The 253,495-nt window shown below is 34.5% G+C and overlaps 1 protein-coding gene across 2 annotated transcripts; it reads right to left on the bottom strand.

The window, feature by feature from the left end:
- Nucleotides 1-10,471: 10,471 nt before the first annotated feature.
- On the bottom strand, nt 10,472-146,327 carry LOC118184477 (heterogeneous nuclear ribonucleoprotein H-like). 2 transcript variants are annotated; one of them, XM_035354151.2, is made up of 11 exons: nt 146,203-146,327; nt 111,336-111,466; nt 107,981-108,136; nt 94,756-94,899; nt 70,077-70,215; nt 62,649-62,821; nt 38,844-38,936; nt 33,279-33,427; nt 30,468-30,609; nt 26,694-26,783; nt 10,472-11,546 (listed from the first exon to the last, which is right to left on the bottom strand). In XM_035354151.2, exons 2-11 carry the CDS (start codon nt 111,427-111,429, stop codon nt 11,461-11,463), a joined length of 1,266 nt encoding a protein of 421 aa, XP_035210042.1. In that variant the 5' UTR covers nt 111,430-111,466; nt 146,203-146,327; the 3' UTR covers nt 10,472-11,460. The 2 variants fall into 2 exon arrangements, with proteins under 2 accessions (XP_035210042.1, XP_035210043.1); XM_035354152.2 differs by lacking the exon at nt 10,472-11,546 and adding an exon at nt 11,575-13,133.
- Nucleotides 146,328-253,495: the final 107,168 nt, after the last annotated feature.

Here is a 253,495-nt window from a genome sequence, read left to right as displayed (position 1 = left end):
AAAAAAAAAAGGATAAGTGGATATTTTAAGAGCTTCTCCATTCATATAAAGTTAATGTTTTTGCATTGCATAGAAATGAGAACTAGGTTCATTTCTGACTGGAATGAAGTTTGAAGATGATTATGAAGTTTAACAGGAGCAGCACAAGTGGTTAAGTATCCACAAGAAACAATTCATTTCCTGCCTAAGTTCAGTTGTTGAAGCAAGAAAACAACTGTTCACACATCATAAAGAATTATCTCCTGCTATATCAATATGTTTGCCAAATGCTGCAGTAATATACTGAACTAGAAATTTTTCAGTGTTTGCAAAAAACATTCTGCTAACCAATAGTTTGCTATTGAATGGCAAACTAACAGCAAGCTGGATCATCTTCATCATATTTATTTTTAAATTCTTTATGCACAACTTGGCTTTTCAACTATCAGTCTCTATTTGGCAACCCGGTTTTGAAACATGCATTAAGTTAACACCTTCTGTAGAATTATTATTTGCAATGCAATTAAAATCAGGGCAAATGTAGAGGTGATCATCAGCTATATCAGCCATGCCACATAACAAACTCATTGGCAAGCTTACCAGACCCATACAAAGTCATGGCCAGTTTCAAGACCCAAATTTGCTATACCTACAGTTTTTAGAAACTCTTCTTCAGCTAGTTTTTCAAAAACATTTCACTGATATAGATTGACGCTGGATTTAATGTCTATTAATGACAAAAAATCAATAAGACAATGTGGCTGAGGTAGTCAGACCCATTCTTGATCACACCATCCATCAGTCCTTTTCCAATAATGCCATAATAGCTCACAATGTAATGCATCATCTGCTTTCCAAAAGAATGTGAAGAATACTTTGCCAATCACAAAACAGTAAGGGAGTCAATAAAGATAATAACAACTTCATTCTCCTATCAACTTCCTCAGCTACAGAAACAAGTCACTTTGCTATTAGCAGAATTTACCAACAGCTTTGCTGAGGTGAAAATGTTTTGAGTACCCCAAAGCTCTAAAGTTTTTAATGGAATAGAAGAACTGTGTAAAATGCAGAAAATCTGCAGTAGAGTACCTTTGTTCAGTTGCAACAAAAGCAGGCAACACAGTCTGTATCTGCAGAAAATTTCTTGCTAATGGGGAAATATCAAATCTAAATTGACTGAAATGTTTCAACAAATGGTTGGTTTAATCAGAAGATATCTATTTAGGAGAAGCACATCAAATTTGTCTGCTAATTGTTTTGGTAAGTCCAAGTAGGTTTTCTGAGAGTTTAATTGGTTGGGACAAGTACAGCCTCTGAACATTGAACAGTTTTAAATTTTTTCTTGTTGGTTTTGGATGCGGTAATCAATAGTTTAGCTCAAGAGCATGTCTGATACATGTCTTAAAATTGGTGCAAAGCAAGTTTATGTGAAGCATTCCATTTCTTCCTTCTCAATCTCTTTAACAGTTTTACTTACTTGGTACAGTTCATATAAAAATAAAACATTTTAAAGTTTTGTACTTATGATTAAATATGATAACTGGTCTTCCATTTTCTCGTCTCATACGAGTCAATACACTACGTAAATAATGATATAAAGTTATGAAGTACACAATTAATTAATAACAATAGTTTTAATACTCATTATATGTATGCACATTATTAGCAACCAATTTTCACTATCACACACAGTGAAATATCTGAGCCACAACCTCTGAAAATGATCAATATTTCTTAACACAAAAAAAGGAGCACTTCTTCAAGCAATCACTTCCCAGAAGATAAAAATTATCTGAAACTGCAGATGATGGTTGTCTTACAGATGTTTCACCGTACATTTATATCTCTGCATGTGTTTTCAGTACCTGTAATTTATAGTGTGATTTCTAGCCAAAAAATATTAATTCCAAAATGTATGCCAAATGATAGAGATGCAACAGTTGTTCACATTCACTACTAATACCCAACAGTAATCACAGGCATAAGCATTTCTTGCTTGTTTTTAATCAATGTAAGTATACACAGAGAGAGAGTGAGAACAAAACCAGAGGTGAAAACCGACACTCCAGAACTTTAAATTCTCAAACACTCGGATTCAGACACTTTTTCTTATATACTGCTTATTGATAAATTAGAAGTTCAAGGATATGAGACGTTAGAAAATACTCTACTGATCTTTGTACATTGATTACATTTCTCTGATCAAATATTGCCATCAAATATTCCCCCATTCTGCTTCACCTCCCCCTTCTAAGCAGTAAAATATAATCGTGTTTATTAGTCCAAAAGGGCTTTATCCCTGAAGGACTATTATTTTCGTTTTGCGTTGAAAACATTAGAAGGATGTACCATTTTTCAAATTGTTGCCACCAAATATTATTGCCCTGTATTATATTTGAAGAAATTAAATAATGAATAATCTGCATAAATGTATGCATGCTTCTTGCACTGTTATAAAACAATGGTACCTACAGCCATGCAATTTTGAAGGACGTAATCCTACTGTGAATATGGGCATCTGAAAGCCCAAATGTGAAATTTGTTTTATTATCGATTTCATATTTTGTAAAACTTTAACGAATTTTTGATTAACAAACTCAATGATTTAAAAGCAAGCAATGGCAACACTGTGTGTGTGGGGGGGGGGACCTTTTTATCTTCAGCGTACGGAACTGTGTATTGGAAATTCTAAAGATATGCTCATTTTAAAATTATTCTGAAACACTGCTGTTGATCTGAATTTTATGGTTTAAGTGCAAAGAACATGATATTTAATAAATAAAGGTACCACCAAAACGTTAAAAAACACTTTTTTGGAAATCTGAAAACTTTCAGAATTTTTCCCTGTGATTTATTTTTTTTTTTTCTTTTTATTGTTTTGCAAAACATTTTTAAAATTTCAGTTATCCCTGAAATAGTAAATTACATTGCACAGTACAGAAACAGTATTTCTCATTCACACTTTGTTATGCCAGAGTCCCATTTTCATATTTTAATGTTTGTAACGTGTTATGATGCCCACTTTATTAATTAAAAACTTGAATCTATTTACACGTTACACAAATATCCTATCTTTTATTATTTTCACAACTACCCACAATAAGTTTTCAAGCATATTACCTATGGATAGAGAAGCATTATTATATTTGCTAGCAGATTTAAGTTTTGCCATTTGGTTACAGTAATACAGAGTGATCAGCGAATAAGCCCTAATTTCAAAATTAAATATCTCTACAACAAAGATCGATAGAATTATGCGGTAAACTGTACGTTTATTAGCAAAACTGTAAAAATGGTATACAAAAGTTTAGTACATTTAGTTACGAAAATCGTTAACAGATGGCGCTCTATGCTGAAAACTCTTTCTCTGAAAGGAGTCTAAAAAAAATAAATAAAATAAAGTGAAGCAGCCTTTGCAATCAAAATAAAATTTTTTCAAAATGTTCACCGTTCGAAACAATGAGGTGGCATAAACGATTAATGAAATTTGGCATCACGTCTTGCAATGTCTCAACGGAAATGGAATCACATGCAACACCAATCAACAATTCAAGCTCATCTAGAGTAGAGGGATTGTTTCAATAGAAGGTGTCTTTCAATGCATCCCACAGAAAGAAGTCACAAGGACTCAGATCAGGAGAATATAGAGGCCAAGCTATTCCAGTGTCAGTAAATTGCGGATATTCTAACGCAATTACTCTATTCCCAAAATATTCCCGAAGAAAGCGAAAAACTTCATCTGTTCGATGTGGTCGAGCCCCATCTTGCATGAACCAGCCGATACCTGGTCGATCCTCCAATGCCAGTTGAGTGCTGACAAATTGTTCCAAAATTGGAACGTAACGTTCAGTAGTTAGCGTTTCTCATACGAAAAAGGGTTCGATAATGCCTCTGGCGCATACGGCCGCCCATGCAGTAACTTTAGGCAAATGCAGTGCTTTCTCTTCATATAAATGAGGATTTTCAGAACCTAAAATCTTCAGTTTTGTTTATTAACGATTCCATTCAAATGAAAATGTGCCTCATCTGTGAACCAGATGCAGCTCACATCAAATCTGTTGTAGTCGATCATTGTTAGAATCTGATTCGCAGAGTCAACCCTTTGTTGCACAGCTTTCATGGGTATGGCCTGATGATTTTGGATTTTGTATGGAAACAGCCGTAGGCTACTTTTTAATATTTTTTGCATGCTCATGTACTTCAAACCTGTCTCAGATGCAATCCTTCGGATGCTTTTCCTAGGATTTTGCTGAACAATTCCAGAAACTTTGACTGCATTTTCAAGAGTGATTACAGTTTTGCCTAGGCCCAACATTTCCCTTTCGATCATCAGCCACGCTGCCAGTCCTTTCGAATTTCGTGAAGAGCATGCGAATGGTTTTCGCATCGGGCAAGACTGGAACATTTAATCGGTTTTGAAAACTGCAACGTTTTGCAGTAGGACTGTGCTCTAATCGGTGAAATTCCAGAACAAAAAAAAACACGTTGTTCAAAGGAATACATTATTTCATTTTCTACTCTAGCCTCTTTTCACTAGCCAACAGTTGTACTGGTCTCTTTCGACTTTGAAGCGCATTTTAAATACATTGATTGATAGGTCATTGCGATTAGAGCGCCATCTGTTAAAGATTTTCGTAACTAAATTTTCTAAACTTTTGTACACCATTTTTACAGTTTTGCTAATAAACGTAGAGTTTACCGCATAATTCTATTGATCTTTGCTGTAGAGATATTTAATTTTGAAATCAGGGCTTATTCGGTGATCACCCTGTACATACAGAATGTTGTTTCATTTAAATACTATTCCTCAGGGGGCTCACTTTTGTGAGTACGGGTGTGGTAATCCCGAGGTACCCTAGCCCTTCAGGGGGTCATCTTCTTGGTGAGACAGGTGTCACGATCCTGGAGCCCCAGTGATCTATCCTCTTTTCCGTCTCCTCTCCTCTTGGCTGGAACTTTTTACCTTCCCTTCTCCCTTGTGGTTTCTCTCAATGGAGTTTGGGGCTCGTCGCGAGAGACTGGAACAGACCTTGTCTCTAGTTTTCGAGTGGCGAGAAAACTGCCCACGTGTTTGCCGTGCGTGGAGACCCATGTCGATGGAAAGGAGAGTCCTGTAGTTGAGGGGCGAGGTACTGTCCCCAACACACTGCTTTGGCCTCTGCTTCAGCTAAACGGGAGGCACCTTAGTCGTCCTCACGGGTGTCAATCGGCTGGTCACTAGTCCTTGTGTCAGTGGCTTGGGGTCAAGCTATCGGGAGTACCTGGTTTTGGGAAAGCCGACTGTGGGGCTTCAGTTTGCGTATAGGTCCGGCTAGCCCTAACACAGGAATCTGTGTTCCCTTGTTGGGCTCCGTGGTGGGCGGGACCGTCGGACCCGAATCTTATATTTTTCAATCATGGCTTCCTTATTCATTCTAAAAAAACCTGACTCAAAAGACACCAACCAAGATATTGAAATTGTTGATAAATCAATTTAACAAGAAGACCCGTACCGATGAAAATGACAAAGATACTGAAATTATTGACAAATCCAGTACCAAGAAGATCCGAACCGACGCAAATGCCAAAGAATCTACTGATAGTCCGCGCTTCCTTGTTATCTCTAGTCCTTCTGGCGAACTGCAAAAGATGTCTCCTTTTCTCGTAAACAAATATATACATTCATGTATAGGTGAGCCAAGGAACATAAAGCGTCTCCGATCAGGAGACCTGCTTATTGATACCATGTCGGCCACCCAGTCTGCTTCTCTTTCCCGACAAGCCAAATTTGGAGAAATATCTATAACTGTGTCAGCGCACAAAACACTTAATTTTTGTAGAGGTGTGATCTCAGAGATCGACCTTCTGTGTGTTTCAGAAGAAGAGTTCGTCTCCGAGTTAGCTGACCAAAATGTCTATGGTGCTAGGCGAATCAAGATGCGAAAGGAAGGTAAGTTGATCGATACAAAACACGTTATCCTTACCTTCAACACGCCTGATCTGCCTAAGAATATTAAGGCAGGATATCTAAATCTTCTTGTAAGACCTTATATTCCTAACCCTATGCGATGTTTCCAGTGCCAGTGTTTCGGCCATTCTAAGATGACTTGTCGTGGCAGCCTCACCCGATGCTCACAGATTGGCCACGATTCTGAAAATTGTACCGCTGCGCCTTTGTGTATAAATTGCAAGGGTCAGCACCCAGCATTTTCACGCCTGTGCCCAAAATGCAAATCCGAAAAAGAAGTGCAGACTGCAAAAGTTACCAGGAACATCTCGTATGCTGAAGCCAGAAAACTAGTTCAAAGCACACAGCTCCAATCAAACAAATCTTATGCCAGTGCAGTTAAAACAACACGTAGCATTGTCACCCAAACATCAATAGGCACGCAGACTGTACCAAATAAAACCCAACCGACTACATCCACCAAGAAAAAGGAAAATACAACTCATTTAATACACACACACAAAAAAAAAAAAAAAAAAAAAAAAGAAACAGTCATTCAAAGTAAACCTAAAACTGAAAGTCACAAAATAATTAATAAAAATAGAAGTCCTAGCAATAGCTCTCTTGACGATATGATTTCTGAATCTGCAGATTCAGACAATATGGAAGTAGAAGAGGGTCTAGAAGTTCCCAGGCATATACTTCCACGAAAAACAAAAACCATTCATAATGGCCACCCTCATCTCATGGAACTGTCGCGGTTTCCACCGAAATTTGCTTGACATCAAATCTATCATAAATGCGTATCATCCTGTGTGCTTAGCAATACAGGAAACAAATCTGAAACCAGAACAGCATGCAAAACTTTGGAGGTTTTCTTTCGTCAGGAAGGATAACCTTGCAGGTGAACGTGCCAGTGGAAATGTAGGTCTCCTCACCTCCTCAAATGTACTTTCTTTGACGACATCCCTCCAAGTTGTCGCTACTCAAATAAATTTTGATATTGTTGTTTCATTTGTTTCTTTGTATTTGCCTCCAAATGAGCACATTTATCAGCAAGATTTAAATAATCTTATAAAGCAGCTGCCTGAGCCTTTTATCATAATAGGAGATTTTAACGGCCATAGTGAGCTCTGGGGTAGTAAAGATACAAATTCTCGAGGAAGACAAATTGAGCAGATGATCGAAGATCATAGCCTTTGTCTCCTGAATAATGGGCAGGATACTTACTTCCATGAGCCTTCAAGGACATTCCACGCTCTCGACCTTGCCATCTGTTCACCATCTCTGTTGCCATTTTGCACCTTTAGTGTCGGAAATGATCTGTACAACAGCGATCATTATCCCATTTTTGTGTCTCTTGCACGAAGACGAGCAAACCCCATGTCGAGACTCCCTCGGTTTATACTGGACAGGGCAGACTGGGAACTTTTCTCTTCCGTTGCAGAGCTCACAGAGAAAATGGTAGAAGATGTGCATATCGATTACGCTGTTAAAGCTGTTACTAATACTATTATTCAGGCAGCTATGCTTTCGATTCCTAGAACATCAGGAAAAATACTAAAATATTCGAAACTGTGACTGTCATGAAGCACTGAGAAAACAGAAAAAAGTATGGGGTATTTTTCGTAGATATCCTACTCTGCGAAACCTCATAGCATTTAAAAGAGCCAGAGCAAATGCACGAAAAGTAAGAAGGCAGAGCCAAAGGAATTCTTGGATTTCATATGTGTCGTCAATAACATCCTCTACGCCTAGTAAGCGGGTTTGGGAAAGAGTTCGAAAAGCATGCGGAATATATAAAGACCACTCACTTTCCTTTTTGGAAAAAGATGGCCGAGTGATTAGCTCCATAGAAGAAATTGCAAATACTATTGGTGAGACATTTGCTGTTGTTTCTTCCAGCAGAAACTATTCACCTGCATTTCTCTCTATCAAACAGCACTCTGAAATAAATCCCATCGCATTCAACTCTTCCAAATCTGAGCCTTATAATAAAGACTTTACAATTTTTGAATTAAGGAGAGCTTTGTTGCAGACACATAGGTCTTCTCCAGGTCCTGATGGCGTGTATTATGAAATGCTGTAGCATCTGTCCTATAAGTCACTGACTGCCCTTCTCACTCTTTACAATAGGGTGTGGAAGGAGCGTACCTTTCCCAGTGCATGGAGGAGAGTTGTTGTCATTCCTATTGCTAAGCCAGGGAAAGATCCAAGGAATCCCTCAAACTATTGACCAATTGCCCTTACCAGTTGTGTTTGCAAACTGTTTGAAAAGAATAATATTATATCGCCTTATCAAAGCGGTTTTCGAAAGGGAAGAACGACTGTAGATAATATGCTTCTTTTAGAGACATCTATTCGAAAAGCCTTTGTCAGAAGAAGTCACCTTGTCTCAATATTCTTTGACATTGAGAAAGCTTACGATAAGGCGTGGAGATACGGCATACTTCGGGATCTTCACCAGAGTGGCTTGCGCGGCAACCTACCAATTTTCATTCAGAATTTCTTGAACGCTAGAACTTTTCAAGTAAGAATTGGCTCTGTTTTGTCAGATGTTTTTGAACAGGAAGAGGGTGTGTCTCAAGGCTGTGTGCTTAGTGTAACTCTGTTCAGCCTAAAAATAAATTCTGTATTAAAACAACTAAATCCCACCATTTCAGGATCTTTATATGTTGATGATCTACAAATTAGCTGTCGGGGTGCGGATATGAGACATGTAGAGAGGCAGCACCAGATCGCTTTGAACAGGATCCAGGAATGGGCAAAAAGACAAGGATTTAAGTTTTCAAAACAGAAGACTGTGTGCGTGCATTTTTGTAAAAAGTGAGGTCTCCATCCTGAGCCTGAATTATACCTCAATGGGTCTGTAATTCCAGTTGCACATGAAGTAAAATTTTTAGGGGTGATGTTTGACCGAAAATTGACTTTTCTTCCTCATGTCTTTAACTTGAGAAAAAAATGTACCAAAGTTTTAAATATTCTAAAAGCCCTGGCGAACACCTCCTGGGGTGCAGAGCACCGCTCCATGCTTCGCATTTACAGAGCTCTAATTCGCTCTAGACTGGACTATGGCTCAGTTGTTTATGGATCCGCCCGGTCATCAGTATTGTTAAATCTGGATCCCGTTCATCATCAAGCTCTGCGGATCTGTTCAGGAGCTTTCAAGACTTCTCCTGTCCAGAGCCTGTATGTTGACTCTAATGAACCATCACTTTATCTGAGGCGTGAACAATTGTCCCTTTTGCAAGATTTTAATATTCTATCCCAACCTGAACATCCCAATAAGCTGTGCTTACTTGATGATGTGTGTAACGCGTTATTTGAAACACGTCCATCCTGTGTTCCTACTTTTCCTTTAAGAGTTCGCCCTGTCATTGAGGAACTTTCCCTCTCTGATATGCACCCCCAAGCAGTACAGAATTTTGAAATCCTACCTTGGGAAAATGCAGCTTCTTGATGTTTTTAAGTATCATGTGAAGGCAAGCACTAACGAGATTATTTACAGACAACTCTTCGCTGAGCACAGGGACAAATACAGCAGTTATCTTCCAGTCTATACAGATGGATCCAAGTCAAAAGATCATGTCGGGATGGCATTTGTAATTGAAGACCACATGGAGGGCAGACGCTCGCACCATGCTTTCTCTGTCTTAACATCCGAACTAACTGCGATATATTATAGTCTTTTGTATATCTCAAGGCTCTGCTACAAAAAGTTTATAGTTTATACAGATTCACATAGTGCTCTTAAATCATTAGAAGCTTTTCCTAATACTCAAAATCCAGTAATAGTGGATATTCTCAAATTACATATAAACTTAATGAATCGTGGATATGAAATCCTGTACTGCTGGGTTCCCGGGCATGTGGGAATAAAAGGGAATGAGCTGGCAGATATCACAGCAAAATGTGCTGTTGAACTGTCCAGTCGTCTCATCCCTTTTGCAGACATCTGTTGTGTTGTGAAACAGAAGATTCGAAAAAAAAATGGCAGCAACTTTGGGATATTCAGCTTCAAAATACATTAAGACATGTAAAACCTAGAATTGAGCACTGGGAATTAACCAAAAATCGTAAGGAGGAAGTTCTTTTGACTCGCCTCAGAATTGGTCACACTAGAGTGACACATAGGTACCTTTTAAAAGCTGAAAATGAGCCTGTTTGTTTTAACTGTAATGTTTGTTTATCTGTTCGTCATATTTTAATTGAGTGTCCATGTTTTAATAGGCTTCGCCAGAAATATTTTAATAGCTGTGACTTGCCTCTCGACCGTTTAATCGGAAGAGAGGCCAACTGTGGTTTGTTTTATTATTTGAAAGAGACTGGCTTTTATTACCAAATGTAATTTGTTTTGAAGACTGTGTCTTGAATTTTAATATGTCCTTTTAATTTGTTATTATATGAATTCATCCTCTGGATTTGGTACATTTGTCTACTTGTTTATTTATTGAATTTTAATGTCATCAACTGTAATCATCCCATCTTGTGTTTGGCGCACTATAATCATCTTTGGTTTTTGCACCATAATCTCTCACTCACTCACTCATTTAAATACTAAAAATAGACAGCTTTGTAATATTTTTATTGATGAATACATAAAACTGACAAATAAATTTTAAACTAAATTCACAGGGAGAAAAAATTTCTTAAACTAAAAATTAACTTGTATTACAATACAGAAAATGACTTTTTTTTAATAAAGAATAAAAACTAATAACATACTGAGAGTAAATAAGTATTCAGGATAATAATTCTCAAACACTCGGCTTCAACTAACTGAAAAACACACAAACGGCACATTTACATAGCCTCATAATTCATTTGCAAACTACTCACAAGTTCATTGCCAAAAAAAAAAATTATTCATTTGAAATCAAAAAGAATTTTTTACCAAGTATCAAAAGAAAATTGTTATAGATCATGAGTTTTTGAAAAACTGCTATAAAAATCTTAAATAATTAGATAGGCACTGCAAATTAAGCACTGCAATAACTGAACAGTCCTTGAGTAATCAGAGCATAACAACATTAATCCAGTTTAATACAGTAGCTATACAACATATTTCGTTATACAAAAAATTCCTTTTGAAAAACAGATTAACTGCTTTTTGAAAAATGATTATCCATATTTAGAATATAAATAACATAAACTTTAAGCAGAGTTTGCTATATTTAAATAATAAAAAAAAATATTTACACATTGAATGTTTGTTCTCAACAATAAAAGATTACCTTTATCAAATATCAGTTATTTCCATTAATAATTAACACAGACTATAGCAATCCAAATAATAAACCTCATAAAAATATGAGTTTTTAATAAATACGTCTGACTTAAAATTTGTCAGGATAACATCTTGCATTAAAAAAGCAATAACAAGTGAAAATTCTATAAAGAATACCAAACAAAATATGCCATTAAAATTCATTCAAATAAATGAATTACATGCTATGAAGGATACGAAAGCTACAACAACATTAAATTCTTAATGGAATGTACATAGGTATTAGTGTACAAATGGAATTAACAACATAGCACAAATTAGTTATGTCTTAAAATGCAGAGTAATTGCTACCACCAATCATGCTATTCATTCCATGGCTCTGATAACCACCATTTCCAGCTCCACTATAGAAACCTAATAAAAAATACAGTAAAATCACATACGAAAAGTAAAGAGCTTTAATTAAAATTTATGGAGAAACATATAAAAATTTATTGTCCTTCATATTATTAGTTTAATCTAAGTGCATTCATTTACTTAACATTTTATGGACTATGAAGTTAGAAGGTGAGTTCAAAAAAATTCATTAATATTTAGTAACTGTTAGAGTAATTTTATTTCTGGACTCATTCTTAATGTCAAAATATAGGGTTGGCAACTAAGTAACTGTGGATTTTATTTTTAGAAAATCAAAGACAATTTTTTCAAGGAACTAAATAACTTTATTCTGTAATGTATTGCCCATTTTGATCAATGACCTTTTGCCATCTTTCAGGCAGCATCATAATCCCACGTTCATAAAACTTCTGGTTTTTATTAGCAAAAAACTGAATCAGGTACGATTTGACATCATCATCATTATTGAAATTTTTACTATTCAAGGAGTTTTGTAAAGATCGAAACAAAAAGTAATCAGATGGTGCAAGGTAAGGACTATATGGTGGATGTGGCAAAACATCCCAACCAAGCTCCAATATTTTTTGCCTAATGACCAAAGATGTGTGCGACCTTGTATTGTCATGATAGAATACAATACCTTTCCGATTTGTCAATTCGAGCCACTTTTCTTCAACTGCATTGTTTAATTTCGTTAGTTGTTCACAGAATTGATCATTCGGTTGGGTGGTAAGAGATCAAAGTAGACAATTCCTTTGTAATCCCAACAAACTGATAATAAAACCTTCTTTTGATGAATATCAGCTGGTTCACCTAGCCTGCTCCACGATCTTTTCCGCTTGATATTGTTGTAAACAACCCATTTTTCATCACTAGTTATCAGTCGTTTTAAAAATAGATCATTTTCATTACGTTTCTTTAGCAAATCGCAGTTGTTAATGCGTTGTGTTAAATGGATTTCGTTCAGTTCGTGAGGAACCCACGTATCGAGTTTTTGAACACAGCCAAGTTGTTTTAAGTGATTTTCAATGCATGTATGTGATATCTCACGTGTTGTACTGTGACGATCCGAATCGATTATTGCTTTGATTAGGTCGCCATCAACTTTAACTGGACGACCAGAGCGTTTTTCATCTTTGAGTGAAAAATCACCAGAACGAAATTTGGCAAACCAATTTTGACACTGCCATTCTTTTTAAGGCTTCATCACCATAAACAGCACATAACTTTTTATGAGCTTGCAATGCGTTTTTCCCTTTGCGGAAATAAAAAACAAAATATGACAAAAATGTTCCTTTTGATTTTCCATTTTTCAACAAACGCCAAACGAAAACTACGCAACCGAGCAAAAAAACTTTTTTTACTGATTGACAGCTGAATTGCCAACTATTAAACAACAAAATGTGTTTTACATTTGTACTACGTCTGCTACCCTAAAAATTCAACTGAAGCCATCTATGACTGAAATCCGCAATTACTTAGTTGCCAACAGAAAACTCACAAAATGCTAAACACAAGATAAGTGAAAATTCCAGACAGCTGAACATACAAGAAATGCAATTCATGGTAGAAGAGCCAAAGGAATGGAAAGAAGAAATTTTCAGTCTAAAATTATAAAAACAATCAATCATCTTAATTGTTATCAGCTTGAATAAAATAGTACATAAAATTAAAAAAAAAAAAAAAAAAAAAAAAGTATAGTTCAAAAGGAATGTAAGAAGAAATTTTCAGTCTAAAATTATAAAAACAATCAATCATCTTAATTGTTATCAGCTTGAATAAAATAGTACATAAAATTAAAAAAAAAAAAAAAAAAAAAAAAAAGTATAGTTCAGACTTTGGTTTTCACATTTTTGTAGGCCTTAAATGTATGAAAGTAAAACACATCCAATTATGAAATCTCGTACAGTTGGTAGAGACTGCACCAATCAACCCAGCAAATTTTGAAACAACTAATAATTCTTCATTTAATTAGATGCTGAAGAGATACAATTTACGGATACAGCATATAAAAAATTTAAATCACTTGTCATAATTTTCATAATGCATTGCCACTGTGTTATTGCTAACATACACCCACCCACCTGATCACGAAGTGATCTTATGATCAAAAAGGGGTAAAACATTGCCACTGTATCTGTTTACAAAAAGTTGCATATTGAGTCCATTAATGCACACTTTTTTAGATGCCAGAATACTGTAATTTTCAAAATACTTCATGCTGTTTTCCAGGCAGCACGTCACAAATTTTGATCCATTTTTCAAAATGCAAGGGAAAACAGATAGATAGCTGTTAACTTACATCCTCAGTTACAAAAACTTTTCCAGCTTATTAAGAACTGATCAGGCTTACCAAAGGCAAAGATCAAGAGAGATTGAGTGGTGATATCAAGCTTTAATAGATTATCAGCTCTAAATGACAAAGTTTGGAGACATACTATATATGCTTTTTAATCTTTATTTACCAACTTTTTTGGATGTGTGTGTGTGTGGGGGGGGTTAAAATTTTAATCTTCCTTACTTGAGCTTTCCCATTAGTTGAATGGCAGATAGTTCTGAGCTTTTAGAATATTTATAAAAGATAAAATTAATTTTTGGTACTTTTCCATTTTGCCTGCGCAAATCTCGCCAAGCAGACTTTATTGTCGACATGATACAGTATACACATAAAAAATGTTAACAAATGTTAGTTCTAAAAATTGTTTATTTTGAGGGCATAGACATTTTAATATCGTTTACAATTTTATAAAAAAGCCAATAAATTTGTAAAAAGACATTAATTTAAGAATTTACTATGCTTTCATGGTTCAACATCCTGATTCGTCGGTTCGTATCACGTGACCCTAAGTGATCTCATCTCACGTAAACTACGCTACAAAAATCTAATTCTCTCAGTAATTATCTGCATTAATTTGAAGTTAAATCTTAATTTGTAATACAAGTTTAAAATGCAAGAATTATTTCAATTTGTATGAATAGCTTACTCAGAAATTATGTAAAACCACAGTGCTTTACTTCGCTAGTGCATTTTCATTAGAATTGATGAATTTAACCCCTGACTTTGCCTTTTCCATATGTTCGCCTTCAAATGAGCGGTATGATTTGTAACAGCTTTAAATAGTATTAAAATCTTGTAGTTTAAATAATTTAAATAGATGAACATTAAGTTATTTGTGAATGGCAATATTTGAAACCAGACTCAAGTGCCACGTGCGACTCTCGCACGAAGAATGTAATTTATTTTTAAATGTTAGAATATGTTTTCTCTTCTTGTTTGTATGTCGCCATTTTTGAGTGTTAAATAAAAGTTATTGCTGTGTTCCATCATTGGAGTTGCTTATTATCGCCAAAGAAGCATCACAGTCATAATTATTTTGGAGGCACCGACCAAGATCGAATAATCGTGCGTATTTTTATTTTATTAGTTCATCACTGAACATAATACTAGTGATACCAGATTATTACTTAATGTTTATATAGAATTGCTTTATTAGTTCATCACTGAACGCAATATTAGTGATACCAGATTATTACTTTTCCTGTTAATAATAAATTGTCTTATTTTATTACCGCATTTGATATTATATTTAATATTCATTTTAGTTGTGCAGACGGTAGATATATATATTGCTCCATGTTATTATTCTTATTTTAATCACAATTAATGTGGTAGAGAGAATGAACTTCATATAATTTAAATATTTCATTTTTGAGGTATACGTACTTAACAAAGTGCATTTAATTTCGTGATTCCTGACTGCATTAATTAATTAAAGTAATTGAATTGAGCTATTTTGAGGAAATATAAAGAAAACAGTGTTCGTTAATTTTAAACATAGAAACAATGTCTTACTTAGGAAGAGCTCGTAAGGAAGATTTGCAAAATCTCGCGGCTGAACTGGGAGTTCATGTGACTGCAGATTTGAAAATAGTCGATTTAAAACAGAAAATTGTTGAAAGTAGAGATTATGATGAAGTATTCGTCAAAGGAGTCTTAGACACAATAATAGAAGAACGGAAAGTGAGGGAGGAAAGGGAAGAACGGAAAGAGAGGGAGGAAAGAGAAGAACGGAAAGAGAGGGAGGAAAGGGAAAGAGAAGAACGTAGGAGACAGGAAGAAGCGGAAGAGCGGAGAAGGAGAGAACAGTATGAATTAGAGAGATTAAGACTTGAAGCAGAGACAAAGTCTCAAAATACCGGACAGATCCGGCCGAAAACGGAGCTGCGTCACCTTATGCAGAAATTCGATGACAAGAAAGGAGATATCAGTCTATATTTGCTATTGTTTGAAAGGCAAGCAGAATGGGCTAAAATTGATAAAGAAGAATTTGTATCTCATTTACTAGGACTACTTCCTTACGAAGTAACCCAGTTAATAGCTAGAGAACCCTCCGATAAAGCTAAAGACTATGAACACGTGAAGAATTTATTGTTAAGACGGTTTAAACTAAGCCCGGAAAAGTTTAGGCAGAAATTTATGAAACATCAAAAGAGTACCGAATCCACATGGGTGGATTTCAATTATGAAATAGAAAATTATTGCAAGGAATGGGTGACTGGTCTAGGAGTTAAGACTTTTGATCAGTTGCTAGATTTGATGGTGATTGACCAACTTAAGCGTCGAGTTCCTCCTGAAATTCGAGATCATTTTCTTGATGAGTGGGTAGAGATGATTTCATCTAAAAAATTAGCTGAAAAACTTGATGCCTATGAAAACGTTTGCGGAAACTTTAAAAAAAAGCCTGTAGTGGATAGGCAGAAAGAAAGATACAATGTACTAACTCAAGGTAAATTGAGTTCAGATAATAAAAATAAAACTGAAAACAAAATGTCATCAGGATTTAATACGCAAAGCTTGTTTCATAGACCTAGAAGTCCACGTCCAGATGATAAATATGAAAAACGAAAGACGCCACAATGCTATCAGTGTGGGTCCTATGAACATTTAAGGCCCCAATGTCCAAAACTTAAGAATAGTACTGAATCTCCTGCTAATCTTAACAGAATTAGTGCAAAACCAGAGGATAAATTTCTATTACCTTATACTAGTATGGGTTACGTAAATGGTCATAAAATTCCTATATTAAGGGATTCAGGTGCTGGTGAGCCTTCAAGTGAGCGGTATGATTTGTAACAGCTTTAAATAGTATTAAAATCTTGTAGTTTAAATAATTTAAATAGATGAACATTAAGTTATTTGTGAATGGCAATATTTGAAACCAGACTCGAGTGCCACGTGCGACTCTCGCACGAAGAATGTAATTTATTTTTAAATGTTAGAATATGTTTTCTCTTCTTGTTTGTATGTCGCCATTTTTGAGTGTTAAATAAAAGTTATTGCTGTGTTCCATCATTGGAGTTGCTTATTATCGCCAAAGAAGCATCACAGTCATAATTATTTTGGAGGCACCGACCAAGATCGAATAATCGTGCGTATTTTTATTTTATTAGTTCATCACTGAACATAATATTAGTGATACCAGATTATTACTTAATGTTTATATAGAATTGCTTTATTATTGATATAGTTTGTCGCAAATACATCACGCCGGAAATGCTGACAGGTGAAAATGTGTGGGTGCAACAGCCATTAGACTTGAATCCAACCTGTTTACCATTGGCTGAGATCGAACTAAATTGCGATCTTGGCTGAGTAATAACTAAGGCTGCCATTATTAGAAATGAACTCGACAAAGGAAGGTATTTATTAGGCAATCGAACTTTTGCACTGTTGAATAAACAAGGAAAGGAGCCTGATAGTTGTCCTCACCAGGTTAATGCTGTCTCTACTAGAGCTCAAAGGAAAAGAGAAATAGCTGAAGAGAAGCTCTTGGAACCGATGAAGGAAGAAAATAAAGCATCCAGAGATGTTTTTGAAGAAGAAGATAATTTACCGGAACTAAATACGGAAGATGAAGCTCTCATGAAACTGGTAAAAATTGACTCAGAAGAAATTGCACAACTTCAGCTTGCTGATAAGGAACTGTCTAAAATCATCCAAGAAGTTAAAGAAGGTACATGCAAAAATGAGAACTATAGTCTGACAGGAAAAGAACTTTTAGTTAAAAAAACGACGGATAAAATGGGCTTTGAAAGACAGCTTGTCGTTATACCTGAAAAACTCAAGCCGTCAATTATAAAGATGTGCCACGAAGGAACTTCTGGTCATTTGGGTGTCAAAAAGACCAAAGACAGACTTGCTAGATATTTTTACTGGACGAGGTGTTACAAAGAAACTGAAGATTTTGTAAGAGCCTGTGATGCTTGTCAGCGCGCTGGAAAAGGAAATGACAAAAAGAAGGCTCCAATGACATTAGGACCAGTAATTTCTGAAATATTCACTAAAATAAATGCCGATGCCGTTGGTCCGCTACCTATTTCGAAGACTAAAAAAAAAAAAAATATTATTACAGCTCTATGTATGTCGTCCAAATATCCAGATGCTGTAGCGGTGACAGACATTTCTTCGCCATCTGTGATTGATGCTTTCTTACAGATTTTCAGTCGTATGGGTTTCCCAAAAGTGATCCAAACAGATCAGGGGACCTCTTTGGTCAGTGCTTTGACAGAGGAATTTTTGGAGCGTTTCGGCATTAAACATGTAAGAAGCTCTGTGTATCATCCGCAGAGTAATCCCGTTGAGCGATTCCATAGAACGCTAAAAAGGGTGTTAAGAGTCGTATGTATAGGAGCGACTTCGGATTGGGAGAATTATCTACCATCAGTTCTTTTTGCTCTCAGAACAGTCACACACGAAAGCACTGGTTTTACACCAGCAGAATTAGTTCATGGCAAAAACCTACGAACGCCAGTCACTTTACTTTATGAGCAGTGGCTAGAACCGATTGAAGAAAGTAATAATGTTGTCAGTTACGTTTTCGAACTTATTAATCAAATGAAGAAATGCCAAGAACTTGTCGTGGAAAACATGAAAGAAGCTCAATAACGGAGGAAAACATGGTACGATCGAAACGCAGTGAAAAGAGAATTTGCTAGAGGAGATTTAGTTCTTGTTTTATCAACGAATCGTCAAAATAAACTAGAAGTACAGTGGAAAGGACCTGGAAAAATAGAGCAGAAAATTTCAGAAACCAATTATATTGTAAGTTTCGAGGAACAAAATGAGCCAAATCAAGTATATCACATTAACATGCTTAAACCATATTACAAAAGACCAGAAATGATTAATATGATAACTGAAGTGGAAGGAGACTTAGAAATGGACATTCCTCGATTACCTTCCAATCCAAGTATATTAAATTTCTCGGACATCATAGAGGAGAATGAACTCGAGAAAAGGTTGAAATCCGAGCAAATAGAAGATTTACGAAAGATTTTATGGAAATATTCTGGTTGTTTTTCAAATAATCCTGGACTAACAAACTTAGTTTGTCACGATATTGAGCTATTAAATAACGAACCAATACAAATAAAGCCATACAGACTGTCACCCCGACAGACTGAAATTCTCAAAAAGGAAATACAGAAAATGCTCGATCTTAAAATTATAGAGCCGGGAGAATCGGACTATACATCTCCCATGATTTTGATAGAATCTTCATCAAAGGATCCTCGGCCTTGTATTGATTATCGTAAACTCAATGCTGTTACTAAAACTGAATACTATCCTTTGCCTAATATTGAAGAACGTATCGAAACTGTAGCAAAAGCAAAATATATTACCCTATTAGATTTATCTAGAGGCTACTGGCAAATTCCGTTAACAGAAAGAGCCCAAAGATATGCAACATTTGTAACTAGTTTTGGAAGTTACAGGCCTCTACGTTTACCCTTTGGATTAAAAAATGCCCCATATTTTTTTAGCAAAGTTATGACTAAAGTCCTGGTGAATGCGAAGGTTTCGCTGTACCATACCTGGATGACATTGCCATTTACTCAAACTGGGAAGAGCACCTTAAAAACTTAACTTCTGTTCTAGAAAGAATACAGAAAGCAAATTTACGACTAAAACCATCAAAATGTAAATTTGCACAAGATCAAGTGATATACCTAGGCCATGTTGTGGGACAAGGACAACGAACCCCGGATGAAGTAAAGATCCTGGCTGTAAAGGAGTATCCTACACCTAAAACCAAAACAGAAGTACGTGCTTTCTTAGGACTGGTAGGGTATTATCGCCAGTACATACCGAGATTTTCAGAAATTGCTTCACCCCTCACGGACGCTTTGAAGGGGGTAACAAAAAAAAAAAAAAAAAAAAAAAAAAAGGAAATATACAATGGTCTGAAATATGTGACAGAGCTTTTAAAAATTTAAAAGAGTTGCTATGCAAGAAACCAATTCTGTATGCTCCCGATTTTGATGAAAGGTTTATTATACAAACCGATGCCTCAGACAATGGCATGGGTATAGTACTATGCCAATTAGATGATGAACAACGTGAACATCCTATCTTGTATATAAGGAAAAAATTTAGTAAGTTTGAAAAGAATTATTGTACTACTGAAAAGGAGTGCGCTGCTATCATCTACGCTATCAAGAAACTGCATTTTTATCTGGATGGTCAGCAAGAATTCTTGATTCAAACTGATCATAATCCTTTGGTCTGGCTACAATCCAACGCCAAATGTAACTCTAGATTGATGCGCTGGGCACTCTCATTACAACCTTATAATTTTAAGGTCATTCATCGCAAAGGATCTTTGCACAAGAACGTAGATGTTCTGAGTAGAATTAAGTAATGTAACTCTTAGTGTATGTAACCACGTTTAGAATTAATTTTATTGTTTAATGTATGCTCAACTAATGTATTTGAACGTTCTCCATTTCTTTCTTTTTAAATGTAGTGTAAAAGTATTGTTTAAAACTTAAAATTTTTTGGCCTGAAATTTAGAAATTTATAAGAGAAATAACCTTTGCTCTTTAAGCAAATGAGCAAGCCGAGCTTATTAAACTGTCAAATTTTACAGAACTTTTCCCTTCGGAAAAAGTCTCTCCGTTGGGGGAGAGGTTGTAACAGCTTTAAATAGTATTAAAATCTTGTAGTTTAAATAATTTAAATAGATGAACATTAAGTTATTTGTTAATGGCAATATTTGAAACCAGACTCGAGTGCCACATGCGACTCTCGCACGAAGAATGTAATTTATTTTTAAATGTTAGAATATGTTTTCTCTTCTTGTTTGTATGTCGCCATTTTTGAGTGTTAAATAAAAGTTATTGCTGTGTTCCATCATTGGAGTTGCTTATTATCGCCAAAGAAGCATCACAGATTGCATCCTAAGTGACTTAATTACCACGAATGGCCTTAGAGCATAAAACTGAGCTATTTGGTAAAACTTCTATGTAATTTTATGTACATTAGAACCTATTAGAAAAGTACCTATTATTTTATTTTCGTTTTTTGCATACAAATTTTGCCAGAATTAAGAAATCCTTAATTTGCTTCAGATATCACAATGATCCTTTCAGTGTGCACAAAATTTTTACTTTTATGGATGATCTTATCAAGGAACTCATTTATTATCACATAAAATCTAAAAATGACACATTTAAGATATTTGTTTTTATGTTATTATTCATGCTCCTTAGATAAAACGGTAGTTTTCCGTTTTGCCGGCACAAATGGCCTTATACAATATTTAATACTAATGGCATAAAATTGAGCTATCTGGTAAAAATTCTATGTATTTTATGCCAGAATTGAAAGAAACAATCAATCTGATAAGAAATGGCTACGACGTGTTTTGAAAATGAGGCGTAAAAGGTTACCAGAGAGGTTATTCCATTTGGCATCAGTTGTACCACTATTGGCGACTTTATCGCCTGCGCCAGCAAAACGGAAAAGTACCTAATTTTTTTTTTGTACTTGTTTGCTAGGCAGGTACAAATGGTCTTCAGATCTGTTACTAATGGTGAGAGATCAAAAGCCTGAAAAACAACGTGAAAACTCAAAATACAGTAGAGAAGACTAGAATAATTACACGTGTGCAACCTATGCTAAATCATTTAAAAAAAAATTTTTTTTAACAATAAAAAGAATGGTCTAAATTAAATTTTAAGTTAGATGAAAGCTTGTTCACTAAACTTATACACTCTTTTGGAGGAAAAAAAAAAAAAAAAAAAAAAAAAAAAATTGAAGCACCATGAAGGAAGTGGTTGTTTTTGATGAAATTGAATAGCTGATACACATATAATAAAATGATTAAAAAATCTAGGTCATAGTACCTGTTCACGGCTTACAATCACCCACTGAGTGAGTGTTCAAATTAGTAGCTGGTCAAACTGCCCCTGGTGGCAATGCATGCTTGAATTCGTCGAAGCAAGGAGTGGTAGAGGTTCCTAATGTCATCCTGCGACACATTCTGCCACGCATTCATCAGTTGCCGCTCCAGATCTGCAATATTTTGTGCCCAAATCTGGCGGCATACCATGTCTCAGACATGCTCAATTGATGAAAGGTATTAACCACACGGAGACAATCCAGAGATATGTGAGTGGTATGTGGCCTGGCATTATCCTGGTGGAAAATGGCCCCAGGATGACCTGCCATGAAGGGTGATGCAACCGGCAGCATGATGGTATCAACATACTGTTGAGCTGTTGAAGATGAACACACGATGACTAAAGATGACTTGCTGTCATAGGAAATAGAGCCCCACACTATCACACCAGAGGTTATGGCTGTATGCCTTTGTAAAACAAAGGCTGATTGGGATCACTGGCCCCGTCCTCTCCAGACACGAACACGGTGGTCATCTGCTTCAAGAGTGAAGCGGAATCCATCACTGAACACTATATGATGCCAGTCTGTTCGCAACCATGATGATTGGCTGCAACACCACTCCAGACGATTTCACCAATGTTGTGGGTTCAAAGGCAATGTCTTGAAGTCCTCTGTGAGAGTAACACTGCCTCAGACAAATGCAGTGAGATGTTGGACGGTACCACGGGAGGTATAGATGGGTCTATAGTGCGTTGAATAGTCGACAATGATACCTTTTGAGGTGGTTCGGGCCTGGCAAACAATCCTCTTATCTTGCCTCACATTTGTGCTCCTTGGCCTTCCAGAGCCTTCATTTCGTCGGCAATTTCCTTGCAGCAACCATTGCTGCCAACTTCTTTGCACAGCAGTGTCCATATGCTGCAGGTGGCGGCCTATTGCTCGGTATGAGCAACCAGCTTCACGCAACACACAGCTACAATGCGACCATGTTTGAAATCTTTTAGTTGTGTGCAAGGTCTTTGATATCGTCGTAATGGCATCTTTAGTTGTTTCTTTACGGAATTACAATGGCAGCAACAAAAGAAGATAAATTTTCTGCCTCTGTTACTGGTTTTATAGTTTGGGAATTGCGTACTAGAAATGCGTGCTATGATTGCAATTCCTGTTCATTTGCCTTGAAACTTTGATCATTTGCATGTTCAATCAAGATGTTTTTGCATACCAAATGTCGTCACAATCGCAAAAGTCCTTCTTGGTGCTTCGTTTTTTTGCAAAAGAGTGTATTAAGCTAGTTTTGTTCTTCAGCAAAAATAGATATTCATTGATATCCTCTAAATCATGGAACAATTCACACAGTCTTCTGCCTTGATACTTAATAGTTTAAATGACATATCCACAATATACTTAGATTCTTGGAAACTGGCCAATGAAGTTACAGTCAGCCATATTCAGAGACCACCCACTTACCAAGAGCAATTTTATCCATCTTCTTCTCTTAAACATAATAAATAAATAAATATTGAATGCAGCTAAGACTAAGGACTCCTTTTCTTTAAAGGTGATTAATGATAAGAATGTTCAATGAAGTAAATAATTTTGTTTGCATTTTTGTAATTGAGTTTCCAAGTACTACAAAAATGCGCTTTTAACTGAAAGTTTAAAGTTATTTGTCCATAAAAGAGGCCACACTATATGTTTAAACTTAAAAAAAAAAAAAAAAAAAAAAAAAAAAAAAAAAAAAAAACTCAGCACAGAGAAGGTTATCCTATAGCTTTGTTTAAAAGTACAGCATAGATATGACTAGTTCTATTTCATGAATTTAGTAGTCCCTTCTAATAGGTTTCAAAGCAATGCAAGTATTTTGAATTTGCAAAATGGTATGATTTCATTATGGAATCATTTTCAAAGTAATTTATAACTCATTATCTATAGAAAGTAAATCAGATCATATGCTCAGAGTGCACGTCTACTGCAAGACTTTCGATTGAAGTATAATCTACAAAATTCCTCTTTTCAGTATTAAGGAATTTATTTTATGTTGTATAATTTTGTATAACTGGCTAACACATTTAAGATTTCCAACTTGATAAATGTTGCTCATATAACAGGAACATACTAATCTATGTATCTATGTATACAATCATTAAGAATGACAATCTAAGGATCATTATATTTAAACACTTGGCAATTTAACATTAAGACTTTTGACAATTGGAACTGAAATCATCTGAAGCCAATTTTTTAGAGTAAATGATATATCATTTTGGAGAGAATTTTACAAAACACACACGAACACATACATATACCCCCCAAAAAGGAGGCCAGCGTAACTTTAAAAGTTATGCCATTTTAAAATTTTGTTATAAAACACAGCATTAATTTAAGCTGTATATTTGGAGACACTATTTATAAGAAAATAATTATCAATATTATGACTATTTATGTCGGGTTAAAATTGTATTACAAGCATTACAGCCCGCTTAAAAAAAAAAAAAAAAAAAAAAATACTATTCTAGAAGATACAATAAGCGAATGAATGAATGACAAGACATGAACTCCCAAAAGAAAAAGAAAATCAAAAAACAATTTTAGGACATCAGATTATAATCTAAAAGCTTAAGGAGAGTTTCCAATTAATAATTTAAAAAGTATTCACACTTTAAAAATTGTAAAATTTAAAAAAAAAAATTGTTAAACTACAACAGCATGTGGGAAATATATTTATATTTTTGCAAAATCACAATTGTTGCCAAGGGTAGCTTTTAAGATCCTATAATTTCATCCATCAGTTTTAAAGGCAGCATCATGTCTCTGAATTGGACAGAACAATACAGAGGTCACTCTGAAATTTTTTAGATACATGCAGATGATAAATGGAAGAAAAAAAAAATAATGGTTAGATTTGAAAATATGAACTGCTTCTAGCTCAACAGACATTTTTTTATTGGCCAACTGCATGTAATTTAGAGTAAAATAAGTTTTAGGCAGAAGAAAAACTGGAGTTGACACAAGAACATTATCAAGCTATGATTTTAAAGTGGGATTAAATCAAGAAGAATGTGTTTAATGTCTACAATTAGCATTTGGAAATGAAAGCTCATCTTGTGCTACTGTATTAAGATGGTTTACAGAATTTCATAGAGATTGCAACTCTCTTCAGGATGAAGAACACACAGACCTAGTCAGCAGTAATACCGGAAAATGTGTTTGCCATATGATAAATATTAATCGATGATAATCACTGCACCTACCAAATGATACAGAAGCAACTTATCACTGGATCTATCGTGACACGTAAACTTACTCATGAAGAATTGTATATGAAAAAACTAGTTTGCCGTTGGGTTTCCCATAATGTAACATAAAAAGAGGACCATGTCAGAATCAATGAAGAACCCCTTAAATTACTTAAAAATGGTGGTCATCGCATTATTTCTAAAATCATAACCGGTGAAAAAACGTATATACCACTTTATGTTCCAACATGTCAAGAAAGTAAAGTATGAGTCTTTGAATATAACCCCCCACCCACAATGGTGAAAGGCAATATGCCATGAAAATAGTAATTTAATGTATGCCATTTTCTTCAGAAGTACAGAAAGCCATCAAGCTGAAGGACAGCAGACAGTCACTGTCACCTAGTACACCACTAAATGTCTTCCAGAAATTGTTAAAGAAGTGAATGTTAGAGAATTCATGCTTCACCATGACAATGCATCTTCTCATTCAGCAAGATTAAAAATTGAGTTTCTTGAACAAAAACACATCAATGGGATAGAACATCCACCCTATTCACCTGATTTAGCTATTTTTTTTTTTTTTTTATCTAAACAAGAACCTACATGGATGTCGTTTTTATTCTGAAGATGAGATTGATAAAACCAAAAATGCACTTTTTTCATTGATTCCAAGAAATGAATGGCTTGAGGCACTTAATCTTTGGAAAATTCTCCTACAGAAGTGTATTGATGCTGGAGGAGACTACTTTGAACACTCTTAAAATTTCATAACTTTATAACCTAAGTGTATCTCAAAAATTTCAGAGTGACCCTCGTACTTTATATGTTAAGTGAAAACACTGCACTTCTTTCAAAGCACAATAAGAAAAGAGAAGACTGTTGAAAAATCACATTAATCTAGAAATCAATGTCAGTTAACTTAAGAATATTTTATTCTTTTTTAAGACACAGCTTTTATTTCAAAATTACACAAAAAAACTATATATAAACAACAATAATTTTTGAATAGAATCAGAAACTGAGTTTATCGCATTTATATTTCTTCTATGTAGCAGTGCTCAAGTTTAAGCAAGCCTATAACCTCAAAGATTATTTAACTTCAATTATCTAATTGAAAAAATAATAGATTTGTTTAATGAATAAAATTTTGATAAATTTCTCTATTACAATTTATACTTTGTTTTCATATTGCCATTTTTCAAAACTTATCAGTTTAAGATGACTATTTGCTCATAAAGAATGGGTAGCATATATAAAGAAATGCTAACAAAAAATCATTAAACAAAATTGCAATTTTATGCAAACACATGAACGAATGAAGTGAATTCTCATGTGTTTAATGCTTTTAAATCATACTGTTGACAATTCCTATCATTTCTTATGAAACAATTATGGGAATACACATTATTAAAATATGATAGATATATACAATAAGAAAATTCTGATAAAAATGCAGAAAACTTTAAAGGGGATTTTGCTTGTCATTTAAAGAAACAAATTTCAGCTACAGAAAAAGATAGCTAATGATAAGTTTGGAACTTTTTCTTTTCAGACCAGAGTTTTATGTTCTCAATATGAAAAAGAGAAGTTCATTGATTTAATAAATAAGTTATAGTGAAAAAAGAAATTGTAAACTCATTTAGGATAGTTTTTTAAATGAACAAAAAGGATCTAAAACAAATCTATCAATAAATATGAGAGTCTTTAACATTAAAGATTAGAAAAATAAAGATGGAATACCTCCATAACGATTATTTCCTCCATATGGTGCAGGTCCAGCTCCCATTGGCTTAGACGAAGAATTCAAAAAAAGTTCAATATATCTGTGCTCTGTAATTAATAACTGGATTTTAATAGATATTAAAATACACGAGAATAAAATAATTAAAATAAAAATTTTAAATTTACACTTCTAGTTCATACAGTAAAACCCTTGCCAAATGCACTTTAACTCCTGCATTTGGCAAGGGTTTCATTAACACATCGTGTATGCGGCAAAATGGCAACAAAGTTAACTTTCTATGGGAAAAAAAAAAAAAAAAAAAATAGCTTAGGTAGAGTTAAGATTACAAAAATATGTATCATTTGTACAAAATTAAGCAGAATTGTAATTAAAAAGGAAAAATTAAACAGACATTAAATGAAACGCTATCAAATACTATTTAATAATTAGGTATATGATACAATTATTATTTTTTTAAATAGCTGGTGAATTTTATTTGGGACAATGTCTGATGCAACTCATTAGATGTTTCACTGTAAGGAGTGCAAAGTGTTCAATACCCCTCATAAAGTGTTGTTCTCATCTTTCTTAATTTAGGTCAATCTCCATTACAAATTCTGACTGTTTCTGTGCCAGCCTCTTTTTTTTTTTTTTTTTTTTTAAACAATTTTTTTTTAAATTTTTGCGCATTAAGGCTCTTTATCTTCTTCACTATTGTTGTTTTCATAGTCTGATAATGTTATAAGATCGACCAATTGTTATTTCATAATCATCATTCTCGAATCATTTTTTGATTTCTCCTTCCATACCTGAAAATCCTTTGCTGCCTATTGCTTTTGTGATTTGTGCAATTTCCTTGGTCTCATTTTTAATTGATAGAAATCCTTTAAAAGTGTTGACAATTTCCGGCCAGAGTTAATGCTAACAAGTATTTACAGTTGAGGAATAATTCATATGTTCTCATGCAACATATTTTCTTTGCAATCTCTTAAGATGAAATGTTTCCAAAATACCATTAGTGTGTTGTGCTTTCCTCCGTGGTTCAGAAATGTATAAATATGCCTGACATAATTTTAATGACTTTATGATTTCTTGATCTATTGTTTCGATAAAGAAGTGATGATGTTCGACTCCGCATTTGGATGCAATATTTGTAAGGGCTTTAGCACCACATTTTGAAGCATTATCAAGAATTAAGAGCATTTTAAAATTCAGATTTTTCTGTTCTAAGCAAAATTTGACTACTGCAACAACATAGCTGATGTTCTACAGCGCATTGCATGTATTTGAAATTCCATGTTAGATAAATTAAATGGAGACAATTAAGATAACACATAACAAATCTTTCCACAAATCTGCATTTAGCATGGGTTTACTGTATATGACATGTTTCTTATCTTAATTTTATAAAACGACTTCTTTGAAAAAGTAATTAGCATTCCTAAATTAAATGCCTCCTTATAATTAACTTTGAATTTTAAAGGTTCAAGAGATATGCAAATATTGCATCTTAACACACTCACTGCCATCTCTGACATGAGTGATGGCCTAGTGGCCAATCAAAAAAAAATATCTTGCTTGTGTTATGTATATACACTGCTCGACATTGAAAATGCAACACCAAGAAGGGGTGGTCAGAAATTTATGCAAATTTTGGAATAGACGCACGTCACTGAGTTATGCAAATGATGTGAAATGCGCAGCTCTCCGACGCATGTTAAGTAAGATATAAGGGAAGGAACGTGCAGAATGGGCAATATTCATGTCGTTATTTCTGCCAGATGAATTATGAAAGAAAGTTGGTTTTTGTCCCGGAGGATACGTGCAATTGGAGAGAATGCCAGGCCGCCATCAACGAAGGCACTTCCAGCCAGATTTTACAAGGGGTATGGTGATTGGACTGAGAAGGGCGGGTTGGTCCTTACGTCAAATCGCAGGTGATACCCACATGGATGCGAGCACGGCGCATCGGCTATGGCGAACATGGTTGGAACAAGGAAATGTGGGAAGAAGAAGGGGTGCAGGTGCAGCCAGAGTGACGGTAGCACGCATGGATCAACGCATCCTCTGACAAGCTGTGGGGATCCCGCAAGTCACTTGTACCACGATTCTGCAGCACGCGTAAGATACCTTGGATATTCCCGTGTTGACCAGAACCATTTCCCGTCGATTAGTTGAACGTAACCTGCACTCATGGCTTCTGTTAAGAAGACTGCCATTGACCCTACAGTATAGACGGGAACATTTAGAATGGTGTTGGACTGGAGCGATGTAGATGACAGAACGGTGAAATGTTGTGTTCTCAGATAAGTCACGCTTCTGTTTATCCAGTGACAGTCGCCACGTATGTATGTGGCGTGGACGTGGAGACGGATCTAATCCGGCAGTAACTGTGGAACGCCTCACTGCGCGACAACGTGCCATAATGGTTTGGAGTGCTATTGCCTATGATTCCAGGTAACCTCTAGTTCACATTCAGGGCACTATGATGGCCCAATGATACTTGGATAATGTACTGTGGCCGGTGGCAATCCCCTACCTTCAGGGGCTGCCTAATGCAAATTTTCAGCTGGATAACGCCCGACCACACAGTGCTCGCATCTGCCAATATGCTCGGCAAGGTATACAGATGCTTCCCAGGCCACCATACTCTCCTGACCTATCACCAATCAAACATGTGTGGGATGTGATTGGACACCGTTTGCAGACTCTGCCCCTGCCTCATTCAGAAGACGAACTGTGGCAAATGGTTGAAAGGGAATGGAGAGCCATCCCTCAGGATACCATTCGCACTCTTAATGACTCTATGCCTAGACGTGTTTCTTCGTGCATCGCTGTCCGCGGTGTCCTATATCCTACTGAACCGGCGTCTTTCTCGCTCTGTATTCTGATTATCATTTTGAAATAAAGATCGCTTATTGCTGCTTTCTCTGTCTTTTTTCCGAATTTCATCACTTTCTGATCACTCCTTCTTGGTGTTGCATTTTCAATGTCGAGCAGTGTATTTTATGACAACACATTTTCATTAATTTTTGTACAATCTGTGGGCTTAATGATAAACTATTATCAAGGAAAAAAAAATGTGGCCCTGATCAGAGTTGGCAGAATTGATAGCAACATTTTATAATTTTCTGTTGCTAGGATGCACCTACTACTCTTATGTTGTTCAGTTGCAGTTTTTTTATTATTATTATTTTCTGATATAATTCATTAAGTTTTTAAGTATGTTTTCATAAATATATTAAATGATGAAAACATTATTTATCACATGAAAGTTCATAAAGGAAATGAAAAGCTTTATGAGAAAATGAAAAGAAGTACAAATAATGGTTATTGCTTTAAAATAAAGTTGTCAAAACATTCTACACACAGTCCTAAGTTTATCTAATTTTTCATAATTAAATTTGTAACATATATCTAAAAGTACATAAGTAGAATGTAATTCTAAACTACAATTATAAAATATCATGAAATATAATTAGATGCCACACCAAAGTGTGCGTGCATGGGGGGAGGGGGGGAATTGCTTTTCATCAACTTTTTTAACACACTCAATCATTTAAAAAATGAAAGAAACTAGCTCTAAATGAAGCCAACAGCACATGTGGTCAATACTACTCACTATGATGGAAGTTGACTGTGAACACAATAAAAAGTTGAATGTTATAAATGTTTGATGCACTTAATTAATTACAACCAAATATACGAGGGTTCTCTGACTATGGTATGATTATTTGAGCACACTTGTGATTAATTTGCCCAAATAACTGACACTTCATTAGATTACTTACGCATATTTGCTTTGTCTCTTGTCATAGCTTTAACAGCATCTTCATGAGTGGCAAACTCAACATCGGCTTCTCCTGATGGACGGCCACTTCTGTCATTACGTAGACGGACACTCACAGGCGAAATATTTAAAGGCCTAAAAAACTGACATAAAAAGGTTTAAATTAAAAAGTGGTAATAATGTGAAAAAATCAACAAGCATATAGTTACTGAATATAATTGAACTATCATGTTTAAAGGCAGGTAGGAAGGCAAGATATAACAACAAAGTACACAAAAGTTTGTTACATTGGGAAGAATATCTTTGTGAAAGACTTTCTAAGGAGGATTAGCTTATATTTTTATTACACTCCTATTATTAATCATAATTAATCACTAATTAGTACATACTGCAACAAGGGTGAATTTAGAAATATAGTGAAAGCCAAATATATATTGAAAAAGAAATCAGTTATTTCATAACATACACAGTAGAATGACCACTTAATATGTGAATATCTATAATCCCCATTAAATTTTTTTTATTAACCCACCAAATGTAAAGGTAATTTTTTTATACGTACAGGTACTTTTAATAAAAATATACTACATTAATAAAATCTGATTGTAAAATTGAATGTCTATTTTATTTATTATGAAATTATTTAGCATTTTCTGTGCTTGTTCCATACTCTCTTTTCATAATAATCAGGGAATTATGAATCCCGACAATTTCTGTTCCTTTTAAATAATCCCTACTTTTGATGCCTATTCTGTTACCTTTCAATATTAATCTTGAATTTATGTCCATAATTAATTTTAAAACTAGCGGGCAAGGCCGGTATAGAAACATTTCAGTAGATATCAAATGTAAAGAAATATTTCAGTACGAATAATACCAGTTCATTCTTTCCAAGCAACAACCACTTCGTAAATAATTTTTTTATTATCAAATCACAGGTTAATATGTAGGACGTCAAAATTAAAATTTAATGTAATATAACAACATTTTCTCAAAGTCAATAAAAGAATTAATGTGTCATTAATATATCGTGTCAATTATACTAACCTGAAACAAAAAAAAGTTCAAACAGCAGCTATTTATTTAAAATGCTGATATTAATGAAAAATTTTGACATACAATGGCGTCATATGCAATTATGTGCTTTTTTTTCAGTGTGCTTTAACAGCTTGTCTGGTGCTTTCAAGCAATAACCCAAAACAGAAAATTAAAAGATCTGAAATGCTACAATTTTAATTTCACAATAAAATTTCACAAAAGGATGAAAAACATTATCGTAGTTCATAATACACTTTTATGAATTATGGAATAAATATTACTAAAAAGAAAATGTATTAAAAATAAATTACAGTTGCAAAAGCTTAAATGCAAGAGTTGTAAAAAAAATAATTTCCACAATGATCATAAATCATTCAAAAGGCTAGAGTATTTTCATGCCATACTAGGTGAATAAAAAATAAAATAATTCAAAATAACATGCAATAAAATTATGCATACAAAATTTTTATTCTTTTAACACATGATAATAACTACCTTTGACATACTACGCATGCACGAAAATGCTCTGAAATTCGCCTTCCAGAAAGGCAAAATCGAATTGGGTACCACATTTGACACACTTATCAATTTCGTATAAAGCGCCAAACACAACGCGCCAAATAAGTGGGTGATTCTGCACTTTAGCCAAACTGTTTGACTAAGTTGTGCTTGCTAAGGAGTATTTTGCAGTCAAATTGGGAACAGTGGAAGCAAGAAGAGTCTACTAAAAATGTGATTTCTTCAAGTGAAGAAAAATGAGTCAGGCTGTTTGATAACTTCAAGGAGAATCACATAGCAGTCCCCAATCTGAAAAAGATTGTTGAGTATGTCTTCTGCTTACCTGGGACATTAGCACCAGTTGCGAGAGCATTTTCTTTGATGAACAATGCAAAATAATTCAAAATAATATGCAATAAAATTATGTATACAAAAGTTTATTCTTTTAACACGATATAACTGCCTTTGCTAGAGATATTGAATTCATAACCTTGCTTGCAGCCTTTCCTTAAGAATTCGAACTAGTATGAACTAAAAACTTGTAATAAATAATCACATTTCCCTGCAGATGCAAATGTGCTGTAAATGGTTAGTACATTCAGCAAGTAACTGAAAGATCTGCAGTCCAAAGTCTGCCAAAGATGCAGTTGAATTTTTATTCATCTGGATAAAAAAATAAAAAATTTTATAGCCTTAAACTACAATTCTGGAGTTCTAACTAAAAATTTAATAGACAATAACTCATCACTATCTAGATGTACAGAACTGGTAACTTTTCTGCTGTTTAATTCGCTATTCATGTAACTGTTTCGATAAAGGAGGAAGAATGGAAGGAATTATTTAGTAAGTTTTTTAAACTTTATGCAAAATACAATGGTAGGGGAAAAAAAGTACTCAATGAAGTATTTAAAATTAAAAATTTAAATACTTAATAAAAGCATTCAGTTAAGTGAAAATAAAATGTCATTTCAGGAAATGTTCAAGAGAAAAAGATTTAGATACTTTTGACTAATGGTTAAGTTATTTAAAATTTTATATTTCATACTTTATATCTTACAATTCAAAATTACTTTACATTTTATAACAAGCTTCACATGCACCATTAAAGCATGGGTGTATTCATAAAAATTCTATAAATTATTAAACACTTTTCTTTATATTAGTTTTTTAATTAAACTTTTAATACCCAGTTTCAGACATGAAAAGCAAATTAAAAGAACTTGAGTACAGAATGTGAAGTAAACAACAATATAGATATAAAAATGTAGCTACATACATCATATATATCTTGTTCAATAGCTCTAAAAGGTAGTCCCCGCATATGAACACAATGCCCAGTACCACCAAAAGATCTCCCACCAACTGGTCCAAATCCACCTCCAAAACGTCCATTCATAGGACTATTCATGCATCCTCCATAGCCATCTGATAAATAAAAATACAAATTTATTCATTTCAAATTCATCAAAAAACAACAAATAAAACTTGAATATTTTTGACAAACAGAATAAAAAATCACATTTTTAAACAAAACATAAATCCATACTGACCGGCACTTGACTTGGCTACAGTGCTATGGGTGCCACCGGGACGCGATCAATAATAAAATATATAATTAGACTAAATACTGATACTAATAAATTTTTAAAAAGTTCCATTGTTACTATAATGGTTTGAAGAATAAAAAATCATAAAAATTTAAATTATCGCAAAAATGGTCTACAGATGTTTGGGTGTTGCCGGTGACCCCCAGCATGAAAAATGCATTAAGCATGATTATATAACTCACATTATCTTCTGTAGATAATATATCAACATAATATACACCGCATAATAAAAATTTCAAGTTGACGTCATGGGCAAACCACGTCAAATGCGTGCAGCAGTCAACGTGTTAAAATACCACAATCAAGAAAGCATTCGACAAACCCAAAATCTGCATATATACAATATGCAATACAGCACATAGGCATGCCATGGAAACGAGTAATAATATTTAACATAAAAAGGCTATCCATTTCTTAAGTCCCTCCATGAAGCTATCTACTAAGAGGAAACTGCCCAATTAAAACCCAACACACAATGTACAACATTTGCTCAATAGATAAGATACTCTATTTCCACCTTTGCCAGCACATAATGAACAAATTTGGCCCTTGGTCACAAATTGACACAAAACCAATATTAGTAGCTATAACAAATGAATTTTGGCAAAAATGGAAATCTCATAGACTGAAACAACCGAAGCTGCCATCCACAGGTTATTTCACTCAATGTTTGGTCACACAGCAACAGTAATTGATACTTATGGTCATTACATGTGTTACCGAGCTCTAAACAATCTGTGTATCCTAGCTACTAAAAATTTCAATCATTTGATCATCCTCATAACTGTAAAATAAATATGCTTTTATTATTATCTGTCTTCTTTGATGTGAAAACTTTAATGGCCAGCAGTTTATATAACACAGTAGAATCTTAGAATTCAGGAAATGTATTAACCTGTGATAACAAAAGCATACAGTTACACTGCACAAAATGCACTCCGTTACCCCTCCTCTCTATTTATCCACCATCTGCAACCCTTTCATCTATCTTAAATGTATGTATCTTCTTCATGATCTTCCATCAACTGAGTTTTAAGATCACAGAGTTTCTTGCCTAAAATAGTACTTAAGTCCTAGCCTACTCAACTAAAAGCCTCTTTCTACTGATAAAACAAAATCTAGGCATTTTTCACTTTTGTCAACACTTTATCGACCGCTAGCGGTTCAACAGCATTCCAAACGGTTGCTCAGCTGCAGATTCTCGCTGCCATCACCACTATCACTTCCTGAATAACTACCTGTCAGGACAATCTGATAAATCGTCTAAATAAAACTCTCTTGTACCATTTTTTTCGCTCATCGTGAACGGTTAATTTTTTAAAAATGGTGAGAAAATGTGGGACAGGGTTGCCCCTCAAATAGGAGAATGAAATTCCCTGACATTTCTAGGTGTGTTTTAAGAGAATTCCAGTCTATCTGCATAATAGACATTGGCTGTGCTAAGAAGTAAATTAATTATGGTACCGCTTGAAAACACAAAAATTTGCTAATGACATATGACTTATATATATTTTTATATAATACCCAAAGCATTACTATTATAACTATAATAGGAGTTCTCCACTGAAGACTGAGATTAGAATCTGCTTAATCTGGATTAATTTTTTTTTTTTTTTTTTGCAGACATTTTGCAGCTAAACAAAAGAAAAATCTATTTAAAGATATTTTTTAATAAATTCAGGTACTTTGCATTTATTTATTCGCATACATAAGCAATAAATATGTGTGCATTAAATTTTATGATGGTATGACATCACACTGCTAGAATTAATTTCAGGATTATGGCAGAGAAAATTTCCTGAAATCTGAAAGTATTATTTAATAATAATAAATAAATTTAGAGGGAAGAAGCAACATTAAATGATATGAATAACATTAAAATAAAGATAATTATTTAAAAATTGAATTAGAATAATAAACGACATTTTGGCGACTATAGTTATATTAAATGGTTAGCCTAGGTAACTCATTACTATTTTTTTATTTTACTGCAAAATGGCAAATAAGGTATTTATTAAAAAAAGGGGGGGTTACAAGATTTAGCAGTAAAATCCTAGTATACGGCTACTGCCTCGGCACGACTTTGAAAATTGTCAGCAACACTAAAATGACCCGTTTATTGCTGATCATAATGTCTCCAATTCCCATGTATACGATACATGGAGGTTAGAATAGAATACGTGAAAACTATTCTAACCTCCATAGTATCCTATACTAGGATTAAACCGATTTTATTTTATATGAGAATATATATTTTCCTTAGTTCAACATGCACTGCATATGCGCATGCGCATCTCTTGATTCTCGAGGTTACTGGAAACTTGCTTTGCCTTTCTAAAACACGATCTAATTGGAGCTGCAAAAATTGCCTCTATGTCAGTTGGGCGAATGACGTTCACGGGTACAAAATTCGCCAAAAAACTGATCGCTTCCAACATCAGCACAAAACTTGCTTTTTGGGGGGGGGGGATCACCGTATGAAACTTCCTGATTTATCCAGATTTGGGCTAAAATATTTAAATTCCTTGACTTTTCCCTGAATTTTTTGGCCAATTTTCGAATTTCCTGACTTTTTCTGATTTTCCAGGTAGCGTGGCAACCCTGTGGAAGTTTACGAAGCAACACACTTAACGCAAGTGAGCAATGTATCTCAAACTAAAAATAAAATGCAGATGATATAGCAAATGGCAATTGTTTATTGCCATGGCTACTGATTGATAGGCTATTTTTAGGGAGCCCCGAGAAAAAGGCAATTACTAGGCTAGTTGGTTGGCATTGGCGAAAAAAGCCGATTAATAGGCTATCGGTCGGTAGGCGTTGGTGAAAAAAAGCTGATTATTAGGCTATCAGTTTATAGGCATTGCCGAAAAAAAGCCTATTAATAGGCTATCGGTCGGTAAGCATTGGTGAAAAAAGTCGATTAATAAGCTATCAGTCGGTAGGCAATTGAGTAAAAAGCCAGTTAATAGGCTATCGGTCGGTAGGCATCGGCGATAAAAGGCCAATTAATAGACAATTGGCGGATAAAGTGTTAGGTAAAAACAGCACTAAAGGTGCATTACAGATGATCACAAAAGTAGTTTGTAGCAACACTCTCAGTAGCTAGGCAAAGATTGAAAAAATATATCATCACCCAAGGGAATTATTTTTTAAACAAATGTACACAGCATTTTAAACAATTAATGGTATAGAACTATATGGTATGTCCCAGAACTCTGAGATTCCGCTATTATATATGTGAAGAAATATTTAATTTGATAGTGTGAAATGTCTTTCAAATGAGATGGTTTGGAAAGAAATACTATATGTAAAAATTAACTGACTTTATATGAAAAAATAACTGTTATTATATATGTCTCATTTAGAGGATTTTGAAGTCACTTAAAGCTCAATTTTTTTATTAAAGGAAATTTTTTATTTTCAATTATATAAATATAAACCAGTGCTCCGCAACCTTTTCTCACCTGCGACGCACAAAAAATCTTTCTGGAATTTCGTGGCACACCAAAGAGTTCCGAGTTATCAAGGAAGTGCCGAAAAAATTCAAATGCTGACACACTTACAATCACACACACAACCACACAACAGTGAAATATATAAAAACATTTAAAATAGATATTATTAAGGAAAAAAATTGTCACTGTGTATTAAATACATGATAAAAAATTGCAAAATGTCAAATACATGTATTTGATTGCGGCACACCTATATCCTACTCATGGCACACCAGTTGCGGAGCACTGATATAAACAACGCCCGTATAAAACTTTTTTTCCCTATTTAGTGCATAATTTCAGAGAAAAATAATTAATTTATGATAATTAAAAATCCTGTAGTGAATGACAATACCCATGACTTCTTGAGAGTAAATACTACAGCAGAAATTTCTAAAAGCAGTGATTTTATAATATTGAAATGATATACATTTCATCATTCAATGTGACATCATATTGAGAATCACATGGTGATGATTCTGGTGATGGAATGATAGTTAACAAGATGCAAAACCAGAATTCAGAATAACTATGACTTGGAGATTCAGTACATTGGCAAACTCAATCTGCTGATTTTACATCCTTAAATATTTAGTATGGCATGGACTCAAAAGGCAAGTTTAAATTTACTGATGACTCAGAAAACATGTACCAGCTTGTGCAAAAGTATAGTTTGACCGTCTTGATTGCAACATTGGCTGACATTTTGCCAAAACACACAGAATTGTCCAAAAGAGCAGAGCGTTAATTATCTGCTGCAAGGTGAGAGGTCACGTGAAAATTCTCTCTTGGCCGGAAAAAGGGAATTTATATGACCCAGGGAGGGAAGTCCCCACTGAACCAAGAGAAGGAATCCTCCAAATTCGGATAATGCTGTTGTCATTTGTCTTTTGCACCTTTGTTCCCCCCTTTTTTTAAATATTTACAGAATGCTAAGATTTGCATTGGTTTGCAGCCCAGAAACCAAGAATGTTGAAAGTTTTCATAACTTATGAATTTTATATGAACAATCTGTATTTAATCGAATATTTTCAAAGATAAGATCACTAAAAATCATGGAACTATATTTTTTAGTCGAAGTATTCTTTTTGCAGGGAAAAAAGAAAACCAGTCAATAGGTTTCCAGCATATCAGCATAGATTTCTTAAAAGTAATTTTGTCTCCTAATGTTTGCGCCCTCTAACACCACAGAAATAAAAAGGGAAAAAATAAGAATGGAAAAAGTCTCTACAACATGATTCCACCCTGATTCCTATTTTGAGAATAAATTGGTCCAAATGGCGCATGCGTGTGTTGCAAAGGTGGTCGAACTATATGTGTTATTAGAGAGAGAATTAACTTTATGTGCACACCATACTTTTCTTTAAAAAAAATAAAAAAAAAAAGAGAGAGAAAAGTTCATTGAAACAGGCATCACATTCAGCATTTATAAAAAAAATATAAAAACTCTATTAGTTGCTTATAAAATAACATGACTTGCTATTATCAATATTTATTTTTAAAATATCTGTAAAACTGTTTTCTAAATAAATAAGAAAGGCTTTCAAAAATCAGATCTTTTAAAATGTCTTTCATAAATAACTTACATAACAATCATCTCCCCTCTTAAAGTTGATTTACTTTTTGTAATATTTCTTATTGAAACATCTCATTTAAGATATTTCACATTATAAACTTATATGGCCTCCCTATTCTGATATGTTATAATTATTATCTTGATAACGGAAAAAGCAAACATACCCATATTACCAAATCCTCCACCACTAAAACCATATCCACCATAGCCATTACCATAATTACCAGCAAAGCCATTATATTCATCGTCCATGAAACCTGGAAAAATAAAAATATTATGTGATCAACATAACGGACTTTTTAACATAATTTAAAAAACACATCATGAATAAATTTCCCAATAAATTATTCCTGTTGATTTGAACAACAATTTCAACAGTTATAAATCTTTAGTACAGTTTAGCAACAAGGCTCTTCAGAATAATTTATTACTCATAGTTTTATTTTCAGAATGCTTTCATAACATTTATTTTTAGACGATACTTTCAAATTTCATTACAAAGGTTGCTTTTGCAAGTTAGAAATTGATCTTTATAAGAATGCCACCTTTATGCCAGGGCACCCTTATGAAGGTCAGTCTTTTCAAATTGCAACTCGCCTGTATTTAAAGAGCATTTGAAAAAAAAAAAAAAAAAAAAAAATATAATAATAATAATAATTAAAAAGCTGCATTCTGAATGCATATCTTATCAATCAAAGCTGGCATGGCAAACCAGCAACAATATATACAGACTTAATTAGGCATTATCAAGGTGCTGAAATGCAACCTGATTTAAAACGTTGTTAGAACCTCAAAATAATAAATTTAAAAAAAAAAAAGGGAGAGAACTGTTACAAATAATACTTCTAATGAAAATTAACAACTATTTCATTAAATATGATGCCTTTTATGTTTAATATTTGCCATCACTGAGCAGGGTCAACATTACTATACAAAATTATTTAGCTTACTTTAAAAATTTAAATAGCAAGCAATTAGGATAGTTACATAAAAACTACATCCCGTTTTTATAGTTCTTTTTGTAAACTAAAACAATGAGACAACAAATCAAATTTTTATTATTAAAAATAAGGAGAATTCATCCAAAAACTTTGGAAACAATATAAAATCAGCATAAACTGTAGTTCAGTAATTTCAGTTACTTATACACAATACCTTCTGACTGGATATGAATAATATGAGAATAATCTGTACTACATCAGAAAATTAATTTTCAGATACATTTTTTCTATCACTATTACAATAAAAGTACTAAATATAATGCAATATTCACATACTATTACAGCAATTTTTTCTATCACTATTGCAATGAAAATCAAATCCTTCTGACATTTCTTAAAATATGAAACTATCAAAACAAAATCCCTAAACTTTTTGATTAACTGCTAATACTTAAGAGCTGTAGATTTTATAAAATTAAATATTAATATTAGAGATTATTATACAACATTCAATTATAGAATATATTAAGCATTTATATAAGCTTTCTGGGGCCATGTCCTTTTTCTGCTAAAATCTGTTTAGAAGTCAAATGTATCTTCATGCTTTATGAGACTTCTTGACAAATCTCTCAACAGCCATGTAGATGTGCCTGGCCTGAGTTTTCAGCGAGATAGTAGACCATTCAAAAATTCTTTTATAAAACACAACTTTTTTGGCCTATTTATTATTATTTCAAATATGTGCATTTCATGCATTTGAAATTTTTATAGTAACGCATTCTCCTTTTGTTTAAATTTTCATCTGCAAGTTCATTTACACATTTTTTACATGTTTTGTGCTTTTTATTGATTTGATACTTGTGTATTGTTCTAATGTTTTTGCATTTTTAAATGAATGTTTTAAATTCATTTAATCATGTAGGGAATTCTTGACATGTATATGGATTAGCTAAATTTGGATAATGAAATTTAATAGAAATTTTTAAATTACATATGCATGACAAGGATGAAACATGATGCCCGAGCAGTTGTGAAGGGGGTGAAATAAACTAATTCCTCCTGATGAGTCAGCATTATTTCACAACTTTTCAATTGTTCATTTTTCTTTAAATTTTCATTTACTGGCATTCAATTGAATTTGCTTTTAAACAACTATTAGCTAGTGCTTGAAAGGCAATATTTTTCTTGGGCAATGTTTAAAAAGCCTTTGCAAAAAATTATTTCCTATTTGATCTTTTGGCTTTTAATTTAAATTTTTGCTTTCTTTATTTTCTTATTATGACTTAGTTGATTGGAATTAATGTTGACTTCAAATTGTATTTCCTAGCATTGACTGAATTGGCATTATTGATAGGAATGTTCTCATTTCATTCACTTACATATATATATATATATATGTAAGATATAATAAAATACTATACCTATGTTAAGAAATAATTGGCAACCTCAAAATTAACTATTCTAATTTTGGTGTTTTCCCAAATTTGAGATCTTTTCAAATTACATACCACTGCTTAAAAAAGGTAACTAAAATTAAAATTAACCAATCACGACTTAACTTTACTTATGCACCTACATACTATAAATATTGCTTCATGACAATTATGCCTCCCTTTTTTCCTGACTCCTGACATGCAAACAACTGTGTGCAACTATACTTCCCTGCCTAAAATGATGTCGTATCTTTTTGCTTGTTACATTAAAATTTATTGCATTTGGCAATGATTGAAAGTAATTTGTTTGCCAAAGAGATAATTTGAAATGTGGGAAAAAAAAAAAAAAAAAAAAAAAAAGGTAACTTGCTGAAATTAGCACATTTAAAGAGAGTTGGTAGGATATGTACCTGTGATTCCCTGAAGTGTTGTCATCGAAATTGTGCCTATGATTGTGAAGGAGAATTAGTTAATGTTTTTATGTGCTAATCTTCAAGACATCTACAGCTCAGTCAATCTATGTGAACCATCTGAAATTAGCAAGTCAACTGCACCAAATCATGCCCAAACAAGCGTAGTGTGTTACAGATTTTAAATGTTTATTCTTCTAAATTTCATCCAGCATATGCAGTGATTTAATAAGTGCAATTTAATTCAACAGTACTATGAAAATGTGAAGAAGGAAAAAAAAATCGAATCATAGATTTGCTGCAAGTGCTTAAAAATGAAATATAGTGAAATACAGCCGTTCAAAATTAATCCAGTGTTTGTTTACTGTAAAATGATGAGTATTTTCAGAAGGCCAACGTTTCAAATCATTCCAGCGCTTTGAAAGTCAATGAACTGCATATCTTGATACTGCTCTTATGCGAATAAATTAGTATCTTCTTTTGCCAATTACAGGATTAAAATTACACTTGAAGTAGGTGCCAGAAAATTATTTTCACTTCTGCTTTTGCATAATTGAATCCACATTGGGAACTGATATGTTTCTTAATAAATCAGATATTAAAAATGTAGCACTGTGATATGAAAAAATATTATTTAATGATATTAAAAATTTGAATTGTAATAATTTAGTAAAGTATTTAAGACTTGTTAGATTTTTAACTATTTTGAGGGAAGGTATTAAGATAAATAATTATATTTTTGAATTAGTGTAGAAAATTTTTAATAAGAATTTTGTAATTATTCTCAAAATGAAGTGGATATAAAAAATAAGTGAAATTAGTACAAATAAGTAATATGAAATTATGATAAATGCATGTTAAAATTTATGGTGTAACAGCTTAATATTGTTATTAAAATGTTATATTTTCAAATAAATAAACTTTAATGCAATGTTAACGGCAATGTTTGTAACGCAGGCTCGAGAGCCCCACGATGAACCTTTTTTTTTTTTTTTTTTATGTTAGATTACGTTTTCTTTTCTGGTTTGTATGTCGCTATTTTGAGTATTAAATAAAAATATTTTTTCTGTGTTCCATCAATGGAGTTTGTTTCATATTGCGAAAGAAGTATAGTCATAATTATTTTGGAAGCACCGGCGAGATCGAACAATCGTGCGTATTTTTATTTTTATAAGTTCATCACTGAATGTAATAATTAGTAATACCAGATTATTACTTTCTGTTAATATTGAATTGTCTTTTATTACTGTATTGTATATTATTCTTAATATTTATTTTAGCTGTCTAAATTAATTAAAGTGTTTGATTTGAGCTATTTTGAGGAAGTATAAAGAACACTATTCATTAATTTTAAACATAGAAACAATGTCTTACTTAGGAAGAGATTGTAAGGAAGATTTGCAAAATCTTGTGGCTGAACTGGCAGTTCATGTGACTGCAGATTTGAAAATAGTCGATTTAAAACAGAAAATTGTTGAAAGCAGTTATTATGATGAAGTATTCGTCAAAGAAGTCTTAGACTTATTAATAATAGACTTATTAATAATAGAAGAACGGAAAGAGAGGGAGGAAAGGGACAGAGAAGAACGGAAAGAGAAGAACGAAAAAGAAAGGGAGGAAAGGGAAAAAAGGCAGGAAGAAGCAGAAGAGCGGAGAAGGAAAGAACATTATGACTTGGAGAGATTAAGACTTGAAGCAAAGATAAAGTTTCAAACTAAACAAAGTTGCATCACCTTATGCAGAAATTCAATGATAAGAAAGGAGATATCAGTCTATATTTGCTATTGTTTGAAAGGCAAGCAGAATGGACTCAAATTGATAAAGAAGAATTTGTGTCTCATTTACTAGGACTATTTCCTTATGAAGTAACACAGTTAACAACTAGAGAACCCTCCGATAAAGCTAAAAACTATGAACACGCGAAGAATTTATTGTTAAGACGGTTTAAGCTAAGACTGGAAAAGTTTAGGCAGAAATTTATGAACATCAAAAGAGTAACGAATCCACATGGGTTGATTTCAATTATGAAATAGAAAATTACTGCAAAGAATGGGTAACTGGTCTAGGAGTTGAGACTTTTGATCAGTTGCTAGATTTGATGGTGCTTGACCAACTTAAACGTCGAGTTCCTCCTGAAATTCGAGATCATTTTCTTGATGAGTGAATAGAGATGATTTCATCTAAAAAATTAGCTGAAAAACTTGATGCCTATGAAAACATTTGCAGAAACTTTCAAAAAAGGCCTGTCATGGATCAGCAAAAAGAGATACAATGCACTAACTCAAAGTATAGTAGTTCAGATAATAAAAAAAATAAAACTGGAAAAAAAAAAAAAAAAAAAAAAAATACCATTGGGATTTAATTCACAAAGCTGGTTCCATACACATAGAAATCCATGTCCAGATGATAAATATGAAACATGGAAGACGCCACAATGTTATCAGTATGGATCCTATCAACATTTAAGATCCAAATGTCCAAAACTTAAGAATAGTACTGAATCTCCTGCTAATCTTAACAGAATTAGTGCAAAACCAGAGGATAAATTTCTGTTGCCTTATTTCGGTATGGGTCCTTAATCCTATATTAAGGGATTCAGGTGCTAGTATTGATATAGTTTGTCACAAATACATCCCCCCGAAAATGCTGACAAGTGAAAATATGTGTGTGCAACAACCATTAGATTTGAATCCAATCTGTTTACCATTGGCTGAGATTGAACTAAATTGCGATCTTGGGCGAGTAATAACTAAGGCTGCCATTATTAGAAATGAACTCAAGGAAGGTATTTATTAGGCAATCAAACGTTTGCGCTGTTGAATAAACAAGAAAAGGAACCTGATAGTTATCCTCACCAGGTTAATGCTGTCTATACTAAAGTTCAAAGGAAAATAGAAATAGCTGAAGAGAAGATCCTGGACCGATGAAGGAAGAAAATAAAGCATCCAGAGATGTCTTTGAAGAAAAAGTTAAATTAACGGAACTAAATACGGAAGATGATGCTCTCGTGGAATTGGTAAGCTTTGACTCAAAAGAAGTTGCACAACTTCAGAGTACTGATAAGGAAATCATCCAAGAAGTTACATGCAAGAAGTTAAAATCATCCAAGAAGTAAGAAGGTACATGCAAAAATGAGAACTATAATTTGACAAGAAGAGCTTTTAGTTAAAAAAAAAAAAAAGACACATAAAATGGGCTTGTAGACAGCTTGTAGTTATACCTGAAAAACTCAAGCTGTCAATTATAAAGATGTGCCACAAAGGAACTTCTGGTCATTTGGGTGTTAAAAAGACCAAAAACAGTCTTGCTGAGGTTGAAACAAGTATTTTTGATGAATTGAGTTATTCAAATGTTTGTCAACGAGCACATTTCATTGACAGTTTTATGAAACTTTTAACATCAGTTGGAGAAAATTGTAATATTAGAAAATCTCATAGTGAGCCATCACACTCTGCTAACAAAGTCAGTGATGAACTCAATACTTTGCAAATCCTGTCCACGCACCCTAACTTTCTTCAAAGGAGTTTCAAATGCCGAAGAAGGAGCCATTACAAAATCAGAGAACACTAATCCTGATATATCAAATTCAATATTGTTAAATAATGAAGATCCAAATTTAGATACTAGCTCTAAAGAAAGTAAGGATTGTATAAGGAAGCATATAAGAAGAAATTCCTATACTTTAGAATATCCATCTACAGCTTTAATTAAAGCCCATGCTGGTAGTGAGTGTAATCTTAATGCTAGTAAATGTGAATACTCTCATTGTACTTTAGTGAATCAAAAAGAACTTGAGCCAAATCCTGCTTTTAAAGAAGAGAAAATTACCAAAATTCTTTCTTTGCCTGCAAACAGTAGTCTTCCATATTCCAAGCACTGAAACTATCTCTACAGGAAATAATGTCATTGAGACTACAGCTCCATGCTCAAATGCAGTATTTTCAAATTTAGAAGAAAGAGCTAAAATAGTTCTCAGTTCAGTTGATGAATCCAGCCATTCTTAGACAATGAAGAAGACTTTCAAAGTGATACTTTTATATTTCAAGACAGTCAACCAGAAAAAGTTTGTAAAAATACAAATGCGAATATAGAAAATAATCATGATTCACAGCCAGTTGATGTAGAAAATGATTTACAGTTGATTTGCAAAAAGTTGAAAAGCAACCTCCTGATTCACCTGCTTTAAAAAATAATGCAAGCAAAGAAATTTTAGTAACAATATATCAGGAACTGCATGAAAGACATAAAATGAGGGTAAAGGAGTTACTAGAAGAGCAAAGAGACAATGGCTAAAGCTCCAAGAAGAATTTAAACTGCAAGAAAAGATGCTGACTGAAAAACTTAATAATCTTGAATTTTCAGATGCTGTTGCTGAAGGTTTTAGTGCATTATCTGATATTGGTTCTTTTGATGATGAACAACATGAACACCCTATCTTGTATATAAGCAAACAAATTACTAAATTTGAAAAGAATTATTGTATTACTGAAAAGGAGTGCGCTGCCATCATTTATGCTATCAAGAAGCTGTATTTATCTGGATGGTCAGCAAGAATTCTTGATTCAAACTGATCATAACCCTTTGGTCTGGCTACAATCCAACGTCAAATGTATAGATTGATGTGTTGGGCACTCTCATTACAACCTTATAATTTTAAGGTCATTCATCGCAAAGGATCTTTGCAGAAGAACGTAGATGTTCTGAGTACAATTAACTTTGTATGTAACCAAATTTAAAATTTATTTTATTATTTAATGTATACTCAACTGATGCATTTGAATGTTTTCCATTTTCTTTCTATTTAAATGTGGTGTAATGGTTCCATAAATGGAGTTTGCTTCATATTGCGAAAGAAGTATCACAATGGGTGAAGTATAGTATGTGTTGGGCACTCTCATTACAACCTTATAATTTTAAGGTCATTCATCGCAAAGGATCTTTGCAGAAGAACGTAGATGTTCTGAGTACAATTAACTTTGTATGTAACCAAATTTAAAATTTATTTTATTATTTAATGTATACTCAACTGATGCATTTGAATGTTTTCCATTTTCTTTCTATTTAAATGTGGTGTAAAAGTATTTGTTTAAAACTTAAAATTTTTGACCTGAAGTTTGAAAACTTTAGAGAGAAGTCACCTTTTCTCTTTAAGTTTAAGTTCTTTCTATTTAAATGTGGTGTAAAAGTATTTGTTTAAAACTTAAAATTTTTGACCTGAAGTTTGAAAACTTTAGAGAGAAGTCACCTTTTCTCTTTAAGTTAAAAAACTTTTGAATTTTACAGAACTTTCTCCTTCGATAAAAGTCTCTCCGTTGGGGAAGAGGTTGTACAGCTTAATATTGTTATTAAAATATTGTAATTTAAAATAAATAAGCTTTAATGTATTGTTAATAGCATGTCTGTAACGCATGCTCGAGAGCCTCGTATGGCATTCGCTCGATGAATGCATTTCTTTCTCTCTCTCTCTCTCTCTTTTTTTTTTTTTTTTTTAATGTTAGATTATGTTTTCTCTTCTGTTTTGTATGTCACTATTTTGAGTGTTAAATAAAAACATTTTTTCTGTGTTCCATAAATGGAGTTTGCTTCATATTGCGAAAGAAGTATCACAATGGGTGAAGTATAGTATGTGTTGGGCACTCTCATTACAACCTTATAATTTTAAGGTCATTCATCGCAAAGGATCTTTGCAGAAGAACGTAGATGTTCTGAGTACAATTAACTTTGTATGTAACCAAATTTAAAATTTATTTTATTATTTAATGTATACTCAACTGATGCATTTGAATGTTTTCCATTTTCTTTCTATTTAAATGTGGTGTAAAAGTATTTGTTTAAAACTTAAAATTTTTGACCTGAAGTTTGAAAACTTTAGAGAGAAGTCACCTTTTCTCTTTAAGTTAAAAAACTTTTGAATTTTACAGAACTTTCTCCTTCGATAAAAGTCTCTCCGTTGGGGAAGAGGTTGTACAGCTTAATATTGTTATTAAAATATTGTACTTTAAAATAAATAAGCTTTAATGTATTGTTAATAGCATGTCTGTAACGCATGCTCGAGAGCCTCGTATGGCATTCGCTCGATGAATGCATTTCTTTCTCTCTCTCTCTCTCTCTTTTTTTTTTTTTTTAATGTTAGATTATGTTTTCTCTTCTGTTTTGTATGTCACTATTTTGAGTGTTAAATAAAAACATTTTTTCTGTGTTCCATAAATGGAGTTTGCTTCATATTGCAAAAGAAGTATCACAATGGGTGAAGTATAGAGTATTATAAAGGAGTACTGGTTCTGAAACAGAAGCCTGTTATTACCTCCATACAGTTGTTCCTTTTACCCTCTTCATATAAGATAATGTTGGAAGCTCTCATTTTATGATTGAGTATAATTTTTTTACATAATATTACTACTATACTTTTTTCAAATTATGGAATGTATTAATGTAGCTCACAAAGCCCAGTTACTTTATGCAAGGAACGGAGGCCTTTTCAAGTAAATGCCTAGGGCATCCCCAAGCCACAAGTGCAGAACACACTGGTTATCTCAAGAGGATAGCCCTATTAATAGAAATGTTTGTTTAAAAGTACTGCAAAGCCTTCCAACTTGCTAAAATCAGGAATTGCAAATGAAAGATAATAATGACAAAACCATAATTTCTAATGTTACTCCTATTATATTTACGGTGTTAAAATATAATTTACCAATATGCAAATTAGTATCATGAATATTTATGTGCGTTAAATTTAATTATAAGTAATTATTATGCAAAAGTTTTTATTTGTGATACTCTGTAATAACCTTGACTGAAGAATTATGATTATATGAACTCTCAAACACTAAGACTTTTGGACTGAAATGCTGAAAAATTTATAATACGATTTATAATAAATAATTAAATTTATTTTTAAAAACTAATATTTAAAATTTATACTTTGTAGTTATTAATTAATTATGTTGATCAAAATGTTATGATTTGCGTTTTTCTTCATTCACTATGGCTTTAATGCTTTTTCCTTAAAAAGGCTTTTCTGTCGCTCTACCTTTTTCTCCTTAAAGGAGGGGGGGGGTGGCGGATATGTAAGATATAATAAAATACTATGGCTATATGTTAAGAAATAACTGACAACCTCAAACTTAACTATTCTAAATCTGGTGTTTTCTCCTTAAATTCATCAATTCTCCCAAATTTGAGATCTTTCCAAATTAAATAACACTGCTAGAAAATAACTAAAACCAAAATTAACTAATCACAGCTTAGCACCTATGTAGTATAAATACTGCTTCGTGACAATTGCACCTCCCTTTTTTCCCGACTTCTGCCATGCAAACAACTGTGTGCCGCTACGCTTCCCTGACTGAAATGACAACGTATCTTTTTTCCTGTTGCATAAAAAATTATTGTATTTGATGATGACTGAAAAGTAATTTGTTTGCCAAAGAAATTATTTGAAATGTGTAAAAATAAAGATGGCGATTTGCCAAAACTAGTTTTGTTAACATCTTCATGCCTTCACCTACGTCTTGAATGATCACACATATATATAATCTATAACTGGACATTTATACAATCATTTACAGATAACATACTGTAAACATTAAGGATAATATAAAATATTGGCCATTTAAAATGCAACACGATAAAGAAAGCAGCCAAACAGCATGAAACTTGCATCATGAGTACACTGCGGTGATTACAATTACAATTTCTGCTTATGTCCACATCATGGGTGATTGCAGTCTGCCTTACAATTCATACATAAAGAGAAAAAAGGATTGCCATTCTGAATAATGTGAATAGTTTTCTCATGAGATTTTTTGTGTGTAGCTAGAGTTTGCCATGTAGAGAAACAAGAAACATTGTTGTAGAGGACATTTTTCAGTTCTACAAAGGCAGAATCATTGCATAGAGTGATTGTGGATTATCCTTCTGGGAAATCAGTCACTGCGTTGGGCACAGTTGAGCTACATTCATGCAAATACGGAATTGGTAGATGAGGAGGAAATGACTGACGGAAAGGAACAATTCAACGGTGTTTACAGCACAATGAAGTGTCCATCACAAACCATTGCTTTGCTTACCTTTATGTTTAAACGACAGGTATTTGCATTTGCAATAATGCACTGAACGGTGGAGATGGACACCTGAATGGCATGACATTATGTTTTTGGACGAATCCAACATCTGCCTGCAATACCATGATAGTCGGGTTGGAATTTGGAGAGAGGTTGCTCGATGTCACGCATCATTGTACTGGTTCTTCCTCTAGTGTTATGGTGCAGGGGGATATTGGATTCCACTTTTGCACCTTAGCATGCATTATCAGTACACTTACTAGCCAACACTGTATCTCTGAGGTTTTGCAGCCTGTTTCTTATCTTGCTTTCATGGATTGCTTGTAACCACCTTTCAACAGGACAATGCACGACCACACATTGTACACAATTTTCAAGCTTTCTTCTTAGCCCACCAAGTTGCAGCGTTACCCTGACCTGCCTATTCTCCAAAATCTTATCACCCATTGAACATGTCTGTTGTGCAAAGCCAGCGAACTATTAAAAATATCATTACCCTCTTTGTGAATGGCATCACTTACGTTTTTGTATTTATAAATGTCTTTTTGCTTGTTCTATATTTCATGTTTATGTTAGGAAATAAGTATAAAATACTATCTCCTAATATCTGGTGCCGAAAAAACCATTTACGAAACAGGACCTTGAACTTATACTTCCTACTGTTGGATTATTCTTGCTGAATTATTTTACTTCCAACATTAAAACTTGTTTTTGTTTCTGTTCTTTCTACTACTCGGGCAATGGCGCCGACTGGTGAAGCTGTAGACAAAATGACGCAACTGAAACGAAAGTGGAAAGCCGTGCGAAGTAATGTTTCTCGCTTTTCTACTGAAATTGATAATTTGAACGATGATTTCTCAATTGAGAAAGTTGAATATATTTGTAATTGCTTAACAACTGCTTTAAATGACATGAAACTAATAGATAACAAAATTCACAACTTCCTTTCTGACAATGAATATAAAAGTGATAATTTGCAGTGTGAAAACTACATAGATACTGGTGAATCCGCGATTTTCAAAGCACGAAAAATTTTTCAAAATAAATTATCGCCAACTGCAAATAATGTTACTGCTTCGGATATGGATACCAATGATTTAGTGATGACATTTGGCGACCCTCCTACTACAGTGCCTATGACTCAACCATATACAGTTAAATTGCCTACAATTAAACCAGTCATTTACAGGAGAAATTGAACAGTGGCAATGTTTTTGGAAACAGTTTAAATCTTCTATAGATGCCAATCCACATCTTTTTGTTATTGATAAATATGTTTTCCTCAGAGGTTATTTAGATGGTGAAGCTAAACACCTTGTTGATGGAATTAGTGTAACAGGAGACACCTATGAAACAACAAAAAAAATTGTTGGAGGAAAGATACGGAAATAAAGATCGAATTATCCAATCACACTTAGATTACTTAGAACATTTAAATGTTATTCAAGACCCATATCCTACGCATCTAAATGATCTTTACATAGAATGTAACAGAAGAATTCAAGCTTTAACTGCTCTGGGTGAAAATATTGAAGCATACGGTAGAATCCTAGTGCCAAAAATTATTCGTGCATTCCCCAATGATATTTGTTGCCGCTGGATTATCTATGCCAAGCGTGAAAAACTAAACGAAGGTAATATTACTAGATTGATGCAGTTCTTGGCAGAAGAAGTGGAAGGTGTAGTTGCAGCACAAAGAGTTAAAGGTACGTCTTTTTCTGATCACACTGTAAAGTGCACTGTAGAAAATTTTAATATCAATTCTAAAACAGTAAACAAACGTAAGAAAATTTCACCATTTTGATCATTTTGTGATACTACAGGACATTGGCCTCAATTTTGTGAAACGGTTACAGACTATGATACTCGTGTTCAGAAACTTAAAACTTCAAATCGCTGCTTTCTGTGTACTACTAAACGTGGTCATAGAGTTTCAAACTTCCCAAGAAAAAATACTGCACGGTGCACTAAATGCAAGAAAAGGCATCATGTTTCTATTTGTCCTCCTGTTGAAAACAATCAACTGCGGATAACTAACAGTGCTGTAAATCACATAACCTTTCCTAAAACAATTTTCACACATTTGCAAACTGCTCGAGTGTATGTTACTGGCCCCACACACATTACTAAATTAACACGCTGCATTTTAGATGGTGGTAGCCAAGCAAGTTTTGTTCACACAAACCTCATTGAAAACCTTAAGCTTAAAGTTGTCAGTTCTGCCTCACTTTCAGTCCACACATTTGAATCTTTTACTTCACAAGAACAACGTAGATGTGTTCAACTGTCACTTTCAAGTGTGTGGAGCAACCAAGCATTTTTTATCTCCGCATTTGAAAGCTCCAATTCCTATACTACCCATCCTACTGCTCCACCAGAAATAGTTCACTTTGCTTAGAAGAAAAGATTGAGAATTGCTGATCCGCCGCATGACTCTTCACTGCCCATAGAAATACTTATTGGTGGTGATCATTATTGGCAAATTGTTTCCGCAGAGGCTCCAATCAAGCTTTCAGAATCTTTTGTTATGGTACCATCAGTGTTTGGCTGGGTTCTTAGTGGAACAAGAACACATACTACAATCGCTGAGAAGACTTCTGTCCATCAAGTTTGTGTGCAAGTTAAAACTGATTGTTTAAATGATCAGGTACGTCGCTTCTGGGAATTAGACTCCCTAGGGATACAAGATGCGCAGAAACGAAGAATGACTACTCGAGATGGAGAAATTTTATCAGAATTTCACAAAACTTACAGCACTAAAGACAATTGAAGAATTGTGTCTCTGCCTGGAAAACCATTGGTCACACCTTTGCCTACAAACAAAATTATAGTGGAAAACAGATTGCATTCTCTTTAAAAAAAGACTTGCATCTAGTGATGTGTTAAAGACATAATATGACAAATGCATGCTGAATTACATTGAACAAAGGCATGTTGAAGTTTGTTCCATAGATGAATCCAATGAGAAGCCAGTATATTACCTTCCTCATCATGCTGTAAGAAAGAAAACACAATCTGAAACCAAGTGGAGAATTGTGTTTGATGCTTCCTCGCATGCTCCAAGAATGATTTCACTGAACGATACCTTGGAAGCTGGCCCGAATCTTCTTCCTGAATCTATTGGTTGTCTACTAAGATTTCGATTGCATGAATTCGCTGTTACATGTGATGGTAAGCAAGCTTTTTTACAGTTGTCACTACATAAAGAAGATAGGGACGTCACAAAATTTTTCTGGTACAAATTAAAATCTGATTCACCTCAACCTACTACTTTTACAGATGAAATAACTGTTTACAGATTTACTCGTTTACCATTTGGCCTTACTTGCAGTCCGTTTTTACTCTGTGCTGCGACAAGAATTGGCTGCAAAACATATTGCAGAATTTCGAATTGCTGCACCAATGATAGATAAACATCTCTATATGGATCTTTCTTGCTAGTATGGAAATTGAATCACGCATTATAATGCTATATCACGAGATCAAGAATTTAATGGCTCTAATAAAATTGCCTATGGAAAAATGGCCTACAAACTCTTTGAAACTCAAAGATGTACTACAAACACATGAAGAATCTCACAAAACGGAAACAACTGTCTTAGGTATTGGCTGGAATACAATTTCTGATACTTTAAAGCATGCATTCAAGACTTCCCTCTGTGTTTCTACAGACAAACCACTTACAAAGAGATGGTTACTCCGCTGCATTGCTAGTTTTTATGATCCCTTAGGCCTTTTTTCACCGTTTACTATTCTTGGGAAAATCTTATTCCAAGATGCATGGATTCTTGGAATCAAGTGGGATGAATTACTACCTGCTAATTTATCAACTTTATGGTATGCAGCTGTGAAAGAATTTGATGACATTTGCTCCCTTCAAATTCCTCGATGCATAGGGATTTCATCACATATTCCTTTTGCTATTCATGTGTTTTGTGACGCATCTGAACGTGCCTATGGTTCAGTTCTGTACATTGTTACCTTTAAGGGTGACCAATCGAATGTGAATTTAGTGCGTAGTCGCAACAAACTAGCTCCTATAAAGGAAGTTACCTTACCTCGTTTGGAGCTCTTGGCGGCACTGATGGGAGCACGATTGTTACAATATTTCTGTGCTGAAACAAACATTTGTTCGTCAAATGCAACATTGTGGAGTGATTCTCAAGTTGTCTTAGGGTGGATACGCAGTGACCCCAACAAATGGAAAACTTTTGTCAGCAACATAGTAACAGAAATTATTTCCTATACCAATCCTTCACAATGGAGACATTGCCCTGGCAAAGACAATCCAGCTGACAAACTTTCTCGAGGGTTTCACCATCAACACTAAAAAACCTGGAAATTTGGTGGAACAGCCCTCCATGGTTAGTCAAATCTCTAGAATACTGGCCTCATTCTGATACTATTTCTAAAGATTACAGTCATAACTTCGAGGCAAAGAAAGAAAAAGTTCAGACCCTTCACATCATATCTACTCAACCAATCATAAAGGCTGGAAACTACAGTTCTTACGTTCGGTTGTTGCGTGTAACATCTTGGATTCTTCGCTTTATTCACAACTGTAGGAAACAAGAAAAGTTAGTGGGGGGGGGTTACATGACACAGAACTGAATCAAGCTCGTATTTATTGGATACAGACCGTTCAGAAAGAATTCTTTCCTTCAGAATATGAAGCTCTGTTGACAAGAAAATCACTCCCTAAGAAATCAAGGATAAAACAATGAACAATATTATACTTCTTGGTGGTCGACTACAATTTTCTGATTTTATCTCATGCTCAAAAACATCCCATATTATTGGAAGGTTCTCGTCCTTTTACAAGCCTACTGATACGCCAAACACATTTACGAATGCATCATCTCTGTGTTCGGATTGTACTTTCTCAGCTTCGTTCAGAATATTGGATATTAAGAGCAAGACAAGCCATTAAAAAGTGATAAAGACTTGCCTTCCATGTAAAGTACTGAAACAAAAGAGAAGTGAACAGATAGAAGCTCCATTACCAGCTGAGCGAATTCAAAATTCATCTCCTTTCGAAACAACCGGAATTGATTTTGCTGAACCACTCTACGTAAAAAATAATAACTCTGTTACAAAAGCTTACATTGTCATCTTCACATGTGCTATAACTCGAGCTATCCACTTAGAATTAGTTTCCGATCTGCGTACTGACATCTTCCTACTTGCATTACAACGTTTTGTCTCTAGACGTTCACTTCCTCATACAGTGTACACTGATAATGCCACAACTTTCTACGCTGCGGACAAAGAGCTGAAGTTACTGTGGGATACTATATCCTCTGCCAAGGCACAACAGTTTTATGCCCATCACAACATCAAATGGAAATTCATCGCCCCCCGAGCGGCTTGGTGGGGTGGATGTTGGGAAAGAATGATAGGCTCAATAAAGCGATGCTTTTGGAAAACATTAGGTAAGGCTCTTTTGGATGACGCTGGTTTGATCACTGTATTATGTGATATTGAAGCCGCTCTTAACAGTAGACCGATTGTACACGAATATGGAATAAAAGATGACTCTGAGGAAGCTTGAACACTCTCGCATTTCCTCATAGGAAAGAAATTAACCACTATTTCTTCCAGCCCCACAAATCCTGAAACAAATTTAAATCATATGTGGAAAAATCGTCAACATTTGATCGACTCCTTTTGAAAAAGATGGCAAAAGGAATATTTGATGGACTTGCGTACATTTCATCAAGTGCGGAATCCATCTAAAACAAATAAAATATGGAAAGGGGACATTGTCCTACTACACGAAGATGTTAGACCTCACCACACCTGGAAAAAGGCCCGTGTTGAGGAGCTAATCCTTGGCTGCGACAAGAAAGTCTGTACTCGTGTTCTGCGCACCAATGGACATACCATTACCCGACCTGTGCAGCTGGTCATCCCCCTGGAGGTTGACTAGGGTGGAGAGGATGCTGTGGCAAAGCCAGCAAACTATTAAAAATAACATTACCCTTTTGTGAATGGCATCACTTACGTTTTTGTATTTATAAATGTCTTTTTGCTTGTTCTATACTTCATGTTTATGTTAGGAAATAAATAAGTATAAAATACTATCTCCTAATAATGTCTGATCAATGATAGGAGAATGCCTAACACATTTGATGAAATTTGGCTACACGGGAAGGCAGTATGGACTGCCATTCCCCAACAATGCATCTAAAGCCCCTTTTACTTAATGCCATGGCATGTAGAAGGGGTTATTAAGAAATGTTGAGGCAACACTCATCACTTTTTTCCTCGTCTTCCTCATCTCAAAGAAGGCTGAATTTCAAATAAATTAATACTGATACTATGTGCAATTTCTGAAATAAATTTTGCTTTGATATCTCTCGCCCTTTGGGTTTCATTTCGGATGGTCAGCAGTTTACACGTGATAGTAATTACATAACTGCATTTCATTAGTAAAAGTAATGAGAGTTAACTACATATGTATGTAATATTTTTGTCTGTATGTCAATTGGTTGGCTATTTGGCTAAAGAAGATGAAAACAGACATGTTTTAGTCATGACAGAGATGGTTGCATGAGAGATATAGCTTGAAGCTTCTGCATAAGAGAAGAAATGATCGAGTTGCAAACAGATATAAAGAGTTCAACACATAATATATTCTTGGACACTCTTGAAATATCTTTTCAATTACATGACATATCCTTGAATGGTAGGGTACAATTAGGATGCAAACTGCACACCACAATTTATTAGTGAAGCAAGAGAAGTGACTTATTCAGGCACCAGAAGGAGAAAAGAAGAAATATATTAATCACTTGCTCATACTTTTAGATACATAGATGATATTATAACTTTCAATAATAATTCTAATTTTGAGAAATTCAAAATTTACCCAAATAGTTTAACACTTAAATAAACGAATCGAATCAAGATACTACTGAATTCCTAGACCTGCAAATTATTAAACACAACAAAATTAAATTATTTGATAAAAGAAGGAATTTCCATTTTCCTACTATTAAACTAATTAATTGGAACTCTAATATCTCTAGAAAAGTAATAGAAAACACATTTCATAGCCAAATTATCAAAATAAAAAATATATGTACTGAAAATGACGAGTTAAAGGAAGAAATCATAAAACTAATTAATGTACAAGTTGATTACCAAGTACCACCAAAATTTATTAATTGATATATTAAAAAGGCAGGACTTTATAATTTTTAGGCTCTTTTGGATATGATAACATTACCTTAAACCTTAACTGGAGGGTAATGAAGGATATAAAAGAGTAGAGAAATTATTGTAAATTTTTATTGTAAATATTTTGTAAATATATATATATTTAATTAATACTGGATTCTTTCCTTTTACTAATAAAGGGCCAACTCTTTTCAAAAGTCTCAATTATAGCCCGAATTGAGTGAAGATTTTAATCTTCTTCTAATTTTTTATGCTTTAGCCAGTATTTAGTTAAGTTTTGATATACCAATTAAATCAAGTTCATTAAACTTTTAATATTTTCTTTCATCAAATTTAAGTTTTATTTAACTTCCTAAAGGAATTTTTGAGAAATTTCTGGGAATTTTTAGAGGTTTTTTTAAGGACTTCATTTCAAAAAAATTTTGGGAAATTTTACTTTAAAACTTTAATATTAAAACATTTCAGTTTTTCTTACTTTATTTTTTGCAATTTTCACAAAAAATATCTTTCACTTAAATTTTTTTAACAATTTTCACAATTTTTCAACAGAACACACATTTCAAATTACAGTTTACATTTTTTTCACATACCACTTCACTTTAATTTCCTTCAAGCAAACATACATCTCTTGATTAGCTCAGTTACTTAACTCCCTAAATAATTATATTATTACCTTTAGGATTTTTAATTTAATTTAATTTATTAATATTAATATTTACAAAAATTTTTTTACTATAACAAGGATAGCAGCTTGACACTCAACTTTACCTACATAAGCACCATCTATATAATTTGAAGAACACACTTACTTCTCTTTCACAACACTTTTGCAGACCCCAACACTCATATAGTAGGTAAGTTAGAATTAAAACTTACTATTTACTTGCTTTAAGTATTTAATTTTTTATGTAGTATCTAAGTATTTTCTAAATATAAAATTATATTTTTAAATATATATTTATTTTAAAAATTGTGAATTAGTTCTTTTTGTTTCTTATTTCTTATTGGTTTATATGGATTATATATAGTTCTTTTATAGTTTCTTTTTATTCATATGCATATTCGTGTAGGGGAAGTTTCTGTAGACAAGGATTTCTAAAATACATTGGTTTCTAGATTTTTTTATTATTTTATAAAAAAATTTTAAAAAATTTAATTTTTTAAGAAAAAGTTTAATTCTTGACTTTACTTGCTTGTTTCTCAAAAGACTTCATTAGTATTTTCCTTTTTGAACTTTAATTCTTAAATGTTAATACTTGAATGTAAATTTCTAAGGATACCACTTTATTGGAATTACTTTTGGTTTTGACTTTTACCTTTGCCTGCATGAATGACGAAACACAAATTGAATGATTGGAGAGTTAGGTTTAGAGGCAACTTCCCCTTGATAAGTCTGTCTCCTGCCTACTCTACGGTCATTCACATATGCATTTTTTAAAAAAATTGTTTAATTTAATTTTAATTTATTAAATTAGTAGATTTATTTTCATGGATAGATTTTGCACTTGATTTGCTTATGCTTCTGAATTTAAATGATATTGTAGATTAGTTCGAGAATTAAATCTTTTACATGTTTGCATATTTTTAAATTATTTTAAATTATTTTGGCTTTTTTCCTTTTTTTAGAATTTAAATTTGCTTTTCTACTTTTTTACTTTTCTATGCATTTGTTTAGAATTTAAATTTGTTTAAATATATATATATAACTGTATAAATATATTAACAGATGCAGTATATATATATTTATACCCTTTTTAAATCGATCCCACCAGCGGTCGGTAAAATCGCTGAACACTAAAAGTTCGGTCCAAGGTTGGAATCTCGCGAACGGGCTGGTTGCATGGACGTTTTCATGGTTTTCCCCATGTGTTACGTGTATACGAGCTAGTTTTCCTTAGAATGTCCTCCACAAAGGCAACCCTCACTTTAGGTAGATAGCCCTCGAGGCTTTGCCGTAATTAATTTCAAAAAATGGTGAAATTTTGATGTTTTTTGGTAGCTGTCAAACTTGCTGTTATCACAGTGCTATAAGTCTTAATGTAAGGATTGGAACATGAGAAACACACACATACAGTATAAAAGTGATAAAAATAAAACTTGCAATTTTTAAATTAGTTATTGCTCATGCAAAAAGCTCAAACAGAATTTTTTATAAAAAGAGCAATATTTCATAATTTTTGTTACAAACCTTAAACAGTGATGATAATTACCAAGGATGCAGAACCAGCAGGAAGTGCTTCGCAAGTTTTTGGACAGACCAAAAATAGTCCTGCCGGTTTAAAAAATGGAGTCGAACAATACTGTTTGACTTTATTTTTTAAACCGGAGGTTTGGTTTAGTTTATTATGGCAAATCACGCTAGGACTATCTGCCAATGGGAGGGATGCCTTTGTAGAGGACTTTTTAAGGGGAACTAGCTCATGTGCATACATGATGAAAACCCCAAAAATTTTCTTGCAGACAGCTTGTTCGCCTGAATTCCAACCCACGTTGGAAGATCACCGCAGTAGGCTCTACCGTCTTCTACACTTCAATGAACTACAGTTACATACCTATTTCATCACTTAGATGGTGTAATTGCAGGGCCCAAATCCTTCAGTGGATAAATGGGGAAAAAAATTCACTGGCTGTAAAAAACTTCCATTTACTGGTTAGCTTTGAACGTGCTGAATGCTCCATTTCTCAATCTGATAGAAAAATGCTGAGCAAGGATTAATTATATTTAACATGATATTTCTGCTGCCATAAAGTGAGGAACAATTTTAATAGATTTAGCAACACCAACCAAGATGGTTGACAAAACTAAGTCGAATTCTCAGGCCATACGTGAGCTTACAAAAGCCTACTTATAAAATTAGACAGTTGATATATTTTATTTTGAATTATTCTTTTCTCTGGTTTAAAATCAAAACCAGCAAAAATTTCACAGACATTACGAAGATAGTTTTTAAAGCCCTCAGTCATTCCGAAAATTTGGTCCTTGCAATGACTGCATATGAAAGAAAATCAGAGAACTAGGGCTGTGCCAATTGTTGAAAGCTTGATCACTTTTCAAGACAAAGATTATTCAAAACTTCATTATGGTAAAACTCAACTTCAATGCAACAGATTGCATCAACGTGATTTGATGGGATAGTTGCAATACCTCTATTAAGGAACATTATGAATGAGGAAATTAAAAATCTTAAAGACTGACCCTATTGAGGAACATCATATATTCTCTGCTGTTAAGGAACATTATGGATGAGGACATCAAAAAATCTATTAAATACTGCCACATCACTGCAACCAGATTTCCAAGCCTTCTCTTGGTACACCTAGGCCACAGAACAACATGTGAAACTTGTGACCAATGCATCTAAAAAGGTATATGGTGCTGATGCAAGAGATGGCTTGAAATTTTCCTCAAACAATTAACTTTAAAGTGAACTCTCTTGAATAACAAAATTTTAAATGATAAATATATTCAACATTTCTTAATTAAAAACAAATACCTCATGTGGACACCTAGACTTCCTAGTACGACTTATTAAATTACATGCATTTTTTGCTGCCTTTGATTTAGTTATTTCCATGCATTTAATTAGAAATATGTTTTTCATTCAATCCACTCAGTTCTCAATTTGCCACAAGGCAAAAAATACATAAAAACTTAAAACATCTCCATTAAAATTATAAAATACAAAAAAACCTAACAGCAAATACAGTTAAAAAGAGTTACTCCACCAAACAAGCAATTTGGCCAGTGGGCAGGAAGATAAAATTTTGGTGTACAAAACTTAAAGTTAGCTTTTGGTCCCACTGGGCAAAATGACACTGCAGTTGGTGCACCAACTGACATAATTCACTTTCCTACTAAGAGTTTCAGATGTAAACAAATATTGGCCTCGTTAGGCCTGTGACACTTAAGCTTTTAAATTATTGATAATTCTTACAACTACTACATGCAGATTAACTATAGGCATAAAAACCTTAACCAGAACATAAAAACAGCATAATTCAATCACTTTTAAAGCAAAAAATGCACAATTTACCGCCATGTAAGAATGTAATAACTGAGCTCACCGAACCAGGTAAAAGATATATCTAGTTGTAACGAAAGTTTTCTGCCAAAAACATTCTTAATAAAATTAGAGGGAGGGGGGAAATGAAAACAGTACCTTTAGTGCAGGTAGTAATCACTATCCAAATCTACGATTTTCTGCAACCTCTTTTCGGTAGTTTTTGAAAGCCCAGAAACTTGATAGCCTCGAGTTCAAAAACAGATCAACCTCATTTCAGATGTCCAGTGCAGAATGGGAGATAGCACCAGCAAGGTGTAGCTGCAGGTGTGAAAAAAGGTAACAGCCCGAAGGAGCGATGTCAAGGCTATATGATGGGTGTGGCCAAAGATCCCATTTGAGTTCATACTGAGTCCAGCCGGTGAACGCAGATACATGTGGTTTTGCATTATCTTGATGGAACATTACCTTTTTGCACCAGAACTCAGTTCAACATTTTCCCTTAAAAGAAGTGTCAACACAGACTTGCATCTCGCTGCACACCTTACTGTTGAGGGTTTTACCTTTCTCCAAATACTCTTTCTGGATAACACCATAGTAATCCTGCTAGATGCAATCTTTTTGTTAGGTCAGGCTGCGCTTTGCAATGCTGCCAATGGACTCACCAGGTACAGACCAACCTCTATCATATCATCACATATATATATATAATTAGTGCAGCCAATTGCAATAAAAAAGAGAAGTGCACAATTAGATGTTCCATGTACAAAACTTCAATGTTTTATCGCTTCTTGTTTTCGAGTGCGAGATACATAAGTGAATGTACGTACAAATGTCATGAACAAAATTTCTTCTGAATCCATTTTACAATCTGTTTTGGGAGAAAAAGTCCTTTCTTCATTCTGCCTGTATATACAGATGTCAGTGAAAAAAGAAAATCAATCAAATAGATTGAAAGAGTGGTCAAAATGGGTATTTTCATTGAACTAATAATTACAAAATGTTACAATTTTTACAAAAAAAGTGGGGAAGAAAAAAAAAAAGAGCTTTTTTTTAGCTTTTTGTGCAATGAAAAAATAATTTGAAATTAGAGGTTTTAATCTTGCTTTTGTGTTTCACAAACTCCAAAATTCACATTAGGAATGACTGCATTTTGTTAGTATGGAGTTTAGTAACTATAAAAAATTGAAAATAGTAAAACTTTACTATTTTTCAAAACTCTGTGTGCAAGCGAAGATATATGCCCCCTCCCCCCATTTTGCATAGCAAGCCGACAGGCAACTTTTCTGACATACAAAGACGGGCGAGGGGGTTGGTGTTTTTTCAGTCTATCCTAATAAGTCAAAGAATTGCCCTGTTACAAATGATTATAATAAATAATATATCTGACAATACTTATTTGTGATACATCAAATTAAATTTTCACTATCCAAATTTCATGTTACATATTATTATGTATTATTACAGATGCTTTATGCAAAATCCTTTTATGGCCTTTTATCACACTTCCATCTCATAACCCATACACACTGAAGATATTCAAATAGATTCGCAGATTCCGAGTTTATCAGAGTATAAGTGCAAACATTTCACACACCCTCAAAAAGAGAAGCAAAACAATCCTACCAAATTTTGTGGCCAGGTGAGGAAAACATTGAAATTTGCTACTTTGGATTGGATATGCGTTGCATGACAATAGGACCTTGCATATCATTTATTATTATTAACATGTGGCAAGAAATTTGCCTAATTAAAAGTTAGTGTATCAAAGGTATATGCAAACTGTATTTTTAGCATTGTAAATAACTATAAATTAAATAAAAAAAAAGCTTCAATTAAATTACTATAGTAACTCTTAATTAAATAAAAAATCCTACTTGAATATTTAAAACTAAAATTAATGCATAGTTTTTGACATATATTCTGAAAAACAACATACCTCTAAAATTACGACCACCTCTTCCCATTCCATACCTGTTGATCATACCACCAAAACGATCAGTTCGGTCATATGGACCTGGGCGGTTAGGTATTAAAGGACGCATTTTAGAACCAGATAAGCCAATGGCAACTCTTATTTCTTGAAGACTACTCTTAAATATCTCGATGTATCTACAAAATTAGGAATAAATATTATGACATATAATTAAGAAAGGCAAAATAAAAAATCACAGAACATGGCAAAACTCAAATCATTTTTTATTTTCCAAATTTAAGAAAATCATACAGTAAAAATGTATTACTCATTTCACAACCACTGCCATCAATGCCTTCAGACAAATATTTTCAAGATGATGATGCATAGTAAATTCAAATACCTTAAAAAAGATTTTTACTGCACATAGCAAAAAACAAAATGCTTTTTATTTTTTACCTGCACTGCTAATAGATAATAATAATAACAGAATGTTAATACAAACAGTGTGGAAATTATTAATGATATCAATATCACTGGTGGTCAACATTAGATTTTTAAAAGTAGACCGGTAGATAATTCTTATTTTAAAGGAAGAGAAAAAATAAATTGATCAGTATCCAAAATTAAATAAAGATTAAAGTTAATAAAAGTCTTGCAAAAGATATATTTAAAAGAATTCTAGCTTATAATTCCTCTTTTTTTAAGAAAAATTATATTCTGTAAACTATATAAAAAATATACTCCCTATTCTATATAAAAATGAAAAGTTACCAAAATTCAGTTTTAGATCTATTAAAAATTTGACAAAAAAATTTAATGCTTATGACCAATAAGCCAATATACACTATGCTACTCCCATACTCCTTCCTCCCATGCATTAATAGATCTATGTTTTTTACAGTTATTATTGCTATAAATTCAGCTCTTAGCTTTATTTTTGGAATGTAAAAGAATATCATTAAGAAAATTTCCATCTAAGAAATCAAAAATCTACAGACAGAAATCTTATGTTAAAGTTGCTGATATAAACACTTGAAATGTGGATAAGCAGTTATTTCAAAGCATCAGACAGCCATATTCTTTTCATAGCTAATATTTTCAGTATTTTTGCAATTATCTGCTGGTCTACTCACAATAAACAGCAAAAATTGCCAAAACGTTATATATCAATATAGATCACAAATATTTTTATAATAGATTCTATGGAACAGTAAAGCACATATATTTATTTTTTAAAAAAAATATATAATAAACAGTTGACATATCCATTTAACTTCTGATGGAATGAAATGTAAGTATATAAAATATGTACTTACTAATTGATACTTAATGAGATAATCCTCTAAAGCATTTATTAGGTTTCTAATAAGCTTTGTGAACACACCAAATCCAATTTCTATTAGTTTTTAAAGTAACATAATTGATAGAGAAAATTTCCAGAAGAGGACAATATAATTCTTTCAAAGCATATTATAATGCAAAAAACATCAATTAGGTAACAAGAGATAATATCTAAATATTAAATTATTTAAAGGAAGTATAAATGATTATTTATTAAAATATGAATGATAAATTATTAAAATTATTACTGTCATTTTATTTAGAAAGATAAAACGCCTTTTTGTAAACTATGCTATTTGATTTACTTCTGACAGCAACATAACAAAAAATATTAAAAGTTTCATGGAAATCAATTTTAAAATGATATATTTCTCACCTTAAAAAAGGGGGGGGACATGTAAATACATCGAATCCTACAATACAAGTCAATCCTATACTGTAAAAAATATAAGTCATGACAGCAGTGGTTGTTAGATCAAGCTATTAAAAAAATGGCACTTTATTACAAAATTATGAAAACCAATTTTCTGTTCAACTTCTACCAAATTACAGTTTCAGCAAATTTTGATCAATACATTTAAAAACAATTTTCTTTTTCCCTCTAAATATCAAAATTTGCTTCAACTCCAGAAAATTAATATACATTTTAAACATAAAAATATGCAACAGAATTTTATAATGATCATCATATACAAGTATTCTAATTTTCTAAATTTTTTATTTCTAAATAAAAATTCTTTCAAAAGATAATTTCATGAAATTTAACAATAAAAAAAAAGTTTAAATATACACATGAAATACATGATCTCAAACTTAACCTTGAGATTTTAGGTTTTTAAACCTCAAATTGAGCCTTAAAAACCTGAAATACACAGTAGCTGAAAAGGCAAAAATTGTTAAATACTCATAACTAAACATGCACAGGATGCATATAAGTTATTGACCTGATTTATATGAGGGAGAAGAGTATATTATAATATACAAACTTTTGTATCTGAATGTATAAATGAAGTTTCATATTCATATGCTTTATCTTTATTATGTAGCACAATAAAAGTACTTCACATGTAAATTTTTTTAGGAACAAGAGCAAAAGAATTTCACAGCTCAAGAAATTTCATGATGAACCATATGTACAATGCACAAAAAAAAGGGGGGAGACAGTTCTACAAACTACTAGGCCTATTGATGAAATTAAACTTGCGTTTTTCATGTCTTGAAAGTGCGACTTAAGATATATATTAGATTTATATACAGCTTTGTTCTAATATAGATATTTTGACAGAAAATAATACTTTTTCTGAAGTGGCATGCCAATTTTTTTTTTTTTTTTCATATTTCAATTCTACGATTCAAATGATGCCAAACCACCAAGTTTTCTAAAAATCACACGATTACTTTTCTAAAAATTAGCTCTCAAAATTTTAGCTCCTCAATATTAATTGAATTTGATATATATTTATTAATATCTCTTTTTTAGTAAATTTACTTGATTTTTTCTTCTAGAATTCGAAATTTAAGCTTAATCCAAATATAATTCACATATCTTTTATTATTTATTTCAAAAATTTGTATTTTAAAATATTTTTTATAAATTTTTCGAAACAATTTTTTTATTATAACATATAAAATTTCTAACATCATCTGAAAGTAGATGTATTTCTAAGCATATCTGCAAAAAATTAGAGTTTCATTCAAAACTTCTTAAGATATACATGAATTTACATTTTGGCAAGTTTAATATAAGTGATAACAACGAAAATGTGGTTTGTGCACTTTGTTAAAATAATAAATAGGTTGCTATAAATTAAGAAGTTCGCCAAGTGAATTATTCTTGGCGCAAACTGAAAAAAAAATAGAGCAAGATAAAATTTTGAATTTCTCCATAAATTTCGCATAAAATTTTACAAAATTTAATATTTAGGCATAATTTGAATCATAGAATTGAAATATGGGAAAAAATTGGCATGTCATTTCAGATAAAGTTCCAATTGTGTGTCAAAATACCTATCTTAGAACAATGCTGAATATAAATCTAATATATATTCTAAGTCGGGCTTTCAAGACATAAAAAATGAAATTTGAATTTTGTCAATTGGCCCAGTAGAACAGAAGAAATAGAACCATCCCTCTTTCTTTTTTCCATACTATACAGTTTCAGGGATAGCTTATGAACTTCCGAAAGAAATATTTGGCCATTTGTTTACTAATTATCAATCATGCAGAAAATGCCGTAATAGATGTGAGTACTAAAATTTCATGGTGTCTCTATTCCATTAAAAGCAAACATACTGCAAAATTCTTGCCACTTACAGATGGCATACATTTTCCAATAAGTTATTGAACATTAGCTATAATTCTTCAGAAAAATTAAATAACCTCTAATCTTAAACTAGTACAAAACATACTCATAATATATTGATAAGCAACAGAGTGGATGATTTCGCAGAAATGGTAGACTGCACTTCTTGAAAATTTCAAAATAACATGCATCCTTTTATAGGGCAGCACACAGCCCTGTAAATAAGTTAAAGAGAAGCAGACAATAAATTAATTGCAATCCTCAGCTACAAAACACAGCCTATGTTTAGCTGTAAAATAGTAAATATCATTTGAGATCAGTTAACATTAAATATCTAGATAACCATATACATAAAAATGGCTCTTGGTCCAATGATTTCCTTAAGAACATGTCTCCTCAAAGTTTTCCAACTTTTTCCCCCAATTGAAACTGAACAGAGCACTTGAAAATAATATCAGCAGTCGTGTTCTATTTAAAACACTTTCAATTTTCACACATTGAAAAAGTAATTATACTGAGTCTAGAGCTGTTCTAAAATCTCTTTGGCAGACAACATTCTCAGGAGGAATTTTTGTATGTCAAACATTTATTTAGCAACATACCATAAAGCAGTGGTCTCAAACTCAAATTGCATGGGAGTCAAATGCTAACAGAAAAAAAGTTGTCATTGATAATAAAACAAAAGAAAAAAAATTCAAATTTATATTTATGTTCTATCTGAAGTCCATATTTGAAAGAAATTTCTGTTGCTTATAACCTGTTATTCAAAAGTACTGCCAGCTAAATACAGTACAAAGTCCGAGATCCAGACTCACTGGGATTTTGGCGATTCCGGATTTGGGATTTTTCCGCAAATTAGATCATCAGTTTAAATCTAGTAAGATGGCTTGTAGAAATTATAAAATAAAAATTATGAAATCGTGACTTGATGAAAAAATGAAGCATTTACGATCTAGAGGATAACAAAATTTAAAAAAAAAAGGGGGGCTTAATATTTATTTGTTTACTTTATTAAACATTTCTTTCAATGTAAGTTGTTTAAGTTGCTTTTTGGGGCTAATATTTTCTTTTTAATTCTGTAGACAGATCCAATTTCTTATTCAGTTACAAAGTTCCATTGTTTAAGTCATGTAATTGCTGTGTTGAGAAGTCGAACTATCTTGGAAATCACAACTTTTTCGTTTTCAATAATCTCTTTGTCACTTTCTTCACTATCAGAAGCGGTATTTTCTATATCTAGAACCATACTACAGATTTCACTGTCCCTTGATTGATTCATGATTGGGGTATTGTCATCACAATGAAAAACTTCTGTTATATCATCTTCATTTACTACAGCTTCTCCACAGTTCTTTACAAAATCAACTAATTAAAAAATTTCACCTTTGGTCTGCGATATCTGAAAACCTTCAAATTCACAGCTATTATCTTTGTCATCCTTGCCATGAAATATGGCAGCTGGCCATAATTATGCCACGAATTTTTTAGAGTACCTGGAGACACATTCTACCATGATCTTGCGATGCTCCACACAGCAGATTTTATGTTGTTGTGTTACCTATGCTTACTTGTCTGGCATATAGTCAGCCCAAGCCCACAAAATTCCTTGTGGCAAAGACTGCAAGATTATGCCATCGTTGGCAACAACCTTGACCACCTTACAGGTGACAGTGCGATTTAGCTCCCCCAATTTTGAAGAACAACAATATGAGGGATTGAGGGTCTCTCATCCCCTCTCCTTCCACCAAACCCCACAAGAAAGATTTTGGTAGCCACGCATTTAGAGTGCCGCTATGCCGCACTGACACCATACATTTAGAAACATCCACGCCTTCTCCGGGAGTCAAACCCGAGCCCTTCAAGGTCTTCTATCTTTTCTGATTATGAAATGTTTACACTTGTGCAGTCCTGCAGCATTTGCACATGCTAAAATTCTTAGTCTCATTTTGGAAGCATGGCAGTCAGCGACGCTAACCACTATACCAGTTGGGTGGCATATAAGGTAAGTTTTTATTGTTAATGAGTTCAATGAATTCATCTGCAAATACTTCAGTCTGAAATTTTTTATTGCCTTGTACCATGGCGATTTTTAAACTTAGTTAACCAACCTATCAAATACGTGCATCATTTTTTAAATCCATTTCTTCATGTAATATTTTGGCTTGAGCCATTAGCATTGGACCCATCAATGGCATGCTCTCACTTCGACACTTTTCTGTTTTCTTATGTCATATACAGTTGACTTTCCAATGTCATACTCCTCACACAATTTTGAGATGGATATAATCTTTATTCATTTTTTTCCAGCAGTTCCCCTTTTTATTTAATGGACATCGAAACATGCTTTTGCTTTATAGATTCTGTTGCAGCTCCAGAATTAGAAACTCTTTTCGGCATGATTGAAAGGTTCAAACTTAAAACTTTAATTTTCATAAAATTGCTCTAATAATAATAGCCTGTAAAAAATATTAAGCTGGATCAAATCAAAAATTTAAAGAATAGTGCAATCTGCTACATTAATTGAAATTCCTTGGAATCAATAAAGTATGATTTTAGCCAAGCTTAATAGTATGCATTGGCTATGTTTCATGAGATTGGCAACAAAAGACAAGTTATTCTAAATTTTGTCTTGCTTCTATCGCACACTGGCAATTAAGTCTGAATTGTATTAGTTATTTATTATACTTACGTTCATTTCTTGCACATGTTTAAGGCTTATCTGAATCCTTAATAAATAAATTCCCACATATATTTAAGGTTTATTGAGGGCTGGTGCTTACCGCCTGATGCAGTCTCTACAGGTCCTAAATTCCACTACCAAGCTCTTTCCTAAGCTCTAAATTTTTGCCACCCCTAAATTTTGTGTTCCAGTGCTTTTCCTAGATTCCAAATTCATTCCTTAATTTTGCTGCTTGGTGCTTCTCTAAATTCCGAAAATTTTGTCTTCCTTACATTCTGCCGCCTGGTGCAGCCATACGAGTTCTGGTGCAGGTTCTAGGTTTATGTGAATAACTAATCAGTTATTCTTAATTAAAATAGCATCAAATGTAATCTTTTGGCCTATGAGTGTCATTAACAAAATCTATTTTTAACATATGAGAAAATTTTTTTGTTAAATTTCTCCTCGTCAACATTTCTTAGTGCATTTAACTTAAATTTGTAACTAACAATGTCTGATTTCTGTAACACAGAAGCTGTGATGTTCATCCAATTCAAAATGGCCATAATCATCTTGCCATTTATTTTGAGTTAGAATTTTATCATATTTTTTACTGTCTGCTTTCAGAAAAGAATAAAATAATGGCCAGATGGCATTTTATGCCGATTCTGAAGTTTATATACTAATCAGAATCTAAAAGGTCCCCTCAGAAATCATACTTAAGTTTTTCTCGTAAAATATATAAACAGTTCACAAGCAAATGTTGAAATATGTATTTGTTAACACAAGTACAGAAATAAAAGTACTTTTATGAGAAAAAGTGTTTTCTGAAGTTTAAATACTTCATATATCTCAAAATATACTTTTATATCAAATAAATTATGAATGGATGTGAAGTTTAACATTTCTACTAACATTTTCAATCAGATCAATAAATTATACAAACCTGTAATAAAAAAAAATCCTTCTCCTCCAAAATCATAAAGTTCATGCACTGATTAAAAAAGACAGTTACATTAAAAAAGTGTGATAAAAGCTGAACAGATAACAGGTTTATCAACTCATATACACAAAGAAAATTATGGAATAAGAAATAACAGGCCCAGAGAACGGAGTCAGACCGCAAAGGGTAGCCCGTGGTGCCCACCTGTGCCCAATTTTTTCCTTGTGTTTCCCCATCGCCTTTTCAGCTATTTCCCTTGATGAAAACTGCACGTAAGCCTCCCCTGTGCTCCTCCCCTGGTAGTCGGTAGGTAGAGAAATACCATTGGGAAGAATCTCCAACCCTTCAATTGAAATCCAACCCATTTCACACATCATCAAAATATAGTAAAAGCAATATACTACTATACATATATACATGATAAACATTACAACAGAACTTCATTAAACAAAATATACTCTAATAATCTCTCATTTTAAAAAAAAAAAGTCACATAGGAAATGCAGTGTTTTCTCTACTTACAGCTACTATAATGAAAATCCTAATAAAAATAATTATAATCGGAATCATTTCATAACTTTAAAAACAAATAGACAGAGAATTTGTAACTGAAAAAAAAAAAAAAAAAAAAAAAAAAAAAAAAAAAAAAGCATTTCTAGTGCAAATATAATGATTTATCTCATAAATTTAGTATTGATCTATCAATTAGGATCCAACTGTATTCCCACCATGCATTTTCTACCATGAAGCTTGCTGGTAAATTGACCCTAACCAGCTTCCCAGATCTTAAATTAGCAACACTAAGAATTAAATTTAGTGTTAACGTATTAATCAAAAAAACTGAGTATACATCTTCATGCATTTACAGCTACAAAGTTAACTTGTAAATTGACACTAAACTAGGCTTACTGATCTTTAGCAACAATACTAAAATATTAATAAAATGGCACAGCAATAAATGCTAGGCCAAATATGACACTGGTCTTAAAAATAATTTTTCATATATAAATGAACATAAATTGCACTAGAAAAATCCTAAAAAATACCATAATGAGGTTTGATGTGTTAAGTTGGTAGCACTGTGAAGTAACAAAGGTTTGTCTCCACAGGGCAATTTTTTGAATACCATAATAAGGAATATTTTCCAGAAAATCTGTGATCTACATGTCTATATATATTTATCTTCATCTTTTCTGTTAGCACTGTTAACACAATTTTCCCACACTTCACAAAAATACAGCATTCTTATAAATTTTTTTGTAAACTGAAATGGCATAAAGCATAGAATTTATCAATAGTAAATATAAGATATTACTTCTAGTGTTTAAAGAGTGAAGAAGGAAAAATGAAGACACATAAAATTTTAAATATTGCTAAAGAAGCAAAATAACTTGATAAATACACAATCTAATTAAATTATAATAATACGGAGTGTAGTTTTACATTCCAAGAGTGGGAAGATAATGATCTTACAAGCTACAAAGACAGAAGAACTGACAAAGATACATTCAAATCAAGTCTTTATGCTATGAGTAGAGATATATGAGACTCTGGGGTACAATTGAAAGCATGATATCATATATTACTATCTCATTATCATATTTACCCATCAATTGATGATATCAATAATTGTGTTGAAACACAATGTTCACATTCTGGTCTATAATTAAAAAGAATGTCAGTCTAAGCAATCAAAACTTAGACTGAAGTGTTTTCCTATTCCTGAACTGCATTCTGCAAAACTATACTAATCCTGCATACTCTTTTACAATTAAAAACCTACTTTTCTTTAAAGACTACAAAAAACAAATACTGGACATTTTTATTTTTCATCTTTATCTATTAAAAAATAATATTTGTATATTTTAACTAGACTTTCCATGACTTACAGGAAACGTTTCTTACACAAGGGTTAAAAAAAAAAAAAGGTTATGCTGTACATGGAGGAGGGGGCACTTATTCCAGAAGCACATGGCTTTGTTTAAAAAAATTTACAAAATCAACAAATAAAGATGCATTGATTTTTTAATCAGAAATAAGGGAATGCAACGTTGGACAAAATGCAAAGCTGCACATGCAAACATTCGATTAATCTGTTTTTTTTTTTTTTTTTTTTTTTGTTAAGCTGGCAAATTTTATTGCCAAAATAGTCACCAACTTAAGGTGTAAATATTACAGATAAATTGTTTAAATATAAAGAGGGAGACGACATGAATACCAAGAGAGATTGTGAGTAGTTTTGCTACAACTGAACTGGTTATAACACAGGATTCTCAAGCCATCAGCAAAAGATGCCTCGGTAGACCATCTTCTCGAAGTTATTGATTCACATTTACATCATTATTTTATGGCTTCATATTTATATTTATGTTTGCTAATAGTTTCATAAATATACAAAATAATTTTATTTCAAATCATGTGTTGTTTAATCTTAAAAAAATAATAAAAATTAACTACAGTAGAAGTCCAGAAATCAGCAAAGCTTGGGACCAGAGGTTGTGCGGATTTTAGGATTTTAAGGATTTCAGGACAGAAAAGATATATCATAATATTCAGACTAAAAGTTCAAAATAAATAAGGTGTATGAGATACATTTAATTAAATTATTATATACATTATTGCTATAACTTATATGCATTAAATTATGATTACATATATAAATTGATTATATTATTCATTGTATTATATATACACAACATCGAGGTTTGCCGATTTCGCCTTATGCAAAGATTTCCAGTTTTGGATTCTGGTGTTAGAATCACTGTTGCTATAAAATTTCAACAACTTTTCTTTATTTTTTCGTATATCATACACAATCGTATCACAATTTCATACAACGAAAAATGCACCTATCTCCATCTTTTGCAGAATTTGCACTTTTTGCATTACCTTCAATGCAATACGTTTACGTTTTTCAACGTTGCAAGCAGTAAAATCACGAGTGTGTTTCTTATCTGTAATTGCATTAAAAATAGCTGAAATTTAAAATATTCTTAATTTATCCACAAAATATCCGCATAAAAAAGGGCAGCACTAACTAAATAATCTCATGAAATAACAAAGCTCAGAAAATACAACAACGTGAATCGTGAACTTGAAAGAAGAGTTGAGTGAATCGTCTGCTTTCCTACCTTGATGCAGATTAGAGGAGAAAAAACTTTTATCATGATGTCAATAATTTGGTATTTCCATTATAACTCATTATTATTCTGTAATTATGACGTCATTATTCGATAAGTATTTTTTCTTCGATATTTCGTACTCAATTTTGCGGTTTCCGGAACCTATAAACTGAATGTTTATATTTTGTGAGGCAACACAAATTTCAGAAATTGGCAGATTTTTGGTATTTGACTGTACTTCCTATTAAAAGCTATTGTTAAGTCACAGCATTTTTTACATGTAATCAGTTCATAGAATTTCAAAATAATTTTGTAAAAGCAAATGAAATTATGAAAATAATTGCAACACAATTCTTTTTCATGCTTTTATTATTTAATGCTTAGATTGCCATGTCAACTAATGATTTATATTTAAAACATGTTTACAAAAATTCCAAGTTTCCAAATGAAAGTGCAATTCCAGATAAAACTAAAGCAAGAATTAACTCAAATTTCTTGCGAAACATTAACCGAACATTCATTTACTGATTAAAAAAATACATTTCAGCAATTCTTTTATTTATTTACATATTTATTTTTTTAAGATATCCAATTCCCTCTTTCTCAATTCACTTTAAATATAACTGTGAAAAAATTTAAACAATATTTAAAGAGATACTCCTAAAAATACCAATAACATATGCTTCAAAAGTACAAATATGATTATCAAAATAGTTTCTATAAGTAGAGAAAAAATATTTATTATATATATATGTGTGTGTGTATTAGTCAAACAAGGCATTATTAATATTATCAGAGTACACTTTCAAATATACATATAAAATAAATAACAAAAAACATAATAAACGTAAATGAACTGTAAAATAAAAATTAATTCATAAAACAGTACAAATGAATAACATGTAAACTTTTTCCATTATAAAACTATATAACACAATTTAAATACATTTTACAAATAAATCCATAAAATTTAGAAATAAATACAAATAAATAAAATAATCTACAATAAAACAAAATAATGTTATTACTGAAGAACAGATAAATTTTAAATTTTTAAAGCAAATTAAATATATAAACCGTTTATTAGATTATAAATTTTTATTACTTTAAATAAGATTAATAGAACAAAAATATTTAAAAAATTAAGTAAACAAAGAAAAATGCAATTAGGAGCAGGGCATTCAGTAAAATAAATTACATACACTCATTATTAATTCACTAAATGTTTTCATTACATTCATTTACACACATATATCTTAGTAATTAAAAATTATTCCATTCTGTGATGCATACTAATGAGATATTGTTAAAACTACATAAATACTCATATTTAATAGCAGCAAGAAGAAATTATGAATAGATATAATAAGTGTTTATAATTCAGCTTAGACATACTTTTTTCATATTTTTTAATGTATAGCAAAACAATGGTTTATCCAATTTTTCACAGTAGTCTAAAATTCTGATATAAACTAGAAAAACCCTATATAAAACTATTAATAAAGATCTCAAGTATATTTGTGTATAAAAAAGAGCTTCAATATCAGTAAGAAAAAGATTTCTAACTTCCATACTTTCACATTCATAACACAGATAGAAAATTGTTTTTGCTAAACACTAAGTTGCTAAATATTGTCTCAAATAAGAACTTTTATTATTCAAAGCATGCATGCACAAAGTGTGTTTGCTAATCCTGAGAATAATTTATTATTATTTTTTCTACATACAAGGTGATGTATGATTAACTTGATTTCAAAACACTGTTTTTTTAAAAGGGTTATATACACAATTATTATTTATACATACAAAGTACTAGAAACTCAGTTTCTGTCATGCAATATAAATGTTCTATGTGTACCCCATCCATCATGATACATACATAAGAGGTAACAAGATTTGATCTACACCTTTTGCAGCACATACTATTCAAGACTCCTAATCTAATGTCATGTGACTTTTTTATGAGGTATGTTAAAGTCTATGCTTTTTTACATCCTACCTATTAACAATACTATAGTCTGTTTCTTTAAAATAGGCATTTGAAGGCCATTTCCAATCGCAACATGCGTCATCATCACCATACACTCATTATTAAGATCTCAGATGGAGTAAAGTTGTTTCCTTTACTCCATTTGAGACTGTAATTCAAGCCAGTCTTCATTTGCATGCTTTTCATAAAATGAAACACACAAAACAGAAACGAAGCAGAACAGAAAAATTAGGTAACTGGAGCGATCTGCTGCAGCTGTCTTTCCCATGGATACCAAGCAATCTGAATGGTAGAAAATAATCCTGTGTATATTAAAGTAAACATAATTTTGCATCAGAGAAGAAATTGCACTTGCACTATTCATGCACTTGGAATTTATTAGAAACATTACTAATGCGATAAAAAAAGTGTCAAGGATTGGATTGGATTATTCAATTACGGCAAAGCACACGAGGGTTATCTGCCTAAAGAGAGGGATGCCTTCGTGGAGGACATTCTAAGGGAAACTGGCTCGTATACACGTTACACATGGGGAAAACCACGAAAACGCCAATGCAGCCAGCCCGTTCACGGGATTCGAACCTTGGACCGAACTACCAGTGTTCAGTGTCTTTACCGCTCGGCCGCCTGTCCAAAACTGTCAAGAATGATTTATTTAAAATATGCATTTCTAAGAAACTGTTTGCTATGTTTTTTGAGAAGTTGTAGCTACTCTCATCAGCATATGACAACAAACTATATTTTCATTCATTTAATCATTTGTATATAAGTTTGTTTTAATCAGGATAGAATTTTTTTCAAAGTTATTTTCAAAAAATGACTAATATAAGTGAACACAGAAAATGCACTATATTTTGCTTCCACAAAGTAACTGCTGTAATAAAAATATTCAGAAAGTTGAAAAAGCCTTTGAGGATCATATATTATGACAAACAAGAGTTTCTGAACCTTATAAGATGTTTAGGGAAGGCACATATGTGCCAAAGATGAGCTGGTAGATCATCCACTCCAATTAATGAACAGCACATCGATCAAGATAAAAAATTTGGCACTTGGTGATTATTGCTTAACAATTATAGATATTACTGAAAAATTCCTGTAGCATTTAAATCCTGTCAATCAATTTTTTAAATTAATTTGGGCTTCCAGTGGATTGTTTTTTGAGTTGCTCCAAAGACATCAACTTGGTTCAAGTAGCCCAGGAGATGCTTTCCCGAGAAAAATTTTATTAAAACACATTACTACCAATAATAAAACATGAATCCTCTATTAAAAATAGCTTCACTTTCATAATAATGACATTAAAAAAGTGATGCATGATAGAAAAACATCAAAAAATGGTCAAAAATCAAAGTAATGAAGCAATCTGAAGTGATCTGAAAATGTAGAACCTGAATTGTGGTAAGGTAACTCAAGCACTTTGACCATAATAATGCATCTGCTAACAATTCTCATTCTGTTCATCAGGAATTTTTGGTCAAAAATACAATAAATACAGCTTCACTAGCTCTATATTTACCTGCTTGAATTTTTTTTTTTATTTCTTTGTTTAAAATTACTGCTTTGTGATTATGTGAGGGAAACTGAGGATCTAACTGTGCAAGATGCGAATGAAAGATTGTTTATGAAAATAAAGCGCCATCACAATAATTTTATTAGCAGAAAAAAAAAAAAAAATGGGGTTTCTTGCACAGATATAGATGACAAAACAATCTATTTTCAAAAGGAATACAACTACCTTAACATTAGCAAAATGAAGGACATATAATAGATAACACAACTGTATTAATAAATGATATGTATACAAATTACAGATTTCGGAAATAATTAAAATCAAACATTACATTATCTATCATGAATATACGTTTGCAGATATGACTACCAGAATGCACAAATAGAATACTGTAAGAATACCATTTTTATAGAACAAACATAAGAAACACAGCAGCTCTACATGGTAAAATTATTACTTAGCTTAATTTATGTTGTAGACATATGCTATTATTAAAAAAAAATTAACAATTAACAAATTCAACTCGCTTTTAAGTTTAGTTACAAAGATATGACCTCCTCAGATCCCAAATGTGCAAATGTTCTTCCTACATAATAAGTCTTTAAAAGACAACAAAATGTTTAACAACCAGTTCATCATGCTCTGTAAATATGACTTTTACAGACTGCCTACATTTTAATTTTGACTATATATTTGACTGCCTACATTTTAATTATTAATTTTAGAAACTTTTAGGTATAAATATTATAAATAAAACACCGTGCAAATTTAATGTATTCAAAATATATAAATCCTCCTGAAATCTATATATATGTAAAGAGAAAAGCATTTATCAGAGTTGCTACTCAAAGAGGAGAATGAAATTCCCTGACTTTTCTAGTTTTCCCAAGTATATTTTAAGATAATATCAATCTATCCGCATAGTGCACATTGGCTGTGCTGAGAGGTAAATTAATTCTAGTACCACTTGGAAACACAAAAATTTGCCAATTACATATGACATATATATATATAAACCCCAAAGCATTACTATCATAACTATAATAGAAGTCATTTTCTCCACTGAGGATTGAGATTAGAATCTGCCCAATCTGGATTAAAAAATTTTTTTCCCAGACATTTTGCAATTAAACGAAAGAAATCTATTTAATAACATTTTTAAATAAATTCAGGTATTTTATATTTATTTAGCAGCATACATAAGCAAAAAATATGTGTACTAAATTTCGCAATGGTATGCCATCATACTGCTACAATTAGTTTCAGGAGTATGTCAGAGAAAATTGCCTGAAATTTTAAAGTATTATTAACTAATAATAAATAAACTCAGAAAGAAGAAGATACATTAAATGACACAAAGATTAAAAACTGAATTTTGGCAAATATAATTATATTAAATGGTTAGCCTAGATAATTGATTACTATATTTTATTTTAATGAATAACGACAAATAAGGTATTTATTCAAAATGAGAAAAAACTAGTTTAAAAGATTTTGTGGTAAAATCCTAACACACGCTATGGTCTTGGCACGGTCTTGAAAATTGTCGCCAACACCAAAATGACCCATACACTGCTCATATCATGTTGCCAAATCCCGTGTGTACCATATGATTACAAAAATTTTGTTTTATACAAGAATGGGAAGGTATTTTCTTTGTTTAACATGCACTGCATATGTGCATATGAATCTCTCAATTCTCAAGGTTGCTGGAACTTTGCTTTGCCTTTTTAAATAACAATTTGATTATAGCTGCAAAAATTGGCTCTATGCCAGCTGCCTGAATGGTGCTTATGCAATACATAATTCGGCAAGCAAGTGATCGCTTCTGACGCTGGCATAAAAATCGCTTTGGGAGTTGCCGTATGAAATTCCCTGACTTTTCCAGATTTTGACTAAAATATTTAAATTGCCTGACTTTTTGAGTCAATCTTCAAATTCCCTGACTTTTCCCAGGTAGCATGGCTACCCAGATTTATATATCTGAAAGCTGTAATGCATATTCACATGTACATTTGTTTAGCAATTCCAGTTACCATTGACAAAGCAAATCACTGATCATTTCACTGGAATTCCATTTAATAAAAACAGAAAATATACATTAAAATGTATACTGTATTTTAATGTAATTATTTTTCATATTGCCTATAAAATTTCCTTATGTTTATTTCAGTATTTTTTCACTGTAAAAAATTCGAAATAGTGTTATGTTAAAAAGCCTTTTCTTGAAAGATCACAAAGAATAACTTCAAAATACCTTTTTAATTTAATGTGCTGTTATTCTCTTTTTATACTTGAATGGTATTTACAAAATGACTAACAGAGATGGAAAAAATTACAGATGGTAATTTGATTTAAAATATGAATCTTACTGTTTAATTCGAATCAAAAAGGCTAGTTTAATGGGCCTGCTGTTTGAAGTTTAAAATGAGAGCTACATCCAACATAGCTTGTCCACTATGAGATGAGGCTTGACTACAGTGTCGGACAATCTTACTACCTTACTTTAAGTAAAGCAGCACTAATAGCACATGCTCTATAACTACGGAATATGGATTTACTCGTCTGCAACCTTGGATGGGATCTCTATGTCTTTCCCTGCAGTAAAATTAACTTTCTTCATACATGAAAGATCGAGTCTCATCTTGTGATGGGCAAACTATTGTCAGTGCCTTTCTGCAACAAAGACTGCAGGGTAAAATGTTAATCTCAATATGTACAGAGATGAACCTCCCATCATCTCTATTAAAAAGCTTTAACGTTGGCTTTCCCAATTTTTGCCTTCTTTGTTATTAATTTACAAATGTACTCTTTAGAAATGATACACACACAAACTTATTTTGTAGATAGAAAATCATGTATCCTCCTCCCTAAAAGGTGTCAGCATAAGATATAAGAAACCACATATTTTTAACCAGTTTAAAGATTTTAATGTTTGTTTCAAAAAAAGTCAACTAATGAATTTTTTTAAATTTAAATATTTAACTTAACTAATAATAACTAATAATCAAACTTTTATTCTTGCGTACAATTTTTTTCCCAAAAATAGCAATTCCCCCTACAAAATTATTTCATTTTGACTAAACATAGAACTCACAAAAATATTTCATAATTTTTCAAATTTGGCAACATATTCTGAAAGTATGGGAATTTTTTTTTCCTTATCTACTTTCAAAGCAGTGCTTTTCAATAGATCAAATAAAAAAATATTTTTAATCAATTATTTTCTTCTTCATATACATTCATTTGCTAGGTATGTGTTTTCAGAATCTAAATACAGTGATATATTAAAAAAAAAAAAAAAAAAAAGGAGGAAGAGAAGAAGAAAAGGGGGGGGGGAGTGTGTGAGAGAAAAAACTTGCAGTTGTCATGATACAGAGATATGTCTCAAAGCCATAAGTGTAGAATTATGTTTTTTCTTAAAATCAGATAACTTATTTTCTGGGGACACACTGAAATACATGAGATACATATAGATATACTTCTGAAAGAATTCTTGGACATGAAGAATACTCAATAAATTTAGTTTTCCATTCATATGACAACTAAAGTTGCATTATATGAAGGTTGATCCAAAAAAAAGTTTACAAGCAGAAGCATTTGAAACGTAATAATTTTCGAACGAATATTTCCACCCACGGTGGTTGACAGACGGCGCTAGTTGTCCTACAGAGGTTCGAGTAAGTAGCGTCAGTACGCACACACTTAAGAGCGACAGTAATGGCACGATGTCTAGATAAGTGGTCTCGCATAGAGGTGCGAGCCGTAATTCGATTCTTATGCGCCACGAATGTGGCCACATCCGAAATTCACAGACAAATCATTGAGGTATTTGGGGACAACGCAATGAGTAGACAACAGGTAGCTAAATGGTGTTGTTCTTATCAAGCGGGCAGGAAGCATGTGGAAAACCGCATATGGAAGCGAGCGGCAAGTTCTTCAAGGACGGATATCAACATGGCACATGTTGAAGAAATCATTCAAAGGGATCGATGAGTAACAGTGCAGACCTGAGTTATGGTAATGTTCAGCATACCGTAACCGATGAGTTGCGATATTCCAAAGTTTGTGCCCGCTGGGTTCCACATGCGTTGTCCGCGGAGCATAAGGCCACTCGAATGATGTGCAGCCTCACATTTCTTCAGCGATACCATTCAGATGGCCAACACTTCATTGATTGCATTGTTACCGGTGATGAAACATGGCTTCATCACTTCACCCCCACATCCAAAAGAGCCACGATGGAGTGGAAACATGCTGGATCACCGACGAGAAAGAAGTTTAAGGTGTTTAAGCACACCCTCTGCCGATAGAGTGATGGCAACCGTTTTCTGGGATACGGCTGGTGTTATCCTAATCGAGTATTTGGAGCGTGGCCATACCATTAAGGCCGATCGTTATTGTGCCACCTTAACGAAATTGCGTAAAGCCATCCGACGCAAACGGCCTGGATTACTGAACAAAGGCGTCATTCTTCTGCATGACAATACCAGGCCCCATACAGCTTGCCACACTCAGGAATTACTGCAAAGGTTCAAGTGGGAGGTCTGAAATCATCCCCCATGCAGCCCTGATTGGGCTCCAAGTGACTATTTCATTTTTCCGGCGTTGAAGCGATACTTATCGGGAACACGGTTTACCTCAGACGATGCAGTGAAAACAGCTACCGAGAAATGGCTCAATGAGCAAGGGCCCTGATTACTACCAAGACGGGATAAACAAGTGGGTCGAACATTCTGACAACTGCCTAAACAGGTTTGGCGACTATGTGGAAAAGTGAAGGTCAGATGTGTCTCTTGATTCCCATTTGTATCTTGTTTCTATTGTTAATAAATACTTTTTCATTTGCCTTGTAAACTTTTTTTGGATCACCCCTCGTATAACAATACCTAGTACTAAAGAGAGTTTTTTTTAAATTTTGAATATTTCTTTAAAATTCTGTTTTGATTATTATTTATTTAGCATGAAATAATACAAAAATATGTCTCTCCTTCCAATAATTTTTCTACATAAATTTGATTTGACAAGTTTTACAACAACTCAAAAAACATTAGTAACACTGAATATGTCAGTGCTTCTGTCATACTGTTACGAATTTGGCATTTAAATAATTAACGCTAGTTGAATTGTAAATTAAATGGTTTTATTTCCCGCGCAGTGCAGTGCGTGACGAATATTAAAAGAAAGCTAAGCCGGAAAATTGAAAATACAACAGCTCGTGCATTTAACATTTAATAAATATCAAGAAACTTTTTGATTTCGAGAAAGTTCCAGAAAGTTCTCGCGCATGATTTAAAAATCTTATAAAAAGGAGGAAAACCTCTCAATTCTGTCAATCAGTTATTTTAGTTAGTTTGTTGTTGTTTTAAGAGTTTGTTTAGAAAACTGCTCTTGTTGACTGTAGTGAATTCGTGGATTAGCTTTCTCTAGCTGTTTTGAATTAAGTTCTATTGAACGTTCGAGTAGTTAAAAGATAACTACTGTGAGACATTGTAATACTGCATGATAATTTGAGGAAAATTAAGCATATTTGTTGTGATAATAATAAATTTTGTTCATTTTTCATCGGACTTGTGCATTCATTTCGTGACAAACCCATACACACGCAACAATTTTTGGTGTCAGGAGTGGGGTTTGAATGCCAATAACAAGAGCGATGGAAGAACAATTAAGCAGCTCATCAGTGCTTTTGCTGCGTTCCAAGAAAAGATGGAAGCTGGTCAAACATCTTTTAAAGAAGAAATTAAAAAGGAGATGAAATCTGGTCAGAAAAAGATGGAAGCTGGCCAAGCTGCATTTAAAGAAGAAATTAAATTGGGCCAAGATGCAGTCAAAGAAAAGATTGAAACAGGTCAAGAAAAGATTGAAGCAGAACAGGAAGAGATGAAAAGGGAAATTGCCCGCATAATAGAAAATAATTTTGAGGCTATGGAAGGCAGAATGGACGCCGTTGAAAATAAAGTTGGAAACAGTGAAGAAAAGTTTCTTCAGTAAAAGAATAAACAGAAGAGACAGTTTCTGCCATGGAACAACAAATTAATGATAGAGTTTCAGTGGTCACCAAAGAAGTTGATGATTTAAAGAAATTCGTAGCGACGGCAGGGAGCAATCCGGATGGTTTTACATTTCTACCGATGTCTGCTCATCCATCTCTGAAGCTATCCACATATGATGGGAAGACATCCTGGCAAGTGTATAAGAAACAATTTTCTATAGTTGTGGATGCGAATGGGTGGGATTCCCAAGCTAAGGCCTGTCATCTCGCCGCTTCCCTGAGAGCAGACGCAGCGGATATCCTGCAGACTCTTCCCGAAAACCAGAGATTAGAAGCTCTATCTGGTGCATTGGAGCTGCGCTTCAGAGAAAAGTGTTTAAAAGACTACAGCAGGCTTCAACTAAAATCCCGTCAGCAGAAGCCCACCGAAACACTTCATGAGCTCGCCACGGATGTTAAAAGGCTGTCCCATCTCGCCTTTTCAGAGTGCCCGACAGAAACGAGGGAAATCCTGCCCCTACAATACTTTGTCAACAGCATCCGGGATCCTGAAATACAGAAAGCTCTGCGAATGGCGGATGTTAAAAGATTTGAAAAGCGCTATGTTGTACGGCGTGAAATGCGAGGCAGCCCAGCAAGCAACTCATAGAGATCACTACCCAGTCAGAGCTGTGCGAGTCCACGGGCCAGTAGGTCCATTGATGGCTCGTTTAGATGATTTATCCAGACAAGTCGACACTTTGATAAGGAGTAGCAGTGAGAACAAAGTGACTCTAAGGTGTTGGAGATGTGGTTCTGAAGGTCACCTACGACGGAATTGCAGAATACCCCAGCATACAGGAAATAAAACAGATGATTTTACCAGATAAGTGAGTGGCTTGAGACAGAACAGAAGTGAAGAGAAATCAATCCTAAAGTACTGGAACTGTGGTGTTGAAGACCACATACGAAGGAACTGCAGAACACCTCAGAGCACGGAAAATAAGACTTGTGCATTCATTTCGTGACGAACCCATACGCATGCAACAATACTAATGAAGTTAACAATTCTTTTTCCTCTCCTTTAGTTCAATAATTTTATTTGCTCTGCATAGATACCTGTTTTACTCATTATGATCACAGCAAAAATAATAGATATAAACTTAAATACATTTAAAAAGATTCCTTTAATAAATGCATTTTTTTCCAACACTAACATTACAATCATACAGTAATAAGTTGTGAGCAAATAAGATTTTCGAAAAATGTTCAGAATAAAGTTTGAATATTTTTTGTTTCAAGATATATTTGTTGCTTTTTTTTTGGGGGGGGGAGGGTTAAAAACTTTTCCTTACAAAATGTATATCTGTTATAGTAAAGCAGAAAATCTGCAGTCATATTAATATAATTTAATGTGTTTGCTGACAATCCCGTACTAACATCGGAAAAGCAACATCTCATTGTTTATTCTCCAGTTCAACCAACTTATGTTTCAAGTAAATATGTTGGTGTTGGCATGGATTGAAGGTTAGAAGCTATTGTACATGCATGTGGTTTTGAATTAAAGCAAAGTTTTGTTTTGTGCAAAGATTATGCATGAATAACATTCTGAAATAATAATACCATTGTAATAAATTCATTTGTAATATATATATATGCATGATAAAATCAAACTCAGAAGTAATGATCAGTACGAATTTTAATGGCATAGAAGTTTTGATCAATAATGAATACAGAGGCAATTAATTTTTTTATTTTAGTAAACATGTTACTGCCACAATCAAGTAGGCACATTAATTGTGCCTATTCCAAAAAGCTTACATTTTTGTTAGATTTGCAGTAAAAAAGAAGGAGCAGACAGACTGTAGCCCAGCTAGGCCAAAGTGTAGACAGCAAGTGTGTTATGTTCAGAAATATGTCTCAAAGCCATAAGTGTAGTATAACTCAGTCTGAATAAATCTAATTTCAGACCGAGTTAGTTTTGGTCCTCAATGCATTTTGATTGGATATTGCTGTAAAATTATTATTGGTTGTTTTAGTTCCATTTACATCATCAGAATTACGTAAGAATCATATGACATAAATTAGCCTCGAAACGACGCAGTGCAAATAGAAGTTACTATTTTTAGAATAGAGAAGGGAAATTGATTTACGCTGCTAATTTAATATTTTACATATTCTTTATTTTTCTTACACACACACACACACATATATATGTATAAAATATATATATGTGTAAGAAAAATAATACAGACTGTCACTTATTTTTCTTATTTTGATTTTTTTTTTTTTTTTTAAATGGCACACACCAGTGTGTAATGTGGCATAAGGAAAACCATTTTACCTGTAGTGTCAATTACACATTAGCACACAGTCATAAAATTCTTATAATATAAGGCTCAGCAATCAGTATGATAGACATACTCATTTTATTACCTTTTTAAATCACATTTGTTATAGTTATTAAGTCGGCATATGGGTACAATCTACTTCTACGTCAGGGCAATAACTATCAACACAACTTCACATTACTGGCAGCAAACGTGATAAATATCATAATAATCAAACAACTAATATTCTAAAAATTATAATAAATTAATAATATATTTAGTTTAAAACTTAAATTATATTACTGATATTTAGAAATATAAACTTTAAAAAATTCAAAATGCATGCGAGATATAAATGTTTATAAGATATACCTGACATTTAACTTTTTTTTTTTTTTTTAAATCACTTACAGGCTTCAATGCCAAACAAAAATTTTAGCAAGAATATTTCAAAGAAATTACTAAATTAATGGAACAGTAGAGAGGATTGAACTGAACCTATGCATATTTATAATTACAAAGTATGTGAGATACAACTATGCAAATTTTTCACTAGATTTATCTCAATAACTAGTTTCATGTTATGCTAGAAAACCAATCACATCATAATAATAAATAACACCAAAATTGATGTACAATAAAGAAAATAAGAAAATGTTTCTCCCAAGTATCTTGCACAAGATTCTATGATAAATCTCCTAACACTAAAAACTTTAACAGCCATAATAATTTTCTTAATATTATACAATACTTAAAAGAGTACCTATAAAATAATTCAGGACATGAATTAAATCTAATTCCATACAACATTACAATTACTTTTTAAAATACAATTTGATTAAACATATCAGGAGTAAGAAAAAGCTTAAATTTTTATTAAACATATCAGGAGTAAGAAAAAGCTTAAATTTTTATTAAACATATCAGAAGTAAGAAAAAGCTTAAATTTTTATAAAAAATTAATTTTCATCCATGTAGAATTTACCCCTGAATGGTTATAATTATCCTTAGCAAAAGTGAAAAAATTTGTTTTACATTACAGCAAATCAGATGCATAAGTTCATAAATAAGAGAAGAATTAGAATCAGTTACAGTGAATTTAATTTCAAAATTTATCAGCTAATATCAGCAGAGTACTCATGAATTTCAGGTGCAGGTGAACCAACCACAAGTGAAAAATTTACATAAAGACTTTCATAATTCCCCATACTTGCCCTTTAAGTGAAAAAAAAATTGTACATGGAATTATCATTCTCTCCTATGTGGATTTTTGTAGTGTAAATGGTTAGCATATCCAACTAGTAAACAGAAGACCTATCGTTAAAATTCTGGTAGGGCAGGCTGACATATCCTGCATTAAAAAAAAATCTAATAGTCACTATACACTAATGTTATGTGAATGTGTCTCTATACACTAATGTTCTGTTCTCTATACACTATAAGTCCTACGAATTTAACACTGCTACATAGAATAGTCAAGACTGAATGTGACAATCTCAAAAACTACTGAAAACACTACTATAATTTACAGAGCTTATAGTGAAAAAATAGGACAGTGTTTTTTAAAACTGTTTTTGTTTGAAAACTGGATAGTGTTTTCTATCCAGTTTCAATTCTGGAAAGTATTTTATAGATGCTTTAGCATTCACAAGAACACAACTAAAAAAACATACCACCTAGATACTCAACACTGTCAGATGAAAGTTTAAATTAAATCTTTACATAAAATTTTTAATCTCATAATGGACTTAATATTTAATTGCAATACTTTATTACAAGAAGTAGTCAATGATTTTACGTTTTCACAAAATGAACAAAAGGCAAATACAATTATTATTATTCAATCCAATTTAACTAAGCTGTTTCTGAAATGCAAATAATGACAAGATATCATCCAAAGGCTGATGAGAGCTTTAGATGCACTACCATGGTTTTGGATGGTATAATATTTATTATACTGGTCATTAAAATTAAAGGATAAGAAAAAATATGCGAAGTTAATGTTGCAAGCAATGCCCACTGCTGTAATTATTTATGTTAGTAAAATACAACTGAATACGAAATTGCACTTTTGCACATACCTTAGCAGCAGAAATTAGTGATTGACACTAATTTCCGCTGCCAAGGTATGTGCGACACACCGCTATCACCAATTTTAAAAATTACTGATTGTGGTGTGCATTGGACCATGTTTTCAGTCTGTAGTGTTGTTTAAAGTTAATGTGGTTTCTGACAATGATCAGTATTCAGTAGTTATGGCTCAAAGGCATCATTTAAGTGAAGGTCAAAAGTGGAAAATAATTGGTAGACTAGAGGGAGGTCAAACACAAAGAGAGGTAGCTAAAGATTTTAAACATCCCTCAAAGTGTCATATCAAGAGTTTGGAGCCACTTTTTAAGCCTGGGTCAGTTGATACACAGCTTGGTCAATGGACTGGCCTTATTACTGACATACTTGAACCTGAGTGAGCATGTGTGGAATGCTTCAGCATGCCAAATTCTGCCTGGACCTTCCAAAAGCTGAAAAGTGCACTTTTAGAAGTGGCATGAAATTCCACAAGACTTGATAAGCACTTTGTTAAAATCTATGAAATTAAGATGTGAGGTATGCATATTTGCCCAAGGTGACCATACACCATATTAAAGAAAACATTTTCAACAAGTGATAACTCATTTTTTTCCATCAATTGGATTGGATTATTCAATTATGGCAAAGCAAACGAGGACTATCTACCTAAAGGGAGAGATGCCTTCGTAGAGGACTTTCTAAGGAAAACTGGCTCGTATACATGTTACACATGGGAAAAACCACGAAAATGCCCATGCAACCAGCCTGTTCGCAGGATTCGATTCTCAGACCGAACTACTAGTGTTCAGCGTCTTTACTGCTCGGTGGCTGGTGGGCCTTTTTCCATCAATTACCAATCTCCATAAATTTGGTTTTAATTTCAATATTTTGTGAATAATGAATTGCCAAACATTGTAATTTACATTAACTAATGTTTTGTATAATTTTCTGTTAATAATTTTTCATTAAATACCAGTTTCCATTTCATTTCTGTCATTATCCTTTAATTTTAATGACCAGTGTATGTTTCTGCAATTAAATTTAATTTCAGTGCTATAAAACCAAAATAACTTTTATGATAACGAATTATCATTTGGAAGAGTTTTCTGTGTATCAGAAAACAGTCAATGTTTAGAAGAAAAGAAGACAATTATGCAAGTAGCAAGTTGGCTAAATTAAGAGGCCTGCAAGTTTCTGCAAGTTGCTGAGTTTAGAAGCCTGCAACCATCCTAATAACTTTTACTCTGAAAAACTACATAAAGGGAGCTTAACAAAAAAGATCTTTATGTCTGGAAGTCAATGATTTGTATTTCAGTGATCTCACAATAAAGATAGTCTGCTTGATGCAGGAAACATTACATTTGGAATCATAACAATAGGTTTGTGTTTCCTTTAACAACAACTCTGTAGGGTTTTCCATATTTTGCAAAACAAATTTATTTTAAGTTTGATTTCCTGTTCTAAACTTCTCAACTTCTCCTCACATTCTCTCGTCAGGATGTAAATTAAAATTAAGTGAAGTGCTATTTATATGTGTGAATATCTCATTTTCAGAGCATGTTTCGCTAGCCAAGCACACGTTTCATTGTTATTTCGTGATCACGCTAGTAAGCCTCTTGACCTTATCAGATTAGTATCCTGCCAGCTAGATTTCTGTGAATCCACCTCTTAGGCATAAATACAAATGCTTTCTTGCACTACTTATTTCAGGTTTGACTTGTATTATAATCTACGTTTTAATTTTCCTCGCAAGTGGAAGGTGTTTTTGTAACACTCAAAGTCCGTGCCTTTCTGTTAAATTAATTTGAATTAATAAAGGGTTATTTTTCACAATTTCTTCTGCCCTGATAATTTATTCATGCCTGTGCGATAATTCGCCAGGTTCATTGTAGGATCTAATTTAGTTTATGTGGAATAATAGAGATAGGTCTTACAACTCAAATTCAATTTAAGATTTCAACTCACTTAGATAAGGGGAAAAAAAAAAAAAAAAAAAAAAAAGGAGGTCCATTTACATTAGGGAAAATGGTATTAAAAATTGTACAAATATTATGGTTTGAGAAAAATAATGATCAATGAGCATATTCCTCTTCATGTTTTCAACAGACGGCCTGTCTGTACCCAGATACACCTAGATGAAGCCTTAAATCCTTGAATTATTATTTTTTTCCCTCTTTAACCCCTTCAAGCCGGGTAGCTAAAACGCGTGCTTATCGCGGAGGCCGGCAGTGTCTTCCGCGAGCGTCTCTCCAGGGCCGGGGCTTTTTTGCTACTAAGCCAAGATCCATGAAATTTCCGAAGTATCAACGCATTGTTTAATAATGCTCTATAGAGTATTTAAACGGCTTATGCTTTATAGATATTTATATATACACTGGTGTGCAAAAATTAAGGATGAAGTCGAAAAATTAGCATATCAGCTGAACGAAGAGGCAGAGCGGACAGAAAGACCAATCAGGAGATTAAGTAAGGTGATGTACGGTAGCACATGCGCAGATATGCAGGTAGACGTAATGGGGGAGTGTCTGAGTAGTATAAAGCATGTTGTCGGTGTAAGATCAGTATTTCTGGCAAAGAGATTGCACGCCGTATAGCAGTTAAAATCACACCGAGTTGCTGCCTCAGCGAGAAATGGCGAATAATCAATCTGTAAGACGACATCTGGATGCTTTTACCCGAGGTCGAATCATTGGGAAGTTGGAGGAAGGCCGCAGTGTGACAAGTGTGGCTGCAGAGTTCGGAATTGCTCACAGCATCGTTTCACGACTTTGGAGACAATTTCAAACTACAGGAACAGCTATCCGGGGGTTTAGTAGTGGTCGTCCACGAGGAACCACAACCATAGATGACCGGTATATTGCCTTACAGGCCAGAAGAAACAGGCGGCAGACAGCGGGAGAAATCGCTAGACACACGACACAGGCGACTGGACGACCGATATCGCGTTTTACCGTGGCCAGAAGACTGCACGGTGGTGGTCTGTTTGCACGACGCCCTGTACGGTGTGTACCTCTAACGCCTGCCCATCGGAGAAGGCGTTCTCTGTGGACCGGAATTGGAGAGACAATGAATGGGGACGAGTACTCTTTACAGATGAGAGCAGATTCAGTCTGAGTAGCGATTCTCATCGCATACTCATCTGGAGAGAGCGGTGAAGCCGCAATCATCCCTCGAACATCATTGAAAGGGACAGGTATGGAGGTGGCGGTGTTCTCGTTTGGGGAGGCATCATGCTTGGTAGTCGGACAGACCTTCACATCTTCGACGCAGGTTCAGTCAACGTGACCCGTTATTGTAACGAGATTCTTCTTCCATATGTGCGTCTTTTTAGAAGCGCTATGGGTCCGCAGTTCCTTTTCATGGACGACAATGCACCATGTTATCGCACATTAGCTGCCGAACAGCTCTTAGAAAGTGAGGATATTGAACGTATGGATTGACCGGCACGATCTCCGGATCTCAATTCCATCGAGCATGTATGGAATTTTCTAGGCAGACGCTTGGCAGCTCGTACCTTACCACCAGTAATGATTCCGGAGCTTCGATTGGCGCTGCAAGACGAATGGGTAGCAATGCCTCAACAACTCATTGACACCCTCATTCTCAGCATGGGCAGATGCTGTTAAACCTGCCTAGCAGTCAGGGGAGATCATATCCCCTATTAAAGACTGGAGGTTTCTTGCTGGACACCCATCACAGGGATGTTTCGGCCTTCAGTCGCATTGCGCTCCATGCTACGTTTTCAATGAAGCTTCTTTTTATCCCTCTGATTTCTCTTTTAGTAAGTGTTGCTTACATTACTCATGTCCTTACGTATCGGGGATCTTATGGTATTAAATGTGTTGATTTGGAAAGCTTTTGTACAAAGTTATATTGAAAAAACCGTCTCGTCCTTAATTTTTGCACACCAGTGTACATATACTTTAATTACCTTATTTCTTGTTTAAATGCATATTTTACACATTTTATTTTAATTACTCACCATTTTATGACTTTTTACATTATACATCTGAAAACTAAATATATTACTTAAAATTCTCTTTTCGTATGAAAAATTTGAAAACAGGGATCTACACACAGTCCTATGTTACACTTCTTGAACTCGTAATAACTCATTTGCCGTTTTGGAGGATTTTTCCGGGAATGTGAATAAACGAAGCATCATCATCTCATTTTCTTATCAGTCTCTTCTGAACAAAGTTTTGGAAAATGTCTTTCAGTTAATCTTTCAGAATCAATATCAGAATATCAGAATTTCAGAATCAATATCTGAAATATTTTGCATCATTTCTGTTATTTCATGCTCTGTTAAACATTTTCGACGCTTCGACATTGAAACGGTAAAAACAGAAAGAATTTACGTCTAACAAGATCTAATTATTTTCTAAAAACTGAACTGTAAACCGAAATACTCAACGCTTTAGCGCATATAAAACTTCTACTTACAATAAACAACTACCACGTGCGAATAAAGTGCGATTTAAAGAGACGTCATAAATCACGCCATTCAGAAACATTTAGTTCCCCGTTTGTTTATATAATCAAAAACATGTGTATGTGAGTCATGCTTCTCTCATTTCGAGTAGAAGGTCTAATGTACATGTATCTGAAACCATATGGACATAGAGTGCCATCTTGTGGCAGAAATTATAGTTTGAAAAACGTTCCAAGGTACTGGCACAAATACGTGACAGTCGGTAGTAAACGCAACAATGCTCTGGCACGCCTGCGTGTCGGCCGGTAGATAAGTATAATCGTTGCTGGCACGTATACGTGACAGTTGGCACGAAGGGGTTAAAGGAATTAGCAGAAAATTCTTTTTAATTTTGTAGTCCAAAGGGGCTTTGTCCCTGAGAGATTATGTGATTCTGCATCAAATCACTCTGAATGCTCGTTTCACTTTTCAAACTGTTGCCACCAAATATTATTGCACTATATTATACTTGAAGAAATTAAATAATGAAGAATCTGCATAAATGTATGTATGTTTCTCATATTGTGATAAAACAATGGTACTTACAACCATCAAATTTTGAATGAGACAATCCTACTGCGAATATGGGCATGTGGAAGCTCATATTTGAAATTTGGAATTTTTTATTATCTATTTCATATTTTGTAAAACTTTAATGAATTTCTGTTTAACAAACTTGAGAATTTCAAAGCGAGCAATGGCAACATTGTACAGAAAAAATATTTTTATCTCCAGCGTGTGAGACTGTGTATCAGAAATTCTAAAGATATGCTCAATTTAAAATTATTTAATTTATTTATTATTTAAATTTATTACTGGGAGTGATTCTAAAACTCATCCACATGAGTTGATGAATTTCTTGAAATTAAAGACAATAAGTGAATCTATCTCATTCTCACATAGAACTTATAGATTAAATCAGAATTATTTGGATTATGGCACAGTGTGCAAGACCTATCTAACACAAGAATTTATACGATACCTTTAAGAGAACTTTTCATGGCAAAATTCTTTTTCGAGAGATCTGAGTCCTTAAGAGCCATACTGATGACAGAAACAAACAAACAAACAAAAACATATTCTTCCAAATTCTTACTAGCCATCCAATTAAATGCTATGAAGGTCACATTGCCTATTAAGGTTGGTATTTATTTCCACAACATCCATGTTTCCCTAAACTTTTAGCATTGTATTCAGTTTTATTGTCTCATAATAAAATTTTCTGTTATTTGCATTCATATCAAATTTTTCAACCTGTATTTCCCCTAAAATTCTAGTACCATATTATTTCAGTTCATTGTTTCGTAATAAAATCTTGTGTCGTGCATTCAATTTTTCAGACTGCATTTATATATTATGCATCATGGCTGGTCTAACTTAATTCAACAGTTTAGAAAAAACAGAGTTTTTATGCCCATTAAGATTATTCTGCCATCAAGTGTTTAAATATAGCAAAAGTATTTAAATTAAAATTTGATTAACAATTAAATCTGATACCTTCGATACTTCACTCATTTTTTAGTGCTGTTATTTATGAAGTGAATATAAAAAATTATTTAAACAAAAATCCAGATTTTTTTTTTCCCCCATTTTACTTATGTAAACATATAAAAACGAGTCAAAAATCCAGGCTCTTTGAAGAAATACACTAAACATTCAGACTTAAATTAAAATTTTTAGAAATTTTAATAAATACACCTGAAACATATTTTATAAAAAAATTTCATATATAAAAAAAAATATGTGCTTCACACACACACTCACTCACACACAAAAAGACACTGAGTATTTTTATTGTATTATCTCACAAAAAAAAAAAAAAAAAAAAAAAAGAGAGAGAATTTTCAACAAATCAACTTTCAAACATTAAAAGACTGCAACACACCGCAAGCCTATATTAACAAACTAATGAAAAACTGATCAACAACTTAAAATCAAATATTTTCACTAATTATTATTATACATTAATTAAAATTTCAAACATTTAAAAAAAGCAAAGAAATATCAGTTAACATACATAGGACAATCAAATATGAATGAGCCTTTATTGGCTGAATATCATGAACAGTAGTTGTCTGATTAGAAAGTTGAGATTGTTAAATACAGTTGTGTAAAGTAATGAAACCAAACCACATGGCTTGTCCGAGTTTTTGTTTAATAGTCCCTACATTGAGCGAGAAATGTGTATGTGTCTCTATTGAGCAATGCAAAAAGTGCCACACCCATGAAAATCTGAAACCAGGAAAAATGTATTTACCTCTTCATGGTCAAAAATGAAGATTTGGAGCAAAAATTCAAGCAAAGCCATCAATGTATTGAAAATCAAGCTCATTCACATTGTTCTTGTTGAATAATATTAAAAAAGTTGCTCATGTTTGCATTTCTCAATAGTTTCAAATTCATTTTTCAGAAGAAAGGGGAGCTTTTTTGCATAAAATTATCACCCATGATGAGACAAGGGTGTATCATTACACAAAGAATCAAATCATGAATCAAAGTATGGCATGGAGAAGAAAACCATGTGAAAGAGAAAACTTGACTGTCTGTGGGGGCAATGTTGGCCATAGTGTCTTGAGAATGGATTTTCACATGTTTGGACCTCCTCAAAGAAGCACTCAGGGGTGATCAACTTGAAATGAATGATCAAATGGTAACTGTTACCTATCCAGCTTTATTCTATGGTAACAATATGAAAAAACATTGGCAAAACATATCATAAAAGAAGAAGGCTATAATTTGCAGAAATATGGATCTTTCTATAATATAAATTTTACTTTTTTTTGGGGGGGGGAAGGCTTGTTTATATTTGATTTACCCTCATAAATTAATTAGCAAAGTATTTTCTTTTAAAAAAGGGTGTTATGATAACAGCCCAAATCATATAATCCTATTAAAAGTGGGCACCAGTAAGATAAAATTAGTTGCCAGTATTTAGCAATTAGTGTGTTTAAAGCAAAATTAATTTTACTATTACCAACAATAGCCTTGGAATTAAATTGTTCTTTACAAATTAATATTTGTGTTACGCTTGTTTTTGTTTCATGATTTTAATTAATTTAACTCTCTTCTTGTACTTCCAATTTAGTTTTATTAGTTAATATTTATTACCTTTATGTTTTCAACAAAAATTAATTTTAAACTATTTATTGAAATGCACAAAAAGTATTATACAATTTAGATCTAATATTGGTATTTTTACTAAACAATATTTTAATTTCAAAAATACTATTTTACTATATAATTTTATTTGAAACTATACACTAATATATTAATTAGTAAACTTCAGACAAAAATTATGTTATTTGCACTGACAAATTACAACTAATTATTTTTTAAACTGGTGCACACAATAATAAATAACATTATTAGCTTATTTTTTAGAACAGCCATAAAATAGGAGAAAATATGTTCACCTGAAAAGAACTGAGATATTTCCTCTTTTGAACACCCAAAGGGTAATCCTCGAAGACGTACACACCCATCATTAAGAGAGTCTTCTTGATGAGCACCACTACGCTTAATAACCCATTCCATTTCACTTCTTTTTGATTTAAAGACTATAAAAGGATACATGTTTATATGATTAATATTTTATATTAATATATGAAATACAATAACATGACGTAGAATTTTATAAAATGTAATAATTAGTAAAAAGGTGACTGAAATTGTGAAATTTGATAAGCATATAAATGCCCCATTTTTAACACTAATATATTTACAAAACGTATACTGTAACTGGTACCTGCTAATACATTGCCAAAGATACTACTGGTCACTTTCACAAGCATTCAGAAATCTTTGAAGCTGTTCCAAATTTCCAAATTCTTCTACAAAGATGAGATTGTTTTTTTAAAAAATATTTATTTACTAATTTTTTAAATTTCAATGTCAACTTTGATTTTGAGACTGGCATACACAAAAAGAAGGGGGGGGGTAAATTCATGTGGGGTTACCAAAAAAAAAATTTGGAAAGAAAAAGCAGCAATGTGATACAACCTGCCAAACAGTTCCCAATGGAAATTATATATATATGTATATTGTTACAACTTTTTCTTGGTCTTAGCAAGACCCACTTAGTTTGTTATCATCTTAATTTTCTTTTATTTTAATTACAGATTTTCATTACAGATTTCTAAAATATATAAAATTGTTAATCTTTAAGCTTGCAGGCCCAGCCCGTATGTTTTTTGTATATTTAGGACTAATAGCAGACCGCTATTTATTTTTGTTTTTATTTTTATTTTGATTTTAGTCTAGATTTAAGATGTTTCGGTATAGTTTAACATATTTTAACACCTTAATGTGTCATTTTGTGCGGACGCATCGGGAAATTGGAACAGAGAATTGAGACTATTAAAATTTTCCAAGACACTTTGTCTAAATTAAAAAAAATTTTTGTAGCGAAAAAGTTTCAATTGCCAGTTTCGGCGAAACGCGTAATGGGGTTAGCTTGATTCGACGTTCAAACAAATAAAATTTCCCTTGAAAAGCCAGTTTGGAAGTCGAGTTGGGCTAATTTACCATTTTCCGCTTACTTTTTTTATCTGATTCTCTTTTTTTAATGTTTTACATGTTTAATGGTTTGATTTTCATATGTATTAATTTTTAAAACGTGTTGAACTTTTTGGAGCAACAGCTCCTGGTAACTTTTAGGCGAACTTACTACAATTTTTATATTTTACTTATTTTGCAGCATATTGCGCAAGATGTTTTCTAGACCAAATTGGTTTATCAAAATTGTAATTACTACCTTGCTTGATATCTTATATATATATATATATAAGCAATGTATCAACAAATACCAGATAATGAACAAGCATTATTTAATAACCTACATAATTAATAACTGTAACTAAATATGAAATATTAGCAACTTTAATCGCTTAGGTTATAAAAAGGTTTTTTTTTTTTTTTTTTCCCTTTAAGACTTCTGTTCTATCCACAATTTTTTAACTAACAATTTTTAGTGTATAACTAGGGCATACACATTTAGTTTTCTGTTACCATTTTGGTTTTCTAAAGCTTTATATAACACTAAAAATGCTTGAGAAGCAACTGATTTTTAATCAAACAAATTTTACAAAATGATGATAAACGGTTGTACACTGCTTACATGCCCTAATATTAAAGTTACAGATTCTCTAATACTGCCAAGCAGGTGTTTTATTTTAAAATTTACTACTTCTATAGCAGTTCATCTCATCACATGACATTTCCAGATGGTCTAACTACATTTCACATTGGTTTTTGGATTAGAATTTCTGGATTAAAACTTATAAAAAAAAATTCCATCTTCATATAAATCACCACAGTAAAATAATTCTAACAGTAAGAACACATATTAAATGTTTCACTGATTATGATGGAAAATAAGAACAGGAAAACCTCCCGCCATATTACTTACGCGCTCAAAAATCAATGAATAAAAATATTTAACAGGATCTGGAAATGTTAGGGGAATGAAATTCCCTAACTTTTCCAAGTGTATTTTAAGAAATTTCCAGTCTATCTGCATAATGTGTGTTGGCTGTGCTGAAGGATAAATTAATTACGGTACCACATTACGGTAACACAAATATTTGACAATTACATATGACAAAATTGCTTTCCGAAAACATTACTATTATACACTCATGTCCATAAATTAAGGATAATGCAAAATCGGGCAAAGGAAGAGTTAGAAGCAAAACAAATTTGACTTATTTGTAAAGCTTATTTATTAAACAAAAGGTAAAGAGGAAAAAAAAAAAAAAAAAAAAAAAAAAAAAAAAGATGCTATATGTTTGATATTATTAAAATAATTAGCGATTTTTTCTCCATGGAGCAAATTATAAAAGAAACCTATTTACAAAAAAAAAAAAAAAAAAAAAAAAAAAAAACATAGTTGGTATAATTGTTAATGCATTGTATGTCTCCCAGACGATGCAATACAGTCTGTGCAACGTCTAGGCATGGTGAATATCAAATTATCGATCTGATCTTGGGGGATATTACACCACTAAAAAAGCAATGCTCTCCGAAGTTCCGGTAGACACGTAGGAAGAGGTTGACGGGCTGAAACTCATCGGCCAAGCATGTCCCACACATGCTCTACTGGATTGAAGTCCGGTGAGAATGCTGGCCAGTCCATACGGGTGATAACCTCCGATTGAAGGCATTCGCTTACGATGTTTGCACGGTGAGGACGGGCGTTGTCATCCATAAAGACAAATTGTGTGCCAATGGCGCCCCGAAACAAACATACATGTTGTTCCAGAATGACGTCCCGATAGATTTGGCTTGCCATGGTTCCAATTTGAACATGCAGATCAGTTCTGGAACCCAGAATAATTCCACCCCAAACGAGCACTCCTGCACCACCGTAACGGTGTCGTTCAATGATGTTTTCTTGGTGGTAACGGCTACCTGGAGCTCTCCATATGAAAGTCCGGCGAGAATCAGACTGCAAGCTAAACCTGGACTTACCGGAAAACATCACACAAGCCCAGGCTAACCGCAGGCGACAGTGAGTTGCAGTAAGTGGAACGCATCTGACAGGTCTACGAGCATGTAGACCAATCTGCCCTAAGCGTCCGTACACGGTCTGCCTTAAAATTGTAGTACCACTGGCTGAAGAGAGCTGATGAGACAGGTCTGAGGCTGTGCTCCACCTGTTTCTTTTGGCAGTAACTTCCAAATACCGGTCCTCATTCGGCATTGTAACTCTGGGGCGACCTGTGCTGTAACGTCTACTCACATTACCATCATTTTGGAATCATTGCCAAAGCCTGGAGATGACACTCTGGGCAATTCCAAGTTCGTCTGATACTTCCAGTTGGGTACGCCCACATTCCAGACGGCCGATAATTCTACCACGTAAAAAATCACCCAAATGCGTCCTTTGTGTCATAACTATTCGGTTATTGCACTGAAATGCTTATAAAACGCCTGCGAACAATTTTACTTCTTTGCCTGTATTCCTTATATATCACTCTCTTACACTCTCGTCAATGTGACGTACCATCAGTGTCATCTGGTTACTTCCTGAAATTTGCATATGATTCTTGAAGATGTGTGTAGGGATTTTACAGGTGATATATTTATTTTAGAGTTCGATTTACGCGTGACTCCGAATTATCCTTAATTTATGGACATGAGTGTAACTAAAATAGCAGTTGTTTTCTCCACTGAAGATTGAGATTAAAATCTACCCAATCTAGATTAAAAAATGTCTTTTTTGAGATATTTTGCAGCTAAACGAAAGAAAGAAATCTATTTAATGATATTTTAAAATAAATTCAGGTATTTTATATTTATTTAGTAGCATACATAAACAAAAAATATGTGCATTAAATTTTGTGATGGTATGTCATCATACTGTTAGAATTAGTTGCAGGAGTATGTTAAAGAAAATTGCCTGCAATTTCAAAGTATTATTAACTAATAATAAATAAATTTAGAGGGAAGAAGCAACATTAAATTATATGAAAATATTAAAATAAATTACTTAAATATTGAATTACAATAACCAACAATATTTTAGAGAATATATTTAGTTATATTAAATGGTTAGCCTAGAACAACAGTCACCAACAGGTGGTCCATAAAAAGATTTTGATGGTCCGCAGAAAATAGGGATATAATTTATATTTTTATGAAGATTCAGTTTAAAAAATGACGAGTAACAAAACCTATTATGGAATATGGATTATACTTTTTGTTTTAATTTTAGCTACTACTTTTAACGAAATTCCTTCTGAATTTAGCGACTTTTTAGCTATTTTTGTATGTGTATCTAGCGACATTTGAAAATGAGAGTTGGCATCCATGGATATGCTGCTGTTATCAATAATAGCACAAAATGGAATTCTCTTTCCTTTTCAATTACAGACTATGCTACTGTAGTCATTCATAACACAGTTTTTTTCCGTGTCAACAGGCAACTTGATAGATTTTTATGAGAACCATCTGCATTCTTGTTTATAATTGCATCATTAGAAGTTTAAATTTTTGTTTTGTCTAACTGTTGATCGATGGCCCCATTGCTGAGTATGCAATGATTATTGTTTACAATAATTAAAAATTAGGGGCATAACACTTTCAGTTTATTGATATTGCTTTGTGTTTGCTGGTTTGTTCTTGCTTTTCGTGAAGTTCCTTTTCGATGGTATAGAAATGTGAAGCTTTCTGTACAAGAAGGCAAGATTTTTGTACTCTTCATGTAATTTTTCAATGTGATCTAAATATGTGTATCAGTGAGATGTTAATAGTGTTTTAATTGTTACTTATAATCAGGGGGGTAGCCTGAACTTTCATAAAGGCATGCTGCTGAACAGCAAATGTTTCGAAAATTATATTAACAAATGAAAATTAGAATTACATGTATTGGAAAGTTGAATATTGTTTTTGCATATTAATATTTTGTTTTTAAGGTCTGATTTGAGTTTTTTTTAATTCATATTAGTGATCTGCCAAATATAAAATGATATATGTAGTGGTGTCCGTGAAGTTCTAAGGGTTGACGACCACTGGCCTAGATGACCAATTACTACTTTTTTATTTTACTGTAAAATGGCAAATAAGGCATTTGTTAAAAAGGGAAAAAAAAAAAAAAAGGGTTTAAAATATTTTGTGGTAAAATCACACGATTTTGAAAACTGTCACCAACACCTAAATAACCCGGTTACTCATAACCCGGTCATGTCATCATAAATGTCCAGTTTACTGCTCATTATAATGTTGCCAAATCCTGTGTGTACTGTATACTGGGATTGAACCGACTTTGTTTTATATGAGAATGGAAAGGTATTTTCTTTAATTCAACATGCAGTGTACATACATGTGCATGCGAATCTCTCGATTCTCGAGATTACTGGAAACCAAAGTTGTTGAAAACTTGCTTTGCCTTTCTAAAAGACAATCTAATTGGAGCTGCGAAAACTGGCTCTACACCAGCTGCCTGAATGACGCTTATGCGATACATAATTCGTAAGAAAAGTGACTGCTTCCAACATTGGTATAAAAATCGCTTTTGGGGGAATGTTATACAAAATTCCCTGACTTTTCCAGATTTTGACTAAAATATTTAAATTCCCTGACTTTTTCCGGTTTTTCAAGTTTTCCAGGTAGCGTGGCAACCCTGTTTAAAAAAAAAAAAAAAAAAAAAAAAAAAACTTAAAAGGGGGGGGGGACCTCAGATTACTAAGTCAGGCTTATTTTCAGCACCAGTACTGAGTTATCAGATAAACATCAAATTATAAAATCAAATTAGCTTCAAAGATGAAAATTATATCTTATTTCCTTGCATGATGAAATATAAAAAAAGAAATAATAATGAGCCATAAAAATAGAGTACCAAATCATAGGATTAACTAAGCTTTATACCTGAATGAAATGAAAGTATTCACTTGCACAATCATTTAATGGTTATGGATAAATCTGATTCTGGAAAACATGCAAACTAACAAAATGCAGAATGTTCTGCCATATGAAATGCTTCCTTTCAGAGAAATAGTATGTGTACTATTCTATTCACATTCCACCCTCTTTGACATACAAATTTAGTCTTAAACAACTTTTTTACCTCTTCTGTCTCGCAAAATGATCAAGCTAAAAACTTAATCAGAACAACAACAGGATTACTGAACTAAGATTGTTTTCATGAAAGGAGTGCTGTCTATTTTCTCTTTAATATCATCTTCCCTATTTACTAATTATAAAACTGGACAGATTCTTAATATGTCCAAATTAGAATGCTTAAGGGCTTAATATATACTATATCTGAATTTTTCAATAATTCATCCATCCCTTATTAATACGAACACATAACGTTTTCAAAGTTTTATGTTTGACATGGAAGATGATGATGGCAAAGCAGTTTCACACAATAAAAATTAAGCCACAATTGGTTGATGCAATTCTTTTTTATGGCACACCATTATCAACTTTAACATATACAGCTTAACTGCCACAAGAGCAGAGTCAATTAATTCCATTATTACAAGTGTACATGTTAGATGTTCACATTACAACTGGTGATGAAGAGAAGTGACAGATTGCATATTAACTAAGAAGCAAACTGGGATACAAAAAGATTGCATTGTTTATGTTAGATTTAAAATTGGAAAATTACTTTATTCAGGGTTCATAGCCCCATTTTAGTTAAAAAAATACGCACCTATAAGCACTTTTCAAGCACATTTTAAGGAAAAAATAAGCACCTGTCTAATTACATTATACACAACTGCATAAACTTAAAAGAAAAATTAGACTTGTAATTTAAGATATGAGCAATGCAATATTTATTAAGAGAATGAACATTACCTCAACAATGAAAAACAATTAATTTTTTTTTTTATTTTAAATGACAGTTCAATTTACAGAATTAGTTTACAATGAGAGGGAAAAAAAAAAACTATGCAGAACTAAACTATATTACAAAATTTAATGATGATATTTCAGTTGAAAATATAGAAAATAAATAATAATAAGCCATATTAATTGTATTCATTTGGCACCTAATAATAAATACAATTTATTTTCCCACTCATACTAATATTTAAATAATTTAACTTAAATCAAAATTCTGAACATTTTCTAAATTTTCATTGCATAACAGTTTTCCCTTAACATATATCCCAAGCAAAGTAATTTAAGTAAAAAAGAGGCATATTTCTGAAATCAGAAGACGGGAAATTGCTTCATTCAGTCATCCTTTAACAGTAAAATCTTAACTAACCTGCATACTCGGAAATTCCCGAATATTCCAGACAGTAACTGGGAAAAGAGGAGTGGGAGAGATTGTAGCTGTTCTTTAGATTTAAATTTAAGCTAAATAAATGATTCTGACATTTCGATATGTGCATCATATAAAAACCAACGGAACTGAGAAATATTCTGCTTAGAAAGCACAGTAAAACTCTTTTAAGTGTGCATAAACAAATCTCAGACTGAACATCAAAATTAATTATCAATGCGAAATACCGCAAATGTTATTGCGCAATACATGCGGCGTAATTCTTCCATATATGATATTACGCAATCGGAATCAACACCTGCTGGTATTAGGAGAATAGGAGAAAAAATAACTAAATAAAGGAAAAAAAAGAGACTTACTAATCTGGGGTGTTTCTGATTCTAATTTTCAACAGACTGTATTAAATTTCCGGATAAAATCAATCTTCGCTTGGGTTGGGTAGACCGCAAAAACTTTTAGTCCTATACAATCCAGATTGGACAGTGACAAAAAAAAAAAACGTCCGCTGCTTCAATATTAGAGATTTTGCTGAGAAACTCCCAACCTCCGTACTGTATAATGTATTGGCAAAGAAAATGAAATTATTTTGACTATTCGATTACTTTCCTTTTATTTAAGCCATTCTGAATATTATTCCTTAGAAAGCTAATCTGTGTAAAAACACACCCATTTTTGGAAGTTTATCTATACTTCAGCAGTTACTGCAACTATATTATTATAAATATTCATACATATGCTCATAATATAAGCATAACGATCATAATAAACACAAATATGAACTGACACGCGGAACGAGAATGCAAATTATTAAAATCTTGATAGAAATTCAAACGTGTGTAGTATTTGGGTGGGAGGAAAAAAATACCGAATGTACCGGAATTTTCTACGTTTTCACAATTCTTTGGCCAATAGAATGACGTGCACCTGTCTGTACTCTCGCGCGCATCATAGGTTACATTAATGCAGAGGAAGGGGGGGAAAGCAATTTTCGGGAGTATGATTCACCATCTGATGTTGCATATAAGAAAGAAAAGTTGTTTATTTGGTTTTGGCTTTGGTACGGGGAAAAATGCATGTTCATTAAAAACAAAGGATTAAAAAAAAAAGCTCTAAAAGCAAAAAATAAGCACTAAAAACAAAAAAATAAGGGCTTTAAAGAAAAAGTAAGCACCTATAAGGGCCTTTATATTTTATTTTCAAATATAAGGACTTATAAGCACTTGTAAGGACCGCTAGGAACCCTGTTATTCCTTAGCAGAACACAATATTGTGTTATTATTATTGGCCTATAAAAGCCTTTCACTTATTATTAATGGGAAAACTTCATCTTACTGTTACATAACTATGTGCATTATATAAGAATCATATGATAGAAATTATAAGTATTTTACTATTTTTACACACCAGCAAGCAGAAATAACCAAATTAAAAAGACTAAGCTAGCTATCACAAATTAAAAAATTTTTGTCTTGCATACTGCTTGATCAAAAAGTTCCAAAATCATAAGATTTCAATATATCAGTCAATATTTATTCTATCCCCTTCAAAGTAATCTCTTTCAACATCAATGGCCACATTTTTTCTCAATTAATGAAATATATTTCAAAGGCTTTACTGTACAAGCTGTGCAAGACTTGCAATTAATTTTCTTTCACTCTTTATATTGTAACGTATTTGTGTTGCTACGCTACCAATATAATACAAGAAAACCTTGCACATAGAATATTCATGCCGGAAGATGAACATGCTTAAAAATGTTTTTCAATTATTCTCTAAGTTTGACTAATAAAGAGTTGTTCGATGAAAAAATGGTGAGATTTCTTTAAAATTTCATTACAGACATATAAAAGAATAAATATCTTGGTGGTAGTCACTGGGATAGAAAGGTGAAACCAGTGTTTATTAGAAAGGTGAAACCAGTGTTTATTTAAAAACAAAAGAAATACAGTATGTGCGAGTATAAATTTTTATGAATACTGTGCCATTTTATATGAAAATGTTTCAACTTATTATTGGATTCAACTAATATTCTAAGCTTTTGGATTAAAGCATCAACATATTTAACCTGATTATGATGTTCTGTTAAAATTTGAGCTCTTGTATTAGAGTGGCAAATTTATTGTGTTAATAGTATTAGAATATTTGTATTATAAAAATTGAGCTCTTGCATTAGAGTAGCGAATTTATTACGTTAATATTATAATATTCCTATTCTTAAATTTGAGCTTTTGTATTAGAGTCCCAAATCAAGAATTTTGTTGTGTGAATCAAGTTAGAGGCTTGAATTTGTTTTTTTTTTTTTATTATTTATTTACTTCAGTATAATTTATTAAGAGCAAGCTTCACAGATTTTTGTTTATCGGAAAGCACATACGTTTTATGCATTAAATGTTTTAGGGGGAAAAAATACGTTGTGTCATACTTGAATTTCTAATAAAAAAAAAAAGGCTAGATTGAGCAGGTTAATTTGAATTTTTGAATATTGGCTAAACGCCTTTTAAAATTAATTTTCAAATGCTGTCAAAGAGTTTTTCTATTTCTAAAAATGTCATTTCTTGCCAAGGGTAGAAAACAAGATTTAATAGAAGTAGCCAAAGAATTAGGTGAGGAAGTGCTGCTAACTAGTAAGGTCACAGAAATTAAAAAAATAATCAGTCAGTTTAGTTAGTTTTACAATGAGGAAGAAGTTAAATTACTTCTAAACTGAATAACTGCTGAATGTCTGGCTCAAGAAGGGAGAGAATGCCTGGCTCAGGAAGTGGGACGAACTTACTTGATTTCCAAATTCAAGCCGCTTTATCAATGCGAGCTAGAGAATAAACAAAGAATATAGTAGAATCAAGCAACAAAATCCAGGTATCACAAATTACTCCAAAATTTGACAAAAAAATGGATGAAATGGGACTATATTTGATAAATTTTGAAAGAAAAGCTGAAATGGCAGAGGTTCCTAAGAAAGATTGGATGGCTTATCTTTTGGGTGTTTTACCAACTGAAATCTCCAATATGTTAGCCAGAGAACCATCTGAAGATGCAACTAAGTATGAACATGTGAAAAATCGAATCTTAAGATATAAACGTTTGACAGTGAAAAGATAAAACAGTGCTTTAAACAACATCAAAAGACTCCTGAAAAATCTTGGTGAAATTACGCTCAAGAACTTATAGTTACTTTTTGGAGTGGATTGCAGATTTAGAAATTAAGAAATTTGAGAATCTGAAAGATTTAATAGTTACCGAGCAAATTAAATATAGGGTACCCATGGAATTTAAGGATCATTTTCTCGACCAATGGATGAAATTAAAAACTCCATATGAGCTAGCAGAAAAATTAGATGAGTATGAGAGTATTAAACAGAATTTTAAGAGGGTAAATCCTACAAAACAAGGTTTAAAACTTCAAAAATGTCATCAAAACATGAAAAAATGCAAAGTGGTTATCATAATAGACATAATCCTAAAGAAATCTCGAAAGATTTTAATCCTAAGCCAGACAGAACGTACTAAAAAAATTCATGAAATGGAATTTGAGAAATGGAGACAACCTAGTTGTTATGGGTCGCATCTTTGATCTCAGTATGATAAACTCAAGAAGAATTTACCAGCCTAGGTAAAGCAAATGGCTATAAAATGCCCATACTTAGAGATACCGGTGCAACTTCGGATTTAATTTGCCAAAAGTATGTACAGCTTTCCGTGTATACAGGTGACACCATGTGGATACGAACACCACTGGAAGAACATCCAGTGTACTTACCTTAGGCTGAGGCAGAGTTTGAATGTGATCTTGGTCATATAACAGCAAAGGCTGCAGTCTTAAAAAATTAATTTGATCAAGGAAGGTTTCTTCTAGGTAACAAAATCGCTGCATTATTTGAAAAGCAAATCTAGATAAAGAAGTTCAAAGTTATATGATAAACACTGTACAAACTCATGCTCAACAGCGACGACTAAAAGAAACGGAAAATCTGGTCTCAACAGATGGGTAAATTCTGAAATTGAATAACAAAGACACCCCGACTGAAAATTAAAGTTTACCTTCTGTGAAATATGAACTTTCAGAATTAGATCTGATAAAGGCCTTTCCAGAAATATATATACAACAGAAGGAGAGCGTCGAATTGAAGCCGCTTTATGAAATAGCTAAAATAAAATCTTCTAAAAGTACGAGGTACATGTTGAAAGGCCAAATGCGCTTTTTCAAAAAAGAAGATTGTGATGGAACACAAAGACCATTGATTGTTGTCCTGAAAAATATCGAAAACAGCTGATGACTATTTGTCATGAAGAAATAGCAGCCCATCTTGGTGCAACAAAGACCAAAGATACATTATTCAAAAAGTTTTATTGGCCAAATTGTTAGAAAGATGTCATGAATTTTGTTAAAACTTGTGTCAAATGCCAGAGAATTGGAAAGCCGCAAGACAAAAAGAGCGCATCTTTGAAAATTGCCCGTTATCACAAAAATGTTTTCAAAAATAAATGTTGATGCACATAGGCCTCTGCCCATGACACCTTCAGGAAATAAGTATATTATAACTGCAGTCTGCATGTCTTCAAAATATCCGGATGCAGTTCCTGTCGCAAATCTTTGTTCAACCACGATTGTTGATGTTTTCCTTTTTTTAATTGAATGGGATTTCGAAAGGAGGTGCAAGACACATCTTTTACAAGTGTGCTGACATCAAATTTCCTAGAAAAATTTGGAATTAAAGTTTTACAAAGTTCTGTTTACCACCCACAAAGCAATCCTGTAGAGAGGAAGCACAGAACTTTAAAAAGAATTCTTTGAGTCCTATGACTAGTATCTGGTCTGGACTGAGATAAAATCTTACCTCAGGCTTTATTTGCTCTTCGAACCACTATTTACAACAGTACCGGTTTCTCGCCCCAAAGAATTAGTTCACGGCAGAAACTTAAGAACTCCAATTTTATGAAAAATTATCTGGTAAAGAAGAGTAATATACAGTAGTGGACTATATTTTTTAACTAATGAATCGAATGAGGAGATGTCAAGAACTCACTGTCCAGCATATGGAAGAAGCAAAAAAAAAAGCAAAAACTCTTGTATAATCACAAAGCCGTAGAGCGTAAATTTCAAGAAAGAGACTTAGTTCTATTTGTAGCTCCATCGAAGCCCAAACTATCAGTTAAATAGGTAGGTCCTGGAAAAATAGTTCAACAATTATTATAAACAAATTAGTAGTCAGATTTTTCGAGAAAATTAAAACTCAGGTGTACTACATTAATATGCTGAAACCATATTGACAAAATTTCTTTAAAACTTCATTATAATATCAGTAAACACACTAACAAGTGTTTATATTGATTTAATTTTTAATTAATAAAATTGTGGAAACTAGGAAAAGTCACACATTGCCATATTTAGATGAGTATGGACATACCAGAGCCATATTTGCTGAATTTTTTATCAAACATTCATGAACAAAAATCGCAATGTGGAAACATTACTACAATGCTTCACATGAATGCATCTAAGAATATTTATAAAACAAGAATAACAAATTCTTTTTTGTTCTCTAAATTAGCAACTACGAAACCTTAAAAAGATATATATGTGAAATTATGCAAACATTAAAATGGTTGAAAATAAATAAAATTTAAATTACAGAATATATTTTATTAAATTAATACATATTAGCTGAAAACACATACTTTGATTACTTAAAATATGCAACTTATTTAATGTAGGTTGTTAATACGTAAAATTCTTAGAATCCCAGCTAGCAGTCTTTATCATCATACAAATCATCATCATAGTTACCAAATCATATGATACCATATTCCAAATATCAGCTGTTTTTGCTATACACATAGCCCAATGTAGCAGCTGCACTTACTACTTTGCTTCAATAATAATGATGATGATGAGAAATTACCTTCAATATATCGATGACCCATATGATCATTATGCTTTTCTAATGCTTTAGTTAAATCCTCTTCTGTTTCAACCTCCACATATGCTTCTCCACTTGGTCTTCCTTCTCTAGAAAGTGTCATATGGATACCATCTACACCATTCTTAATATTAACACCTGCATGGAAGCGAAACAAAAAGGGGAAAAAAAAAAAAAAAATTAATCATGTACTTATTTTTAAAATATAAATTAATTTCTTGGGATCTTTAAGAAAAATACAATGAAATAAACAGTAAAGAACGTGGTAATACACAACAAAGGAAATTATATTTTCCAAGGTTCAAATATTCTGTTTGTTTGAGTTTTGGCACACAATCTGAATGAATATTTGGGCCAGATGTGTGACAGATATTTCTAAATACAAGTTTAAAACCAGATATAAAATGAGATAGGGATAAAAGGTAATATAACAATGAGATGATTACAGATGTAAAGATGGTGTATATTAAAATCCAATGTTAAAATATAGAGGAATATTCTAAAACATGATTCAGATTAAATGATAAAAACCCCAACTCTTGCAGGTAATGAAATAAGTGTGTGTTGACCTCTTTTCCAATTATTTGGTGAATAGGTAAGTCACAGCAGTTAAAATGCTTCATACGAAGTCTGTTATGATTAGGGTACTGAGTTAAAAGTGATGAACGGTTAAAACAGTATTACAATTGGGATAGATAAATTCGCTTTCGTCTTTTAAAAGATGATTATGAGTAATACGACAATGACCAATTCTAAGGTGAGTTAAATTTACCTCCTCCCTCCGGTTTCCAGCAGCCTAACAATATTCAACTTTACCCTTGATGCTTAGTCACTTGTTTTGCTGCCGTTTATTTATGATCTTGTTTTTGATGGCCATGTGGATGTCTCTAACTGGAACAAACCTAGTGGAGAAACTCACAGCAGATTTTGCAGTAGCGTCTGCCAGTTCATTTCACTTATTATCTATGTGTGTAGTAAAGAATCTGATATCCGCTAATAGTTAAATTCAAATGCAATTTTAAAATTTCTACAGAGAATTCCGGGTATCAGTAAATGCTTCCAGAGCTTTTAGTGCACTATACGAGTCAGAATAAATAATGAACTTTTTCTGACTTCGCTTTGATATGTATGAAAGGGCATAGTACACTGCAGTCAACTCCGCAGTAAGCATCGAGCAAGCCTCATGCAATGCTTTCCTTCTTTACGAGTTACCATTACAAAAGAGGTTCCAATATGATTGGCTGCTTTTGAGCTATTGGTGTATATGGGAATGAAGCTGCTGTATTTATGTCTATGATCATTAAAAAGTTGTTTATATATGATGTCGCTCATATTGCTTTTATTCAAATGATGGAAAACATTAAGGAGCCAGATTTGTGCATTTTCCAAGGTGCAATGCCAAAATGCTTTATTGTTTGGGCCTTCAAGTTAGAAGATTTCTTCAAATCAGTGGCAGGACTCTTAATAGGAAGGAAGGCACGCAAGATAATCGTGCTTCAAGCAAGCGAACAAACAAGTCCCCATACGAAATGGTGTTGCCAGGATGTCCCGGCTGCGATAATACATTAAAATAATGACTAAGAGACAACTGCTCATGCCTTAACTGGAGAGATGGTTCAAATAAGGCAACATATAGACTCTGAACAGGAGACGTCCTAAATGCCCCAGAACATATCCGGAGAGCCTGGTGGTGAACAGGATCAAGTTTCAATAATGTAGAAGGCCATGCCGAGCCATAAACCACTGACCCATAGTCCATTGTTAATTTGTTTAGGTATGTGGAATAACAACAGACTTCTGAGATGAGTTTAATTTCTGTGTAGTTAAATAAAATAAATGGTACTTCGGTACTAGGCATATACTGCTGATACAATCCCCTGCTGTCTTTTGATGGCGAAACATAATTTCAAGATCGATAACTTGATGAAATGGTTTTTTTCGGTTTCTAGCATGTGCTGCTTTTCAATCACATTCAAGTATTAAATTACACAACTGTCTCGTTAAATAAGAAAGCAAGTAACTTCTTTAAAAAAAAACTGCCAGTTCTTATTCTAACACTTTAACAAATCAATTATTGTTGTCATGATATTGCCATTGTAAATTGTCTGTTATGTACAGTTTCACTGTATGAGAACTGGAACGCTCACTACTTTTTCATAAAATATCACATGCCTAAAAAAGATGGATTGCATCTGCTTTATTTCTTGCAAACTTTAATAAATGCATGATGCAAAATAAAGTAAAAGTTAACATGAGATTAACAAAACCATGTTGAGAACTTTTCTTCAGAAAAGGATTACCCCAAAAAATAGGAGGAAATGCAGATATGCACCTGCTTTAAATGGTCTGAAGTTGATGTTGAAATAAAAGAAAGCAATTCCATTTTCCTTTTACCTGCCTGCACCCCCCCCCCGAAAAAAAAGAGAAAGAGAAAACATAAACAAAACTTGAAAAACAATAAAAAATATTCTTCTAGAAGAAATCTGGAACAATTTCCAGGGTTGCCAAACCCCTCAAGCAATAACAGTTAGGGTGTATTTCTGCCAGTGTACTGGCCAGCTAATACATAAACATTAAAAAACTCTAGAAAGATTAAAAATTGGCAAGGATTATATTTCATAAATGTGCTCAAGCATAAAAGCACAGGCATCACACTTGACAGTATACTGATTAAAGAGAAAAATATTAATGCATTTAAGTTTTTAAAAAACAGACTTGCTCACAAGAAAAACTAATATGTACAGCTATTACTAAAGGAATTACAGATTCAGTAAATAATAAAAAATATTAGCGTGAAAAATTTGATATGTAAATCCAAGAAAATTTTCTGATACATACAGCACAAAAAAATAAAATTAAAATCTAATGAAACTGATATAAATAGAAAGTGATTTTCATGCATAAAAATGGTAGATAAAAAATGTATAAAAATATAACAATAAAAACTGCAAGTAAGATGCTAGTATGTTATAATATTCATTAAAGTTATCGTCACTTTGAATATAACATTCTCAACATGAATAGATAATTTTTCAACTGTTTTGTAAAATTTCATTCTCTGTTTCCATTTTAATGAAATAAATACTTATGAAAATGTTACAGAATGAATTTAGTTTTATTAAGAACCTTCCTCAAAGACTGTAACAAAAATTAAGAGATTTAATTGTTGATATCTAATTGATATCAGTGATTGTTCTAAAGTTAAATTAAGTCTGTTAGTATAAATGGTTAAACATGCTCAATTACTTACAATATGTGATCATTTTGAATTTAGTTGAAAATACACCCACATTTAAGTATCAAATTCTTTATGACAAAAGTTTTGCTTTCTACCTACCATTAAAAAACTTTTGTATTTCCTCCTTGGTAGCAGACCATGGCAATCCACGCACACGAACCACAAATCCTTCATCTTCGTTTTCACCAGACATTTTTTGTTTTTTTTTAAGTCTGATAAATATAATTGGTCTGGGGGAAAGAAAAAAAATATTTATTCCAAAAGGGGGGAAAATCAGGAAATATAACTTTTTTTGCAACAGTACTGCATATATAATTATAAATATGGCTACAATTCAAATATATCATATTGTTGAATTTGCACCATCAAAGTTTAATATGAATGTTAATGCAGATGCAAACACACAAAAAAAAAAAAAAAAAAAAGCCTAAAAGGGCATTTTTTAAAATGTTTTCTGTGTTACTGATAATTTCCAATACGCAGTCTGGCATGCTGGAGATAAAAATGTTCCCCCCCGCACATTGTTGCCATTCCTCACTTTGAAATCATTCAGTTTCTTAAACAAAAACTCATAATTGCTTTACAAAATAACAAATAGATAATAAAACAAATTTTTTAATTTGGACTTCCAGATGCCCATATTCGGGTGGAAGGCGGTGGCGTTTTTTTCATAGCGCAATTATTCAAACTTTGATGGCTCTAGATACCGTTGTTTTATCACAATGCAAAAAGCATACATACATTTATGCAGATTTACCATTACTTAATTTCTTTAAATATAATGCAGGGAGATAATATTTGGTGGCAACAAATTCAAAAGTTATTTGCTGTTTATAGTGAATCGACACAAGATGTCAAAACAAAATTAATAGCCCTTCTGAGGTAATGCTCCTTTGAGCTAAAAATATTTTTATTCAACATTCACTGTCAGTGCATGGTGAATGTTGATACTTGCCAGTGCGAGTGAGAAATAAGGATATTTAACCCTCTCACCATTATGGATGGAAAATTCCGTATAGAAGGGTGGCTTTTGTATTCATTATTTATTAAACACGAAAATTTCTGCCAGATTTTAATATATCTGATTTCAGGTTGGATGTATGATGGAAGAAAAGGAGTCAAGGTAAAAAGTGAGAGAATTGTTTTTTAATTATAAACAAGATTTATTTGAAATACCCATTATTCATGACATTTTTAGGAAGTTTAAAATTTCAGGGCTAAACACGTAATGCTCGGAGGGTTAACAAACATTTCAAACATACACCAAGCGACTATGTGATAGTTGACATTCACCGGAGAACGTCAACTTTCTCCAGATTTTGGTATTTCACATTAATACATACACAATATAATAGCATGGCATGATTTTTAGCTCTATTTTGCTGAATTAATATGGTGGCAGTTTAAGGGCTGAGAAAACTGTATTGAAGCTATTCTCGTGACAACAGCAGAATTATGGCTGACAAAAATTTTTTGTGCTTAGAGTGGTGCTCTTAAGTCATATTTTGGCAAACTAGTTGCCACAAGATCTAAAAAACTACCCTCCCCCAAAAATTTAAAATGCATAAAATACAATTTCACATTATTACATACTCGATGGCTAACAAGTGATATAATTAAACTTTTAAATCTGAAGCACTCTTATGCATACTTGGCAACCTATTACACTCAACAATACAACAAAACAGGTAATAAATCATTGATTAAAAAACATGAATTAATGGAATTCTGCTTTGCAGAACTGTGCTAAGAACATCGAATGATGGCAAAATGAATTGTACAAAAAGGCTTTGTTAAGGTATGAAGATAAAAATACAAATATTCATTCTTCACAAGATAAACTTACAGTAATTGGAAAACGTTTCCCTTTTTGAGCAATTTTTTTATTTTGAGAGAAATTTGTATCAGCTTTAACACTTACATTTTGCAATATTATTTTGAGAACTGCCAATTAAATTGTTCACTGGTGCAGAAATTACTTTTTTCTAAACCAACTCAATTCTTTAAACAGTGAAAGAAGTAACTATACCTCCATTTACTTTAGGTATTCTATAACTTTCAATACAGCCTTTTATCTTAACATTTGAAGCATTTGCCTCTTTAAAAAAATGCAAGAAGTGGGTTCCATTGATCGAGGATTCAAGATAAGCATTTCTTGAAAGATAGCCAGCTTTGTATCTTACATGTTTCAAAATTTTTCTTACTTTAGAATTATGCAGCTGTTGGAATTGTTTCAATTTTTCTTTCCTTTTGGAATTCTTTCAAAAAACAATAAATATGAACAATGTGTTCATCCATACTTATTGTCCTTTTTTCAGCTGCTAAATTTAAGAGGTGACAGGTGCACCTTTTAATTTGCAAATCTGGATTTTCCTTTTTTATGATACCTGCAACATCAGTCTTCAAGCCTACCATTAATGGTGCATTATCAGCGCCAAGTGCTAAGCAACTACCCAGAGGAATTGCATTTTCTTTTTAAAGTTTTAATAATTAGCTGTGCTATATTAAAGCCTGTGTAATGTCCTTTTAAAGTGGGGACAGAAAGTAAACTACACTCAATTTCTAAAGGCAGTGGGTTAAAAAAAGAAGCAGCAATTGGATATAGTTTTGAATCAGTATTATTGCTTCCATTCACAGAGCGGCAAAATAGAACTATTTTAACGCAATCAATTACTGAATATTTATTTATCATACCCATTTCTTTAACCCCTTAACTGCCGCGGGCGTATATATACGCCTTGCTCAGCCGATGCGTTAACTGCCCCCCAGATGCGCAGCCGATGCTTTAACTTTGCAAATAATTTTAGGTGTAGCAGCACAAAGCAAATGAAAGCAGTTTGGAAGGACGTATATATATGCCTGGGGCAGTTAACGCATCGGCTGAGCAAGGAGTATATATACGCCCGCGGCAGTTAAGGGGTTAACAACTCCAAGATGAACGAAATAACAACCGAGACTTTGCTTTGTGATCATTGGCTAATATAAGCTAGATGATGAGCAATTGCACTCAATGCTCACTGGAAAACTGGAACATGACATTTTTAGACACATGTGTTCTCACTCCCAAAGAAGAGCACCAGAATTTCTCTCTAATGAAACTACTTTGTTTTTCTTTTATATGTAATCTAGAGGAAAACCAAGTGCTTTCAGATTGCCAAAATCACTTTTTTTGGGAGGGGGGGGGGCAAATGGCAAAATATTAAGCTACATAAAAGTCATGAGAAATTTTAAGAATAAAAAAAAAGTCAGCTATATGTTGTAAGGGTTGGTGGGAGAACAGCTGGAATTTGGGAATCTCCTACCTAAATTGGGTGAGTTGGCAACACTGTTAATGGATAAAATGGCTATATGTTATGTAATATCCTGTCGGATGAGGAAAACTGTAGATAAAAGAATTATTAATATATTTTAATAAGGGGAAAAACAGAATACATTTTTATAAAATGTGTAATTCACTCTAGTTGATTATCTTATAAATATCAACCCTTTCATGCTGACTCTCATGCGAATGTGCCAGCAAGCAATATGTGTGTTTACTTTCTGGCTGGCATGTCAGTGTGACAGTGCGTTTCCACAATTACCCCCGCTGGTGACGCGTGTATCAGAGCTTTAGAGCAGCGGCCGTCAACCCTTAGAACTTCACGGACCACTACATACATAATTTTATATTTAGTGAACCACTAATATGAATTCAAAATGGTAAATACATTTATACAATAATAATCAGCAAACTACACATATTTCTTTTACATTGAAAAATTACATGAAAAGTACAAAAAACTTACCTTCTTGTACAGAAAGCTTCACATTTCCATATCACTGAAATGAAACTTCATGAAAAGCAAAAGCAAAGCAATATCAATAAACTGATAGGGTTATGTTGCCAATTTTTAATTATTGTAATCATAATAACCATCGCTTACTCAGCAATGGTGCCATCGATCACCAGTTGAACAAAACAAAAACGGAAACTTCCAGTGATGCAATTACAAACAAGAATGCAAATGGTTCTCATAAAAAAATCAATCAAGCTGCCTATTGACACGGAGAAAAACTGTGTTATTAATGTCTAGAATAGCATATGCTTGTAATTCAAAAGGAAAGAGAATTCCAGTTTGTGCTAATATTGTTAACAGCAACATATCCATGGATGCCAACTCTTCACTGGCAACTCTCAGTCAGTGTTGCTAGATACACCTGAAAAAGCAGCTAAAAAGTTGCTAAATTCAGAAGAAATTTCACTAAAAGTAGTAACTAAAATAAAAAATAAAAAAAAGTATAATCCATATTTCATAATAGGTTTTGTTACTTGTCATTTTTTAAACTGAATCTTCATAAAAATATAAATAATGTCCCAATTTTTCTGCAGACCAGTAAAAAGTTATCACAGACCACCACCATTGGTTGGTGACTGCAGCTTTAGAGCATTTTAGAAGCTAACAATTTTGGCACAAGCTGGAATTATATGTTCACTGAATTTGAGATACATTCAGATTTAATCTTCAATGTGTATCTTCTACTTGAAATGAGACAAAAATGGCTCACATGCAGTGGAATTATATAAACATAAGGCAAAAGGTTAATTCACAGGGTTCCTTATGGTTCTTTAAACACATCTATGGTATTTATTAATGAATGTTATGGGAGCTTTTTTTTTTTTTTTTTCTTTTCGCTTGAGGTTTGGATGTCTCTTTAAACTTGCATGTGATATTTAATATTATAATTATTTTATTTTTTGGTAGGGTGTTTGTTGTTTGGGTTTGCAGCTCAGTTTCTAATTGAGAATTTTACCTTGTGTATGCAAAATGTTTCTGTACTTCTCTCTTTCTTCTTCTTTGAGCGTTACAACATGGAAAATCTTCAACAAATTACAAGAATCTAAATTAGGTTGTATCTGTAACTTTTTTAGTAAAATGTTTATTGTCAGCATAGTAAAATGTTTATTGTATTTATGCTGATTGTTATAATGTCAAAAGTCACTAACTGGGAAATAAATACTGAAAACAATGTGCAAAATCAAAATATTTAAACAAACAAAACAAAAAAATATATGAAGAATGTAAATAAAAAATATATACAAAGCATACACTGCAGAACATTATTAAACAACATGTTCATCTTTCTGTAATTTTATGGATTTAGGCTTAGTAGCAAAAATCCCTCTGGCCCAAGACAGACGATTGTGAAAGAAACAGACAGACAGAGAGAAGTACAGGGGGCACCAAAACATCGCCATGGGTAAAACTGGTATCGCCCCACTGCACTAACCATCTATAGAAGTGTATTCTGACCGGGCACGCTAACACCATGCTCAGGAATTAGTTTATATTGCAGCATTCATAATACACAGTTATATATTAATGGTGCATAATTTGCATTGCAGACAATATTGTCTCAGATATACTTTACATGGGTACTTTGCAGTTGGATGGATAGATACAATAATTACAATGGATAATTACAATAAATTATTTAAAAGATGTATGTATATACATATTTCTTTTGTGTTTCGGTTTGGAGCTTTGTTGGCAGGGGGAAGTGTTTATGGTATGTGGTTCATTGTTTGTTTGGTTTTTTTGTTACACAACTCACAGTTTATAAGTTCATTCATAGTGCAGTTCATAGTACAGCATACAGTTTATGAATTCATTTCATGGTACATAGTGTTGAGTACGTAGTACTGGTGCATCTGTCACACATTGCACAGTATGAAGTAGTTCACAGTTCATAATTTGAGTAGTATGACAAAAGTTATGGTTGTCTCAATAAATGGAGATATTTAAGTGTCTAGAAGAGAAACACGCTAATGTGACAATCAAAACCGTAAAAAACAACCTTATATTTAGCGTAGGTATAATGAAACACTCAATCGATTTCGAGGGCAGCTAAAGGTCCCTCCTCATCAGGAGAAAGAAATACATAGAAAGAAGAAAATAGGAATCACAGAAACACGTGGTGCTTATCAGCACTGCATGTGGTTATAACTAGATTTTTAATCAGAGTTGCACTGGCCGCCTACTTTTACTGAGCCAGGCTGTCTGATCAAGCATAAAGAAATATTAGCGAAGTTAAAATAGGGAGCGAGGGGCAAATGCACATTACGCTCAAAATCTGAACTTCAAATAATGGAAAGCAACCACTGAACGGATTTTTATACCCTCTGGTAGTACCAAGTGCGAGGAGGTAACGCCATCTATCGGCAAAAATAATTGAATTAAGACAGTAGAATTTTAAAGGCATTAGGCACCTTTAAAATAATAAAGGCATGTGCATTTGCCCCTCGCTCCCTATTTTAACTTCGCTAATATTTCTTTATGCTTGATCAGACAGCCTGGCTCAGTAAAAGTAGGCGGCCAGTGCAACTCTGATTAAAAATCTAGTTATAACCACATGCAGTGCTGATAAGCACCACGTGTTTCTGTGATTCCTATTTTCTTCTTTCTATGTATTTCTTTCTCCTGATGAGGAGGGACCTTTAGCTGCCCTCGAAATCGATTGAGTGTTTCATTATACCTACACTAAATATAAGGTTGTTTTTTATGGTTTTGATATTTAAGTGTGTTTTCGAAAGGCGCTCCTGTATAGTATGAGGGTGAGAGTCTAGTAGTAAATGTGCATGCATTTGCACCTTTCTTACTGAAAGGGTAAATGAATATAAGGTACTTCCTTTTCAAATGGCCACAGCATATGCTTTTGACAACATCATATATTTGTATGATGCTGCTGACCATTTTTTATGTTACCATACAGTAAAATTTATTACTAGTAATGGATAAGTATAATATTGTCAATTAACTGTTATTGTCATTCATTTTGAAAATAAAATTTAACTGCTATTTCTCTGCTTTTTTTTTTCATTCATTTTTAAAACTTTTTTTTTTTATTTGGCATTTGCCTTCTACAGAACAGTTAAGGGAGGAGTATTTTCAAAGTTGTGCAACTGATTATATTGATGAACATATATAAAGCATTAAAAGACTGCAAAGTTCATCAAACTGGCACAATAAAAAACATGGAAGAGCAGAATGATATAGACTCATGTTTAAATGAATTTATGGCATCAAGTTCATAAAGGTGACACTTTGCTGTAATTTCACACTTCATTAAGCACATTTTTTTTGGGGGGGGGGAGGTATTTTACATTTCATTGGAGTGCCTGATGCTAGTTTTAATGAATTTCTTTGTCAAAAAACTTCAAAGGTTGAGCTGATAATTATTTAAGAGTACACCCAACTCTTTTTTTACACTGTAGACACGTTCCTTAGAAAACCGTGTAAAAAAATACATGCAACATATGGTAAATTTGGGATATGTTCCACAACTTAAAAAAAATCATGTAAGATGAAAAAACTGTAAATATTTTCCGAAAAAATGCAAAAAATTAATAATGAAATCCATATTACATATTTATAAAACAAAAACAATTCATTTTTATTACAAAAAAAATTATGTCCACTGAAAATTTAGTTCATAAGTACATACAAAAATTTTAATTGAAATCAGGAATAAAAATTCCCAAATATTCATCACTATTTGATAACAAGCACATGTGTTTATTACAAACTGGATCAAAAATGCTATCATCAGTAGATATGTCTAACACAACTGTTGGGTTTGATTCAAATGAAGAATTTTGTTCGTTATTAACGGCCTCTGTCAGTTATTTTGTTGACTGTCTGTTATTAGTGACTGAGGGCCCACCAGCTGCCAAGTGGTAAAGTTGCTGAACACTGGTAGTTTGGTCAGATGTTCGAATCCCACAAACAGGCTAGCTGCATGAGCATTTTTTTTTGGTTTTCCCCATGTGCAACAGGTATATGAGCAAGTTTCCAGTGTGGTTTGCGGCAATTTCAATAAACCAAGCCAAACTATTAGCGACTGTTTTCTTTTGGTTTCTCAAGTTGCTTATACAGTCAAATACTGAAAATCCGCCGACCTGAAATGCGTGTTGCCTCTCAAAATATAAACATTGAGTTTATAGGTTCCGGAAACCACAACATGGAGTACGAAATATCGAAGAAAAAATACTTACCGAATAATGACATCATAATTACCGAACAATAATGACTCATAATTGAAAGACCAAATTATTGACATCATGATATAAGAGTTTCTTCCCTCCACTCGAGGAAAAAAATTCTTTCAAGTGATATTCCACTTTGTGTTTATAAAAAAATTCACCATCAAAGATTGCATTTATTTGTTAGCTGAATCATGGAATTCTGTTTCCCAAACAACATTAGTAAATGCCTGGCACAATGTATGGCCATCTTCTCTGTTTATTGAAACTGAGAGTGATGACAGTGATTTTTCTGGTTTTAGGGTCAGTGCAGAAAGGGTTAAAGCAAGAGAATTCCTTTTATATTCGAAAGAAAAATAAATGAGAAGGGTTTGCAAAAAGAAGATATTGTTGAATGGATGATGTGTTCAGATAAGCCAACGTTGGCATATCAGATGACTGATGATGAAATCATTGGATCTGTTTTGAACTCGCCACAGCAAGAAGACAATTCTGCTTCAAATCAAATTCACTATCTGTGTCGTGACACAGATAGTGATTTTGATAGAAGTGAGAAAATATCTTTTAATGAGAGTCTGCAACTTGGTGAAAAGTACCTAAAATTTTTAGAACAACAAAGTTGTGTCACAGAGCAAGAGTTTATGACTATACATAATTTACAAAAAAAAAAAAAAAAAAAACTTACTGTGGAGCACCCTGAAGTTTTAAAACAAACCTCCATTAGACAAATGTTTGAAACATGTAGAAAAAAATGAAATATTTTATGCTTTATTAATATTCCTTATTTTTATGTCTATTGAATACATCCCTAATGCTTTTCAATATCCTTGTAAGCACTAATGTAAATGAATACTAATATAATATAATCAAATTATATATGTAATAATAATTTAATGCATATAATAAATTATTGTAAAAAGTGGAAATTCTGCAAAAGATGGAGACAGGTGCTACTCCTCGTTTTGTAGCAGAATTGTATAGAATAACGACACGGACTGTGTATGATATACGGAAAAATTAGGAAAATCTGTTGAAATTTTACAGCAACAGTGCTTCTAACACCGGAATCCGAAAACTGAAATCTTTGCACAAGGCGAAATCGGCGAACCTTGATGCTGTCTCATACGAGTGGTTCCGGCATCGGCGGAGTGATGGGATACCAATTTCAGGAGCGTTCCTGAGAGAAAAGGGGACGCAAATTCATGCTGATTTAAAAATAGAGGAGCCATGCAATTTCAGCAATGGTTGACTAAACAGATTTAAACAGAGACACTGTATACGTTATCTGAAAGCATGTGGGGAAAAACTATGTAAAAGCATGTAGGGAACAGATTTAAACAGAGACAGGGTATATACGTTATCTGAAAGCATGTGGGCATAATAATAAAATTAAATGTATCTAATATGCCTTATTTATTTTGCACTTTTAGTCTGAATATTATGATTTATCTTTTCTGTTCTGAAATTCGCAAAATCCTAAAATCCGTACAATTGATCCCAAGCTTTGCAGATTTCTGGACTTCTACAGTATAGTTCTTGAGACCTAGCTACACAAAACTTAAAAAATAAAAAGTATTTTTTGCTCTGAAAATCACATTAGTTCTTACAGAGGATGCAAAGTTTATTAGCAATGTTTTCAAACTTAAACCAACCAAATACTAAACCAGCTTTTCCTAAACAGATTTCCCTACTCTTATTTCCCCTAGCAATTCTGAAAAACCTACGAACTAGAACTAGAACTTCAGGAAGAAAATATAACAATGCCCTCAATAAAAATATTACTACAGAAGATCACATTACAGACATACTACAAATAGTCCAAAAACCTTCTTCCAATTAATTAATGACATCACCTGTCTTGCAGAAAATATCATAAATACCAAATCCACTACTGCGAAAATGTTAATTGCTTTTAAAATAGCTGAAGTTATGCTAAAATTTGCCAAAAATGTATATTTGCCATATTTTCACAGTGCACGTCATAGCTGAACGTACCAGGCCTGACTCTCAAATGTGTCATCGTGGGTTTGGCTCCGGCTTGACTCGCACACTTTTTCTCCTACTTGTACCATTTTGGCTTTGCCAAACTAGATTTTATGCTTTTGTTTCTAGGGAGAATAATAAAATATGAAAGTAAAGGCTACTAGATCGAAAACTTTTGATCAAGTTTTAGATTTAAGATCCCTACTTAAAACTTAAGATTACATTGAAAATTTAATGAATCATGAGTAAGAAAATGTTTCATAGTATCAAATTTCAAGCCCTCGTGAATTAAATCAGCCGTTAATAGCAGAACTTCACCTTCAACTTTGTCATTATTGACTTCTTTATTATTGCAAACTTTCATAAATTCAATCAAATCGTCCTCATCCAAAGGGTTTTCTCACATCCAATCTTCGATGTCAGCCGTCTGCATGTTGTTAAAACATTCACCAAATTCTTTGATGAAGTAGTCAAATACCTGTGCTGTGTGCATAAACCGACCGACTCCTGATCACATTGTCAAAATTAGAATTTAAACAATTCTTTTTTATGATTCATTACAACAAAAATTTGTGTAAAAAAGAGTTGGGTGTACTTCTTTATTATTACAGACCCCATTTAGTAAATGACGCTACGAATATGGATAAATCACCAATGCGAACTGTCTTCAATGGTCGGCAGTCCAAATGACAATCATTTATGGCTTGCCTGTAATGAGAATAAAGCACCCAATAAACCACATATTACTACACTGTCTTCCCCCATACAAATGTTAACAATTGCTGATTACTCATTCTTCTCTCACTGAGAATCTCCACATTAGCATTTTTTCTTTTAAAAAAAATAATTACCAAAGAGATGAAGAAGCTAGCTAAATTTCTTTCACAAAGATGCATTTTATCTTACATTTAAATATTTGAAACTGCTCATTAAATAAAATTACATATCATTGGAAAAGCGCACATTTTGAGAGCTGGTTCACTAATTTCAGAATACTGTTTGTAACAGTGCAGTGATCTACTTATTGTTAAGTAAATCACAGCTACAGTTCCTGTACTTCGAGTACAGGAACTGATGCTGATTAAGGCATAGGATAAGCAACTCAATCTTTATGAAAATACAATTTCTGACTGGAACAGTTTTATCAGAGAGGTGTTTCTCACCATTTAATCTGAAACCAAATAAGTGAATAAGTAGACCTGAAAAAATTATGGACATAAATGGAAGTTTAATAGTATGGGAAATAGTCAGCAGGATTCTTCCACAATAAAGGATATTTGGCAGGTTATGCTGAGAAACTAGTAAATTCTTTTAGGAAAAATACATTTCAGTGTCCCCCTTGGCGAAAATTTAGCGCCATTCCTGTTTACAAGTAACTCTCTCCCAAGTAAAATGGTGTCCACAGCATAATGCAATAAAACATTATTAAAACATAAAAAAATTATAATCTCAACAAACTACAATTTAAATCAAAACACAACAAATAAATAACATAAAAATAGAAATACATGTTATCTAATCCGTGCAGTATAAAAAGGAAATATCGACTTACCTTATTTAGAAATTTGTGTCTTCCGTGTGTAACACATAGAATTCCTTAACAGCATACAGACTGTAAAATTATCTGAACTACAATTTGTATACAGTTATCACGTAAATTCACAAAAATAAGAATCAGAAATATCCTCCGCAATGCCAGACTGTCAGTGACATTTCGTCCCAAAATTCCTTTTTATTACACCCCACATACTTTTAACAGTGTTGATATGAGCTCCGGTTTCTGAATCCTTAAATCACCGAGTAATTTACTGAGAGGTGAATGAAGCCATTACCAGAAAGACAATCGTACAACTTCCAACAATCAGATATGATTGTTTTTCTAGTTAAGATATTCCACTGAATTACGATTAAACCTTCATTTACACACCATTCAATTAATGCTTTCTTTTCCATTTGTTTCAAATAATACAGAAACAGCTGGTTGTATATTTATCACTGGCAGCCATTTTACAGTATAAAGCACAAAATAAGCAGCATACTTCCTGACATCCAACGCAAAAATAAGACCTGAGAAATATTTTCCCAACAATCAAATTCAACGCGATCATGCATTACAACCCATCACGTCATGATAGGGTCTCTAAAACATATATCGTAAAATACTCAGGCTACCATAACTGAAACAACAACTTGGCGATAAATGAAACAAAACTTGCCAATAATCCAAAGCATACCCCAAAATACAGACTACCCAGTCTTTCTTGGTCAGTTTCCAAATAGAAAGGCAATCACACTCATGGGAAAAAACAATGACCATATACAAGAGGAATTGATAAATTATTCAGACTGTTAGTAAGCATATAAAACAAAGGAACTAGAAAATGCAGATTAGAGACATTTTACTTTGACTATACAAGTTATTTTGTTGATCCAACCCTGCTGCTTTACCCATAAAATGTTGAAAGACCAGTGCATCATTAAGCACTGAATAAAAATCAACTACTCACAATTAAGCATCATCACTGAGCCTTATTTTGTGAAGCTCATACAAAGAAAGTTCTCAGGATAAGAAAATGTAACAGTGCCATATGTGAGAAGCAAACATGAAATTGGCGATAATCTTAGTGCCAACTTGCTCTTAAAAATAGGAGATGTAACAACATGCAATTTAAGTTTTTATATGCTATTTTGTAACTTGCATCTATTGATTATCCAATTAAATAAAGAATGATCTGCTATTATCTAGTCAGAGTTGCCAACTGTCCCGATTTGGTTGCAGACTCTCGATTTCTGACCGTTCTCTCCCCAACCCGATTTAAATATATTTCTGCTGACTTTCTCTTAAAATTTCTCACAATTTTTATGTAGTCTGTCTTAATACTTCGTTATTTCCATTTAAAAAAAAAAAAGTGATTTTAAGCATCTGAAAGCATTTGGTTTTCTTTAGATAACATAAAAAATCAAAGTCATTTTATGAGGGAGAAATTATGGCACACTTCCGCTTTGTGAGTGAGAGCACGTGTGCCCGAAAACATCAAGTTGCAGTTCTCCAATGAGCATTGAGTGCCACTGCGTTTCATCTGGCATACATTAGCCAATGAGCACAAAGCAAGATCAAGGTTATTTCATTCATCTTGTTTCTTTACCAATAAGTGTGGATGAACACATTGTTGACATTTATTATTATATTGAAAGGACTTCTTAACGGAAAAAAAAATTGAAACAATTCTAAAAGCTGCATAATACTGAAACATGAAAAATTTTGAAATGTGGCTATCTTTAAAGAAATGTTTATCTAGAATTCTCAACCAATGGAACCCACTTCTTGCTTTTTTTAAAGAAGTAAATATTTCTAGAGTTAATATAAAAGGCTCTATTGAAAGTTATAAATACCTAAAGTAAAGGGAGATGAAGTTAACTACTTCTACTGTTAAAAATAGGTTTGAGAAAAATAAATTTCTGGGCCAGTGAGAATTTAATTGGCCGTTCCCAAAATAATACTATTAAATGTAAGTGCAAAACTGATACAAATTTCTTCCAAAATAAAAAAAAATTGCTCAAGGGAAACATTTTCCAATTACTGTAAGTTTATCTTAGGAAGAACAAATGTTTTTATCTTCGGAGCTTAACAAAACATTTTGCTTTTTTGTCCAATTCATTTTGTCATCATTCAATGTCCTTAACCCGTTCAGTACGGGCATGTCACATGTGCATCAGCAGCGAACATTACCTCATGGCCGGATGTGTCATATTTGAATCGCCATTTAATTCACTCTATGGCCGGGCGTACCACATTTGACTTTTTAGATAGAATGTTTAATTAAAATTATTTGTTGCCGCTAGATGTAGCTGTATGTCTGTTATGGGGAAATATATCGAAAGTTAAGTATGTGTACCTTCATTTCTATGAAATGTTTTTAATTTTTGGTACAGTCAAAAATCGTTAATTCGGACACCCATAATCCGGAATGATCTATAATCCGAACATCAAAGCTACAAACTTTCTGCGCATGCGTCAACGCGCATTTAATGTATAACGGACGGTATAAACTAAGCTAAAATTATCTAATTCAGTTAATGCTGCAGATTGCGTTGTTCCTTAATCTTTGAATTGGATCTGGCTTATTATTTTTTGCAGACTGTTAAAGCAATTTTATAAAAGTAAGCTTGAACTTTCGATTATGTCAAACAGAATTTCTGATATATATTTACTAATATTTAAAGGATCTACAAAGCGAAAGTATGTTTCGAAGTCCATTAAACAAAAAGTGGAATTGCTGAAAAAAAAAATGAATAAAGGCATATCCTTTGTTTATCTAACCATTCCGAAATCTGTTTATAAATTTCACGCTGCTCTGAGGCGGGAGGCCTCAGCGCGCGATGAATTGGAAGTTGATCTGTCAGCACTATCCTGATCTTCAGGGCAGATGCTTTTTTTTTATTTGGCTTATAATTCCTTACTAAATGTAGTATTTCATTTCGATGTACTCCGTCTTTCATATGAGTTAAATCAAATTCCTTGTCATTATAATTCGCTTCCGATAGCGAAGAAAGTGACACAGATGTTACTGAAAACGAAAAAATTTTGATTGACAAATTAGTCGGTATTCTCGACACAGCAATTATAGGACTTGAACAGCGGAACTTCGTAACTGAACAAGAAATTATGTCTGTTTATAAAATTAAAGAGAAAGTATTATCACATAAAAAACGAAGCAACTTAACTTACATTGTAAGAAATGTTTAATAAAGTAAACAAATAAATATTAAGCTTTTTTTTTGTAAATTTTGATACCCTATAGATCATAATTGTTCTTTATTTCATAAATTACGGTTTCATATTTTTAAGTTTATAATTTCTGCATGCCATCTTACCAGATTTAAACTGATGATCTATAATCCGGAATCGCCGAAGTCCCGACAAATCCGGATTAACGACTTTTGACTGTATTTAGTTTCGGAATGAGAGGGAGATTCATGGGTGGGTGTTGAGTAATATAATATCTATTTAACTACATCATTTGATATAAACAAATGCACCTGTTCTCGATGTTTTGAGGAACTTTTTTTTTTTATTTTTGCGATATAGGTATCTGAATGTAGAAGAATATACACAAATGCTAATTCTTTAGTGTTGAGTAATGTGATGGCTCTTACTGGGTCATTTCATATAAACAAATGAACATGTTCTCGATGCTCTGGAATACATTTTAATTGAATTTATTTATTTTATTTTTATTATCACTGTATAGTGGAGTAGATGTCTATCATTAGAGACTTTTTAGTTACTCTTAGATTTTTCCGACATTGGGACGAATATTTTGTATGGCTTAGTGAAAGTTTTTTTTTTATTATTATTATTTTATGTTCTATTGCTAGTGTTCTATTTCTTTAATGGCAAAACGAAAGTGCTTTCTGACCCTAGAAGATACACAAATGCTAAATCTGTGACATTTGCAATGTTGGACTTTGCCTACACCCATGTTTCAAAGAATATCATACACTGTTTCTTTTTTGAAATATTGCTTCCTTTTCGTTGTTTGCACATTGAATTTTTATGAAAGACAGTTTTAATATTTTTTAATTTTAATTATGTGTTGTGTTAACTAAAATCTGCAATTGTTTGGATATTTTTCCATATATAGTCAAAAGTCTTTAATCCGGACTTCCATAATCCAGAATGATCTATAATCTGGACCTCAAAGCTACAAACTTTCTGTGCATGAGTCAACGCATTATACCTTAACGCATGCTCATAATACTTTTACGCATGTTCATATGCGTCTACGCATGCGCATAATACGTTTACTCATGCACGTTTAATGTATAACAGATGGTATAAGCTAAGCTAAAATTATCTATTTCAGTTAATGTTGCAGACTGCGTTGTTCCTTAATCTTCTAATTGGATCCAGCTTATTATTTTTTGCAGACTGTTAGAGCAATTTTATAAAAGTAACCTTGAACTTTCGATTATGTCAAAAAGAATTTCCGATTCTGTAGCTACCAAAGGATCTACAAAGTGAAAGCATGTTTCAAACAAAATGTGAAATTCCTGCAAAAAATGGATAAAGACATATCCTTTGATTCTCTAATCATTCCGAAATACGTTTATCAATTTCACGCTGCTCTGCAGGAGGGAGAACATTGCAGCGCGCAATGAACTGGAAGTTGATCTGTCAGCACTATCCTTATCTTCAGGGCAGATGTTTTTATTTTATTCGGCTTATAATTCCCAAGTAAATGCAGTATTTCATCTCGATGTACTCCATCTTTGATATGATTTAAATCAAATTCCTCATCATTATAAATATCACGAATACACATCAAATATTTTTTTCTGGTTGATATTTTCTAATTTCGACTATGCGTAATGTATGCTTTACGCATGCACGCATTAAAGAAATGTTTAATAAAGTAAACAAATAAATATAAAGCTTTTTTTTTTTTTTTTTGTAAATTTTGATATCCTTTAGATCATAATTGCTCTTTATTTCATAAATTACAGTTTCATATTTTTAATTTTTAAATTTCTGCATGACATTTTACCAGATTTAAACTGATGATCTATAATCCGGAATTGCCGAAGTCCCGACAAGTCCGGATTAAAGACTTTTGACTGTATATTTAATTGTGGGATAAAGGAAAAATTATATTATTCTAGAATGAGAATTTAATAAAATTTTTAAGGAAATTATAACAATAAAGGTTTAAAATTAATTCTCACAAATACCTGAATGTTCTTCTCATAATGTACCAAAAATTGGAGCAATTGGATGACAAATGTACCTTACATGAATTTTTTTCAAAGTTAGGCTTAGCACCACGAATTGCTCGTCCCCACAAGACGACGTATCAAATTAATGCGCCGTACCAAGAGAATGCTTCAGTAACAGAGGTGCCCACCGTGAACGGGTTAACACAGTTCGACAAAGCAGAATTTCATTAATTCATATTTTGCAATCATTGATTTATGATCTCTTTAAAGACATTTTATCAAAGTTTGTAAAACCAATATTTCTTTTGCCTCCTAATTCTATATATGATGTGATTTATGGTGAAACGGAAAGTTAGAAGAAAAGTGAAGATTTGGGATTAGGGGCTGCAACTAACAACATAAGCCCCGTTCACAAGAGCAGATTCGACCGGTAGCGAAAACCGGTTCTTCCAACATGTCCCGTTCACATGGGACAAGCATTAACTGCCTCGCCGAATTAGAGGTAAAACTTGGTTGAATGTTCCTTACCTCTCGGGAGCAGAGTAAATGGGGAGATTTCCCATACTATACTGCGCGGTTCACTAATTTTAGTTACTGCTCGCTGGACTGTCAGTGAAACAATCGCGCTGATAGATGTCACCCCCCAAAATTAGATAGAACTGTACAAGATACGGAAATTATAGACAAATGCAGACAAGGTTATCTGATGCTAGGTATTCCAGAAATATCGTTCAAATTAAAACTAAAGTTAACACAAGTGCATATCGGCTTCAATGCGACAAGGAACTCGGTACCTTTTGAATGATTTTAAAAAAAAAATTAAGCATTTTTATCTACGTTTTATGAATATTATTAAATGGCTTTGTGAGACAAAATAATTTTAAGCTGAAAAAAAGTTTTTGCTAGTAATTTTTTTAATTAAAATTTTTGAAGAAAAATTTTATAATTAAAATGTTTTCTTCTCATACAATTTTCAATGTCTCCACGCCCAGGCTTTTTTTTTTTTTTTTTTTGTATTTATTAGTGTTTTTAATAACTTCAAGGAATGATTTTGAAATTAATGAATTAGTTTCTGAGAAAAAATAAAAATACACTTTTATCTAAAATCTTTAAAACAAATATGATCTCAGTGACATTTTCATTCCAAATAATTTTTCCTTTCAGTATTTTGCAAAACCCATCCTTGTTTCTATAAAGTACAGTCAAAAGTCGTTAATCCGGATTCGTCGGGACTTCGGCGATTCCGGATTATAGATCATCAGTTTAAATCTGGTAAGATGGCATGCAGAAATTAGAAAATTAAAAATATGAAATTGTAATTTATGAAATAAAGAACAATTATGATCTAAAGGGTATCAAAATTTACCAAAAAAAAAAAAAAAGTTAATATTTATTTGTTTAGTTTATTAAACACTTCTTTCAATGTAAGTTGTTTAAGTTGCTTCTTTTTTATGTGATAATACATTCTCTTTAATTCTATAAACAGACATAATTTCTTGTTCAGTTACAAAGTTCCACTGTTCAAGTCCTATTATTGCTGTGTCGAGAATACCGACTAATTTGTCAATCGAAATTGCTGTGTCGAGAATACACAGAGAATTTTGTTTTGTAAAACACGTTCAAAACAATACATTTATTAATTATAATATTGTTGTGTGCGTACGGGTTTGTAAGAGATTGATAATAGTTCGTAAATGATTGTCATTGCACTCAAATCCGATGATAGCTTAATTAAATTTATTTTATCAACATAAACACTTCAAAGTTCTGAAATTTTCCTCAGAAATACTCGTACAAGTGTTTAGAATATCACTAAGTATAATCAATAGTTATGCTTCAATCTAATAAGAACGTTAAACACAACGGAATGCAAAGCGCATCTTAAGAAAAAGTTAACTCAGAAATATCTCCAATCTCACACTGAACTAACAACTAGCAACTATAACAACTTATACAGCATAAATAATGTCATAAAAATAGTGTGGTATAATGAGATTATTACTTTGAAACCGATGTTTCGAATTGATGCCCAAGAAGAAACAATATTTCCCATTCTGCTTCATTGCATATCTTTCAAAAAAGTAAAAAAATCGTCCAATTAATTTCCTTTATCATTTTTTTTAAATGCGAAAAGTTTGTTTCATAAGCTGTGAAAATGTCAAAAGTTTGTAACCAATATATTTTTAGATATGAAATTTTAAAATTAATGGGCGTCAAAAAGTCTAAAAATATGAACGATTTTTAAAAATTTTCCCAAAATATTTTTTAAAAAAATTACGCTAAAAATTTCAGTTAATTTTTTTTTTTCTCCAGTGTGTTATGGTGCAAACTATAATATTCTGAGATTCTCAGTTTATTTGTTAATATTTGCAAAAAGTCGTTTCAACTTTAAATTTGAAAAAAATCTAATCCTCTAAAAATCAAAAGCGTGACACCACATCCACAAGCAGTGTATGTACAAAGTGCGAGTTCTATATCGTATCGGGAAGCAGTTTAAAAATCCATTACCATCTTTTAACCATAGCGACAAGCACCAAGATAACAGCTTATAAAATAATAATAATAATAATTAAAAAGCATATATTTTCCAGGAACCATTACGAAAGTTCAGGTACCAATTGCGAAAGTACAGATTACAAAATTAACAACAATAAACAACATTAAATAAAATGTGTAAACAGTATTAGAAATCTGCCAATTCGGAGACGTGATTGTTCACAGAGGCTTAGGTGTAAAGGGGAAGGCAGAGGGTGTTCTTCCGAACGGGTCCTAAAGACGAAACTCTTTCATGTCTCCTTTTTCTCCTCTTGTGAATGGCAGCTGTGCGAAGGAGCGTTGCATATGAACGGGGCTATAGTGAAAGAAATTTCAGAGGAAGACAAATGTTTTATTTCTATGTTAAAAGTTTTTTCTATCGAGTATGCCATTACATTCTATATAAATTCCCAATCAACGATGAAGTAATTTTTAGATGTTAAAATTCAAGATGTTTCTGCTCTAGCAAATGCATATTTTTCTGATATATCTTTTTAATAGATTTCCGGTTTTACTTCACTTAGTCATGAAAAGCAGTGATACTGATGTTGCTACTGATAAATTGCAGTCACAATTTTGCAGTTTACAATTTGAAAATTCGTAAAAAGTTATAAAACCAGCTAGGATTCATACCCAATGGAGTTTAATTCGAAAACTGAAAGATGCTGATGGAATTTTAAAGTATAGTGAAATGTCAGGAATAAAGTTGGGAAACTACTCTTATATGCGCCCTCAGGTCGTCAAATGTAGCAACAAATTTCTTGCCAAAAATCCACGCCGCCATATTACTACCTAAATTTTTTGTGTACATTTCAAATTTTTTGGTACTTTTCCGTTTTGCCGGCGCAAGCGATAAAGTTGCCAATAATGGTACAACTGATGCCAAACGGAATATTCTCGCTGGTAACCTTTTACGCATCATTTTCAAAACAAGTCGCAGCTTTTTCTTATCAGACTGGTTGTTTCTTACAATACTGGCATATAGAATACATAGAATTTTTATCAGATAGTTCAGTTTATGTCTAAGGCCATTTTCGGTAATTAAGTCAATTGGGATGCAATCACAGCGCTTATCCGAAGCCGAAAATATAGAAAAGGTAAAGTCGAGGGTTAAATTCATCCATTCTAATGAGAATGCATTAGCGAAGTAAAGCACTGCAGTTTTACATAATTTCTGAGTAAGCTATTCGTACGAATTGAAATATTTCTTGCATTTAAACTTGTGTTCCAAATTAAGATTTAACTTGAAATGAATGTAGATAATTACTGAGAGCATTAGATTTTTGTAGAGTAGTTTACGTGAGATGAGATCGCTTGGGGTAACGTGATATGAACCGGCGAATCAGGATGTTGAACCATGAAAACATAGTAAATTCTTAAATTAATGTCTTTTTACAAATTTATTGTCTTTATTTATTGGCTTTTTATAAAATTTTAAGCGATATTAAAATGTTTATGCCTTCTTTTTTTAAAAGAATTCTTAGAACTAATATTTTTTTAATATTTTTTATGTGTATACTGTATGTTGTCGCCAATAAAGTCTGCTTGGCGAGATTTGCGCCGGCGAAACGGAAAAGTACCCAAATTTTTAGTCTAAAATGTCCGCAAAAACGCAATTTTTGCACGTGCAAAAACCACATTTTGAACACACAATAAGCTAAAAATCTGAAAAAAAAAAAAAAAAAAAAAAAAAAAATTTAGATAGCAAAAACATAAAGTTTCTAACCAAAAATATTTGACAAGAATTCATGTACACAGTGATATGTTTTAACTTAAAAAAAAATCACAGAATTGCACAATCTATGCAGCGAAGGAATCTATGAACTACGCACACCTAGCTTAAATAAATTAGCATAAGAACAATAAATTTCAAAAAATACCATATACACAGCTTTCTGTTTAAACTTAAAAAAACATCTACGAATTGCACAATCTAGGCAACGAAGGAATCTATGAACTAGGCACACCTCGCTTTAATAAATTAATAAATTTAATAAATTAGGGCCCACCAGCGGCCGAGCAGTAAAGTCGCTGAACACTGGTAGTTCGGTCCGAGGTTCGAATCCCGCGAACGGGCTGGCTGCATGGACGTTTTCGTGGTTTTCCCCATGTGTAACGTGTATACGAGCCAGTTTCCCTTAGAAAGTCCTCCACGAAGGCATCCCTCCTCTTAGGCAGATAGCCCTCGAGGCTTTGCCATGATCGCACACACACACACTTTAATAAATTAACATAACAATAATAAATTTCAAGAATACCAGTGTACACAGCTTTCTGTTTAAACTTTAAAACCCATCTACAAATTGCACAATCTAGTGCACTAATCAACAAAATAAACTAACTAAAATAAATTTAAAACAATTAAAAAAAACAATAACGACAGAAATTCATACTAAAAAAACAACGAACATAACATTCTACTAAATAAGAACAAGAATAAAACAAAATGCACTTACCATAAATAAATGCTTCTTCGAACAGCAGAAATCCCAATTTCAAATATCATCAAAACAATTTCACCACAAATTTGTTAAGCATCTTCTCTCATTTCAGAACAAGGATGGAAAAATATATAAACCACCAAATAAAACTCAAAATTGCATTTCCGATTACAAGTCGGCAACGTCGCTTTAAAACGTCGCCGCGGAATCTTTATCGTATTTATATGACAGCCACTCACTTTCCACAAAATTGATACTATCTTTGACAAATAAATGTTCAAAACCTTCTTCTCCTAGCCAAAAACAGCGCTCAACACATATCCTGCATTTGGCAACCTTAGGGTGATATAAGATATATATAACCTTAGAACCAAAGTTGGCCATCCTGAATATTCCCAATAACGATACAGACTGCATGAGGATTTTTCAGTATCGTTGTGAAAACAAGAACGAAATTTAGATCTATTATTAATAATGACACATTAAAAAAACTTTTATTGGCAAAAGCAGCCCTATGTTGCAATTGCTATGAATAAAATTATGAAGTTTCTTTCTTAATGAAAGCAAAATCTGCCATTGTTCATGCCATTTGTGCGAAAACGGATTAAAGTATTATTTTTTTTCTTAAAAGAAGCAAATAATAAGTGTTTTTTTTTTTTTTTCATGTAAGTATTTTTGTACTTTTTGCATTTCAGAATTAGTAACTGTCATATATTAATCAGCAAATATTTAATTCATTAATTTTTAAAAAAAATATTTTTGTCATTCAGAAAAATGTCCTGATTTCTAAAAAACACCCGATTTTTTAATATTGTAGGTTGGCAAGTCTAGCTATATAAAGAACAATCTATCTCCCTTCAAACTTCCATCGGAACCACTGTCACAGTTTTAATGGACAAAATTATCATGATCAATGGGAAAAAATATATGCAACTTTTACTAATGTTTCTGTGACGCCCAAATTCGCACAACTCCACATATGGCATAGTGATTCATCATTTGAGAAGCCTTGTTTTAAATCATGTCTTTATTGGGGGAAGAGGAGAGGGAAAATGAGACAAAGAGAAAAGCCTAAACATTTTTACTGATTTTACTTCAAACCTTAATTGGTAGTTATGTATTATGGCAACCACCTTACTCGCAATCGCCAAACCTTCAGGATACACAAACTCTGGTTAACATGAGCATACTCAGTTTCCAATGTCGCTATTTTTTTTATGTTTCTTTTTATTTTATTTCAAGTTCCAATGTTTGTTAAAACTTAGAATAAAGTTTTATAGAAAAATTATGATCATGTTTCGTTTTAAATTTGATTTTAAAATTTGTGCTTCTAGGATTTTCCTATAAGAGAGGTGACATTTCTGAAGAAATACATTATTTTGTCATAAAATCGCTAAAGGAACAATAATTCAGATTCTTTCTCAGAGTAATTGTATGAAATTTCCAACACAACAAAAACAAAAGCCTTTTCATAACTACGTTTACTAGTTATCTTTTAGAATAAACATATAATTGAAACATAGAATATGTTTATATATAATACACAATTTTTTACAGCATAAGTAACTGTTCTTTTTTTTTCCTTAAAATTCGACAAGCTGCACCAAGGTTATTGCAATAATACGTAAGTACTCCGAGAGATAAGACCAAAATAATGCAATTAAACTATTAATGAATTGAATATAATATCACAAACTTATGGACATATATGTGGTGATCATATAACAGATACAGGATATCCAAGTTAGCATTAGTTTAAAAACTGAAGTTTTACTAAACGATATCAATCATCAAAATGTACAATAGTGTAATGATTTATTTTTGAAGAAAAGCCATAACTTCCCCACAAAATTTTAAATTTATTCCTGTTTTCAATTTACTTTATACTCATACTGATTTGATATTCATGACATTATTGTCTATTTATTCATTAATAAAGGTTTTGATTTAAAGCACAGTAGTTACTTATTTTTTCTGAAACATGGTTATTATTTCAAGATTTAAATGCACAAATAGGAGTGCCAAAAAGTGAAATTTAAAAATAAATAAATAAACTAAAAAAAGAAGTAATCTATGAACTCAATGCACAAAAGAAAAGCATTTTTTTTTTAAATTTATTTTCCTGCAAACTAAATTTAGCAAAAAATCAAAATCACGCGGCATCATCCGTAAATCAATACGCAACTCCCGGAGCAGGGAATTCCAAAGGCAATATGAATTTCTCGTCGTTTGACCCAATTTCTGGTCCAAACGCATTTTTTTCCGCTTCTGTAGCAGTAGCTAAGTGTAAAATTGTAGCTGTATCTATAGTAGCAATTTAAAATAGTCATCCATTATTTTGACTATTTGACAACACCGTAAGCTTTGTTTACAAATTGTAGACAGTGTGACGCTGTAGAGGGCGGGAACACTTCCTTTCATAGTGATTGGCTGAGTGAATTCCTGTACTAACGAGAAAATCATTCCATGTGGACAGGCGAGCTATCTCAGATATTGTCGGCCAGATAAGTCGGCCGAGAAAATCGCTACATGTAGATGAACCTTTATACATGCCCTCAGATGTATGGCGTCGCCAAATGTCGCAATATGTGTTCTGTGCTGGATTTTGGCACAATTGTGTATTCTGTAATGGTTTTGGGCACGATGTTGTTTGTATGGCAATCATTTTGGCATTGAAGCTTAATTTTGGAGCGTTTTTATTTGCTGGTTGGTTGGTTTGGTAGGGATTTTGAAATGGCTTATGTTGCAATGAAAGATGTGGTGGCAAAATTTCAGTCGTGTATTTTGGATTATGTGCAAGGTAAAATCATTACTTTCGAAATTTTGAATCACAGAAGGATGTGCAATATATCAAAATCGTGGCACTTTTGTTCATAGACGTGGGTGTGACTGGAGAAATTGGGTAGAGTAGACTTTAAAGTATCCCTTGTATTATGGCGAAGTTGTTGTTTGATTTATCGCCAAGTTGTTGTTTCATTAATGCTAGCCTGACTAGTTGAATGTTATGGAAACCCTACTTTGACGTAATCGGGTGCATGATTCTGGGAAATTTTGAATCATGGGATGTTTTGTAAGTGTTTTTGTGGTATGTGTTAAAACCGTTTAGATGGATTTGAATGGGTTTGTAGGAAGAAAGGTTCAGATGTCACTATGTGAAGCGTTCGATCAGAAAGAGTACCTGGTTTGAAAAAAGTCACTTGAGTATGATTCATATTTTGATTTTTACGTGGCTCTGGTGCACGAAGCAAACTCGAAAATCATGGTAAGTGAATATTTGTTTTTGGTAGTGCTTAAATGTATAACATGTTTTTCGTTTTTTATGTTATTTTGTTGTTTGGTTTAAAATGTATTTTATTGAGATTATGTATTTTTTGTTTGCCTATATTGTAGACTTTGGCGCTCATTTTACTTTTTAAATGAAAATATATCGATGTGTACATGGACAAAGTAAAGGGAGTGAGCAATGCAAGTTTGTGCAATTCTGGGATTTTTTTTAAGTGAAAATAGGTTGATGTGTACATGGATAAAGTTAAAAGAGTGCGCAATGCCATTTTTGTGCAATTCGAGGATTTTTTTTTAAGTGAAAATAGGTCGAAGTGTACATGGATAAATTCAAAGGAGTGCGCAATGCCAATTTTGTGCAATTCAGAGGGTTTTTTTTTAAGTGAAAATAAGTTGATGTGTACATGGATACCGAGTTTGCGCAATTGTTTGTCTTGTTATTTTGGCTTTGTGTAGAGCCTCTTCGCAAGCCAGAATAACAAGTAAAAGAATTGCACAAAATCGGTATCTACGTACCGCCAATAATCGCCAAGGGGTACCCTAAACTATACTTTTACCGAGAAATTTTATTCACAAATGTATGCTCTGTGTCTCAGAAGATAGGGGGCAAGGATAAAGTGGTAGAAATAGATGAGTTTTGTCGATGTTTGAAATTCATATTTCTGCTGTTTGAAGAAGCATTCACAACGGTAAGTGCATTTTATTTTGTTGTTGTTCTTATTTTGTAGATTGTTATGTTCATTGGTTATTTTTTTGCTATGAATTTCTGACGTTATTATTGTTTTTTGAATTGTTTGTTATTTATTTTAATTTATTTTAGTTTATTTTGTTGATTTGTGTGCAATGCCTAGACTGTGCAATGCGCTGATGTTTTTTTAAGTTAAAACAGAACACTGTGTACATGGTATTGTTTGAAATTTATTGTTATGTTAGTTTATTTTAGAGGTGTGCGTAATTCCTAGATTCCTATGCTGCACAGATTGTGCAATTCTCTGATTTTTTGTTAAAACAGATAAATCTGTACATAGATTCTCGTCAAATATTTTTGGCTAGAAACTTTATGTTTTTGCTAGATATTTATTTTTGTTTCGGGTTTTGGGCATAAAGTGTGTGTTAAAAATGTGGTTTTTGCACACATTTTAGGCTTAAAGTTCGAAATGTAGACAAAAAATTTTGATAGTAATATAGCGCCATGGAGTTTCTCATCGAAAATGTTTAGCAAGAAATTTGTTGCTAACCGATGGCATGTATAAGAGTAGTTACCTTTTTTTGGGTAGAGTAGACTTTAAGGTACCCCTTGTATTATAGCGAAGTTGTTTGTTTTATCTCCAAGTTGTTGTTTCATTTATGGTAGCCTGACTAGTTGAATGTTATGGAAACCCTATGGTGACTTAATTGGGTGCATGATTCTGCGAAATTTTAAATCATGGGATGTTTTGTAAGTGTTTTTGTGGTGTGTGTTAAAACCGTTTAGATGGATTTGAATGGGTTTCTAGGAAGAAAGGTTCAGATGTCACTATGTGAAGCATTCGATCAGAAAGAGTACCTGGTTTGAAAAAAGTCACTTAAGTATGATTCATATTTTGATTTTTACATGGTTCTAGTGTACGAAGCGAAATCGAAAATCATGGTAAGTGAATATTTGCTTTTGGTAGTGCTTAAATGTATAACATGTTTTTCCTTTCTTATGTTATTTTATTGTTTGGTTTAAAATGTATTTTATTGAGATTATGTATTTTAATGAGATTATGTATTTTTTGTTTACCTATATTGTAGACTTTGATGCTTCTTTGACTTTTTAAGTGAAAATATATCGATGTGTACATGGACAAAGTAAAGGGAGTGCGCAATGAAAGTTTGTGCAATTACGGGATTTTTTTTTAAGTGAAAATAGGCCAACGTGTACATGGCTAAAGTTAAAAGAGTGCGCAATGCCATTTTTGTGCAATTCGAGGATTTTTTTTTAAGTGAAAATAGGTCGACGTGTACATGGATAAAGTCAAAGGAGTGTGCAATGCCATTTTTGTGCAATTAGAGGATTTTTTTTTTAAGTGAAAATAAGTCGATGTGTACATGGATACCAAGTTTGTCCAATTGTTTGAACTTGTTACGAGTCAAAGAATAGCACAAAATCAGTATCCATGTACTGCCAAAAATCGCCAAGGGGTACCCTAAACTATACTTTTACTCTTTTTTTGTGTTTTAATAAGGGATGTTTGAAAGCTTTAATTTTAAAATTTAACACCAAATTAAAATATATAAATGAGTTTCAAATTTAAAATGTCATAAAATGAGAATTTCATATATAAAAGGAAAACCTGTATTAGTTACTGATATATTTTACTATTCTTTTGATTCAAACTCTTAATTTATGCACCTCCACTTAAATTCATTAAAAAATATTTCTAAATTGCATTTTAAAGCTTTTATTAATTTTAAAATTTTAAATATAATACAACTACAAAATAAAGTTCATAACATTTCATTCGTAAAATATTATTTGACATTACTTTAAGATTCCGGCTAATCTTTGGAATATGGTAACAGGTAGTTTGGCGACATTTTGGAGGCGATAAAGGTTACTACCTAGGACTTTGGGAATAATGTGAGAAGTACTCAGTTTCAATTACGCATTATTTTGTGTGAGGGAAATGAGAGATCATGAGATATGTCATGTGACATTAATGGACGAATCACTGTTCTTTAATTGGAAAAGGGGGTAAATTTGTAAAAATATCTGCTGTACTTTATAGCAGTAGTTTCATTCTATGTTCTGTGAAACAGTGTTGTTTAATATTTGGATCGCATGGCCCTATATAAAGTAAATCCGAAATTTTTATTGCGTTTATGTGTAATTGAAAAGAATTGCTTAATTGTCCAACATGTGGGAATGAAATGAGATTGTGTGAAAGGAAGGATATTACAGATAAGTTTGAATGGCGGTGCAAGAAATCTGGTGAAAATAGACATTTTGTGATCCGACATGCACTCAAGATTCTGTAGAAGATTAAGTAAGTTAGTATTTTTAATTATTTGAGGATATTATTTTTATGCATTGTTCTAAATGTGAGGAGTAAATAAATTAATATGGTATTATTGGAAAATTGTTATTAGCAATGATTTAGTTTAAAGTAATGTATGTGCTTATTTATATTTTAAGTAGTGTTTTTTAATTTAATGATCGTGATTTTGAAAGTTATATGTTTGTAGTATTTTGGAATACGTTTGAGTAGAAGTAAATGTGCATGGAAAGAATTTAAGTATTTGACACTAAGTATTTGGAACCATTTTTAATGTTGCATTATAAATTGGCAGGTGAGGTTTATAATAGATAATTTAGAGAGAAAAGTTTTTGGATATTTTATTTATTTTATACGTGCAAATGTTCATCCTTGGAAAGGGTATACAGTCAAAAGTCGTTAATCCGGACTCGTCGGGACTTCGGCAATTCCGGATTATAGATCATCAGTTTAAATCTGGTAAAATGGCATGCAGAAATTATAAAATTAAAAATATGAAACCGTAATTTACGAAATAAAGAACAATTATGATCTAAAGGGTATCAAAATTTACAAAAAAAAAAAAGCTTAATATTTATTTGTTTACTTTATTAAACATTTCTTTCAATGTAAGTTGTTTAAGTTGCTTCGTTTTTTATGTTATAATAAATTCTCTTTAATTCTAAAAGCAGACATAATTTCTTGTTCTGTTACAAAGTTCCGCTGTTCAAGTCCTATAATTGCTGTGTCGAGAATACCGACTAATTTGTCAATCGAAATTTTTTCGTTTTCAATAACCTCTGTTACTTTCTTCTCTATCAGAAGCGAATTATAATGACGAGGCATTTGATTTAAATCATATCAAAGACCAGATGAAATACTACATTGAGTAAGCAATTATAAGCCAAATAAAATAAAAACATCTGCCCTTAAGATAAGGATAGTGCTGACAGATCAACTTCTAATTCAATGCACGCTGCTGCGGCGTTAAAGATAAACAAAGTTTAGATAAACAAACGTTAAAGTTTAGATAAACAAAGGATATGGCCTTTATTCATTTTTTGCAGCAATTCCACTTTTTGTTTAATGGACTCCGAAAGATACTTTCGCTTTGTATATCCTTTACATATTAGTAAATATATATCGGAAATTCTGTTTGACATAATCGAAAGTTCAAGCTTACTTTTATAAAATTGCTCTAACAGTCTGCAAAAAATAATAATCCGGATCCAATTCGAAGATTAAGGAAAAACGCAATCTGCAACATTAACTGAAATAGATAATTAGATAATTTTAGCTTAGCTTATCCCGTCCGTTATACATTAAACGCGCATTCGTAAACGTATTTTGCAGACGCGCACACGCAAATTCTTATAGGGTAAAGGCAGCGGTAAAGGTCTTATGCGCATGCGTCAACGCGACGCATGCGCAGAAAATTTGTAGCTTTGAGGTCCGGATTATAGATCATTCCGGATTATGGGTGTCCGAATTAACGACTTTTGACTGTATACTTTTTCGTGATCAGGTAATTTCATATATGTCCTTTTTATCAAATTTAAAGATTCACAAAATTTTCATGCATGTTCGTGAAATTTTTCTGGTTGATCTTTAGATTATGGTAACTTGACAATTTTTTGGCGAAAATTTGGCGACCAACTCTCCTACAGCAACACTCTATTTTTTTCTTCCCCGCCGCCATTTTGTCTTCACGAAGTAAAGACATGTTTCTTTTCTTTTTATCTACTGAACACTTCTTCCAACAATCTACTAGTTGAATTACACTTATGCTAGAAATTTTATCAAACAAAACTGCTTAATCATGACAAATATTCACTGCAAAATTGGGAAAAAGTGCACAATACCATACTCCTTACGCGTTTTTCAAAATAACACATACACATAAACCATGTACACGCCGACTTATTTTTACTTAAAAAAACATCCCAGAATTGCACAAAAATGGCATTGCGCACACTCTTCACTTATATCCATGTACACTGCTTTTTTCTCATAAATTAGAAAAATTTCATGAAAATACATGACAATTTTCTCAATCTTTAAACCCGGTAAAAAGAACATATATGAAATTACCTGATCGCAAAAAAGTATTTACCCTTTCCAAATATGAACATTTCCACATATAAAATAAATAAAATATCCAAAAACTTTTACCTCTAAATCATCTATTATATTATAAACGTCACCAACGAATTCATACCGCAAACATTACAAATACTTAGTGTCAAATATTTAAATTATTTCCATGCACGTTTCCTTCAACTAAAACGTATACCAAATTCCTACAAACATAAAATTCACAAAATAACTATCATTTAATTAAACACTACTTAAGTACTAATACTACTTAAACATCAAAAACACTACTTAAAATATAAATAAGCACATACATTAAATTAATAAAAATTAGCTTACAATCCTAATTACTTTAAACTAAATCATTGCTAATAACAATTTTCCCAATAATACCAAATTACTTTACTTCCACCTTACATTTAGAACAATGCATAAAAATAATATCCTCAAATAATTAAAAATACTATTTTACCTAATTTTCTTCAGAATCTTGCTTACATGGTGGATACACTTTTATTATGGATTCAATAAAATTATTGAACGATTTTTTCTGCGAATTTTTCCTCCACACTTCCTCCGTTAAATAAAAAGCAAAATTCTCTTTATCACAATGCCTCGGAATGGCACTTTTTATAGCACTCCACCCTCTATTGTATTGGTATGTGCACCTGTTTCCGGATCTTTAAAATAATATTTGTGGTTCACAGCAAGATGTTTAAAACCTTCATCTTCCAAACATTCATACGATTTCCAGCAATCTGAAATAATTATAGTACCCGGTAGAATATATTCTTTTATAAAACTTAATAAACAATCTTTACTTCTATCTCGAACAACCTTAAAAAAACATTTATTACTACCCCTTTCAATCCCACCAAACACCCATTTTCCTTCCACTCTCCTACCTCTCTGATACTTCCGCTTCCCAAACTTACTCTCATCAATTTCCACAATAACATTCATACCACCAAGCATACCCATATCATTTTCGCAAAATTCCACGCACACTTCCCTACAAAAAGAATTCCAATCAGCTGCAGTCCTACTGCTAATTTCTAAATCCGAAATCCAATAGTCAACTGGCAATCTATTCACCCAATAATAAGAAATCAATAAAATCTCACCCATACTCAAACGACTTTCAGCAAACCACGTACCCTTCCTTACACTCCGTTTCACAAAATGTCCATTTTCACCAGATTTCTTGCACCGCCATTCAAACTTATCAGTAATATCCTTCCTTTCACACAATCTCATTTCATTCCCACATTTTGGACATTCATACTTATCTGCAATTAAACCTACACTCATGCACCATTCAACCAATTCTTTCGAATTATCACACAAACGCATTAAAAATCTAGAATTCACTTTAGACAGCGCCATACAATCCCAAAATTATTCAACCCTACTTCACACAACACACAATGAAGCTTAATACAAAATAATATACAGCCACAGATATTTTTCCAAATTCCCCCCTTTTCCGATTAAAGAACCGTAATTCGTCCATTAATATCACATGACATATCCCATGATCTCTCATTTCCCTCACACAAAATAATGCGTAATCGGAACTGAGTACTGCTCACATTATTACCAAAGTCCCAGGTAGTAACCTTTATCGCCTCCAAAATGTCACCAAACTACCAGTTACCATATTCTAAAGATCAGCCATTTTTCTAATTTATGAGAAAAAAGCAGTGTACATGGATATAGTGAAGAGTGTGCGCAATGCCATTTTTGTGCAATTCTGGGATGTTTTTTTAAGTAAAAATAAGTCGACGTGTAGATGTTTTAATTATATTTTAATTAAATGATAGTTATTTTGTGAATTATATGTTTGTAGCAATTTGGTATACGTTTCAGTGGAAGTAAACGTGCAAGGAAATAATTTAAATATTTGACACTAAGTATTTGTAACCATTTTTAATGTTTTGTTATGAATTCGTTGGTGACGTTTATAATAGATAATTTAGAGGTAAAAGTTTTTGTATATTTTATTTATATTATACGCGGAAATGTTCATCCTTGGATAGGGTATATAATTTTTCGCGATCAGGTAATTTCATATATGTGCTTTTGGTTGATCTTTACAATATGGTAACTGGTAGTTTGGCGACATTTTAGAGGCAATAAAGGTTACTACCTGGGACTTTACTAATAATGTGAGCAGTACTCAGTTCCGATTACGCATTATTTTGCGTGAGGGAAATGAGAGATCATGGGATATGTCATGTGATATTAATGGACGAATTATGGTTCTTTAATCGGAAGAGGGGGGAAATCGGGAAAAAATCTGGAAATTTTGTATTTAGCTTTATTCTGTGTTGTGTGAAACAGTGTTGGTTAATTTTTGGATCCCATGGCCCTAACTAAAGTGAATTCGAAATGGGTATTTAGGTATTGTGATAAAGAGAAGTTTGCTTTTTATTTAGCAGAGGAAGTATGGAGGAAAAATTTGCAGAAAAAATCTTTCAATAATTTTATTGAATGAATTAGAAAAGTGTATCCGCCACGTAATGAAGATTCTGAAGAAGATTAGGTAAGTTAGTATTTTTAATTATTTGAGGATATTATTTTTATGCATTGTTCTAAATGTAAGGTGGAAAGGAATTTGGTATTATTGGGAAAATTGTTATCAGCAATGATTTAGTTTAAAGTAATTAGGATTGTAAGGTAATTTTTATTAATGTATGTGCTCATTTATATTTTAAGTACTGTTTTTGAATTTAATTATATTTTAATGAAATGATAGTTATTTTGTGAATTTTATGTTTGTAGGAATTTGGTATACGTTTTAGTTGAAGTAAACGTGCATGGAAATAATTTAAATATCTGACACTAAGTATTTGTAATGGTTGCGGTATGAATTCGTTGGTGACGTTTATAATATAATAGATGATTTAGAGGTAAAAATTTTTGGATATTTTATTTATTTTATATGTGGAAATGTTCATATTTGGAAAGGGTAAATACTTTTTCGCGATCAGGTAATTTCATATATGTTCTTTTTACCGGTTTTAAAGATTGAGAAAATTGTCATGTATTTTCGTGAAATTTTTCTAATTTATGAGAAAAAAGCAGTGTACATGGATATAGTGAAGAGTGTGCGCAATGCCATTTTTGTGCAATTCTGGGATGTTTTTTTAAGTAAAAATAAGTCAACGTGTACATGGTTTAGTGATATTTTAATTAAATGATAGTTATTTTGTGAATTTTATGTTTGTAGGAATTTGGTATACGTTTTAGTTGAAGTAAACGTGCATGGAAATAATTTAAATATTTGATACTAAGTATTTGTAATGCTTGCGGTATGAATTCGTTGGTGACGTTTATAATATAATAGATGATTTAAGAGGTAAAAGTCTTTGGATATTTTATTTATTTTATATGTGGAAATGTTCATATCTGGAAAGGGTAAATACTTTTTCGCGATCAGGTAATTTCATATATGTTCTTTTTACCGGGTTTAAAGATTGAGAAAATTGTCATGTATTTTCGTGAAATTTTTCTAATTTATGAGAAAAAAGCAGTGTACATGGCTATAGTGAAGAGTATGCGCAATGCCATTTTTGTGCAATTCTGGGATGTTTTTTTAAGTAAAAATAAGTCGGCGTGTACATGGTTTATGTGTATGTGTTATTTTGAAAAAAGCATAAGGAGTATGGTATTGTGCACTTTTTCCCAATTTTGCAGTGAATATTTGTCATGATTAAGCAGTTTTGTTTGATAAAATTTCTAGCATAAGTGTAATTCAGCTAGTAGATTGTTGGAAGAAGTGTTCAGTAGATAAAAAGAAAAGAAACGTCTTTACTTCGTGAAGACAAAATGGCGGCGGGGAAAAAAAAAAAAAAAAGGGTTGCTGTAGGAGAGTTGGTTGCCAAATTTTCGCCAAGTTACCATAATGTAAAGATCAACCGTGCTTTTTACCGAGTTTAAAGATTCACAAAATTTTCCTGCATTTTCGTGCAAATTTTTGTAATTTATGAGAAAATAGCAGTGTAGAAGGATAAAGTTAAGAGTGTGAGCAATGCCATTTTTGTGCAATTCTGGGATTTTTTTTAAGTAAAAATAAGTCGAAGTGTACATTGTTACTGTGTACGTGCAATTCTGAAAAACGCGGCAAGGAGTTTGCGATTCTGCACTTTTTCCAATTTTACAGTTAATATTTGTCATGATTAAGCAGTTTTGTTCCATAAAATTTCTAGCATAAGTGTAATTCGGCTAGCAGATTGTTGGGAAAAGTGTTGAGTAAATAAAAAGAAAAGAAACATGTCTTTACTTCGTGAAGACAAAATGGCGGCGAAAAAAAAAATAGAGGGTTGCTGTAGCAGAGTTGGTCACCAAATTTTCGCCAAAAAATCGCCAAGTTACCATAATCCAAAGATTAACCAAGATTCCTTATTCGCCAAAATATGATGTGCAGGTGAAAAAGAGTTTATTAAATTTTATACTGAACATATCGAAAAATATCACCAAAAATATTGAACAATATAGGATTTAAAAATCGTTTGTATTCAAAACAATAAATTCAAAAGCAAATAAGTATATGAAATATGCATTTGACAGTCAGAGAGAACGATATTAAATACTGCTTTAAACACAATTACATGCATCAGACATATTCCAGATTTACATTACGAAGAATTAAGTTAATTAGTAAAACACAGTAATCAGATTGATAAGATTAGCTGAAAGGTTAAACTAATATACTAAAATAGATAATAGTGGACAGTAATCTACACCTGTGGGTTAACAATTCCTATAAGAGAACTAACTATACTTCAAATGGTTACACATCCAATCAAAGAAGTTAAATTCACTACATATTAGAAAGATGCATTTAGATATATTCATCATATATGTCAGAAATATAAAGTCGTATATCCTACCTTTGATTCCAAATTCCTCACAATTAAATCCGAAAAATAACTTGCCTGGTACAACTCAAAAAATATTAAAATTTACAAGCGGGTAAAAAAAATACAAATAGTAGATTGCTACAAGTTGAGTTGTATCGATGAAGTCGCTAAAATGCACGAACGGATTTTCTCAAATTTTTACAGTCAAAAATTATTAAAAAATTAGATAGCAATGAAATTCTTTAAAATTAAATTAAAATAGTGCAAATAAAATGCTCATCATGTTAAAACTTTTATTCTAGTAAATTTTCTCGGCAAAATAAAATGTACGGTAGAGACAACCAATCAGACGAGAGTTCTGCTTCTGAAGGATCACGTAATCCCAATCTGAGCGATAATCCCTTACTGTTTGGTTTTCAAATCTTTGTAGTATGTGAAAATGGTAATCTAGCTACGTGGGTTTCCTGGAATTGTGCAGGTTCTGAGAATTGACCCTTTCGACATCAAGTCCGGCGTAGCCGAAACATAATGTGATTGTAACCTTACACCAAGGATGTCAAACTCGTGGCCCGCGGGTTGCATGCGGCCCACAACAAATATTTTTGCGGCCCGGCCAATATATCTGCAAATAATAATATATAATAATAAAATAACATATCGACGAACAAAAAATTGAAATGTTTACTACTAAGTAATTAACGATAATTTATTCAGTGTTGTTAGATTGAGCTGACACACACACACTACTTAAATTACAAATGCGTGTGAGTAGCTTGTGTTCAGCTACCTTCGGTTTTCGGGGGACACGTGCACTCAGATCTTGTACGCATCCCCCGATAGCCGAATGTGGCCGAACTCATGGTCTCAGTTTTCCAATCATAGTTTTGTACGATATATTGGTGCATGCATGTGCATGCACTTTGCTTTATTATTAATTATTACTTAAGTCATATTGTTACGGATTTCATAGTTATTTATTTAGTTAGTTTTTTTTATTTAGAATTGTAATTAGATTTGCTTCATGTTGCCTTAGCAACGCAGACGATTTTTGAAAAGACAGCTGCGATGGAAGGTTAAAAATAGAACAGCGCGTGCATTTAATACCAAATAAATAAATATCTCGTAATTGCTGTTTCCATTCACAAAACTCCAGATATTTATAGATGTTTCCAGTACATTCGAGAAATTAATTATAAAGCTTATAAAAGCCGAGAACAAACAACTCATCTCAATAGTAGCTGTAGTTCTAGCGAACTGTTTGTTTACTTAATGCTGTGATTGATTTGTAGCGATTTCGCTGTGAGATAGAATTAGTTTCTCTGTTTTGAATTGATTTTTGCTAAACGTTTGACATTTTGTGATATTGTTAGAATATTTTTGAAGAAATATTTCAGCATTTTGATTTATCTCTTGTGGAAAGAATAAATTTTTGTTAACTTTTTAACGTTAACCGTGTTTATTCCAGCCCTTTGTATTCATTATGTCCATATCAAAACCAAGTGGTAGTAAAATTAAACGAAAAATCGCTGACGAACATAGAATATTCCAAGTAAAATGGGAATTAGAATATTTTTGCTGTGAAGTTAAAAGATAAAACAATCTGCTTGATATGTAATAATACTATTAATGTACCAAAGTTATATAATATTAAACGTCATTACGAACAACACAAATCGAAATATAACAATTACGAAGAATTAATGAGAGAAGAAAAGTTGAAAGAGCTCAAGTTAGGAGTAAAAAAGCAACAGTCCATGTTTAGTAAAGTATTGCAAGAAAGTGAAGCGGCGGTACATGCAAGCTACGTCTTGTCCGAGTTGATAGCTAAACATTCCAAGCCTTTTATTGACGGTGATTTCATCAAGGAATGCCTAATGAAAGCTGGAGAAATTGTTTGTCCTGGAAATGTGAAGGCTTTTCAATCAATTTCATTGTCTCGAAATACAGTTGCGGAAAGAGTTACTGATTTAGCCGCGAATTTAAGTGATCAGATCAAAGCAAAATCATCTAGTTTCGAAAGTTTCTCCATTGCCTGTGACGAGAGCACGGACATTAGTGGCAAAGCTCAATTAGCAGTGTTTCTTCGTTCTTGTGACAAGAATTTTCACATTTTTGAGGAATTACTGGAACTAATACCGATGCCTGGTACTAGCACAGAAGAAGATATATTTACTTGTGTTTTTGGACTTCTGCAGAAATACAATCTACCTTTGGCAAAATTAAATTCTGTAGCTACAGGTGGCGCTCCATCAATGAACGGGAAAAACAAGGGCTTCGTAGCATTACTAAGAAAAAAACTTAGTGAAATTCACGGTTCAAACATTTATCATATGCATTGTATTATACATCAAGAAGTTCTATGCACGAAAGTAATAAATATGGAGAATGTTTTGTCATATATAAAAAAAGTTATAAATTTTATAAGATCTCGAGGTTTAAATCAGCGTCAATTCACTGCTTTCTTAAGTGAGTTAGATAGTGAATATTCGGGTTTGTCCTACTATACCGAGGTACGTTGGTTATTTTGCTTCAAGATTCTCAAACAATTCTGGGATTTGAAAGAAGAAATATGTCAGTTTTTAAAAACGAAAAATCAAGACGTAAGTTTGTTTTACGATCCAATATGGATACAAGATTTACCTTTCTTGGTTGATATAACCAAACACTTAACCGATTTAAATTTATCGTTACAAGGAAAAGATCATATCATTACGAACATGTTTGACATAATTAAAGCATTCAAATATCAACTAGTTCTTTGGGAAAAACAACTTAAAAATGAAGATTTGATGCACTTCCCGATGTGCAGCATGAACAAATCAAGTTTAGATGATACTTGTTCGTATCAAAAATACGCAGAAAAAATTGCAAATTTAACAACTGAATTTGAAACGAGGTTTAATGATTTTAGTTCCCTCGAAGACATTTTTTTTTCTTCAATTTCTCAATAAGTATTGACTCAGTAGCCACCCATGTGCAAATGGAGGTGATCGAGATTCAATGCAACTCAAATTTGAAAGCAAAATTCATTGAAGTGGGCGTGCCTGAATTTTACAAATATTTACCAGCCAGGTTTGAAAATACTCGAAAATTCGCATATGAAATTATTTCCATGTTTGATAGCACTTATCGGTGCGAGCAGTTATTTTCAGTCATGAAAGGTAATAAGTCTCCTATTAGAAACCGTATTAATGATGCTCACCTTGGGTCAGCGTTGAGAGTTATCACTGCAAACAAAATTTCTCCCGAAATCGGAAAGATAATAGCAAAGAAGAGATGTCAAGTATCAGGACGTAAACATTAAATTTTTCTTGTTCTTTTCTATATAAATATATATATATATGTTTATTATTGTATTATTCGAAATAAATCTACGTTTCTATGAATATTGATTTTTTTTTTTTTTCGGCCCGCCTAAAGTTAAACCTTGTTTGTTTGGCCCAAGTGTACCTATGAGTTTGACATCCCTGCCTTACACGATCGACGCATAGGAAATTTTTCCGTCAGCTGAGTAGTTGCCGTTTAAAATTCTGACAATCGTTTTAGAGCTAAACTGAAGACGGCGGAGATCACGGGTAGTTTTTGGAAACTCGAGTGTTTCGCGATAGAAATAACCCATCTGATACTGATGATTCTACTTTTATTGGGTTATTTCGGCTTACCTATAGCATGGATCCTTATCGGAGCATTCACATCAAAGACAACAATAACTCCTGAATTAAAGGTAAGGAATAATTTGCTTGTTTTTATACCTGCATGATTTAGGCTTCTGGTTATTTATCTATCAGATAAGCAATTTCTTAATTTAATTTCAGTGAAAATAATATTGTTGCGTGCGTACGGGTTCGTTATGAAATGAATGCAAAAGTCCGATGAAAAATGAACAAAATTTATTATCATCACAACAAAAGTGCTTAAATTTCCTCAGATATTCGTGCAGTATTACAATACCTCACAGTAGTTATCTTTTAACTACTCAAAAGTTCCAGAGAACTTAATTCAAAACAGCTAGAAAAAGCGGTACTATTCCGTTTTGAGGACCATAAAAAAATTGCAGCGAAAATGTATGCGCCAAATCTAGCAAACGCGCCCATTTAATAGCGCGCCAAATCTAGCGTACGCGCTGGTTTCAGATTGCGTAAGTTTATATAGTTCTATATTTCTTAAGACGGCATTGAAATACTAGCTTAATTTTTAAATCCTTTTTTGATATCCTATGAATTTCACAATTTGGGAATTGCCTATGACGAAAAGTCTGCAATAGAATTTTGAGTAAAGTGCAGAATCAGCCACTACTTGACGCGTTTTTAAGAATTGCACATACTCGGTATCCATGTACACATCGATCTATTTTCACTTTACAAAAAATCCCAAAACTGCACAAAAATGGCACTGCGCACACCCTTGACTTTATCTATGTACACATCGACTTATTTTCACTTAAAAAGTTTAAAAAAAATTGACAAAAACGCAATTACTTTCACCCTTGTAAAAAGCGGGCAAACAAATAAGTGGGCGATTCTGCACTTTACCGAGAATTTTTTTAAAGAAAAGGAATCATTCATTATAGAAAATTATGTTTAGACAACCAACGAGATGAAATTATGCTTTAGCGATAACTCGGTAGCGAAATAGCGATACAGGCATCCATTCAGTTATGTTAAGCAATTTTTATATAAATTATAATAATGATCTGAAATAGTTATTTACTCTTATGCTTCCATTCAGTCATCTTTCGCCTTTTTTATATAAATTATAATAATAAAAAAGTATTATATGAAATTAACCTTTCATCTAAATTAACCCTTAGCCTGTCGAGTGATTTTCTGCGAATCCCTTTAAAACTGTCGCTAGTTTTGGACCGAACTTCCCGTAAAATGTCGCGAAAATAACCCTAAACCTCTGAAAATTGTCAAGCAGTTCTTTTGTTATTTCCCATCCCTCCCAGAATTTTACTTCAATGATTCCGTTACGTGAGATTGATTACACTAGATATTGTTCGGTAGATGTGAGCTCTCAAGAGAATTGCAAAAGGCTAGACTCTCCGTGATGACCGTCTTAAGGGTCAGGGTACAGCTGCGAAACTTAAAAGTTTCCATCCCTTAAACAATCTTATCTCTACATATCTTCTCTACATATAATAAAAGAAAGAGTCTGTCTGTGTGTGTGCCTTTCGTTCGCGCTGCGCGTAAGCTAATAGACCCACGGCTACGAAATTTGGTACATAGGTAAATCTACACAACAGCCAGTGCATTTCGAAGCGATTTTATCGAAATTCGAATTCGAATTTTTTTTTTACTTAATGTTTTGTGACGAAATCGTGTCATTTTGAAACATAATGGGCTATAGGAAAGTGAGATTTTACTCTACACACTCCATTTTTACATCGTCATGAAACGTAGGCACTTAGCTATTTTACGAACTTAAAATAAATTTCGTGTTTCAATAAATCGATTAAATACAAATTTATTTAACAAAGGGAGCTTAACACTTTTTCAATGGGATTTTTTCTAAAAAAGTTTATTTTTAAAAATGTACAGTTTATTTTTCTTTGATTTTTGGACACGTTAAACTTTCATCCTTGCCAATTTCATCCTTGCGTTTTACAAAAAGAATTTTGGAAAAATGATAATATTTTGTATTTTTAAAAGATTTTTTAAATGAAGCTTCCGAGTACACTTCTCACATCTCACATCTTTAAAAATGTGATTTTGGCAACAATTTTCCTGTCTTATTGTTGTTGATAGATTTTTGATGAAATCGCATCATTTTGAATAGTTTCATTCTTTTAGAAATATGGGTTTGGCAACAATTTTTCATCGTATTTCTTATGTCACTGTTTTTAAGAGATTGGTATATTTCATTTTCATTTTTATATAAATATAATATATTTTTATTGATTTTTTTTTTGATAAAGTTGTTCTGTGGAGTAAAATTCTGCGCAGAATTTTATGTTTTTTAAGTTGCTTTTATGTTATTTTTTGCTTATTTCCCTGTTTATAAGATATTGAAAAGTTTTGCATGATTTTTGTTCTACGGAAAGTTGGTTAATTTTTTAATTAGGATAATTAATATTTGTATTAAGAGATATAGCTTATTTCATCGTAATTTTTCCCCTTGAAAACATAAGATAAAATATCATTAATTATACTTTGCTTTTCAGAATTTTTTGTTTTTTGCATTCCTTTATTTTATTTATTGCTCATTTCACTGTTTTTAAGATATTGAAAAGTTTTGACTGATTTTTTTAGGAAACAAAGTTTTAACCTCCTTTATACCATTTGAGTTCTTAAGATTTTGCAAAGGGAATTTGGTTAATTTATTTATTAGGATTGGCTAAATCGCAGAATAGGCTGCATCAGTCGATGCTGTGTTTACTTCTCTTATGCTTGGACACGCCTTTTTATGACGTAATATTGGTTACGTCTCTCCTTAAAAACAAGTTATAAGTATGCTATAGCTTCGTATTTAAAGAAAACTTAAATGAAGTTTTAACTGAGTTGAAATGGTAGGTTTATAATGTTCTGCGCGAGAATTTTTTAATTATAAATCTACTTTTGTGTGGTGTGTGGTAGTGTTAGCATTTAACGCAACGAATTATCTCTGACAAATGTATTATTAAGATACCAAACGATTGAAAACAATCATTACCAAACGATTGAAAATATTGAATGCATGAGTTAAAAACTATAACCGTAACTTCTAAAAATACAGAAAAGAATTCTAAAAGAATGTTTTGATTATTGATGAGTGTGTCAAAATCGGTGCTTACTGCAGAATGGATGAGTATATGAGTCTGAATTTTTTTAAGCAGTTGGAGCGAAGAGGCAAAAAGGTTAGGTTAGGTTAGGTTATTTAATTACGACAAAGCCTCGAGGGCTATCTGCCTAAGGGGAGGGATGCCTTCGTGGAGGACTTTCTAAGGGAAACTGGCTCGTATACACGTTACACATGGGGAAAACCACGAAAACACCCATGCAGCCAGCCCGTTCGCGGGATTCGAACCTCGGACCGAACTACCAGTGTTCAGCGACTTTACCGCTAGGCCGCTTAAGAAGAGGCAAAAAAGAGCGTTATTGAGTGGTGCATGGAGAAAAGTTTGATTGCAATATAAGTGCCCAATTTGTGGAACAAATATGAAACTAGTAGACAGACGGTTTTGAGACGTATAGACGATTTTGAGTGGTGCGCAATGCCGAGTTTGTGCAACTCTGAGATTTTTTTTAAGTGAAAATAGATCGATGTGTACATGGGCAAAGCCAGTGTGATGCGCAATGCCGAGGTTGTGCGCGATGCCGAGTCTGTGCAATTCTGGGATGTTTTTTAAGTGAAAATAGATCGATGTGTACATGGGCAAAGGCAATGTGGTGCGCAATGCCGAGTCTGTGCAATTCTGGGATGTTTTTTAAGTGAAAATAGATCGATGTGCACATGGGCAAAGCCAATGTGGTGCGCAATGCCGAGTTTGAGCAATTCTCTGATTTTTCTTTAAGTGAAAATTGATGGATGAGCACATGGACACCGAGTTTGTGGAATTCTTTGATGTTTTTCGAGCGAATACTGATCGTTGTGTAGAAGAGAAAACGAGGTTGTGTGTGATGCCGAGCAGTAATGTAACTTTATTTATGTGCAATGTTTAACATATCGTTAGTGTATTTTAAATTTGTATTGTTGTTTTAATTGTGTATTGTTGTTAATATTTAAGACGTCATTTTTTTATTTAAATTGTATTTTTAATTTTTTGGCTTTGATATCTTTATAACGCTTTCAGACTTACGACATATATCGATAGCCCGACGATCTACTCAACAGTAGCAAAATTGTTAACTTTAATTCTTGAAGTAACGTTTACCTCATATTTTAATACGTAGTGTTTGGTATCGTAATTGCACTTGATAATATGAGTTCATTGATAATATGTGTGTGTGTGCGTATGTGAAGCATTGCTTAGTGTTCCAAGTTTGTAGTATTTATTTTATTATATTATTTTCTTTCATTCTGAGAAATTAGATTTTTTTATTTATTAATGCGTAGAATTCTAGCATGCCTACACAGAATATGGCGTGATTTAGGAATTTTAGAAACTGATATGAAAGCTGTGTAAAGATGTTCATATGCAATAAAAAATAATCTTCTTTTTTTATTAATGTAAAGTTTAAAATTTTTAGAAATAATGAAAATTGTCTAATTATTGGTATGTAAGGAATTATGTCGTTACGTAGCAAGTAGGTAATTTGTAAAAATGATAAAATTGAAATGTTCCACAATATGAATTTAAATTTAAAAAAAATATTTTATTTGTATAAATAAAAAAATAATAAAAATATTAATAATAAAAAATAATAAGAATTTAATAAAAACCTTTGAAAATATTGAAGCTCTACAAGTATTAGAGACTGCGATGTTGTTTATCGTTTTCATCGTTTTAATAATTGGTAGAATTCGCTCCCTGTATCATGGTAATTTTAAATATAAACAATTTATTATACTTATTATCAGTAACGCCTAAGCTTAAATGTTATAAATGTAAATTAAAAGTAAAGAATTTGATATTAATTTACAATAATAAACAATTTATTATTGTTATTTTTAAGATAAAATAGAAAGTACACCTATTGGGAATGCGAGACTACATTGTGACGTCATAAGCTTAGTACCACCCATTTAAGGACGTCACACAGCTCCTCCTACTGAACTTTGTTGATGCAGCCTATTCTGCGCTTTTACCGGATAATTAATATTTGTATTAAGGGATATTGCTTATTTCATTGTAATTTTGTTATACGTAATAACTTTTTTTATGAAGTTGTTCTGCAGAGTAAAATCCTACGCAGTTTTTAAATTTAACGTTTGGAGCTTCAGCCATTTTTCCGGTACATTTAAAAGCCAGACGAAGGCTCGCAGCGAAGCTGCTAGTTTTCAAATAAACTGGTTTTAAAATTTACCCGGTTATATTTTAAATTATTACGCATTTTTAACCTAAGTAATCTAAATCTGTATGTCACTGATTATCACCGGAATTTTAATGCAGACTGATTAAACTGCTATCACTAAAATTATATTCTGACAAATATCTGGTGCAACTTTCATTCCTTCTGAGATATTGCTGAAACATTTCGTATTATTTCCGATTTTCTGTATTTTTGTCATTAATTAAAAATCTTTAAAACCTTCAGCATTTTCCTATATTCTTCAACTGCATGCAACTAATAATTATTTTAAATAATTTCTTTTTTCCTTAATTATTACGTAGTTTTAAGAGAGTAATAAGCGAAACATTTGGGTGTTTTTTAAGGGTGATAATATTAATATTAAATTTGCATTTTACTTTTTCATATACATTCAAGATATTCAGAAAGGGAATTATAACTTGAAACCGTTTTCAGTGTATCATAAATTTATTGATTCAAATTAAAAATTCTTGCTTTCCTGTCCAAGAAACACTAGTAAATTTTATCTGAAATAGGAAAGATGAGACATATTAATAATAAACAAAGCAATTAATTTGGAAGTCAAAGAACAAAAATCAGCGTTATATTTTCAAATTTTCACAGGACTAGTTTCGATGGTTTTACCGAACCATCATCTTCAGCTGCAAAAGCGCAAATGAACGAGATAAGATATAATGAAAATTAGATTGTGAAAATTTGAAAATATAACGCTGATTTTTGTTGTTTGACTTCCAATTTAATGCTTGTTCGGCTTGTTATTGTATCTTAATTAAACAAAGCAATGTTGTTACTTATTAGCTTACAATATAATTTATTCAATATGGTATTTTTGTAAAGAAAGAGTGTTGCTGTACATATGGTAAAGTAAAAATAAGCATTTCATTTAATAATTATAAAAGTTATTAATTATTTAATAATTAATCATAAGAATATGAATAATTAAATATTTTTTCGGAGATATATTTTCCGGCGATATTTTTTTTCTAGGGATCCCAGCATACATTTTTGAAACATTATGCTCTAAATAAATGTCTTGTTTGAACATAGCATTTATTGTTGACAAATCTCCAACCAAAGGAAATACCTTACTAGGGAGGATATTCAAACAAAAATTTTTATTAGAATAAATATTTTCGTTATTTTAATACTACTAATAATATACGAACATTAGGTTAAGTTCACTATAGTTGAGTGAATAAGATTGCTGGATGTTGGTAGTTTGTTGTTGGCAACCGAACAGTTTAGCTGCTTGTGGTCTTTATGATGGTCCCGATGCGTAACGTGAATTCAAGCTAATTTTATTTAGAAAATTGCCCACGAAGGTGTTCTCTTAAAGCAGATAACCCATGACTTCTTAAAAACTGTAAAATATAATCTGTGGATATTTTCCGTTATACGATAACACGAAGAAAATGATATCCTATACGAAACATATGATCAGCGCTGTTATTGCGCGCCGTTTAATTAAATGCATCCATCTTATTCCTTACAATTAATTTTCCTTTTTCAAAGAAAGTTTGATTTCAGTAAAATGTACTATTTACAATGTGTCATTTTATTTTTCTCGTTTTTTATGCGAAATATTCAAATTCAGATAGATATTGTGTAAGTTCAGAAAGCCAACTAGTCTCCAAGCGGTAAGGTAGCTGAGCACCGGTAAATTCTAGCGGCTGCATGGGAGGCTTAGGGGTTTTTCATAAGTACAATTGATTGTGAATTAAAACATCTTATACTTCTTTTCTTGCGTTAGGGTTGCCGCAATTATTTTTGGCATCAATAGTTTGGCGATTTTTTACGGCCCCCAAAACCGAATAGTTCCGAGAAAGCTAATCCACGAATTCGCTGCAATCAAAAAGAACAGTTTTCTAAACAAACTCTTAAAACAACAACAAACTAACAACTGAATTGAGAGGTTTTCCTCCTTTTTATAAAATTTTGAATCGCGTGCTAGAATTTTCTGGAATTTTCTCGAAATCAAAAAGAAATATTTATACATTTATGAAATGTACGTTTTCTTGTATTTTTAATTTTTCTGGTTTAGCTTTCTCATAAAATTCGTCACGCGCTGTACTGCACGGGGAATAAAACAATTTAATTTATAAGTCTACTGTACCATAGTCGTGTCTCCGTAAAAAAAAAATAAAAAAAAAAAAAAAAAAAAAAAAAAAAAAAACTTGTTCTATGTTAAATATTTACTTATATATACAACTATGAACAGATTACATTAAAAAAAAAAAAAACTTTCAAATACATTTTCATTACAGTACAGGGTGCAAACCAGCGTCCGCTGTTTTCTCCTCCACATAGCAATCTATTTTCACTCCCACCTGCAACCAGGGGGGAAGTCCACTCCCCTCTTCCGGCGAAAGCGAGAAGAGGGTCCTCTGTCCCTTCTTTTAAGGCGGGTGACCCAACGAGATAATATACTGTAAATCAGTAATTAAGATTGCATTATTTTGTTCCAGTAATATAATCTCAAGAAAAGAAAGGCAATCAATAGCATAAATACATATAATACAATGTGATTTTCTTTTTCTCTTTAGGATGCAATGCACTAAAATTAAACGAGATTTTTTTTACCTTCTCAAATATTATAACAGTAGTGCAATTAATTTTTTAACGTTATTCAAAATTAAAGTTTCCATCTCAATTTTTTATTATTTATTTTAGATTTTCTTCCTAAAATTATTTAACCTAAACATCTTAAACAATGGTGCAAATAATTTAAAGCAATTATTAAAAATATAGATAAAATATTCAGGAAAAAAGGGGTTAAGTTATATCTAAATATAATTGTAAAAAATCGAACAACCTAATTCGAGGCCGTTGTCAGCTGACTGCTAGCAGACGGAAATAAAAAGTACTACCTGCCATATCAAAAGCGGGCCAAACTGGCGATGAACAGCCTAAGCTATCACTCCCCAAGAGCGCCAAGAGCATTAGTCACGTTGTATATGTTGGAGACACCCTAGCAGACGAATTCTCTGTGGGTGAGCCATCTCCTTGTTATATGAAGTCGTTGGGGTGACCAAGTGTTATTCATTCAGAGCTGAGACAGCGAGCGAGTAGCACGCACTGCAGTTTTCTCCTGATCGAAGTGCTGACCCAGTACCTTAGGCGGTCAGTGATTGCATTCGATACTTGATATCTTAACTACGGTCTTCTGATGCATCGACTCTATGTTGATCGTGTTACTGCTGTATCATGTCAGAGTATATACCGCAGTAAAAGTAGGCCGGTATAACGTTGCTCTGATCTACGCTGCCTCATTTTCTGTTTTGAAAGTCTTAACATGGACCTCATAATAGAATTTATTGCTGCAGAAATCACCAACCTAGAATGTATCGAAAAAGCTGATGGCTTGCTTTCTGAAAAGGATGCAAGTGATCTGAAGTTTTTCCGGCGACTTAAAATCTTCGCTGAAAGAGAGATCCACAACGAAAGAACATCAGCGTTACCCAAACCCAACATCCTTCCTGTTATACCACAAGGTAAACCTGTGCAAGGGTTTAAGCAGAACGTCAGACGAGCTTCAAGCCCAGCTAGATCTGATGAGGAAGCTTCAAAAAAGTATAAAGCTCTAGATGAAGACACCTCGGATTCAGATTCTGGACCAAGAGGAGACATTACGAAACGACCAAAAAAGCAGAAGAAGCCCGCTCTAACGGAAACCGCTGATTCGTCAGTAGTAGAGACACCGGAGCAACCAGCTACGGAAACCATGGAAGTAGCCGAGGATCAACCGGCGGCCAATCAGGATATTCCAGCATCGAAACGTACCCCTCCGATCATTGTGAAGGACTTATCCTTTCACTTTATTAAGTTGCAAGGCATTTTGGCTGGTTATAATCTATCCCCATGTAAGGACTATCATGGGCAACAAATAAAGGGAGGATTTAAAATTCAGGCGTACAACCCGACAATTTATTAAACAACTAGTGAAAGTTTTGAAAGATGAAAAAATATCCTTCCACTGCTTTGAACTCCTGGAGTCAAAGTTAGTGAAAGTAGTAATCCGACATTTGCCATCATATGTGACCTGCGCCGAAATAGCGAAACAACTAACAGATCGTGGATACAAAATTGAACGAGTCGACCAGCTAAAGAGACGACGAGACGGAGAAATAACTAATTTGCCGTTATTTCTAGTCACGCTGGAAAAGAAAGAGAAAAGCAAAGAAATTTATCACGAAAAATTCATGCTCGGCATGAAGGTTGAAGTGGAGAGATATAAAGGAAGAGCAGGCCCCCTGCAGTGCTTCCGCTGTCAGGGCTTCCACCATGCTCAAAGTCACTGTAATCACGACGCTCGCTGTGTTAAATGCGGCGAAAAACATCAATCCTCTATGTGCACAAAATCCAAGGATACTCCTCCTAAGTGTGCCAATTGTAATGAAGTCGGGCACACTGCGAACTACAGAGGGTGCGTTAAGTTTCCCAAGCCTAAAGCTGCTGTGCAAAAATCTTACGCGGATAGATTTGTTACCAACAAATCATACTCAAGTGCACTCACTGCAGGACTGGCTCCTGAAAGTGTAACTAAAGCTAAGCAAGTGCTTCATGAACTTTCGTTGCACTTATTAAGGACTCGGGGTTACCCCTACTTTTTAAACAACTAGCACATGATAAAAACACTACTGAAGATAGCACCGAAGAGGCAGCCAAATAATGGACAATCGGCCCACAAGTGTTACCCCAATTAAACTCTGCATCTGGAATGCAAATGGACTTAATACCAAATTTTTAGAATTTCAACATTTCATTCAAGAGCATGATGTGGACATAGCATTAGTTACAGAAACTCATGTACAAATGTGTCACCGGCTCAAAATTGCAAACTTTAGAGACTACAGATGTGATAGGACTAGTCATCGTGGTGGTGGTGTATGTATATATGTTAAAAATATCTTTTCTTCATGTTTAATTAGTGTATCAAGAAACTTTAATATGAAAGTTGTCACCGTACGTGTAGTACTACCTACTTTCAACAAATTGTATTTTACTGCGTGCTACAATCCTCCTAATAATAAACTTACAGATTTAATTTTAAATAACCTCTTACCTTCCAACTTACCTACAATTCTAGCTGGAGATTTGAACGCTAAAAATGTTGCTTGGAACTGTCGAAGATCCAACTTAAATGGCAAAGTTTTACATAACTTTATTATCAATAATCCAGTTTCCATTTATGTGCCGGATGACTTCACCTATCGTCCGGAACGCATCGAATTTTCAGACATACTGGATATTGCACTTTCCACAACGACACTTCCTACGGTCTTAGACGTGAAAAATGAACTTTCCTCTGACCATCTTCCTGTACTGGCATATTTAGGAATCACAAAGACAATTAATGGAAAGTATCGCACCAAAGTTGATTGGACTCTTTTTCAAGACGTTTTAGTGACAAGCAATTTGGCTCTAGGTAATCTTAATGACACAAATGGCATCGATAAAGCAATCAGTGACGTAACGCAGTCCATCCAGGTGGCGATCACGGAGGCTACTGAACATCTCAGTGCTAAGGAAAATGCTTTTCGCCTCCCCCGGAGCACACGTGAAAAGATGCGGCAACGCAATAGGCTCCGCAAAGAGTATCACCTGACATGGGACCCGCAAATCAAAAGCGCGATTAATCGACTTGGCAAAGAAATTAAATACGAAATTAATAACTTCAAAAATGAAATCTGGGCAGAAAAAATCTCTAATCTCAATACTCAGGATGGCTCTCTTTGGAAAATTGTCAAAAATTTTAAAAATACTTACGCAACGAACAGACCCATTATGCACAATGGAAACCCAGCCATTACGAATGAAGAAAAAGCGAACTCCTTCGCTACACATTTGGAAGAACAATTCTCGCCTAACTTAACCCCTTGTGATGCAAAATTTGAACATGATACTCTCATTAAAATTCAAGAATGGCTTAACTCCCCTACTGTTAATAACCTAATCCCGCTCACTACTCCGGCAGAAGTATCTACAATAATGAAGAAACTCAAGCCCAGAAAAGCTCCAGGAATTGATGGAATTACTAATCAATCTATTAAATTACTGCCTCTTAACTTCATCTGCAAAATCACCAGTATCTTTAATGCAGCACTGACTAACTGTTATTTTCCTACCGCATGGAAAACTGCAAAAATTGTCATGATCCCAAAGCCGGGAAAAAATCACACCCAGACCGATGGTTACAGGCCAATTAGCCTCCTGCCGCTCCTCAGTAAAATTTTCGAGCGCATCATACTCTCCAGAATCCAACACCACCTGGATGCACTTCCTCCGGAGTAATTCGGATTTAGAAGAAACCTCTCTACTACTAAGCAACTGGTACGCATTATCGAATTCGCAGGCTCGGCTCTGCATAACAGACAAAATGTGGCTATCCTCATGTTGGACGTGGCGAAAGCCTTCGACCGCGTCTGGCATGAGGGATTAATTATCAAACTAATGAGCTACAACTTTGAACCCGAACTACTTCGCATCCTTCACTCGTTCATGACTGAGAGGAACTTTAAAGTCTGCTCTCTCCACTTAAAGGAAAATTAAAAGCGGCATCCCTCAAGGCAGTGATTTGGGACCTGTAATGTATATTTTCTACGCTGCTGATTTTCCCAAAATTAGCTCTACCAACTCCATCCTTGCCTGCTATGCCGACGACACGGCTATTGCCGTGAAATCAGCTAACCTCAACCACGCCATCAAAGTCCTACAGAACTTCACCCCATCCATCGAAAACTGGTGTAGCAAATGGAAGATCAAAATTAATGCAAGTAAATCACAACTATTGCTCATCAGAAGAAGAAAACGAAACCGCCCTGTAAATAACAACCTTTTCCTGTTTAATGAAATTGTTCCCATAGTTCGCCAGGCCAAATACCTCGGGGTCACTATTAATGATAAGCTTATCTGGACACCGCACATTAAAAATGTCAGGAATCAAGCCCTGAAAGTCATTAATTGTCTCCTACCCATCTTAGGAAAATACTCCAATCTTGATCTACGCAAGAAACGAACTTATCTACTTGACTGCTGTGAGACCCATCCTCACATATGCATCTCCTGCACGGACTGCGGCAAAACCTGCCGACATTAATAAACTGCAAATTGTGCAAAATAAATTCTTGAGAATCGCTACAAACGCCCCTTACTATGTGAAGAACTCTGTGTTGCATAGTGATCTACGTATTGACACCTTAAAAGATTTCCTGCACAAGAGCAACGAAAACTTTTTTCAAAAAGCATTTAACTGCAGTCAGTTAAACTTTTTTCAAACCTTAAACTATGAAATCCTTGCAGAAGACCAATTTCTACGTCCGTTTTGCTGCATTTTCATTAAATGCCGACGATAATCATCCTACTTAATCTCCCAAAACCAAGCAGCATCCTTCGAAGCCACAGTTCGGGAGGGTGGCCCCTCACGTAACCTAGGACTTAGAAAATTTCTATCTCTGCTTTGGATCACTCAGTGCTACTGAAATGACTGCACATATCTGTACATATTTTACTGATTCTTTTACTTTATAACCTTATTTTTATTCTATCCAATGTGTATATATTCCTCAATAAGCTATTTACAACTGCATATTTTCTGTCAACTGAGCACTACTGAGACTGATGAACTCTGTGCTATGCCACGCCCAGTGCTCATAAATTCTGGACTTTGCAGCAATTTCACGAACTGTTAGTGAAAAACTCTTGTGAAATCCATTGACTGGAACTCTTGCCCTTCAGAGAAAAATATGTTTCCATTATTTGAATGACAAATATTTTTTAAAAAACAAGTTTTCTTAGCCATCACATGACATGGCTCCACTTTTGACTTTCTACGCTAACATTGTATATTTGTAAATACTCATATTTAACCAAGATTCAATTATGGAACTTCATTCTGAATAATTTTATTTTATTTTTGACTTTCATAATTTCAACTTTTTTGCATATTTGTATCTGATTTGTATTTTACACCACCCCACGATGTTACACTCTTTAGTGGCAAAGTGCTACACTTTCCCTTATTTTCACATCTTGTCTCTGCGACACCTTTGTTCTGTTTTTAGTACTTCCAGGAACCCTTATTAAACGACAACTGGCAAAAAGCCTGCAATCCACGCAGGCTAAGTCCAGTATAACAGCGGAAAATGGAATGGAATGGAAGTGTTATTCAGAGCATGGAGGTAGGAAGTAAGATGGAGTCGCCCTAAGCAAGTTTCTCCGTACCCTGCTCTGAAGCACCGGCGATCTCTACGTGGTGACCAAAACATTGGGTCATTTACCATTGAGTTCTATGGGATTTGACGCGTTCGGGTGAAAATATTTTGTAATTACGTCGCAAATATACATATAAATGTATATATTTTCTTTTTCTACAACACTTCAGAGTCCTAAGTATATGAAAACAACATATTTTTAAACAACATTTCATTCTGAACGGAATTAAATGCTATACTTTTCACAGGACAGTTTTCTCAGAATGGTTTAATTTGAATGAAATATTTTCACAAGTTTTCGTTAATTACATTAGAAAAAAAATTAAGGTAATTCGATTTTATTCGGTTAAGGTACAAAAATTAAGATCAAAGTTTATTGTATTATTAATATTAAAATTATGCATTATTTCTTTTCTATTTATAGAGCTTCTTCCTAAAATACTTTCTTAAATATGACATGATTTTTTGGCTTCTTTTAAATCGAAAAATGTAAGTCAATTTATAATTAATGCTCTATTCGGTTCATTTTAAATTAGAGAATTATTAGGAATTAGCGAAATACTTTAAATAAGTATTTCGCTAATTCCTAATAATTAAATAGGTATTAAATAGTATTTGACTTTCTCTGAACATTTCTGAAAGGGAATAAAATAAGTTGTTTTTTTTTAATATTATTTAAAACTTGTAACTGAGTTATTATAAAATGTAAAGGGAATAATTCTTTTAATTATACTTATCAGATTTTTTTTTTACCCTTCATTTCAACAATACATATTCCAAAACTCTTTATTACGTTCTTAAGTGCGCATCTCATAGCATTTGCTTTACAATACCTTTTAACAGATTGCTTTCCAATACGAACAATTCTTGCTTAAATAGTTTTATAACGTATTTGTCAACACGATTTCAATTTATGTTTACAATTCAGTATTAAGATTATTATATATTTAGATAACATTTATAATCATTATAAATTAGATACATTTAATAATTAGATTTCTTCACAGTACTTTCACAGTTGTTTATAAGTGAATAAATTCTTCATTTCAAATACATTTATAAATAATTTAATGAATATTTAAGTATTTTGTCAAAGGCAGATACATGCGTTTTGCAAGCACATGCATAAATACCCATACATATTTCCTATTTATCATTTCCGGCATGTGCAAATCTTTAATTTCTGTGCATTCACTATATTTTTCGTGTAAAGTAATTTACACTAATTTAGCATACACCCGAAAGTTTTACATAAAAAATATATATGAATATAATTTGAATGAAAATTATAAGTATTATTTTTAATACCCACTCAAAGGTCAGTTTTTCTTCAAAATTCCTCCACGATGGCATCTCTCTCTTTAGGCAGATAGCCCTTGCATGCGTTACTCTATTTAATAAAAACTTAATCTGACCTATGTGCCTAATTACAAATATTTTAACATACATAATTTTATATTTACATTTAGCCATCAAGTTTCAAACTTTTCAAATCTTCTAGAAAATAAATTTTGGCAGATCTCTTTTAGCAATTTTCTTAAAATCTATATTTTTGTAGTGCAACTGCTTAGAATTTTATAAAACAAATTCATAATCAAAATCGCTGTTGTTAGTTATCGAAAAATAACCAAGATGTGATTTTTGCGTAAATGTCAGTAAACTATACAAATTGCTATTATCCATCACACTATGAATGTTTCTTTCATGCGAGAGTGTCCCTTTTTCGATTTCTATGGAACTGTCGTGTGTCGAAATACTATCAGAATCTTGTCAAGCGAGCTTCTGAATGTAAACAAAAAACACCCCGTCTGGTGACCCAAGCTTCAAAGCAGTGCTTCACTTCTAGCGCGAAATGGCCCCTCCTCCCTTTCCTACCTCCATGATTCAGAGAAGGGGAACGTTACAGCTCCTCTCCCCTTTGAAGAAACATTTTGCTCCTCAAAATGTTTAAGTATATTTGACTGAGATAAAGAGTTAGTTACACACATACATAAGAAAAGATCACGCAGAAATACCATGATATTACATCAAGGCCAGTGACACAATTAAAATACATAAAATTCACAAAAGAATACAGAGATACTAATACAAGATACAAGATAAAGTATATTTTTTTAAGTTGCAGACCTGCTTAGACTGCGAGCATTTTTATGGCTCTTCCGATCTCGATAAATAACTTGGAAATTATACAGCTGCAGGGCTAATTAAGTTTCTATGTGTTAAGTTTATTTATTAATTATTACGTTCATCTAATTTACGCCATATAAAACTCAGTTCAACAGCAAAATCACATATCTAAAAAAAGTATATTTATATTCGCTATATTATTTTCTTAAAAAAACTAGCTGCTTGTACGGCAAGCTGCATAGTATTGTTATCATAAAAAAAATACATAATGATTTTAACGAGTCAGCTAATATTATTTCATAAAAATTCTCAATACTCCTATTTAAACATGCTATGATTTTAACGTGTTTATTTAAATCAATCACATCAAAAAGTAGTAAAAAAATGTTCTCAAGAACAGCGCTTGTTCCTTTTAAAACGCTTAGTTTATTATTCAGTAACCTTTCAGATTAAATATGAAAGTATCTTAGGCTTTGCTTAATAGCAACACGGTGACACGAATATAAAAGAATTTTACTTCTAGCAGCGGTAGAACATTGCTTTCATAGAGAATTGAAAGATAAAAAAAAATATCTTACATTTTTTTCGATTGACAGCACTCTCATGCGCCGAGATAAAATGTTCTGTTTCCAACAGTATTGCCACTGCTTTCTTTCAAATTCATTGTAGTTTTACAAAATATGAAATAAATAATAAAACATATGGGAAATTAAAATTCGGGCTTCTAGGTGCACAGGTTTGGGTAAAGGACTGGGTTATTCAAAATTTAATGGTTCTAGGTACCATCGTTTTTTTTAAATACGAAAAACATACATTCATACATGCAAATCTTCATTATTTAATTTATTTAAAAATATTACAGGGCGATAATATTTTATGGCAACAATTTGATAAGGGATACACCGTTTATAGTGAACCAAAGCAGTGCGTATTATATTAAACTGTAAATCACTCATATTGATGAATTTAATTTTTAAGTTTAATACTAGGACTGGTTTTTGGAGTTTTTTAATGGAAATGTCAGTAACAGGTTAAATATATGAACAAAATTAAACGCTCCATATGATATGTTTTGAAAACTGAAAACTGCAAATAATACAGCACGATTTCTCGTTTAATTTGCAAAGTTCATTCCAAATTAAGTACCAGAATCATGCCTAGTTACTTTATGCCTAGAATCATGCCTAGTTCGATTTATACTTCAAAAATATATCTATTGATTATTCGATCATAATATGAAAATATATAGAAACAAAATAATGCACAAAATAATTACATAAATATAAAATAATACCAACATAATAAAAAAAATATTATACCTATTTTCAGGCATCTTATAATTTAATTCTTGTAGTTTTATACTTTGTTAAATATTTTGTCCCATTCATATATGCCTATATACATATAGATATATAGAATTTAAGGATTCCATATTAACTAATACGTATATAACCAAAAATTACATCAATAATATATTTTTCAGTATGATTAACTTCATTCTGAAGAATTTTCTGCAGTCTAGTTTGCGTTATTTTTTAAGTCCCGAATTAAAAACAATTAAATGTTTACATTGCGTTAGAAAATAATAATAATAATAATAATAATAATAAAACAAATAGAGACCCGCAATGTATTTGTAATTTAAATGGAAAAAGATTCTCGGATTACAGGGGAAAAAACCTTTCAAATTATATTTAAACAAATTAAAATATAAAATGATGTAATAAATACATAGTCTAATTAACAATATATATATTATTAATTAGCATTTAAAAGGCCAAAAAGTGCATTATAACTACAGGTGTTTGAGTAATGATTATGTTTGGTATCCTAAGTTGTCAAAGATCTGATAGTAAGATTTGCAATTTTTTTATGCAGAAAGAAGAACGAGGATCATTTAGTAGTACCTTAACCATTGCTTGAGTGTGTACTGTTCCTATGATTTCTATGCCTGTTTGCTCACAGCACTGGCAATTCAGGTTTATATTGTGTTATGGTTAGCAGAATTTAATATATAAATGTCTTGATATATTAAATTCTAAAGAATGAAACAAATTTATGTAGCTTCTGAGCAGGTAATACTCAATAGTATTTGCAGCATAATACGCTTAAAAATGTCCGTATGATCACATTTGCATCATATATACTACATCCACCAATTTCTGCACACTATGGTTCATACTTATATGTAATAAACATAAATGGATTACAGTTATATAAGCTTAATATGGTGAGATACAGCCTTATAGTACGATGAGAAAATTTCAAATGATTATATTGAATATTTTTAATAATTTAAAAATTTCGTATATTATGGAAATATTTTAATACCTTGAAGAGTATAAATCTTTACTAAATCACTAAAACATTATTATAGTTACGCGTTCACCAAAATAAGAGTACATCACGCTAATCATTTAGAAAGTATTCCTGTGTTGCGTAACATGCTTTTGCATCTTTAGTGACATTACATTCATGACACTTTTATTAGGTTAACATTCATGCCACTCTATAATGTTATATTAAAGCCGTAATTTGTCGTTACATGAGTGTCGCAGTGTGACTTCACAACAATATTACAGTGTAACTTCACAACAACATCGCAGCGTGACTACGCATCAACGTCATAGGGTGACTTCATAGCTATGTCATAATGTGACTTCACATCAAAGTCCCAATTTGACTTCACATGAAAGTCGCAATGTGACGTCTCAAAAAGCGGACATTAAGCCATACCCACAACGTTGCTGCGACATTGAGATCGTCACGTTTCCAATGTCATAGCGACGTCGCCGTGCTATTGCGGGACCTGCGTTACCCTCCAGACTGTGTCCGGTGAGAAGATCGACATCGACGGGAAAGTAAACGTTAACATCGCGTTTTGAAAGTGCCGCTTACCATCACACAGCATATGTGGCGGAATTACAGATCCTTGCATACTCGGATTGGACTTTAAAAAAACGAATTGCATTCTGCCTCTGAGGACACAGCGTTATTTGAAATTAATGATGAAGGAGTTAAATCTGCTCACAACATCATAGCAACAACAACATAATGAGAATGTATCCGAATACTCATAAATGATAATCCAAATGAATAAATTCGATAGTGACTGCATTACCACTTTCATGGGAACGGACTGATCTTACTGATGAATCGCCTGACCTGAGAATCAGAATTCTGACAAGAGTGTAATACGGTTAGAACTATATTGTTACTAAGCATTACAATAAGGGCATTCAGAATCACCAAAAGGGCAGAGCTAGAATGACAGTTTCTGGGAAGGATCGTGGGATAGCAAGAGTTACTGCAAATTAGTTGACAGCTTCTACCATTCAGCATCACTTACCTACATACTCTAGACGTGTAGTTTAAAAAAAAAGTGTTACAAGGAAAGGTGGTTTGAATTTTCGGCGTCTGTTGCAATATCCATAACTCCTAGGCATTAAGAGCAGAACAGAACGCTGGAACACCATTCAAGCGGACGTAACTCCCGCGGTCTCCTCCGACTTTATATATATAGCATTGGACGAAAGATAACGCTCAGTCAATAAAAGTACGAAGTTAGCTTTCCAACTGGATACCACTCCGGTTGCAACGATTATATTTGATGTGCTGTCCTACCTACTAAGTCCAGCAGAGGACCGAATGGAGCCAATGACCCAATGAAAACGCCTCATATCTAACCATGTTGCGACCTATAGTCAAGAGGCAGACAAGACAGTGCCATAATGTCCCTGCAGAGCATGAAATATCCTCTGAATGAACGGAGGTTCTAATCCTGTGAAGACTGATTATAAGTGTCCGAAACTGCCTATGTATAGATTTTAGACAGTAGCTTCACTGATTTTCCGACGTCGATCCCCGGGGAGGAGGCACTGAGAGCAACGCTTATTCTGGTGATGCGGCTGATAGTTTCGAATATATAGGGTTAGAACTGGATCATGTTCTGCAATGAATTATGATTTTCGTTAGCTTGGGATTCATACGTGGAAGAAGATTGGCTTACCTTCATTCAGCATAGAAGTCCCAGTGAGCTGTGTAAACTTTGTCAACGTAAAACTATCAGGTTCAATGTTCCTTCTAACCTTCTTCGGGAACATACAAGGACCTGACTCGGAACGGAGAGCTTACTAAAGCTATGTTCACTAATTGTGGTAAGTAGACAGGATACAGACGAAGGGTATACAAAACCCTTTATTTTTCTCTATATACAATAACTTCCGTACTTCGGAATACAATGACCCGCTACTCGGGGTCTAACGTAAAAGTATAAAAATAAAACTAAACTCTAATTTAACTTTAGAATAATACACGTGGAAGATTGGCCTTATAATAACAGGAAGCGTATGTAGCACAGAGACTGTGAACACTACAATACGTTTAATTTATCAAGAGGATTAAAACCTCTGGCCTGGAAGGCAAACAGCAACTGCGTAACTTCTAAGGTAAGCGGCCTGCGTTGACTCACTGCTTCCTCTCTTTCGCTTGGCAAAAGGCCACACTTAAATACTTGGCGTTCGCCAGACAAACTTTGCATAAAAACCTTCACGCTTATAATTCTGGCCGGAAGTAGAAAATAAGAAGTGATAGTAAAGATTTAAAATAAAATAAACGTTAGTAAAACTTAAGATCCTTACATACTTCCCGCCAGAGTTAATTAGTTTGAAACTGAGGTCTAAAACGACCTTGTTGAAAACTTTTAGCTCTAGAATCTAACGCGAGGCCAACCTTTTACAAACATAACTTCGCTAGAAACTAGAAATTTAAAAGAAAGAAATTTGTTACAAAAGCAGCTCCCAGGATATACAACAATTTTTTTTTTTCATCTGTACTGCATCTACACAGGAGCTTTTATTCAATTCTGGTTCCTTCCAGAGATCTGGAAGGAAAACTAGTTTAATGAAATGTTACACAATGACATGGCAAGTAAAATATACAATTATATTGCTCTTTAACATTCTTATTTCATTCATGACTATTTTAATTATCTCTCCCCGTGCTCTCTGACATGTGTTGTAAAAGAACACCTAACACGAATGTGTTTCTGTCTACGTGTGCCACACTTCCTCCTACAATCAAAACACTAACGTGTTAAAATTCAACATAACGAGACCTCTTAACACACCCTAATTTCAACTCTAAACCCTGAGGTACTATTCTAAAAGTGGCTAACTCTAAAGTGTAGCGTCAGAGAGCCTAACTACATCATTCAACCTTTAACACATATTCGCCATGATTTAGTCTTTACAGTCACACGAATAACAAATTTTTAACATTACTTTCACTTTTACCATATCACGGTATTTCTTAACATTTAAAATAACAGAACATATCAACATGCCGTTAATTTTACAGATTTGAAAACATACATTAGTAGTACATTGTTAACTTCTATTCTTTTCAAAGCAAGTGCCAATTCTTTCTACATTGAAATAATACATTTCAAAAAGTCTTTCAGACTAAAACTTCTCTCTTGCTAGAATGTTTTAAATAAAATTTATACAATAACTTTTTTTACAATATTTAAGTTTTTACACAACGCTATTATACATCAACTTTAGTTTTACGCGCGAGTAATTGAAAACATAATAAGAAAATCGGTCACAACTCATTTCTCGCCCTTTTGGCGATAAAGGTAGACCTCGCATGAGGTAAAACTTCTTGAAAACTGCCACTTGCAGTAAATATGAAAGATTAACTTAAGTTTGCAAAGTAAGATAAAATTTTACTTATCTTTGTAATATTCGGACATCCTTTTCTGGGCCCAGTCTTTAAAGGTACAGTCGGTCACAAAAGTATTCGAACACCGGTACCCTATCAGAAAATGACAAGATGGCGTTTTTTTCCCCTCTTTCTCTCTGTGTGTCGTGTTATTCCATCCTAGGTTTTCTTCCCCCCCATCTTGGAAAAAACTGGAAAAAATTGGTTACGATCTCTTTTTGAATGGGGAGATGCCATTTTGAGAAAAAGCTGACGACCCTATCTTGGAGAATGAACATGACCGCTCTACACACCCTTTTACTCTCTCTCTCTCTCTCTTTTTTTGAATTGGGAAGCCATTTTGGGAAAAAGCAGACGACCCTATCTTGGAGAACTGGAAATGAACGCTCTACATGATCTCTCTTTGAATTCAGAAGGTATTTTGGGACCTTCTAATGTTGGAAAACTGAAATGAACGCTCTACACCTCTCTCTCTCTCTGAAATGGGTAGCCATTTGAAAACTCCCTAACTTTGGAAAAAAACAGAAATGAACGCTCTACACCATCTCTCATTGAAAATGGGGGGGGGGTGTCATTTTGAGACCTCCCTCCCCTAAACTTGGAAAAAAAACTGAAATGAACGCTCTACACTTTCTCTCTTTGGACATGGGTAGCCCTTTGGGGACCCTCTCCTCTTGGTAGGAAAAAAAAAAAAAGAACTGAAGTGAAGTCTCTACACAATCTCTCTTGCAATGGGATCCATATTTCGGGAAACGTGGATCACCTCATGCTGGAAAACTGAAGTGAACCACCAAGATTGGACTCTATATAATATTTTTTTTTAATTGACATCATGACCCTCCTCCAATTTGTTATTAAAAAAAATGTTTTTTTTTGTTTTGGTTTTTATCCCATTTCCGATGTGATTTCAGAAATGCAATTCCATAACAGTTCAATTTCATTCGAGGTTAAATGATCTAAACAGTCTTTGACCCACCCATCCGTATGATTATTTTCTTCTCCTTCCTGTTGCACCAAATTTTGTATGTCCATATAATCATTCCATACGGGAAGGGCTGGATCCTCACAAGGCTGTCTTGAAACACTTGGAGTCTCTTTGGGATGAGTGGAGGGATCTAGGATGTCTGGACCCGGCTGAAATTCTACCTCTACGATTTCTGGACCCGTTGGAACTTGTTTACCCGGCTGAAATTCTACCTCTACGATTTCTGGACCCGTTGGAACTTGTTTACCCGGCTGTGATTCTGCCTCCATGATTTCTGGACCCGTTGGAACTTGTGGACCCGGCTGACATTCTACCTCTACGATGTCGGGACTTTTTGAAGCTTGTGGACCCGTCTGACATTCTACCTCTACGATGTCGGGACAGGTTGGAGGAGAAGAAGAAGAAGAGGTGGAAGAGGATCTGTCTGTGAGGAGTCCGAAAGAGGTTGCCTGTTTGAACAAGTCGGGGAAGAAGAAGAAGAAGAAGAAGAAGCTTCTGCATTCTGAAGCGGATCTTGCACGCCAGGTAGGTTCCGGTAAGTCGACCGTTTTTTAAGAGGTAATTTTTTTTCTTCCTCCTCATCTTCAATTGTGATGACTTCAATTTCATTTCTTTACCGGGTCGATTTTGTTTCGGGCCATGACGGTTTGGTCCAGCTCCTCTTATAATCTAAGGAAGGGATGGGTAAAGGTGGCGGAGGGTTTTCTTCTTCTTTTTCTTGAAACATCATCGGCGATTGGAAAGAAATCTCCTCTTTCAATTGTTTCCAAAGCGAGTACGAGCACCGATCGACGAGAAAGAGACTCTTCTGGGTTGTGACGATGAGATATTGCGTTTTCGGGGGAACGACATAGTTTTGAAAAGGTCTTAGAATATATTTCTTATATTTCATCCTGTCGCTGACTTTAAAACTTCTTTCCTTCAGATTGGGGGACGACGATTCGTAATAGGCGAGAGGAGCGGCTGTGGTCTGAACAATATGAACTTCGTCCTCAGCCGTCGTTCTCACTCCAAACGTAAAATATCGTTTCGTGAGAAAAATATTCTTCCACCGAAAACTCGTGCGCGGATCTGTATATCGCCGATCTGTTTGAATGGGCCGTCTCAAAGCTCGATCCATCCGATTCCAAGAGAAGGGAGATTCCTCTTTCGTTTGTTGCGATTCGAATAAATTTCTGTATATATTCTGAACGAGCAGGTTGGAGGATTCGACATCTTGGCTGAAAGAAACGATCGCTTGATGAGGTGGTAAATGCGGAATAAATGTCGCACAATGACACGCCAAAAAAATTTTCAAGTTGGAGATTTGCTTTAGCGTCTTCAAATCCTCCCCGTTCGAAATCCGTTGAGTTGGAAAAACGTCTAATAGCGACATGGCTCCCAATGGAAAAGAAATGATCTCACCCAGTACTCTCGTCTTTTTATATATCTATATAGACACACACAGACACACATAGAGGCTCTATGACGTCCGTTTTATTTGTTTTTTTTTGTTTCTCTCTCTCTTCTTTCCAAGAAATCTTATCTCCATGACCTCTTTTTCTTTTCTTAAAAAGATGAATGTGTGTGGGAATGAGGAAGTGAAAGTAATAATTTAATAAACAAAAAATTATCCAACCATGACCTTCTTTTTTTTTTCAAAGTCAACCTTTCCAATCCAAGGACGTCCAGAGATAGAGGAAGCAGGGAGAGAGGAGGAGGAGGGAAGGGAAGGTCACACTCTCTTTCTCTCTATAAATAAAAGGGGAGAGCCCCAAAGTCGTATTTTTGTCCAAGTGGATCATGAGGAGGCATCCCCAGCTCACTACGTGTATTCCTTTCAAATATAAATATGTTGATCTTTCCTTTTATATCATCCAAGGAGTCGTTTACCTGAAAGCCTCCGATTTTTCAAAATGTGCGGGTTATTATACCGTGGGGAGTTATCAAAAGATGCGGGACGAATTTTTATCCGACGAAAACGTGTTGATGGCTCGTGACATTCCACCTTTGGATGCACAAATTTTGTTAATGAAACGAGCCAAATATTTTTACACGTCCCACTTTCTAACCGTCTCGCAAATGAATAGGATTATGGATCGTCTTGAGAAAACAAAAGGGATTCTCGTTCATTTTAGTGAATGGTTGCACAAATGTTTGCACGAACCTCTCTCGATCGAGAAGACTGGGAAGAATACCTATTATATTCTTCTCGAGGACTCTCCTCGTTCGTCTCATCATAGAGAGGCCACGACTTTTGAAAAAATCCTCGAGCAAGAAAAAATAGAATGGTGGAACAACTACCCCATCCCTCTCCCCGAGCATCAAGAGGAGCCTGTTCAGAAGAAAAAGAAAAAACCTTTCCAAAAGCCTATCCTCATCCTCCTCGATAATGATGGGGATGAGGAGAAGCCTGTTCAGATTCCTCTCAGTTTGTCAAAACCCGTCGAAGATGAAAAACCTCTCCCTTCCTCAAAACCCCTTGAGGAAGAGAGACCCCTCGAGAAGGAGAAATCTCTCCCATTGTCAAACCTCCTCGAAGATGAAAAACCTCTCCATTTATCAAGACCCCTCGAGAAGAAGGGACCACTTCCTTTATCAAACTCCCTCGAAGATGAAAAACCTCTCCATTTATCAAGACCCCTCGAAAATGAGGGACCTCTCGATTTGTCAAAACCCCTCGAGGATAAGGGAACCAAAACTTCTCTCTCTTTCGAAGAGGAGGGACCTCTCAATTTGTCAAGACCCCTCGAGAATAAGGGAACCAAAACTTCTCTCTCTTTCGAAGAGGAGGGACCTCTCAATTTGTCAAGACCCCTCGAGAATAAGGGAACCAAAACTTCTCTCTCTTTCGAAGAGGAGGGACCTCTCAATTTGTCAAGACCCCTCAAGAATAAAGGAACCGAAAATCCTCTCCCTTTCTCAAGACTTCTCGAGGAGGAGGAGAAGGAGGAGGAGAGACCGCTCCATGTCTCAAGACAGGACCCCCCTCTATCTCTTGAGGATCCGAGGGAAACGATTCCTATTGAAAAACCATCTATCGACGATCCCCAGAAAAGGTCTTCGGAGGAGATTAGACTTCCATGTAGAAAACGAATCTGCCACAATCATAATAATAATAATAATAATAATAATAATAATAATAATATACCCCCTTCTCAACAACAGAATCCTACAACATTTGCAGATAAATGCATTCAAACCAATCCCTTTATAGTAACCCTTTTGATTGGAGAACCCGTGCATTAGCCTCGAAAAAAAAATGAGATTGTAGACTGTTTCTATGACCAGAATGTTAAGCCAATAGATAGGTCTAGCTCAGAATTTTTCTTTTTAAAAGAAAATAAATAAATAATCCAAAGACTATTCGTAAATATAAATGGTAAAGTCTTGAGTCGGCTGGAAAAAAATTTTCAGAGCTGAGAAAAAAAAAAAAAAACTTTTTGTTAATTTTTATCATGTCTTAGACATGATAAAAATTAACGACCCCCTTCCCTTTTCGTCTGGGAATGTTGTCTCACTCTTTTGAAAAACAAATCGTGATTCATTCATGGAATGATTGCCATTAGAGAAAGGATGAGTCATGGTCTATTTTTAGAAAGGGTGAGACATCCTTCCCAGACAAAAAGGGAGGGTCATTAATTTTTATTATGTCTAAGACATGATAAAAATTAACCAAAAGTTTTTTTTTTTTTTTTTTTTTTTTTTTTCATTAGAGAATTTTTATCTCACCTCTGAGAAATTTTTTTTCTCCCAGCCGATTCGAGACTTTACCATTTGTTTTTAAGAATGATTTCTCCCTGATCTATTATTTCAAAATTCCAAGTTTCGCTTCAGAACCATCTGTGCTGTTGAAGAAGTAACGTGATATATGTATTTTTTAATGAGTTCTGTCAAGATTGAATTGTGCAGGATCGACCTTGCGAATTTCTTCTCTGTGTCTTTAAATAATAATGATACCGAACTGCTTTTTGTAGAGCGCAATGGAAAAAACCTTTTGTATGGTTAGGACAATTCATGTGTTCGATCCCATTGTATTTGAGAATCTCTTGCGTCGATCCCGAAATGCAATAAATGGATCTTTGCAACCATTTCTCTAAAGACCGCCGTTTCATTTCTCCTCGCACCCAAATCATGGAAAAAGGTTCCGTCAACATCGTTAACACCCATGGAAAATAACTGTACGGAATTTCTCCTTCGTACCACGACAAGCCGTGATAATAATCACTCGCCCACACAGCGGTTCGTTTTTCTTTCTCGGTGAGCATTTGCCATGGAAACGGGGGTTTAAAAACAAATACCCCTCGAGAAGTACCGTCCAATGTGACGTAAGCCAATTCTTTCACAATAAAGGCTCCTTGAGAATCGTAGAAACCTTCAAAGTCGAGCACGAGTTCCATGTTTTTTATTTCTTTTTCTTTCCAAGGTGACCTTTATTATTATTATTATGATGATGGATGTGTATTGAGATACGCACGATATTATTCAAAAAACAAATATATATACGAATGTGACCTTTCCCAGAATTCATACGACCTGTCACGTGCAACCTTCTCTCTCTATATATATATAAAAGAGGAGACGGCGAGAGAACGCTATCCATTTTTTCCTTCAGGACACACAGCGAGAGAGAGAGAGAATTTTGTTTTCTTTTTTCCTCAATTGAAGAAGATGGACATTTTGAGTGCCAAACCTCTCAAAGATTCCTACATTGTTCTGGACATGGAATACTTTCACTGTTATGATCCAAAGACGGGAGATATATGTTTCATCTTGAAAGAACTGGGCTACATCACTTGCGATTTAACCTTATGCGGATCCATGATTTTTCTCCCTCCTGTCCATTACGATGACTTATCGTCCCGCAATCAAGCTGTGGTCAACCAGACTACAAATAACCGACACGGCCTGCAATGGACCGAGGGTCGTCTTTCCTACGAGCATCTTCCTACGATCCTGAAAATACTGACCGAAAATGTGGAGGTGATCTACGTCAATGGATACGATAAAGCCGAATTTTTCAGCAAGCTCTGCCAGCGATCCGTTTACGAGTTTTACATCCCAGGGAAAACCGAGTGGCGGAACAAGTCGAAATGTACGCGACACCAATATTTCCAAAAGATGATTCATTGTGCCGAGAACAAGGTGAGAAATTTTCGATACCATTTGATGGAGGGTAGTTACGTTTTCCGGAAATTACATTGTTACACCTCCGAAAGCAAAGCTGTCGAAGAGGAGGCGGAAGAATCTCCCCAGGAGAACTCGTGCGACGATGAGGAGGAGGAGGAGGAGGATGAACTTTCTAATAATAATAATAATAAATGTCTAAGTTGGGATGCTTTAGAGACCCAAGAATATTGGTCTCAATCCTTATCTCACCTAGACCTGAAAGAGGTAGTTTTTTCCCTAAAGCGTAGGGAGATCGGATCAGTAGTTTTTCCCTTTTCATCGTCGAAAAAGATTGGGAGGAAAAATCTTTCTTAGCTCTCTCAGAAAAATTTTTCAACCTTAAAAAAAAAAAAAAAAAAAAAAAAAAAAAAAAAAAAAAAAACACTTTTTGTTAATTTTTATCATGTCTTAGACATGATAAAAATTAACTCTACGCCCCCTTTTGTCTGGGAATGTTGTCTCACACTTTCTAAAAATAGACCATCACTCCTCCTTTCCTAAAGAATAGAATTCCAAGAATGGGATCTGGTCTATTTTTAGAAACGGTGAGACCCTATTCCCAGACAAAAGGCGGGTAGAGTTAATTTTTATCATGTCTATAGTTCATGGTCCATCCATCTTCTTATGTGAAACGGTGACCCTGACAAGATCGAGATAAACAAGTCCTGTGAGTTGTTTTGTAATCTTGACGCGATCCAAGAAAGACTTTTTATTATTTTTTTTTTGAAATAGGCGGGGGGTGGGGAGAGAAAATGTTCTCACGACCCTCAGATATCTTTTCATAAACATATTTTTTTATCAAAGTGTTTCTTTCATTCGGATCCTTTTAAGAGGTTGGAATGACCCTGACATTTAGATGGGGTCGCGATCCCGACAGATGTCGCGCGAGTATAAAAGTGTGTATCCTCCGCGAGATTTCTTCAGAGAACAGAAGAAGACGTGAACTGAGCTGGTAAGTCCCTTTGGTCCTATGAATATGGTTTAATCATAACTTCATTTAAAAAGACCTTTGAAACTTTGAAACTTCTTAACCCTTTGAAAAGAAAAATGTCTCTTTCAAGACGACGACTCTAAAACGTTTTATTGTTTTTTCCCCCTTTCTAGATCTTCCCTGTTATACATATATACCTTTTCAATTCTTTTTTTTTGCTCCTGTTTGTGGGAGACATCACCGTATTCATCGCCATGGCGTGTTCAGAAAACTTTATCGTGCTCGATCTAGAGGGTTTCCAGTCCTACAACCACAAGAAGGGTGAATTTACCTACGTTTTAAAAGAATTGGGCTATGCGACAAAAGATTTTTTGACCGTGGGATCGTTGACGTTTGCTCCTCCTCACCCCTTCCACCAACTGAGTGAAAAAAACCAAAAGACAAATGCCTGGCTGACGAGAAACCGGCACGGACTTCGTTGGAACGAGGGTCATATTCCCTACAACCATTTAGGACGCATTCTCCAATCGCTCACTCACAGCTTCTCCACGATTTATGTGGTGGGATGCCAGAAAGCTAAATTCTTTGCTAAAGCCTTGGATTATCAAAAACCCGTGACGGAAATTTATGTGCCAGATGGAATCATTTGGAAGTATCGGGAAAAATGTGCCCGACATCATCAAAGGATGAAATATTTCCATTGTGCCGAAAACAAAGTGCGCAACTATCGATGGCATATTACGGAAGGAGATTTTCATATCAATCACGTCTATCCAGACGGAACGGAGAAAGAGGAGAGGATTCAGGAGGAAGCAGACAATCCTCTGCATGCTTTTGATAAGGCCTACGATCAGTTAGAGAAGGATCCGTCCCCAAAAGCGTACGATAACCTCATCCAGAAATGGGATAATCTGTCCTGTTTCCAAGTGATGGAACATCCGGATGAGCATACGCCTTTAAACCTGATGGGCTCTTCTACTTCGTCAACTTCCTCCAATAACTCGAGGAAGACGGAGGGTTGGGGAGACATACCTGAAAATATTCCCCATTACGATCCAGCAGCCTGTTGGGACGAACCTTCCAAAGAATCTCATGAGACCCCCAAAATATCTTCAGAGGATCCAAAGACAAAATCCACTGAGTGTTGGGACAATGAACGGACGACTCATGATCCAAAATCCACTAAGACTATGTCCACTGAGTGTTGGGACAATGAACAGACGACTCATGCTCCAAAATCTATTGAGACTATGTCCACTGAATGTTGGGACAATGAACGGACGACCCATGCTCCAAAATCGACTGAGACTATGTCCACTGAGTGTTGGGACGATGAAACCGAAAAGACGACAGAGAATTGGGATGACCGTTCTCAAAAGTACTTGAATTGATATATACATAAACTCAGGAGAAAAAAAAATAAAGAAAAGATTTTTAGAAATAAGTAGGGAAAGGTTCTCCGCTTTCCCTATATTTATGGAAATGGACTGAGAAGAGAGAGAGAGAGACGAATCAGGAGACCAAAAAAAATGGGTCTTGGAAGGAATGAGTGCAAATGCATTCGATTCCTTCCGAGACCCATTTTTTTTGGGTCCCTCTCTCATCCAATCTTGGAAAAGAACTTTGTCCTATTTTTCTAGGTCCATTCAAAAAGAAATGAATCTATCCATAAATTTTCTTAAAAGAAAAAAAAACAAAAAGATCCATTACCTCTTGACGGTCCAAAGTCGCTAATCTTGGAAAAAGTTATCCACTCTCTCCATCCAGTCAAGCTTCTCTGTAGAAAATCTAGTAGGTGCATCTGCATTCTTGAACACCCGGCAGTTATTATTGGACGCGAAACGTCGAATGCTAAAATAGTTAACAGTGAGCCCATTCTTAAAGAAACGGGGATGTTTTATTCATTCAGTCGAGTGCGGAAAAATTTCTTAGAGCCGGAGAAAAATTTCTCTGGCTGGGAAAAAAAAAAAAAAAAAAAAATACCCCCCTTTTAGTCTGAAAATTGATGTCTTCAATTTTTCAAAAATTGAAGACATCAATTTTCAAATTTTCAGACTAAAAAGGGGGGTAATTTATTTTTCAGAAACATTTCCCAGCCGACTCGATGTGAATAAAACTTTACTGTTTGTTAAGAATGTTATTTAATGGATCGATTTCAACCTATCGAGTTTCGCTTGAGTTCCGGCCGTGCTGTGGGCCCACCTGGATACAAGTTTTCCCCTTTTGGAATAGAATAAAACTTTACTGTTTTTTAAGAATGTTATTTAATGGATCGATTTCAACCTATCGAGTTTCGCTTGAGTTTTAGATGTGAATAAAACTTTACTGTTTTTTAAGAATGTTATTTAATGGATCGATTTCAACCTATCGAGTTTCGCTTGAGTTCCGGCCGTGCAGTGGGCAAACCTGGATACAAGTTTTCCCCTTTTGGAATAGAATTTCCGTCAAGGTAGGCTACTTTTCCTCTTTTTGCATTTTTCATGTCATTTCATTTGTATTACAATATACTGAAAACGGGCGTTCAAACTGATTTCTAGGCTATTTCTATACAAATGGAGCTCGATCCAAGAAAGAAATGATGTCTTTTTTTTTATTTTGTGGACTGCCAATTTGTATTGGAATATACTGAAAACGGGTGTTTGAGTCGATTTTCAGTATATTTCAATACAAATAGAGCTCGGTCCAAGAAAGAAATGATGTCTTTTTTTTTATTTTGTGGACTGCCAATTTGTATTGGAATTTACTGAAAACGGGTGTTTGAGTCGGTTTTCAGTATATTTCAATACAAATAGAGCTCGATCCAAGAAAGAAATGATGTCTTTTTTTTTATTTTGAGGACTGCCAATTTGTATTGGAATATACTGAAAACGGGTGTTTGAGTAGGTTTTGAGTATATTTCAATACAAATAGAGCTCGATCCAAAAAAGAAATGATGTCTTTTTTTTATTTTGTGGACTGCCAATTTGTATTGGAATATACTGAAAACGGGTGTTTGAGTCGGTTTTCAGTATATTTCAATACAAGTGGAGCTCGATCCAAGAAAAAAATGATGTCTTTTTTTTTTATTTTGTGGACTGCCAATTTTGTATTGGAATATACTGAAAACGAGCGTTCACGTTGGTTTTCAGTATATTACAATACAAGTGGAGCTGGATCCAAGAAAAAAATGATGTCTTTTTTTTATGTTGTGGACAGCCAATTTTGTATTGGAATATACTGAAAACGGGCATTCACGTCGGTTTTCAGTATATTTCAATACAAATGGAGCTGGATCCAAGAAAAAAATGATGTCTTTTTTTTATGTTGTGAACAGCCAATTTTGTATTGGAATATACTGAAAACGGGCGTTCACGTTGGTTTTCAGTATATTACAATACAAGTGGAGCTGGATCCAAGAAAAAAATGATGTCTTTTTTTTTTTATTTTGTGGACAGCCAATTTTGTATTGGAATATACTGAAAACGGGCGTTCACGTTGGTTTTCAGTATATTCCAATACAAATGGAGCTGGATCCAAGAAAAAAATGATGTCTTTTTTTATGTTGTGGACTGCCCTATTTTGTATTGGAATATACTGAAAACGGGCGTTCACGTCGGTTTTCAGTATATTACAATACAAGTGGAGCTCGATCCAAGAAAAAAATGATGTCTTTTTTTTTTTTTTTTTTGTGGACAGCCAATTTTGTATTGGAATATATTGAAAACGGGCGTTCACGTCGGTTTTCAGTATATTACAATACAAGTGGAGCTCCATCCAAGAAAAAAATGATGTCTTTTTTTTATTTTGTGGACAGCCAATTTTGTATCGGAATATACTAAAAATGGGCGTTCACGTCGGTTTTCAGTATATTTCAATACAAATGGAGCTCCATCCAAGAAAAAAAATGATGTCTTTTTTTTATTTTGTGGACAGCCAATTTTGTATTGGAATATACTGAAAACGGGCGTTCACGTCGGTTTTCAGTATATTACAATACAAATGGAGCTCGATCCAAGAAAAAAATTGATGTCTTTTTTTTATTTTGTGGACTGCCAATTTTGTATTGGAATATACTGAAAACGGGCGTTCACGTCGGTTTTCAGTATATTTCAATACAAATGGAGCTCCATCCAAGAAAAAAATGATGTCTTTTTTTTATGTTGTGGACTGCCATATTTTGTATTAGTATATACTGAAAACGGGCGTTCACGTTGGTTTTCAGTATATTCTAATACAAGTGGAGCTCCATCCAAGAAAAAAATGATGTCTTTTTTTTATGTTGTGGACTGCCCTATTTTGTATTGGAATATACTGAAAACGGGCGTTCGAGTCGGTTTTCAGTATATTCAAATACAAATGGAGCTCTATCCAAGAAAAAAATGATGTCTTTTTTTATGTTGTGGACAATCAATTTTGTATTGGAATATACTGAAAATGGGCGTTCGAGTCCTTTTTCCGACTATTTCTACACACATTCCACTATATTAAAATGACGTCATGGTTGAGTCCAAACAGAGTCGTCCCCGGACAGAGTCGTCTCCGGACAAAGTCGTCCCCGGACAATTTTATACCGAATTTGTATAGAGATATACTTAAAATGGGCTTGGAGGGGAGGGCGCTTTCTAGTATATTCCTATATACATTCGGTTGCATTCAGAAACAAAAAGAATGTCTTTTTGAATCACAAAAAACTTTTTGTTAATTTTTATCATGTCTTCTAGACATGATAAAAATTAACTCATCCCCCTTTTGTCTGGGTATGTTGTCTCACCGTTTCTAAAAATAGACCAGAACCCAGTCTTTTCTTGGAATTCTATTCTTTAAAAGGATAAGTCATGGTCTATTTTTAGAAAGTGGGAGACAACATTCCCAGACAAAAGGGGGTGAGTTAATTTTTATCATGTCTAGAAGACATGATAAAAATTAACAAATTTTTTTTTTTTTTTTTTTTTTTTTTTTTTTTACATCTCAGAATTTTTTTCTGAGCTCTGAGAAATTTTTCCTAGCCGATCTCATTTCGTTTTTCGACTTTCACTTTCAACTCTGCACTTTTCCTATCCACTGTCGTTGGAATTGTGTTCACTGGAGGCTATTTCTTTTTTTGCAATCTCGCTTTTAGTTTTCTCTGAAATTCTTTAGAAATGGCTATACAAATTTCACCATCTATATAGAAATGATGTCCAAACAAAGTCGTCCCCGGACCATCTTGATGACCGAATATGTATAGAAATAGTCTGAAAATGGGCTTGAGGGCCGGTTTCTGGACGATTCCTCTACAAATTCGGCCGCATCCAGAAAAACAAAAATACATCGTTTCTTTTTGAGTGGACAGGAGATGATAAATTTCTTTTCTCTCTCTCTCTCTCCCAATATTGGAGGAGAGAGTGGCCCAAAAAAATGGGTCAGGGAAGGAATCGAATGCATTTTGAAATGCACTCATTCCTTCAAAGACCCATTTTTTTGGTCTCCTGATTCAACTCTCCAGTCTATGGAATAGGGAAAGCGGAGAACGTTTCCCCTTCTTTAAGCGACTGGAGACCATATCGCATCATCATCATCATCATCATCACCACCATCATCCTCTTTCTGATACTTTTCAACGAAGGCTTGATGTCTCTGGATGATTGTGGGGAGATGATGGATCCCGAATTGAGTGATGAAAAAGAGAGGACTCTTTTTCCTTTCTTGTTCGTCTTGCACAGTCTCTCGGAGGGTGATATACGTTTCCCCGTCCTCCTCAATTTTCGTCAGAGGTCTCATGAATATTTTACACATCCAAGGGAAGAGCGACTTGTTATGCAGGGATTTCGAAGCGACGAAGGCCGCTTCATTCGAAATGAGGACAATCTGGTTCGGTTGACCCCATTCTTTGGAGTAGTTGTCCAAATCGCCTAGTCGAAGAAAATGGTGTCGATTAGGAAAAAAGACTTGGAGAACACTCGTCGTATGCGAGACGTTCGTAGGCAAGAGAGTCAAGATATCTTTGGCATTCCAGTACAGGAATCCTAGATCCACATACGCGTGCACGTAATAGTCATCGTTATATTCCAGTTTGAGCAGCATGGGTTTTGTATTTTTTTTTCCGTTCTCAAGGCGAAACACTCGTCTGATATGAACAAGAGCTCGCTGGCGATCCGTTTATATAGACTCCTCAGAGAGAGAGAGGGAGAGGGGAGGAGGAACAAGGTTGATGAATTCTAAAATAAAAAAAATGATAAAACATGAGTGTTTGTGAAGGTCATAGAGAGATGATTATAAAGTTGTTTTATTTTTTATTTTCTCAAAAGAAAAACACGAAAGGGTCCCATTCCATACGACATGGCCTTTGAGAAGGTGACGGGGTCATGTGTCTACAAAGTTGATAAACTTTAGAATAAAAAAAAAGCTTTCATCACGTAGCTCTCGAGAAGAAAATGACAGGGGTCTCTAGAAGAAGGTCATAGGTAGTATACAAAGGATGGTTGTTTTTTTTTCTTTCGTTCCTCTCAATCCCATGACCTTTGAAAAGGTGACGGGGTGTCCTTTAGGAAAAAAATAGAAGGTCATAGAGAGAGAGAGATAGACAAAGTTGATTTTTTTTTCTAGAAGTCAACCGTCACGTCGCCCATCACGTGGTCTTCTCGTATATATAGAGAGGCGAGTGGAAGAGAGACTCTATTTCCCAGAGAGAGAGACTGCTGTGCGTATCCATATTTCTACTCAAGATGATGATCCGCGTCTTATATAATGAGTTTGTGAGCATTCGCTGTTATGTGGATGACGGAAGATTGTTTTGGAACGCTACGGACATTTTGCCTCTGATTCATACTTCCAGTAAAAGAACCTGGGACATTCTCTCCGTGTTTTTCGACGAACACCACGTCTTCAGGAAAATAAAAGATCTTGAGAGTCTCGGCAGTTCTCAAGAGGGATATGTCCTCTCCAGCGAAGAAATGTTACATCTGGCCGAAAATAATCCTAAAAATAATCAGCTTCTGGCCTGGGTGTATAGCATTTTAACTCAGCCGCTGGTTCGAGTTGTACCCAATCAACCCGTTTACCGACTGCTCTATCCGGGGGAGAAATTTCCCTTCATCACCCTCTTTAATCTGGGAGTGCGCTACATACCGCCTCATCCAGGCATGACGGATTCTTCTACTTACCCTAAACAATATGCCAGCGCTTATTGCCAGACAGACCCCCGTCAAGAAAAGGTCGTTGAGACTCAAACGGATCCTCTGGTGGTCTCTTTAAATGTCACTAAAGTTATCACCTTCTGAAAAAAACAACCACCACCACCCAAAAAAAATTTGCTCCTCCTCCAAATTTTTTTTATCTTCTCGAAAGAAAAAAAAAAAGAAACTTTTCCATCTAGCCTCTTTCTTTCAATCCCTCTTAAGAGAGAGAGGGAGGAGAAAAGAAAGAGAGTTCTGAGGAGGCAAAAGAAGTGGGTCTGGAAGGAAACGGGTGCATTGCGAGAAAAAGAGGGTCCTCTTTTCTTTTCTCGAAATGCACCCTTTTCCTTCCAGACCCATTTTTTTTGATCACTTCTTCAAACCAATCTTGGAAAGGTGGGGATACAATAAATTGTGCGTAAAGTCCATTTCGATCAAGACTGGATTTTTTTTTTTTTTGAAAAGAAAACATAATGTTATATATAGATAGCTAAATCTTTATCATGATATTCTTTAAGAATTTATTAGCCATTTGTCAAAGAAGGGGACTATAATTGAAGAATTTATAAATTTGGGAACATGTCACCCATGACAAATGTAAAATCTTGGAAGTGGATACTGGAAAGCCCCGCTCTTATTATAATTCTGAGTTCTAGCATGGGACATTTTTTTAGATCAATAAGCTAAACTATTTTTCTAGTCTCATATTCTCTCGTGACTAGGGTTTCAGATTTGGATAGAGAGAGACACTGTTCTGAACAGAAACGTGGAATGCTTTTATAGAAAAGTGAAGAGTTGAAAGTGAAAGTCGAAAAACGAAATGAGATCGGCTAGGAAAAATTTCTCAGAGCTCAGAAAAAAAATTCTGAAATGTAAAAAAAAAAAAAAAAAAAAAAAAAAAACTTTTTGTTAATTTTTATCATGTCTTCTAGACATGATAAAAATTAACTCACCCCCCCTATTGTCTGGGAATGTTGTCTCCCACTTTCTAAAAATAGACCATGACTCATCCTTTTAAAGAATAGAATCCAAGAAAAGACTGGGTTCTGGTCTATTTTTAGAAACGGTGAGACAACATACCCAGACAAAAGGGGGGTGAGTTAATTTTTATCATGTCTAGAAGACATGATAAAAATTAACAAAAAGTTTTTTTTTTTTTTTTTTTTTTTTTTTTTACATCTCAGAATTTTTTTCTGAGCTCTGAAAATATTTTCACAGCCGATCTCATTTCGTTATCATTTTTTTTATTTTAGAATTCATCAACCTTGTTCCTCCTCCCCTCTCCCTCTCTCTCTCTCTCTCTCTCTGAGGAGTCTATATAAACGGATCGCCAGCGAGCTCTTGTTCATATCAGACGAGTGTTTCGCCTTGAGAACGGGGGCCCACCAGCGGCCGAGCGGTAAAGACGCTGAACACTGGTAGTTCGGTCTGAGGTTCGAATCCCGCGAACGGGCTGGCTGCATGGGCGTTTTCGTGGTTTTCCCCATGTGTAACGTGTATACGAGCCAGTTTCCCTTAGAAAGTCCTCCACGAAAGGCATCCCTCCTTTTAGGCAGATAGCCCTCGTGTGCTTTGCCATAATTAAATACACCAACACCAACACCTTGAGAACGGAAAAAAAAATACAAAAGCCATGCTGCTCAAACTGGAATATAACGATGACTATTACGTGCACGCGTATGTGGATCTAGGATTCCTGTACTGGAATGCGAAAGATATCTTGACTTTCTTCGCTACGAACGTCTCGCATACGACGAGTGTTCTCCAAGTCTTTTTTCCTAATCGACACCATTTTCTTCGACTAGGCGATTTGGACAACTACTCCAAAGAATGGGGTCAACCGAACCAGATTCTCCTCACTTCGAATGAAGCGGCCTTCGTCGCTTCGAAATCCCTGCATAACAAGTCGCTCTTCCCTTGGATGTGTAAAATATTCATGAGACCTCTGACGAAAATTGAGGAGGACGGGGAAACGTATATCACGCTCCGAGAGACTGTGCAAGACGAACAAGAAAGGAAAAAGAGTCCTCTCTTTTTCATCACTCAATTCGGGATCCATCATCTCCCCAAAATCATCCAGAGACATCAAGCCTTCGTTGAAAAGTATCAGAAAGAGGATGATGGTGATGATGATGATGATGATGATGATGATGCGATATGGTCTCCAGTCGCTTAAAGAAGGGGAAACGTTCTCCGCTTTCCCTATTCCATAGACTGGAGAGTTGAATCAGGAGACCAAAAAAATGGGTCTTGGAAGGAATGAGTGCATTTCAAGATGCATTCGATTCCTTCCGAGACCCATTTTTTTGGGCCACTCTCTCCTCCAATATTGGGAGAGAGAGAGAGAGAAAAGAAAGTTATCATCTCCTGTCCACTCAAAAAGAAACGATGTATTTTTGTTTTTCTGGATGCGGCCGAATTTGTAGAGGAATCGTCCAGAAACCGGCCCTCAAGCCCATTTTCAGACTATTTCTATACATATTCGGTCATCAAGATGGTCCGGGGACGACTTTGTTTGGACATCATTTCTATATAGATGGTGAAATTTGTATAGCCATTTCTAAAGAATTTCAGAGAAAACTAAAAGCGAGATTGCAAAAAAAGAAATAGCCTCCAGTGAACACAATTCCAACAACAGTGGATAGGAAAAGTGAAGAGTTGAAAGTGAAAGTCGAAAAACGAAATGAGATCGGCTAGGAAAAATTTCTCAGAGCTCAGAAAAAAATTCTGAGATGTAAAAAAAAAAAAAAAAAAAAAAAAAAAAAAAAAAAAATTTTTGTTAATTTTTATCATGTCTTCTAGACATGATAAAAATTAACTCACCCCCCTTTTGTCTGGGAATGTTGTCTCCCACTTTCTAAAAATAGACCATGACTCATCCTTTTAAAGAATAGAATTCCAAGAAAAGACTGGGTTCTGGTCTATTTTTAGAAACGGTGAGACAACATACCCAGACAAAAGGGGGATGAGTTAATTTTTATCATGTCTAGAAGACATGATAAAAATTAACAAAAAGTTTTTTGTCCATTCAAAAAGACATTCTTTTTGTTTCTGAATGCAACCGAATGTATATAGGAATATACTAGAAAGCGCCCTCCCCTCCAAGCCCATTTTAAGTATATCTCTATACAAATTCGGTATAAAATTGTCCGGGGACGACTTTGTCCGGAGACGACTCTGTCCGGGGACGACTCTGTTTGGACTCAACCATGACGTCATTTTAATATAGTGGAATGTGTGTAGAAATAGTTGGAAAAAGGACTCGAACGCCCATTTTCAGTATATTCCAATACAAAATTGATTGTCCACAACATAAAAAAAGACATCATTTTTTTCTTGGATAGAGCTCCATTTGTATTTGAATATACTGAAAACCGACTCGAACGCCCGTTTTCAGTATATTCTAATACAAAATAGGGCAGTCCACAACATAAAAAAAAGACATCATTTTTTTCTTGGATGGAGCTCCATTTGTATTGAAATATACTGAAAACCGACGTGAACGCCCGTTTTCAGTATATTCCAATACAAAATTGGCAGTCCACAAAATAAAAAAAAGACATCAATTTTTTTCTTGGATCGAGCTCCATTTGTATTGTAATATACTGAAAACCGACGTGAACGCCGTTTTCAGTATATTCCAATACAAAATTGGCTGTCCACAAAATAAAAAAAGACATCATTTTTTTTCTTGGATCGAGCTCCATTTGTATTGGAATATACTGAAAACCGACTCGAACGCCCGTTTTCAGTATATTCCAATACAAAATAGGGCAGTCCACAACATAAAAAAAGACATCATTTTTTTCTTGGATGGAGCTCCATTTGTATTGAAATATACTGAAAACCGACTCGAACGCCCGTTTTCAGTATATTCCAATACAAAATTGGCTGTCCACAAAATAAAAAAAAGACATCATTTTTTTCTTGGATGGAGCTCCACTTGTATTGTAATATACTGAAAACCGACGTGAACGCCCGTTTTCAGTATATTCCAATACAAAATTGGCTGTCCACAAAATAAAAAAAAGACATCATTTCTTTCTTGGATCCAGCTCCACTTGTATTGTAATATACTGAAAACCGACGTGAACGCCCGTTTTCAGTATATTCCAATACAAAATTGGCTGACGACAAAAGAAAAAAAAGACATCATTTTTTTCTTGGATCGAGCTCCACTTTTATTGTAATATACTGAAAACCGACGTGAATGCCCGTTTTCAGTATATTCCAATACAAAATTGGCTGTCGACAACATAAAAAAAGACATCATTTTTTTCTTGGATCCAGCTCCACTTGTATTGTAATATACTGAAAACCAACGTGAACGCTCGTTTTCAGTATATTCCAATACAAAATTGGCTGTCCACAACATAAAAAAAAGACATCATTTTTTTCTTGGATCCAGCTCCATTTGTATTGAAATATACTGAAAACCGACGTGAATGCCCGTTTTCAGTATATTCCAATACAAAATTGGCTGTCCACAACATAAAAAAAGACATCATTTTTTTCTTGGATCCAGCTCCATTTGTATTGAAATATACTGAAAACCGACGTGAATGCCCGTTTTCAGTATATTCCAATACAAAATTGGCTGTCCACAACATAAAAAAAAGACATCATTTTTTTCTTGGATCGAGCTCCATTTGTATTGAAATATACTGAAAATCGACGTGAACGCCCGTTTTCAGTATATTCCAATACAAAATTGGCAGTCCACAAAATAATAAAAAAGACATCATTTTTTTCTTGGATCGAGCTCTATTTGTATTGAAATATACTGAAAACCGACTCAAACACCCGTTTTCAGTATATTCCAATACAAATTGGCAGTCCACAAAATAAAAAAAAAAGACATCATTTCTTTCTTGGATCGAGCTCCATTTGTATAGAAATAGCCTAGAAATCAGTTCGAACGCCCGTTTTCAGTATATTGTAATACAAATGAAATGACATGAAAAATGCAAAAAGAGGAAAAGTAGCCTACCTTGACGGAAATTCTATTCCAAAAGGGGAAAACTTGTATCCAGGTTTGCCCACAGCACGGCCGGAACTCAAGCGAAACTCGATAGGTTGAAATCGATCCATTAAATAACATTCTTAAAAAACAGTAAAGTTTTATTCACATCTAAAACTCAAGCGAAACTCGATAGGTTGAAATCGATCCATTAAATAACATTCTTAAAAAACAGTAAAGTGTTATTCTATTCCAAAAGGGGAAAACTTGTATCCAGGTGGGCCCACAGCACGGCCGGAACTCAAGCGAAACTCGATAGGTTGAAATCGATCCATTAAATAACATTCTTAACAAACAGTAAATTTTTATTCACATCGAGTCGGCTGGGAAAAGTTTCTGAAAAATAAATTACCCCCCTTTTTAGTCTGAAAATTTGAAAATTGATGTCTTCAATTTTTGAAAAATTGAAGACATCAATTTTCAGACTAAAAGGGGGGTATTTTTTTTTTTTTTTTTTTTTTTCCAGCCAGAGAAATTTTTCTCCGGCTCTCAGAAATTTTTCCGCACTCGACTGAATGAATAAAACATCCCCGTTTCTTTAAGAATGGGCTCACTGTTAACTATTTCAGCATTCGACGTTTCGCGTCCAATAATAACTGCCGGGTGTTCAAGAATGCAGATGCACCTACTAGATTTTCTACAGAGAAGCTTGACTGGATGGAGAGAGTGGATAACTTTTTCCAAGATTCTCGACTTTGGACCGTCAAGAGGTAAAGGATCTTTTTGTTTTTTTTTTCTTTTAAGAAAATTTATGGATAGATTCATTTCTTTTTGAATGGACCTAGAAAAATAGGACAAAGTTCTTTTCCAAGATTGGATGAGAGAGGGACCCAAAAAAAAATGGGTCTCGGAAGGAATCGAATGCATTTGCACTCATTCCTTCCAAGACCCATTTTTTTTGGTCTCCTGATTCGTCTCTCTCTCTCTCTTCTCAGTCCATTTCCATAAATATAGGGAAAGCGGAGAACCTTTCCCTACTTATTTCTAAAAATCTTTTCTTTATTTTTTTTCTCCTGAGTTTATGTATATATCAATTCAAGTACTTTTGAGAACGGTCATCCCAATTCTCTGTCGTCTTTTCGGTTTCATCGTCCCAACACTCAGTGGACATAGTCTCAGTCGATTTTGGAGCATGGGTCGTCCGTTCATTGTCCCAACATTCAGTGGACATAGTCTCAATAGATTTTGGAGCATGAGTCGTCTGTTCATTGTCCCAACACTCAGTGGACATAGTCTTAGTGGATTTTGGATCATGAGTCGTTCGTTCATTGTCCCAACACTCAGTGGATTTTGTCTTTGGATCCTCTGAAGATATTTTGGGGGTCTCATGAGATTCTTTGGAAGGTTCGTCCCAACAGGCTGCTGGATCGTAATGGGGAATATTTTCAGGTATGTCTCCCCAACCCTCCGTCTTCCTCGAGTTATTGGAGGAAGTTGACGAAGTAGAAGAGCCCATCAAGTTTAAAGGCCTATGCTCATCCGGATGTTCCATCACTTGGAAACAGGACAGATTATCCCTTTCTGGATGAGGTTATCGTACGCTTTTGGGGACGGATCCTTCTCTAACTGATCGTAGGCCTTATCAAAAGCTTGCAGAGGATTGTCTGCTTCCTCCTGAATCCTCTCCTCTTTCTCCGTTCCGTCTGGATAGACGTGATTGATATGAAAATCTCCTTCCGTAATATGCCATCGATAGTTGCGCACTTTGTTTTCGGCACAATGGAAATATTTCATCCTTTGATGATGTCGGGCACATTTTTCCCGATACTTCCAAATGATTCCATCTGGCACATAAATTTCCGTCACGGGTTTTTGATAATCCAAGGCTTTAGCAAAGAATTTAGCTTTCTGGCATCCCACCACATAAATCGTGGAGAAGCTGTGAGTGAGCGATTGGAGAATGCGTCCTAAATGGTTGTAGGGAATATGACCCTCGTTCCAACGAAGTCCGTGCCGGTTTCTCGTCAGCCAGGCATTTGTCTTTTGGTTTTTTTCACTCAGTTGGTGGAAGGGGTGAGGAGGAGCAAACGTCAACGATCCCACGGTCAAAAAATCTTTTGTCGCATAGCCCAATTCTTTTAAAACGTAGGTAAATTCACCCTTCTTGTGGTTGTAGGACTGGAAACCCTCTAGATCGAGCACGATAAAGTTTTCTGAACACGCCATGGCGATGAATACGGTGATGTCTCCCACAAACAGGAGCAAAAAAAAAGAATTGAAAAGGTATATATGTATAACAGGGAAGATCTAGAAAGGGGGAAAAAACAATAAAACGTTTTAGAGTCGTCGTCTTGAAAGAGACATTTTTCTTTTCAAAGGGTTAAGAAGTTTCAAAGTTTCAAAGGTCTTTTTAAATGAAGTTATGATTAAACCATATTCATAGGACCAAAGGGACTTACCAGCTCAGTTCACGTCTTCTTCTGTTCTCTGAAGAAATCTCGCGGAGGATACACACTTTTATACTCGCGCGACATCTGTCGGGATCGCGACCCCATCTAAATGTCAGGGTCATTCCAACCTCTTAAAAGGATCGGGATGAAAGAAACACTTTGATAAAAAAATATATTTATGAAAAGATATCTGAGGGTCGTGAGAACATTTTCTCTCCCCACCCCCCGCCTATTTCAAAAAAAAAATAATAAAAAGTCTTTCTTGGATCGCGTCAAGATTACAAAACAACTCACAGGACTTGTTTATCTCGATCTTGTCAGGGTCACCGTTTCACATAAGAAGATGGATGGACCCTGAACTATAGACATGATAAAAATTAACTCTACCCGCCTTTTGTCTGGGAATAGGGTCTCACCGTTTCTAAAAATAGACCAGATCCCATTCTTGGAATTCTATTCTTTAGGAAAGGAGGAGTGATGGTCTATTTTTAGAAAGTGTGAGACAACATTCCCAGACAAAAGGGGGGTAGAGTTAATTTTTATCATGTCTAAGACATGATAAAAATTAACAAAAAGTGTTTTTTTTTTTTTTTTTTTTTTTTTTTTAAGGTTGAAAAATTTTTCTGAGAGAGCTGAGAAAGATTTTTCCTCCCAATCTTTTTCGACGATGAAAAGGGAAAAACTACTGATCCGATCTCCCTACGCTTTAGGGAAAAAACTACTTATGAAATATTCATGTGTTGAAATTGACTATTCAAATAAGTGACATTTTGTTTCTCATTGGAACTGTTCAACGGCGAGTCCACTCGTCTCATTCTTTGGGGTAGGGGATGAAAGTACAGCGGTTTGTTGAAATCGATGATAGTTTCCTCTTTAGTCGGCGGAACTGTAAATCTATCCCGTCTTAACTCTTCTAATCTCTTTGAAAGTCTTTCCACTTGCTCTGCTAAGGTTTCCTCGGTACTCATGATCTCTCTTAGTTTAGGGAAGTCTTGACGTATTGGCTAGAGAACAGAGGGTCTTTTTCTCTCTATACATATATCATGTGGGAGCGTGTGATTTATAAATCCTTGTGAAATCTTTCTACGTCTTGTGTAACTTGGAAGATTCGTCTTGTGTAACTTGGAAAATTCGTCTTCTTCTCGTCGATTGGGCTGGAGTTATAGAAAAGAAATGGGATTGGAAAGAAATCAACATATTACAAAAAAAAGGAACTTTTTTTTTCTATTTTTTTTTCTCTAGGGATTTACATACCATTTCATTCATGAACATTCAAGGGTTCTCTCCAAGACCAAATTTTAGAAGAGGACCACAAAGAGTACACTTGAGGATCATCTTTCAGGTCTAGGTGAGATAAGGGTTGAGACCAATATTCTTGGGTCTCTAAAGCATCCCAACTTAGACATTTATTATTATTATTAGAAAGTTCATCCTCCTCCTCCTCATCGTCGCACGAGTTCTCCTGGGGAGATTCTTCCGCCTCCTCTTCGACAGCTTTGCTTTCGGAGGCGTAACAATGTAATTTCCGGAAAATGTAACTACCCTCCATCAAATGGTATCGAAAATTTCTCACCTTGTTCTCTGCACAATGAATCATCTTTTGGAAATATTGGTGTCGCGTGCATTTCGACTTGTTCCGCCAGTCGGTTTTCCCTGGGATGTAAAACTCGTAAACGGATCGCTGGCAGAGCTTGCTGAAAAATTCGGCTTTATCGTATCCATTGACGTAGATCACCTCCACATTTTCGGTCAGTATTTTCAGGATCGTAGGAAGATGCTCGTAGGAAAGACGACCCTCGGTCCATTGCAGGCCGTGTCGGTTATTTGTAGTCTGGTTGACCACAGCTTGATTGCGGGACGATAAGTCATCGTAATGGACAGGAGGGAGAAAAATCATGGATCCGCATAAGGTTAAATCGCAAGTGATGTAGCCCAGTTCTTTCAAGATGAAACATATATCTCCCGTCTTAGGATCATAACAGTGAAAGTATTCCATGTCCAGAACAATGTAGGAATCTTTGAGAGGTTTGGCACTCAAAATGTCCATCTTCTTCAATTGAGGAAAAAAAGAAAACAAAATTCTCTCTCTCTCGCTGTGTGTCCTGAAGGAAAAAATGGATAGCGTTCTCTCGCCGTCTCCTCTTTTATATATATATAGAGAGAGAAGGTTGCACGTGACAGGTCGTATGAATTCTGGGAAAGGTCACATTCGTATATATATTTGTTTTTTGAATAATATCGTGCGTATCTCAATACACATCCATCATCATAATAATAATAATAAAGGTCACCTTGGAAAGAAAAAGAAATAAAAAACATGGAACTCGTGCTCGACTTTGAAGGTTTCTACGATTCTCAAGGAGCCTTTATTGTGAAAGAATTGGCTTACCTCACATTGGACGGTACTTCTCGAGGGGTATTTGTTTTTAAACCCCCGTTTCCATGGCAAATGCTCACCGAGAAAGAAAAACGAACCGCTGTGTGGGCGAGTGATTATTATCACGGCTTGTCGTGGTACGAAGGAGAAATTCCGTACAGTTATTTTCCATGGGTGTTAACGATGTTGACGGAACCTTTTTCCATGATTTGGGTGCGAGGAGAAATGAAACGGCGGTTTTTAGAGAAATGGTTGTAAAGATCCATTTATTGCATTTCGGGATCGACGCAAGAGATTCTCAAATACAATGGGATCGAACACATGAATTGTCCTAACCATACAAAAGGTTTTTTCCATTGCGCTCTACAAAAAGCAGTTCGGTATCATTATTATTTAAAGACACAGAGAAGAAATTCGCAAGGTCGATCCTGCACAATTCAATCTTGACAGAACTCATTAAAAAATACATATATCACGTTACTTCTTCAACAGCACAGATGGTTCTGAAGCGAAACTTGGAATTTTGAAATAATAGATCAGGGAGAAATCATTCTTAAAAACAAATGGTAAAGTCTCGAATCGGCTGGGAGAAAAAAAATTTCTCAGAGGTGAGATAAAAATTCTCTAATGAAAAAAAAAAAAAAAAAAAAAAAACTTTTGGTTAATTTTTATCATGTCTTAGACATGATAAAAATTAATGACCCTCCCTTTTTGTCTGGGAAGGATGTCTCACCCTTTCTAAAAATAGACCATGACTCATCCTTTCTCTAATGGCAATCATTCCATGAATGAATCACGATTTGTTTTTCAAAAGAGTGAGACAACATTCCCAGACGAAAAGGGAAGGGGGTCGTTAGTTTTTATCATGTCTAAGACATGATAAAAATTAACAAAAAGTTTTTTTTTTTTCTCAGCTTTGAAAATTTTTTTCCAGCCGACTCTAGACTTTACTATTTATATTTACGAATAGTCTTTGGATTATTTATTTATTTTCTTTTAAAAAGAAAAATTCTGAGCTAGACCTATCTATTGGCTTAACATTCTGGTCATAGAAACAGTCTACAATCTCATTTTTTTTTTCGAGGCTAATGCACGTGTTCTCCAATCAAAAGAGTTACTATAAAGAGATTGGTTTGAATGCATTTATCTGCAAATGTTGTAGGATTCTGTTGTTGAGAAGGGGGTATATTATTATTATTATTATTATTATGATGATGATGATTGTGGCAGATTCGTTTTCTACATGGAAGTCTAATCTCCTCCGAAGACCTTTTCTGGGGATCGTCGATAGATGGTTTTTCAATAGGAATTGTTTCCCTCGGATCCTCAAGAGATAGAGGGGGGTCCTGTCTTGAGACATGGAGCGGTTTCTCCTCCTCCTCCTCCTCCTCCTCGAGAAGTCTTGAGAAAGGGAGAGGATTTTCGGTTCCTTTATTCTTGAGGGGTCTTGACAAATTGAGAGGTCCCTCCTCTTCGAAAGAGAGAGAAGTTTTGGTTCCCTTATTCTCGAGGGGTCTTGACAAATTGAGAGGTCCCTCCTCTTCGAAAGAGAGAGAAGTTTTGGTTCCCTTATCCTCGAGGGGTTTTGACAAATCGAGAGGTCCCTCATTTTCGAGGGGTCTTGATAAATGGAGAGGTTTTTCATCTTCGAGGGAGTTTGATAAAGGAAGTGGTCCCTTCTTCTCGAGGGGTCTTGATAAATGGAGAGGTTTTTCATCTTCGAGGAGGTTTGACAATGGGAGAGATTTCTCCTTCTCGAGGGGTCTCTCTTCCTCAAGGGGTTTTGGGGAAGGGAGAGGTTTTTCATCCTCGACGGGTTTTGACAAACTGAGAGGAATCTGAACAGGCTTCTCCTCATCCCCATCATTATCGAGGAGGATGAGGATAGGCTTTTGGAAAGGTTTTTTCTTTTTCTTCTGAACAGGCTCCTCTTGATGCTCGGGGAGAGGGATGGGGTAGTTGTTCCACCATTCTATTTTTTCTTGCTCGAGGATTTTTTCAAAAGTCGTGGCCTCTCTATGATGAGACGAACGAGGAGAGTCCTCGAGAAGAATATAATAGGTATTCTTCCCAGTCTTCTCGATCGAGAGAGGTTCGTGCAAACATTTGTGCAACCATTCACTAAAATGAACGAGAATCCCTTTTGTCTTCTCAAGACGATCCATAATCCTATTCATTTGCGAGACGGTTAGAAAGTGGGACGTGTAAAAATATTTGGCTCGTTTCATTAACAAAATTTGTGCATCCAAAGGTGGAATGTCACGAGCCATCAACACGTTTTCGTCGGATAAAAATTCGTCCCGCATCTTTTGATAACTCCCCACGGTATAATAACCCGCACATTTTGAAAAATCGGAGGCTTTCAGGTAAACGACTCCTTGGATGATATAAAAGGAAAGATCAACATATTTATATTTGAAAGGAATACACGTAGTGAGCTGGGGATGCCTCCTCATGATCCACTTGGACAAAAATACGACTTTGGGGCTCTCCCCTTTTATTTATAGAGAGAAAGAGAGTGTGACCTTCCCTTCCCTCCTCCTCCTCTCTCCCTGCTTCCTCTATCTCTGGACGTCCTTGGATTGGAAAGGTTGACTTTGAAAAAAAAAGAAGGTCATGGTTGGATAATTTTTTGTTTATTAAATTATTACTTTCACTTCCTCATTCCCACACACATTCATCTTTTTAAGAAAAGAAAAAGAGGTCATGGAGATAAGATTTCTTGGAAAGAAGAGAGAGAGAAACAAAAAAAAAACAAATAAAACGTACGTCATAGAGCCTCTATGTGTGTCTGTGTGTGTCTATATAGATATATAAAAAGACGAGAGTACTGGGCGAGATCATTTCTTTTCCATTGGGAGCCATGTCGCTATTAGACGTTTTTCCAACTCAACGGATTTCAAACGGGGAGGATTTGAAGACGCTAAAGCAAATCTCCAACTTGAAAATTTTTTTGGCGTGTCATTGTGCGACATTTATTCCGCATTTACCACCTCATCAAGCGATCGTTTCTTTCAACCAAGATGTCGAATCCTCCAACCTGCTCGTTCAGAATATATACAGAAATTTATTCGAATCGCAACAAACGAAAGAGGAATCTCCCTTCTCTTGGAATCGGATGGATCGAGCTTTGAGACGGCGCATTCAAACAGATCGGCGATATACAGATCCGCGCACGAGTTTTCGGTGGAAGAATATTTCTCTCACGAAACGATATTTTACGTTTGGAGTGAGAACGACGGCTGAGGACGAAGTTCATATTGTTCAGACCACAGCCGCTCCTCTCGCCTATTACGAATCATCGTCCCCCAATCTGAAGGAAAGAAGTTTTAAAGTCAGCGACAGGATGAAATATAAGAAATATATTCTAAGACCTTTTCAAAACTATGTCGTTCCCCCGAAAACGCAATATCTCATCGTCACAACCCAGAAGAGTCTCTTTCTCGTCGATCGGTGCTCGTACTCGCTTTGGAAACAATTGAAAGAGGAGATTTCTTTCCAATCGCCGATGATGTTTCAAGAAAAAGAAGAAGAAAACCCTCCGCCACCTTTACCCATCCCTTCCTTAGATGATAAGAGGAGCTGGACCAAACCGTCATGGCCCGAAACAAAATCGACCCGGTAAAGAAATGAAATTGAAGTCATCACAATTGAAGATGAGGAGGAAGAAAAAAAATTACCTCTTAAAAAACGGTCGACTTACCGGAACCTACCTGGCGTGCAAGATCCGCTTCAGAATGCAGAAGCTTCTTCTTCTTCTTCTTCTTCTTCCCCGACTTGTTCAAACAGGCAACCTCTTTCGGACTCCTCACAGACAGATCCTCTTCCACCTCTTCTTCTTCTTCTTCTCCTCCAACCTGTCCCGACATCGTAGAGGTAGAATGTCAGACGGGTCCACAAGCTTCAAAAAGTCCCGACATCGTAGAGGTAGAATGTCAGCCGGGTCCACAAGTTCCAACGGGTCCAGAAATCATGGAGGCAGAATCACAGCCGGGTAAACAAGTTCCAACGGGTCCAGAAATCGTAGAGGTAGAATTTCAGCCGGGTAAACAAGTTCCAATGGGTCCAGAAATCGTAGAGGTAGAATTTCAGCCGGGTCCAGACATCCTAGATCCCTCCACTCATCCCAAAGAGACTCCAAGTGTTTCAAGACAGCCTTGTGAGGATCCAGCCCTTCCCGTATGGAATGATTATATGGACATACAAAATTTGGTGCAACAGGAAGGAGAAGAAAATAATCATACGGATGGGTGGGTCAAAGACTGTTTAGATCATTTAACCTCGAATGAAATTGAACTGTTATGGAATTGCATTTCTGAAATCACATCGGAAATGGGATAAAAACCAAAACAAAAAAAAACATTTTTTTTAATAACAAATTGGAGGAGGGTCATGATGTCAATTAAAAAAAATATTATATAGAGTCCAATCTTGGTGGTTCACTTCAGTTTTCCAGCATGAGGTGATCCACGTTTCCCGAAATATGGATCCCATTGCAAGAGAGATTGTGTAGAGACTTTACTTCAGTTCTTTTTTTTTTTTTTCCTACCAAGAGGAGAGGGTCCCCAAAGGGCTACCCATGTCCAAAGAGAGAAAGTGTAGAGCGTTCATTTCAGTTTTTTTTCCAAGTTTAGGGGAGGGAGGTCTCAAAATGACACCCCCCCCATTTTCAATGAGAGATGGTGTAGAGCGTTCATTTCTGTTTTTTTCCAAAGTTAGGGAGTTTTCAAATGGCTACCCATTTCAGAGAGAGAGAGAGGTGTAGAGCGTTCATTTCAGTTTTCCAACATTAGAAGGTCCCAAAATACCTTCTGAATTCAAAGAGAGATCATGTAGAGCGTTCATTTCCAGTTCTCCAAGATCAGAAGAAGAGGGTCCATTTTTCCCAAAAGGGCTTTCCGCATTCAGAGACAGCGAAATGCAGACTTCAGTTTTCTCCCTACCCAAGAATAGAGGGTCCCAAAATGGCTTCCCATTTCAAAGAGAGAGGGAGAGGCGTTCATTTCCATTCTCCAAGATAGGGTCGTCTGCTTTTTTCCAAAATGGCTTCCCAATTCAAAGAGAGAGAGAGAGAGAGTAAAAGGGTGTGTAGAGCGGTCATGTTCATTCTCCAAGATAGGGTCGTCAGCTTTTTCTCAAAATGGCATCTCCCCATTCAAAAAGAGATCGTAACCAATTTTTTCCAGTTTTTTCCAAGATGGGGGGGGAAGAAAACCTAGGATGGAATAACACGACACACAGAGAGAAAGAGGGGAAAAAACGCCATCTTGTCATTTTCTGATAGGGTACCGGTGTTCGAATACTTTTGTGACCGACTGTCTGATTATACTGGGAGAACCATAAAATCGGAAAAGCGATGGGTTTCACAGTTAACGAGGCAATCGAAGACAGACTGGGAAAGAGAGATTCTTTTTTTTTAGCTGAGAAGCAGATTGCCCTGGAAATCCGTGACTCTGACCATATAATTTCTCCATAGACTCTTTGAACGGTATTCAGGAGACATCCTCCATGAGGGAAAAAAAAACTCCCCTTCCCCTTCTAAATCGACTGGAAAGAGAATGAGGTGGAAGAGATCCATCCACGAGAGATCATACTCTTGAACGTCAGACAAATATGAAGTCGAATAGCTTAAACAAAAAGTGCTTGAAATGTCATCGAGTCTCGAAAATCTAGGCCTCTCTCTCTCTGAAGGAAATGAGAAAATGGGAATCTGCGTTTTTCTTCCTCAACGGCTGACATTCATCTGAAGTGACACTCGAAATGCTTAAATAGATAAACGAGAGTCCATTCTTAAAAAAAATGGCGCTGTGTCGTCAATTGGAGAATCGAGTCGGCTGGGAAAATATTTTTGAGAGCCAGGAAAAAAAATTTTCTAACTCTGAAAAAAAAAAAAAAAAAAAAAACTTTTTGTTAATTTTTATCATGTCTTTAGACATGATAAAAATTAACTACCTTCCCCTTTTGTCTGGGAATGTTGTCTCACCGTTTCTAAAAATAGACCATCACTCATCTTTTCTAAAAAGAATAAAATTCCAAGAATGGGTTCTGGTCTATTTTTAGAAACGGAGAGACAACATTCCCATACAAAAGGAGGGTAGAGTTAATTTTTATCATGTCTAGAAGACATGATAAAAATTAACCAAAAGTTTTTTTTTTTTTTTTTTTTTTTTTTTTTTTTTAGAGTTAGAGAATTTTTTTTTCCCGGCTCTCAAAATTTTTTCCCAGCCGACTCGATTCTCCATTGACAAGACAGCGCCATTTTTTTAAGAATAAACTCTCGCTTATCTATTTAAGCATTCCCAGTTTTGCTTTAGATGAGTGTCAGCCGTTGAAGAAAAAGCATCCTGTCACTTGGGAGAGACATATTTTGAGGAGTCAACATGTTGTGTGGACCGTTGAGATCGATTTTTCTCTTCCCATTGTGTGGACATTGTTGAGCGTTTTGTGAAGCTTTGAAAGAATGGAGGGGTTTTGATGGAGAATATTTCTTTTTATTGAATTTTTAAAAAAAGATTTAAGATTGACATTTTATAACAGGTTTTACATGGAAAGAAGGTTTTTCTTCTAGTTTGACGATTTCTTTTTCTTGGGAGATGTTTCTATTGGAAAGATGGAAGGAAAGACGATTCCCACATTGAAGAAGGTTCATGAGAAACTCGTACGGATCTTGGTTCTCTTCTCGAGCCGATATATCATACGGAATCCGGGACATGTTTTGCAATCGCTCCAGTTCCTCCTCGTATTTTTGCTTGCTCGCCAATTTCATGCGGGGACGAAACTGGTCCAGAATATACAATCCCTGGGGTTGAGTCACTCGAGAAAAAGCGACATATTGTTGAAATCGATTAAAAGGTCCGTGCATGTAAATTGCGATCGACGGAAAGGTGGCTCCTTGGGCTTTATGAGCCGTAATCGCTTCGGCTAACATCAAAGGAAACTGTTCGCGATAAAATGCGAGTGTTTTCGTCGAACAGGTGTCAATACGAATGGAGACGCGATCGATAGGAGCTAGACTATTCGAAAATTGCAGCCAGACACGCGTCACAACTCCGTCTTCGTCCTGGTCTATTTGGTGTAGTGTTCCAATCGCTCCATTCATCCATCCTTTGGATCTGTCGAGCGTTTTAGTCAATTGATATCGCGCTCCTCTTTGTAAATGGAGGACGGATTCGAGATTCGCCATCTGAGATCGATGTAAATGTTGACTCCGTTTCATCATCCTCTTCCGCAATTTTTCGCTCTCGGAATAAATCACGTCTCGAGCCAGACACGAACAGTACGTCCCTCGGGATTGGAGACGTTTCATATTATATTTCTCTGCATCCTTGCTCGAAAAACAGAGAATAATAGCTTCGCGAGGAATTTCGTCGAAACTGCGAACGCGGGACTGGAAAAATGCCACATCGTCCGGTTCTAAAAAGTGATTTCTCGTTAAACGATCGAGTCTCTCCTCGTAATCCAGAGAGAATCGCATACATTCGACTAGTTCATAGTAGAGCGTGGATTGAGGCGTCCACCACCCTTCAGAATAAAAAATGGGCGTGTCGCGAATCGGTTGGAGCTGCTGCAAATCTCCGAATTTAATCATATGCACATTCCCAAACGGCTTATCCGGCACATGACACAATTGTCGAAGTTGCTGGTCGAGGCGCGAAAATAAATTGGATCCGATCGTGGAAACGTCATCCAAAATCACCATCCGTAAAGGAGCATACAGGGGTCTGTAATAGTCTAAAGTCTTTTGGGTCAGAGGTCGAACAAAAGTCCCGTTCATTTGAAGACGCAGGGCATGATGCAAAGTATCTCCCGTAATGTAGACCGCTCCTTGAGCACTGAGTGCGAGTTTGAGAACCGAGCACGCTTCGCTAAAAAGAGGCGTTCGAATCAGAGTTTGGTATAAAGCTTGGATCAGGAAAGATTTACCCGTTCCGGCAGATCCTTGAACAATAATATCCAGAGGAGGGGGACGTTTCGATTCAGGTAACGTGTAATAGCTGTACAAACGGACGAGAACGTAGATCAGGAAATTGTATTGCTCTTTATTACATTGTCGAATACATTTTTGATAGGCTTCTTCGGACCACATATCCTTATACTGCAAATTCGTATAGCTTTCCCACTGCTTGGGAGGAAGATGTTTCTTTCGCGGTCGGGAGTTCTTTTTAAGAACAGCATAACGTTCCCTTTGAAGTATTCGTTCTCGCTCTCGATTAGCTGAATTGCTTCGCCAGCGTCGTTTCTGTTCACGCATTCTTTCCCTAAGACGTTCTCTACTGGATAGGCTCATCGTGACACCACTCAAAAAGGTGAAGTGTGTGTATAGAAAATCACTTCCTTTAATTTTTATATATATATACTTTTTGAGGAGGAGGGGGGATGTGAAATGACCTCGTCTCGAAACGAACCAATAGCACTTCGAGAAGACTTGGAACGAGATAGGTTTCTTAGAAAGAGAGAGAGCGACACAAAAAAAATATATAAAAAATCAGAATGATTTATCCGTCGACCTCTGGGCTAAAAGTAAATTTGAAATTTGAAAAGGTCAAATTTGAAAAACAAAATTTGAAAAGGTCAAGGTGAACTCACTGAATTCATCTTAGAAATCAGATAGGAAAAAAAACGAGGGTACCCATGTTTCCTCTTCAACAACACAGACTCATCTAAAACGAAACTCGGAATGCTTACGCAAATAAACAAGAATCCATTCTTAAATAAAAAATGGGGACGTCTTGTCGATCGAGTCGGCTGGAAAAAATTTCTGTTACTCTGAAAAAAAAAAAAAAAAAAACTTTTGGTTAATTTTTATCATGTCTTCTAGACATGATAAAAATTAATGAACCCCCTTTTTGTCTGGGAAGGATGTCTCATTCTTTCTAAAAATAGACCATCACTCACCCTTTCTAATAGCAACAATTCCAAGAATGAGTCATGGTTTGTTTTTTCGAATTTTCGAATGGGTGAGACATCCTTCCCAGACAAAAAGAGGGGACAGTTAATTTTTATCATGTCTATAAGACATGATAAAAATTAACCAAAAGTTTTTTTTTTTTTTTTCAAAGCTTTGAGAATTTTTTTTCTAGCCGACTTGGATGGACAAGACATCTCCGGATTCTTTCTGGAATGGACTCTATGATCTATTTAAACATTTCGAGTTCCGAGTTTCGCTTCAGTTGAGTGTGAGCCGTTCAAGAAGGAGAAACCATCCTGTGAGTGGAGAGAGAGAACTATTCCTTTTTCCATTCACCCGTTGTGTTGAACCGTTCAGATATTTGCTTTTATTAATATTTTTTTTCCTAACCCACCCGTCTTTAAGCAATGGAATAGTTTGAAAGGGTCAACCCATTTTATAGATATCAACCTCATACCCTCATCTCAACGGGTCTCGAGTGGGAGGAAGGAAGGAGCAGGCGACGAGAACTAAGCATGTCTGTTTATCGAGTAGACGCATCGGGGAAAGAACGATACCCGACCGACCCCCAACATCCTCATTACGAATTATACGTTACGGATCCTGAAGGAAATCCTATCTTGGCTCGAGACGAAAATGGTCATGAGTATTACGCGGTAGATTTAAACGGAAACCAATACATTTTAGCTCCTCGACGGTATGCCCGAACGTCTTTTGGACGACAATACTACCCGAAATTTCAAAATGGGGACGAGTATTCGCTTTATACGTGTTTTATTCCCTTATGCCAAAGACGAATCGGGGCATGAAATGTATTCTAAAAAGGCGGATGGAGTCGAATATTGTTTAAGGGCCGGCGATCGAATTCGTTATGCTCGCGATGCTTGGGGAAACGAGTTTTATCCTCGAAGAGCGGATCAGCAAACGGAATACCTCTGTGAAGAAGTGGGGTATGCGAAAAGAGCGGACGGATCCGAAACGTATCCTAAATTTTATATCTACACTTCTGGTTAAGATCTCTCTCTCTCTATCGAAAGAGAAGAAAATAATAAAGAGTGTGTTACTGCAATGGAGCATTCTGACGCGGAACCTGTTTCGTATTCCATTTGGTGTGTGAAATGCCGAACCAAGACCGATACGGTCGACGTCCACTATCGCATGTCGAAAAATCGACGGCCGATGGTCACGGGAAAATGTCAAGCGTGTGGAACCAAGAAACAACAGTTTATTACAAATGCTTCCGTTCCACCTGGAATTCAGTTCCTGGATGAGGAGGAAGAAAAAGGAAAATGTTCCGAGTAAGAAGAAACAAGTATATTCAAATCAAAAATTGGAAAAAGATGGATCTTACTATTATATGCTCTCCTAAAGTGCGTGGTTCACCTTTACAGTTTGGCATACAGACGGATTCGCATAATCCGGTTCCAAGACTCGTGAATTTTCCTCAACCGGCAACTCCACCCTTAGATACTTCTTCTTTGAATGAGTTTTCTAGCATTCTGAAAGAATATCTAAACGTCGTGAGAGAATTGATTCTTCCCCTGCAACGAAATGTTGAAGAAAAGAGCTCTGAATGTGGAAGCAAGGACACGGATCCAAAGCCAAATTCGGAGGGTTGAAAGGGATAGGTGAAAGTCCATTATTAAAAAAAAAAGAAACAATGGTCATGTCATGTCTTGTCGATCGAGTCGGCTAGAAAAAATTCTCTAGATGATATATATAAAAAAAAAAAACTTTTGGTTAATTTTTATCATGTCTTAAGACATGATAAAAATTAACTCTCTCTTCTTTTTTGTTTGGGAAGGATGTCTCACCCTTTCTAAAAATAGACCATCACTCACCCTTTCTCAAGGCAATTATTCCAAGAATGAGTCATGATCGATTTTTAGAAACGGTGAGACAACCTTCCTTGACAAAAAGGAGGACAGTTAATTTTTATCATGTCTAGAAGACATGATAAAAATTAACCAAAAGTTTTTTTTTTTTCAGAGCTCTGAGAATTTTTTTCCCAGTTGACTCGATGATCCAAACAACAAGACATCCAAAATTGTTTCTAGAAGAAACTCTCGCTTCTCTATTTAAACACCTCGCGTTTCCAACTTCAGATCCGTGTGTGCTGTGCACTCAACCTAGAATTGCGCTTCTCCTCCCTCCTGGAAAGAGCCTTTTTTTTCTGAGCTCTTAGCATTTTTTCTCAGCTTCATTTCCATTCTCCAGGTTTCTGTCTCCTCCTTTCCGTTAACACTGCAAAATTTCTAAATTTCTCATTACTCGGAGCTTGGAAATCTGTCATCAAAAAAAAAAAAAAAAAAAAAACATGACATAGCTCTGTTTTCAAGGAGTCGGTTTAGATTCGTCAGGATCATGGCTGATTTTCCATGACGGCTCTCCAACCTCAATATTAGAGTTTGAAAGGAATAAGGTAAAAAAGTTCGTCCTAGATATGCAACGAAACGTAAAAAGAGCGACGAGGATCTAAAAAAGCTACGACTCTCTCCAGAAGGGGAGGGAGCAATGGATATTCAGGTGAGTCCACAGCATGGACTGCACGAAAATGAAACGACTTCCGCAGATAACAGAATGTTCGAGATGTCTCTCGTCGATCAAGTCAGCTGGTAAAATTTTTCTAAGAGCTGAGAAAAATGTTCGCATACCTTCACAGAAATTCTTTCCAAGAGGGAGAAGTGTGTATCCAGGTCGAATTCACAGCACAGACTGAACTAAAGTTGGAAACACGAGTGGTTTAAATAGAGAAGGGAGAGTTCCTTCTAGAAACAAATTGGATCTGTCTTGTTTGGATCATCGAGTCGGCTGGGAAAAAATTCTCAGAGCTTTGGAAAAAATTTCTGAGTGATGAAAAAAAAAAAACTTTTGGTTAATTTTTATCATGTCTTCTAGACATGATAAAAATTAATTCTTCTTTTTGTCTGGGAAGGATGTCTCACCGTTTCGAAAAACAAACCGTGACTCATTCTTGGAATAATTGCCATGAGAAGGATGAGTTTTGGTTTCGTTTTCGAAACGGTGAGACATCCTTCCTTGACAAAAAGAGGGGACAGTTAATTTTTATCATGTCTATAAGACATGATAAAAATTAACAAAAAGTTTTTTTTTTTTTTTTTTTACTTAGAAAATTTTTCCACAGCTCTGAGAATTTTTTTCTCCCCCCCCCAACCAACTCAATGGACTAGACTATAAGTTTTTAAGAATGGACGTTTTGTTATTTATGCAGATATTCCGAGTTTCGCGTCAGGTAAATGCGCGCTCACCTTAGAGTGGATTCCCTTCAGACAGGTCTAGAGATTGGATAACCCATCAAGAATTCTTCGACAGGTTTTTGGAAAAAAGAAATCGTCAAGAAGTGAGTATTGATTTTGATATTTTCTTTTCAACCTTGGGTCAGTTTCTAGTACATTCCTATACTAATTCCATTGTATTTAAAAAAAAATAATGTCAGCACGGACTGATCTGACCCGAAACGCTTGCCCATCCAGTTGGCTGCTGGAGGGAGGGAAAAAAAAAGAAATTTGTTTTGAAGGATATGTCAATTCTTTTCTAAAAATAGATTTCTAAGAAAAGAATGAACCTTTGTTGGAAATCTATTTTTAGAAACATGTCTAGACAACATGTTGACAAGAAAAAAAATTCTTTTTTTTTCCTGAGAGTGAAATGATTTTTTTCTTTCCACCCACTTTTCTTATTCTTTGGGAGGAAGGAAGAACTTCCCTTCCCCCCGCCTTTTTTCCTCTAGTATTTATATAGATCCGTGTTTTTCTGCCTACAGGGTTCATTCTCGTTCTTCCTTCTCAACCGAGCAAAACTAAAATGTCGACCGATGCCGTTGCAGTTCTACCTACCCTGGTGGAAATCACGCCCGTCTGTCATCTCGAAGTAGCTGATCAATGGGAACCTCTCTCCCGTTTCGAAGAATGGTTTCGGGACCCGGAGCGTATGGAACAAATAGTCCAAGAAACCATGTGCTATTTATCCTGTTACGATGGAAAAATCCTGCATTATTTTTCGTCCATCGAAGTTTTCAAGCACTTTGCTTTCCAATCGATGATGGAGGCAAGAACCTTTCGCTTACACGCTTATCTGCGATGGGAAAATGTGATCGCCGTCGATGCTGGAACTTTTTTAAAACTGTTTTACGTTTCACCCGAGTGGGTTCATATTCTTCAAACCGGAGAAGCTTCTATCCGTCTTTATGGATGAGAAATGGAATCAGAAGCCGACGGGTATCGTATGATTCCCTATCGACTGCGAGCTCGCTCCGTGTACATTATTCACGGACCTCTTTACTACCAACTCCAATTTCATGACAAGACGGTGTTTGCCGTAGACGCCCTCTCCAGGAAGAAAATGGAGTCTTTACGAGCGTTGCATCCTGAACAGCATTTTCAATTCCCTGCTCGCGAGGAAGAGAGGAGAAGGAAAAGATCCAGAAGGAGGAGACACCTAAAGAGGTACTAAAAAGAAGTCGGAAGGTAGAAGCATATTTGTTTTTCATTAACGGAAAAAAAAACTGTGGATCATTCTTTGTATATTTCTTGAAAAAAAAAGACTAATAGTCATAATAGAGGGAGTTAGGAGGGACCCTATCTATATATAACTCTCTATATAAATCGGAAGCGTCAACAGGACGGTCCACCGAAAACAATCTACCTTATCTTTCTCAGAGCAGAGTGGAAGAAAGGCCAAGATGCGTGGACTCATTGGAAGCAAAAAAATTCGAGTGGTTTAAATAGATAAGTGAGAAAAGATTTTGAGAGGTGTTGTTTTATGGATGGAGCTGGCTGGGAAAAAAAATTGGCAAAGCTCAGAGAAAAATTTCCTGAATTGAAAAAAAAAAAAAAACTTTTGGTTAATTTTTATCATGTCTTATAGACATGATAAAAATTAACTCTCTCTTCTTTTTGTCTGGGAATGATGTCTCACCGTTTCGAAAAATAGACCATCACTCATCATCCTTTCTAAAATAATAGAATTTCAAGAATGGGATATGTTCTATTTTTCGAAACGGTGAGATATCATTCCCAGACAAAAAGAAGAGAGAGTTAATTTTTATCATGTCTATAAGACATGATAAAAATTAACCAAAATTTTTTTTTTTTTTTTTTTTTTTTTTTATAACACGAAATTTTTTTCCAGAGCGCTGAGAAATTTTTCCCAGTCGACTCACTCGTCCAAACAAGACATCTAAAATTGTTTCTAGAAGGAGCTCTTATTTTTTTCTATTTAAGAAACTCGAGTTTCGGCTTCCCATCAATCTGTACTGTGCATTCAACCTGGATACCCATTTTTTGGAGATAGGGGGGAAACTTTCGCAGTTTTTTTTCCTGAAACCCTCTATGGATCAGAGAAACTCACACATATCCTCCTCCGTGGATCGAAATGGACTGACCGCCACATCTGTTTTAGATAATAGTTTTGAATTTTCCACCTCCTCCCCAAGATTGGACTATCTCAATATATTTTTTAAAGAAAAACAAAATGATTTTTTATGATTATTCTACAATTTTTAGTTTCCCCCCCCCACACTCTTTAAGAAGAATAAAAACATAAAGCACATTGAAACAGTTCCGATAAATTTTGAAACTGAAAATCCATCACCTTGTTCTCCACGGGACTAAAATAAGTTTCCCCGGTCTGAGAATCTTCTTGGATTTGAAGTGGTTCTCTCATCACACTCTGAAGCCAGGTCGAAAAGAGGAGAGCGTCTGGACCCAAATCGTTGAGCAGTCTTTCCAGGGAATCGAAGGTGATAAAAGGAATATAGCGGAGAATCCGGCTGGGGCGGTCCGACGTATCGATCCAGAGATCCGTCGTTAAGGATCGGTAAGGGCGAAAAGGGGCTCGAGAGATCCATTGCTGAACAGTCCGTTGACTTTTCGGACTCATCCAAGTCCCTTGCTGGGAAAGGCAAGTCACGAGTTCCGATCCTCGAAAATAGAGCGTGCCCGACCCCAAGTAAAACGTGAGGGGAATTGTCTTGGCAAAACGGAAACGAATCGCGAGGGAAAAAGACTCTCGCCGTAACCACTCCATGGCGTTTGGTTTTCTGTCTCTCTCTCTCTTTCTCCTGAGGATGAGATGGAAAAAAAAGAAAAGACAACTTTTCTCTCGGTTTCTTTTATATATAGGAAGAGAGAGGGGAAGGAGTGTTCTCGAAAAGACTCATGGGAAATTTCTTCTTCTTCTTCTTTTTGGGGTAGGTGGGAGGAACTCATTTTTTTTTTGGCGGAGAGAATGCGTCGGATGACATCCCTAGACATTAAAAAAAAGAATAGATAGGATGGATTCTTCAAATGGGAAATGCGGGGTGGTTAAGGGATCTTATTTTAAAGAATATTATTACCATTCTTCGAGGGTGAGACGTCTTACCATTAAGTCAGGTAATCCGAGATGATGAGCATTCCTTTTGACATGCCTCATATGTTTTCTAATAGTTATGTAACATAAATTTTCCAGGCTAAGAATACGTGGTTCAACAGCATAATTGAGTAACCGCATATTTTCTTCTTCCAATTTTCCAATTTTTCGCCAGCGTTCTAAAACTGTTTTGGGATCGCAACACCGGACATTTGCACCAGCAAGCAACAACATATCCACGATGAGTTTGCATCGTAATTGACAGGCATAGTGTAAAGGGGTAAAACCAAAAATATCATGTTTGTTCATGTCGCATCCAAGAAGAATCAGTTGCCGAACGATATCATCCATTGAGAACAAAATAGCGAAATGTAAAGCATTTCTTTTCGTTAATCTGTGTTCATAAAAAACGGTAGGTTCCGCGTTTATTATTAATTTTGTGAATATCCATTGATGAAAACTGTTAGAAAAACTCATATTGAATTCAACTCTATTAAATTTACGCGTAGCTTCTTTGATAGATAGGTAGGAGATATCCTTAAATTCTTCACTGGACGGGGTTCTTGAGAAGAGAGGGTAGAACCATGTTGGAGAGCACACACTCATTCTAAAAGGAAACACGGATTGAACTAAAGCGAAACTCGGAATGCTTAAATAGATGAGCGATAGTCCGTTCTTAAAAAATTGGATAGTTTTGTCCATCGAGTTCGCTGGGAAAAATTTCTGAAAGCCAAGAAAAAAATTTCTAAACTTAAAAAAAAAAAAAAAAAAAAACTTTTGCTTAATTTTTATCATGTCTTAAGACATGATAAAAATTAACTGTCTCTTCTTTTTGTCTGAGAAGATGTCTCATCCTTTCGAATATGTTTCTAAAAATAAATTTCCAAGAAAGAAATGAGTCATGTTCTATTTTTAGAAGCATATTGAGACAACAGGTTAACATCATTTGAAAAAGAGGGTATAGTTAATTTTTATCATGTCTAAACACATGATAAAAATTAACAAAAAGTTTTTTTTTTTTTTTTAAGGTTAAAAATTTTTCTGAGAGAAATATTTTTCCCAACGACTTATCTTTTTTACTCCTACCTACTTTCATTCCCCCCTCTCACTCTTTCTCTATATAAACGATTGCAGAAGGAATCGCGGCTCATTTTCTTGAGCAGATAGGTCGAAAGCAGATGGCTACGGGAGACTTAATCATGACGTGTGAAGACGATGATGAACCCTGTTTGGACTTGCAACCTTCTTCGCCTTTATATGAATGTGTTTCTTCGGAGAATGAGTATATCACGTCGTGGTCTGATATATCGCGAACTCCTTCTCCTCCACCTGTCCGCCGTAGGATCAAAAAGAAGAAACCTAATCCAATTCGTGATACTCCTTCTCTGAATTTTAATCCGCCGTTATCGCCCATTTCGTCTTCTCCCTCTCATTATTCAGAAATAATGGACCAATCCTCTCCACCACGCATGCGTTCTACAATCGAAGAAGATCTTCCCTCCTCATCTCATTCTACTTCTTCTACTAAAAAAAGAAATATCGAACTGAAATTCATCCGAGTGTCATAGGTGTGCTGGCCATCACGTCTGATGGATACACTCTGACAAACAGTGTCCGGTTTGCCTCTAGAGACATGAAAACGTATCGACCGCATACCAAATGGATTCAGCAATTGAATGAGGATCTGCGAAAACTTCATATTCAAAGACTGTATGTCGCGAATGAACATTGTCGAAAAAAAAATTTATCAGTTGCTCCGTGTTGAATCTGTATGGACAGTAAGCTATAAACCTTCTCGTCGTCCACAGCAATGTGAGTATTGTGGAACGAAATATTGTCATCGATTTATGGCTATGATTGCCCTGCAACAAATAGTGAAATATGGTGTCAATAAATATATTCATTGAAGAACCAAATGAAGTGTCTTTTTTATGGATGATGATTAGTATTTTGTCCAACCTCCTCTGTGTTCTATGACAGATGCAATTCGTCGAGGCATGGACGCGATTAATGTTTCAAAATAAGTTTCTTCCAAACTATAAAAAGCATCGCGGACCAAGTCCCATAATTCCAATCGGTTTTGAGCTACCCGATTCGCTAATCGACGTTCTAATTCCACCCAAACATTTTCGACGGGATTCAAATCAGCTCCTTTAGGAGGCCAGTCTTCGACCATAGGAATTTCATGTTCTCGAATCCATTGTGTGACGCGTAAACTCGTATGGATCGGAGAGAGATCGTGCATGAACAAGAGACGGTGTTCGGTGATCAAAGGGTTTAAAGAAACATCGGGAGGTTGACTATGATCGAGAAGCACCGGCTCTAAAATATTAGAGAGGTAATAGTCGGCATTTAAATGCTGGATCCCGATTCGACGGATTTGGTTGGGAAATTTTCCGCTCATGCACATCCAGACACTGAGATTAAAACGACCGGAACGTTGACGGCCTTCTAACGCAGAAGAAAAATAACGTTCGTCTTGATAACGCAGGACCTGTCGAGGCCGCCATACGCGAATAGGACCGTACCCGATCGAACTGAATACTTTCTCATCGGAAAATATAATCCGGGACCAATCATCGACCGTCCATTCCGCACGTTGAGAAGCAAAGTCGTAGCGTCGTTGACGATGAATCTCCCGCAAATAATCTTTTCGGACGGGGATGCGCGACACTAATCCTTTTTCTTTTAATCGTCGACGAACCGTTTGAGCGGTGCAAGGCACTTGTAATCGACGACCAATATCCGTCGCGGGTAAAAAGGGATCACCCGTCGACATTTCAAAAATACGTTGATCCATTTCTTGGGTCGTGGCTCGAGGTCGGCCGGATTTGTGTTTGGTTTGATAGTTCTCCTCATTTTCCGAGGAGCGGCAGATCCAATATTGAACTGTGGAAGGAGCGACGTTCAAGTGTCGAGCAATTTGACGAACCTTTTGCCCTCGTTCATAATACGAACGACGAATTTCCCGTCTTATTTCAATAGGTGTATACGGCATGATAAGAATAAGAATAATACAAGTAGGATCTTGGTTACCATGTTCCTTGATTTCATTTCAACGTGTCACGGTCCCGATAAAATTGTAGCAGGTGTCAATGGTCAATTGCAGTGCACGGAATGTGATCAAATTCAAGACGCGTATGCTTTTATTTTACGAGCGTCATTTCCTGATGACAGTGATCCGTTCTTATCAGCTCGTCTAGCTCGAGAATATGCGAATTGGACGGGAGATTTGAACGTACCCTGCACATTTCCTCTCATAGGGATTCCTGGTATTTTACCGATCCGTAATGTTTCCGTCACGTTACGTATTTTATTAAACGGGATTCGATTATTACAATGCGTGAATGCCCCTTTTCGGTCCCAGGCCGAACCTTTTGAATCGTATGAATCGCTCGAACTGTTCATGATCGAATACATGGACGAATACGCCCAGCATATTGAAAAAATCGCCAATGAAGAGAATCACTCCCAAGTCGATAAGGCGGCTCTGCACGCTCTTTTCACCAACATGAAATCGCTCATGGAAAATGTCCATCAAGACGAGGACCAACCTTTCAATTTCTTAAGTTATTATCCCAAAGTCCTAGCTCCCTATGTAAAAATATGTGACGGCGACGATGCTTCGTTCCTTCTACCTCCTACTTCCAAGGATGTTGAAAAGGATCCCGCTTATCAATTATGTTTGGAAATGAAAGCCTCGAATCAAATTCGGGCTCGTTATTCTCCTTACACGACCCTATTTGATCTTGTGCACGTCACGATTTATTGCAATTTATGCCGGAACGAACTCAACGAGGTGGCGAATTTCGTGTTTGAGTTTGGAGCTCGCATTTGTCGTCGCCCCTTCTTCTTCAAAGAATCGTTCTTGACTCAGCAATTGCGAAAACTGGTCACTTCTCAAATTACGTACCATCGGAATACAGAATTCTACTACCTCCTTCGAGAGATTCAACAAGGCGGCACGTGCGATGCCTTATCACTAGAATTTATTGAAAAAATGAGTCGAATCGAAACCTTTTTAGCGAAAGTGTTCCTAGGAAAAGCGGATGATCGAATAAAGCAGTTTGCGTTCAAACAAAATTTCCCCTACGTCCTGTTTGTTGCGAAAGAAGACGAAGAGACGACGAAAAAAGCCACCCAAATTGATGACTACCTCGGATATCTTTTCGGGACCGGGTTTATTATTTCAAAGCTCAAAGGTAAAGGATTAGTGAAAGGTTCGATCGCGACGGGTAAGAAATTTTACCGTCTTGTACAGAAAGTGGCCTTGAAAATACGCGAATTTGAAAAATCCGACGAAGAAATTTTCTGGACGATGGAAATGGTGAAACTGTTCTTATGTTCCGACGGGTATATGGAAAAAGAATTGAGAATGTTACTCAATGTAGCGACGAAGGAATCTCAAGTTCCCTCTCGTCAAGAAATATGTCAAGGAGGAGGAGGAAGAAGAAACGAAGATGGCGAAGAGATGGATATATCATAATCAAGTAAATCATTGGGAAAAATGGCAGACGCAGAGGAAGAAATCTGTGGAATTTGCCTGAAGGCCTTCAAAGAAACGAAACGCCATAAAGTCTACAATCTCGATTGTGAGCATTCCTTTCATATTAAATGTATAAAGAAATGGATTCGAGAGTATGGTAAAAAGAAATGCCCGACCTGTCGGACTCGTATCAGCCAGGATGATATGCTCTATTTTACCAGCGGAACATTGCAAATGGAACATTTAAGAATAGATTCGGATGAAGAGGAAGAGGAGGAAGAACCAGAGGTGGAAGAACCGCCAAGGCAACGACGAAGACGAAGACCCGAAGAAGAATTAGTCGATCTGGGAGGCCATGGTCTCATTTTTTCAGGGCCTAGTACCAGTCAGACGAGACCCAGAAGACAGAGAAGAGAAGATTTAGTGGGAGATTATGCTTATATGGATACACCTAGACAAAGTTCACCTACCTCAGATGATGAAGAACGGGAAGTCAACCCTTATTTTGGTCGACCGAATGCATTTTGGAGAGAAATGAGACGACAAAGACGAAGTAGAAGGAATTAGATGATTCTTAAAATAAAAATGAATACAGTACGCAAAAATGGAAAAGTAAGACTCACGACTGGTGTATAATATTTCGTTATCAACAGATCCATCTCCTATACATTGTTATATCAACAGATCTATTTCCAAATGGAAAAGTAAAACCGACCGACTGTTGAAAAATATTTCTCAAAAAAATTTGATAGTAAAAAAAAAAAAAAAAAAAAAAAAAAACTTTTTGTTAATTTTTATCATGTCTTTTAGACATGATAAAAATTAACTGTACCTTCTTTTTTATTTTGAATGATGTCACCTTTTCTAAAAATAGATTTCTAAGAATGAATCATGCTTTTCTTGGAAATTTATACTTAGAAACATGTCTAGACAACATGTTGACATCATTCCAAACAAAAAGGAGGGTAGAGTTAATTTTTATCATGTCTAAGACATGATAAAAATTAACAAAAAGTTTTTTTTTTTTTTTTTTTTTTTTTTTTATACTACATTAAATTTTTTTGAGAAATATTTTCCACCAGTCGGTCGGTTTTACTTTCTTTTTTTGGAGATGTTGATAACGATATATAAGTCGATATATAAGTTTCACTCACTGGGTTCTGATTCATTCGTTTTCGCCTTTGCTTTCACGAGATATCGAGACCGCTTCAGCATTTCGAAGGAAGCCCCTTTGATGTTATACTGTTTCTTCAATCGTCGCTTTAGATTAAATAAATACTGGTAATGATTTTTTCCAAATAGTTTGGATGGAGGAGCATTGAAAAGAAACTGGAATAACTTTATCTGATTTGGATCCTTATAGACTTCTAAAGATTTAGACGCAAACGCTTTTCGTTTCTCTGGATCATCGTTTAGATAGCCCAAGATGTGAATCATCCTCAATTCCGTTTCTAAAAGTAATAAGACTATCAGCGACAGTTCATCTGTTTCATAATTGGAGAGACAGTGATTACGGATTTGATTCATCTGCTCTGCTGTAAAAAGTTGGTGTTTTCGACGACGAGGTTTCTTGACCACCACCTCATCTGCAGAAGGTAAGAACCATTTTCGTCGAATAGCATTTAAAGCGTTTGAAATATATTTCGCGGAACGTTGTTTTTGATCGATAAGATATTGGTGATATTCTTGAAGTGTTTCGGTATGATTTAGATCTTCATGCATTTGTAAATACCAAGTTTCATATTGATTTTCATAAATAGAGTAGACTAATTTACTAGTTTTTGAGGGAGACATGATGCTTCTTTTATTTTTGGTATAATGAAGAACTCTTACTTATTTATAATTTTTTTAATAGGTTTTGAATCAAAAAAAATATTTATAATAAGAAGAAGAAACAGTAGAAACAAAATGGCCGAATGTTGTCCAATTTGCTTAGACGAACTCATCGCCGAAGATGTAGAAACCATTTCTACTTTAACGTGCCAACATCAGTTCCACACGAAATGTATTGACATTTGGAGAGAAAAAGCATTGACGTGTCCTGTCTGCCGAGAACCGTTTGAAGATGCCCTGCAGAAATTAATTTCTATGTTTCTCCCTTTGCGACGTTCTTTTTTATATGATGTAATTTACGATTATGAAAACCGCATCAGGTTTTCAGACGATGAGGCTGATTTAGATGATTTACTCATGTATGAATTATTGGGACCTTGGGAAACTTCTGAGGAGGAAGAGGAGGAGGAAACAGAATCAATCGAACCTGAGGAAGAAAACCAGAGTGAGGAAACTAATTGAGACTGGAAAAAGGAATCGAGACCATAGATGGGTTTGAGTAAATTAGCCGATGGCGGATGTAGGGATGGACTCGAACCGATGGAATGGATTGGGACTGATATTCATCCCATTTCTTTAATCCCATCCGAAGATTTAAAGCCAATGACTTTTTCATATATTCGGAAAGAAGGAATCGCCAGGTTTTGGGACGATACTTTCCAATAATCTCGAGAGCGTTTAACATGCTGAGATAGCATTCTTGAGCTGTACGACACAGTTTCAAATGAAAGACAACATCCATTTCATTCTCGACTTGCTTCCACCATCTCCCAGTTTGATATTTCCTTGGGTACAGCACTTCATTGTGTGGATATATTTCAGCCTCATCTTCGATCCACGGTTTCATGGTATTGGAAGGAAGGTCGTAGGGATCGCCTAAATGATAATTCAGTAACTGACAATTAGATAAATTGAGATAAAGATGGCTCGTGAAAACAATGAGACGATCGGCATAGGCTGGTTTGACCACCGAGTCTCCAAAATTTGGTTCGATCCAGATGAGAAGATCGCAATGCGTGCCGTCGCATTCGTAAGACGGATCTAACCCGCTGACGAACCAATCGTTGGAATCGTCGAGAAGAATATGGACCGTTTTATGATGTCGAACAAAAAGGGTTTCCAAATGATAGGATAAGAGGGAAGGATGCCTTCCTAAATTACCTAATACAACGGTCACGGGTGCGTCTTGACATTTCTTGAAAAGATCTTGAATGGAACCCATGCTGGTTGTTCCGCATACTTGATTCCCGAGACGAGTCAGAAAAGATCCCATGCTTCTTTATTTTTTTAACGCAGCTCGCATATATTCTTGATCTTTCTGAAATTCCGATTCAGGATAAGGTGGCTTTTGAAGACTGGCATTCACTTCATTATGAAATTGAAACCAGACGTGGGGAAAGTGTTCGCCTAAAAACCGTTCTTTATACGTTTTGAGTTTGGATAAGTAATGATACACACAAATCCCGCATCGGAGAGTTCGATATAAAGATTCTGTCACAAAGTCTCTCCAAAGAGTTTTCGCGAGACGAATATCCTCGTCCTGCTCGTCCTGAACTGAAAACGCTTCGGCCATCCAATGTAAAAGCCGCCAGTAATAAGGACCAAAGACCAACGTGTTGTGGTAATTGATGTGATAAAAATAATCTTCGGCTGGAAAAGGTTGTGGGGATACGGAAATGCCGATCCGGGTCATCAAGTCTCGAATCGCCTGACTTTTCCCCTGGAGTAATTCAATCACCGCTTCGTCTAAAAAGAAAAAGTATTCGCTCTTCCATCGAATACGGTACAGGAGCGTTAAGACGCAGTACGTGGTCAATTTAAAGAGTTGAATCCAACTGTATTCGCCTACCCAAGCTCCAGGTCGTAGAAATGTCCGTCCCCATTTATCTTGGTTCATTAAATTGGCCATGAATAATAAATAGGTGATGACGACTTCATCTAATCGTTGTTGGGGCTCTTCTTCTCGGAAAGCGGTCGTAAAGTGGGTGACGTCAATACCCGGAGGAGGAGGTGGAGAAGAAGGGGTTTTGAAGTGTAAAAGTTCATGAATTTTATGAGCGACGAACGGTGAAACACGAGCCTGGCTTTCTTGGAGTTCGTTCGAAACGATCGGTTCATATTCTAAATAAGTTCGTTTTAAACGTTTAAAGGTTTGAGCATCCATTCTCTTTACTTAAACCACCATTGACGAAAACGGCAATACCAATCTCCCACGTCTTTATTTTGCACCAAACTGCCGAGCAATTCCCCGAAAGTTGTAAAAATCGTCAGCTTGCGAATGTATCCAAAAGCCAGAAAGAGAAAAATGAGTCCGTTGATGAGGAGGAAAAGGAGAAAGAACCAGCTTTGTGTTAAAATGAGACAAAACAGGATCGCGAAGGACGTATACGCTCCAGCGACTAAAAGCGTTCCTAATGTTAAGGAATCCATTTGTTTTTTTTTCTTCTTCTTCTCTATTCTTGACCTAATGTCTCGTAATAAAGGGTCCGATACGTAATATTCTGGTAAGCATTATAAACGGGATGGTGGATAAAGAGAAATAATAAAATCCATAAGAGGATCGATACCATATTTTTATTTTCTTTGTTCTGAGTCAGAAGAGAAGAGATAATAATAAAGTAACTCATATTAATTAAAAAAAATGGTTCGAAGGGATAAATCCAAATCTGATAAAGCGGAACGAAAATTGCTTCGAATGGAAGCAGCTCCTCCTAATCATGTAGGAGACCCAGTCGTTGACAACCCTCTTAACAATCACCCTCCAAGCAATCCATCTAACCATCCTCCTCCAATCCATGACAATCCTCCTAATAATGATAATGTAGGCAATATTCCCATGGACGTGGATGAGGAAATAATTCGTCGGCATAGGCGAGATCTCCTCAATTACGAAGAATACTACCCCGATCGAATGAAATCAGATAAGCGCTATGCCAAATTGGCTGACGGAAATGAGATTTATGCTAAGAATCGACAAGGAGATGAATTTTATATGCTGGATCCCGATGGAAATATTGTGTTTGCAAAACAAATCTCTCCCATCACCGGTAAAATAACCCCTGTCTATGCCGTCGATCATCTGAACCGTTCTATTTTACCCGTCGACGCCCAAAACCGTCCCGTGTATGGATTTGATAGTGATGGGGAACCCATGTTTCCCATAGAAAACGGAAAAATGGTGTATCTGTTCTACGGAGGAAAAGAATGGTATCTTTTCCTCCGTAGAAAATCCTCAGACCAAAGAACAAATCTATGCTTTAGACGAGCACCATCGACCCTATTTTGCTAAAGACGAGCATCAAAAGCCTTACTACGCTCGAAAACTCGATGTCAATCAATTCCCTATCGAATATGCCCCTCTCGATTCCAACGGTCAACGGATCTATATTCCCTTAGAGAACAATAAATTCCAATACCCGTTTAATCTCGTCACAAAACGACCGCTGTTTGAACTCTCTCCGGATCAGGACGAAATGTATTTCCGAAACAATATGCTAGGTGAATATTATCCCGTCAACGAATTCAACGATGAAATTTACGCTCGAGATCGTTTGCACAATGAAATGCCGGCTAGGAACATCGATGGAACCCCTTATTACGCTAAGAGAGCGAGTGGGGACGAATTCTATCCCAAGCAACTCAACGGTCTCGAAACGTATATTCGAATTGGAAATAGGGACGAACCGGCCTTAGATGCTTTAGGAGGAGATTTTTATGCGAAAGATGAAAACTTGGACGAATATTATCCGAGAATTTACCACGACGACAATGACGAATAAAGCAAAACGATTACCAAAGGATCTTCGATGGCAAAAGATGAGTATTATGCAGTCGACAATCTTGGAAATCAACGATATAGAAAGGATCGAAGGGAATTTGAAACATATATTACCACTGACGATCCCAGTCTACTGTATGCCCTAGACAAATATAAAGTTCCCCATTATGCTAAAAAACCCGTGTATATCGGTGGAGAAAAAAAATTTGAGGAGTATTATGGAAAAATCAATAACTTGCCCGTCTTTCTAAAATACCAGGGTCGAGAAATTTATGCCAAAGAGCATTCCGGGGCCGAGATGTATCCCAAAGATTTGTTTGGGAACGACATGATTGCTCGAGATGCCGACGGGCGGTATTATTATGCTAAAGATGAGACAGGAAATGAAAAATATCCCTTGTTGGCCGACGATACGGAACACAAGCCCGAATACATGTCTTACGCCCTCGATAAAAACGGTATTCCGTTCTATCCTATCAATTCTCAGGGTAAACCCATCTATCCTAAAAATGCTACAGGCGATGAATTTTATCAAATTCTTCATCCTTTCACTCAGCAAGTCATCTTTGGAAGAGATACCGATCAGAACCAAGTGTATGCGCGGAAAGCGGATGGAGGCGAAATTTACCCGGATAGCGGTCAATTCGCCATGACGAGGCTGAAAGAATTCTTTTATGCTCATGATAAGAACGGGGTCATTATTTACCCGGTCGATCAACACGGCAACGAACGATATTTAGTGACGGACAAAGGATCGTACGATCAATTGATGAAAGATCCGGCCGTGAAACGATACGCCAAAGATGCAGACAATAATGAAATCTATCCGGAAATTATTCATGCCGATAAGCGCATTACCCAAAAACCTTTAGGAAACCGGTACGCTCAAAATAAATTGGGTGAATATTACTACCCGGTCGATCGATACAATAACGAGTACATTGTCCAGTTCAAGAAAGTGAGTGAGGAACAAATCTTTACGAGTGGATACCTCATCACGTGTGATCAAATCATCATTGTTCCCAATTTAAATGACAAGCCCTGGACGCCTGCGTTTATACGAGACCCTAGAATTGAACCCGAAAATTTGATAGGCTACTTGTACCGATCGCATTCGAAACCGATGGATTATTTGACCAATTTGAGATCTAAACGCGCTTCTCGACACGGGTTCCAACCCTATAAAGTTATATATAATAACTCGGAGGGTAAAGTGGTCGAGAAAGTGGAAAGCGGTCTTCCAGGACAAGAAGATCCAGTGGAAGAGGAAGAAAAAAAGAAGAAAAGAAAGAAGAAAATATATGCCAACCCGATACAGTCTGACGAAAATAATCATCAATCCACCACCAACTGGACTAAAATCATTCTTTCTATGATAGGTATCTTGGCCATACTTGCGTTCCTAATCTGCATTAATATACTGTTTAAAAACTAAAGTCGTGAGAGAAAGAAAAATATCTGAAACAATCCATTCTTAAAAAGATTGGGATGTCTTGTCAATCCAGTCGGTTTGAAAAAATTTTTCAAAGCTGAAAAAAAAAAAAAAAAAAAAAAAAACTGTTTGTTAATTTTTATCATGTCTTCTAGACATGATAAAAATTAACTATCTACTCTTTTTGTCTAGGAATGATGTCTCACCCTTTCGAAAATTAGACCATGACTCACCCTTTCTAAAAATAAAATTCCAAGAAATAAATGAGTCATGGTGTATTTTTAGAAACATGGTGAGACATCATTGAAAACAAAAGGGGATAGTTAATTTTTATCATGTCTAGAAGACATGATAAAAATTAACAAAAAGTTTTTTTTTTTTTTTTTTTTAATAGCTCTGAGAAATTTTTTCCAGCCGACTGGATTCACAAGTCATCACCATTTTTTTTAGGAATGAACTCTTCCTTATCTATTTAAGCATTTCGAGTTTCGCTTCAAATGTGTATGTGCTGTTGAAGAGGGACCCACCTAGATCCTAGTTGACTCATTCATGGGGAAGAAAAAAAAGTATTCTATAACGTGTTGGATAATGTTGGAGGTAAGTCTCTTTCTTTTTCATTTTTTTCTAAAGATTTATGAATGATAAACGGAAAGGTTTCTTTCTTGTACTCTTGAAGGCGATGAAAATAAAACAAAGCTTCTTGGAAAGCACAATATTTGGTCCGACCTATATGTTTCGGACAAAACGATGAATATTCATAGTTCATTGGTATGGGCGCAGTATGAAACGCCTCCTTGTTCTTGGAGACGAAATTGAAATAAATAGGACGGGCCAGTATCTGGTACAAAACATTAATTTTCCAATAATGAGGGCAGTAAATGTTTTTATATCCTGCCGTTAGAGCTACGAGAAACGGTTTTAATTGATCGTACGGCAAATGACCCTCATTCCATGAAAAGCCATGCGTTATATCCGCTAACGGTAAATGAACACTCGATACACTTTGTTTGGCGGAATAGGATAATTCAGACCACGGTATGGGTGGTTCCACGTAGATAATGCCTTGGGAACGATCATGAGTGATATAAGCCACTTCTTTAATAATATAGTCGGAAAAGTCATCATTATAAGAAAGATTGATTTCTTTGGCGAGAGGATCACCATTCAATTCGAAACCTTCGAAATTGAGAACGATATAGGATTCCATGTTTTATTTTTATCGGTCATCTTGTTTCAGGAGAACATTGAATCTAAAATCCTCTACGGTTATCACATGAAAATCTCTCAATTTGCCTTTTAGATAGGTGGCTCCAACTAAGTGGATGGATTGAGTTCCATATTTTTTCTTTAATTGTTGGAAACAAATCCGCTCTGATACTTGTACTGCAATAGGTCCTAGACGTATCTTATCCTTGCGAGTGAACAGAGTTATATATTCTATACCCACTCGATGCTGATGAAACTTTTGTAGAAATTGTATTAAGGACCAAGATTGAAGACCCATAGTCGATTTTAAATCTCTTTCCAAATTAAACGTGGCAGTATGGGAAATAAGAACAATATATCGAAAGGAGGGACCTATTTGTCGATTGAACCGTTCGGTGATTCGCCATGGAAGAAAGGTTGAATGATTCATTTTTTTTTCAATTTAATTTAATTTTTTTTTCTTCTTCTTCGGTTCGAAGGATTAAACAAGCATGGCAGAGTATTACGATATTTCTGTTTTGAAAACTATTCAATTACCGATTGATCGACTCATCCGATTCGTGATTGGGCAAAATCCTCAACTTGAAAACTATCAAGCGACGTACCGGTTTCTGAATTTATTTTTTGAGATTATGCCTCGACTCGTTCGAGATTTTCAATCACAGGCCGTTGCTCATATCCGTCACGTGTTAGATAATATGTCGCAATATGGACACCTATATCTTTTAATCGATCAGCAGCCCCTGTTTAATGCCCTGGAATGGAATGATGAAGAATTTATTTTATCGAATGAAGAAGTCTTAGACCCTATTCGCAAAATGGCCAGTCAGTTTTTTCCTAAAGATTCTGCTCATTACCATATCACTTGCATCTATCTCTTATATTTTTACGCACTACTCGCGAATCCGAAATATACTTGGATCACAATGGATTATTTAATGCACGGCAAAAAATATCATCAATATTTATTAGCTAAACATGCTCACGAAGAAAAGTAAAAATAAAATCATTAGACGAGAAATTTATTTTTGAAAAGATAAAGCAATATAATGGAATTTTATCCGAATCGATATGGTAGCGAATATTACAAATATCGAAAAAAAGATCCAGTCTTTGTGAAAAGTGAATATGGTCATGAAAGGTATGCCATTCACTCCCAAAAGGGGGAAATCTATCCCGACAAAGGTGATCCTTTCGCTAAAACCCGAGACGGCCTTCCATATTATGCCAAAGATCGGAAAGGAAATGAAAAATATCCTCTACAACGTAAAAAATCCCTCGTTATTCAAATTCAAAACGAATTCGTTCTGTCCAAATACGCGGACGGAAAAGAACGATACCCGGTGGATTTCCGAGGGAACGAATATTATTTAGTGAAAAATGAAGAACCTTACGTCCTGAAAGATGCCCAAGGTGAAATCTACTTTGCTAAAACATGTAGTGGAAAAGTCCTCATTCCCTGGAATTATTTTGAACAGTACAAGTATCTTCTCTCAGAACATTATAAACGCACATGCGATGCTGCAGGAAACTGCGTTTATCAATCCACGGTACCCGTTGAAGAAATTCTTAAAAAGTTGTTTCCATGCCTCTGTTTGTGCTTAGCTGATATACCTACAATGGCTTTTATTCTAGCAGCTACGTTAATGTCAATACCAGGACTGTAAGAACAACGTTCTTATATATAGTCAGTGAGAAGAGAAAGAATGACTCGAAGCTGGCTGAGAAAAAATTCTATTAAAAGAAAAAAAAAAAAAAAACTTTTTGTTAATTTTTATCATGTCTTTAGACATAATAAAAATTAACTCTACCCCCCCTTTTTTCTTTTTGTTGTGAATGATGTCTCACCCTTTCTAAAACTAGATTTCTAAACAAAAGAATGAGTCATATCGTTCTTGGAAATTTATTTTAGAAACATGTTGACACCTGATTCAAACCAAAATAGGGGTGAGGGGTGGTAAAGTTAATTTTTATCATGTCTAAAGACATGATAAAAATTAACAAAAAGTTTTTTTTGATTTGAATATACTTGTTTCTTCTTACTCGGAACATTTTCCTTTTTCTTCCTCCTCATACAGGAACTGAATTCCAGGTGGAACGGAAGCATTTGTAATAAACTGTTGTTTCTTGGTTCCACACGCTTGACATTTTCCCGTGACCATCGGCCGTCGATTTTTCGACATGCGATAGTGGACGTCGACCGTATCGGTCTTGGTTCGGCATTTCACACACCAAATGGAATACGAAACAGGTTCCGCGTCAGAATGCTCCATTGCAGTAACACACTCTTTATTATTTTCTTCTCTTTCGATAGAGAGAGAGAGATCTTAACCAGAAGTGTAGATATAAAATTTAGGATACGTTTCGGATCCGTCCGCTCTTTTCGCATACCCCACTTCTTCACAGAGGTATTCCGTTTGCTGATCCGCTCTTCGAGGATAAAACTCGTTTCCCCAAGCATCGCGAGCATAACGAATTCGATCGCCGGCCGTTAAACAATATTCGACTCCATCCGCCTTTTTAGAATACATTTCATGCCCCGATTCGTCTTTGGCATAAGGGAATAAAACAGACGTATAAAGCGAATACTCGTCCCCATTTTGAAATTTCGGGTAGTATTGTCGTCCAAAAGACGTTCGGGCATACCGTCGAGGAGCTAAAATGTATTGGTTTCCGTTTAAATCTACCTCGTAATACTCATGACCATTTTCGTCTCGAGCCAAGATAGGATTTCCTTCAGGATCCGTAACGTATAATTCGTAATGAGGATGTTGGGGGTCGGTCGGGTATCGTTCTTTCCCCGATGCGTCTACTCGATAAACAGACATGCTTAGTTCTCGTCGCCTGCTCCTTCCTTCCTCCCATTCGAGACCCGTTGAGATGAGGGTATGAGGTTGATATCTATAAAATGGGTTGACCCTTTCAAACTATTCCATTGTTTAAAGACGGGTGGGTTAGGAAAAAAAATATTAATAAAAGCAAATATCTGAACGGTTCAAAACAACGGGTGAATGGAAAAAGGAATAGTTCTCTCTCTCCACTCACAGGATGGTTTCTCCTTCTTGAACGGCTCACACTCAACTGAAGCGAAACTCGGAACTCGAAATGTTTAAATAGATCATAGAGTCCATTCCAGAAAGAATCCGGAGATGTCTTGTCCATCCAAGTCGGCTAGAAAAAAAATTCTCAAAGCTTTGAAAAAAAAAAAAAAACTTTTGGTTAATTTTTATCATGTCTTATAGACATGATAAAAATTAACTGTCCCCTCTTTTTGTCTGGGAAGGATGTCTCACCCATTCGAAAATTCGAAAAAACAAACCATGACTCATTCTTGGAATTGTTGCTATTAGAAAGGGTGAGTGATGGTCTATTTTTAGAAAGAGTGAGACATCCTTCCCAGACAAAAAGGGGGTTCATTAATTTTTAATTATAAACATTTAATAATAACAAAATAAAAAAAAGACATCATTTCTTTCTTGGATCGAGCTCTATTTGTATTGGAATATACTGAAAACCGACTCAAACACCCGTTTTCAGTATATTCCAATACAAAATTGGCAATCCACAAAATGAAAAAAAGACATCATTTTTTTCTTGGATCGAGCTCCACTTGTATTGGAATACACTGAAAACCGACTCAAACACCCGTTTTCAGTATATTCCAATACAAAATTGGCAATCCACAAAATAAAAAAAAGACATCATTTTTTTCTTGGATCGAGCTCCACTTGTATTGGAATACACTGAAAACCGACTCAAACACCCGTTTTCAGTATATTCCAATACAAAATTGGCAATCCACAAAATAAAAAAAAGACATCATTTTTTTCTTGGATCGAGCTCCACTTGTATTGGAATATACTGAAAACCGACTCAAACACCCGTTTTCAGTATATTCCAATACAAAATTGGCAATCCACAAAATAAAAAAAAGACATCATTTCTTTCTTGGATCGAGCTCTATTTGTATTGGAATATACTGAAAACCGACTCAAACACCCGTTTTCAGTATATTCCAATACAAATTGGCAGTCCGCAAAATAAAAAAAAAGACATAATTTCTTTCTTGGATCGAGCTCTATTTGTATTGAAATATACTGAAAACCGACTCAAACACCCGTTTTCAGTATATTCTAATACAAATTGGCAGTCCACAAAATAAAAAAAAAGACATCATTTCTTTCTTGGATCGAGCTCTATTTGTATTGAAATATACTGAAAACCGACTCAAACACCCGTTTTCAGTATATTCCAATACAAATTGGCAGTCCACAAAATAAAAAAAAGACATCATTTCTTTCTTGGATCGAGCTCTATTTGTATAGAAATAGCCTAGAAATCAGTTCGAACGCCCGTATTCAGTATATTCTAATACAAATGAAATGACATGAAAAATGCAAAAAGAGGAAAAGTAGCCTACCTTGACGGAAATTCTATTCCAAAAGAGGAAAACTTGTATCCAGGTGGGCCCACAGCACGGCCGGAACTCAAGCGAAACTCGATAGGTTGAAATCGATCCATTAAATAACATTCTTAAAAAACAGTAAAGTTTTATTCTATTCCAAAAGGGGAAAACTTGTATCCAGGTGGGCCCACAGCACGGCCGGAACTCAAGCGAAACTCGATAGGTTGAAATCGATCCATTAAATAACATTCTTAACAAACAGTAAAGTTTTATTCACATCGAATAGGCTGGGAAAAGTTTCTGAAAAATAAATTACCCCCCTTTTTAGTCTGAAAATTTGAAAATTGATGTCAAAAATTGAAGACATCAATTTTCAGACTAAAAGGGTTTTTTTTTTTTTTTTTTTTTTTTTTTTTTTTTTTCCAGCCAGAGAAATTTTTCTCCGGCTCTCAGAAATTTTTCCGCACTCGACTGGATGAATAAAACATCCCCGTTTCTTTAAGAATGGGATCACTGTTAATTATTTCAGCATTAGACGTTTCGCGTCCAATAATAACTGCCGGGTGTTCAAGAATGCAGATGCACCTACTAGATTTTCTACAGAGAAGCTTGACTGGATGGAGAGTGGATAACGTTTTCCAAGATTCTCGACTTTGGACCGTCAAGAGGTAAAGGATCTTTTTGTTTTTTTTTCTTTTAAGAAAATTAATGGATAGATTCATTTCTTTTTCAATGGACCTAGAAAAATAGGACAAAGTTCTTTTCCAAGATTGGATGAGAGAGGGACCCAAAAGAAATAGGTCTCGGAAGGAATCGAATGCATTTGCACTCATTCCTTCCAAGACCCTTTTTTTTGGTCTCCTGATTCGTCTCTCCCTCTCTCTCTCTCTCTTCTTAGTCCATTTCCATAAATATAGGGAAAGCGGAGAACCTTTCCCTACTTATTTCTAAAAATCTTTTCTTTTTTTTTTCCTCCTGAGTTTATGTATATATCAATTCAAATACTTTTGAGAACGGTCATCCCAATTCTCTGTCGTCTTTTCGGTTTCATCGTCCCAACACTCAGTGGACATAGTCTCAGTCGATTTTGGAGCATGAGTCGTCCGTTCATTGTCCCAACACTCAGTGGACATAGTCTCAGTAGAGTTTGGAGCATGAGTCGTCCGTTCATCGTCCCAACACTCAGTGGATTTTGTCTTTGGATCCTCTGAAGATATTTTGGGGGTCTCATGAGATTCTTTGGAAGGTTCGTCCCAACAGGCTGCTGGATCGTAATGGGGAATATTTTCAGGTATGTCTCCCGAACCCTCCGTCTTCCTCGAGTTATTGGAGGAAGTTGACGACAAAGAAGAAGTAGAAGAGCCCATCAAGTGGAAAGGCGTATGCTCATCCCGATGTTCCATCACTTGGAAACAGGACAGATTATCCCACTTCTGGATGAGGTTATCGTACGCTTTTGGGGACGGATCCTTCTCTAACTGATCGTAGGCCTTATCAAAAGCTTGCAGAGGATTGTCTGCTTCCTCCTGAATCCTCTCCTCTTTCTCCGTTCCGTCTGGATAGACGTGATTGATATGAAAATCTCCTTCCATAATATGCCATCGATAGTTGCGCACTTTGTTTTCGGCACAATGGAAATATTTCCTCCTTTGATGATGTCGGGCACATTTTTCCCGATACTTCCAAATGATTCCATCTGGCACATAAATTTCCGTCACGGGTTTTTGATAATACCAAGGCTTTAGCAAAGAATTTAGCTTTCTGGCATCCCACCACATAAATCGTGGAGAAGCTGTGAGTGAGCGATTGGAGAATGCGTCCTAAATGGTTGTAGGGAATATGACCCTCGTTCCAACGAAGTCCGTGCCGGTTTCTCGTCAGCCAGGCATTCGTCTTTTGGTTTTTTTCACTCAGTTGGTGGAAGGGGTGAGGAGGAGCAAACGTCAACGATCCCACGGTCAAAAAATCTTTTGTTGCATAGCCCAATTCTTTTAAAACGTAGGTAAATTCACCCTTCTTGTGGTTGTAGGACTGGAAACCCTCTAGATCGAGCACGATAAAGTTTTCTGAACACGCCATGGCGATGAATACGGTGATGTCTCCCACAAACAGGAGCAAAAAAAAGAGTCGAAAAGGTATATATGTATAACAGGGAAGATCTACAAAGGAAAAAAAACAATAAAACGTTTTAGAGTCGTCGTCTTGAAAGAGACATTTTTCTTTTCAAAGGGTTAAGAAGTTTCAAAGTTTCAAAGGTCTTTTTAAATGAAGTTATGATTAAACCATATTCATAGGACCAAAGGGACTTACCAGCTCAGTTCACGTCTTCTTCTGTTCTCTGAAGAAATCTTGCGGAGGACACACACTTTTATACTCGCGCGACATCTGTCGGGATCGCGACCCCATCTAAATGTCAAGGTCATCCCAACCTCTTAAAAGGATCGGAATGAAAGAAACACTTTGATAAAAAATATATTTATGAAAAGATATCTGAGGGTCGTGAGAACATTTTCTCTCCCCTACCCCCGCCTATTTAAAAAAAAAATAAAAAGTCTTTCTTGGATCGCGTCAAGATTACAAAACAACTCACAGGACTTGTTTATCTCGATCTCGTCAGGGTCACCGTTTCACATAAGAAGATGGATGGACCCTGAACTTTAGACATGATAAAAATTAACTCTACCCGCCTTTTATCTGGGAATAGGGTCTCACCGTTTCTAAAAAAAGACCAGATCCCATTCTTGGAATTCTATTCTTTAGGAAAGGAAGAGTGATGGTCTATTTTTAAAAAGTGTGAGACAACATTCCCAGACAAAAGGGAGGGTAGAGTTAATTTTTATCATGTCTAAGACATGATAAAAATTAACAAAAAGTTTTTTTTTTTTTTTTTTTTTTTTTTAAAGGCTGAAAAATTTTTCTGAGAGAGCTGAGAAAGATTTTTCCTCCCAATCTTTTTCGACGATGAAAAGGGAAAAACTACTGATCCGATCTCCCTACGCTTTAGGGAAAAAAAACAAAAAAATACTTATGAAATATTCATGTGTTGAAATTGGCTATTCAAATAAGTGACATTTTGTTTCTCATTGGAACTGTTCAACGGCGAGTCCATTCGTCTCATTCTTTGGGGTAGGGGATGAAAGTACAGCGGTTTGTTGAAATCGATGATAGTTTCCTCTTTAGTCGGCGGAACTGTAAATCTATCCCGTCTTAACTCTTCTAATCTCTTTGAAAGTCTTTCCACTTGCTCTGCTAAGGTTTCCTCGGTACTCATGATCTCTCTTAGTTTAGGGAAGTCTTGACGTATTGGCTAGAGAACAGAGGGTCTTTTTCTCTCTATACATATATCATGTGGGAGCGTGTGATTTATAAATCCTTGTGAAATCTTTCTACGTCTTGTGTAACTTGGAAGATTCGTCTTGTGTAACTTGGAAGATTCGTCTTGTGTAACTTGGAAAATTCTTCTTCTTCTCGTCGATTGAGCTGGAGTTATGGAAAAGAAATGGGATTGGAAAGAAATTAACATATTACAAAAAAAAGGAACTTTTTTTTCTATTTTTTTACTCTAGGGATTTACATACCATTTCATTCATGAACATTCTAGGGTTCTCTCCAAGACCAAATTTTAGAAGAGGACCACAAAGAGTACACTTGAGGATCCTCTTTCAGGTCTAGGTGAGATAAGGGTTGAGACCAATATTCTTGGGTCTCTAAAGCATCCCAACTTAGACATTTATTATTATTATTAGAAAGTTCATCCTCCTCCTCCTCATCGTCGCACGAGTTCTCCTGGGGAGATTCTTCCGCCTCCTCTTCGTCTTCGACAGCTTTGCTTTCGGAGGGGTAACAATGTAATTTCCGGAAAACGTAACTACCCTCCATCAAATGGTATCGAAAATTTCTCACCTTGTTCTCGGCACAATGAATCATCTTCTGGAAATATTGGTGTCGCGTGCATTTCGACTTGTTCCGCCACTCGGTTTTCCCTGGGATGTAAAACTCGTAAACGGATCGCTGGCAGAGCTTGCTGAAAAATTCGGCTTTATCGTATCCATTGACGTAGATCACTTCCACATTTTCGGTCAGCATTTTCAGGATTGTAGGAAGATGCTCGCAGGAAAGACGACCCTCGGTCCATTGCAGGCCGTGTCGGTTATTTGTAGTCTGGTTGACCACAGCTTGATTGCGGGACGATAAGTCATCGTAATGGACAGGAGGGAGAAAAATCATGGATCCGCATAAGGTTAAATCGCAAGTGATGTAGCCCAATTCTTTCAAGATGAAACATATATCTCCCGTCTTTGGATCATAACAGTGAAAGTATTCCATGTCCAGAACAATGTAGGAATCTTTGAGAAGTTTGGCACTCAAAATGTCCATCTTCTTCAATTGAGGAAAAAAAGAAAACAAAATTCTCTCTCTCTCTCTCTCTCTCGCTGTGTGTCCTGAAGGAAAAAATGGATAGCGTTCTCTCGCCGTCTCCTCTTTTATAGAGAGAGAGAGAGAAGGTTGCACGTGACAGGTCGTATGAATTCTGGGAAAGGTCACATTCGTATATATATTTGTTTTTTGAATAATATCGTGCGTATCTCAATACACATCCATCATAATAATAATAAAGGTCACCTTGGAAAGAAAAAGAAATAAAAAACATGGAACTCGTGCTCGACTTTGAAGGTTTCTACGATTCTCAAGGAGCCTTTATTGTGAAAGAATTGGCTTACGTCACATTGGACGGTACTTCTCGAGGGGTATTTGTTTTTAAACCCCCGTTTCCATGGCAAATGCTCACCGAGAAAGAAAAACGAACCGCTGTGTGGGCGAGTGATTATTATCACGGCTTGTCGTGGTACGAAGGAGAAATTCCGTACAGTTATTTTCCATGGGTGTTAACGATGTTGACGGAACCTTTTTCCATGATTTGGGTGCGAGGAGAAATCAAACGGCAGTTTTTAGAAAAATGGTTGCAAAGATCCATTTATTGCATTTCGGGATCGACGCAAGAGATTCTCAAATACAATGGGATCGAACACATGAATTGTCCTAACCATACAAAAGGTTTTTTCCATTGCGCTCTACAAAAAGCGGTTCGGTATCATTATTATTTAAAGACACAGAGAAGAAATTCGCAAGGTCGATCCTGCACAATTCAATCTTGACAGAACTCAATAAAATATACATATATCATGTTACTTCTTCAACAGCACAGATGGTTCTGAAGCGAAACTTGGAATTTTGAAATAATAGATCAGGGAGAAATCATTCTTAATAAAATGGTAAAGTCTCGAATCGGCTGGGAGAAAAAAAAATTTCTCAGAGCTGAGATAAAAATTCTCTAATAAAAAAAAAAAAAAAACTTTTGGTTAATTTTTATCATGTCTTTAGACATGATAAAAATTAATGACCCTCCCTTTTTGTCTGGGAAGGATGTCTCACCCTTTCTAAAAATAGACCATGACTCATCCTTTCTCTAATGGCAATCATTCCATGAATGAATCACGATTTGTTTTTCAAAAGAGTAAGACAACATTCCCAGACGAAAAGGGAAGAGGGTCGTTAATTTTTATCATGTCTAAGACATGATAAAAATTAACAAAATGTTTTTTTTTTTTTTTTTTTTTTTTTTTTTTTTTGAGTTGGAGAATTTTTCTCAGCTCTGAAAATTTTTTTTCTAGCCGATTCGAGACTTTACCATTTATATTTACGAATAGTCTTTGGATTATTTATTTATTTTCTTTTAAAAAGAAAAATTCTGAGCTAGACCTATCTATTGGCTTAACATTCTGGTCATAGAAACAGTCTACAATCTCATTTTTTTTCGAGGCTAATGCACGGGTTCTCCAATCAAAAGGGTTACTATAAAGGGATTGGTTTGAATGCATTTATCTGCAAATGTTGTAGGATTCTGTTGTTGAGAAGGGGGTATATTATTATTATTATTATTATTATTATGATTGTGGCAGATTCGTTTTCTACATGGAAGTCTAATCTCCTCCGAAGACCTTTTCTGGGGATCGTCGATAGATGGTTTTTCAATAGGAATCGTTTCCTTCGGATCCTCAAGAGATAGAGGGGGGTCTTGTCTTGAGACATGAAGCGGTCTCTCCTCCTCCTCCTCGAGATGTCTTGAGAAAGGGAGAGGATTTTCGGTTCCCTTATTCTTGAGGGTTCTTGACAAATTGAGAGGTCCCTCCTCTTTGAAAGAGAGAGAAGTTTTGGTTCCCTTATCCTCGAGGGGTTTTGACAAATCGAGAGGTCCCTCATTTTCGAGGGGTCTTGATAAATGGAGAGGTTTTTCATCTTCGAGGGGGTTTGATAAAGGAAGAGGTCCTTCCTTCTCGAGGGGTCTTGAGAAAGGGAGAGGTTTTTCATCTTCGAGGAGGTTTGACAATGGGAGAGATCTCTCCTTCTCGAGGGGTCTCTCTTCCTCAAGGGGTTTTGAGGAAGGGAGAGGTTTTTCATCCTCGACGGGTTTTGACAAACTGAGAGGAATCTGAACAGGCTTCTCCTCATCCCCATCATTATCGAGGAGGATGAGGATAGGCTTTTGGAAAGGTTTTTTCTTTTTCTTCTGAACAGGCTCCTCTTGATGCTCGGGGAGAGGGATGGGGTAGTTGTTCCACCATTCTATTTTTTCTTGCTCGAGGATTTTTTCAAAAGTTGTGGCCTCTTTAAGATGAGACGAAGGAGGAGAGTCCTCGAGAAGAATATAATAGGTATTCTTCCCAGTCTTCTCGATCGAGAGAGGTTCGTGCAAACATTTGTGCAACAATTCACTAAAATGAACGAGAATCCCTTTTGTCTTCTCAAGACGATCCATAATCCTATTCATTTGCGAGACGGTTAGAAAGTGGGACGTGTAAAAATATTTGGCTCGTTTCATTAACAAAATTTGTGCATCCAAAGTTGGAATGTCACGAGCCATCAACACGTTTTCGTCGGATAAAAATTCGTCCCGCATCTTTTGATAACTCCCCACGGTATGATAACCCGCACATTTTGAAAAATCGGAGGCTTTCAAGTAAACGACTCCTTGGATGATATAAAAGGAAAGATCAACATATTTATATTTGAAAGGAATACACGTAGTGAGCTGGGGATGCCTCCTCATGATCCACTTGGACAAAAATACGACTTTGGGGCTCTCTCCTTTTATTTATAGAGAGAAAGAGAGTGTGACCTTCCCTTCCCTCCTCTTCTCTCCCTGCTTCCTCTATCTCTGGACGTCCTTGGATTGGAAAGGGTGACTTTGAAAAAAAAAGAAGGTCATGGTTGGATAATTTTTTGTTTATTAAATTATTACTTTCACTTCTTCATTCCCACACACATTCATCTTTTAAGAAAAGAAAAAGAGGTCATGGAGATAAGATTTCTTGGAAAGAAGAGAGAGAGAGAAACAAAAAAAAAACAAATAAAACGGACGTCATAGAGCCTCTATGTGTGTCTGTGTGTGTCTATATAGATATATAAAAAGACGAGAGTACTGGGCGAGATCATTTCTTTTCCATTGGGAGCCATGTCGCTATTAGACGATTTTCCAACTCAACGGATTTCGAACGGGGAGGATTTGAAGACGCTAAAGCAAATCTCCAACTTCAAAAATTTTTTGGCGTGTCATTGTGCGACATTTATTCCGCATTTACCACCTCATCAAGCGATCGTTTCTTTCAACCAAGATGTCGAATCCTCCAACCTGCTCGTTCAGAATATATACAGAAATTTATTCGAATCGCAACAAACGAAAGAGGAATCTCCCTTCTCTTGGAATCGGATGGATCGAGCTTTGAGACGGCCCATTCAAACAGACCGGCGATATACGGATCCGCGCACGAGTTTTCGGTGGAAGAATATTTTTCTCACGAAACGATATTTTACGTTTGGAGTGAGAACGACGGCTGAGGACGAAGTTCATATTGTTCAAACCACAGCCGCTCCTCTCGCCTATTACGAATCATCGTCCCCCAATCTGAAGGAAAGAAGTTTTAAAGTCAGCGACAGGATGAAATATAAGAAATATATTCTAAGACCTTTTCAAAACTATGTCGTTCCCCCGAAAACGCAATATCTCATCGTCACAACCCAGAAGAGTCTCTTTCTCGTCGATCGGTGCTCGTACTCGCTTTGGAAACAATTGAAAGAGGAGATTTCTTTCCAATTGCCGATGATGTTTCAAGAAAAAGAAGAAGAAAACCCTCCGCCACCTTTACCCATCCCTTCCTTAGATGATAAGAGGAGCTGGACCAAACCGTCATGGCCCGAAACAAAATCGACCCGGCAACGGAATGAAATTGAAGTTATCACAATTGAAGATGAGGAGGAAGAAAAAAAATTACCTCTTAAAAAACGGTCGACTTACCGGAACCTACCTGGCGTGCAAGATCCGCTTCAGAACCCAGAAGCTTCTTCTTCTTCTTCTTCCCCGACTTGTTCAAACAGGCAACCTCTTTGGGACTCCTCACAGACAGAGCCTCTTCCAGTATCCTCTTCTTCTTCTTCTTCTTCTTCTCCTCCTCCAACCTGTCCCGACATCGTAGAGGTAGAATGTCAGACGGGTCCACAAGCTTCAAAAAGTCCCGACATCGTAGAGGTAGAATGTCAGCCGGGTCCACAATTTCCAACGGGTCCAGAAATCATAGAGGCAGAATCACAGCCGGGTTCACAAGTTCCAACGGGTCCAGAAATCGTAGAGGTAGAATTTCAGCCGGGTAAACAAGTTCCGACGGGTCCAGAAATCATGGAGGTAGAATCGCAGCCGGGTCCAGACATCCTAGATCCCTCCACTCATCCCAAAGAGACTCCAAGTGTTTCAAGACAGCCTTGTGAGGATCCAGCCCTTCCCGTATGGAATGATTATATGGACTTACAAAATTTGGTGCAACAGGAAGGAGAAGAAAATAATGATACGGATGGGTGGGTCAAAGACTGTTTAGATCATTTAACCTCGAATGAAATTGAACTATTATGGAATTGCATTTCTGAAATCACATCGGAAATGGGATAAAAACCAAAACAAAAAAAAAACTTTTTTAATAACAAATTGGAGGAGGGTCATGATGTCAATTTAAAAAAAAATATTATATAGAGTCCAATCTTGGTGGTTCACTTCAGTTTTCCAGCATGAGGTGATCCACGTTTCCCGAAATATGGATCCCATTCCAAGAGAGATTGTGTATAGCCTTCACTTCAGTTCTTTTTTTTTCTACCAAGAGGAGAGGGTCCCCAAAGGGTTACCCATGTCCAAAGAGAGAAAGTGTAGAGCGTTCATTTCAGTTTTCTTTTTCCAAGTTTAGGGGAGGGAGGTCTCAAAATGACACCCCCATTTTCAAAGAGAGATGGTGTAGAGCGTTCATTTCTGTTTTTTTCCAAAGTTAGGGAGTTTTCAAATGACTACCCATTTCAGAGAGAGAGAGAGGTGTAGAGCGTTCATTTCAGTTTTCCAAGGTTAGGATGGTGGTGGAGAATCCTCCAAAATGGCTACTCATCTCAAAGAGAGAGAGAGAGAGAGAGAGAAAATGCGTAGAGCGTTCATTTCAGTTTTCCAACATTAGAAGGTCCCAAAATACCTTCTGAATTCAAAGAGAGATAATGTAGAGCGTTCATTTCCAGTTCTTCAAGATCAGAAGAAGAGGGTCCGCTTTTCAGAGACAGCGAAGTGCAGACTTCAGTTTTTCTCTCTCCCCAAGAATAGAGGGTCCCAAAATGGCTTTCCATTTCAAAGAAAGAGGGAGAGGCGTTCATTTCCATTCTCCAAGATAGGGTCGTCTGCATTTTTCCCAAAATGGCTTCCCAATTCAAAGAGAGAGAGAGAGAGAGAGAGAGAAAGGGTGTGTAGAGCGGTCATGTTCATTCTCCAAGATAGGGTCGTCAGCTTTTTCTCAAAATGGCATCTCCCCATTCAAAAAGAGATCGTGACCAATTTTTTCCAGTTTTTTCCAAGATGGGGGAGAAGAAAACCTAGGATGGAATAACACGACACACAGAGAGAAAGAGGGGGAAAAAAAAGCCATCTTGTCATTTTCTGATAGGGTACCGGTGTTCGAATACTTTTGTGACCGACTGTACGTTCAATTTTGATTTTCTTCCTATTAAGGCATTAGGACAATTCTTGTCACGTTTTCTTTGCATCCTGCATTGCAGTGTTTTCCTTGAAGTTGTTGGTCGAGATAGACTCTAAGGTATTTGATCGAATTTTGAACTGTTAATTGTATGTAATTTACTTTGATAGTAATATGAACAGAAGCAGGCTTTCTATACCTCTGAAATAATGTTACATTGCATTTGTTAGGATTCAACTTTATTCTTCAAATTTTACACCACTGAGAAATTATAAAAATAAATGCTAGAGCACTTTTTCAGGTGCGGCTAAATATCAGTTCAGCAGGAAATTTTGACTGGTGTGCTTTGGTGAGGTCAGATTAATCCATTTAAACTCCGCCTCCCATGTTCGCGAAAGTAGGATCGATTGATTTATGTTGCTAATGAGAGAGAAAGATTAAAGTAAAGTTGCATAAATGGTTTCGTTTGAAATGAAATCTCTATTTTTCGTGAAAGATATTGTATGAAATCTAAAATCCTTTCAACAGAGAAAAAGTCTGAGCGTGTATAAATATAGTGTGTGAGTATAAAAAGTGTTTGTAGTAGACATTTACCTTTCTAAAATCGGTATCACATCCACAAGCTACTCTCAACAATATGTCGAAACATTTCTCGGAAATTTGGCTTTCGGGCCATCTGACTGACTGGCGCTAAAACCAGTTCTTTTGGCAAAAGCGAGTACGAGGGACGCAAGTTTAAACGAAACATTTTCATCTCGATTGTAAAATGCCCCGTGTTTCTAACCGAGACATAATGTTTCAGAGAAATATGTTTCGTCGAGGAGAAGGAGAAGCTCGTTTCTCGGAAAAGTTTCTCCCAGTCTCACGTGTCATTAGAGGTATATCTACATAAAGGGGGGGGGAAATCGATGAGATGGAAATGATTGGTGAAAACTAGATTTTTTTAAAAATTTATTTTTAGAAAGAGTAGCTTTTAATTATTTCATATTTTATTTATTTCACGGACACCGTATTCCTACCGAATTCCTGAATGACTGCATAACTTGAAACCCCAATGGATCCAATTTAATGGCAATTTTTCTTTCCTTATTTTGAAAGAAAAAATAAAATTTATTCAATAACATCAAATCAATGTAAATCATTTATTCTGGCATATTACATTATCGAAAATTCAAATTTTGGCACTAAGTTTTCAGTTACGACTGGAAAATTAAAAATAAAAGCAATATCTATTTAATAAGAAACACAAATAGAAGTACAGTAGAGCTTCTAAACCGGGCAGGTCTCTGTTAAAGCGATACGGTAATCAATTTAAAGAAATAATTGGAAAAATATAAGAACATAAAAAAGTGTTCAGAGTCATTAGGTCTGTCGAAGCAGGCAACATGAAAATGTGTAATGCCTTCACAGGCAGTCGAACTCCAGAGCATCCAATTGCCAGCTGGACGTGTTCTCCAACTACACCACGAAAATACGCGGTAAGAAGGGAGACAATCTCCTCCCCCCCAATGACAACTGGACAACAAGGACAAAAATAAAGCATCTACGACGTAGCTGCGGGCTGTGAACTAATCACTTACTTTTCAGTCAGACTCGATAAGCTCCTTAAATTCTACTTCGTTAATCATTAAATAACAAATAGAAGAAAAATGTATTTTGAGTACGAAATAAATGCGTGAGAAAATTAGTGTTATGAAAATATATTTTAAAATTATAATATTTTAGTTTTGACATGCACAAAATTTTGCTTGCCATTAATATTAGCATTCCGGGCAACCGGAACCGTGAGAAATATATTATTATTTAACAACCACCGGGAAAAGTGGGACCGTGGCTTAGCTGGTTAAAGCGTTTATCTTGTAAAACAGAAGATCGTGATTTCGAATCTCCCGGATGCATATAAGCAAAATGTACACTGCTAGGGCAACGGCTTGAATTTGGCCAATGACAGTCCAGATGAGGGTCCCATTAACTCCGCCCACATGAGTGACGTCATATTTCTGACATTTGTTTACATTCTACTGTTCGGAGTTACGAAGTGCGTTTTTTGAATGTACATTTAGTTTTTCGGAATAAAAGTGTATATATATGCGTATATATCTGTATATAACGATTTAATGTTTGTTTCGGAATATTAAGGATTATTCTTCTGTTCCAATACAAAATTAGGTCTAGTCAGATGGAAGTTACTGATGGCTGGAAGATACATGTAAAGTGTGGTTTACAAATTATTCTGCATATTGATAATAAGAAACTTAAGTGACAATGACTTAAATCATCTACTATATAAAATGTACCTGCGGGAATTAAACCAAGTAAAGTTAATGTTAAGTTAGTGAATCCAAGTGCTATTTTGTGTCGGTAATTAATGCAGTAAATATTTTGAATCAAAATGCCACCAGTAACTATTACCAGTAACTATTGACATAGTGTGTGTCAAGAAATCCTTAAAATACATTTCATATATATCTATCTGAATATTTACAACATTAATTGTGCTTTAAGAAATAAATATGCTTTACAGGATTCAATATGCTTTCTTAGAAATAAACTTCATTTCATTATTAGAATGTAAAGAGTATAAAAGATGAAAAAGTGTATCCACTCTAATAAACATATTGAAATGTAATTTAGCTGTGAAACTACTGAAGTTAAATGATGAACATGTTATTTAATAAGAACTGAATATATTTAAGATATGCTACCAGCTTTGATATTTCAGGACTGTTGGATATGCTTATGTATGAAGATTAAATCACTATTTACTGACAAACTATGGTTCTGGTAAAGCATATATCATATTTGGAATCCTAGAAAGGAAGTTCATTATTTTTCTGAAATGTAAAAAAAATAATACTGAATAATTGTAAGTGCTTAGTGTAATAGACCTACTGAAATCTAATTTAGCAATAAAACTGCAAATGCTAAATGATGCTGAACAAAATTTAGCAAGAACTGAATTTAGTAAGATATGTTATCAGTAATGATATTTCAAGACTATCGAAAATGCCTAACAATGAGGTATCATTACCTGTTCTAAGGTGTAACGCTGAATTGAATAAGTATATTTTTATTTTCAGGAAACATACCTTCAAGTGAATTGCTTCAATTAATCAAATTCAATTTAAAAAAATCACTATTAACTGACATTATAGTTCTCGTAAAGCATATACTATAATATTTGGAATTTTCATTGTTCAGTATTCATTCTTAGAAAGGAAGCTCATTGTTTTGTTAAAATGTTAAGAAAATAATAGTGAATAACTGTAAGTGCTTAGAGTAATAGACCTACTGAAGTCTAATTTAGTTATAAAACTGCAAATGCTAAATGATGCTGAACATAATTTAACAAGAACTGAAGTTAGAAAGATATGTTACCAGTTATGCTATTTCAAGACTATCGGAAATGCCTAATAATGAGGTATCATTACGTGTTCTAAGGTATAATGTTGAATTGAATCCAATAAGTATACTTTTATTTCCTGGAAACATACCTTCAAGTGAATTGTGTGAATGTGTGTTTATAGTCCTTTGCATCTAGTTAAATACAGTGAAACTTACATAAGCCAAAAACTGAATGGATTAAAAAAAATAACTTATTTATTCATATTATTATGTATTTCAAATTTTACATTTTGTCGTATTAAAGACTGATTATCTGGGTTTCCACTGATGGTTGGACTTGATAAAATATGTCTTCAACAGGCAATTTTTTTTTTTTGAGAAAAAGCATTTAATATTGATTTTCTTACATTAGTATGTATTTTTAACTGTGAAGTTTGTGCATTTAAAAATTGTAATGACATGCAGATTATTATATTTTCATTTATTTCCAATTTCATTAAATGTATTTTTTTACAATTTACTGCCTGATTTTATACATTATATGTATGAGTAATAATAATTATTGTAAATATGCTATGTAACTTATATTATGATCTTTATATTGAAACAACTTATATATTATGTATGTATGAGTCATGCATCAACTCATGGCAATTTAAATTGTATTGTTTGTAAGAAATTAATGATAATAAGATGCATTGTTGTATCTAATAAGATGTATTATTGATGACAGTACATAAAATTAATCAAAACTGTACATAAAAGGTACTATTCTATTTTCGGAACCAGATTTTGTATGGATGGATGGATGTATTCATATTACGTGTGTGTATGCACACACACTTAGACACACGTGCATAGGCCCACCAGTGGCAGAGTGGTAAAATCTTTGAACACTGGATTCAAATCTGGGCAAATTCTTTGGCTTCATGGGCGTTTTCGTAGTTTTCCCCATTTGTAAAGTGTATACCAGCCAGTTTCCTTTAGAAAGTCCTCCACAAAAGCATCCCTTCCCACAGGCAGATAGACCTAGTATACTTTGCCATACTAAACTAAAATGAAACCCAAACCACTCATGGATACATACATACATTACTTGTCTGAATCCTGTCTCGATAACAGAAAAGTACCAGTTAAAATTGGGCTTCTAAAGATATGTGAAAAGAGTTTTGAATTAAAATCCAGACTATAATTTCATTATCTTGTAATAAATACATTGGACTTAATTGCACTGTAACTATTTAATATGAGTTCCACTAAGCTGTCAATAATGCTTTACATTAAGTGCTAAAATCATGATCAGAATGTTATGAATTAGTATTATTGTTCACATAAGTGCTTCACATTTAGAAGTCCATTCTATTATCAATAATTTAATATCCATTCTTAATAAATAAGAACAATATGATACTAACTATTACATTTATTTATTTACAAGTTCTATGAATTGCAATAATTTCCTTTTCCAATATCTTCTTTTACAAAATACTTTCAGTCTATAATTCCTTTTTTAAATGTTAATTTCTCTCCATCATAAGTAAAATATAAGCACACATTATTGAAGAAAAATTATTTAATTAAAATGTTCAAAGTATATGTTACAAAAAACTACATACTGACGTCTATAATACATTTATTAAAACTTATTTATTTACTGCACTGAAATAATCAAATTCTTAGATTAATAGATAGAGTTTGAAAAGCAGAGGTCTAAGAAATCGTGTAACATTTATTTTACATAAGAATGACTGTATATACATAATGATCACAAGTTATCTTTTACTCAGACATTTCATGCTAACCTGTTTTTATTGCATTCGAGTTTTAAAACTAAGTATTTTTAATGATTTTTCTACTACTGTTTCAAAATTCTGATTTTTATGCCAGTCAGAAATGATTTTCTTCGAGTATACAGAATTAAATTATTTATTTCTGGATTAATCATCGAGTAATTTAAAATATAATACTTAGTACTATTACAAAATTTAAGAATTCCAACTTTTAACATGCTGCTTTTTATCACATAAAAAATTAACCAAAATGTAAACTTGTAATATTGAAAAATTTCTCTCTTAAGTAAAATTGCCACTACATAATTTCAGCACAAACTAAATATTACAGTATATAAAAGAATACAGTGTATTGCCTGTAAAATTAATGATAGTTGCATATTAACACAACCACTTTAGCTCAATTTGGATTTAACACATGAAAAGGTAAAAATTATTCATTGGGTGCAAGTTGATGGTTTGCACAACTTTTCTTAAATAGATACCCAAATTATTGATATCTATCATAAGTTGGCTAACATTATCAAATTATGAAAAGAAAACATACTTTAGAATTTGAAATATAAATTTTAATTATTAAATAAGGAAATAAAGCACGTTCATCTCCAAATCTTTCTGTAATTGTTTTGCCCTATTCTTTTCCCCAAGCGGTTTGTTTTTGCTTAAAAAAAAATTAAATAATTTCAGAGACTCGGCATCACACAAACTTCAGCAGCATCGGCTATCTACCAAATGCATTTCCTTTTTCTTTCTTTTAGAAATTTTGTATTCCTGTAGAGTTTCCACTGTAGTTTTTTTTCCATTGTTGATAAATTCCAAAGAGCATATTTTAAAATTAAGGCAAAAAATATCACAATTTGTTCATAAAAATGTTGAAACTTGAAATACAACACAAAGAATGTATACGAAAACGGCGACATTGTCCTATTAAAGGATTGTTATGAGCATGGTTGCTAGAGTTTGGCACATTTCAAAAATTTGACGAGTTCTACTGAGGTGGTTGCAAGTAATAAATTAATTGCATTGTAATATGTGTATTTTTACTGTTAAGAATATAAAATTTTTGCTTATAATAAATATCTGAATATGCTAATTATTTATTTGCCCTCTTATGTGATTTTGATAAATTAGACACTATTTATTTTACATCAGTAATATTCAGACTAATTTTAAATTTAGTTTCAGTGTGAATTTCTTTTGTTCTCTGCTTTCTTATGTTTAAATTGACATCATGTAAAGCAACATAAAAAATAAAACTATTAAAAAATATATGAAAAGCAAACAAATGAACAGATATGAAAATTTATCAGTTCAGTTTCATAGATATTCCATAGAAAAAAAAAACCCTAAGTTAATTAATAGGTGGGACTAATGAAAAGTACAACTTCACATACAGGATCTCTCAGAAAAATACATAGAAACTTTAATAGATGATATCTATATATTGGTTTCTAAGTTGAATTATCTTTATAATATGTAGTATAATATTTCCTTAACATGTGCGTACTCTTGCATATATGTAACACATGACAGTGAACCAAAATGGATTTGGAGGACTCTGAGGGATGTTGTGTAGTACAAGAAATCGGTTAGGCTAAAGATCCTTCATAAAAAAATTATAGCAGAATTTTCAGCAGTCGCCTGAGACACATCGACTAAACATTGTTCAGTATTGTGCTATAACTCTAGCTGTTAATGGCTACCGCTGTGACTGAGCAATCTAAGTTACTGTACAGGTACACATTCATAAATATTATTATTAAACCTAGCATAGCCTCTGATATGTATGATTTAATTATAATTAAGTTCAATACTAAAGTACAAGAATTTTCAGCTAATCTTTGGAATATGGTAACAGGTAGTTTGGCGACATTTTGATAAGGCGATAAAGGTTACTAGCTAGGATTTTAGCAGTGTACATGGATAAAGTCAAGAGTGTGCGCAATGCCATTTTGTGCAATGTTTTTTTAAGTGAAAATAGGTCAACATGTACATGGATACCGTGTATGTGCAATTCTTAAAAACGCGGCAAGCAGTGGGCGATTCTGCACCTAATCTTCGTCACTTTTGTTCCATAAAAGTTCTAGCATAAGCGTAATTCGGCTAGCAGATTGTGGGAAAAATAATGTTGAGTTAAAAAAAAAAAAAAAAAAAAAAAAAAAAAAAAAAAAAGCCTTTACTTTGTAAAAACAAAATGGCATCCCCCCCAAAAAAACTAGCAGGTTGCTGTAGCAGGGTTCGTCACTAAATTTTCGCCCCAAAATCACCAAGTTACCATAATCCGAAGATTAACCGAATTTTCTTTTATTATTAAAGTGTGTGCATTTTTTTGATAGGCCGTTTATAAATATAGATGAATTTTAGTTTAATAGGACCGAGGGCCAGACCACCAGCCACCTGAGTGGTAAAGTTGCTGAATACTAGATATTTAGCCCAGGGTTCCAATTTTGCCGAATGCGCTGGCTGCATGGGCGCTTTCATGGTTTTCCTCAAGTGTAATGTGTTTAAGAGCCAGTTTCCCTTTGAAAGTCTTCCATAAAAGCATCCCTCCTGTTAAGCAGATAGCACTCGAGTGCTTTGTATAATTAAAGAAACCAAACCAAACCAAACCGAGTGCAAAAAAATCACTAAACTACTAAATCACTAAATCATGCTACTTGGCCTGTCAAGAACCTAAAACAGTATTAAAATTAATACGCTGCATTTTTGTGGATGCCAATTGCCTCGTATTTAGCACACATTGCTAATTAGCATCTATGTTCCCCAAAGCCTTTTATCATTTGAGCAAAGGATCTTTTGTCAAACTTCTGACTATTATACATTTTTCTGTAAACTTTAAATTTAAAACTGTGTAACTTCACGTTCCCTTAAGTCAAGGATGAATATTCCATAACATGTGAAGAAAACATATATTTATTTTTTCATATGTCGAACCTTTTTCAGTATTATACTCAAATATAAGGCTTCATACTATATTTAAAGTTTATATATATATATATATCAATATACCAGAGCCTGATCTTTAAAAAAAAAATCACATCACAGGAAACGAAATTTGAGATTAACATTACATGATATTCAAATTTATATAATTTTAATTTCAGCTTCAACATTATTCATTTCCTAGATTAAATCTTAACATGGACTATTTAGATAAAGCCCACCAGCGTCAAGCGGTTAATTCGCTGAACACTGGTAGTTCGTCTGAGGTTCAAATCCCTCGAACAGGCTGGCTGCATGGACATTTTCATGGTTTTCCCATGCGTAATGTGTATACAAGCCAGTTTCCCTTAGAAAGTCCTCCATGAAGGCATCCCTCTGCTTAGGCAGATAACCCTCGAGCTATAAATTGCTATAAATCACATAAACCAAATCAAACCCTTCAAAAAAGTTAGGAACAGATTATCATTTTAACACAGTAAACTTTTTCTTTGTGATCACTTCTGAAACTGACTACTTCTCCTCAATACACAAATTCTGGTACTGAACATCTTCTTTTTGAAATGACAAGCTTTACACAAAATTAAAATCATGTAGAACTGCTGGTGGTCATCTTAGAGAGAGTTCACTGTATTTATTAAAGGTCAGAAATTTATTCAACTATTTCTAAAAACGCAAATTAATCAACAAAATCTGTACTTTGTTTCTGTAAGCATAATTAATAACAACTTCCGAGTTTGATTTAGTATGTATGATTACAGTTTGTTACATTAACGAATGTCATTTGCTTGACAGATATGAAGAATTTCTTTTGAGGAGCTGTTTTGCTTGGAGGGTTGGTTTGGTTTGTTTGATTATGGAAAGCATACAAGGTCTATGTGGGAGGTATGTCTTTGTTGAGGATTTTCTAAGGGAAAACTCTCATATCCACATTACGCATGTGGAAAACCAGGTAAGTGCTCATGCAGCCAGCCTGTCCAACTGAAATCAAACTCAAAGCGAACTATCAGCATTCCAGTCACTTTACCACTCAGCCGCTGTTGGGCTGTGTGGGGAGGACCATGAAGGTTAGGTTAGGTTATTTAATTACGGCAAAGCCTCGAGGGCTATCTGCCTAAGGGGAGGGATGCCTTCGTGGAGGACTTTCTAAGGGAAACTGGCTCATATACATGTTACACATGGAGAAAACCACGAAAACACTCATGCAGCCTGCCCATTCACGGGCTTCGAACCTCGGACCGAACTACCAATTTAAAGCGACTTTACCGCTCGGCCGCTGGAGGGCTCGAGGGCCATGAAGGAGAATAATTACATGCACTGAAAACTGAATTCTAAACTAAATGTATAAAGAAAGCAATGGAAATTTACTTATCAATACTAGTTCTTTATTAAATTTAAATACTGCTTAAAATAAATTTATAAAGCTATTGAATGAAAATTTTCTGTTAACATATTTCGGACATGTGTAAGGAGTAACAGATTAATTATTTCTAATATTATTATGTAATTTTCTTATAAAGGAATTAAAAAATAAAAACAAACAAAAGCTTCTTTAGAGAAATTATTCTACTATAAAAAACCATATACTACTGGAATTAACATCCCACTTTATCCAAAATTAAATAAATGCATTTTTAAGTGATAAATCAAGTTGTGAAGAAATATTAAATATGAATATATTCATCGTAATTATTTAAAAAAACTGAATGTGAAGATGGGAAAAATTAAGAGAAAAAAGCTTTGTAGATTATTTGCTAGAAATCTGACATTCTGAAAAATGAATACACGCATGCACACACTCTCACTCATATTTATATTCATAAAACAAACACATATTGATAGATATAATTCACATATGATTAATTATATATTGAAAATATATGTATGTGAGCATGCGTGTGTATACACACTCACGCATATAGTGAGAAATTTTGTAATGTTTGAGACATAAATTTATATTCCTTCTGGAATAGTAAGGAAATAATACTTTAAAGGAAAATTTCAAAAATAGTATCACTAGAACAAATTTACGTTGCGAAGTAAAATTTTTTTCATTCAAAGAACGCACATCCTAACGCCGAATAGCAGAATGTAAACAAACGTCAGGAATGTGACATCACTCATGTGGGCGGAGTTAATGGTGAACCTTATCTGGATTGTCATTGGCCAAACTTAAGCCGTTGTCCTAGCAGTGTACATTTTGCTTATATGCCTCCCGGATGCCTGCTGTTGAACTTACTGTGTTTTTAATTTATATATCCATTTTCAGACCTATGCTTTGCTATGCCTGTCCAGTTTTGGCATACTCATGTAAAACCAATAGAAAACAATTACAAACTACGCAGAGCTGCGTTCTGCAACAAAGTACTAGCTCCCCTATTGTATATTAGGAACAACACTATTCGAGGGCAGAATTTTCACGAACTTTTACCAAAAAATAAGAAATCTCAATAACTCTGAATTAAGGATTTATAATTACGATTATAAAGATATGCTAAACAAAAACAAACAACAAAAAATGTCCTATGGGTCATAGATTTTGAACAATTCTGGGATTTAAAACACTCACAGGCTATCGCTGTTTTAAATCCTAGAATTGTCATGGAAACTTAATCATTATTTTATTATATTTTGTTAAAGTATTGCATATGCATTTTTATTTCTTTTATTATTTCTGTATTAAATAGATATTGCTTTTACCTTTTGTATTATGACTTGCATTTTTTTATTCACTATTGGTTCCTAGTTCCGCTGTAAGCCTAGAATATCACACATTATGGTGTGACGTGTTCCGGCTCAGTTGAGATGGTGCCCGTGGGTTCGTGACAGTGAATTTTCCTGAAAGTGATTCTTCATAGAGAAAGACATTAAAAGTGCAAACGGAACTTCTACGATGTGGAATAAGCGAAAAGAGCATTTCGACAGTTGTAACAAAGCGATAAATATCATGAGTAAATAAATGAAACAAAACATAATTAATCTTGATTACATGTGCATACAAAAATATATACAAAGTATTCACAAGTTGATTAAATATGAGTGTGCAATGGCTTCTAGTATTTCGCACTTGCTTATTTATATGATGTGCACCAGCTCCACAGCATTTGCAGCACTTTCATTTATTTTATGTAGCACTCCTTCTAATTTTTTTTAATTACTAATTCCTATTAAATTAAATATTCATTAAGTTATTTCTTAAAACTATTTAGAAACTTTAAAATTTATTCAGTATGGGTAGAGTATTATCGCATTGTGCCTGGGCGTTTAATACCAAGGCCTCGGGTTCGATTCTCGGAGAAGGCATGGATATAAGTTGCCTGTTCTTCATAAGAGGCAACAATGACCGCCTATTAGGTGCCTCCATAATAAAATGACCACCGCTTCTAGCCATAGTAGGGGCCAAAACTAAAATGGCCCCTAGTGCCCGCCAAATCTACGATTATGACACTGATTATTTCAAGCGGAGCGTTGACAATCAGCTGACGTTCAAAGCTTCGCAGCCTAGTTATATTAAGCTGAAGGAAGCTGTCTTTTTTTTAATCAGTGTTCACTCTCAACATAGATACCATCTTAAAAATTTCCTTAAATATGCGATTTACCATCTCCTTAAGAATGCAAATGGCACACTTGAACTAGTAATATAAATTTATGGAGACTGGAACATTTTCTGGACAAACGTAATTTTATGAGTTTCTGGAATCATATTTCCTTGCATTTACAGCTGAATGTCGGTGGCGTATCTAGACCTTCTGCGCTAGATCTACTTCCCGTCTCAATGCACACCAAAAAATGAAATCTATAAAATATTGAAACGACATATAGGGATATAAAAGATTGTTAATTTTTAAAATAAAACTTTAATTCCAATATTTTTAAGTGTTATTTTGCTTCTTTTTCTGTTGGTAGAATCATCGATGACATTCCAGAAATTTGCTCAGTTACTCTGATTTCTCTTCTCTAGACAATACAGCATTATTAAATACAAATATTCATTTTTAGATCTTGTTTCTTCTTACCGCTTTGTATCTAGAAAAACTACTCTCATAACAAGTAATACTTATAGCAAGTGTGAGGAAAATTTGAAGTAGAATTACAGTACTTGGAATTTTGTTTTGAAGATTATATGTTAGAATAAATTGTAAAAGTTCAAGGAGACTACCTCTCCACATCTCGGTTCCGTCTTCTCAAGTACTGAAAAAAATTAAACTTTGAATTATTTCTCTCTCGGTGAGGAAGTTGTGTCATTGAGATCAGAAATTAATTGTCAACCGGATTTTCCCGTCAAAAGTTTCCATGGAATACCGAAGGCACAGCAATAAAAGTGAAGCTATTGAAGTCTTTGTAATTTCTGTGAATATGTTATCAAATGTAAAAAAAGTTCTCGCCTCAATTCAGATTCGTATCATCGTATCACAATTCCCATCTCGTGATTCTTCAGCTCACTAATGACTGAGTGGATAAGATAGCTGAATATTGGTAGTTTGATTTGGGGTCAAATCCAAAACAACGGATTGGCTGCTTAATGTGTAATGCAGGGTATGTAACGATGCATTCATGTATGCATGATGTGAATATGAGTCAGTGTCCCTTTTGTAACATGAATACGTATCCTTCTGCATTTTTTAAACCCATAGTAGAGAAGTTTAGTCCTAAACGCAGACATCCTGCCCTTTAGACATAACCATAGTGAACTTTAATATAACTCAATAAATCCCAATCACTCTTTCAGCTCTGAAGGTCCATAAAAAAAAAAAAAAAAAAAAAAAAAAAAAACTTTTATATATTTCACATGAAAAATGACGCCTCCAAAAATGCGCCGCAACCCCTTCTAGCTACATCACTGCTGAATATTTCGAAAATTTTCCTTCGAGAAGGATTCGATTCTACTCATCCTTCAAAACTTTATACAATGCCCAACCCATAAAATAGAATAACCTTGGCGTACTTGCTGAAAAGGAAAAATCTGATGACGAATTGGAAAACCCAAGAACATCCGCCAGATCCCCAGAAAAAATTAATCATGATTCAGAGAGTATTGCTCCTTTACCAGACAATGACTCCATTTTAGAAGAAACCCAAGTTGGCCAACCCCAAAAGATGAAGCCAACAAAACTCCTATCCTGTGTCTGCAGCTAAATATGTTTCTCGGAAATACCTACTAGATCGTTTACGCCCGCAGTCGCCAACCGGTGGTCCACGGACCACTAATTTTTGGATGGTCCGCAGAAAAATTAGTACGTAATTTATGCACTATTTACGGACATTTTTCACTCATTAAAAATGTTCTTTAATTTTGGGAGCTTTTCAGACTCAAATAAAATAGATAATAGATGCATAATAAGTGAGAAAAAGCATACGAATATTTTGCCTTTCTTTAGTAAAACTAAACATAGAATAACTAGTGAAATTGCAAATACTTCACCTACCAATAGGTGATCAACGAATCAAAGCATCCATATTCCTCGTCAGTCTGACAGCATTAGAAAGAAAGTTCAAACTGGAGACGCAAAGAAAAGAACCAAAAATAACAAGAAAATATGATTCAGACCGCTTGAAATTTGGATTTATTTCAGAACCCGGTTAGTTAGCTGAATCCACGGCCATTTTTGTATTATCTGTTCTCAGAATTTATCTAATGATGCCATGAAACCTTCAAAACTCGAAAATCACTTGAAATCAAAACACCCAGATTTAGCTAAGAAACTACTTGAATATTTTCAAATAATGCCTGAAAATTAGCAAAAATATATAGGTACTTTAAAAATATGGTTGTTTAAGATAAGTCCCTATCAAAGACTTTCCTATCTAATAGCACTTCAATAGCGAAAACCAAAAAGCCATATACGGAGAAGAATTATTGAAACCTTGCGTATTGCAATCTTATTAAGAAGTTTTGAGGAAAAAACGCTGTACATAAATTTCTGAAAGTAATTCATAAACTGAAACTAATAAGTCTGCTAACACTCTTAAGCCCAGAATTGAAGAAATAATTGAAAATGACTGGACATCGCTCAGGAGTTGTTGCAAAGGTGAAAAATGTTAATCACCAAGATTTTCTGTTTATACACTCCCTTACACACAGTGAGCATCTTGTGGTGAAAAAAATGTCCCCAAGACCAAATGTCATATTATTTATACACCAAGTATTATCAGACGTTATTACTCGGTGTAGTACTTGGCAAAATGGGTTCCCAGTATACTCACCTTCTTCTTCCCGCTGAGGTGAGATGGCTTTCGAGGGGCAAAATACTGACACGATTAGTCGTCCTACGTGAAGAAATAAAATTTTTTTTCAGCAGCAAAATAATCCGGCATTTCAACAACTCTTGTCCGACGATTTGCGATACAGTTTAAAAACTAAATTCCCGTCATCTTTATCAATACCTTATTTTTGTATCTTTATAAAAAATTAATACTCGTCACTGAGTGGAAAAGGAATGAAAATTTTAATTCAATTTTCGACAATACATTTGTGCAAAAAGACGTTTTCATTTGTAATAGCAATTAAAACTCGGTACAGGTCTCGGCTTGAAATGAACGTGGCTCTTCTTGCAGTGATATTATCACTAGAGCCAAAAATGCGCAAGCTGATTTCAAACAAACAGGAACAAATATCACATTAAAAATGTGTAACATTTAAATAAATCTAAATTTTTCATTTTTTTAAAATTAATTGCTCTATAACTTTGTTACCTTTAATGCCTGCACTTCACATTAATAAAATAAACAGTTTCTGATTATTATTATATAATATGTATTTACCTTTTTTTTTTTTTTTTTTCTAAATTCATGTTAGTGGTCTGCCAAATAAAAAAATATACATTTAGAGCTCCATGAAGTTCTAAAGATTGCCGACCGCTGGGTAACATTTACGCCATACCTTCGGGGTACCAGTCTTACTTGCTATTACATGATTATTAATACAAAAAATTTTAGAAACTATGGATATATTTAAAATTGAAATTTTGAATAATCAGAATAAATTATTAAATTTTTCTTTCTGAAACCTTTTAGGTCTTACATATGATTTGGTGCATGGCTCAAAGAGCAAAATTAGGAAGTTTCCTTAGCTTGATTTGGTTTATTCAATTATGACAACGCATACGAGAAGGGATGTCTTTGTGGAAGGCTTCCTACGGGAAACTGTCTCGTATCCATGTTATACATGGGGACAGCCATGGAAATGCCCATGCAGCCAGGAACTTGGGTTCGCTAGGAATCGAACCCAAGTCGAATTACCAGTCTTTACCAACTTAACTGCTCGACCACTTATAAGTTTACTTCAGCTTTTCAATACACTGAATCCTTTCTATGATGCAAATCCATGCTTCCAGTTGATTTTGGTCTTTGCTGGAAGTGATAGTCTTAGAGAGACGATGTTCAGTGCAAGAGTTTGATTATACTTTTGGTGATTTTTGGAAGTGGTTGTCTTAGGGAGTTGGTCACCACAAGATTATTCATTGTATATTAAATGCTTAAAATTAATTCTTGTAAAATATAGCAAATCCTCTCTAAGATGACCTCCCACATTTCTATTAATTTTGGTTTGCACTGGAAGTGGTCATGTTAGAGGGGGTGATGCTCAGTACAAGAACTTGTTTCTATTCTTGGAAATACTGGTCGCCACAAGAGGAATCGATACATATTAAAAGTTTAAATCCAAATGATGTGGCTATAGAATCCATTTAATTACAGTTTAAAAATTTCATATAATTTTCAAATAAACATCTTAATTTTTACTAGCTCTAATTCTGTTGTTCTCATATTCAGGGTAACAATT

The sequence above is a fragment of the Stegodyphus dumicola genome, chromosome 8 (genome assembly GCF_044657685.1).
Source record: "Stegodyphus dumicola isolate Sdum_Otavi_A_Nest chromosome 8, ASM4465768v1".
NCBI classification, from domain to species: Eukaryota; Metazoa; Arthropoda; class Arachnida; order Araneae; family Eresidae; genus Stegodyphus; species Stegodyphus dumicola.
The sequence above is the reverse complement of the archived record's forward strand: the minus strand, read 5'-3'. Positions and strand labels throughout refer to the sequence as shown.

Coding starts and splice junctions, on each gene's coding strand:
- LOC118184477 (XM_035354151.2), bottom strand. CDS start 111,429: ATGTCTGGTGAAAACGAAGATGAAGGATTTGTGGTTCGTGTGCGTGGA. Junction 108,137..111,335: donor AATACAAAAGTTTTTTAATG/GTAGGTAGAAAG, acceptor GCTTCCATGCAG/GTGTTAATATTAAGAATGGT. Junction 62,822..70,076: donor AAGGAAAAAATTGGGCACAG/GTGGGCACCACG, acceptor CTAATTTTGTAG/ATACATCGAGATATTTAAGA.